We start from the raw sequence: 244,681 nt of genomic DNA, 5'->3' as shown, positions 1-244,681 counted from the left end.
CTTCCATTGTGTTTGAGGCTGGCGGAAACGACGCACCTACCTACACTTCGCGGCAAGCAGCTGCGAGATGGCTTCGCGCGAAACTGGACTTACCGACACGACCAGTCCACTTACACGAAAAAGCACCGCCAAACCCGTCGCAACCTCCAGCGATGGCCAGCGGCAGTCCGGGGGCACCCGCAAACCCTGAGTAATGCGGCTCAATCGTCAATTCGCTCTCCCTTCTGGGCGCTAAACCAAACAGACCAGACCAGACCAGACCAGTGCTCCTGCTGCCGCTGCCGCCGTCCACTGCCCTGGGGCGTCGTTCCGCCCGGGTGGTGTGCGTATCTGATGCTGACAGGTGGCCAGGTGTCGTCGTTCCGCGCCTCAGGGCTGCATCTCGCTACGGCAGCAGAAAACGGTGTTTCTCTCGGGTCTCTCGCATGTCTCTCGTAGCGCAGCTGCGCGCCGAGTCCTCTTACCGTCTCCCGTCAGCATCTTCATTTCGCGATTTCAAGGTTCTGACGCCCCATGGGTACAGTACACATCCATTCCGCCCCATTCCGCCGCCCCCTGTGCGCATGTTCTGGCCCCCAAACCCGGCGGCCCCCATCTTCATCTTCTGCTCCTCTGGCCAACCGAGACGTACAACATGGGCAAAAAGGACTGACAGGGGCGCACTCGCGCGCGGGAGAAAGAGAGCGAGAGAGAGAGAGGCATGTCAGCACTAGTACACGTTGGATACCGGTGCGGCCCTGCAGCTGGGCGGCGGCGGCCCTTTGGGAGGGGGTTGGTATAATAAGAGGTGATTGATGGACGGCTTCTTTGCCCGTCATTGGGGAGGGAAGACGGCGGTGGAGACACAGCCACGCGGGTCGCATGGCAGCCAGCCCAGGAGGCCGCATTCTGAGGGCTAACTAGCTCTGGTTGCGGTTTAGGGTTTTTCGGGTTGGGAAGATTCAACGTTACTCCTATGCCCGGCAGAAGGCCCTCTTCGCGTGGGCTTTTGGCTGGCCGAGCCGTTGCTCGTTGGAAGGAATGAAGGAACGGGGTAGAGAGGCGCGATGTGACAAAGGGTACGGTATCCGGAGGATTCTACGAAGTAGTATCTAGGGGCGCAGTCAGACTCTTGGCCTGCGAGAGAGCATCATATCATAGACTTGTTCGAGACGTGACGGCCTTCGCTGGCAGTGCAGTGCCAATAACCAACATATGCAGGCGAAATGACAAATATGCAGTCTGCATATATCTTCTTCCACTTGCAGTTCGTATCTTGTTCACTCTCGTCCTGGGCGAGGATAGGCAGGGCCCCTGGCACAGTAAACCACCATCTCGGGACCGAAGACGAGCTTGAAGGCATCGCGATGTCTGTTGGAACGGGAACAGGGGGCGGGCAACAAGGTCACGAGGCGGAGATGGAGGGCGGAAAGATGGCTCAATGGGGCCGAAGCTGACGATCTCCCTGCCCCCGAGTGCAGCGTCCTGATATTGCGGCGTTGGTTGCACCAACACGCCATTCGCCGTTGGAACATGAAAGAGCGGGGAGTGGGCACAACTGGCTCTCTCTGGTTCATGTCCATTCCTTCTTGGGTAGAGGGTGCTGTTTTTGGACGGACTCTCGGGAGAGATGGTGTACTGCCTTCCGCCTGTTGCTCACTAAGCCACCGCCGACTTTTTGGCGAAGCGGGAGATCGCAATAGAGCTTCGCGGGTCACGTAAACCATCGGGAAAAGTACCCATGGTATGTCGATAAGCTGAAGCAGTCGTGATCTCTGTTCGGACCAACGGAGTTGGTGGGGGAGGCAGTGCTGGAGGCAGCAGCAATGGGAGTGCCATAAATACCAACAGTTGCAGAACCCTGTGCTGTCTCGGACATGATGCTGGAAACATGCGTGGGTGCCGACGGGGTGGATGGGCAAGTTTGGTCTAGAAGCGCAGTAGCTGAGGTTGGGAGGATACGGCAGATGCTGTGCAAGAATTCCATGACGTAGAAGCTGGCCAGAAGCTGAATATCTTTGGAAGGAAAACCGGACACACTGGTCTTCAGCCGGCCAAGAAAAAGCAAGTCTGCAGATCCTCCCGGCCAACGATGAGACGATGAGCCCACGACCTTCATCCGAGACAAATCCCCCAACCGCGTCAGCCGTCGGTCGCGGTTGACGGGCTGTGGGCTGGGAACTTGCACCGGGCCGGTTCAGCTTATTGGAGCTGCGATTTAGACGACACCAAGCGAGCACCATCCACCGGCATAGCTTCCTCCTCTGGTTTGTGACGAACCTGCCGTCGGGAGATTCTCGTCGAGACCGCTTTGAACATACGCCCAAATACCGTTGACAGCGCCCTTGGGAATATCGTAGTTCTTATTCTGTAAAAACACTTTTCATGCCGCAACCACCCTCACTGCCCATGATTCTCGATTAGGTGGCGATGCTAGGACATAGTTGATATGGAGGATTTCTTCGCGGCGGCCTCCGACGGCTATCGTGTGTCCGCATCGGATGCGGCGACAAGGCACTTGACGAGACCCTCCGGCCCCGAGATGAACATTGGGAACCCACAACAACTGCCGCCTCCGGATCCGGGCAATCCATATCCAGCCCGGGCTTGGCACCATCGCGGAGGGATTGTGGACGGCGGGATCAGGCTCCGCCGAGGAGGAAGGCGAAGAAGAGGTGGCGGGCTAAGTAAGCGCGGCGGGTGGGCGGTGCCGGAAGGCATCGGCGCCAGCGTCGGCGTCGGCATCCATAATGGCTCGCTCCCATCCCATGGAAGCGGGCAGGATTCAGCAAGGATGGCTTTCGTGTCGGTGCTATTTCTCCACTTGCGAGCGGCAAGTCGTCAACGGTGTTTCGTCGAAGCTGTCTGTATGACCAGGATGTGATTGGATTCATCCGTCTCCAATATACAGGCGATTGAGGGGCCTTGGTGGGATCATGGCCGGACGACAGCGGTCTGCTGAGTCGCGCTGAGGGCTGATGCTGGTCCGTTGCGTTTTCTGCGAATCCAACATCAGCACTGAATTTTTGTCGAGCTGACGCCTCGGATGGTGTGTCTGGTGTTCGTCCGACATGCTGATAGATATTCGCTAGTTAGCTAGCCGGACGATTCCATACTAGCCTTAGCCTGAGCATGGCGTTCGTCGTATTGCCTCTCGACCAAGGTGCCCCCCCGGACGATTAAGCCATGGATCCGTTGGCGCTGAGAACAAACAGCCCAAGGCACCGGTTTCGTAGGGGTCCTGATGGTTCAAACGGGTTCGAACTGGGCAGCAGCGGAGAGGGATTACCCCACCAACGGCACTGCCGACCGCAACACGGTGATGCGACGACAGGCGAGGGCGATAGGTGCCTGGGTGCCACAGAGGCCCTTGCGCTGATAGGATGACAGGGAAGCTCTAGCAGCCTGCGCCCCCGCTCCCTCTGCAAGCTCAGCCATCAGTGCTGCGAAAGCAGGTAAGGTAGGTAGGTAGGTAGGTAGGTACACAAAGGCGCACTTGCTGAAGCCAGCCGCACAGTGATACGAGGAACGAGGGGGGAGGAGAAGGGCAACAGGGCAATTTACAGAAAGAAACTTTGTTTACCTCTCCTTCATAAAGTCTTCAGGGTCCGACGTTTCCTGCTTGCTTCCGCATCCGGAGCTTGCTTTCACTGCCCACAAACAACCCTCCCAAAAGCTGAGGTGAGAAGCGCTTCGCTACGTCATATCACCAAGGCCCGCCGCCTGCGCCGGTCCATCAGCAGCAACAGTCAGCACATAATCCCGACTTCATATTCACGCAATTCGCCCACTCAATCGAACATCATCTCTCCACCTTCCCCCATTGATACCCCGTCCTTCTCGGAGCTCTCATTACCACCACAATCATGGAGTCTTTTGGTGCTCTCAAGCGTCGGACAACGGAGATTCTCCAGAACATCCCCCAGAATCTCCCCAACATGCCCAATGTCAAGGTGAAGAGGCCATCCCTCTCTCAGGGCTCTGGACCCAAGCCCATGAAGGGCACCTGGGAGAAGATTGACGTTCCTCCTCTGCCTCGCTCGTCTCACACCGTCAACGTCGTCAACGGCACAGCCTACATCTTCGGCGGCGAGGTCAGCCCCCGTGAACCCGTAGACAACGATGTCCTTGTCCTTCGCCTGCCCTACAACAGCGCTGGTGCCGACTACTACAAGGTCAAGTCCGCACCTCCGAAGCAGTACACCCCGCCCGCCGATGCTGTCCCCGCTGCTGCTCCCGCCCCCGCCGAGAAGAAGAAGGTCGTCGCGCCGACAATCGAGGAAAAGGCCGACCAAAAGGAACAGCTTCTTGACGAGGTGTCGTTGGCCTCCCCAGGAGCTGGTCCTGCCGCCGAAGAGAGTTCGTCCGAAGAGGAGAGCTCTGAAGAGGAGGACTCTGATGAGGAGAGCGAAGAGGAGACCACCAAGGACAAGGGCAAGGGTCTAGAAAAACCCGCTCTGGGCGACGTCCCTTGCCCTCGAGTCGGTCACGCCAGCGCCGTCATTGGCAGCCGCATCTTCGTTTTCGGCGGTCGCGGAGGACCAGAGTTGGCTCCCCTCGAGGAGGCCGGCCGTGTCTGGGTCTTCGACACTCGTACCAACACCTGGACTTTCCTTGACCCCGTCCCCCCGGCTCCCGGCGTGACCAACCTACCCATGCCTTCACCACGAAGCTACCACGCTGCCGCTGCCACCGACCGCCCGCGTGATTTCGCTCCTAAGCGCCCGCGCCGTGCCCAGACCTGGAAGACCTGGGCTCTTGGGGACAGTTCCGAAACTGGCATCCCTCAGGCCCCCATTGTCGGCCATCTCGCCGCTAATGCCGTCGACGAGGAGGATGAGGGATACGGCACCTTCTTCGTTCACGGTGGTTGCTTGGCAGGCGGCGAGCGCACCAACGACCTCTGGGCATTCGATGTCCGAAGCCGTGTGTGGAGCCAGCTCCCCTCAGCGCCCGGTCCGGCACGCGGAGGCGCTGCCATCTGCGTGAGCAAGAGCCGTCTGTTCCGATTTGGCGGATTCGACGGCAAGAATGAGCTTGGTGGTCAATTAGACTTCATCCACCTCGAGATGGATACTTTTGATGACGGCGTTTCCAAGGGCGAGATCGCCGTCCACGGTCGCGGCGGATGGCAAAGTATTGTCCAGGGGGCCAACTCTGGCGAGAAGGAGATCAACCTTATTCCCGGCCAGACATGGCCCGGCCCCCGCAGCGTGGCTGGTCTCGAAGCTGTAACGGTTGGCGCCGGCCGTGAGTACCTGTTGCTCATCATGGGCGAGCGGGAGCCAAGCTCGGACGGCCATGCCGGCGCCGGCGCCATGTGGGACGATGTGTGGGCATTCCAGGTCCCGCCTCTCGGCATGACTGCCGCCAGCGTCCGGGATGCCATGTGGTCCAGCATGGGCTGGCAGACGGGCGAGGGCAGATGGACGCAGCTTACCATGGAGCCCTATGACGATGATAATGACGATGGTGAGCCGGCACCGCGTGGCTGGTTCGCGGCGGCGCCAATGGCTGACGTCGAGGAGAGCGGCGTGGTCATCTGGGGAGGACTGAGCTCGGAGAACAAGAGATTGCGTGACGGATGGATTCTGAGGATCCCCGAGTGAGGATGAGACACATTGTCAGAAGACAGGCCACCTATACTTCAGTTGCATATTCCCCAGCTTTGCGAACAGAACAGAGCAGTTTTCGAACGAGTCCATAGCAATTTGACCAAGATTATTTTTGATGTCAAACAAAGAACAATGCACACATGATATTCGCGGCTTCGAGCAGGGGGGGGGGAAAGAGTGCCGTGAGTCTCTGAAAACCGTCTTCCCATGCGTTACGAATACAGCACATGTGTGAGTTATATACAAGCCAAAACCACTGGCTCAAATTCCATTCGCCCGGCCCTATCGTCGGTATCTTCCATCATCCGCCCGCGCGTGCTTTTTCGCTCTCGCTGCCTCTCGTTCATCCTCGAACACCCCCAATCTTCTATCTTTCTTTACAAATCGGGTCTCGTCATCTCGGGTCCCCACGGCTCAGCGGTCAAGTTCGTCAGACCCTTGCTGTTCTCGCAAGTGTCGCGGCCGCTGAGAGGGCCGGGCTTGGGGACCTTTGCGGCGGAGACGCCGCCGGTGGCAGAGGCGGTGGCCTTGAGGGCGTCGAGGAGCTGGACGGTGGTCTCGGGGGTAAGGTCTTCGTAGTAGTCGTCGTTGATCTGGATCATGGGGGCGTTGACGCAGGCGCCGAGGCACTCGACCTCGAGGAGGGTGAAGAGGCCGTCCTTTGTGGTCTCGCCCTGCTTGATGCCCAAGTGGTCGATGATGGCCTTGACGATGACGTCGGAGCCGACGCCGCCAAGCTGGCAAGGGGTCTGTTCAAAGTGTTAGCATATTACGTCCATCTTTCCGTTCGCACAATTCTCGGTGTCTGCGACATCTATTCGGCCCAGAGGGCATCTCGGCGGATATGATCGGAAGCCGGGGATGTACTCACTGTTGTGCAAGCCTGGATAAAGTACTTTCCGACGGGAGTGCGGTTGTACATGGTGTAGAAAGAAGCGACTTCGAAGACACGCTGGGGGGGCATCTCGAGCATGCGGGCAACCTCGTTCATGACGCTGATGCTGGTGAAGCCGTGTTGGCGCTGGCCGAGGTCGAGAATGGGCATGACGGCGGCCTTCTTGTATTGGGGAGGGTAGCGCTTGAGGATCTCGGCGATGATGGCCTCATTCTCCTTGTTGAACTTGAAAGGGACATCGGCGTTGTTCTCGGGGGAGTCGCGGTGCTGTTGAGGGGGGAGCGGATGGTCAGCATTGCTGCGTCTTGGCATGTGGCATGCTGCCCTTTGCAAAGCAGATATCCCCCAATCGTTCTCCGCCCAACGCGGCAGTTTGATCCATATCGCACACGCAATTGACGTGCCGGTCGGAGGGGTAGGAGGAGGAGGTCGAGGAACAGGCTGAGGGCGAGCGACTTACCACTTGCAGTGTGTCGCTGGGGCGGACGGCTGTGACGGAGAGGGCGCGGATCTGGGGCCTCGCCGCTCGACATGTCGAGCGGAGGGCTGATCTGAAGAAGAGAGGGGCGAGTCTGGAGGCCATTGCGAGGGATGGTGGCTGGCTCAATTGGCGATGGCGGAGGGCGTGGTGATGGGTTGCTGTTCGCTTAGGATTCCGGGAGGTCAAAAGTCGTGAGTTGCTTGAATAATTCAATGTCTCTGATTGGTCTGTCCGGCTAATGTGCGGAAACCCGCTTGTGCAGATTTTCGTGGTGTCATTGAGTTTGCATAAAATGTTATGCATGTCTTCCCAGAGTAAAGCTTTCTGGGTCCCCACCGGTCGTCAAACAGCTCCGTCTTGTTTCCGGCTGCTGCACCTTCTATCATCACCGACCATCTGGGGTCTGTAAGGTCGATATTATCAACAGCTATCTTCACTCACCAATGTCGACCCAGACAAAGATATTTTCGCCGAGGATAAAACATTGAAGCGAAGTCGTCTCGGTCTTGGTTGGCAAGTCTGACTCCCGTTCAGGATAATCAATTGACTGGTGTTGCACGAGGGGTCAATTATCCTTTAGTTCACAGAGAAGAGAGCAGAGACCACAAACCGGGAACAAGTAGTGGACTAGACTTGGACCTGGACTAAACGAGCACCCATGACCCCAAAACCCGCATTATCGGGAACCTGCCAGCGCCTGGCGCACACCGGATTGAACGGCTCGCAGACTCATGGCCGTAAGCATGATGGCAGCTACTGATAAACAATAAACAACCGAATTTTACCTCGGAGAGAGGAGGCTCAATGGTGAGACATGGACTGCCTATGAGCACGAAAAAGTGTCACAGCCCAGACCTGTCAGCGAACGTCAAGGGTCATCTTTGCAGTTACCGATTGGCTATATGTAACCCTCATCCGGACTGCAGCTTTTGTACAACGCGCGCGGTTCTTCGTAACCCCAATTCGGGGGTGCCTATTGAAGGCGTTTGGTCATCCACGATGTTGGGCGGCGATGCGTTGGAGTAAATGAAGAAAGCGGTAACATCAAGTAGGGTCTCAAAGCTTGGATCTGCGCACGTTCTCAACGTCAATCAGTGGGCTCTGAAGCTCGTTTCCACATCCGAGACACACAATAAGAAGAAGCGGCTCTGGTAGAAGCTCTTCCCCGCGTGCCGCATCATTGCTCCTCCATCTCGCATTGGAAATTAGCGAAAACTCCGGAGCCGGACCCGTTCTCAGCTCCGCACTTGGCACCCATCCTTTGGGTTGCGTGGCGGCGCCGTTCCAAGCAGGGTTGGCAGACAAACGACTTGTAAACCATTTCAGGACGTAACAAGCGGCCCTTCCTTCAACCCTCCCTCCCCCCTCACAGAGATAGCTTTTCCGTTAGCCGTGCCTCGGCTCGTCCCAACATCGTCCATTCGCGAAGAGAGCTCCCCCCCTAACTAACCCCCGCATCGACAGGGGTGCAATGCGGAGAATCTAGCGTCACGAAAGCATTGCCCCCAGGTTTAGATGCGTCGAAACTGGCCTCCGAAAGCCACGGTCTCGCGGCAATTGCATAGCCATTGGCTCGCCATGGCGCGGGGATCTGGGGTTATCTCGTCTGGAGGCTGGAGCTCTCGTCTGCCCCAGGTCTGCTGGTCGCTATATGAAGCTCGCTAACCCTCGTCGTCCCTACCTGTTGTCCTCTTGTCTCTCAATAAAATCGGTGTAGGCTATATCGTAGTTGTTGGCTGACCGTATCTACTTTCCACTGTTAACTGGCCTGGTTCGTAAGTTGACTTTGGCTCACTCATTCACCGTGTCTTGGAGCATCGAATCACTGACTCGAGTTCAGTAAACACAACGGATAGATTACTATATCGTCCGGATACGGGTCCTTCGGCTTCTGTTCAAACTGGGGCCTCAATAGAAGCTCTCAAACCTTACTGCGGCAGGGTCCCCTTCACAAGTGGCCGTTGCTACGCTCACAACTCCAACCGAGCACGACGTGTTCCGTCCCAAGTCCGGGGAAAGCTCCAACGATCCCATTTAATTTCGAACTTTTCCTACTAGTTCCTCGCTTCAAATAGAGCTCGCTCGCCTGTCGAAAAAGGTGGCTTGACGCCATTCCAAGCTTCACGGCCGAATCCCACCAACACCACCGACAACTCCCAACAACCGCAACGATGCCGATCAAGTCACGGTGGTCGGAGCCGATTCCGAACTGCTCTCTCCAGAAATGGATCTTCGGCTCTTCCTGCGCGCCCCTCTCCGACCGAAAGGCTTTCTATGACGCCGACCGGCCAGAGACGCACTACCTGACCTTCGCCGACTACCGCCTCGTCGCAAAGCAGATCGCCATCGGCCTGCAAAAGGCCGGCCTCAAGCCAGGCGACCGCGTGCTCCTGTTCTCAGGGAATAACCTTTTCTTCCCCGTCATCTTCATCGGCGTCCTCATGGCCGGCGGTATCTTCACTGGCGCCAACCCGACTTTCGTCCCTCGCGAACTCGCCTACCAGCTCAAAGACAGCGGGGCCGTCTTCATGGTTGCTGCCGAGGGCAGCTTAGACACAGCTCTCGCTGCCGCCAAGGAGGTCCAGATGCCAGCGAGCAACGTCTTTGTGTTCGATACTACAATCCCGGGCTCATCGCAACCCGAGAAGCCCGCGCGGGGTGGTGCTCGTCACTGGACGGAGTTGATTGCTCCAAAGGCCCAGGCAGAGAAGTTCGAGTGGGTTGAACCCGCGGATGCGCGCACGACGACCTGCTGTCTGAACTACAGCTCCGGCACCACCGGTGTGCCGAAAGGCGTGGAGATCACGCACTACAGTTACGTTGCCAACGGATGCGGTGTCGTCAAGGTCTCGGCTTTGGAAGAGGATCACGAGGCTTCAATTGCTCGCTCCGTCGGGCTCTGCTTCCTGCCTCTATATCACGCATATGCTCAGACATACTTCGTCGCCAACTTTGCCAAGCAAGGCATTCCAGTCTACATCATGACGGGCTTCGACTTCGTCAAGATGCTCACTTACATCCAGCGCTACCGCGTCACCCAGCTCGTCAGCGTGCCACCCATCTTGGTGGCCCTGACCAAGCACCCCATCACCGCAAAATTCGACCTGAGCAGTCTCGAGTCTGTCGGCTCCGGTGCTGCCCCGCTCGCCGAGGATGTTGCACGACAGGCAGAGAAGCTACTAAAGAAGCCCGATCTTATCGTTCGTCAGGGTTGGGGCATGACAGAGGTGACGTGCACAGCCATGACATGGGACCCCTCGCGGTTGGTGCGCAGTTCCTCCGTGGGCGAGCTCATGCCAAACTACATGGCGAAGCTCGTCGATGAGAGCGGCAAGGAGATTACCGAGCCCAAGGTACCCGGTGAACTCCTCGTCACCGGCCCCACGGTTATGCGTGGCTACTGGCGCAACCCGAAGGCCACCCAGGAGACTATTGACACCGATTCAGAGGGCAACCGCTGGCTGCGGACCGGTGACATTGCATACGTCGACGAGTTCAAGACGGGAGGCCTGTTCTACATCGTCGACCGCAAGAAAGAGCTTATCAAGGTCAAGGGGAACCAGGTTGCTCCCGCAGAGCTTGAGGCTTTGCTCCTCGAGCGTCCAGATATCGCTGATGTAGCCGTTATCGGCGTCACCATCAACGGTGAGGAGTTTCCGCGTGCGTACGTTGTTCGGTCGCCTGGAACCAACACCTCCGGCGAGGAAATTGCGAAGTGGTTGGAGGAGAGGGTCGCTAAGCATAAGCGCCTAAGGGGCGGCGTAGCGTTCACGGATGTTATCCCTAAGAACCCGGTATGACCCCTCCACATACGTGACTCTCCAAAATCCTATATGCTAACGTCTTTATAGTCTGGAAAGATTTTGCGTAAGATTCTCAGGGAGCAGGCCAAGAAAGAAGTAGGAGACGAGCCATTGGCTAAATTGTAACGAGAGAATGTGGACTTTTATATATGTATGACATATACTTGGTAGATTCGACACAGAAACGAGGGCTCCTCCGTCTTACGCGTCGTTTCATTGTGCAGGTCGAGGGAGAGAGCACTCGCAACCAAGAGTATTTACGTTTGACATAAGTCGTCTTCTAAAGTCGCTAGCTAGACCTATACCGTTCGCCACCTTCCTATATTTGAGGCTCTCGTGGCACAAGCAAACCGGGTATCGTCCCTATTGTACAGGCCCCTTCCTTGGCTAAAGACCCATAAACGCCTCCTCCCTTTGTGTTTCAATATTTCAAGCATGCTCAACTCCCCATCGATATCCTGAACGGTAGTAAAATGAGGGGCAAAAAAGGTGTCAAGGATACAAAATGGAGAGATGAAAAAAGACGCAACCCTACTGCGCCCTGCCCAATGCTAATGCTGATGCATTTTGACGTAAGACAAAGAAAAACCCCCCAACCCACGGAAGGCAACGGCTGGCCTACCGTCTTGCCGCACGCACCGACTGGTGTTTGGAACGGCTTCCGCGCTGTACTCTGTCCCATCCCCATATCTGCCCCCAGTGTTGGTGGATTGGATGGACAGTGCGTATGAAACGCTGAGAGTAGAGTGAATCTCTCTGAGAAGCCCATGGGGGTGGTGCTGGCCGCGTTCCACACTATGAACCGACGGCCAAGCACGAATCCAGGACTGAGTCCAGGGCGCTCATATCTTGAGGATCGCCGCCTTCCCACCAAGGTTCCGAGTCGATTTCCATGGCATCAACATGCCCATTCGGCAATTGCTGCTTAGCTGAAAGGCCGGTGTCAACGCCCTCGGTCTTGGTATTGTCACCCAGTCCCTCGAAGCCTGGAAGCCAGGTGTAGTCGTGCCAGTTTTCGAGCTCTCCCTCGCGATAGCCGTAAGAGATTGCCGTGTTGATGATAGGAAATTGCGACAGACCGCTGTCCGCCATTTCCAGGGCGATTCGAACATCGGCCATACCAAGCGGCCCTCGTTCGCTTGCAGCCTTCGACTCAATTGGCAGAAGACCGCTCTTGTCTCGGGTCATATCGCCCCGCAAAGCCGCGTCCTCCTCTTTGACGAGCTGACGGCGGTACTTGTGCGTCTGAATCCAATTTGTGCCAGCACCGAAGCCAGCGTTGCCTCCTTCTCCTGGTCCGTTGCTTCTTGTTTTCGAAAACACGGCGGCCAGGGATTCTTTGATGAATGTTTCCGTTGCAACAGACATGAAGTACGCTGCATCAGAGACATGTCCGTTTGTAAGCCCGGCCTCGTAACAGAATGGTAACATTCTGCCCTCGATTAATTGCGCATCTGGAAATTCGCCTGATTCGACAGCTAGAGGCTGGGCGAAACGCTTGCGGATCTCGAGGTCAAAGTCTGGCAGTCTAGTTAGCACTGGGCGACCAATAGGTGCATGCTGCACTTACTCATTTTGTTGATACCACCTATACCTCCTGCGCTGGGTGGTACCTCGGCAGTCTTGGTCTGTCGTCTGTGGTTATCCAAAAAGACGCTGGCCAGATTCTCGTGGGGGTCGAACTGCGAAGAAGTAGAAAGTCAGAGACATAATTTGCCATGTAGGGGGGCAATGTGTAACCAACATCGTTGGACGCCAGGTCCTTGATGCGCCGCCTGTCTTTGCTGGGAAGTTGCATGACATCGCCCTTGAGCCGACGTTCAGCAGCATCGCCTGATACAGGCTTGCTACCGACGGGAGCAGTGGGTTTGTCATTGGCGCTGACCCAAGGGGCGAGCCCCTGATCTGGCATCTCCCTCGTCACATTGCCGTATATCGCAGCAATCAGCTGGTTATGTAGGTGCTCCTTTTCGCCATTTGGGGAGACGAGGATGGGATCGATACGTTCCGTATATTCAGTCTGGTTCAACCGACCTGTTTCTGGTTGTCAGCACAAGAACAAGGATGCGCCGATAGTCTGGGGTTGCGTACCGATGAGGAACTCCGTTGTCGACTCCTTGTACACGATCCATGCTTCCGGGCCAATGGCCTGCTTCAGAGCGGTATAGAGCGGCTCAAGGTCAATACGGGCGGGAATAATCTGGCTGGTTTTGGCTGCTTTGATAGAACCCGGAGGCTGGACGGTGATTGACTTGTTGGATAATGTCGGGGTGGAAAGGTTGACGGATGGGCGGCTGCTCAAGGCCGCGGGGTCGATGTCGGGCATTGCGACGGGATGCCAGAAGGGCAGATCACGTCCTCGGTGTTGGGCGTATTAGTGGAGAAGAGCGACAGTCGCGTGCAGCAGCGGCGGCGGCGGCGGGCAGGACTCGGCGCAATGGAGAATATGTGGTCATGAGTAGCATGGATCGAAAGACGGAGAGGATGCGATCACGGATCTGGCGTTATCTTGATGAACGGACCATGCTGCGGGTGCAGGCGTGATGGCGAAGGTCGGGATGAGGTTGATCGGGGTCCGACGACTCGTCTACTGCTGCTAGTGGAGGAAGATGCGATTGACCTGCTGCGCATTTGTCGTAGGAAATTTTGCCCACCTGTCTCTGACGACAAACACAGGGGGGGACCGAGCCTGGGGAAGAGGTAGCCAGTACCACTTAATTCCGTCATCTTTGTGTGGTGAAGCAAGTACTCGGCACCTGGAATGACGCCCTGACCACTTGCTCTTAACCCCCCCTGGGAGCTGCTTGCGACTGGCACAGGGAACACTGCGAAGTCGCGTCTGGCGCGTCCCTCAGCGACCAACTGCTGGAAATACACAACCAGAACCTATGCGATTTACGGCATTCAACGTCCCGCGTTTGGTTTACTGCGTCGAGACTTCTTTCAACTCCCTCTGTGCTCAGAGACCTGAGATTTTTGCTTGTTGTTGAGGGAGACAGCCACTGGCGATGCCATCATGTCGGCCAACCGCGAGCATCGTATTGCTGGCGCTGTCGACAGCCTGATCGCACACCTGGTACCCAACGATCCCCACGAAGACGACGCTGCTGCCCAGGAAAGGCATGACAACTGCTTTGACCTGGTCAAATCAATCTTGGACGGGTAAGATTATTCACTATGCTTGGAGTCTCCAGCCTACTATCTCACTTATCGACTGTCGCTGACCCAAATTCACTGCCCAGCCCCGCGTCCCCCGCCATTTCCTCCGATGTTAACCACGCTTCCGACCTGATCAAGCGAAAGCTCATACAGAGCAACCCAAGCCAAGCCTTACGATTTTCGAACCTCTACACGCGCCTCCTCTCTCTACCGGTGCTCGGCCAGAAGTGGGCTATCTTATACCTCCTCTACCAGCTTGCCGACTCTCCAGATCCAAATGAGCCACTACCCCTCCCCCCGCCGAAGCCTCCTTCCCAGGCGCCGCGCGAGCCGTCCAGAAACCATGAAAGGGGTCAGTCTATGACCTCTACGCCAATCTCAAGAGAAGAAGAACAGTTCAATGACGCCTTCGCTCCTGAGGGCCTGAAGAAGTTTCCTCCGAACAATGCCAGAAAGAAGTCGGTTGACGAAAGAAAACCCGAGGAAAAAGAAAAGGAGAAGGAAACGGAAACGGAAGAGGCCGAGTCGAACAAGAGACAGGTGGCATTAAAGTCAACACTGTTGGCCGACAACTATACCGACATCGAACCATCAGAAACAGTCCTGTTGAGGGACCTCCCATTCACACTCCAAGGTCTATCATCCACTACGCTCCCGCTTTCAAAACCAGATACCGTGGTATTGCCCCCGACACTACCATCGCCAATTATATCCCTTCTGCACACGGTTTCCGAGCCTTCGTTGCTGTACCGACGCCTGGAAGCCTTTGTAAAGTCACCTGCTCAAGGGCTGCTTCGACAGAGTCTTCGAGCCGCAGTAGGCGGTGAGCTGCGGGCATATCTGAGCCTCGTAGCAACCCTCGAGGGACAAATTCGCAGAGCCCTTTCTTCACTGGACGAGTCAGCGCCACGAGGGGGTATTGGCAAAGCGGGAGTGACCTTGAAACGATGCGTAGTATGGACGCGCGAGGCGACAATGGGGCTGAGACTCATGAGTCTCATTGCTGAAGAGTCAGAAAGCAGGCGAGGCGGTCAGCTGATCTCGCTCATACATGGCTTTTCGTCATCACATGGAGATCCCATGGTTGCGGCATTTGCCGAACGTCTTTTGGTTCATGTCACACGCCCGTTCTATGACATCTTGCGCCGGTGGATCTATGACGGCGAGCTTCTCGACCCCTATTGCGAGTTCTTCGTCAAGGAGCAGCAGCAAACAGATGAACCAAAGACTGGCGGAAGCAGTGTCTGGGAAGACAAGTACGAGATTGATAAGGGCATGATTCCTAGTATCATCACTCAAGACTTCGCACAGAAAGTCTTCCTCATTGGCAAGTCTCTCAACTTCATTAGACACAGCTGCGGCGATTCACAATGGGTCGAAGACTACTCCAAGGCTGCGTCGAAGGAGCTGCGCTATGGCGACACAGCAACACTCGAGGCTTGGATCGACGAAGCCTATAAGACTACGATGAAGCGTTTGATTGACTTGATGGCGAACAAGTTCCATCTTTTCGAGCACCTACAGGCTCTCAAGAACTACATCCTCCTTGGACAAGGAGATTTCATTGCCCTCCTCATGGAGTCCCTGGCCGCTAATCTAGACCGCCCTGCTGGCGCACAATACCGTCATACACTCACGGCCCAGCTCGAGCATGCTATCCGCGGCTCCAACGCCCAATATGACTCACCTGAAGTCTTGCGTCGTCTTGACGCTCGTATGCTTCAGCTGTCGCACGGTGACATTGGATGGGATTGCTTCACTCTCGAATACAAAGTTGATGCGCCTGTCGACGTCGTTGTCACCGACTGGGGTAACCGCCAGTATCTCAAGGTCTTCAACTTTCTCTGGCGCATCAAGCGTGTCGAGTTTGCTCTGGCTTCCACGTGGCGTAAGTGCATGACAGGCTCCCGCGGCGTGCTCCAGAACTCCGACCCTGTCGTGGTCCAGACATGGAAGTCGACAAGGGGCGTTCTCGCAGAAATGATTCACTTCATTGGCCAGCTGCAATACTACATCCTTTTTGAGGTTATCGAATCATCCTGGAACGAACTCCAGAAGCGCATTCACCGCGAAGGGTGCACTCTCGACGATCTCATCAAGGCACACACACGATACCTAAACGATATCACACACAAAGGCCTTCTCGGCGCTCGGCGCAGCGTTCGTCACGTCGAAACAGCTACCGGGGAAGATGACCGCGGCTCGTACCTAGCACAGCTGGGCGACCTCCTACGCGCCATGCTCAGCTACCGTGACTCCGTCGATGGTCTCTACAGCTGGAGCGTTTCCGACTTTACACGGCGTCAAGAGGCCGATGTCATGCGCATCTCGACCCGAGCTCCTCGACACCAAAAGAAGGCATCGACGCCTGGCCCCGACGGTGATGATGACAACCACGCCGTCGCGTCCGAGTTCCCAGTGCTTCAGGAACGTCTTCGCCATCTCGGTTCTTCGTTCCGCTCCCGTCTGCAGATCCTCCTCGGTGACCTTGCCTACCAGCCCGACGTCGACATGCGTTTCCTCGGAGTCGCGATGAACTTCAACGACGTGTACCAACCATCAAGGAGGAAGACCAAGACAACGTCAACTGCCTCAGCGAATACATCCAGGGCGTGAGAAAGGCGTCTGTCTCGGAGGCGCTCGGCGAAGTCGGCGTTCGTAGCGACCATAACGAAAGGGGCATTGTTGACTGATGAGTCCGGCCGTGCCAGCGCTTGCGGCCTTCTGAGCGTGTTATGGAGGACTGTTACATTCCATGGTACAGGCACTCGATCAAGCATAGGACTTTGGCGTTGCATACAGGATGGGACGGGAGGTGTTTAAATTGATTGGAATTTTCTGTGTATAGACGGAAGGTACCTATGAATGACGACAAATTACCCATCATGCCAACCTGTCTCTGATTAGTGATTATGTCCACCATGTATGTTGTCTTTTGCCAAATGCCGCACACATCAAGATTCCGTATTACCAGGTTCGCTACCACCACACCTCACTTCACCACCGAGAAAAGAGAGCCCAAGAATTTTAGAATGGAACCTTCATAACTATCATGCCATTTCGTCATGGAATCATGAGCCAAAGAAATCCCAACCCCACCCCCCAAAAGACAAAGGGAATAGGCGCAGTCTGGCCAGGAGATGATCTATCTGATCTTTGGGTAAAGCCGCTTGATACGGTTACCATGCAGTATTCTCACAAGAGAGAAAAAAAAAAAAAAGGAAAGAAAACGACAACCGAGGGCAGGCAAGAAGCCCTTTGCCCTGCTCCTCCACTCCTCCAATCGCCGGTCGATGCTCTGACAGGATTACCCATATATACATGATGTGTTTGCGTACAATGCAGTATTGACCTCCTTCAGGAAGGCCCCTAGTGTTCGTGAAAAAACCCTGTAACCGTCATCGCCGCATGATGCCTTTTGCCAAGAGACGTTCCGTGTCTCTCAGGCCTCTAACAGAAAAAACCATTTTCCTGGTTCCCTTTTTGTTTCCGTCCTCGACGCCAGATTGTTGCGGAGCCGGTGCCGTTTCAGGCACTCCTCGAAAGAATCCAGATCTAGTCTATACACGAAAGTCTTTCAAAGGCCGGGGCAGACAGAGGAAATGCTCAGTCAAGTGCTGAGCGATGCCTCCAAGCCGTTAAACTTTCAATTCTTTTCGAAACAATTCGTTGATGATGCTGTGGAAGCAATGTCCATCAATAGGGTATGTTGAGAACGTTGTTGGAAGGATGTCGATTCCAGCGGGTTCGTATCATGAAATGTCGCCAAGCGTACAATCAGAAAAAGACACAAACGCAATATACGCTGCAGGCCTCACGGAATTGATCGTTAGGCTGAACCGTAGCATCGTTATGTCGTAAGTGAACGCCGCCGCAACAAGGTAGTTTTCAAAGGCCAAAGCGAAGTATATGCTCGCCTTCCAACGCCCTTGCTATGATTCCAACACGATTTCGCCGTATCCACTTCAACAGCGATGCAGCCAGAATCGTAAAATCCAGACATTTCGCAAAATCCCCATGCGCTCAATGGTGCTCGGAGGCGAGAGAAATGTGTGAGCCGTCGATGCGGCTGTATAAGTAAGTAGACGCTTAAACGTCCATCATTTCAGTGTCTTCGTCAATGACGGCCTCCTCGATCGTCTCATCGATCAAGGCTTCGTCAATCAGAGTGGGAAGTGAGGTGGACTCGCTAGGTCCCCACACGCCCTCAAAGACGGTTGCAGCTGATCTGCGACGATCCGCGACCCAGGTCATCGCAGGAGTCGACAGCAGCTGCTGGATAGTAGGTCGCTCACTCGGTTCAGGTCGAATCATCCAACGGACAATCTGGTCGAGTGAGCTGGGGTGGAAAGGGTCGCTCATGAAGTCGGGGGGCGATCTCAGCTCAGTGCGCTTGCGGGTGATGAAGGGGCTGCTTGAATCATCCATCACGACGTTGACTCTGGTAGGGGCAATTCCAGAGTGAAGGCTGATGTCGGGAGCGCTGGTTTGAGCCAGAAGAGGGTCATCGAAGGACTGCATGGTCGGCACTCCAGCCGCGTCGCGTTGAGCACTAGTCGTGGTGGTGGCACTGAAAGTCAGGCTAGGGACTTCCGAAAGGTCACCAGAACGCAGGGCGATCCAGGTAGGGCCATTGTCAGGAAGGACAACGTTCGCAGCCATTTCGATAGTGATGAGTCCGAGAGAGAAGATGTCTGCGGGTTTGTTGAATTCGCCACGGAGGATCTCGGGGCCAATGTACTCTCGGTCACCCTCAGCATCGACGCCCTTAGCAGCAGGCCACTCGGTAGCCAGGCCGAAGTCACCAATCTTGAGGATGCCCTCAAAGGTAATGAGAATGTTAGCGGGCTTCAAATCGAGGTGAATGAACCCAGCCTCGTGAATGCTTTGCAGACCCTACATATTCGTCAGTCATGTCAATGTGCCAAGGAAAGTCTGGTCAACTTACCAGGCCAATGTCATGGATGACCTTCCAGATACGGAAATCATCCAGTCTGCCCTTGCGACCGACATTGCTCAGGAACTTGTCCAGCGTGCCCTCATCACAGAACTCGGTCTGGATGTACAGGTACTGGTTGGCCTCCCAGCTGTCCACATAGTGAAGCACATGGTCAGCGTGAGTCAAGGCCTGAAGCGCTTGGACCTCTCTCAGCTTGGCTAGGCGATCCTTGGGCCCCGTGAACGGACGGCGAGCCTTCTTGACAGCGTAGATGCGGTCGGGCTCAGGGCTTTCGCGAGAGTTCTTCGTGGGCGTTCCACTAAACACGGAGAGGAAGGAAGCGCGAGAGTAGCCAGACTTCACCACCCGGTAGACGGAGGAGAATTCACCCTTGCCAACCATCTCAACCTTGTCGAAGCGAGAGTAGAGAGAGTCATCAACATCAGCACCGCCGCGGACATTGACTGGGGTCATGAGCTGAGTCGTGGTGCTCTGGAAGGAATCGCGTCCAGAGGGGGTGGATGGGGCAGCTACGCTCCTCGGCTCAGGTGGGTTAGAAATCGAGAGGCAGCTGGCGTCAGGAATGACCATGTGCGTAGAGGGGGTTCGGGGAGAGCGCTGTTCAACTGGGCTAGCTGTATCGTGAGAAGTAATCTTAGCCAACATGTCCTTCTGAGGCTCAAACGTCGAGGGACAAAATCGAGTCCGTAAAGGCGAAGGGGCGCTGAAGCCCCGACAGGATCTCGAACGACCAAACGACGGCAAGGAAAGACGCGAAGTAGGAGACAGTCCGCTAGTCGGAGAACCAGTGGAGCCAAGGGGAGAGCTTGACAATGGACCACTGGCGCCCCTGTTGTTGGACTTTCTCTCTGGAGTACACTCACCAGTAGATTCTCTAGAGATCATTGGCCGAACGGCGGAAAAGGGCAGCGATCTCTTAGCGCTGGGGCTCTCGATGCTCTGCTCACTCAGGTTGCTCAAGCTAGGGGTGAGACCCTGCTTCGTGGGTGTCGGGGGGGCGTCAGTAGTAGCAGCTGCGAGGTCGACGTTGAAGTTGGTTTCAAGGGAGAATTTCTTATCATCGTCCAAACTCAAGACACTGCCTCGGCGGGCATGGCGCGATCCCATGCGCTGGAAGATGCCAAGGCCCTTTCCTGGGTTGCCAAATGTGCTGCGAGATGATGGAGCTCCCGGTGCGTTGAAAGGGGTTGATGGCATACCACCGAACGAGTAGCGGTTGTTCTTCTTCATCACACTGCCAGGAGGTGGTGGGAAGGTGGCAAAGCCGTTGGTGGGCTTCTTGCAGGGAGTGTCGGGCATGGTTAGTTTGTTGTCGAACTCCTCGGGGTTGCGGTTGACCTTGGAGACAAGGCCTGTAGACATGAAGGCTCCGGCCCAAGGCTTGGCCGCCTTGAAGGGAGTGACATTCTCGTTGTTGTCCTCTTGCATGAAGGAGGGCCGAGAAGAGCCATAAGGCATCGACTTTGCGAAATTGATGGGAGCGCGGGGCTTCTCGAAGAGCGACGGAGGAGGCATGCTGTTATTCTGCTCCTCCAGGCTGTTTCCCGATGTTGAAGTGACCAGCGTCTTAGACAGCGGGTGAGGCTGGTGTGATGAGCGCTCAATTGGGTGAGCGGAAGGGTTGGGCAACGGTGGGTTCGATGAGAACGGGCTGTCGCGGGGAGCTTGAGGGGGAAGGAACTGATCCATTGACAAGCGCGGCCTGTTCTTGCTGTTGGGCGTTGAAAAGTCTCCGCTCATCTGTGCCAGGTGGTTTGCACCTGACCGACGTCCCCAAGAACTCCGGTCGTGTTGTCTTTGCTGGAGGGTGGACTTGCGTAGTGATCCAGTCCTGCGCGGGGCCTGGGGAGGCGGGGTCGGTGAAGGGAGAGGGTCCCGGTTTGAAGAAGAGCCGGATGATCCAAAGAGCTCGTACTCGCGGTTGGCTTCGTCGTGAATGTCAAAATTCGTCTTGCCCGGGGTGCCGCTGTTGCTGTTGTTGGTATTCGCGTTGTTGTCAAAAATGTTGAAATCAGGTGTGGTCTGGCCAAAACTTGAAATTCCGTGCAAACTGCGGCGCTTCGCGACCGGGCTGCCAAGCGAGGCCTGGTCGAGATTCATGATGGCGTCGCTGCGCTTCAGTGCGCCCGATCCCGGGACTGCCTGCGACTCGCCTTGGCCTTCGATCGACCTGAAAATACTCGCTTGCTGAGCGTGACCGGTGCCGTCAAGATGGAAACTGTGGCGTGATGATTTTTGAAAGTTCGATCTGGACAGCGGGCTGACCTGGCCGTTATTTTCCTGGCCGGGGCTCTCGGAGCTTGAAGCAGACGAGGGGCAAGAAGGAGTAGAATTTCCCGAGTCAGAGGTAGCGTTCAGAGCGCGCTTGAGAGGTGACTTGGGCGAAGTTCGAAGTCGAGTTACTGGCCGCGAAGGGCTGCCCGTCACCTTGGATGACTTTGCAGAGCGCAGAGAGAGGCGGACGCTGGGGCGGAATGGCGTGGCCAGGCTTGGGGGCGAGCTCAAGGGCGTAGTAGAGGTCAGCATGGAAGGAGGAAGGCCGGCTGGGGTAAAGCTGAGGGGATGCTGGTCCTGCAGGCCGCTGATGCCACTGTTGCTGCCACTGCTACTAGGTGGTGTTGGTGTTGGTGTGTATCGTCGGCATGGCGATTGCTGCTGGACTGGTGTGTGGGATCCGCTGTGAGAGCTATCGGTGCTCTCAAGAGAGTTGGTGCGCGCCAGGCTGAACTTGGAGGGCGATCTGGAGAGTGACCTTCTCAGGCCCCTCACAGAGGAGGCAAGCACGTCCACATGGTGGACATGTGTCGGGCTGGGAACAGTGAGTGTTCCTCCGCTGCTGTTGGAGAACGACATGTTGGTTGGATGGCGTTCTTTGAGTGTCTTGTTTTGTTGTGTGGTCTATGGTTTTTTTTCTCTTTCTTGGGATTCGCTGTCAAAATACAAAGAGCTGAGCGCCGTAATGTTGGTGTATCTTCGCAGCAAGCAGTGAATCAATCAATCCTGGGAGGGCAAGCAAATTGTCGCTGGGTATTGGTCGTCGGAATACTGTTTCGCTGGCTGCTCCGCGTAGGTGGTGGTGGAGCAAAGGTGCGATCGATGGATGGAGATAAGGCGTGTCGATTCGAGTCGAGTCGAGGGTTGGTGGTTGGCCTATGGCGCGTGTGTTGTTTGGCCTATACGGGAACGTGTTGGCGATCTGAAGAGATGCGGACTACGAGGGCGCAGCTTCCTGAGGCGCGCGCGGAAGTGTGTATCGTCGATGTTTCGGGGTCCTATCCCAAAGCGGTTGTTGATAGGACGGAGGAGACTGGTGGGAGTCCCTCAGGTGGGAGTAGTTACACGTGGTTGAGGCGATGAGGCCTGGATAGGCGGAAAGAGCGCCCTCTTTCTTGGTTCGATGCTGGTGGGACGTGGTGTTGCAGAAAGAAGTTGAAGGATGGAAAAGGAGGGAAGGGCCCAGGCAGGAAGCAGAAGGGAGGAGGGCCAGGAAGAAGGGACGGGACGGGAGCGCAAGTGCATCTACTGCATGGCGCTAAGGTCTGAGGGGGGATGTCAAGCAGGAACGGTTAGGCATGCGTCTTGCTTCGCATCTTCATTCCCCTGGTGCTTGTGTCGCGACTTGTGATCGGCAGGCGACTCTTTCAAGTCATGGCCAGGAGAAAGAGAAGCTGGGGTGGAGGGTGAGAGGAAGTAGGGGTCCTTTCTCTCTTTCGCGTTGTGTCGTGTCGTGTTGGTGGTGGTGAGAGTTGGTTGGGTGAGGCGGGTGGCAAAGTCCTTTGGGCAGCGAAGGTATCTCTGACTCTTGTTGGCCTTGTAAACTTGGAGGGCTGCAGACAAGGACAGGCACCCTCAGAAGGCAAAGGATGAGTGTGTGAGAGAGGGCGAGACTTGGGCGCAAAGGAAGGCGGAAGGATGCGCGGTGTAAGAGGGTGAAGTGTGTGCGTCGGGTTGTGTGAGAGAGAGTGGGTGGTGGGTGGTTGGGTGCGGGAGCGGGTGCGGATGCGCCAGTACAAGTGAATTGCGCGCGCAACAAAGTGGGTGGGTGAAGTGCTGATAGTGGGCTGGCCTGGGTGCCTGGGTCTTGCTCTATCTTGGTGGGAAAGTTGGGATGGGATAGATGGACAGGACGGGACAGGACAGGGCAGGCGGGCAGCCAAAGGCCTTGGACACACTGGGGGATCGCAGTCAGAATGGAGCCTTCTGGGTGGCTCCAGGCGCTGAGGACGCAAGCTGAGTGGATGGTTCAGGTTTGGAACGGAGAGAAAAGAAAAGACCCAAGTCCTGGAAAGCCGCTGCTGCTGCTTTGCTGCTTTTCGCGATGGCGCGCGTGGCGTGTGTGTTGTTTACACGACTTCCAAAAGAGGAAAGGTGGTGGCTTTTCACGTGACAGACGCGTCGGGAGCTGGTGGGGCTGGCTGGTCTCTGCTAAGGAAAGACCGACCTGAGGCTGCAGCTGGTCGCAAAGTCGCTTGCTGTCGCACCTGCAGGTCCCGGATTGGGGAAAAAAACAAAACCTGGAGAGGCATGAAGACGTCTCAAATGAAGAATCCCGAGGCTTCATCATGTCTTGGACTTCGCATTCGGGAGCCGACAGTCGACTTTCTTCTTGTTGTTCGTTTGTCGCCCAGTATCAGACATCAATCAACAATGTGTTTGCAGCCCCCCTCCCCCCCGTCGTCCCTCGCTCGCCCTGACATCACTAACAACTAACATGCTCGAACCCAACGGTCTGGCATCCAAATAGACCAGGGGCCGTCCCCGGACACAACCCAGGGGATGCCTTTTCGGACGTCTACCAGCACCGCTCATTGGCTGCGTCTGCCCTCTGCCTGCAGGGTCCCGCCCACGCGTCTGAGGTCTCATGCAGCCATGCCGCACCTCAAGAGCACACTTCACGGAGCGAAAATTGACACAAAAAATAACATACTGAAATCCGAGAGCAGACGAGAAACATCAGTCGAGCCCCTATCTTTTTCTCCTTGGGCCTCCTGTTCTGTGCGTCACGACTTGCAGCAGCGTCCGCCCACCCGCACACTACATGGAGTCGAGGGTCAGCATCTTACACGTAAAAGACCAGACGACAGGCGAGCGAGCCTTCCCACCAGGGTTTCTCCAGTCCCAACACACTGACGGTCGACCTGAGGGAAAAGGCGCCTGTGCGACTGTGTGCCCCTCTTTGCTAGGTTCCATTCTCAGTCGTGGATTGTGGTCCTGCGGTGCTGGCCTTACCTCGTGCATGCCTACCACCTCACCTCCCCGCCGGCCGGTCCCCGTGTGCCTTGATCAGTCGCTCGCACACTGCAGTAGCTGCTGCAGTATCAACTGGTCCCTGGTCTTAAAGCCACGATTCGACTGCCACTTGTCCGCTTGACGCTGACGCTCCCCATCCAGACGCAGCGAAACGCTCCTCTGACTCTTACCCTCTCTGCAGCTTCGCTGTGTCAAGACGCACCTCAGCATCATCACCTTGCGGAGAACAATGACTGCATTTGCGACTGTCGGGCAGCGGCAAAAGGTGGGTTCATCATCAAAGTGGCAGGACGGATGATCCATGGACGATGGAGCCAGGCCACTAAACAAACGCGACAAGCCACAGCCGAGACCAAAACAAAACAAAAAATGTTTTTGTTTTGTTCGCCAATGTCAACAATACTTATCATTTACGAGCCTCACCACCAATTTTGCGAGTACCCATCAGCCCAGCGCCCTTCGGTCCCCACGGCGTAGCTGAGCATTCGGCTGAGGCTGCTACTACCACCGTCACCACCGTCATCGCCATCCACCCCATCCACCGCCAAACAGCATCCAACCTTGCGTGCTTGCCTCACCACCTACCAGTGGCATACCTCTCAGATACCCGGACCCTGCTGTTACGCACATCGGTCACTTTTCCTATCCGTTTTGCTGTCCATCGCTCAATGGGGGGAATGACAGGGTTCGCGATTGATTGCGCCCGATATTACGATTTCATGCTTGCGACCGCTATCATTTCGCTTCTGTCTTCATCGTGACCTGCGACTTGCGACCTGCCCATTGTGTTCAACATTGAAAAGCTCCAGACGACAGGCAACATCTAGCTTTCCAGCTCGGCTTCCAGAAAGACACCGGCGCTGAATGGTCCACCGACCGGTCCTCCCATTCCAGGAAACCAGAAGTCTCCTCCCCGCTGTCTTTTTCTCCCTGAAATCTCATTTTCTGCCCACCAGCGCAAGAAAGTCCTGGAACATTGGGAATGGTCTGGATGATCTAACACTTCGGGCGCGGCAGCGGCTTGCAAGGTTTCCTCTAAGAAGAAAAAGGAATTGGTGTTTCTACCCCCTCCCTATCCGTCCCGTCACCTCGTCACCACTAAACTACCGACAAACTGGCCTCATCCACTGATCCTCGCCACGCTATCTTCACCTGTTGCTCCTCTTCAACGGGCTGTTGGTTGCGTCAAAAATAACCTGGCTGCGACAAGATCGCGCTCCCGTTTCGGTGGCCCACCAGGGCGGGGAGGGGGGGCAGGAGCTTGGATCGCCGTTCGAGCCTCTCCTCCCTCCAGAGCTCGGACACTCTTTGACCTTTCTTTTTTTTTTTTTTTTTTTTTTTTTCTCCACACTTGTCCCTTCGTCGGTCGCCCACGTCCTGGTTGGTTACGTTCCATGCCGGAGGAAGAGAACCCAACAAGAGACAAGACGGCACGGGAACGACTCGTCGTATCGGGCGGCAAGACAAGGGACGGACGGGAAGTGGCTGCAAGGCGACGCAATGCCCAGGCCAAGATGCAAAGGTATCATCAGGGTTACACCAATACGCAAGATATTGAATCCAAGCCACACAACCCAAAGAAAGAACCATAGATGACACTGAATGAGATGACCTGAGGTGGTGAAGACCCCGTTTTTTTTTTCTCTGTGTCTCCTCCGATCAAATCTCTGGTATACGGTAAAATGCAACATATTCGCTTCTGCACGTGCAAAGCAAAAGGTTGAGAAACAGATCGCCTTCCTGTCAGATGTATCGTGCCGCAGTTGCAGCGGAGGAAGAGGACCAGGAACAGGACAAGAGACGGACGTCCAACCCATGGACAGAGTGGCCCCCCTCACTCAGATCACCGTCCCCAGTGCTCCTCTTTGTGCCACAGCCCGCGGTCCATCGACCCCGAAACCTGGGCAGAAGACCCAGAAATTGCTCGATATTGACGTCTCCTCTGCTCCGAGGCCCAGCGGGCAGCCAACAGGCCCCCAGAAAATCTTCCCGTCCTCCGAAAGCCACTAATACGGTGGGCAGGTATCTATCTAATCGGGAGAATGCCAAAAACCCGACCTCCAATTTCCCATTTGGCCCCCCTTCCCATATTACACCGGATATCATATTAAAGCACCCTTTATTGTTGTTTGTTGATGGGTGTAAATTCAAAGTCAACAAACAAATCAACAACCTCCCCTCCCTCCCCTCCCTCCCCTCCCTCCCCTCCATCGCCTATCGATACCGGTGGATTCCAATCCGCCACCCCTTGAATCCTCCCCTCCAAGGTCAGCAGCTCATTGTCAATGCCATCCCCGTATTGTAAGATCCTCTCTCTCCCCTTCCCCCCCATCTGCGACAGGCACAGCACAGACTCCCGACCTCCGAAACAACCGCCGCGTACAAAAATCGACGCAGAGCGACGAATAATACGGGGCGGACCGCCGCGCGGAAGGGAACGAAAAGAAAGGGATGCAAGCAAGTAGGCGACTCGAAGAAACAATGTCTCTACCTATCTGCAAAACCCCGTCTCAGACAATCGTGTCCACGGGAAAAGAGAAGATATCAATTCCAAGAAGGAAAAGAAACCGCACAAAAGTACATTGGTAGAAGACAACAGAGAACCAAAGAAAAAGAAAATGGCCCCTAGAGGTAAGGTAGCTAGCTACCTACTGTCGACCGTTGCCGTCCGTCTGTTCAAGCCCCCGTTCCACGTCCAGCCTGGCTACCGTAGCCGTGCGTTCGAGCCGGGCTGGCCGCGCAGCCGCCGTTGTCGCCACCCGAAGTGCACCCGAGGCCAAAGGTCATGAGATTGTTTCCCATGTTTGCTTCTTCTTCTGCCGGAGACGCCTGTTCTGCGTCTATTTGCGACCCCGTGGCTGCTGTTGTGCTATCCGGAGACGGAGTGCGCGACACACCCATCTCTCGCATGCCATCATATATGCGACCTCTTTCCCGTGTTGTGACCCAGTGCTGAAGACAATGGATCACGCCCGTCTCGGAATGTCCTGGGTGGCTTGAGATTCGCCTCATCCTGTGAGAGGCTGGGCAAAGGGCGTCCACGTCGAGCCAAGGTATACGCAAGATTTTCCTGGATAGACCTGACAGAAATCTCATGACATTGCAATTTCTACGCTAACAGTTTGTGAAAACGACGAAGAATAACCCAATGGGAAGTAACTAACAGACGTTTCTCTCCACTAATTTTCATCATATCCTTCTAGTGATATGTTCGCCCGTAGTCCGCTGAGCAGGAATATGACTCCATGAAGATCAGATTCTAAGGCTCTAGATGGCAGCACGTAAACATGCCAATGCCCGGGTGCGGGAAGATTAATCACAAGCGAGTAGCAGGACCAGTCAGGACATGAGGCCGAGCGGCGTTTGACCGCGATAGACTGGATGGACTGTGAGGAGCTTCTCGAGGAAGGAGAGTCCATCCACATATCTGAACCCCAGCATCGTAACTTGCTTATACATGTGATATTCCCTAGCAAACTTTCGATAAACGAGGTTGGCGCGGTGTGAGTTGCTACGATGGTCGATCGATCAACACTGAAAGTGGTGGCCTAGGCCAAGTGAAGCCTCCACGTCAAGACAGGACGTCATTATATAAACTTGCTTCTTTGAGCTCGGTTCATGCGGGCAATGGGAACTAGAGGCAGAGGAGGAATCTAACGTACACCAAAGCCACCCCAGCAGAACCCTTTGTTCGGGTTCACTTTGACGTCGGCAGTCGCAAGCCAGCCGCGCCAACCATGCCAATAATCCAAACGCCACAAGACCCCAGGGTTGTCCGTTTCTTTGTCGATCGAGCCGACCTATTTTCCTCCAGGAGACCAATATCTTGGATATCGAAGTCTCTCCCTGTACAATACGAGGAGAGCCAGCCTTGAATGCCACGCCTCCAGTAAAGAGAGATAATGTGCTGGGTATCAATTATACAGAAAAAAACAAACAGCCACTCCGCAGCCGGTAATGAAGTCTGTCCGTGATTCACTCCACCCCCACCGCGCGTCCAACGGCTTATGAAAGATTCCTCCGAATCCATTCTGCCCAGGAGCAGAGGTCTTCCATCACCTCAAGCAGCTTGCCCAGATCCTCCGGAGTAAGTTGCTTGTGTTTGCCCTTATCCGCTGCTGCTACATCCTCATCAACTGCGGGCACGATATTTTGCGATACGATGTGCACGCGCCCATTCTCCTGGATCTGGAGATCAACGTTGGCGGTCGCATTGCGGAAGGGGAAGACGACGTGTAAACCAGCGGACGGATGTACAGTCAAGACAACATCGATTGTCAACTCTTGTTCATTGTCTCCAAGCTTGTTGGACATGAACATCTCGTATTCAGCTGATGTAGTCGTCGTCGCCTCGAGCGTATCGATGGACTGGTCCTTCTCAAGCAGTGGCTGTCCAGATATGTCTGAGCCGAAGCTCCTCTCAAGCAGTGTTGATATCAGAGCATACTGGCGAAGGATGGGTAGCATGGCTACAAGTTGTCGAGGGTGAGAAAAGGAGAGCTCAGTTACGGTTTGTCCATAGACTGGCTTGTAAATGAGAAGCGTGTTCTTGTGTCTTCGTGAGATTGTGTTGCCGTCGCCCGGGACCTGTATCGCCCTCCGGCAAGAAATGACACGAAGTTCGCTCGCATCGTGGTTGGTCCCGTCGGGTATAGGGAAAGATATGCTGTCAAACGTGTGGATTGGGACCAGCATAGGTTGGGACGCCGCGCCTGTCAGGCTGTGCAAGTTGTTCCACACGGATTGTGGCACTATGACTGGCGGGGCCAGTGTTGCAATAAACTTGACTTTCGGAAGTCTTTGTGTACTGCCATCTGGGCCCACCATATCCATACCTTTGTCCTTGTTGTCGTCGGTTTGCGGGAGGCTCGTCGCCTCTGGTTCCTGCCAGTCGATGCCCGATGCGCCAGCGAGGATGTCGTCTGGACCAGGCTCAGCAACAACCTTTTGGGATATCCAGTTCTCTGATACGCGGACGGGCGGGAATAACTCTCCGTCATCTAGCGCTTTGCAGCCTATGAGAATGGACCAGACCTTCTCTTGCTTCTCGCAGTATCGGACGGTCTCCGTCTTGGGTATGACATGGCGTCTTTCCGTCCAATACTCGACACTGAGGCCGACCATGTCTCTGGCGTGCATCATCGGGCGACCGCTTTTCATGCACATGACTGTGGTTTGAAGAAAGCGCGCTGGCTTCCCGCCCATCGCGGCATCTTCCTGCAGCTTCGACAGCTCCCAACGGAAGAGACGCTCCAAGCTCTCAAAGATGCCAGCCAGGGCCTCCTGGCAGTCAAGTCCGGGGATGACACTGAGCTTGTCAAGATTTGCGAGGCGTTCCAGATTCTCAGAGAATTTGTCCAGGGTCTTGGTCAGAGGACTTTGGTCCGGCCGAAGCTGGAGATCCTCGAGTAGAATCTTGGCGGCTTGGTCTTTGTGCCTCGTCACGATTGGTGCCGACTCCGGGAACGTCAACGAGACGTTCTCCACAACGTTGTTGTTCAAGACAATGTCCACAGTCAGAGCCTGTCCTGCTATGACAAGCATCTTGGTCTTCCTGCCGTCGGGCGACCGGTGCTCGTCCCAGATGCTAGTAAGACCTGTACGGAGGGTCAGTCGCTCGAGGCCCGCTTCGCTCACTCGTCCTTTCGCTTTCTGCCAGAAAAACTAGTCAGTCTTCGTCGCAGAACCAAATTGGCAGGTTTGACTGACCCCAAGAATATCAATGACCGAATCCAGGCGCTTGATCTTGTCATCCTCGCCCATTCCTCCCAGACCACCGAATCCTCCGACACCAACATGATCCAAGCCAATATCCAATCCGCCGCTTATTCCAAGGGCGCCCATAGCTGCTGCGGCAGACGGACTGTCGAAGTTGAGAGCGCCATTAGGGTGTCCCATAAGAGTAGTCGAGGTCGCAGGCGATTTCTTAAACTGCTGAGGCGAAGACCGAGGACCCCTAGGGGAGAAGGCTGCATGGGTCTGGGACGCTGAGAAGGGTGTCGAGACCGGTGGTGTCGCTGCAGCAAGCTGCGAAGGTGTCCGGCCTTGTTGCGAAGCGGCATGCTTCATCTGGGTCGGAGTGGCCATCGTTGGAGCTGGTCGATCGAGTTTGTGGGCGATCGCGATTTATGGCTGAATCCGACCGCGCCGTGCTATGCTGCCAATTCTCTCGTGATCATCAAGAGGGGAGAAAAGCCTATTGCCAATGCAAAAGATTTGCCAAAAAACAAAATAGAAAAAAGACGTCGCAGGAAGTAATTCTGTATACTGGCAGGGGAATGGAGACGGCAGCTTCAACCGCAGGTTTGGAGGAGTCGACACGCAGTTGACCGCGTCCCGCAGTAGCAAGGGTAGCAAGGTGAGAAGGAAGGCACGTCAGCTCCGGCTTACTTGCCTCGGAAACCACACACATCCGGGGTTTAACCGGGAGTACACCCACGTCTTCATTCGTTGACTGCACATATTTGAATTGATTTATCGTCTCGTTCTTCTGACAAAGAGGACCTACAAAATGCACAATTCTGGTAAGCATGGTTTAAGCATATATGACGTCGTTGCGCGAGTGACACCTAGTTTTGAATTTGACAGGCCTTTCTCCATATGTTTTCGTTTGGTACTTCGTGAATATTCTCATCGAGGCGTTCTTAGACAGGAGACCTGGAAATCGGCAGAAAGTCACCTATTGAGCATTCTAGTATTTGATGTCGACGTTGCAAACATATTATGTCCGTCTGACGCCCCAATGTGGCTGTGAACTGGCGCCAAAGCAAGCATGATCACTTGAATGACGCGAGAGGCTCACAGCAAAATGAACAAGTTTTTTTCTGAAGCAACAATAGCTTTTTATTTCCGTTTCGTCAAGTCGTTACCTTAAAGAGACAGTTCCCAACGTCTCACACTTTTTGTGAAAGAATAAAAATTCATCATAAAGTCATCATCCTTCCCTTGACACGCTCGGTGCCAGATCCCCCCTGTATTCAAGACAGAAAAGGAAAGCAGAACAAGGTAATGTAGGTGATCAGTCCTCAAAGTAGTGTGGCTACTTCGCCCGAGCTCATAACAGGCGAAGGGAAGCGCCATGGGGTCCCAAATCTCCGTCTCTTACGTGTGTATGTTGCCCCGAGGATCAATGAGAAAAACAAAAAAAGGAAGAACAGCCGAGTCTTTAGAATTAAGTCCCTCCCCCATGCAAGCGTCAGTCATCAGCATGTACAGCCGTGAGGGCATTTAAAATCAGGGAATGAGAGTCGTCAATCGTCATCATGTAACGTTGATGGCGGAAAGTCGTCTCGCGAATACAAAGACAGATAAGAAAATGGTGTGTGCAAGGAGCGACGAGAAGCGTCATTTAGATGCCTCTAGATCATCAATTCAGACGTTCATGACCGATCATGTCTCGTACCCTGGTTTAGCCACAACGCCTCAAATGAAGTGTCAAACGGCAGAGGTTGGAAAATATCGACTCGGCGAAGGTTTTTTTTTTACCTTCGTCGCGGCTGCTGGGCCATCACAGGCGGGGCGTACGCCATGGCCGGGACTTGTGAGTCCAAGAGGGTTTTGCGACGCTTGAGATCCATGCCGCCGCCGCTTGATGGGCGCTGCAGGTCGTCGTCTTCGTCGCGCCCGCGCTTGATGCCGCCAGCACCGTTCATCTGGGACGCGTATCCGTTTGACATGGATCCCATATCGGCTTGAGGCTGGTAAACATCGCCGGTTCCGGCTCCAGCGGCAGTTCCACGGTCGTTACTCATTACATTATACAAGTTGCTTGAGGGTTGTTGGGGTACACGCGGAGGGGTGTTATAACCAGCTTGCTGGGAGTAGTATGGTTGAGGAGCAGCAGCTGTACGGGGAGTTGCGCGACCAGACGCAGGCGGGTGGCTCGGCGAGCCGGTCATCTCAGGGGAGAGGTGCTGATGTTCAGCGGGTAGGTTTCCGACGGCAGGAGCAGAGTAGTTGTAGGAAGCACGGCTGGCGTCATACGCGCCACTGTCGTGGGTGTATTCGGCATCATGGTCATGTTCAGCTTCCTCATCCCCGGCAGGTTGACCACCGGATTGATCAGCGTGGATGATTCCGTTGGCGGGTTTCTGGTCCTGAGGAGCGCCAGAAGTTGCGGGGCGTGTTGTCGGAGGTCCCATGTCGTTCTTAGCGTACGGGTCGGGCTGGCCGTAGACGGGGCGGTCTTGAGAAGCAGGATTGGTAGCTTGGTACGGCGACTGTTGGGCGGAAGGGTTATACATCGGTCTCGAGTTGTCGTACTGTTGCGCGCCGGACTGATACGATTGCATGTTCTGAATAGTCGTTCCCGGGGGTGTGGAGGCCGGGGTTGCGGGCATTGAACGGGCGTTGCTCAAGCCGGTATCGATGGACATCGGGTTGGCGCCTTGAGCGCTGCCCATTCCTTGACCCTGTGCCCACTGGAATCCGCTGTCCGAAGCGTTCATGTTCCCGCCCATGACGCTGGAGGCGCTAGTCGGCGGCGTGGGGAAGGTGTGCGCGCGATCAAGCGAGGGACGTCCCATTTGAGCGTGGGACGGCAGCGACTGCTGGGGCCCGGGCAAGCTCATGTGGTGATGATGTTGCTGAATGGAGGGCAACCCAGGGGCACCGGTCTGAGGAGCACCGCGCATTTGGTTCTGTTCTTGCTTGCGACGTTCAGCAGCAGCCATGACCTGGTTGGTGCGGGTCTGATTTGTGGGGTGGTACAGCAAAGCACCAATGTTGTGAACAAACAGCGGGTACAGGAGCTCCGTAATCTTCTCCTTGTTGGCGAAGTCGAGTGCCCTCTCAAATGGAATCCTGCGTCGCGTTAGCTGGAACTCGGCAGTAGACGCGTCTTCGCTGAGCTCAACTTACCAGACACCCTTCAAATGCATGGGACCAATCTTGACAACATGTCTCACTTTTTCGCTCTTGAGAATGCCGTCTCTGCGGCCGCGGGTCATACCAGCAACGTTGAGAAGCTTGGTGCCATTGATCATGTGATTGTCTGCAAAGGTGTCAACGGTTGCAGTTCTAACGTGGCATGGCATTGAAACTTACCCTCACGACGCGCGACACAGATACCGCGGGCCTCGACCTGAAAACACAGACTGCCCTCGTCTTCCCACAGCGTAGCTGTCACTCTGGGCTTCATTCCTGGGGGAGCAACCTGTCCGGTGGTGTCAAAGCCTTGGAAGCCTTGGGTTGCTACACCGGGCAAAGGAAGGACGTTTTGGCCCATCTGGCTAGCAGGTTGCGCACTCTGGGGCGAGGTCAAGCCATTGGCGTAGCCATACTGGGAGTACTGGGGTTGCGGGGCGTACTGGGGCATATGAGTCGGTTGTAACGGCGGGTGCTGTGAGTGGTAAGACATGGCGCCAGAGGTGACGGTCTGGGGCGGCGGCGCCTGTCCAGCGGACATGTGTTGCGAGTAATACATGTCGGCAGCGGGTTGATTCATGGCGGGGTAGCTATCGTATGCACCGACCTGCTGGCTTGAGGAACCAGGAATGGTAGCGGTGATGGGCAGAGTAGGAGAGGGGGTCTTGGGGCCGTTAGAGGATGCGGCCGAGGTGAAGGACGACTGCGAGGCGTGCGAGCTTGAGGCGGACCCAATAGAGCTGACCCGGGGTGACGAGGTACCCGACGAGTATGCCTGATGCGAGTTTGGCAATGGCAGAGACGGCACTCTCTCGCTGCTCATGTACCTCTGGGCTGCGTAGTTGTTATAGTACGACACGTCGGTCGGTCCCCGGGTTTGCACTTGAGAAATCGACGGTAGATCCAGCTTCACGGTGTTGCCCCGAAGGTTCGTACCTGACGCCAGACAGTCAGTGGAGTCCGAGTCGCGAAGCAAGCCTCTGGACTGTGGCACCTGCAAAAACACACAAGCGTGGAAAGAGCAGCAATTGTCTTTCCAGGCGTCGAGCGTTGCTCAGTCAAATTGACCTTTCCAATCGGCGCAGTCGATAGCGCAGTTGGAATCAGTTGGCGAGGTTTGACGGCGCAAAAAAAAAAACCGTCGGGTTGTTCGAGCGGTGAGGGTGCTACCAGGCAAGATGGAACGATAACCGTGGTACGAGAACTTTTCTTGAGTGAAAACAGATCAGGACGGTCGTGGGCGTCGTAAGCAGTCGTAAGAAGAGAAATCAGAGCTTCAGTAACGTTAGCATCTGATTGTGGCAAGCCGTGGGGACTGTTGCAATGGCTATTTCGTATCGGTAAGGTCGAATAGAGAGTGGTCTTCAGGCGTCTGTCGTCGAAGGGCAGAGTAAATACAAGAGATTGGGTTGACCTCTTGGTTCTTTACTTGCTTGGCGGGTTGCACGAAGGCGCCGAGGACGGTGACGGTAGGAAGCGAGAGAATGGCCCTTTTTTCTTGTGAAATGGGGAGCTGAGTAACAGGCGGTGGAGGCCGTTTGTATGAAAGGTCTTATCGAAGCAGAGGTACCGAACAAGCAGCACACACAAACACTTTCGCAGAGACCAGACAACAAATCGTGGGCTTCGAGCGAGGTCGTTGGTTTTTTGTTTTTCTTCTTCTCTCTTCGTCGAGCTCACCCAACTCTTCTAATGCAGGTACATCAGCTAGAGTTGGCGTGTAAGATGGGGGTGGAGGGTGCAGCAGCAGAGGAGATGCAGGAATGGAAACCAAACCAAGGACTTTGCGTTCTGAGATGGCGCTTATGGGAAAGGGCAGGAGGGCTGGTGAAGAGGCATTGGGAGCATAGAAGAAGTTTGGGTTCAGACTTACCGTCCTCGCCTCTTGGGCTGTCCTAAGGGAATATTGGAGGTGGTTGGTGGAGTCGTGAGAGGTAGAAGGAAAAGAAAGAAGCCGGGCGTGGGAAGGTTTTGTTTTCGGTGGTGAGAGAAAAGAAGAGGAGGCAGGTCGAAGTCCCTCCACCCCATCTACAGACTACGGTCCTCAAGATCATACGTCCACGCCCCCAACCGGTGCAGCTAAGGTCAAGGTAGGCAAGGTAAAGCCAGGGTGCTGCAGGACGTGGACCAGGTGTTGAGAGGGGACGGGAGGTAGGTACCAACTCGACTGGGGTACTGCGGTATCCGCAGAGCAGTGCGGGCTGCGGGCTGCGGTACTGCGGTACGGGGATGCCACGGCTTAGGTCATGTCCAAGGGCAGGTCCAGCTCCAGCTCCAACAGAGCAGAAGACCGTGGGTACTCTGGCTGCGAAAGGCAGGTTGGGGACGGACGAGCGATCGAGCAGCGAGCAAAGAGGCATGGATTGGATGGTGTGGTGGTTGTCGTGGCGGTGGTAATGGTGGCAGCCAGCAGCAAGCAGCAACAGCAGCTGTGGCACTGGCAATGGCATTGGCACTGGCACGGTAAGGTAGCAAGTAGCCGGGGCAGAAGAGAGGAAGGGCGGGCGAGCGAGCGAGCGAGCGCCAGAGCCCGTTGCCCTCTGGCAAGGTCAGGTACCGCGTAGAAAGGACCTATCCGTGCCTGCCCGCCTACTGAGTGTCAGTCACAGAGAGATGGCAATGGGCGGAGGAGGGGACCACCAAGAGTACTGGGGTACATGGTGCGAGGCAAAAAACCCGCAGAGGAGCAGAGGCGGCCGTATGTACCATCGATACTTGCAGCGAGCGGTGCAATGTGGTGCGGTGCGGAGCGGCGGTGGTCGACAAGGTTGGTTTACGCTAGATTGGAAGAGGCACAGGCGAGAGAGGGTCTGCCCGGGGTGCGAGGAAGCACAGAGAGTGAGTGGTGGGTTTGGTGGCTGCTCTTCTTCCTCGTCGCTCGCTGCTGGTTGAGTGGACTGTCCGTCGACCGGGGTGGGAGGGGCCACCATTCATGGGCAGCAATTGGTAGGCATCCGCACCTACCTTACCTGCCTAGGGTGCGAGTTGAGGGCAACGGCAAAGGGAAAGTACTTGGTACTCATTGGATGGAAGGAGGAGAAGGAGGAGCAGAGGAGGGAGGGGCAGGCCAGAGAAAGAGAGAGTGAGAGAGACGAGGGAGGAGGGCGTGTAGCTCGGAAACTTGACCACGGACAAGCGGTGCAGGGAACGCCATGGACAGCCAAGCAAGGTACGTACCCACAGCCTGGGCGAGCTGCTCTCTGGCTTCTGGACGGAGAGAACTGCCAGCCCAGGTACCAGAGTACCTACATCCGACACACCATACTACCATAGTAGGTATGCTTCTTTGCACACAGAACCCTAGAGTACTCTGCTCTGCTCTGCTCTGCTCCGTACGCTGGGAACTCGACCTAGGTACGGCGGTATGCGCTCGCTACGCTTCCTGGGAGGATTCGGGTTCGACTCTTGGGGACCGGGGCTACCGCGCCTGTGGTTCGTTCACCGGCCGGCTCTTCCCACTGCGAGCTCTCTGTAGTTACGGTCCGGATATCGTCTTCAATCCCACACCTCTCGAGCCCTCTCCTCCTTACGAAAGGTCGCCATTCATGTTTTGTTGTTTTGCTCGGCCATCGCCATGTTCGGCCCATGTGGCTTTTGGCTCCCGTCTATTTGGACGGATACCATTTCTACATTGTGTGTTTGGACAACCCCCCATGTGCGGACGAAATCTCGATAATACACTTTTTTTTGTTTTGCCTTTTTGACTTGTCCTGTGTTCAATAAGAAGAATCAGCGGAAGCCTCTGTGGAATACAAGTGGAGACTTTGACTCGCTCGCGATTGCTGTCTCTTCTTTTTTTTCTTTCCCCTCCCGCGTAGGTGGTGAGCGCCATCGTCCAGTGTTCCGCTAGCTGAGAGGTACCTCACCTGCTATGGACCAGGTATCTGTCCAAGAAGCACCCTACGCCGTGCCTTGCCTTAGTTAGCGACACTTTCTGTTTCCCATCGTCCTTGGACTTCTCCAAAACTCCTCAGTCGGGTGCTTCAGCTTATCCGCCGCAATTGCGTCGGTAAGCGATCTTGCCGTCGGTCTTCGCCTCCTTCTGCCTCTCTGTCTGGAGTGATTTCGTCTCTTCTTCGGTCTTGACCACTGTGTCGGGCTGGAGCGTGGTGTCAAGTGAATTCTCAGCTAGCTACCTGAGCCCTCGAAGGGTGGTACCGGCAAGCTAACCGTCGCCGTTCGGTGGATCAACTTGAAGGGCCCTGGAACTCTCGCTGGCTCTGGCTGGTTCCCAAAGGAGGGGGCGTGTAACCAGTCCAGATGGCGTGAAGCGCGAGCGCTGCTGACTGGACATGGGATCCGTTGTCGTCTTTTTCTTGCCCTCTTTGCTCGAGGGGTGTGCGAGGAGCAAGGTAGTACCAGCCGGAGAGGGGTCTGTTGGCTTCAACCAGGGGGCCCATGGCCTGAGGTCAAGCCCACCACCCCAGTCAGTCGCGGTCGGCCTGTCGGTCTTTCAGAAGACACTTCTGACCTGCTATCCCTCTCGCTATCTCTACCTGCTGGTCTGGCAAGGCAAGGCTAGATAGCTTGGAGCGGACGGACGACGTAATGGAGCTTTGGCGTGGGACGAAGGCATAGCCAAACGAGAAAAGACACAGCGTCAATTACGCGCAGAGCGGAAAGAAGAGCTCAAAAGTGGTGCCCGCAGCACAGAAGACACAAACGGGATGGCATCTCCAGCTCAATGACCCCGGAATTCCAAGTGCCTGTACAAGTGAGGTACCGATACATGCGTGAGTAACTCACCACCCGACCGCAACTGCGACTGAACGGGGACGTGGACGTGGATGTATGGACTGGACTGGAGCCCTGGACCAACCCGTGGACCAACGCACCCAATGTCGACCGACACTTCGTTTCTAACGCTACAGGTCAAAGATACCAGAACCCTTCTCAATGCCGATGGACGGAGAGCGGGGGTTGCTGGATGAACAGTGAGCGAAGATGCTTCGTCCCGGGTTGCTTGCGCATCTCCCGTCTTTCTCTTGGACGCACGGAGTAGGTTTTGGGAGTATGCCAGCTGTTGTGTGGAAAGATTGAACGGCGACTTGAAATTCCAAGCAGCCAATCCGATGTCTTCGGCCCTGCTTGGCATGAGTCTTGTCTTGACTTTCACTTCAGTGGCTGTCTTATTGCGCGACACTTGAGGCTGGCTGTCGTTGAGCTGGACGGCACCACCTCACGCCTCAAGCCATGCAATGGCCACATTCAAGGAACATTTCGAATCGTTCTGTCCACCGCACAGTCGAGGCCAAGTGCTATCAACGGCCCCACTGTACGAGTTGTCCATATTGCGAGAAGTTTTGAGAGGCTTTTGTCACCTAAACAACCACAACGATGGCTTTGATATCTCAGTATTTGGACAGACCCAAAACACTCGTAGTCGCTGTTGAGGGGCGCTGAAAAGGTCACAGCGGCAAAACAGCAGACTGCTCAGGGCAGCGGTAGCAGCGGTTGACAGGGCGAGGCGAGGTAGGACATAAAAAAGGTACATGGCCTCTGCCCGTGGCCCTATTAACACTGTCCCTCTGGCCGTGCTCCTGATCCGTTATTTGATCCGCCTTGGGCCTCGGACTTGACAATGCGAGTATCCCATTACCCGGGTATGTTGTTATTGTCATCTTTGTTGTTCGGTTTCAAGCCCGCCGAGACGCAAGTGTTGTATGCCAGTGGCACGAGATGTCTTCGGATCTGCTATCCCAAATGCTGAGTGTTCCGTCGCAAGTTTGGGGTTCTGACCCCTCTGTGTCATCCGGTCGGCGGAAGTATGGTTCACGCGTCCATGTCGGGAAAAATCCTAAGACCACGTCTGAAGGAGCCATCTTCTTCCAAGTCTGCAAGGCCATCAGCAGAGTCTGGCAGTGTGGCAAGGCAGCTGAGCGCTCGAGTTCAGAACCCGTTAGAGCAAGTAGGCCGTAGCGTTGACCCGAGTACCCCCGAAGAGAAGAGAGGGTGAAGAGAAAGAGAGAAAAGTAAATCAAGGCATTTGGCGGACGTCAGTGCTGGTTGGTTGTCTTCTCGACGCTTCTTTTCTGCCTCCAAGCACAACGCCATCTTGGTAGTACGGGGAGCCAAAATGCTCGTTCGTCGACGATTGCCGAGCCTAGAAAACGACTCTGGGGCGCCTTGGATCATGGGCGGCAAAGCGGGCAAAGCCTTGACAGCGAGATGTACCTTGGTCCTTGGCCACCTTGCCTAAGCCATCGCAGCTCCCTGATGGATCTCTGATCTTAGTGCGCTGCTGGGGTTCCCGACATTGACGCTGAAGCACAGACGTGCTGCACTGTGCTGCAGAGGGCCATGCGCATGTCAAAAGGCAGATCTTGTAACGCTACCTTGGCTAACCCTGTCTTGCTTCGAGTTTGTCCGTCCACAGGCAGGCTGCTCGGCCTTTGGGTCGATAAGCAGTGCGGGTCTCCGAGAGATGGGAGCTCATTGAACCAAGAGTGCACGTTTGGTGTCGAAGTTGCCGGCGGTGTTGCAGAAAATACAGCGGAATACAGCGGCTTTCTCGTCTATGTTTAGCGCCGCCCTCGTTGCCGTTGGCTTGTCTCAATACCAGTGAAATTGAGTTGCTCGCAGACTTAGAAATCTGTGAGGAGGAATCCGTACCCGATGCCTGCGTGCTGCGTGCTGCGTACATATGTGATATGCATGATGAGCGATCAGGACCCATCCTTCGGGCGATGAGACGGCAAGGTACGGAGTAGGAAGGCGGCCGTTTGGACGAGCGAGACCACGTTGAGTGGGAGGAGCGAGGCGCCGGTCGCGTGTAAGAGCTGGGTGAAAGGACTCGCCGGTGTGAGACAATGAAACGACAAGGAAGACAAAAAGAAACGAGTCTGATTAGACAGGTTGGTCTGGGTAGACGTTCTTGGTCTGGCAGCCGCGCCGACCGAGATGGATGATGAGGGGGTCCCTGGGCTCCTGGCAGAGACGGACAAGGAAGGAAGTGCCTGGAGCATAGATCCATGGATAACCTCTGGTCGAGGCGTATGTTCACTGCGCCTGGCAAGGTAAGCAGGTACAGTCTGGGGAGCATGAATCAGTAGAGAGGGCAGGGACAGCGCCTACCTGAAGCACGATAATGGCATGGAAGGTAACAGCGAGCGGGCGAGCGGGCAGGCATGACGAGGCCCGGCAACTTGCAAGGCGTGCTGTGCTGGTGGTGATGGTTCAGTTTTTGGAAAACGCAGCAACAGCAACTCCAGATCCGCCGAGATCACGAAGGGAAACTGGAGCGAAATTGTAGGGATTGGACACGGCAGGTACCTACGTAATGGCTGCAAGGCAAGAGGACCTAGTATCCGGACAGAGTAGGAGTGACTTGACAAGGTTTCTTTCCTCGACTTTGCTTCAGCTGGCTGTTGGTCATCGCTGAGAAAGAGCTCCTTGCCTCCCTGCTCCTGCCTCCCTGCTCCTTGCTCCTTGCCTCCTTCCTTCCTTCCGACCCCGGCGCAACTGCCAGCCACCGCCTATCCGCCCGGCGTGGTTGAACCGTGAACGACACTGGAGGTGGACGAAGTGGATGAGGTGGTGATGCATGGGTTCTTTCCATCCCAACCTGCCGTCTCCACTGTGACTGCCCTTTCACAGTTCCACTTTCTCTTTCAGCGCTCTCCACCGTCATGGGAAGGAAGCAGGGCAAAACAGCTGTGAGGCTGTCGCGTTGTGAGCAAGTCGGCAAGGGCAGCCACGGAGAAGAAGGATAGCCGCGCAGAGCAGCAGCCTGGCCACTGAAGACGAATCCATCATCCTACCTACCAACCTAGGGAGGGGACAGCCCAGGCCAGGCCACTCCAGACGAGCAGAGTTCCCAGGGTCCAGCAACTCTCTTTGATAATGATCAACCACCAAAAGCATTGGCATCCGACGAAAATTCAATTCAACACTTTCCGGTCGTCCCGCGCAACTCCTCAGCCAATCGATTTCCGTTGCACAAAATGCCTGGTTAATTTATCACATACGGGGGACTCTAGACTCCCTTACAAATTACAACCCAACACCCGCGGGCCTGACCGATAACACCGTCTCCGCCGCCGCAAAGAGTTGTCATTCGGGACCATCCACTGGCTATTTTCTGTCCCGCCGTCCGTTCTTGCCAGAGACCCGACACAGGTCGCTTAGCATCTAACCTGCGTCTTCGACCCGAACTTATTTCTGGACTCGATAGTCCACCGAGGCCATGGACCAAGACATGCCCTTCCACTAGGCCTCGCGAACCCGAGCCCGCGACGGCTTCTTGCAACCCCAAGGCGTGCGGCCCAGGACCTGGGACCTAAGACCTTGGTCTATGTCTACCTACCGCAGGTCTGCCTATCCGTGGCCCGGTACCGATGCAGCCCATTTGCTGCTACTCCGGGGCCGGGGTGCTCCCACCCAGCACCTCAGCAAACATTGACACCACGGGCCACGAGCAAAGGTCTCTCTGGACCAGAGACCAGACCATGTCATTCGTCTAACTCGTTTACCTGCCACCTCTCCATCCTGCCTGGGCCTACTCGCTCCGCCGGCCCCATTTCGACCCTCACGGATCCTCCTCAAGTCCGAGCTTTTCAGCCCATCCTCCGTGCCTTCTCCAGCGCCCATGGGCCATGGCTCGCTTCACACCGGCGAGACATTCTCTTCAGATTCAGAAGACACGCACCACATCTCCACTGGACGAACGGCCGCCGCCGACGACAACCAACGGCTGCCAAGGCCTGGAAAAAGAAAGAAACACCACTGGCCCTGAGACCTAAGTCCTTGCCTCTCACGCACCCCTTGCCTGCCCTCCCCTCCATCCGAGGTTGGTATTCTTAGTGTCTGGACTCGACTGGCTGCTTTGGCTACTACAGAGCTCGGTCCTGAGAGCGGACACTCGTCATCCGTACGGATACCTCGTCGGAAATCTCGCTATGGCTGGACGGCCCAGTCTCGACAGCCAATTTTCAATGTAACTGACTGGCTGCTTGCTTTTTCCAAACTCAACGGGGCGCCGCCCATCAACTCCAGTCTGGCAAAATTTCGTCGGCATCCATGGTTGGCAAATCCGGTCTACGGAGTACGGACCACACGCCATCTTTCTCGGTCTCGACCTGGCAGATCGTCTCGTGTGGTTTTGCCCGGCCACGTATCTATCCGCATCACTCGACCAAATTCGACACATCCATCCCCGCCATTTGACTGGAACCTTGCGTCACAGAGCGACCTCAGGCTTGCTTACTTACCCACGGATAGAATACACGCACTCCTTTATCGCACCCCACTCGCAGCCGTCTCTTACCCCGCCAATTTTCGGTGTTGTTAGTAATAATCAGAAAGATGAATCTTTTGCGCCTTGGATAATTCGCTGTCGTCCACAGCCCTGACCCTTGGATGGTCCAGGACTCAAGGGTCTGAAGAATCCACTCTAACGTGCGAGCGTATCGCGGCGGGTTGCAAACACCCCGACAATCCACAATCTCTATCTCCAATCTCGAAGTCACGGACCTTGTCCGACTGCAGCATCATGAATCGGGTCGGAGTGAAATCCGGCTGGGACTTCTCGGGCTCCATCGTGCCTCTTTCTCAACGCGAAGATGTTCGCGGAGCGGAGAGGCTCTGCGAAGCGTTCTGCGCCACACTGCACAGTTCTGTCAAGCAGGCTTGTGCCGCATGCTTAACGCGTTTCCAAATCTGCAGCATGGGGATCGAGACGTGCATGTCTGCCGTTTATGCCCCAAATGCTCCAAACTCTTCAATTGAGTTTACTTCCACACGGACCGGTTCCCGGCTTCCCAGACCTCTGGTGCAGTTCGTCGGACCTGGACCTGCATTGTCAGTCGCACCCAGCCCAATCAACATAACGGTCAAAGCATGGGGTTCAGTCGGGTTTGGCAGCTTGCGCTTGTAGCTACAGTCGAAATGCATGTCCACATCTCCCGACGGTCAAGGTGGGTAGCCACCGTCTGTCTGCGAGATCAATATCTAACTTCCAGTACATAGTCGATTTCTGTTGCGGGATCACGATGCGTTCTCGTTTCTTGATCCTAAAATTCGCGACATCCATGCGCAAGGCAGGTAGGTGTCTGCGCGCCAACTGAGGCTGTGGCGACGGATTAATGAAGATCTATGAGCACTTCACAAGTACGATGTGAACAGGCTCGCCAGAACAGCTGCGAATGGGGTAGTCCGCCGGCAAAGTCCTGAATGGTGTTCAGGACCTCCAGTTCTTGAGGCTTCTTGTGGCTTGATTGTCGCGGTTCCCAGACGGCCACCACACGAAAGGCTGGCAGTCGATAGTTGCTTGGATCGGCACCAAGGCAACCTAGGAACGACAGTGAAGGAATTTCATGACGAGAACCTCACATTTTCAGCATTCTGCAGTGCAGGATTTCTGCACTTAGGGACGGCATGATTTAATGATCGCAGACATTGATATCCTGCTTTCGACCGTTTTGCTCCTGGATGTCAATGAGGACCTAGAAGCAAGCCTGACAATGCCGGCCATCATTCCACGCACAACGGCGCTAGAACCTGTGAAACACGACGCCACCAACGACCACAGTGGCTATGGCTGATGATGGCGATGAGAAGAGAAGGAAAAGCACGACATGACGTCGACTCCTCAAGGCGTACAAAGTTTTCTCTCTAGCTTCATGCAGTAAAAGGCAAACATCCAACCCGCTCCGTCCTCATACTTCCTCCAGATCCAAAGGCAGGAGTCGGGGGGAAGGCAAATGACGCCGAGGTCGATATGGCGACCAATCCTTGCTATCCGACCTCTTCATGGCCCGCAAGCCGAGCAATGCATGCAGCTGCATCCATGTGGGCATGCTGGATGCTTATCCCGCACCAGGGGTCATCAGGCTATGTCTAGCCCTACATAGCACTCAGTAGCTCATGTCAGATAGGGCGCATTTCTGTACACCGTTGATGCGCCATTGAGACTTGCAAACACCATTTCCACAGTCTCAGTCTCAGTCGCCCATCAACTCTGACCCTGAAGTCCAAACGGTTCAAGGCACAGCCGAGGCGTGTGTCTGCTTTCGAGAGACACGATGACAACCGACGCACGCAGGCAGTGCGCTGACATAGGCCGGAGCGGGGCTGGCCGAATTAGAGGCAGCGGTGGAGGGAAATGTCTTGGTGACATGGTGCGACATGGAAGCTCGTGTGGGGGCATGCACAGTCCAATGCAAGATTCCGTCCTGTACGCCGCGCAGCAAGTACGTATCAACATCCGTCTGCATACCCTCGCAAGTCGGCCGCTGGGGGCAACTCTACAATCCGCTCTCAGTTGAGGACACCGCTGTGCAGGTGTGTCTCCGAATGACTGTAACAACCGATTCGACAAGATTTGGCGGCGGACGATGGAGGATCCTATCACTATTGGCCCTATCAGCAGGCTTGGCCAGCTTGCTCGCCTTTCTTGATGCTTGTGAGCATTGAAAAATAGAAATAAGTTCAAAACCAAGACTCAATCCTCGCGCCGCAAAGCATTCGCGCCTTTTTTCCCCTATATGCCAGAAACAACTTGGATCGGATTTCGCACGCAGTTTCAACTCGCGATACGTATCTACTTGGGTCCGCAGAGAGAACGCAACCAATACCTGCTTAGTTTCGTTTCTCCAGCCACCCCGGTTTTGGTTCTCATCCACGCGGACAAACTAAACAGGGGCCCATACCCGACAAGACTGCAGAGAAGAGGGCTTGCGACCGAAGCACTAGGACGTCGCGACGAGCATTAATTCAGAACAGCGGCTACAGTCAACAAAATACCACTCAGCTGGAAAATATGCGACTTGACGTAACTCAGGTATACGAGTCCTGTGTTATCGTCTAGGTCTGACAGCCCGGCCTCCCCAACCCAACAGATGGCACAGCACCGCACCAAAATAGAAGTCGAAAAAGAGGTCATCAGCCTTAGACCGTCGTCATTATCGGCTTGGTGACCAGCCACTAACAGTCTCAGGGCGCTACCTTCACCGAACTCGGGATTCTGAGAGTATAGCCGGTCTACTACTTGTCACATCTTCTTTCGTGGGCTAATCTGGCCCAGAATGGATAATATTTCTCGTTGAAACTTGCCAATAATGGGCTGGCCAACGATATTGAAAAACAAACGCAAGGGTGGAGAAGGAATTCCCGGCATCGAAGCTTAATACACAAGGCGCGCTCGCATTTCGTCGATTCTTGGCTAGCCATTCTGGCAATGTACCAGTCGTTCGAACCCTTTCTTTTTTTTCTTTTTTTTCTGGGCCCTGCGGGCGCGGAGTTGTTTTTTCTTCTCTTCTCTCCTGCTCGCCTTTGTGCGTGTCTCAGTCGGACCGCATATCTAGGGAGACGTGAGGCGGAGGCGGAAGCGACGGCGGAGGCTTTGCTCTCTCCTGGGCACCAGTACCTCCTGTCGCGCACGCAGCTAACTGAGATCATCTGCCGGGCGTCAACGTTGTCAATGTTCCATCCCGCTGTTGTCATTGGACCGTCCTCTTTCCGAGTCATCAGGTTCTTTTCCAAGGATCAGCCGGCGTCTCTCTTGCCGCGCAGAGGCGTCTAGAGCGACGACACGCCATTCTTGATGTAACCCATCCCTCCAGTCGCTGCTTATCCTTCACGCAATCGTCCTAATCATGAGCATGTCGATTTCGGTCCTGATTCTCGCTGATTCTCGCCGCACGAACGCCGGACTCCTTCAGCGATATCGCAAGAAAGAGCTGTGGTCGAACAATGCAGGGCACCCTTCCTGAAGCGGATTCATAGTTTGACAGAAATCAATGGCTGCTTGGCTCCAGATACAAAACTCACCAGCCAGGAAGTAGAAGCGAGGTCTTGGTGGGAAAACTTATCGAAGGGACGAGGCACCGCCCGGGGTGGGCCGAAGTTCAGAAGGTTGGGCGCATCAGCGGATTTCTACTCGATCGGATGCTGAGCGCCGAAACAAACTGCGACAGGGTGCGGGCGGGAATCAGCTCAACGTCGAGATGACACACGCAAATGTCGGCCATCATCTCTTTTTATTCCTTCTTTTTTTTTCACACAAGGCTCGAGCGACAGGCCTGGGACTTGCACAGCAGCCTTCTGAGCCTCCGCAGGTTGGTCAATCTATCTTTCACGAGATATCACACTCGGGTCATGCGATAGAGGTCAAATTTCGACGACGGTTGAAGATCCAAAAATGTACTTGACGGTGTTTCAACAGCAAACCATACCTTCCAGCAAGCCTAAAAGCTCGCATCTTGGCATCGAAGTACGTGCCGGATGTTTGTGTAGAGCATCTGCACATCTGGCAGTAACGGCATCATCCTCGCAGGTAGCTCTACAAGCCTGGTCCGCGCAAGACTATCGTACTTCGCATCCCAAGGATGCGGCAGCTTACAGTGACCGGGACCGGGGTGTTCCGAGCAGCATTTCGTGTAAGGTATGAAGGGACAGTATCCACGAAGTGGTCTGGTCTCTATGTATGGCATGGCATGGCATGGCATGGCATCCAACAGCAATCAGCATCGCATCCTCCCCCCGGTTCCCACGTCGTCCAGACCCTGCAGACATCTTAAATTTTGGGCTGCCAAAGAGGGCAGATACGACAGGGACTAGAGTGTGATGTTGATGTTGGCTTGAGCACTTGCATGACCCAGCTGCAAGGCGGCTAAGCTAAGACCTGGCCAATGAACTGCTCCGACTGGCGGCACGATGGAGGGGTGCGTTTCAGTTCCCCCCGGAGGACCCCAGCCGCCAGCTTACGTCGCTGTCTGCTAACTGCTTGTACCCAGATACATGCGGCGAGACGTGGCCGTACCTTGAGCTTGCCTCCCGCGGCTCAAGACCAGGCTACCTTAGCCGTTGTTTGGCCTCAGGCAACTCCAGATTGCCCTCGTTGTCGTCAGCCACTCCACTCGACGTCCATATCCACCGACGCCTACAGTACGACAGCTGGACAACTGTCGGAAACAGCAAAGATCCTGAATAACGCTCACGGATATTACGTTTACCAAATTGTTGAGCCGAAGCGGCCCGGTCACCGATCAGAGACCAAGACTCCGCCACCAAAAAGCAAGAGAAAGGTCACCATGCCATAGAGACAAACGATTCGACGTGGCCGGCGGCAGTTTTGATTTTAATCGCAAACTATGGCTCACATCACATGACTTGCTTTCTCTCGCCTGTAACGATTTGCGAGCCACTTGCCACTTTGGAAGCTGGCACATCGGTGTCAGTTTCGGTGGAAGAACCCATGCCTTCCTAGCCACATTAGCCTACCCGTCAACCTTTTTTTTTTTTTTTTTTTTTTTTTTTTTTTTTTTACGCTCTGTCTGCAAGGCACTGGGTACGTATCTGCCAGTAGTGTTGCTGAGCTGTTTCTTGAGCCTTGTCTCTCACTTTGCTCGGCTCATACTTCAATCCATCATCACTCCCGAGGTCTTTCAGCGCTGGCAAGGTGCAGTGCATCCCGGAAAGGGGAATTTCCTCTCCAAGAGATGTCGTTGGCTGGTCTGGCTGAGCGCGTCTGAGAGGGTTTACGCCGGCGGTGTCCGACTTGACTCACGGAACGTTTATCCTCTAAGAAGCCTCTGATTTTGCTGAGTCGGGGTGTCATGCTTGACAACTGAACCACAGTACGAATATCCGAAGGGCTACATCAAGACCCCGTGTTCACTCACCACTGCCAGGACAAAGATGCCGCAAGGTCGTTTCTGCCAGCCTCCGTATACAATACCTGGGGCCTTATCTTCCCCTACATACGGACGTACCGGAAATCACGATAATTGCCGTCCCTTTCTGGCATGTACAGGACAATAAGACGGGTGAGGATTGGCCATGTAGTGGATACCTCCAGGATGCGCCAGTTGTTCCCCGGCCGGGGCTTGCAGAGTAAATCTGGCGCTTTGGCTTATCAGTCCAGCGCCATCTTCGCTCTGAGCTGGGGTGGTAGAGATCCCAGTAGTTCGAACCGCATCGCAATCAGGCGAATCACAGCTATCCACGTTGTCGGCTGCCACACCACCACACACAAACAACACACCCCGTCCTACACCTTCCAATACACGCCGCCGCAGCTCTTCTGCTTGGGTCGGACGCATTTCTCGAATCGGTGATGGGCGCAATGCCAGTCGGGTTGGAGTTTTGGTCGCAGACATGTCGAATCTGATAAAGCCTTCTTTTGGTCCTTCGGCGACATTGCTACGGGGAAGGTTAGCCATGCGCCTGAAGGTTTTGCTCAACGCGTGCACAGTCTGGGTCTCGAATAAGTATCTAGATTGATGTTTCGGTTGCATGGGCTTGGCGCCGCTATTTGCGCTGTCGACGGGTAAAGAAGAGACAGACAGCAGAAGCGGTCGAAAGTCTGCATCGGCATCTTGAGTCGTTATAAGCAAGTTGTCTTCTTAGACTACCTTTCCCGGTGGATGGTTCACCATGCAAGCAGGAAGTTCCTTGAAGAGATTCAACTATCATGCAAATCATAGGATCTGGAAGTAGCTCCTGAGAGCCCCCATTCGCCAATTGGCATGCATGAGCGGACCGTTTTCCGCCTTACATAGTACATGAAAGCACGAGGAGTTCCTCCCGTACCGCAGCGTCATGGAACCATGTCAGACGGCCGCGGCGCCGCGCGAGACATGCACCAGTCCAATGGGCATTTTCTCAGTCCCACGTCGACGATGATGCTGGTCGAATGGGATCATGAACCGGATCGAGAATGGACTGAAGACTGCGCAATATGGCATGGAATCCAGCTCAAGATACGTTTCACTTGCACTCAACAAAAGCAGTCGACGCTGACTGGAATTTCACCGTTCACCGTTTGATGTAGCACGTGCCGTTCGACGGGCTCTTGGCACGAGACAAGACAGACCGTCTATTCTCGAAGAATGGAAAGCTGCCTGGGGACATACATGCAGGATGGGAATGTTACGAGTTGTGATCAACCCCGGATTTCTACCCGCAGCTTGCTTGTGCCACACGTGTATCGTGGTGCACTGGTGAGGTCGCTCTTCTTCAAGAGACGCGGGTGGGCAGAACGCACTGCTCTAAACCCCCCTCCACCTCGCGTCGCGGACTGCACAACCCCGACAACGGCACGAGGGCACCAAGACAAAGATGAGAGCACACACTTGCACTTGCAGCAGCTCTTGCGGGAGAGTCATTGAGGTTGAAGCCCGAGGTGATGTCCCCGTCTCTGACACTGTGGCGTTGAGGCGCGCCTCCGGGCGAGGTTGGTGGAGGCCATAATGGCTTCACTGATTGGGGTTAGCATCGTCCTCACCGCTACTCTTGTGGCCTCTTTACAGCGACCCTCTTGGGGTTTCGTTGGAGACTGACACAGAGAGGGGAGAGGGTGAGGGGGAGAAGGAGGGGGAAAAAAAAAAAAAAAGACCAATGGTGATAATGATGGCATGCCCCATCCTGGACCAGGCCTGGACCCCGGCCCACCAGGCCATCGTCGCTTGCTTCTCCGCCCGCTGCGAGCCAATAGCCCTATGCCCAAACGAGCCGGCTTGCTGACCCCCCTCTGGAGCCACGACGCTGCGCTGGCAGGGCTACCTTGCAGCGTTTTCCCGCCGCCGCTGCTGAACGTTGAGTTTTTGTGTGCAGCTTTCACGTGGAGGCGAATGGCACGATGCGATGAGCGGAGGGGCGTGTGCGGGCACCATCGCCGCGCCCCTCCTAGTCGCTTTCCTCCACCTACCCCCCGTTTCGCATCTTTCTCCAGTTCTCCTCCATCTCTCGCAATGTCTCTTCTGATTACTGCTGTTGCTCTCTTTCTCAAGACGATGTACGGATACATGCTCTTGTCGACCTGGATGCTCGACCACCTCCTACATCGCTCAGCCGTTCGGTCAGTCCTCCCTCTCTCTCTCTCTCTCTCTCTATCCCCTCCAGAAAGTAATCCTGGCAAATCGCGCAACCGCACACCCATGACAAGATTAGGATCTCGACTCTGGTGGGCGATGGGGGGGTCGGGTTACCTCTACCTTTAGACCGGCGTGGGGCGCGCACCATGTTGCTCTCTTTCAGTGGTGTTGTGTGTGTGCTGTTCCAGCCACGGCATTTACCCTAGGCTTGAGTCTCGTCTTGTCTCTCACTGTCTTTGGCGGGTGGTTTGGGCGTTTTTCTTTTTCTTCCAGCCTGTCCTGCTGTCTATTTCTCTTCCTAGCTCTGATGTGGTATCGCGCCCACCGGGCCACCGGCTTTCGGTCGGTCGCTACGAACCGCCGTTCCTGCTCGGCTGAGACATTCTCAACGACGAAAGACAACCCGGTCTTTGAAAGACGTAAGCCGACGAGCTTCTCTCGGAGAACAATCCCCTATTGTCCATTGTATTTCTCCTTGTCTTGGAAGAGATAATGGAGACCCGCTCTTCCCGCTCAACGTCGCCCGCTGGACTGACCAGCGACTCTGGTGCCAATACGTGTTCAATGCTTGGTGTTTTTTTCTTCTTCTTCTTCTTCTTCTTCTTCTTCTCCTTCTCTTCAAGCCTCCCTCTGTTGCGGTCAAGTCGGTCAGCAGCACATCTTTTTGATACGAGCTTTTGGCGACGGCTAATTCTTCGAGATCCATTGGACACGGCAACTCCAGAGGCGGTGGGGGGCGCTGACGCCCCCTCCAATGACGGACTTCTAGCTAGCACGCTGTACTGCGTACATACACACACCATTATTGCATCGTACCTTGCCTTGAGCTACGTGGAGCATCCAACTACCTATCCCGCCTTACCTGGGTTCGGTTCATGTTGTTCTGGGCTGGGTGGATTGGGGCTGCTGCTTGCTGCTAATGCTGCTGCTACACTACTGCTGGCCCCTCCCACCCCCAAGAGCGGTGCCCCCCGTCTTCCCTTCCGTCGTGTGCATGAGCAGCAACATACGTCGGGATAGCTGCGTCCTGTACAGGAGGAGTAAGGTAGCCTCGCATGTGTGTTATGTTTGGAAGATCTGATGAGAATCTACCTGTCCTACATTAGCCCACACAGCCAAACTGTCACCCGCATCCAACACGCGTGCTCGTGTGTATGTGTGTATGTGTGTGTGTTGTGAGTACACTGCGTCAGTACTGCGCGCCCCCCCGCGCCCACCGCGGCGCTTTTCTCTACCACCTACCGTACCCAGTAGTAATACCCTTGTCTGCTTTCCCTGCAATGCTGGCTGGCGCTGCAAACAAACCGCACATCGCAGGCCTGCCTGCCTGCTTGAGGGTGATCATCATACACGGAGAAAACAGCCTGCATGTTGTGTGTGTACACCACAGGGCTCTAGAGAATTCGAGCATGAGGCACAAAAGCTAATCCGTGATGTTGCTTTTTTTCTTTTCATCAAATTCGCAGCCGAGAGGCAAAAGAGCCAAGACACGCGATGCCGTTGGGCTTATGTGCCCTTGGTCTCGACTGTGTACCGTGGAGTAAGTAAGTAGGGTGTTATGCCGTCCGCGGGAGCATCGCGCTCCCCGGAGCACACCATATCTCAACACACACACACACGCGCGCGAGCGCGCGCGCATCTTCCGGTCAGCCCCTCCCTCCCTTCCCTTCCCACCTCGATCAAGCAAGCAGCCGGCGCCGCTGCGTTGTCAACTCGTGTAGAGGTGTGTAGGTGTGTGGTGCGTGTGAGTGCGTGTAGTTAGCATCCTGGGTGGTGTATGGAAAAATCATGTTAGCAGAGAAAGACGAGAGGAAAAAGCAAAGGGCCTGGCCCAGGCCCGGCCCAGCATCGCCAAGGCGCCCCCAACGTGAGATTTCCCTCTCGGCTGCCGCTGCACGAGAAAGAAGGCGGGCGGGCGATGATGGGCGGAACATCTCGCCTGTTGAGCCTGCGTTACATTCGCAACCCTTTCCCACTTATTTCCCCCCTCACCTTCCCATTTCCTGCCCCCAACTTTTTCCGGCCTGCTACCTCTCTGGCTGGCTGGCTCTGGCTTTTGCTGGGCTTGCCCGCCTGGCCTGTCTCCGCAGTAGGTTGTCTGCCAGCTAGCCCTTGCGCCTGTACGCAGTAGTCTGTGTCTGTGGGCAAGAGATGCGCCGTCGCCGCCGCCGCCGCCGCGCCTCCTCGGGAAGTAATATGTCAGATGTACTGTACCCAACGCTAGACCTGGAGCAGGGGAGGTGGTGAGGGGAGGGGGTTCAATGTCGAATATTGGCTGTCAAAGTACAGCATACCTCGCATGCAGAAATGCGCAGTATGACAAAATAGTGCGTATCCCGCTGAGGGGGCACGGGGGTTGGGGGGATAGGAAGAGCTGAACGTGAGGCAGCGGCGAATGGGGGTATCGCCAAAACACAGCTCCGCCACCGATACGTCGATGCTCATTAAGCACTGGGAGCCAGACGTATGTACTGCCTACATCAGTACCTTTTGCCGCCGTCGTCTCTGCAACCGATCATCCTTCCCACACCGGGGAAGTTCGAGGCAAATTGAAGGAAACGGGCGAGCCAACTGATGCTGCTGATCCTCAGCAGTTGGGAAGTACAACAGGACGGGCCCAATCGTTCGCCGTCAAGACCACAGGATGCAAGCAAGTATGATTCGCATATGTGCCAGTCGCGCGGCAGTAGTACTACAGCGATTAGCATGTAAGGCAATGCAGCGGCCCTGGCCTTGGGAGCTGGCTGCTGCGGCTGCTGCTGCTGCTGTACGTTGCAAGACTTCCCGTCAAATGCCGCCGCCCATTGTTAGATTGTCTTGTCTTTGTGCGCCGACTTTGCACATTGTTATTTTGACTTTCTTTGGCTTCGATTCTTTGTCATTTGTTCATCTCTGTCTGTAACCAAAGGGACGGCTGCACTGTGCCCTTTTCGTCTTCGGCTTGAAGCTAAGCAAAAATCTTTGCTAACCTCGGCGCACTTTGACTTCTGACAGCCGCCCTCCTCTACTTTTTCTAACGCACAGTCGTCGCCGGTACGTAGACGGCGCATTCCAGTGCGTCTTTTATTCTCTCTTCCTTCCCCTCTCTGGCCCAGGAGGGGGGTGAGGTATCTTTTTTCTCGCTGTCTTTTTGGATTTATCCCGAACTTAGCTCCCGAGGCGAGACAACCTTTTTGTCTGGGACACGACCGGTGTGAGCCAGCAGGGTGGAATGATAATAGTTATGACAACAATATTGAATGATGTCGGAATTGGGCCTGGCCGGCCTTTTTTCGAGATATCCACCTGTGTGTGAATCCCCCGCTCTCGCTCGTCGTCGTAGTCTTCGCGTCCGGAGCCCGCTGGTGGCCATGACCCAGGTCTATCCGCGAAGTGGATGCCGTATGGAAATAACAACCCGCTCCTTCCCTACCAGGCCTCGCAGCTGTCCCCGGGAAGAGAGATAGGGTCGATGGCCTGCATGCGCGTACGGACGGGTATGCATGCTGCTCGTACATGGGGTGGCGGCGGCGAGATCACGGATCACAGAGTTGCCCCGGGGGGAGACCTGCTTGCTTGCTCACGGACACCGTAGAGCTTGAGGAAACAGAGCAGGTATCGAGAAATGGCTCCTGCGCACCTGGACCGCAGCAAGCAGGCGCATGCTGGGCAGATCATGTAACTGTCAGGGACGGGGTCAAGCGAAAGTGACGTGGAATTTCGGGCACGAGCTGGAGTTCCCTTGCCGCCGCTTGCGGGTGGCACTGCCTTGTCAGCGCCTTCAAGTTGATACTGGATGAATCGTCGAGTCGGGGTAGAACTTGCTCGCTTGAAACGGTTCGCCCCCCTCTCGTTGACCCTTGCGGCGGTCTTTGGCGTCCCTGATTGATCTCACATGAGAGAGAACGGGAGCTGCGCGAGGGAGCTTGGGGCTCGGCGGAGGGTGATTGACTTTTTCCTGTCTCGCCAAAGTCCTCCCTGCCCTTCAGAACCCTGGAACCTTGCGGTTCTGTGAGATGACTTTGTCTTGTCTCGACTTTATCCCGACTTGACGAGGTTCTGGGCCGTTGGATGAAGTCGTTTTCGGGGACGGGATTACGTAGTTGAGCAAGCGGTGCAGTGCAGTAGCAGCCAGCACGCGCAGTGCAGCGTTGAAGAATGCGCGGCGCCTAGTTGCTGTGCAGCAAAAGCGCGCAGAATATGCAAGCCTCGGTGCGTTTTGTTGATTTCAGCTTTCTTTTTCCCCGGGAGTTTGGTCGCTTGTCATTTCTCACAGTCTGCAATGAATGGCATGTTAGGTCGTTTGATGTATGTAGGCGTCGCAGGGCATGGCACATGCCGCCGTCGAGGTTGCTGTCAGGGGCAGCAGGGCAGCATCCTTTACCTCCCGTGCCCTGTCCCAGCGAATGTAGCCGCGAAACACTGCGGCAGGAGGAGGGGAGAGAGAAGTCTCGGAAGGCAGGTACAAAGTAGTGGGCAGCGGTGCGGCGGGCAGCGGGCATCGTGCATGAACTCCTGGTACGGCATGATAAGAACCTAAGGGTGTGTTATACATGTGACGGAGCACCGGTGTTTCTGTCGAATGTCCAAGGGTCGCCCCAGGGGAACAGCAGTCTTGATGCAGGAGAAGAGGAGGGAAGAAAGGAAAGAAAGGTTCGCAGGCAAGGAAGGCTGCATCTGGTGGTGCAGTTGGCGTGCATGCGTGTGTGCGTAAGTTGGTCCGGGAAGAGGCGAAGATGGCAGACATGGGAGTCCCCGAGTTGGTGCAGCAGTGAGCGAGCCGACGATGTGGCAGACCAGGTCCGGGGCGGAGGAAACGACCCTTTTCGTTTGGTGTTTCCCGGCGGTCGCCGCGCGGCAGAGGTTTGGGGATCTAAGTCAATTGTTGGGCCGGAGCTAGGTGTACCTGAGATGAGAGAGCTTGGATGCTACAAGCTTTGCGTCTGGCACCTCTCTGGACGGCGGACGGGCGAATGGGTGTGGGAAGAGGCGAAGCTTCGGTGATTCTCTGAAGCAGGGGAATCCGGCTGTGTAAGCTTTTTCTTTAAGGTGCAAGCTTCGGCCGATGGAGTTGGAGAGGGCGTGATGTGCATGACTGGCGTCGTCTGTGGGGGATGCGCTGCCAGAGCGGGCGACATTGGAGACCGATTGGGTGGCTTTGTTTTTTTTGCCGCAGCGAGGACACCCCCAACTCGTCCAGGTTCGATGTGCGAATGCAGTTTACGGGTGGATGCGACGATCAAAGGGACGGAACTCTGTTTCCTCTTTTTTTGGTTTTGGCGATATCATACGCCATTGTACTCGGTACTCAGTATTGTCGCTGGAGTGTTTCTTGGTGGTGGTGGTGGTGGTGGTGGTAGAAGATAGGAATAGCCTTCTGTTGGGGGTATTGTTGGGTTGTGGAAGCCACATCTGAGGCCCAAGTCCGGTATTCCTCCGGAGAAAAAGACAAACATCTTGACCTTGGCGGACTCTATCTCTCTCTCTCTCTCTTTCGGGGTGTCTTCGCATTCGCACCTCACTGCGTCTCGACCTGACGTCCGTCTTCACACTGACAGTTCCGGTTCCGGTTCCGTGGGCTCGTGTGTGTGCGCGGGTGGGCATGTGCGTCGGTCGATTGGTTGAGTGTGGGCTCGTGGGAAGAAACAATGGTTGTTTAGGGAGAGGGGCGTGTCGGTCCGGTGTTTACATTAGGCTGATGATGGTGTATCCGTACCTGCAGGAGTCTCCGAGGTTGAAGCTGAGGTGAAAGGTGAAAGGTCCCCTATGGTCGAAGCGTTTCGGTCATGCTTTTGGCTTCCAGCTTGCGGAAGGTTCCGAGGGACTTTGACGTGCACATGCGCGCATACGTACGGCGTACTGCGTACTGCGTACAGGTAGCTGTGAAGAGTATGCAGGGCAGCGCAGCCGGAGGTGCCTCACGTTGTTGGAATTGGGAGCTTGGGTAGGTAGGTGCGTCGTACACTGACTTGAAGGAAGACACCCGGGCCTGGTGAGAGGCACTACCACGCAGCACCAAGTTACAAATAACCTCCCAGGTTGTGGAGAGAAACACACCGTCAGGTCGTGTCTCTCACCGGGACTGGGACTGCCTTCGTTCGTTGCGCTGCACCTGAACCGGGCGCTTCCCTTCTCTTCCCTTCCCTTCCCTTGGAGGAGGAGGAAGGAACACACAAAACAGGGTCACGTGCCCCGCGCCTTCTTCGCGCCTGGATTGGCCCTGATGGTCCTGCACTTTGTGCCTCCCGTGTTGCGGCTACGCGTCCCTCGCGTTTGGGAGGCTGTCTTTGTTTGGTGGGAAATAGAGGATACACTAAAAAAAAAATCCAAAGTAATCGTCATTTCGACCAGTCGTTTCCCATTCCGACCCATGGACTTGGACGACGTCGTAGTCGCAGTGTTGACGTGCATGAACTTCTTATTCCCTACCTAATATCAACTGCACGTCGTCCAACCCGACCCTTTGTGCATCAAGGCAGAAGGAAAAAACGAAAAAGCAAAGAGGCGTTCCTCCTGCTACATACAACACGATGCCGCCGCCAGAAAAGACTCCCCTGCCGCCGGCCGCGAAGCCGCGCTTCAGCAACAACTTCGATCCGTACAATTCCAGCGCTACCGGCCATCAACGCCCGGAGACGGCACCCGGCGCGACTCTCGGGTGGCGGGACAGCCGAGCCCGCAAACTCGCCGGGCAGTTCGCTGCGGGCCACTCCGGTGGCGTCCGTATGAGCGATACCTACGGCGCTGGGAGCGAAGACTACGATGAGAAGCTCAAGATGGTTGTGCCCAAGAATGTCAGGGCACGGGCAACGACAAGCGTTGCCGATATGCTCGCGAGGCCGGGGCTGATGAGGAGCGGCTCGTCCATCTCTGACGCTGGATCCGCTACTTCAACGGCATCAGCCGTGAGAGGAGATTCAACAAATGAGGAAGCCATTATGGAGGCCCGCAGGAGGGAGGACGAAGAAAAGGAGGAGAAGGCAGCTGTTGGACGTGGCTTGTTCGAGGGCGTAACTGTCTATGTCAACGGCAGCACGCATCCCATTATCTCGGATCACAAGCTCAAGCGCGTGCTGGTCGAGAATGGCGCCCGCATGTCGATACACCTCGGCCGGAGGCAGGTTACGCACGTCATCGTGGGCAGGCCGGCGGGAGTCGGGGCTGGAGCCGGTGGTGGCCTCGCAAGTGGCAAGCTGGAGAAGGAGATTCGCAAGGTGGGCGGCTGTGGAGTGAAGTATGTTGGAGTCGAGTGGTATGTTCTCCTGGTCATCTCTTCTTCATACCTGCAAACATGTACTGACAGCTTCGGAAAGGGTGCTCGAGAGTCTAAAGGCAGGAACTCGGTTATCGGAAGCACGGTTTGCACCGCTGAAGGTTGCGAGAGAGGGGCAGAAGAGCGTCTACGGCATGTTTGGAAAGCCACCCTCGACAGGTCCTTCCGCTGGTTCGGCTAGTTGATGACCGATCATTGTTGCGATTGCATATGAGGCGCATGAAGTTGGATGACGGTTTCTACATGGGTTTGAAGGCTACTTTGCATACGCACATGGCATTTTGGGGGACTGGAGACATCATGATACCAAGCATAAGATGGGCAGGCAAACTCTTTCTAGCATACGAAGCGTTCTTTAGCATCTTCTATCCCTTGCAGATTCGACATTCTCAATGTTCCAGGCCCATCCAGGGGCCTCTCAGGCTGGTTCGTGCAGCATCACTATCCCTTGCCGGCTGTGCCCATCGAGAACAAAGGGAAAACTACACCGCAAGGATTCCCGTCCGATTCTCTGCGCAACACAACACCGCGGAGATCTTGCCCGGCCCGGAAAACATGCTCCTCTTCACAGCATCAGTGTGGTGACACAAAGGCTCGACGACCCGTAGACCCAAACATGGTACGACGGGACGACTCGACACGGGCGGGCGGGCAAGCATCAGGTCGGTCATTTTTTTCTCCTGTCGCGGCACCGGATGCAAGCCGTTTCGTTGTCGGGGAAAGGGAAAATGGGGAGCGTGCTTGCGGACTGGCCTTGGTTACACCGCCAGGGATCCTAGGAGAGGGGACCCAGGGGAGGAGACACGGACTACGAGGCCATGGTCCAAGTGAAGGACTGGGTGTTTTCTTTGCGGTCTGTATCACGCAGCTGCGGGCGCGTGGTACTCGTAGCGGACGGGTTCTGATGTTGCACCGTCCGTATTTTCTTCTCAAGTGACATCCGCTGGACGAGGACACGGGATCTTGGAGTGGGTTCAGCACCTCGTAACGTTATTTCCAAGTTTTGAATGGGAAGAAATGACTGGATGCGTGTCGAGGGCTCGTGGGGGGCGAGCGAGGGCTTTGTCAGACATGTCGAACGAGGAGAGCAGATTTAAGGGTGAGCCGTCTCGGCGTGGCGGTGGGTTGTGTGGTTTTGCGCGACAACCGTTGCGTAAAAGCCTCTTGTGATTCCCTGGGCCGGACACTCCCGTTGGAAAAAAAGTTGGGACACAGGATTCGATATGTAATCATGTCCTCCTGGTCTGATGCTGGGGCATGCGGTGCCAGCTCAGCAGTGCCGTCATGTTGGGAAGTCGCACAGCATGGCCGGGACGTGTTAGCCGCGCTGCCGCAAGCGCAGGATTATGTGATATTATAGATGGTTACGTGTGTGCTGTTTGTCGATCGGTGGTAGTTCGATACTCTTGTACCTGGACATGTAGTCTCTGCCTCTTGTGTGCTGATTCGATGAAGTTAAACTTGTCACATAGAGTACTGCTGCCGTGGCGCTTTGGAACGACATACGAAACTCCTGCTTGTCACTTAGATGGGAATTCGTTGGGGAACCCAGGGAAAGCATCAAAAGATTTGCGGGATGATCTTCTCAGGTAGGCGTTTGATAGTTCATGATTTCTTCCGTACGTGCATCAAAGCTGATGGACGCGAAGTAGACAAGTAGTCAGAGCTTGACAATGGACAGAATAAATGGCGAGTCCAAATACATCAGCTACCATCAGTTTGAAGAGTCACAAATATCCGCAGTCTTGCCTACAACCTGTCCGGGTTGACTTACAAACCCTGCATGGCCAATCAGTTCACATTTGTCCCTCAAGTCATCGCGCAATTCGTACCCGCAACCAAGACCAAGATCTAATACTCTGTATTGTTCAAAGAACGCTCGCTCTGTTAAGAAGTCTAAGTTACAGCTTCGCCCTCGCCTCTGTGCTCTTGTGACCATCACCCTTGATCTCCCAGTACTCCCTGACTTTGGCCCTCGCAACCTCGACCGCGCCGGCATCCTCAACAGTGCTCGGCACCTGCACCTCCTTGTCAAACTCGCCGTGGACCGCGTTATCCAATAGCTCCCTCAGGACACGACGCAAAGTCTTACCGCTGCGTGTCTTTGGAATCATGCCCTTCCCCTGGATGAGCCCGCCCAGCGTCGCGATGGCGCCGACCTGCGACCGCACCAGCGCCTGAATCTCGTCGGCGAGCTTGCCGTCGGGCACTGCCGAGGTCGGATGATCGGGCGTCGAGAGCGTGATGAAGGCGAAGGGGAGCTGGCATTTAAGGGCGTCTGGGATACCGACCACGCAGGCCTCGGCTACGAGGGGGTGGGATGTGATGGCTTGTTCGAGGCCGCCTATGTTGTACACTCATCAGTCTTCCTACTCACATTTCAATGTCAAGGGAAAGTAAAACCTACCGCTGGATAGACGATGGGCGCTGACATTTAGCACATCGTCGTTCCGGGACATGACGTTGACGTAGCCCTCGGCGTCAATATAGCCCGCATCTCCTGTATCCAGCCATTTCCCATCAAAGCGCTTAAGGTATCCTTTGTAAAATCGCTCCTCGTCCTGCCATAGCGTCCTGAAAGCTGTCGGCGCGAGTGGCAGGCCGAGGACGATGTTCCCCATCGTGCCTCTGGGCACCTCGTTGCCGGCATCGTCCACGATCCGCACGTCGAAGCCCGGCATCGCTTTCCCAGCACTGCCGGGCTTGATCTTGGGCGGAGGATGGTCCCGGACGTCCGTCTTCCTGTCTTTCCCCGCGTGCGGCACGAGAGCTCTCCCCGTGATCGGGGAGCCTGCTTCGGTAGACCACCAGTTGTCAACGACGTGGGCGTCGACTGCTCCGTATCGCTCGAGGAGCTCCTGGTACATTGTGATGATTGCCGGCTCGGACCGCTCCCCGGCGAGGAAGAGACCCTTGAGGGTCCGGAGACCTCCGCGCTCGCCCACTTGCCTGAGGAATTTGTTCTCGGGGTCGTCGCGCTTGATGGCGCGCAACGCTGTCGGGGCCGTGAACATGGTGTTCACCTTGTACTCCTCTACTATTCTCCAGAAGGCCGACGCGTCTGGCGTCCCGACCGGCTTGCCCTCATAAAGCACCGTTGCCGCGCCGGTGAAGAGAGGGGCGTAGGCGATGTAGCTGTGCCCAACGACCTGTATCACCAATCGTTAACAATGATAACAACAACTTGTTGTGAGAATGTGTGGTCTCACCCATCCGATATCAGAAGCCGTAAATGACACACACCCGGGACCGTGGATGTTGAAGAGATAGCTGATCGACAGATGGAGGCCCACGGCGTGACCGGCAGCGTCTCTCAACACCCCCTTTGGCGACCCCGTCGTCCCGGACGTGTGGATGATGTATATCGGATCCGTTGACTTGACCGGCACACACTCTGCCCTGATCCCCCTCGCACGACAGCTCTTCACGATGCTCTGCCAATTCCGCTCGCCGTCGTTTCTCTTGATCGGATGCCATCGGATCTGCTCCCGCTGCCAGACGATGACTTTGTCGGGTTTGTGGGAGGAAATGGCGCATGCCTCCTCCACGAGAGGCTTGTAACTCATCGGCGGCTTGTTGCCGTCGATGCCGCACGATGCCGTGAGGATGGCCACGGGCTGTGAGGCCTCTATGCGCTGAGCGAGCGCGTTGGGCGCGAAGCCGCCAAAGACGACAGCGTGGATCGCGCCGAGACGGCTGACGGCGAGGATGCCGATGAGGGCGGCAGGAATCATGGGCACTGGGAACCCGTGTCAGCTTCTCTTACAAACTCACAGAAACTTCCGAGCGGCTCCCGGTGAAAAGATTGGTCTTACTATACACTAAGACCACATCGCCCTTCTTGACGCCCTCTTCCCTCAGAGCCCCGGCGAACACCTCAACCTCGTCGAGGAGCTGCTTGTATGTGAGCGTCTGCTTTGTTCCGGTGACCGGGCTGTCGTAGAAGATGGCCGGTGCATCGCCCTTGCCGTCGTGGACGTGTCGGTCGACACAGTTGAAGCAGGTCGAGATCTCGCCGTCTGGGAACCACTCCCAGGAGTCGTGAGTGACGCCGCTCTTGAGCGTCTTCTTGGTAATCTTTAGCGTTGATGTGGGTTTCTTGTGCCAATGCAGATGTTCCGCCTGATGAGACCAGAAGCCCTCAGGATCCTCGAGTGAGTGCCGCAGGACCTCATCCTGGGGGTGAAAGTTGTCATTCATATTTGAAGCGGTGAATCTTGTGTAGTTGATTGAACGATCCAAAGCATGTAATAAGGCAATTGCACTTTCACGATGAAATGGGCTCACACACAGTCTATAAGCGATCCGATCACAGCGCATGAAGCAGGGAGCACGACGTTGGCCTCGGCTCTCTGAGGCGTCCCGGGCAGCTGGAGGTTTGGGAAAGGGTTGAGACGGATGTATCACGGAGAAAAGAGACATAAACCATGGACGATTGCTGACGTGCTCTCTCTACGGTAAATGCGCTGGCGCTGAGAGGCAGCTTCCCCGCATTCCGTTGCCCCGGGGTAGATGGGCGCCGCCCATCGTTGCCGACCACACCGACGTCTCCAACCGAACTTGGCGGCTTCCTTCGGCCGGGGAACCCCACGGGGTTACATGCGCGTCGATCATAACTAACTATTGCGCTGTGAAAATATGATTGAACAGTGATTTGAGGATATGCATGAGTTGCATGCCTTTTTGGCAGACTGGGGACGTTGGAATTTGGAGTCGCCGAGAATGACTATCAACAAGTTCACGGGTTCAAGTGCAATCAGCTAACCTTCCTGTTGTAGTTGCGGCTGGTCTTTGACAAGAACAGTTGCGACGAATATTTCGGAAACATGGAAGCCAGAAGGCAAATTGGAGTTAGTCGTACGGAACAGGCCGAGTTTCCGCGGTTTCCTAACGGCAACGTGCTCCGTCCTTCAAAGACGAGAAATCGCCGACTTTACCCCATAAACCGATGAGATCTCCGCGAAAGGACCCCACTGGCTCCCCGCGAGACCCATCCTTCCCGTAGATTCTCCTCGGCTCACCGAGCTATTGTCATTGAACTGAATGCAGCAGACAGGTCCTCCAACGCTTTCGATGGCTTGGCCACCTATAACCATCACGCAAGACACAACTTGCTTCTTTGCTGACGTCGGGTGCAGGCGACCTCGTCGGAGAGTAAACCAGGAGGCTGAGTCCATCATGAGGCCGAGACAAGAACAGAAGAAAAGAAGCCGCCTGATGGCAGAGGCAAGGGGGCAAGTAAGGGCATCTTAGGCAACGTTAGGCTTTAACGGTGGCAGCGTTTCAAGTCAGGCCATGTCCAGAATGCTCCTTTCCCTCATGGTCCCTGAAGAACGCACGCGAACGAACGGGAGCAATTGAAGCCATAGCCAGGTGAAACAGAGAAGAATACACACAACCGCGCTCAAATGCAACCAATACCAATTTGACAAACCTACCCAGCTCTTCTTAGCAATTATTCCACTTTTCGTTCACAACCCCCCGCGGACTAAAGCAAACCGCGTATTGTTTCATGCACCTCTTTTCGTGAATCCAAATTAATGAAGATCGGCGTGACGAGGCCCGGACAAGTTGCTAATCTCGCTTTGCTGCGGGGTGTTGCTGGCCTTGTGGGAACGGGCATGGGGTGTCAGGAAACGAGTGATGGGGGTTGAAAAAAAGGCCTCGTTCTCCAAGGGCCCCCAAGGGAGGCGGATTAGAGAATTGCCATTTACCAAAGATTCAGGAGAGGTGCTTCCAGCACTTGTTTCGCGGGAAACGCAATCTTATTATCTCGTCTCGGGTTCTCTTCTGCAGTCGTGCATCTTGATTTGACCGCATGATTCTGGCGCTCCAGCTGTCTGGCTTGTCAAGTACCAGGTTGTTGCTGGCCCAGGATCTGAGGACATCCATCCATTTGCTGCGTGCTCTCTCCAATGCGAAATGCAGTAGGTTCCACCCATCCATCTTCCGACGTCCCGTCCAATCCGACCTCCCCAACCAACCCACCGCCCAGCGCTGCAAAATGCAGGTACGGCACAGTGGCGGCGCCTTGGTGGTCCCGACGTCCCCTGAAAAGAAAACCGCCCGATAGGGATGGACGAGATTGAGCAGACCAAACAACCTTATCCAAGGGGGAGGGACTGACTGCACTGCAACGACACGAGGCGGTCAATCACTCCAGGGGAGGGAGGCCAGGCGGCGGCTGCAGCTTTCAGGCCGTTCAGCTCTCGGCCTCAACGCGTCTCATCAGCTTCGCCGTCTCCTTCTAGCCTGCCCGCCTCCGTCCTCGTGCAGTTCAGCTGCGTGCTGCTGCGGCGTCGGATGAGAAGGGAAAGAAAGGAACGAGAACGCCCGCTGCTCACCTTCGAGAAACGCCAAGATGGAACCACCCCCATTTGCAACCTTCTCCTACATCCTTTCGATCAGAGTTCGAAGACGTACCTGAGGATGGTTTGCGCTCAGGCTAGGGCGTCTTCCCTTGCGTTGTGTGGTATTTTTGTGTCTCGACGGTCGACGATGGGCGCTGGTCCGTCCACGCGTGTTGAGATCCGACCCGGCACGGCACGCACGTTGTGTGGCGTCCGCGTCTCAAACCGCCATTCCTTTCCGCGCCGCTTCGATGTCTCTGCACGGCTTCGAGAAAAAGGGGAGGAAAACCTTGGATCTAAATCGAGAAACATTGTTTCTTAGAGTCAATCGGGCGAGGCGCTTTTGTTTGGGCCTTTGCGGGATCACTAGACTCCAAAAAGTTCGAGTCAGATCTTTTTGTCCGGTGAGTCGCTGCGAGTGTCTTTCGTCTTTGCTGTGGAATGAAGGTCATGTTGCGCGATGCATGTTATGCCCGCGGAGTCAGTTCTCGATCGTCGACAACGAAGCACAGCTTGACGTCACCTCGTAATTGCTAGCTTCACGAAGAGTCAGATCAACTCCACATGATTCAAGTATAGAAATTCCGCAATCTGATTGTGGCATCCTGGAATGCTGTCAACTCGGGAAGGGTCGTTGGCAATCGTGAGACGACCGTGGTTCACCTGCAGGGAGGACAGAAATTGTACGTGGCGGACCAAAACTGGTCTCTCAGCAATGTTCTATTGGGCGTACTCAGAGACACTGTGGGAATTGACAAGAGACCATAAAACATCCACCCATTTTCTGCTGAAGAGAACTCGGGGTTTTCCATGCTCGCCGTCTCAATACAAGATATCGACATGATCAAAAATTGTACACGAATGGAGATATTAATGTTGGCGGAGGGCTGGCGAACATGGTGGGGAAGCGCTTCGAGAGAAGAATATAGTAGATTTAGACTTTGTCAACAGACAATCTGCTGCGAAGGGGAAGACAGTGGACAACAGATGACCTATCGTGAATCGCATTATATTCCCATTAAGCCTCCCGAAAAAAGCCTTTTTGGTGGTATGGACCGCACACATTTGGTGATAATCCTCAGTGGGCGCGTTGATTTGTGTGGAAAACGGAGCCTCCTCAAACAACCCGAGACAAAACCGTTTGTGTTAGTGGTAAGCAAGTACAAGAAGTTGGCAGTATTGACAGGACTGCTACGACCAAGCCTGGCCAGAGGAAAAAGTAGTCTTTCCAAGCGCGCAAGTCGTAGCTGCCGTGATAAATGTACCGGGTATTTTCCGTGGTCGCGTAGAGTGATGTTCCTTCTCGCTTCTCTTTTGACTCCCCAAAGTTCTCTATATTCCCGAAACTCCTCTCCCTTTCGTCCCTTAGAAAACAAACACAACCATCCAAGCTGATGGAAGGTTCACAACCGCTCTCCAGTCATTAGATGTCGTAGGCTCCCACGAATTAGGATATTATCGTACTTGCGTAGGGGGAGACGTGGATGGCGAGGCGTGACCATGGTTGATTTAGAGGACGAAGGCAGCGAGACCGAGGACACCGGCCAGACCGGCACCGGAGAGGGCAGCGGCCTTGCCAGCACCGGCGGTAGGGACGGAGACGGGCTTGGTGGGGGTGATGGCGCCGGTGGCAGGGGCGGTCTTGGAGACGGCGGGAGTGGCGATGGGGATGGTGGCGTTCTTGGTGGGAGCGGTGCAGGTCTCGCACTTGACGATGGAGGAGGTGATGACCGGCTTGGTGACAGTGCAGGGGCAGTCAGTGATGGTCAGGGTGGTGGCCTGTGGAGGTATGTTAGCTGGATGTTGTTGCGCATGTTGAAGATGAGGCTGAGCGAGGCCCTGGGAGAGATCGCAGAGATTCGCGGTGATCGGCGCTGAGCGTGTTCTTGCTGATCATCCCCGCGTCTCTCAGGAAACTCCCGTTGAAGCCCGGCCCAGCCTCCAGATTCGTTAACGTACCGAGGTGACGGTGTAGGTCTTGTCACCGTGGGTGATGACAGTGGCAGCCGGGCAGTAGGTGGTGTAGGCAGAGACGACCTCGGTGACGTAGGTGATGTTCTTGTTGGCCATGGCGCCGGCGGCGAAGGCAAGGACAGCAGCGGAGAACTTCATGTTGACGGTTTGGGGGGAGGGTTGGTTGGAATTAAAACTCGAAGAGTTGTAGTTGCGGAGTGGTTGAGGATTAGGGCGTTGGTTAACGAATGAAAGCGACTAAAAAGTCTGGGTCGGTATTGGTAAGTGAGTGTGGGTGAGGAGGGAAAGAGAACAGCAGTCGGGATGGTCTGGAGGAAATGGACTTATATACAGATATGGACGCAACACAACATGGGGACTGGGACTGGGTTGGGGGTGGTGGTGGACTACCTTAGTCCTTAGTGTGAAGTGTGGATGAACCGCTGCCAGCACCAGGCGTGTACACTATTCGTAGGCGTGTGCTACCTCGCCTTGCAGCAGGGTAACGGACGGTCCGCCGTACGAATAGTTCAGCGGTGCCTCTGCCCGGCCATGACGGGAGTGGAGCATCTCACTTTGGATCTCCTGCTTCTGGAGATGAGAAGAGGAGCGAGCTGGACCGGGAGGTGCGAGGAGGGCACACGCCGTCTGGCCCCTGGTCCCCTGCTAAGATAGGCTTGCCAGGGGGCCCGGTTTTCCTGTTGTCTTTTCCCTTGGACTGACCAGCTTATTTCATTTTGGACAAATCAGAAGCGAGCAATCTGAGCGAGCTTCTGGGACTGGGGAGTGAACACGAAAGGAAGGCTGTACAGTGGTGGTTGTGGATGAAGGTGGACGACGGTTGAGAAAGGGGGTGGATCTCGTTCCTCTGCTGTCTCTCTCGTGGTGTTTCTAGGTTTGTGGCTTTGGCAACGGGGAATTGGCTTGACTGGCTTGGGACGACAAGACTAGATTCATTGGCGCCCCTTGGCTTTATCGAGCGGAAAACGGGAGTGGAAGTGATTTGGGTGGTGTGGTTGCGCAGACAAAAGAGAAGTCGGCTAAACATGGGAGGCCAGCCTAGAAGAGCGGTACGTACCCCAATTTTGGGTGGGTACGGGACAGATCAGGGGTGCACAAGTGGGTGTAGGATATGCATTGAAAGGGGAGAGACCTTGTGGAGAGGGGGAAGACAGAGTGAGAGAGAGTCGAAGACTGGAAATCATTTGCCCATTCACTCCACCTGGTCATGACTGACCACTTAAGAGTCGGAATGAGTGAAATAGCACGGCAGCAAAAACCATGCAGTAGAATGGGCAGACAGTGCGGGAAGGTGCCTCAAGCGCTTGCTTTGCCCGATGGTTCGTTGTCTTCGTTTGCAACTTGACATTCGCAACAAGACAACTCAGAAACACACCTGGATACTTGAAATCAGTTCGTTTCCAGTCCAGCCCAGCCGGTGAGCCACTGAACCAACCCGAATCTGCAAGGAGGTCGGTCGAGCGAGATGAGTCGATTCAAAACCGCTCAAGGAAGCAGAGAGGGCAAGGTAAGCTTGGTTAATTTCGGTGGGGTCGATCATCAACCAGCACCAAGACTGCCAATAGTCGTACGCAATGCCAATGCTTGTCCTCACATGCTGGGCTTCGTTGTCACTGTCCAACTGTTCCTGGGCGGACATGCCTGTTTGACGGCGGGGATGGTTTGCTTGACGTGCAGCCGTGATCCGAGATTCCAGACCGCTCCTGTCGACCGTCCTTAGTATTCGTATCTTTTATTTGACTGCAGAATGCGCTGCAGTCTCCCTTGTCGTGCTATTCGTGGCTCACGATGCCTGGACGCGCCCGACACACTGATGGTTGGTATTGCCATCCACCAGTCTGTGATTCCAGCTGCATTTCTGACCTGGTGCATGCTGCAGCCGCTGCTGACGGCTGACTGTGACTGCGTCATGAACGGCAACCAAGTGCGCGAATCAGGTACCAGACATTGCACTAATGCAGGTACCGTCCGTCGCTGCCGTCGATAAACATTCCAGTGCTTCAGGCGAGATCGGCTGGGCCAGCTGTGCACACTTTCGGAGCCGCGGGCCTGGCTAAATCGACCAAAAATAACGAGACCGAGACCAGGCGCAGCCACCATGAGTCTCCGGAAGCTAGACATCGCGTGGCGGCTGGAAAACGGCCTTATCGAAAGCCACGGCTGGCCGAACCCGACCTCATGTGGAAAAGACGAGACTGCCGCGAACCCTAGCGATACCGGTAGGCAGGCTCGCATGCTTGTTGGCCACGGCATGGCGACAATGGCCAGCCATAGGCGCCATGAGATTTGTGCGTTTGCATGGCGTGAAACCGTTGATGAGACTATTGTCCTGAACAATGCTGTGTCCAGGTTCGCAGGTAGGGCTGCCGTCTTGGTGGTGTTCTCTAGGTACGGATAGAAATGCATGGTCAATGAGGTAGGTTGGCGGAGACGGCGAGTCGGGTTCACCGGGTGCCTGACTGTTAGCACTCACCCGACCTCACCTGCCACCCAGCCGGAAAAATATGCCGCAGTCGAGTCAGGGGTGACCCGACCTGTCCTTCACCCTGGACTTGCTGGTACCGTAGGGCCAGTGCCTTCTGTCTTCTCAATTTCCCGATTTCCCACAGTGATCCAGCATTCCCTATCAAGCACTCATGCCCGTTGTACCTAGCCAGTGCCATTGGCTAGGCAGGTAGAGAGGTGTCATCCTCCTCGCCCAAATTGATACCGTCTCTGGCGTTTCCGACCGTCATATCTGCATTCCTCAGAAGGATCTGGCAGTCTGTTGACAATGACTTCCATTGTCAACGACCCAAGACAACCACGGCAAGCCCAGAACTTCCATGGAAGGGACCAAGCACCGGGTGGAATCCTGGACGAGTCCGAATTCAGACGAAAGCCCCGTGATTAGGCCCTGTTTCGTCTGACCACCCAGCGCTTAGACCAAAACATTGGACGAACTGCAAACCTGCATTGCAAAGAATTGAGAAAACATTGGACGGCTGTCATCACGTCTCCCCCTCGGGCAATAGGGAAGCCGCGGGCAGCTCGTCCCCCGCAAGACGACCAGGGCCTCCCGCATGAGGACCTTTTACCGCGCATGTCAGAGTCTCATCAGCACAGGGGGCCAGCCCAACGGTCCCCCGGATCCCCAGGACCCTTTCCTTGCCATCGAAGATGAGTTGAAGCAAGCCAGCCGGGCCCTGACTGTCACTGTTCTGATTTCGACAGCCAACAGTATTGATTGTCCTTGCTTTTGGCGGGGACAAAGGCGGAGACCAGAATACGGTTATCGCTCGGAGGAAATCAAGATGATCAGCCGTATTCGTCAGAGCCGATATCAAGATCCAGTAGCACGTTGCAGAGATGAAAACCGCGGGCACCGATTCACGGACCCCAAGTACGGCCAGCGACATCATCGATGTTGAGGCAGTGCGCATATTGCAGATTATTCGGGCTGGACGGGAACCCGATTGAGGCACACTCAACGGTGATGGCGGCTTCTCTGCGGGCTTGGCCATCCTCCTCGTATCATGCCACGCGCTTTTTCTGTAGGCGCCGTGACCTGGAAAGCTCTTTCCAGGATCCCATCCGTTGACAACATCTTTTCAAAGGCATCCTGCAGCGTCTTCGTAGCCAAGAACCGGGCGAATGGCGAAAAATGGCACACCAAGGCGCCGACCATTGGTGATGGTTCTGCTGGGTTGGACCAGGCTGGGCGGCCCAGATGGAAGCGATCCCGGTTGTCCGCCTCTGTTGTATCTCGAGAGCCACCGAGGGCTTAGGAACGGCCGCTCCGCGCCTGGCCGTCGGCATGGCTTGGCCTGGACATGAAGCTGTCGACAAGCTTCAGTGAACAGCCTGCAAAGCATAACTGGCGAGAACCCAGAGAACACGCAAGCACCGACGCCGGTCCAGCTTCCCGCCGCGGGTCATTCGCCCCCGGTGGCCAGGCGGCCTGCAGATGGTGCCCGGTGGTGATGGTGGTGGTCTGTGCCGCAAATATGGGCTGGCCTTCCACATCATCTAATTTCCACAATACACAGACCTTGGACGACTCAGATGAACTATTGACCGATCCTCATCATTCCACCCCTCCTCCTTCTTCCTGCTCCTACTCCTACTCCTCCTCTTCCTTCCACGCTGTCAGCTCACATGTGGTACGTGGCACAGGAAGCGGATGGCATCGTGCCTGCAGCATCTTCTTCCTGCTTTTGGGCTTTAAGGAAGGCAATGGTCCGAGATAACCTCGTCGACCAGGCATAAAGGCGCCCCAAGTCCATGTCGCGTCATCATTTTTCTCCTTGTGGATGTTTTGGCGCCTTCAATTCAATATTTCCGGCCTTCGTTTTTCTCTCGATTCACCTCGTATCCTTCCGATTGGTCCCACTGGTTGTCACATTTCCGAGAAGATGCTGCACTCTCCGGCCTGCCGAAATTGACAGCTGCCATTCCCAAGGATCATTGTCCTGTCATCATCTTTTGATAGGCTCAGAGTTCCTCTTCTTTCAGCCCAAGTTACAGATTCTCCGCTTAGCACAGGATTTCCGGGGTAGAATCGACAATCTTTCGGCTGCCTGAGCCGGCCGCACATCACATCCGTGCCAAACCCCAGGTGAATCATGTCAGTTCTCTTGTGTGGGCTAGTCGCTCTACTGTTCTCATCACATCGCCTTCTGGGAGTGCGGTGGTTATTTTCAACTGCGAGTATACGATTACCCGGCCGACAAACATCAGGACTCTATGGGAAGTATGAGTTGGTCTGTCGGTTGATGAAATCCAAGTGGAAATCTAAGGACAACGCTAGCCACTCATCACGGCCGCCTGAGAAAACATCTCCATTGCGAGACCATCGTTAAGAATGTTTCCAAGTTAATCGTTTAGCAAGCAAACGCGGTCTTTTCCTGGTGGGTGCAGTCTGACAAAATCACTCTTCGAATCAAGTCCGCCACCCACCACAGGCCGGCCAGTCTCAAGGAGAAAAAAGCGTTGCTCAACGAATTTACCGCGTAACAACTGGGAATGGGACCACTCGTGTGCTCCGAGCCAACGTTTTGGCCTGGCCCGGAAAGTTCTGAAGGCTCTCGAGGCTCATCTGCTTGGTAGAGAAATCCTCAAGGGCCATTGTCCGAATCAAGTGCTACAGTCCGTCCTTGTGCTCGCACCTCAAAAATTCATCTTTTGTTGGCTTCGAACCAGCCATGCTATTCAGCTACGACGACGTCTCCTCAGAGATTCTCCAAGAAGGGATACTGACATCTAGACAAGGATTCATTTCAGCCCTAATCCTGAGCAGAAGGTAGTTGCCGTCAACGCGATCGCGGATGCGATGCAGCCTGTTCCCAATCAAAGACCCACCGATCGAAAAGCATCCCCAATATCTGCAAATTCTCCTAATAAACCACGATTGGCGAGATGAGCATCAATGACCGACCAGAAGGCCCAGTCAGCACGACCGTTGCGAGAACGAATCTACCTTAGACCAGTTCCTACCCCGGTAACTTGTCGGACGTGGTCCAGATTGTGTCAAGTGTGGGTGCTTGCGATATCGAACCCTGGCTGAGCACCTCAGATAGGGCTGGATGGCGATCAACCACGGTTGTTTTAGGTCGGAGGGTCCGCCCGCCTGCGGGCGGGGACGGGACGGGAATGTCGGTCTTGATCGCCGCGCGAGCTCCACGACCACATTTGGCGGCGCTCCGACTGTGTGTATTAGTAAGTGGAACAGGACGGAACCGCGGAACGTCATTCAGCACTCGGAGTGAGGGGCACCGGAATTCGGCGTCACTCCAGCTCCATCGATAGACAGCCCCAAAGAGCAGGAAATTCATAAAACACTTCTTCTCTGAACGCGTCATTTCTCTACCAGTTCCTTGAGATATTCCATTGTACGAGTGAATTGACGTGAAAATGGCTTCAAAAATGAGAGCTGTCGGTAAGCGGTCCTGCGGCCATAGTCTCACTTCGCCGGCTCACAGATTCACAGACATCAAGGACGGCAAGGGTCCGAAGGAGAACCTTTTCATCAACGCCAACACCCCGAAGCCGGCACCGGGCAATGGCGAGGCTCTCGTGAAGATCAAGGCTTTCGGTATCAACCGCATGGACCAGATCCAACGCATGGGCAACTACCCGCTCCCGCCCCAGGCGCCCAAGACCCTCGGCGTCGAGTTCAGCGGCACGATCGAGTCCTTTGGAGATGGTGAGCACGGCAGTTTCAAGACTGGCGACGAGGTGTTCGGCCTTGCGTACGGCGGCGCGTATGCCGAGTACATTGCCGTCAACAGCAAGATGCTGCTGCACAAGCCTGACTTCCTCTCCTGGGAGCAGGCCGCTGGTATCCCGGAGGTGAGTTTTGAAGGAGCACGACTGCCGAAGAACCCCACTTCTTTTCCACCCCCTTTCAACGGCATCACAACGGCGCGGTCTTTTTCTTCACTAACACTACGGTAGACCTGGATAACGGCGACACAAGCCCTCATTCTCGTTGGCGAATTCTCAAAGGGCAAGTCTGTTCTCTGGCACGCCGGTGCCTCTGGCGTGTCCATCGCTGGCATCCAGCTCTCCAAGGACGCGGGTGCCTCCGCCGTCTATGCAACGGCCGGCTCGAAAGAGAAGTGCGACTTCGTCGTCAAGGACATTGGCGCCACTGCAGCTTTCAACTACAAGCAGGAGGACTGGGCCGAGAAGATCAAGGAAGCGACCGGCGGCAAGGGCGTGGATCTCATCGTGGACTTTGTCGGCGGCACCTACTTCCAAAAGAACCTCGACGTCGCGGCGCGGGACGCGCATATCGTGCTGCTAGGCCTGCTCGGCGGTCCGCAGATCGAGAACGCTAACATCGGGCCTTTGCTGTACAAGCGCATTAGGATCGAGGGCAGCACCTTGCGCAGCCGGGATGTCGAGTACCAGGGCAAGCTGAGGGACCGGTTGGAGGAGTACATTCCGCATTTCAAGACGGGCGCGCTGAAGGTCGTCATCGACACCGTGCTCCCCTGGGAGGAGATCCAGCAGGCCCATGCGTTGCTGGAGGCGAACAAGAACTCAGGGAAGATTATCTGTACCATCTCTTAAGTGCCGAAGAAGCCACTGAGCCTCCGTAGAGTGTCAAACAGACGCCAAGCTTGTCACATCTTCTCGAGCTGATGCATCGTCGGTGATAGTTGGATCCTCCCCCCGCCATTCGCGAGGGGCGGCCCCTGTTGGATAACGACCGAGGCCCTTTGGCCAGCTCTGGCGGCCGCTGTCACCCATCAGCTTGGCTGGCGTCGCCACCCAACGGTACGAAGCTGAACGAGACGGTCTTCTCAGCGGTTTCCGAGTTCCCCTGGGCGACCACCAATGTGAACAAAGGCACTCGTCATTCGATTTCGCCTCGTGTGGCTGCCCCAGGTCATCTCGCAGAACCGCAGACGAGCAGGTTGACACTGACAGCACCTTGCCTCTTCGAGGAATGTCCACCTTCCACCTCGGTGTCTTATCACCGGTAAAACCCATCCCCGGGACGCTCGAGCATTCTGTGGCCTGGATGGCAGAGAATCCCCTCCTTTAGAGTTTTTGAGGCTTGACGCTTGCGGCGCTGGCGAGCTTCTCGCTTAGCTTGCTGCTTTCCCCAATTCTGTGGCATTCGCATCGTAAAAGCACCCCGAAAACCTCGCGCCTTTCGTGGATCTTCGTCTGGCCCTGTCTGGTCCAAGTCTCAGCGTGTTCTGACTGGTTGCGGGGTGCATATGGCGGGATGTGAGACATTCCAAGACGTGGCGAGGACCCCCCTATTTTCTTTCTCTAGGAAGGTCCTCTAGTCCCTTGGGAATTCCCCGTTGAGTGGTCCGTCCAGTCCCTGGATTGCGACGTGCTTGGCCTTCGAGCCGGACTGGCAACGGATAAAGGTACGGTCGACGCCGCTAACGACCTATCGAGCCCTAGGCCCTGGCGCTATAGGACCATTCGCGCCCATCTTTGTGTCGGTACCGTCGCCCGCGCTCGTCATTTGCGGATCCAAAGAAGAGGATGAAGAGGGGAGAGGGAAGTAGCGCCTGGCGGCGTTTTTGTTGTTTTCCCTGCGCTGTTGGTGCGATCGTCTCCGTCATAAACTGAGTAGAAGACAAAAGCTGCACCTGGTCCGTCCTCCCACCGGGTCTGACTCTCTTGTCCTGTCTTTCCCATTGTCTCTGTGTCAGAAAAGTCCCATGATGCTGACTCTGCGGCTTCTCGTCCTCTTGGGAGTGTCGTGCCTGTTGAGGCTCACGGTCGCCCAGTCCCTGGCTGATGCTCCACCATGCGCCGTTAGTATTCTCACCTCATCTCATGTTTGCTTTTGGACGTATCTGGAAGTGAAGGCAGAAACTCTGCTTTGACCGCGGTGCACTGATCTGATGCTAACATACTGGCGACCTCCAGCTCAAATGCTTTGGCCAGGCGCTGGCCCAACCACAGTTCGCCAACAAGACACAGGCCCAGCTGTGTGTTGATGAAGGCTTCAACACCGCTGTCAGCGGGTGTGTACAGCCAGCATGTACCGTCATAGAGTCGCTGTGTAAGTAGATTGAACGCTGGGGTATTCTTTTAAAGAGTTCACGAGGGGTGGCTAACACTGTCGCAGCTTTCCTCAACATCTCGAGGACACTATGCGGCCTGCCCGAGGCAGACCATCGCAACGAGGCGAAGGTGACGAGTCTCGCCATGTTCGGCGTCGCCACCGTTTTCTTCGCATGCCGTCTTGCCGTCAAGGTCCTTCGGTTCTCTTCATGGGGATTCGATGATAGTTTGATGGTCGTCGCATATGTATGCCTCTGCAACCAACTTCAGATGACATTCATTCACTGACATGAACCCCTCTCAGGCCTTCTTGATCCCATTCATAGTCTTGATCCAATGCAGTAAGTCGACAGAGCATAACTTGGACCAGAATCATAATTGACGGTGACTTTAGTGATCCCTCAGGGACTTGGTCTCGACATTTGGGCCCTCAACGAAAACCAAATCACTTCTTTTCTAAGGGTCAGTACCTTATTGGTCACCGAGACCTGCTAAGCATCATCCCTAACATTCGACAGCTTCTTCTGGCCGTACAAACTCACTACATTTTCATTCTGGCAATCATCAAAGCCTCCATTCTCTACTTTTTCCTTAGAATCTTCCCGGACAAGTGGTTCAGGAGGGCTGTGTGGGTGACACTGGCCTACGATCTCTTCGTCGGCTTCATCTTCATTGTCCTAAGCTTCGTCCAGAGACAGCCTACATGGCTCATCTGGGAGGGCTGGCGCGACAAGGACCCCCGCGGTGTCGTCCTCGATCTCAACAAACTGGGTCTGGCCCACGGCGGCATGAACATTGCGCTTGACGTGTGGATGCTCGTGCTTCCCCTGACGCAGCTGTACAAGTTGAACCTCAAACTGAGGAAGAAGCTTGGCATCATGGCTATGTTCTGCGTCGGCATCTTGTGAGTAGCTCTCGTGCCGCAAAAGCCAAGGGAGAAGGTTGAAAGCTAACATGAGTCCAGTCTCACTGTCGTCAGCATCATTCGTGTCAAGAGCTTGGTGTACTTCGCTACGTCATCCAACGCCACTGCTGATGCGCGCGGAACCATCATCTGGTCCTGCATCGAACTGTGCACTGGAGTAGTCGTCTCTTGCATGCCCAACGCACGACAGCTCTTGCGAGAGGGCACTCGCCAGTTCAGAGATGTCACCACCAATCTGACAGGCAGATCTGGAACAGGCGACTCGTCACGTCGCAGATCTCACAGAGTGCTCCAGGATCGATCACTCGAGTTGCGAGTTGCAGTCAACTCACCCAGTGCTACAACGGCATTGGCTGACAAGAGCGCATGCAGCAGCGCGACCACGCCAAACACAAGTCATGCTGCCTCAAGTTTTGCAAGCGAGACAGATTTCAAGGTGTAAATATGGCGTCGATTTTTTGGAAACACTGTGTATCATATGGAATTGAAATATTTGGCGTTTCTGGCTGGGGAATTTGGGGATCGGAAGTCATGTAGTATTGAATACGGAATACCCCTCGAGCTATCGGGAAAAGGCTCACCGAAGAACCGTGTACATCATAGGTTGCGACCTGGACTATCATAAAAGAATCATGGGCTCAAGCAATCAAACGTAAACATTCCTCATCAACTCCTTAGTGCTCCTTGATCCACTTGAGCATCTGCTCATATGCGGTGGTCTGGGCTTCCTGGATTGACGCATCCTGGTATTCACCGACAACGGCAAAGCCTGGATAACCATCAGTATTATGTTTCGCCGACAATCACCAGAAACGGGGTCTTACCGTGAGGTACGCCAGGGTAGACTTGGACCTCGTGTTCCAAATTCGCCTTGGACATGACATCCTCACCGTGGGTGCGAACCTCCTCGGGGAAAAGAGGGTCGTTCTCAACACAAACTAAGGATATCGGTACTTTGATGCCGTTGAAATCGTCGGGGATGACGGATGCTCCGTGTGCAATGGCGCCGACCTTGATGAAGGGCCCCTTCTTGACCTCCCCAGCTTCAGCGTCAGCCGCCGCGCCCTGGCCACCTGTAGGCACACTTCTGTCGGATCCGAGGTGCAGAATGTATCGTCCACCGATGCAGTAACCGACAGCATAGACGCCGTCACCGTTCTTGACCGCGTCACTGAACTTCTCCTTGCAACCGTCAACCACCTTGTAGAGGATGGGCAGGACCTTCTCCTCCGTCTGCCGCGCGAGCCACATATCAATCTGGAAACTCTTTGCCGTCTCGACGATCTTGAGCTTGAAGGTGTCGAGGAACGACCCAGTATCCTCGGTGTCGTCAAATCTTGACGAGTTGGGCGCGGCATCACCATTGAACAAGTCAGGCATGACCACCACGAAGCCTTCGCTCGCGAACTTGTCTGCCTGGATCTGGTTGTTCGTCGACTTGAGGCCCGTGCCGCCGGTCAGGAGGAGGAGGAGTCTGGAGGGCGCATGAGGATAGTCGGCGGGCTTGGAGACGTAGACCTGCAGAAAGTCAGCTTGGAATCGATGGCGCGCATAACGACAACGCTTGCGACGCATGGAGCTACTCACATCAACACCGTTGATCTTGATGATCTCTCCACTCGAAGACTGGCCAGCAGCTGTGGAATATCAGTAAGGCGCATAACGGTCAGATGCTTTGTCGGCGCACTCACGAGTCGGGCGGTCCGTCACGCAGTGCTCGCTGTGCTCTCCAGCTCCTGCAGTTGTGGTAGTCGGGCTAGTAGACTGAGCTGGTGTGTCGGCAGCAGAGGTGGCCTCTGTCGTGGGCTCAGTGACACTCTCGGATACCGTCTCGGCGGCATCGCTCTCGGGAGCTTTCGTCGCTACGTCGACTTGGGTCATGATGTACGGCGGGGTGTCGTGGCAAGTGTGGTTCTTAGGTATCACGATAAAGGTGGGGAGCTACAAGAAAAGAGCTGCGTTTGGAGTTGAAGCGAACGGCTGGTTGAGATGAAGATAGGGCTAACTGGGTGGTTGCGACAAACATTGGCATACAAGCGAGTTGTCGGTCACGTCTCCCTTTGCACAGCCCTTCAGAGCGGTAAGTGAGTACATTACAGCGTACGTGTACAGGTAGCTCCGTGAGGTACTCCTCCAGGGATGACGTCTCAGCTTGATGCTGGTACCTAGAGCTGCCCCGCGAACACAAATGCCCCCGCTGCGCCTGTCGCTTGCTGAGGTAAGGTACGTGTCTGACCACTGGCCCCATCCCGACATGTGAGATAGTGCAGGGACCAGCTTACCTAAGGTCGGTAGCTAGGCAGAAAACGAACCCCGCCATCGCACCGGGGACGTGTAGTCATTAAACAGAACGCGTTCAGACGCGTCCTTGCCTCCCGCATCTCGCGAAGAACTTGCTGCACATACCTCACAACCCAACATAATCTTTAGCCGATCGAATTGTTCACGACCAGCATATACGCTTCGACTGACTTCATAATGGAAGCCGAATCCAAAATTACGAAGGGTGCCTTGGAGTACGTGTTTTTCTCTATTTCCCCTCGTCCTTCGTCCTTTCTCCCCTATGGTACTGACAGAGAACTTTCACAGTGCCATCTTCAGTGATGGTGACAATGCCGCTTCCAGATTTCCCGTTCCTGTCCTCCAGTGCCTGCAGATCAAGCCTTTGGCCGCACAAGCAGGCGGCGGTGCCGAGAGATATCGCATTGTCTTGAGCGATGTGAACAACTACGTCCAGTGCATGCTGGCCACCCAAGTGAACCACGTCGTTCATGATGGCAAGCTGGTGAGAAACTGCATCGTGCGCATCACCCAATACCAGGCAAACGCTGTCAAGGGAAAGAAGTATGTATTCTTGCTCTTTCTTGCTGTAAAGGATGGCGCTAACCCCCCCTCAGCATCCTCATCATCTTGGGCCTCGAGGTGATCGAGAACCTTGGAACACCAGACAAGATTGGCGAGCCCCAAGCCTTCGAGGCCAAGGCCCCACCAGCCGCCAACACCACAATCGGCGGCCAGAACTTCTATGGAGTCAAGCAGGAAGAGACAAAGCCCAAGCCCCAACAGTCGATACCAACACGAACCGCTGGAGGGGCCAGTGGCCAACACGGAAGCAACAACATCTACCCTATCGAAGCCCTCTCTCCCTATGCCCACAAATGGACCATCAAGGCTCGTGTCACCCAAAAGTCGGACATTAGAACATGGCACAAGCCTAGCGGCGAGGGCAAGCTATTCAGTGTGAACCTGCTTGACGAGAGCGGCGAGATCAAGGCCACTGGCTTCAACGAGCAGGTCGACCAATACTACGACTTGCTCCAGGAGGGAAGCGTCTACTACATCTCCAACCCGTGCAAGGTCCAGCTTGCCAAGAAGCAGTTCACGAACCTCCCCAACGATTACGAACTCACCTTTGAGCGTGACACACTCATTGAGAAGGCCGAGGACCAGAGCAACGTGCCGCAGGTGCGGTTCAACTTCTGCAATATTCAAGAACTGCAGGAGGTCGAGAAGGATGCAACTGTTGACGTCATTGGTGTTCTGAAGGACGTTGCTGAGGTATCACAAATTGTTTCCAAGTCGACTGGTAAGCCCTACGAGAAGCGAGAGCTGACCCTCGTCGACGACACCAACTACTCCGTCCGGGTCACCATCTGGGGCAAGAGCGCTACGGGCTTCGATGTCAAGCCAGAATCCGTTGTGGCCTTCAAGGGCGTCAAGGTCTCCGACTTTGGTGGCCGAAGTTTGAGCTTGCTTTCCTCCGGTACCATGTCAATTGACCCCGATATTACGGAGGCCCACCGTCTGAAGGGATGGTACGACTCGTCTGGCCGCAATGATGCTTTCAACACCCACAACAACATGGCAAGCATGGGCAATGCAACTGGCCGCAAGGACCAGGACAAGTCGATTGTGCAGGTAAAGGAGGAGAATCTTGGCATGGAGCAGCAAGACTACTTCAACCTCAAGGCTACCATCGTGTACATCAAGCAGGACAACTTCGCCTACCCTGCATGCATGTCCGAAGGCTGCAGCAAGAAGGTTACTGACATGGGCGACGGTACTTGGCGCTGCGAGAAGTGTGACATCTCTCACCCGAGGCCCGAGTACCGCTACATTATGTCCGTCAACGTCTGCGACCACACCAACCAGCTGTGGCTCAGCTGCTTCGACGACGTTGGCCGGATTGTCATGGGCATGTCTGCTGACGATCTCATGGCCCTGCGCGAGGATGATGAGACAAAGTTGGCTCAGGCGTTCGAGGAAGCGAACTGCCGCAAGCTCAACTTCCGTTGCCGCGCCAAGATGGATACTTTTGGAGAGTCTCAGAGGTATGTGACGTCCGCTGTTCAGTGTGATCCAGCACAATGCTAACAAACACCGCAGAGTTCGCTACCAGGTCATGAGTGCCACCCAAATCGATTTCAAGTCGGAGGGTGCTAAGCTCGCCGACCTCATCAAGCAATTTGGCATCAGCTCATAAGATTTGACGGCGCTGCTGTACGTTACGGAAAGAGATTTGGCACGGTTTGCCAAGCTATAGACAATGGTGGCGGAAAGGAGCAGATAGGAGTGGATGACTAGAATCTCATGAGCTACGAGGCAAGGACCAGTGGTCACACAATTGTCAACGTAAATGTTTCGCACAATGAACAAAAACTTAATGGCAGACGAGATGACCATTTTGCTATGTTTCCTCTAGTCCTTGGGTTATGGAACCCAAGCCCGCCTTGATGCAAGTCGCGGAGAAAATGCCACTTGTGGGCTACAAAGCAATTCCCAATAAACCTGCTCTCGTAACGCCGGCCTAATGCCCACCATCTCACGTGGAAGCTCCTCGGATCAATGACAACAAATATCGTGCCTTCTCCAATCGCACTCCTGCTGTCCTTTGTCACCATGATCCCGTCTCGTGCCTTCATTACTTCATAAGGCTCGCGTATCATCATATCCGGACCCCGGCATCAAATAGGGTGGCTTCTAGCGAGTCGGTTGAATGCCAGTCATGAGATCCTCATCCTCGATAGATGTCTCGAACATCTCGACATGCTGGCTGGACGAATCCTTTTGTGAACGCTTGGCCTCGCGGTCAATGTGCCTAGCGTAGTCCTTCGAAAACATGAGCCGGGCGTCGCTTGCCTTGGCCCATTTGTTGAGCGTTTCGATACGGGCATCGTCCGTAATCTTCCTCTTATACTCGGTGTGCTCAATCTCTTGATCGCGTGGGAGAAACGTAAGGCACTTCGCGCCGTCAGGGCTGGTCTCCAGCGCGCCAACAAGCATTCCACTGCTGATCATATCTTGGAGAAGCGCCCCTGTCTCGGCGTCTGTCTCCAAACTCTTCGCTGTCTCTGCACTGAGAGTTTTCTCGCGAATCTCTGAGACGCCAATCTTCTGATAGACGTCTGCAAGGCCAAGAATCTGCCACTTTTGGTACGCCTTCACAACTTCCTTCAGCAGTGTTGTAGTCTGGTCATCGACCCAGGTTGGTGTACCTGCCTCGACCGCGCTCTTGAGCTCCTCGGCGTTGACAGTGGAAAATAGCGAGCCAATATCGGTGTACAGCTTCGAGAGTGAGGCGTAGTTCTTGGTGGCAGCGGGTGCGATGAAGCTCGGAGGAGTGGGGGGTTGGCCGAGGGTCAGGAGGCCTGTGAGAATCCATCGCTTGTGGGCGTCGGTCATGATTTTGCTCGTAGCTCCGTCCCTTGTTGGCCAACTGATGATTCTCTGGTATGCCTTGTGCGCATCAGCCCACCTCAGCTTGGCGGTGAATATCTGAGCGGTGACCCATTCGTGTTGCATGACCTCCTCCCGGGTGAGTTTCTGGCTAAGGTGTGTGCTTGTGTTGATGTACGAGGCGGGGGAGGCTGTCACATCGCAGAGGTAGGCTGGCTGGCTTTGGTCTTTCATTCCGGGGAGGAAAACCCATGGCTTCTCGACCAAGGGAAGCACTTGGTCAATGTTATCGGTCTCGTAGGCCATTTTGACCACTGCAACATGGTGGCTCGTGAGCACCGCGCAATCGGGGTCGAGTCTTCTGAGCACGATCGCGACAATCTCGATAGCTTGACGAGCCTAGGGAAGCAGCAATTAGCCATGCAGAAAGCATATGGCAAGCTAATTTGTCATACCGGGTAGAACTTGCAATCCACGACATCCTTGACCAGATCGGAAAAGGCATCACCAACGTAGCGTATTTGTCTCGGATCGAAGGACAGCAGGAACTTGAGGGTGTATTCTCGGAAGGCGTCGGCAGGTATGGAACGGCCGGTATCGTCGAGGCGCTTCAATGTGTTGAGAATCGCAAGGAAGGCAACCGAGTGCGTGGCGGGGTTCACGATCTGGGACATGGGTCAGCAAACGTCAAACGACGACAGTAGCAAGCGCCAACGGACCTCTAGGAGCTGAGGGGCATTGGCCACGACTTCGTTTCCCAGGTCCTTGAAAAGCCTCGAGATCTGTGCGATATGGTTTTTGAGCGCGCTATCGTAGACCTCATCGGACATGCCCTGGTCGGGTTCAAAGGAGAGGAGGGTGGCATCCATCTTGCCGCCGTGTTGGCGCCTTGCCGGGACCGAGATGCGAAGTGAAGTCGGCAAGCTTGCGCGGAGACCAACGGGACAGCAGCCGAAGAAGTCGGCTAGGTTATCGACGAGTGTTCTCTTGGAAGAGACAGAGACAGACTCGCAGGAAAGGCAGTGTAGTTTGTGAAATTTGGGAAGTAGTGATCGCGAATTTAGGTTGCGGTACCGGTTGGCAGCCTGGAGGTTATGGAAGCTTGATGGCACCCATAGTGGTCCTCCCGCAAGGAAGGTACGGTAGAGCTGGCGACCCGTGGTGGGGGTGCCTTGTACGGTCCGTGCTCATCGTAGCTTATCCGAAGCTTCCCCAGTCGCTTGTTTCTCGGATAAACTGGCAATCCTTACTAGCTGCATTCCATCGCCTACAGGTTCCTTTTCTTACATAAAGTAAGGTCTGGACATAACTCGAATGAGGTAGGAACCCCAAAGGCCATTCGGAAGAAGTCACAAAATTGAGCTGGAAAGTGCTGATTTCGGCAGTCTCCTCCGTACCAGCTGCTCCTCGGTAAGCAAGGTGAAGGAGGGATTGGTCGACACTAAGGTAGTGTAATTGAGCAGCGGGGCACTACCCCTCTTACACCGAGATTTGGCAGTGTTATATGTGGTCATCGAATACTTCCAACAATAAAAAATACAGTCGTGAGGATAGTAGTTTGAAAATCGCTGAACTGGGAACGAAATAAATTCAAGAAGTGCATAGTCCAGTGATTGACCGTTGAGCCTGTGTCAAGTGCTTCATAGCTGAGATACAAGCTTGGGCAACCTGGTTACCCCGCCCCCACCATACTCCAACGAAAAACATTTCGAGATAGAAGTCTCTACTCTATCTACATCTGCCCGTATCTAGTGGAAAGCACACTCCGAGACCGGTCGCAAAACTGCGGTGCAGAGTTGCCAAAAAAGCACACCTGAGCAACAAGTATCATAAGCAAACATCAATTGATAACCGATAGCAATTCTGCCTCGCCGACAGCAGACACCCAGTCAGTGATTTTGTCTCGATCGTGGTGCCCTTCTCGCGGCTCACGTTGCCTCTCCTCTGTGATACCCAGCGACTAACAAACTGCAGCATACAATTCCTTCGACCACCTCCAAGATGCCTCTTTCTGACACCATTGAGCTGCCTGCAGCATTCGATGCCCACGTCCACGTGCGTGATGGCGACATGTTGAAGGTGTGTGAGCGCGAAGCCGCCTCCCTCAGGCTCATCCGTAAAAATGCTGATTATTTAGCTTGTTGCTCCTACTATCCGATCCGGTGGTGCCAACTCTGCTTTGATCATGCCCAACCTTACCCCTCCCGTGACCAGCACGAAGATGGCGTTGGACTATTCTTCTCGTATCAAGGAGGCTCTGGGAAACGATGAGGTGAAGCTGCTGATGACCCTCTACCTTCACCCTGACGTTACACCCGAAGTTATCAGAGAGGCCAAGAAGGCTGGAGTTGCCGCTGTAAAAAGGTAATTGAAATCCACTCAAGCCCTGTTTCGAGGTTTGGTCTGATCTGGATGTCCTTCAGTTACCCTGCCGGCGTCACAACCAACAGCTCTGCTGGTGTCGTCGACTACGATGCTTTCCACGAGGTCTTCAAGGCCATGGAGGAGGTCGACTTGCTTCTTTGCCTTCATGGAGAGTGCCCCTCCCATGCTGGCAGCGACATCACTACTCTGAACGCTGAGTCCAAGGTGGGTAGGCCATGCATTTTGTGCTAATGAACCGGATATCCTGACGCCGTCTCAGTTCCTCCCTACGTTGAAGGTTCTTCACAACAAGTACCCGAAGCTCAGGATCAGTGAGTTAAAGTACCCACGCTGCTGAATGATATTGACTCGTGCAATAGTCCTCGAGCACTGCACAACTGCCGAGGCCGTCGAGGCCGTCAAGTCCTGGTAAGTTCTTTTGGATGAACATTATTTAGCTTTGTTAACCGTATTCAAGTGGCCCCAACGTCTCGGGAACGATTACTGTGTAAGTTTTCCACAAAAGCTTCCAAGGCTTGTAGACTGACATATTTAGTCACCACCTCTTCATTACCATCGACGACGTTGTTGGTGACGCCGTACGACCGACCCAGTCCCTGTTCCTTTCCCTGTCATCACACTGACCTTACTGCACATAGATGAACTTCTGCAAGCCCGTTGCCAAGCTTCCCCACGACCGTAGGGCCCTCCTCAACGCCGTCGTCAACAGCAACGGCAAGTTCTTCCTGGGCACCGACTCCGCCCCTCACCCCATCACCTCCAAGACGGGCCCCTCCAAGGCCGCCGCAGGTGTCTTCACCCAGCCCTATGCCGTGCAGTACCTTCTCACCGCACTCGACGAGGCAGTCGTCCGTGGAGAGCTCAAGGACGCGGACATCACTCTGGAGGCTATCGAGGGCTTCGTGGCGCACTACGGCCGCAAGTTCTACGGCGGCTTCGAGGACCAGAAGGCGGAGCGAATCCGCCTCACTCGTGGTGGTGCTGTCATCAACCAGGTCCTCGAGGGCTCTGGTATTCAGGTCGTTCCTTTCCGCGCTGGTAAGGAGACCTGGACCCTTCAGTGGCTGTAAAAAGTTCAACAATCATTTTGGCGGCCTTTGTGAGCAACAACTAGGAATAGGAAAAGAAGGAAACCCGGTGATGATTGCGAACCTCCATTGCTGGTGTATGTGTTCTATAATACATACAGTCTCTCAAGTCAACAAAGCTGTGTTTTTCTTTTTGGAAGATCCCCATCCTATCGTCATCTCATATCTCATTGCCAGTTGCCCCTTTCTCTCCTATTTAGGTAATCCATATTTCAGCCAAGAAGGGTCTTAAAGACCTTAGTACCGAGATCCATTATCTCGTTCACCCATATCGTTCAGCATAGAAAAGTTGTTCGGCATTCCGAAGCCACCCAGGCTTTGGTGGTACCTGTGGGGGTGGTCGGCCGTTCGCTTCGACGGAGGGCCGATGGGACCCCAGACGCAAGGGGAAGCAGGAGAAATCATGCCCTGGGAATACGCAGTCCTCTGCTCTGCCTCGAATGTCAATTTTGGCTTCATGAGCCGGTGCAGAGGGGAACTTACCTGCGGTAGTCCTGTAACCGCTTTCGTTCTGTCTTGTGGGCGACGACGAGCGCATGTGACCCTGCGGCCTTGCACCTTCGACTCGTCTCCATGACTGCGATGCTCTCGCTGGACTTGAGAGGTCCTTTTCAGACCTGATGGGTGACGGAAGTGCTCCTTGCTGGGGCTGGGCGTCGTAGAACGTCTCGGTGCCGCTTGCTTCCTGCTGTTGTTGCTGGCGTTGCAGCTCCGCTTGCTGCTTCTTCCACCAGGTCGGCAGGCCATGGAACAGACCGAGGGAGTGTTGAGTAGCCTTGTCCAGCGGCATCTCGTGCTTGTACTTGCATCCTTGCTGCGTGAAGGCGCAAACGCCCTCGTGAACCCACTTGTCGCAGTAAATCTTGGGCTTCTTGGGCGGGGCGGGAGAGGAGGCAACGATGTGGTCGATTCTCTTCTGTAGCACAAAACGTCAGCGTGACTCAGACTCAGACAGTCGCCATCAAAACACGGTAGGAGGGCAATAGGTGGAGGGTCATCATTACCTGAAGAGCATCAGAGACCGGTGCCGGAGACGGTGGAGGGGTCTGAGATGTTCAGCGCCAAAACCCTGGTGCTTGGAAAATGACGAGAGGAAGGAATACCATACCTTGAACGCGACCGGCTGGATGGGACCACCCGATGGATTCTGGTGATCCAGCCCTCGCGGCGAGGGCAGTACAAGCATGCCCTCAGCACCGTGCTGCACAGCTGGGATGCCGACCAAGGGTGGGAGAGTATCAGCAGGAACGAGTCTGGTGTAGTTGCCGTTGCCGCGGTCGAGGCAGTAGGCGTAAAAGCCCGATGTGTCGACGCCCACGTCCTGACCTTGGTCCGTAGCAGGTTGGTTCTCTGCGTTAGGGGCTCCCATAGCCATGTATTCAGGACCGCTGGTCAGACTGGGCGTGTGGTAATGGCCGTGAACTTGGGCAGTAGCTGTCGTCATGTTCATACCCATTCGCCAGTTCGGAGCGTCGATGCTGCGTGGCGCGGGGGCGGCGTTGGCGAGCATGTGCCTCATCGGCGCCTGTTGTTGGTGATGGTGTTGAGGTTGGTAACGACGGAAGGAGGCAGGAGGCATCTCGCCAGGGTATCGGAGGTCCCTCGCCTGGAGAGAGGTGGATGTTTCCATGCCGCAAATCCGCACGCCACTGATTCCGTTCGTGATCGATGCTGACGGGTCAAAGTCAGGTGTCGTACCGCGCGTCGAGGTTCTTGATGCCGGGGGCGAACAAGACTTGTCGGAAGAGGAGTGAATTAACATCGAGTCCATACTGGGTGTGAGAAGAGAAAGTGAGAAGTTACGAAAAGAAGAAGGATGAGGAGAAGAGAAAAGGACAAGTCTAGGGCACGGTGGAAAGTCTTAGTCCTGGCGGGGTGCAAACGGGGAGATGCCAATACGTTACCCTATCTATAATGCCGTCGACCGCGATCAGCACCTCTGGAGTCGCCGAGGTACGTGATTAAAGACGACTTTGACGTTCTCTGCAGCATGCAGCACGAAGGCGAATTCCGGACCAAGATGCCAAAGGCTCAGACATGAGAGCCTGATGCCTAGGACGCGAGATCCTTTAATCAAAACAGTCGCTGTACCAGGACGAAAAAAAGATGCGTTGCCATCGTCGTTTGCTCGACCGAAATAAGGTCCGCTGCACTCATACGGTTACCTGCATTCTTGGTTTGTACCTCACCACGTGACAAACAGCTGTGCCTTCACTGTTGAACAAGTCAAACCATAGATTGATCCTCAGAAATATCGCACTGCGTTGATGCGACTGAAAGCAATGCAATGTCTATTGGCCTATATGCATGCATCATCTAAGCTAAGCTGTGTAAGCGTTAATGAAATAGCCGGGCGAGAGGATTTGTTTGCAATCCTCTGGCTAATGTCCCATCCTTGCCGTCTAAATCCAAACCCATACGCCTGCCAGGTCGGTAGCAAATGTCATTATGTTCTGTGTTGCAAAGCTATCCTATGTAGCTTCTCTCGTAAGACCTGCTCTGCTGCAGGTGTTCTGGCTTTCGCTGGCCAGTGTTGGAAGGTATCAAGAGCAAGTCGTAATTGTATCTCAGTTGTAAAAACTGGGCATTGAGGCAAAAGATGTCGCAGGCCGCAAGTGGCACAAGCAACCGCGTTGGGGTGCATCTGAAATGGGCCAGATGAGGTCTTTCGAGAAGACTTTTCTGCCTTATTGAAGTTCGCAGAATTTGGTAGTTGTGGCCCGGAGCCTGGAAGTTGTGGGCCAGACCCCGTACCGGAGATGTGGACATTGTCAAGCCATGCCATGTCATACTTTAATGGTCGGCCGTACTTTGGGGGTCGGCCTCGTTTTCCACCGTTGGCGAGCGGGAAGATCTGTAAGCCGGGCTGGACGGGGTTGGAGTATCCTGGGGGGTTGGTAGTAGAATACTGCGTTCCGTTTTGGTAGGCTCTTTGGGCTGCGATGCCGTGGAATCCTTGGTTGACTTGGCTGCCTGGCTGGAGGCCTTGGTTGGGGTAGCCTTGGATGGAGTGGCTTTGGATGTGGTGGTTTTGGTTTTGGTTTTGTTTGGGGTTGACTTTGGCGTCTTTCTTGGAGCTCGTTTTTGGGGGGTTGACTTGGCCGACTTTGACGTCTTGGAGGATGCCGCGGCGTCTCTCTTTGGTGTTTTCCGCGTAGAGGGCGTCTTCTGTGGAGTCGAAGAGTTAACTTGTTGTTTCTTGCGATTCGGTGTCTTTTTGGGAGTTGAATGAGGTGACGTAGACTGAGAAGAAGATTTCCTGGCTTTACCTTTGCTCATCGTGTTCCTGTCCTCTGGGTCAGTATCAGGCTCCTCGTCCTCACCACCCACGAAGTCCTCGTCGTTATCGGAACTACCGCTGTGGTCGACAGCAAGATCAGTAGCAATGGGGGCGTTCGTCTTGTAGTTCACGGCCTGCGGCGGTTGTTAGTGTACCATGTCCATCAAATCGATGTGCTGACCAACCTGGCGGCGACGTCCTCCACGACCAAGAACTTCCTTGTTCAACTCCGCTAGTCTTTTGGCCTCGGCCTCTCTCTCAGCAAGAATCTCCTCCCAAACATTAGGGTTCACGGTAGGTTCGTTCTCCTCTGCCAGGTTATCCTCGAACCCGCCCTTGTCGTTAGCCCAGACGCGAGCGAACGAAAATGTCGATTCGGCGGATTCATCTTGGCCAGTGCTTGTTTGCTCGATATGAGAACGATCGAGAAGTTTTTCAACACTTGCCTCATCGTAACGTATGATGTCCTTTTCGTTTTGGTCATCGCTGAAAAGCGCAGTAGCTCCGAATTTGAGGATCGATTCCAAATCATCCGGCTCCCCTGTGTCGTCCATAGCCTCAATCAACACATGATCAAGAGCCATCTTCTTGCGGCCAATCTGCATGATCTTCTCCTCCGCGGAGTTCTTCGTCATGAGCTGGAAACAGAGAACCTTGTGCTTCTGACCGATTCTGTGCGCGCGAGAGATGGCTTGAATATCCTGGTGGGGGTTGAAATCAGGATCTAGGATGATGACAGTATCTGCTGTTGCAAGGTTGATACCTACGCCTCCTGCTCTGGTTGAGAGGAGAAAGGCGAAGACTTCGGAATCCGGGGCGTTGAATGCGTCGATATGCTTCTGTTTCTCGTGGCTGTTGATCTTGCCGTCAAGACGCCTGTGCAAGAAGCCCAGGCCGTTCAAAAAGTCCTCAACGATATCCAGTTGATCCAAGAACTGGCTGAAGATGAGCACACGGTGTCCACGCTCCTTGAGTTTGGGCAACATGATACTAAGCAGCATCAGCTTGCCAGACGCAGAAACCAGGTTCTCATGCATCTTGACGTGGTCCACAGCTCTCTCCTCAATCGCATCGCTATACATGAAAGGATGGCAAAGACACTTCCGCAACTGCATGAGGATGTTGTTCAGACTACCACGCTCTTTCTTGTTGATCTTGTCATCTGCAAAGATTGCCTTGATGAGGTCGGGGCTTTTCGCCATAATAGATTTGCATAGCTTCTCCTGAAGGATCGACATTGAGACTGGCACAATGATCTGCGCCATCGGAGGCAGGAACTTCAGAACCTGAGCTTTCGTTCGTCTCAAGAAATATTGCTTGATTCGCCCATGAAGTTCTGGCAGGTTCTGTGCGTTCAACTCCTGGTACTGTTCGTCCAACTTCTCAGCATTCTGCGTAGGGTCGATGAATTGCAACAAATTGAAGAGCTCTCGCTTGTTGTTTTGCAATGGCGTGCCTGTCAGGAGAAGTCGGAAGGGGAACCGCATCGCGCGCAATGCCAGGTACAGCAAGCTCTTGTCATTCTTGAGTCGTTGACCTTCATCAACAATCAACCCGGCCCACTGCACAGAGCGAAACAGGTTCCTCGTACGGTCATCCTGAGCGGAGTCGTATGACATGACCACAACATGGGCCTTGATGTCTGACGAGCCGTTGGGGAAGAGCTCGTATTTGTAGGCTAGTTCCTGGGGTTGCTTGCCGCCATGGTAGGTCACAACTCGAAGCTCTGGGGCCCATTGCTTGATCTCGCGGCGCCAGTTTGGACAAGTAGCATTTGGTACAACGACCAGAAATGGCCAACACTACACTCTGAGTTAGTCACGATCGCAGATTAGGCAGGGTAGAAATACCTTAGGTTCGCCTAAAGCCAGGGCAGAGATCAAGCTAACGACTTGAACTGTCTTCCCGAGTCCCATCTCGTCGGCAAGAATGACATTCTTGTCTTCGTGGTAGTTGTACAACAGCCAGTTGACGCCTTCGAGCTGGTAGGCCATGAGGTTGCCCCGTCGGATTGCTTTGGGCTGCTCGGTTAAAGCGACGAACTTTTCCTCCTTCCAATCATTCACTCGCTGTTTCATCTTGTGGTTCGTGGGACTGACGAAATATTTGCCAGTGAGATACTCGTAGTAGGCAGCCTTGAACGTATTGTAGATCTCCCCAGTGTCTGGCTTTGGGGGCTTATCCCAAACGGCCTCATCGTACCCTAAGCCTTGGAACTTGACGTAAATCTTGTCGACACTCCCGATCCGCTCCATGTCGTCCTGCAGGCTTCGTGATCGTCCGTTCTTGACTTTGGCAGCGAGGATGACGTCTGTAAGAAGGTATTCCTCCGGGATAGCCTCATCAGTTGTCCATCTCAAACACAGATTTTGCTCTGCGTCCCTCTTCGCAAATGAATTCCGCATAGCTCCAGGAGCCATGTGAAACACCCAGGCCCCAGGCATCCAGGTACAGTGAAAGTATGAGCAGTCCGCCCATTTGATGAGGTAGTCTTTCTCGTCTTCATAGAAGTCGCTGTATGTCATTCCGTCTGAAAAGGAGTCCTTCTTTGTAAGTCTCCAGGCAACCAAGGTCTGAATCTTGTGGGAAACCATGGCGCAATCATGGCACTTCCAGTCCACTGAGTACTCAGAGAGACGTTGGTCACGGACATTGGATAAGTCGGTGTCCATCTGAGAAGACGGCAGGTGTTCATAGTGCCAGCCGCGCTTGCATGAGGTGCACCGAAAGAGGACGTTTTCTGCATTGTTGACGAGAGCCGGGTCCACAGGTGCGATGGGATCCTCGCCTCCATTCTCAACTCGAAGCTTTTCTTCTTGCTTTGGCGTTCTCCTTGGCGAAAATGCTGCACAAGAACGTCCCGGCTTTTCGCATCCCTGGCAGTTGTGATGACGAGGGGCATGCTTATCCTTCTTGCCGTAGAAGCCAATGCAGTACTTGCACTGGAGGACGAAGTCTTCCGCCCCAACCTTCGTAACCAAGTGTTCTCTGGCTGATCTGTAGCCCAGGCAAACTTTGTGAAATGACATGGAGCAGCCCTGGCAGCTGACAAGAGGACCTTTGTTGGCGGCGGGCCCAACGTTGCAACTGCTGCAGATATCTGAGTGGAAGGTCAAGAATGGCGAATCATGTGGAAGTTGCTTGAAGACCTCCTTGACATTCATCACTCTTGGTGCTCCAACCGGAGCAGTGTCCTCGATGTAAAAGGATTCCTCGTCCATCGGGGCGGAGTCGAGCATGCTAGCCTTGTTTCTGGTAGATCTGCCGGATCGACGGCGATCCTCAAACTCGATCGAAGAATCGCGTGATCTGGGTTTCGCTTCGGGCTTTGCTTTAGAGGATTTTGATCGTCTGGGCTGCTTGCGCCTGCCTCGGCCTGGCTTTGGCTGAAGGTCCGATGTAATGAACGTGAAATCGTCGTCTTCTCCGTCAGATTGCTGAGGAGGGGGATCTTGGGAAAGTTCGTCCATGTCATCATCGCGGGTCAAACTGGGGTTTCCGAAAGCCATGCTAGTGAGTGTGAGCTGCTTTTGAGTTCGTTCTCTCAGTTGTCGCTGTGGCTGGGAAGACTCGTGTCTTCGTGAACGAGTCCGCCGGTTCTCATCTTCATCGTCAGAGACAGCAGCGTGGGAGTTTTGGCGGGTGCTCTGTCTGGTGGTCGTGCGTTGACGTCGCGAACGACGGGAAGAAACTTCGTCTTCGTCTTCATCATCGGAATCAATGATGGATGTGAGGCGGGCGCTGCGCTGAACGACGCTTCGTTGACGTTTCGATTGGCGAGGTAACTCTTCTTCATCAAGTTCCATGAGATCCAGGTCCGCCTGAGAATCGGCCTCGGAATCCTCCAAAGTGTCCTCCCAAGATCGCTTCTGCCCGTGGAAGGCGCCAGTCTCGACCTCAGAGTCCACGTCGCCCTGCATTTTCTGAAGAGCAGATTCACCCCCGTCGTAGGCAAGAAGGTCTCCGAACGGTATCTCGGCGGAGTTAGCGTAGTGTCCTTGAAGAGTTTGCGGTGGTAGATTCCTATCCGCTAAGTGCGGCCTTGCTTGATACAGCTCCATAGCAGATGTTCGCACAAGTAGGGTTGGGAGGGTGATGTGCGATGAGATATGGTCTTCGAAGCAACCCGCAACACAATTCAAACACCTGATAGCCGCGCTTCCTCAGATTGGCAAGTTCTCTGGACGAACCGGTGTGCAGTAGTAGCAGTCGGTTAAATGAAGCTAAGCACTAGGAAGTCTGAGGGGAAAGTGCTTAAGAGAAGATATGTGAAGCCTGGATTGTGGTTGGGTGGAAGTGATGTGGGAGTGATGAAGTGTGTAGAGTGGAGAGTGAAGAGGTGATTTATATAGATGAATAGAAGCAGTTGAAGACGGCAAGAGCAGCAGTAAAAAAAAAGGAAAGAACGTTCGACTGAGAGAAAGTAGAAGGAAATAGTAACTCACAATATCTTGTCGTCCATCGGTGAACTCGACGCTGTACCACAATTCTGATTCGGGCCCTTCCACCTCTCCAATGACCTCGTCAACGACGTCGCTCTTGATGGTACGGTATTGCGCGCACTCTTCGGGGGATAGACGCCGTAGAACAATTTCTATCCGGACTGGGCGAACTCGGTCATGCGTAACCTCTTCGGGAACTCCTTCCGCAGCCTCCATGTTGGTAGACGCAGTTTCCAGGCCGACGACTGGTTCCGACATTGTAGCAACAGGCGCCACCTCCTCGTAAGTGTCTATCGAAGGCAAAGGTTCTTCTGGGTCAAAATCGTCTGAGTCCTGTATCGTAGCGCCCTGCGGCAGATGGCCTTTCGTCGCGGCATCGGTGGGGAATGCGCCGTCGAAGGTATCGACTGTAGCCTCTTCGAGAATATCCTCGTTGACAGCGGGGTCGGATTGGTCGAGGCCTATCAGTGCATCGCTTGGAGAGCCTGTAACAGACTGGACGATATCGTCGTCAGCGGTGTTCGTGAAGTCCTCCATGATGCGACTGCTCGAAACGGAAAGGCATGGGGTCGGGGCGGGTGGGGTGTCGCGCGGACTGCGTCGGATATTTAGAAGTCGCTTTAAGGAAAGACTGAAAAGAAGAAGGCGAAAATGGAATGGAAGAATTGTCCTGCAAAGGCAGGGGATCGGTTGTGGGTGAGCGCACTCAGAGAAAGGACGGCCTTTGAGACTGGGAAGTCTTCACACTTCGACGCGACGCTCGAAACCGCGTTGCCATTAAAGTTGAGCTGCCGTAGCGTGTAAAGCACGGGTACGTACCGCCAGCCCGCTCTTGGTGGGGTGGTTGCGCCGATGGAAAGGGCCCATCGAAGACTCGTTGGCCAACCAGAGAGCCAGGGTCTACTTACCGCTCGGGTCCCTGCTGCAAGAATGTGGCAGAAAAAAAAAGTGCCACTATCGAAGACTTGCGATTTTGGCGCTGCGACGTTTTGCACATTGTCGCCATGTTGGAAGACATCGACACCACTACACGTACCGAGGCCTGGACTTACTCCATGCATGCTATGCGATGAGTCAACTTCTGAGATGGAGCGCCGTTCGCCCGCATACAACGACCCATAGAGCTTTCCAGCTCACTGGCACCACCGGACAGGTGCGCCATGCATCTCTCTCAGGTATCCATCGGGGTCTTCGACAGTCGGCAAGACCCGGTTCCCCAAACGGTCGCGCAACAAGTCCGAATTCGAGAAATCGTCAGGATAATCGCACGAGACGCCCAGACTTCAAGCCCCGCCTGACCGAGTCTCGCGGTCGTAGCCCGAGCCGAAATCTCCCATCGAAGCCGGATGCCTTTGCCAACAAATTCAATGGCGCGATTGGCGGTCGCGAACGTCATTTCAAGCCGAAGAAAGCATTTCAAAAGATGCAAGAGCGCGAGCAAGAAGAAGAGGAGGGAGGGAGAAAGTCAAGGAGCAAGCGGTTCAACAACCCAGAGTACTCGTTCGGGAAGAAGAGCATGGTGTACCAGCTCAACCGCGGCGAGTTGAAAGATAAAGTCTCCAAGCTATTGGACAAGGAGGGGATGAACGAAGATAAGACGGAATATCCGCGGTCAGGCTCCGCATGGAGAGATCTCAATCGGGACGCCTCGAGGCCCAGAAGAGATGGAGGTTGGAACTCAACAAGTCAGAGGAGGGATGGTGATTGGAAATCGACAACTCCCAGAAGAGACGGTGGTCGCGATTCGATGAGACAGATGAGAGATGGCGTAAGGAGGGAGTTTGAGCGAGATGGTGCTGCGCCTCGTAGACAGACTCGAGGATCAGACGACGATTCTTCTGCCAACAGACCGGCCGAATTCCCACTGTCGATTCAGTACACGACAGCAGCATCGCAATTTCTATTTGGCCGATCGGTGGTGAAGGCGGCTCTGAGAAACTCTCAGCGCAAGCTTTACAATCTGTATGTCTACCAGGGGAGCAACAAGAAGGACACGAAGGACGACGCCTGGATCGTGTCTATGGCAGAGAAGAAGGGCATCAAGGTCAAAAGCGTCTACGAGGCCGATCAGAAGCTGCTGGACAAGATGAGCAAGGGTAGACCACACAACGGTCTTGTTCTCGAGGCATCTCCTCTCCCTCAGCTGCCGCTTGTCAGCCTTGGGGGGTTGTCGGCCGATTCAAACGGCTACAAAGTCTCCGTGGCTCACCAGTCCAAGGAAGACCTCGAGATCAACGGCACGGAAGGCTCCATCCCTTGCAAGCAGGGTCAGTCTCGGCCGCTAGTCCTTCTGCTGAACGAGATTTTGGACCCTGGTAACTTGGGTGCAATTCTTCGTACAGCTTGCTTCCTTGGCGTGTCAGCTGTGGCCATTACAGATCGGACATCGTCTTCTATCACATCCACCGTGTTGAAAGCTGCGGCTGGGGCTGCGGAAGAGATTAAGCTCTTCACTGTTGAAGACCCAGGGCGGTTTTTGAGTCTCTCGCAAGAGGCTGGCTGGACGTCATACGCTGCCGTTGCACCCACGCTTGGATCGCGTTCGAACCGTCAGTGGACTCCGGACTACATCGAGGACTTCAAGCCTCTTGAAAAAGAGCCTTGCATCCTCGTTCTTGGTAACGAAGGCACCGGTCTTCCCTACGACATTAGGAAGAAGGCGACGCATGAGGTCACAATTCCACGAGTGGCTTCAACCGCAAGCTCTGTGGACAGCTTGAACGTGAGCGTTGCTGCGGCGCTGCTCTGCAACTCGTTTTTGCGAGGAGTACGCCAGAAAGATCCTCTGACGCTCACCGAGAGGTTGCACATCGATGCTCGTAAAGCAGATGGTGGAGAGACTCTGTTTTGATGCGCAGTTGGTGCACAATAGGAAAAGCATAATGCCATGATGTAACATTTACAATCATCTGTAAAACTACCATGTATAGAATACGAATACCTCTCGGCACAAATGAATTATTCTCTTCTGGCAGCTTGACTCTATTGTGATATATGATGGTCTGGGACAGTCTTGCACATAACACGGCATCTGCAAGGCACCGGTAAGTGCCCACTCGAAGTACTTCCCGTCGTGCATGGATTGGCGATCTCGGCTGCTGCAAGGCAAAACCAAGTCGTCGGCGCAGGCGTTTCCCAGCCGGCGCGTCGGTCCTTTGAAGCTACCCTGGTAAAGCTTAGACCAGACCCCTGACGGCGGGCGAGACATCCGGCTCTTCCCCTGAAGCTTGACAGACCCGGCGGCTTTTCGACCCGCCCTGGCCCTGGATGACGTATCTTTAGCAGCTGTCATCCATGCCCAGCCACCTGAAAAAAAAAAAAAAAAACATACAAGGAAGGGGTCCTGTCAGCAGTGCGGCACCTCTGTTCAACGGTCGATAAGATCAGCAGCAACCAGCTTCTTTTCCAAGACAAAATTACGGGAAAAGTCCACGCAACAAACGCATTGTTGAAATCTGATACCGCCGGCGACGTGTCTCGCTGCGGGACCACAGACTGCCTCTCGGGATCAGACACGAATACAGGGCGGTGAGGTTTCGCGAGCCCAAGCAGCTCCATCATCTTGCAGGTTGCCCAGTCGCCCAGCCACCGCTTTCCCGCACCGACTTGTCCCACGAAACCTCAAGACGCCCGACGCCTCTGCAATTTCCCGCCAAAGAACTGCACGCTACTTGAAATCCGAGCGACATCTCTCTGCAGAAAGATCGTCGCTCACGCCAAATCTCCGATCGACCTCACACTCATCAGTACCTCAGTCTAACTGACATCGACCAAAAGCACACACTCAAGACTTGGCGTCCGGAGCTTGGGCCGGCCTGTCACTCACCTAAACTAAACACACGAACAACACACTCTGAAAACTCACAACAGACGGCGACTTCTGGTCTTGACGAAGGCTTGGCCTCGCAGTCGTCACGATGCGGGCCTTCTCACTTGTTGGCCTTCCCTCGTCTCTGCTGCTGCTCATTACAGCCCATGTCGGCGCAGAGAACCCCACGGCAATCCGCAAAATGTCACCAAACGCCGGCGAGAAGCTGCTCCCCGACGATCTTGCTTTCGCCAAGGATGTCTTCGATACGCCGCTGACACCTCACGAGAAACTTCTTGCTGCCCGGATGGCCGACGACCTTTTCCTCTACAACGCCTCCTACCCGCATCGCCCGCCCTTTGCATCACACAGCTCCCAGGCTGGTTTGGGCTGGGAGCACTTCCGCCGTGCTATCGACGTGTTGAACCTCCTCGAGAAAAGACAAGCTTGCCCCACGAAGATGAACAGCTGTGAGACCATCGGTTCGCCGGATAAGTGCTGCATGACCAACGAGGTGTGTGTGAAGGTGGTGGATGAGAGTGTTGGAAACGTCGCTTGCTGTCCGGCGGGCGCATCTTGCAACGGACCTGTTGGAATCTGCCCCATTGGCACAACAAGCTGTGCGGCGGACGTCGGCGGCGGGTGCTGCATTCCGGGTTACGTCTGCCAGGGTTCCGGCTGTAAGTACACTTTCAAACTCCCAAAGGACTTTGACTGACTTGAAGAAGGTGTGCCTAGCCATATTGCCACGGCCACGACGGCAACAGCAACGGCAACGGCCACCAATGGAGGTGGCGGAGGAGGAGGAGGCGGCGGCGGTGGTGGAGGCAGCACTGGAGGAGGAGGAACTGTCACTTCAGTCCGGACCGTCACTAGCACGACCGTTTCGACGACGACACTCGCGGATGGTAGCACCACGACCGTGGTCATCATCGTCACAGTCACGCAGCGGCCCGGAACCGTCACGACGACCAGCACTTCGACCTCCACCGAGACGCCTGCAAACCCTACAACAGCCCCGGCAACTACGGCGGTCAGCACTGGCGGCGCAGTCCCTCCCTTCAGACCGACGTCCACCACCGAAGGGGACACCAACACGGCACCTTTCTGCCCGACAGGATTCTACGCCTGCCTGGCTCGCGCTGGCGGAGGCTGCTGCCAGACAGGACGAGACTGTGCTACTACCTCATGTCCGCCCACGCCCTCTACCACCATCATCTCCAACGGAGCGACCGTCATCGTGCCTGTCACCGACGTTCCGGCCTCGGCGACAGAGACATGTGCGGGCGGTTGGTTCTTGTGCGGAGAGGAGGGAGGACCTGTCCCCGGCTGCTGCCCCAGCGGATATGCGTGTGGAACGGCGAGCTGCACCACCAGCTCATCGACACAGACAGGAGAGATACAGAAGCAGTTCCCCAACTCTGGGTCGAGAGTTGTTGCATCCTTTGCGGTTGTAGCATTGTCAATGCTTGCTGCGTTGTTTTGAGGTATACACAAGATGCATAGGGCGGCGTTATAAGGATCTTTTTAGGAACGAAACGAAACGAATGGCTGAATGAGAGATGGGTCTCAAGAATCGAAATTTGCATAACACACGAAGAGCATCAGTCGCGAGATGGGTCATTAGTACAATTCAAAGGGTAGACATCCTGATGATGAAACCCAGATCTTATTTCTTGATCGCATTTCTTCCTCTCTATACAAGCAAGATGACAGCAGCAAACGCGATAACACCCGCCACATGCAGATTGCCAGATAGGGTGGTTCCCAAATTGCCTGGTGTGCTGGTCGAAGTAGGACCAGCGGTGCCTGATGGCGACGAACCAGACGTGGACGACGGCGAAGAAGAAGTGTCTGGCACACCTTCAGCAGACATGACGCGGTCAAGCACATGAATGAGGCCGTTGTTTGTTCTAGCGAGTACAATGTCAGAGGATGGCTGCTCTACAGCGGTGAGTTCAACTTACAAGACATTGGGCTGGATGACCTTGGCGTCGTTGAACCAGATCTGATTATCCTTCACCGTGACCGTAACTGTGGCGTTTTGGAGACTGGTATACTTCATGCCGTCGGTCAGGAAGTTGCTGTATGCCACCTCGGGCAGAGTGTGGAAGCTTAGTCGCACGTTAGTTTGGAAAGCTCCAGTCCAGGAGACCAAGACTCACAGCAATGCATCCGTGAGAGCGGTGTTGTTGAGGGTTTTCTCCGGGTTGCCCGCCGCATTGAAGGCGTCGGTGCTGGGACCCAGACAAGTGATGTTGGGTGTCTTGTCGAGTTCTTTCCACAAGCTGACCTTTCGCAGCGCCCCGTCGAGGCCAGAGAGTGTGTCAGAGAGTTTCTTGATCGTCGTGGAGCACACGTCTGGCGCCTCTAGAACACTGCATAGTTCGTCAGTCCAGCTCTCCGTCGCGATGGTTCAGAGAGAAACCCACGTGTTGACGACTTGGAAATAGCCGCCGTCCCACACCCCATCGATTCCCGTCAGCTCCCCCGTCTGGCCCAAGCCAGCCTGCAGCTCCGACTTTTCACCCGAAGTCCCCTGTCTGACCCGGAATTTGGAGGCACTGGCACTGGTATCCTTGGAGATGTAAAGCACCTGGCCGGTAGCTTCCGCGCCGAACTGGCGGAGCAAGGCGGGGCCGGGGCTTCGCAGGTTATTAGCCTTGTCTGTGAGCTTCGTCGGAACCGTGAGGCCCTTTGGGACGCTGAAGTTTGCCGAGGTGAGAGGAGCATCCAGGGTATGATACTGGAAGATGCTCGAAAGCTTCTCGATCGGCAGCTGGGATATGTTGGTGGCGTTATTCTGCTTCACGTACGTCTCGAGGGCTTCGTTTGTTGGCACCAGGACGGTAGCACCTCTATGGGCGTTGGTAGCGATGAGACCCGGTGCATTCTTCAAGATTGACTGGAAGCTTGAGAGGTCGGTATAGTTGCCTAGCGCATCGATCAGGCTCTGTGTAGAGGCCTGGCGCTGCTCGAGACCGCCCCATGCTGAGGCTAATGGGGTGTAAGCAATTGCCAACGTGTAGATCTGGAGGAGATGCATGGTTGACGAAGGTACCTTCCAAGCTCACCGCACAAGGAAGACAAAAAATCCCTGGCGACAAGAAGGCTGCAAATAGAGGGAGGAGGACAGCTTTAAAGTCTTCGGGCGCCTCTGAGTACGTCGTCAGCCGCAAGACTCTTTGCTACTCACATTCGAGCTGTTTTGCTGGTGGCCTCCCCGCGACCTCGCCATCGCCCAGACAGATTCGCACGCCAGCCCGAGCATGGCCAGCTGCAAGGAGGCTAGCTAGGGCGGGCTTGGTGTAGCGAAGCCCGAGAAGACCAGCGAATCGTCCCGTTGAAAACGGAGCCTCATGGCTCGTAATTCGGGGTTCAAAAAGACAAACGTTTGATGCGCATGGCCAGGCTTGCTTATGGCTGAGGTCGGGCAAGTCTCCCTGTGTTGCAATGTCTTGTCAGCTGAAGACCTGCGAGGCAAGCTTCAGCGCGAGAACAATGAAAGTCGAGGTCGTTGGGATGGCGTATCGTGCAGCGGAGCACGCCAGCAGTAGGGCTGAAGTCGGAGGCGTCGAGTCCGGCGAAGTTTAGCATTATGCTAACCTCGCAGGCCCTTAGAGTGCGTTGCTGGATTCAAGGTGATACAGCCGAGTGGATAAGCAAGACTCCATCGAAAATAGACAGAAAGGTCTGCATTTGTGTTGGATGTCTTGAGCCCTGTCTATCATCGTTTAATGTTGCAAGCAACCTTCTATGCAGTGGCTCTCACAAGAGCGGCCGTGTCAAGATGATCGTCGGGGTGTCTTCCGCTTGGAGAAGCATCCACATCGATGAACAGGCTAGACCATGCTTCGGCAATCAAGCTTAATTCAGCTGGAAAGAAAGTCCGGGGTAAGGGGTACAAATCTCTGCGTGCTCTCAACTTTCTCAAAGGGCAGAGGCAGATCTGCCCATGTTCGTGCTATTTGCTCTTGATAGACACTTGACGATTGGGTGACGGCCATATCCGTAAGAGTCTTTGCTAGCTGAGCAGTGTCCCATGGCTTCAATCGTCACCTAATACTTTGTTAAGGACGATAAGAGTAGAGAAGAATGCAAATGACGAACAAGGTCGTCCTGAATGTTGTTCGAGTAGCATATTGCGGAATGTAGTACGTCGCACACGTCTCGAGTACCTACCTACGATCGCTTCTTTTCCGAGTGTGGTGGGATGGCAAGAGGGAGGAGCAGAAAGACGGCGACGTATTTGCTGTGTTGAGCTCCCCCGGGCTCCACGTCTTGCGCCCGAGCTTAAAGAACCATGCAGGCGATCCCTGTCGATCCAGTCTCTAAATGGAAGGAAATGCCTCCCGGTGCAACTCTGTGCGAGAGCTCCCCCTTCTGTGACTGGTCAATCACAGCACATCGAGTCACTGATTGACTGTGCCGCAAGATCAATTTCCGCGGTGAGATGGTCGGCCGCCAAAGCTCTCGTTCGACATTCTCAACCAACATCGTGTCCCTTTAATGGCGCATTTTTGACGGTAATGACGGCAAAATTCTGACCCAAGCTGCCAAGCTCCGCGTCAAAAGGGCATGGTGTCGTACGAAAGATCCAAACTTTGTACGGCGCACCCGCGACGCCTTCCCGTTTGGCCGTGGCCAAGATGGCAGCCCACGCATTCGCTCCTGCACCAACCCATGATGCTGCACGAACAAGGCGAGGGAGGTAAGGTACGCAGATTGGGAAAGGTGCCCAGCTGTTTAGGCAGACAATTCGGCAAGCGTCAGGCACCTTGTGATTTTCACTGCTGCTTCCCTTGGCAACGAGTCCATCGTCGGCCAATTTCTTCGTCCTTCTCCCACTTTTCTGTTGTCTTCGCCGTCGTCCTCTTCTTCCAACATCATCTGTTCATTCCCAACCCACAGTTACCGTCACGACTTACACTACCAAGACCTCACGCATTTTCATTCCCAATACCCATATTGAGGACGTTGATATCATTGACCCCACCATTAAACCAACTTTTGGTCCTTCTGATATCCGACACCGCAATTGCAAAGCTCCTCCCACACGAACAACATGAGACAGACGACTATCCTCTCCGGCCTCACGGCCTTTCTTCCGTCCACGGCCATGGCCTTCTACACCCCGAGCTTCCTGGGCGCCCGTCAGGATAAGGCTCCCTACCAGGATGTGGTTTGCAAGCCCGAGACAACTGGCCAACTGCCCCCTTGTGTCCAGATTGAGAACATTGAGGTCGCCTGCAAACCTAACGGTACCGACGCCGTTTACTACGAAGCCCATGCCCAGTGCATGTGCGGCGGCTCCTTCTTCGCCGAGAAGCTTGCCTGCGAACGTTGCCTTTACGTCCATGGTCTGAGGAGCGAAAGAGACCTGGCGTACTATAGTGGCATTCTGTCATCAGCCTCCAACGCTCTCTGCACCGGCACTCCCACAGCCGTCTTCGCCAGCGTCTACTCATCTATCCAACAGGCTGCCACTCCCGTCACCACCGGGGGCACTGCCACTAGTGACCGCGCCGTCAGTAACACGGCCATCTCTTTGTATTACACGGCCAGTGGTCCCCAAGGACCCGGCAGCATAACCGGAGCAGCTGCCAGCGCGACAGGCACCGGAGGCGAGACGACCGCCGCCGAGTCCACAACCGCGGAGCCCACTAACACCGCTGCGACCCGCTCAACATCGAGCAACTCGGCTGCCACCACCTCGGCCGGCTCCGGCACAGCTTCTGGCGCTGCTGCCACCTCCTCATCTTCTGGCAGTGGTGCTATGCCTACCTTTGCCGCTGCTGGTGGTCTTGTTGCCGGCGCCGCTGGTTTGGCTGTTTTCGCTGGATTGTAAGGACGTGTTGCTGAGAGGGAGACTTGGGCTTGAAACTTGTTCACGAACTGGCAGGCTTAATGAGGATGAAACAGACGATTTGAAGTAGTAATGAGCCATGCAGGAATCTCGTTTTCACTAAATTGCCGTTTCTTGGTGTTGATGCGATTGTACTTCTGATAGTAGCTGCGGCCTAAATCAAAGCTTCCTTAATGGCTACCAGGGGCCACAAAATAGAAGCAGCGAATCAAAAGGTTGTAGCCAGCGGATGAGAGCGATTTCTTTCATTGCATGAGAGGGCCCGTCTTGAGGGACGCTCCCGCTATCTTGGAGGATCTAGGTAACGACGGAACTGGGTCGGACTGGTTGAGTTGGGTCCGATTCCATCATAACCCTCCGGGTTCTCACACCAACCCACTTCGCAGCAGCACCAAACCTGGGGCACTCCACCTGGGCACACCTAAAGGCATCCTAGTCAAGGACCCCTCTATGGATATAAGTCCGGCCCTAGACCCTTCGTCATGCTGGATTCTGTGTTCCATATCTACTTCTCTTTCTTCTGCGTCGCCAGCTGTGACCGGCATTTACTGAGGCATGTGCTCGAAAGGCTTCTCCAGATGCTCCTGGCAGAAGGGCAGCTTGCCGACGGTCCAAATTTCGGTATCCTAAAAGTCGGTGGTTAGCTTCGGCTTGCACTTTATCGTGCCGCACACGGCGACGCCAGAGAGCGATGGCGCGACTCACAGGCTTCAATGTCTTCTTGATCTCGGAGTCGAGGGTTCCGCCCTTCAGAGCAATGATCTCTGGGGCCGCATCGGGGTCGTGGGCAATCGGAGAGCCACACTCAGAGCAGAAGATACGGTGAACGGCCTTGCCGGAAGAGCCCTTTCCCGCCCAGCTCTTGGTGGGACCGTTGATGGTAAGCTTGTCCTTCGGAACGACGACAACGAGGGCTTCTCAAAGTCAGCAAGACGTTGGGAAAGAGTTGCCCAGGGGATCATTCATCGGAAAACGATCCAGCACGCTCTCGGCTGCTGATCGGCCTGTCTCGGCCTGGCATTGGGTTCTACTCACAATAGGTTGAGCCGCTTTGGCGCTGACAGTCATCGCAGTGGTCATAACCAGTGATGAGGGGGGCGTCAACGTCAACCTTGTAGGTGACGGCCTTGCAAAGGCAGTGTCCGGACAGAGGCATGATGTATGATGAGGCTGGGGTCAAGCAAGGGTTCTTGAGCTTCGAGAAAGGGGATTTTGAGTTGACCAGAGACAGTGCAGTGCAACAAACTTCGACGTGAAGGCTACCGAACGATTACAGACGGGGACGAGCCCTTTTTGTTTTCTCTCGATGGAGGGGGCGGGGTATCTCTGATCTGATTCCGCTGCAAGTTTTAGCTGGTGGCTCCCTGGCGCCTTGCGCGCTGACCTCTTTATGACGACGTCACTTACCCTATCGAGACTTGGGGTAGAATCGGACAGGTGGGGAGATGGACCGAAACCGTGAAATTGGAGTTTTCCGACGGCGGAATGGCTACCGACGCGACTCAAGCTGATGTTGTTGGGGAAGGCTTTCTTGCGAGGGAGTTCGATTGTCCGGGAGAGTGACGAAAGAAATGCTGTGTCGATGGCAGACCACGGACCTGTTCTTATATACACGACATTGACCGTCTTCGAAGTCTCCTCGACGCCTGCGCCGTGGCTGCACGCCTGAACCATGGCTTCTACCTCGAACGCAACATGGACGACGAAGTTTTGCTCGAACGCCTCCGAGGGGCAGTGAGGAGAAGAAGGGCCCACCTCAGCCAAGAAACGTTTCTGTCAGCGCTGCAGGCCATGGCGATCCTGGCATCCTGGCATGTCATATTCAGTGTCGTTGGACAAACCATCCTTGTTCACGTTTGTTGGACAGGGCGGCGTGGCGGGAGACAAGAAACACTCTCGCTCAGACACGACGATGGACAGTCATCGATCCCTCCTGGGGTTCCAATCAAGACTGCAGCGCGTGGGATGCGTGTCACGACAGAGCTATTCCTAGTCAGGCGAGCATAGCATGTTCCTGTCTCGAAGTCGAACAAACAACCCCACGGAGGCACACGGAGGGGCCCGGAGCAGAGGGAGATCAAACTGAACCTCAGTTTTGGAACGTCGACGGCCAGCTCCTGGGGCAAAGCTCTCAATTCACTTTTGGCATGCGTATTTGTCATTTGGGTCCATCCCCATCATCTGATATCAAGCTTTGGATGAGTTTTCGTTTATCCTCAGCTACGGTTTGCTGACAGCTCGGGCGTCGAGCTTCTCGAAGTATTGGAGGCATTCTCGAAAGCTGCCCCGCCTTGACAACGGGACGATTTGGAATTTGATGCGGGGCCTGCCCTAGCGCTCCTGCACCTTCCCGGTACCTTAAGCACACTACCTACCTACGCCAGAGCAGCGGGTGCCCGGGCTAGCAATGATAGGTACCTGCCTAGCGCCCGGCACCTCGAGTCGAGGCCAAACACCACACGGCTTGCCGACTGCGTGGATGAGCCAAGCGCACCTGCGAGGGCTTCGCAAATCATCACAGATGGGGAAGCTGCAGCCACCAGATACGGTACGAGTCGATTTCTGGGCCAGCTGCCTCATGGGGCGCGTGACGTTACCCAAACCCCCAAGACATCCACCCGCAGCTCCCCCTCCATGATCCCCTGGCCTCCCAGAAGTCGGGGAACCACTCATGGCGGGGCAGTGAGCGCCGGGTAAGCTCCATTTGAAGATCGGGAGGCAAGCCCGAGTAAGCTGCCACCATCCATACCTTACACCATACACCAGCGGCCGTTGCGTTATTGGATGACTGATATCTGTCAAAGTGGCACATCGGACAAACTCTCCTTTTGACAAATTCTCTCTGGGGAGAGGGACTTCAGACCGAACGATAGAAGGACGGGTAAGGACACGGACAGGGCAAGCTGCAGGACTAGAGTCTGGGAGGTAGCTTGCTGTCCCAAAGTGTCTTGCCCAGGGCCAGAAAAGGCAAGGTAAGGTGACCCCATCCAGCGAAAGGGACCTTATGCAAATACTATGCAATGCGGCGTCACCGCCCCCTCGAAAAGCCAACGAAAATCCCGCCGGATATGTATCCACCGTGAAAGACGATGCACGATGGTGGTATTTGAAATACCGCCTGTACCGGAACGCAAACATGAATACACAGCTCCACAGTTTGATGGATTTACAAAATTGGTGGCATCCCATTGGCATCTCCGCGGCAGACAAGATGCACCGTCATCAGAGTTGCGTATGTCTGCTGCAACGAGCACATCAGGTTAAACGAATATGTGGGTGATCTGTCATGTTTGCCTTGGGGCCCGCCCGGCCTTATCTGAGGGGGGAGAGAGAGGAAAGCAAGCTGTCTCCCCCAATGACGACGGGCCACGGAGACAACTCACTCGCGTCAGGACGATCTAGACGCTGGGCGATGCAGTCCGGCACGGCGGTCGCATGTTTGATCACCGTCTACCTACATGAAGCCTAAAATCGACTGGAGAAACTTGCATGTTTTCCCCTTGCGCCACGTTTTGGGACGTTCCGCGAGATAGTTTGGAATCATTTTATTTCTTTTTTTGCTTGTATTTTTCGACGTGTTTTATCCAGAAACTAAGCGTGTCTGGCCTGGCCTCCTGTCTCTCTCTGACGGAAGACCTCATCTAATTCCACAGACCGGCATGGTCATGCGTGGCGCTTACTCACCTTTTGTAGCGTCTTGCATGGTTTCACGATCTCACGAGCAGCGGAGCAATCGTCGACGCGAGAATCCAGGCAAAGCCGGCGCGCAGGATGAAGTGTTGCATACCCAGCAGCTCGACGCTTCCCAGGGCAAAACGGTCGGCAAGGAACGTCCGCAAGACCAGGGACCTGTATGCGCTGCGCTTTGCTGAGTCGTCGCCCCCGAGAACGAAACCGTCCATCGAAGATATCCGGAAGTCGCGGATGTCAATCTTCTCCACGTCTTTGCCGGCTGTAGAAGACGCCGGGGTCGCGCTGGAGGTGAGTGGCCTCTCGATGCGTTCAGGTCTTTTCCGAAGGGCGCGGATGGCCCTGAAGTAGATGAAATCCATCGGGTTTGTCGTCTTGAGCGGCGGGGTGGGCTTCTTGAGGATGAGTTTGGGAAGAAGGTCGGGGCGGGAGATGTGGATTGTGCAGTTGTCCTGGAACTCGCAGCAGACGGCCTCGAGGTCATGGGCGTAGTGCACGAAGCGGGAGTAGAAGGCCGGCGTGAGGACCTTGAACTCCAGTTCCTCTGTGCGTTTCGGCTGTTTTTGGGCAGCGGGGGAGAGCATCACTTCCGTGGGCGCCAAGTCAGCTGCGATGCCGGAGGGGATGTACTTCACGGACAGGGCGGCGGATGACTTTTCGACGAGGTGGCGGAGGTAGTCCCGGAAGAAGGGCTCCAGGCCTCGTTCTGCCGCGTCGGCGTTCCTGCCCATGCTTTGTTTGAGGGGCTCCGGACGGAACCAAACGTGCAGGCTCCTGCGGAAGAAGAGCAGGGCGGCCTGGTGGACGATGCGTGGGAAGGTGACGAAGCCTACCCACCACCAGCTGCACAAAAAGGTGAGCTTCTGTGAGAGGCCCATGGTGGCCGGGTCAATTGCGGGGGCGGACGAGAAGAGGCGGGCGATGAGTTTTGGGTGATCTTTGGAGGATTTCAAGGTAATGGTGGTGTCGAGGTTAGGCAGGCCATGGGGGCCGGTGCTGAAGAAGTCGACGGCCGAGAGGGAATAGGAGCCCTTTCGCGAGTTGAACGGGGAGACGTGGAAGTCCTTGGGCCAGTGCTTGGTCATTCTCACGGCTGACGTCTGCGTGGACTCATTGCTGCCCAGCGAGTCTTGGGAAGAGGCCTTTGCCTTTTCGCTCCCCTCGACACGCTGGCAGGCAGAGATGACGTCCGAGGTGAGGAAGTACATCCTCCTTTCGTCAAAGGTGTTGTTCACCTCGAGGACCATGGCCGTCAGCTCGTTTTCTTTAGAATAGAGATACCAGAAGGAGACGGGATTAAAGTGGTATCCCAGAAACCTGGCGGCGGTGACGAGGTAGGCAGTTGGATACTGCGCCGGATCCGCGCCCTGCTTCAGGTTAGCTATGCGGTTCCAAGAAGTTGAGTGACACGACGTACTTGGGAAGTCAAGTATGCATCTAGCTTCCCCCTTAGCCCAAGATGACCATTGCCTCTCTCGAGGTAGTCCGCCGGGTCGATGTCGAACCAGCCCTTCGAGGGCGGCGACAGCAGCGAGAACCACGAGACGAGCCACGACGACCAGCTGCGCTTGTCGATCCCGCTCGAGACCATGCCGCCGTAGTTCCCTGTCCAGCCAACCGGGATGCCGACGACGAGATACGAGTACGCAAAGTCGTGCTTTTCGGGAAACGTCCGCCGATGCGTCGTTTTGGCGGGTACCAGCAACGGCCGCATCGGCGTCGTGAACTTGGCTTTCGTTCCATCCTCCTCCTCCAAGAAAGAGCCGCCAAAGCGGATCAATGCCAAGACCAGCAGGGCGAGCGCGGCGCCGGGGAGCGTGTAGACTGCATGCTGGAGCGTTGCGGCGTCTACGTGTTCCTCGACCAGGTCCGTGACGGCGTGCCGGTTCTGCCATGCTGAAAAGAGGAGCACGAGGAGGGTGTCCAGCCAGCCGCCGGCGAGCGCAAAGTGGCCGAGGCCCGCCAGCAGGGCGAACGGCCGGAGCGGTCCCGGATCAGCGGTCCGCATATCGTTGAAGGTTTGCAGGAGTTCCGGGTCTCTGGGTGAGACGGGACGGGATGGTGGAGGTTGTAACCCGGGCGGCCGAGGAGCAAGGCGCGGCGTGGGTAGTGTGAATTAAGTATATGGCGCTCAGAGGCACCAGGGAGTTCTACGACGAAGACAGGTTCATGGTTTCTTCGCGGGAGCGGAATGCGCACGGTACATAAACAAGTGCCATCAAACGAGAAGCGGTTTTGCAATCGTGGTCTTGGGGGTGGAGTGCGACCAGGTCTAACAGTTTCCTTTGGCCAGATCTGGCTCTGGTTCGGTGGAGGAGGTGCGGGTTGTGGGCCGATGCACATGTTCGATGAGATCAAGACATTTGGAGTGTGAGAGTGGGAGTCCGAGTGCCTTAGTCAGCTGGGGACAATAATCACACCAACCACCTCGAGGCAGAGCATTGCTTGCTTGATGAGGTTTTGTTGTATGAAGTCAATGCGTGTCCTATTGACTGAAAAGAAGTTGAAAATGTAACGCACATAGCGTACAGGTAGGGATGATGAGAATAATAGAAGCAAGCAGACTACAATGGCCACAGACTCGAGATGACAAAGAAGACCTCACGTGCTTAGGACGAGGATGTCGCATCGCACGACGGGGAAGTAAACGCCGAAGGGGCATCCGACGTCAGTATGGAACCGGGGAAGAGTCACTCAGCCAGGAGGCCGCTTTCGGATTTTAGCGGTCTTGTCCGATGAGCAAGCACCTGGGGACACCTCTACGGCCAGACCTCTCTCTGCCCAAGCCGCAGCGCCGTCTCCGTGTGGCGCAGTCATTGACCTGAGCGTAAAAATAAGCAGGTTGGGCGAGTTCTGCGCCGTGGCCCGTCAGCTGGGCGCTGGGCTGGAGAAAGCAGCCGGCAGCTTAGCAGCAGCCTCACCCCGCCAAAAATCCCTCCTCCTCCTGTCCCTTCTTCGCCTAAGGTAGGCGCACTTGCGTTATGCAGGGATGACCGCCCCTCTTCCCTCCGCCGGTTGACTCAGGTCCACCGATTTTGCCATCCATCCCCGTCCATCGTCTTCCACCACCATATTTATTCCGAGCCATTGTCCACCACCCCTCCAGCCTGCCAAACCGGGACTGCATTCCAAAAAAACTGACGCAACAAAAAACTTGAAAGGGTCGTGAACTCCTACACACAACCAAATCCACGCAACACCAACAGCCAAAGGAAAAGAACATCAACACCTGTTCTTTTCTGTACCCCGCCGATAAGCACCACCTACGCAACCTACATACCTTCCACCCACACGACACCGCCAAAATGGATGACTGGGACAACGTCACCAAGATCGGCTCCAAGGCCCGCGGCGGAGCCTCTGCGAGAGAGACTGTCATCAAGGGAAAGAGCGCCCTCAACGCCGCCCAGCGCAGTGGTTCCGTCATTGGCACTGAGAAGAAGTTCGCTGCTGGCAATGCTGTATGTTTCCACCCTCCCATCCTCCTCGGTCCTTCTCGCCGGAATTTGCGCCCTTGACATCACCGCGCCCAACCCCTCCATGACCCACTCTCATGATGGCATCCCCCAGAGCCAAACCCGGCCTTGAGCTCTGCCCCAAAGCAATTGAACACTTTCCAGAATCGGTCGCTGACATTTGATGCTCCGTAACAGTCCTCCAGACCCGGTGTCGAGGGTCAGCGCCTGACAAAGGTCGACCGCTCCGACGACATCATCAAGCCCAACACCGTCGGCAAGGAGGTCGGCGACGCTATCTCCCAGACGCGCCAGAAGATGGAGCCCAAGATGACCCAGAAGGACCTCGCCACCAAGTGCAACACCACCCAGACCGTCGTCGCCGAGTTCGAGCGCGGCTCCGCCGCCCCCGACCAGAAGGTCCTCGCCGCGATGGAGCGTGTCCTCAACGTCAAGCTGAGGGGCAACGACATCGGCGCCCCTCGTTTCGCCAAGAAGAAATAAGCGACTCGCGGTGTTTTCATTTTGTTTGCCTTGGGCTGATCGCCGAAGGGAGGGGTAGAGCGACGGGTTGCAGCGATTGGGATACCTTATGGAGCGAAGCGGGCCAGAACGGCGTGCGCGGCCCCCCTTCTTCCTCTCTTCCCACGCCTGGGAGTCTGTGGTCTTTGGAAGGCGAAAAGAAATTTGGTCTTTATCATGACCTGGGGTTGCATAGCATGAACAAGACTGAAAAATAAATGTCTTGCGGCTGGCTTTATGAAGGTTACGGTTCCTAGACGTTTTTACAGCACAATAGATGATGTTGGCACACCAAAGCTGACGATTACAACTTTTATTTCATTACTCGAGGCATTTGGTATCGTGACTCGCAGTGGCTCTCTATGTACGTGAGCCATTTCCTCCCGCGTCAAACTCCAGCACTCGTGGTATCTTCCAAACTCCATATGCAAAAACACGCTATGCCATGCGTCGTCAGTCGAAATCCTGTATATAATCCTCCACAAGTTTGGTGTGTCCATCAAGAAAGTCTCTTCACTCTAGCCGCGAGCTCAGCATCATACGGCTTGCGCCTTGTCTGGATGACGACGTGGTCCTTTCCGCCAATTCTCGCAATCTTCAGCCACTCTGGCGCGACTTCGGTGGCCAGGATGCGCACCGTCTCAATGCCCTCCTCCACAGGCATAGGCACTCTGACCGAGTCCTTCAGCTTCTGCTGCAGAACGGGCATCTGGAAAGACATGACTGGTTGTCCAGCAGAGTTTGACGCAGCGACGAGCATGGAGATGATGGCCGCGATGTCGCCGATGCGGTGCAGCGCCCGCCTTCTCGCCACCTCGGGGCCGCTGGGAAGCTCGATCTGCGAGTTGGCAATCTCCTTGGCCCTCAGCCTGTCGAGAAGGCTCATCTTGGTGCCGTTGGAGTTGGTCGCAGCAGCCTTGGCAGCTTGTGTCTTGGCCTCCTGCTCCTGCTTCTTCATGACAATGCCGTTCTTGAGCTCGGTCAGCGCGCGTTGTCCCTTGGCGAGGGTCGGGTTCGTCTTGAAGATGTTGTTGCGGACGATGATCTCAGACTTGAGCAGGTCGTTGAAGCTCAGGTTCTCGAAGCACACGTCCAGGTCGGTCATCTCATCGGTGGCCCGCTCCGTGCAGACGATGTGGAGGTTCTCTTCGAATTGCTCGCAGAGCTTCTGCTCGTCAATGTGGCCGTTGCTCTTTGAGAAGTCCATTTCCAAGCAGAGCTTGCCGCGTCCATAGTCGGTGACAATGAACGGGGACCCGAGCATCTGCTGTTCCTGGCCAGTAGGCTTCATATCTTGGATGGCGATGCACCTGCGGATGTCGTCCATCGTGACCTTGCGCTTTCCCCATGTCCGCGTGATGTGAGGAGTGATGGTGCTGATGTCGAGCGGAGCGTTGCTGTTCTGGTGTGTAATCTGGAGCGCGACGGTCTTCAGGATGGCCCGTTGCAGGTCCAGAAGCTCGAGGAGCTCGGCAGGCAGTTGCTTCGTCGCTGGCTCCTCCTCGATCGTCGGCTCGGTAGGGGCGTTGCGTCTCTTCGATCGCGTGACCTTCGTGGCTTTGCGTCCTTCGGTCTTGGCGTGGGAGATGAGGGTCGACTTTTGAGACCTGCGGTGGGCGTCGACGGCAGTGGCAGTGGTGTTCTTGGGGGAGGTAGTCGTCGCCTTGGGGGAGTTGAGATCCTTCTTGGCGGGGACGGGCTCGTCCTTCCAGCCGTCCTTGGAGATGCGTTGACGCTTCAGAGACTCGGGCGAAGGGGCATTGCTCCTGGCTTTCCTAACGGGGGAGGTGTTTTCTTCGACGGAAGCCGCCTTACGCTTCCTGGATGGCGTGGCGGACAGTGTGGGAGGAGGTGTGGGAAGGTTCTTGACAGGAGAATCCTCGGTCTTGATTGTGACTTCCGCGGTCGAGATGCTCCGCGTCGGGAGCTCAATGTAGAAGGTCTTCTTCACGGCATCATCCACGGGAAGAGCCTGGGCCTTGGATACGCGAGTGTACTTGCTGATGAGGTTGGAAGCAGGAGGCGCGGCAGGCTTGACCTGTCGGCGTGAAGCTGCGCGAGCCATTGCGTCGAGATGTGCAGCTGCTATCTGTATGGAAAAGCTCGTGGGAAGGTGAATAGAGGTCGACAGGATGGTGAATGGAGTCTGGAAGGAAGTGATGGGGTTTGCTAGCTGGCAAGTACGGTCGAAGTCCTCAATTGGGAAGAAGTTGGAACGTTGGATCGCCAGGGAAGTCACGACGTATGTGCAGAGGTTTTGTATATTGGAAAGTAGAGTGGGGAGGTCAAAATGAGCGAGCATGGATCGCAGCTACGCGCCCCGGTCAGGGGCCGCGGACGCGACTTCTGGACGCGTTTTGGCTGCAACTCACGATGGAAGTCGCGTAAAGAGGTGGGGCGCGTTGGTGTGGATGGTCCGTGCTCCCGTGACGGGCCAACCTCGGCAACATCCTTCCCAACGGCATGGCAACAGACCAAAACGGCAACCAGGGAAAGGGCACCGGGAAGGGAAAAAAAAAAAAAAAAAAAAAAAAAAAAAAAAAAGAAGGTCCAGCTCGGTGAAGCTGCTGCTTGGCATTTCACAGCGAGCTCCTCCCAGACAGTTGACGTCGCAATCCATTTTAGGCAGTCGCTATTTAAGCATCGCCCGACGTTGCTCACTTGCTTGTCCCTGGCCGCCTCAGATCTCTGCGTGTTCAAACCTGGGGATCACACCATGAAGCGCTATTGGACAAACATGGGACGGTCTTTTTGCGCAAGGCGAACAATTCATCGAACGAGTCACCATCCTTGAGCGCTCAAACACCGTATCCATGCGAAGCGACCTTATGAGTCTTCATTATTAGGTTCAATTTGCCGACAACTGCATGTCAAACAATACGCAGAAGTGAGAGAAACCGATTGCTAGCTGCCCCGAGAAGTCGTCCTTCGTCTCAAGCCAGTACAGGTCGTTACTGCTTCCCCGAATAATGCTGAGAAGAAAACCCTAGTGCCCATGATAATCCTACTTTTGTATAAATCCAGTTTCAAATCAAATGACTTTTTCCCGCTCCGTATTCGCCCAAGACTCCCGTTGTTGTTCGTCCGTATGCTGATTGTACATGATGTTGATGATATCCTGTATCAAACAGGAATCTTGCGTTGCTAGTCACCGTCCCCTCTGCTGGCTACTGGTGTCTAATGACGGATTGACGATTGCCAGTGCTCTGCGGCAAAAGAGACGGGACTGGGCGGTGGAGGCGCCGGGACGCTGTAGTCCTGCTCTTGGATCATGTGGACAGGCGTCACCGGACGGTGGGTGGTTGAAGCCAGAGTCGCGTTCAGGCTGGTATAAAGATCTTGGCCTGTCATCAGACGAAGATTCCTCCTCTGGGGAGGGATGGGAAGAGGTGATGCGATCTGGCTGGCGGGCATTTTGGTGGAGGGAGTTGCTGGCAAGCAGTGTTAGACGAGACAGCTGGCTGATGCTCCGTTTCCAGGGGTCCACGTACTGAAGAAGATGGAGCCGAAGAAGATGAGTCCGGGGAAGAGACGGGTCTTTTTGTGAAGAACGGGGTCCGTTATCTTGTCCGATAGGTACGAAGAGGCTGATGTAGGTGCCGAAACAGGCGGTAATGTGGAGAGTGATGGCCTTGATGTGAGGTTGATGTGGTGTGTAGCTGGAGTGTGCCGGGTCTGAGTGAGGGTGCAGATGGCGGAATATTTAAACTGGGCGGCCTGGATAAGAATCGGCTGACCGAGCAGTAGAGAGACAGAGGAAAGGGTGCGGCCGGGCGTTTGTGCGCGATCCGTAACAGAGATTTCACAATTCCTCTCCTTGTATCGTCGGCCCCAAAGGCTGGGCAAGTCGGTGCGCAAACACGGCAAGGGTGTGTGGAATGCTTGGGCAAAAGACCCAACCGAATGGTCGAAAGTGTGGGCTATGGGCAGAGGGCCGAATCAACGCAGCACGGGTAAGGTTGCAGCAGCCGGGAGAGAATCCAACGGAAGGCGTGGGGAAGAGAGTCAGGGGTTGAGGATGGACGAAGAAAGGGAGATGAGCACGACTGGGGGAGGAAAGAGGGTCAGAGACAGAGACACGGCCAGATCCAAAGCAAACAAGAGGCAGATGAAGAGTGCGGAGCTGGCACGCTGAGGCTTGCGATGTGCAATGTCGCAATCTAATGACAATCGGAGGTTTGAGACGGGTAATCAGTGAGTATCTGGCTGAAGATGACTGGACTGAGTGCGGACGATTGCGCAAGACGATGTCTCAGTGGAAATGGCCGGACTTATTTATGATTTATGAGGAGCAGCCGTCTGATGTACCAGAGGTATGTACACTGACATCTGGGGTTGGTGATGTACCTTACTCGAAGCAGGGCAAAATAAATTTATTGTCCACAGAAAAGACAGCTAATTAGGCGATAGACCAAGCCTTCATGTTGTGCCGCGTCTTGTTTTTTCTTGTGTTTTTTTTTTTTTCTCCCTCTGTCGGTGTCGTCCTGCTGTGTTGGCTAGCCCCAAACAAGCTCCCAGATACTCCCCGGCTTATGGGGAAGGGTAGAAGGGGAGGAATGTTCCATGACAGCTGGGGGGTCAAGGGTGGACATGTTCTCCGACCAGGATCAGGGCAGCTTACCCCTTTGAGAGAGCTCGGGGAGCGGCCGGATGGGCTGACCGTTCGGGTGTTCGGTGTAAGAGGGGAGTGTCGGAAAATGGGGGTAATTTACCTGGCGATACAAGGAGAACAATAGAAGCCAAAGGGGTTGAGCTGGTATCGCGCGTATCTATCTCGTATCTTCTTTTTGCGTCCAAACTCGCGGGCTGCGTCTCTCGGGGCAGCTTGGTTGGGTTTGGAGCAAGGTCTTTTCGTATCTGTACCGCACAAGTTGCCGATTGCGTATCCTATCCATGAATCGCATCGGCGGGTAATGTGCTGATGGGGCAGCGCCAGAAATTGCGGAGGTAATTCGGTTGGGGAAGCAAGCAGAAGCGAATTTTGTCCTGGGCACTGAGGGTTCTTCGTTTACCGCCAGTTGCCTTGGATCATCCCAGTGGTGGTGTCTTTCCTCCTATCACCTTATGATGCAGGCAATTCGCAGGTATTTTTGCTTATGTGGACACGGGAATGATCCCACGGTAGCCTGGACCTTGCTTTTAGGACAAGTGTGAACCAAACGGATTGACGGGACGAAAAGTAAGGCGCGAGAGCTCACTCGGTGACTGCAAGGTCGTTCCATCGGCCGGAAGTCGGAACACATACCCTTTTCCAGGTCCCATCCTTGGACACTATTCCAGCTCAAGAATGCCGCCAGGTAGCAAGGCAGCAGTCGAGATCGATAGATCAAGTCTGCAGCTCGCATCTCCCAGCCTTTCATTCCATCTAGTGTTGCCTCACTGACCCCCTAAACCATCTTGGCCATTGGTTTTTGGAGAATGGATTGGAGGATCAGCGACCTTATCTGCCCTGTTGCCATTGAGCAGAGAGATTTGCCGCCGAAAGGCACAACAACGCAGCACCAGAACCGGCTAGTTTCAGCGATCCCTGTCTGATTGCAGAAGCGACAGGGCAATGTAATCAGGAACCGGCAGAAAGACACGAACGAGATAGATGGAAATATCCTCCAATTGTGATACCTAGCTGGTCATGGCGCGCCCTGGGACAATACTTGTTGAATACAAGGGCAAGGTGGGTATCAGATGCACACGCTGCCCTCTGGCTAGCTACACCATCCCACGACGTCCATGTCCGATCATTGTTGAGATAAGTAACTTCTGCCTGGTGCGTACAATTACAAGAGTCCGACCTCTTCGTGGGACGGGACGAAGGACGGGCACTGCACGGCGAGTATTCATTCGTGCGCTTTACGAATATACGCACATTGGACAACCGAAAGGGGTGTAGAAAAAAAAAATTGAAAAGACGGGAACCTGGAACTTCCCTCGGTGAGGTCCCCCAGAAGTTACGCAAGGGGAATGTGGGGTTTGAGTTTGGGGTGGACACCCATGGCCCGCACCTCACTTTTACAGGTTTACAGTTTGCGGAGAAGGCCGCCAGTAAGGAAACCCCAACTTCCTACATTCCCAAAACTCTGGGGGACGGGAGACTCACGGCTCCCTCCTTGCCTCCCCTCCACGTTCCTCCTCCGGGCACCCACAACTTGCCTTCCTTCTACCTTCATAGAGATACGCCGGCACGCCGGGCGAGCAACCACACACTCCTTCCTTGCGCTGTATCTGCCACGAGGCGCACTTGCTGACCCCAAACATGACAGCTGGCCGACAAGACAAGGGCTGATTACCGGGCATTCTTGGTACGAGTAGAGACGAAGCTGACAGAATCTGGCAGAAAGGCTGCCCAAAAATCTCGAGCAAGACGTGGCGCTCTGCCACTTACACCTTTCCGCCAGCCTCGTCAGGAGTCATGGTCAATCTTTATTCTGGAGTTCGCAGCAAAAGCACGCCTCGGTCGTACAATCACCTCGCCAAATCAACATAGACTTCCTACCAACCATCGCCGATGTCATCCCCTGGACTTCTGACTCATTTCTTCGGATACACCAGACCATACTCCAGGTATATTTCACTTCGCCACGTTTCCTCCATCGTCTGGTGGTTTGAAATGTTCAGGGCGTTCTTATTGTACTCGAGACAGAGGTGTACAGCCATTCATTCAGAACTTCCCATCAACGGGTGGCTCAGCCCGCTGCCGTCACGGCTGTGCCTATGCGCACCCTTGAGCAGATTGAGCAAACATGAAGCTCTCATTTCATCATCATGCCAGCGGTTACAGGCTGGACCACGCCTCCCGGCTCCTCCACGGGGACTTGCGCTTCAACAAGGGTCCCAGTTTGACCTTCGCCTTATTCATTCCCCAGCCCATGATACCGCTAACGGTGCACCGTGGATGCGACTTACGTGCTTCAGTCTGCAGAGGCCTTCATCTGCAACTCCCATCACGCTTGGGCTGAAGCTTCCTCCAGATTTTCAAGCTTGGGCGGCCAATGATTAACCTCATCTCATCTAGCTAATCTAGTTGCAGGCATACCGGCCTCTCTTGAACGTTTGCTGCAACACGCAAAATTGCGGTGTGCAACGCTTTCCATGCCTTCAAGACTGACTGGCTGTTCCATTTCTGTTGTGGTCGCGGCTCGGTAGCCATCCGACGCCTCCATGCCACCCTCAGGAGAAGGACCGTCATCCAAGGCGGTGTACACGGCTTGTAGCACCGTTTGATTGGGACACGGTCCCAATCTGCACTTTCTTGTCAGCAAGCCAATATTGCCTTGGTCAACACGGCAGCTTACGCCAGTTCCCCGCGTTTACACTTTCCACATGGCGCGCCGCTCCGGCTCCCCATTCCATTCCGTCCCAAGGCTGCGTTCGCTTGGGTCCAATTGCTCTCAGCTTGCCATTTCAGCCCCTGCGTGCGTGACATGGTGCTTCTCCTACTTGCTACCCTGGCTGACTTTGTGTGTCTTGCAAGTCTTCTGGGTCAGTGCTGTCCGGGCGTAGACTTCGAGCCCTGCATTCCGCATGTTGCGACCTGGGCTGGGCGCAAACCAGCTGCAGCGTTTCGATGAAGTTGAAAGCATCAACATCAGCTTCGAATCACATTTGATCCGGGGATAATTTTCAGTCCGTTTCAAAACCGCAGGCGGGCGCATTCCAGTGTGAATCCTAATCTCGATCAATACCTCGATCGGCAGCCTTGCGAAAGCCGTGACCCCAAGCAAGCGCTCTCAATGGTGACCTCTTTCGATCAAACTTATCAGCCCACCGGGCTGCTCAGATATTTCTACGTCGTCTTCAGACATATCGAAGGATTAGAAGTAGAACATCTACCAAGAGGTATCATTGACACCAGTTTCCGGCCTTCGAGTCGGCATGGGGTTTGATGTAAGCAAGCTCCGGCTCTAGCATCAGAGCAGCAAACACTCAGCGATTTGGACGGTCTATGCAACTGAAAGCAAATAGCTGCCCAGGAATTCGCGATCTTAACTAGTTGGATCGGGCCAGGCTCCGTAGTTTCACTCGGTACTGCAACGTTGCAACTCCCAGCAATGGGATGTATCGAACTTGCCAATCTTTCCGATTTGTCGGGCTACAATCGGGTTTTCATTAAGGTTCCGGGGAAGCGGGAGCACTTGCGAGACCATCCGGAGTCAAATGATCAGATGAGTTATCGGGCAATTCCCTGTGCAGTTCCGGGGACGTCTAGGATTTCCCTGTATCAAGAGATCACGGAGAGGAGACTGTACGCTCACGGTCAGACCTGCGGTTAGATATTGACGCGGGTGGGAGGTGGGAATATATTGCCTGAGCTGTTTCTGCGCGGCTATGTTTCCTGTCTACTTAATTACTCTAATCGAAGACGATATCAGAATTAATGGTAATGGCAGAGAAGACGACGAAGATGACGACGGTAATAGTATAGCAATGAGAAAAGTAGTAGCTCTGAAACAGGAAAAATAGGTGGTCTCGATGAGAAACTACTATAAAGACATCGCTAAAGATTCTGGTAACGAACAGGGCTGTTGTTAGTGTGCAGCTTTCATCGAGCCAACAATTTGATACTTGAGAGTTGCAAGATCAGGTTGCTGTTCGTCTACTGCGGAGAGATAGATCGCGATGAAGTTCTCGTTCCGGTTTAAAAACTGTGATGTTTCCCCATCCCTTTCCATATTTAAATTCCTCCCGGTGACTGAATGCCTCAGGAGAACTGTATGCTTCCGGCAATCCTACCGAACATGATTCCGGACCGACTGGGCCGGAACGGCAATCTCTGGTCTCTGGGCATTGATGAGTCCTTATCAGAGTATCTCGGACTGAACCACACCGATACTTCATCGACGATCTAGTAACGGGGGTTCTCGCTGAGTGGTCTCCGGTTCTGTTCATGCTTTACCGTTTTACCATGTGCCAACAACTCGGCAAGCGCTTTCGGTTGAAACAAGAGAGATTGACCCAGCCCGATCGCACACATGGCTGCCTATCCTTTCCATGCGGGTCTCACCCCGATAATCGCGCAAATGTTGCTCCCCATCACCCCACCGCGGCCCGTTGTTGGGAGGCTGAAAACATCTAGCCGCTTCCGAACGGCTGTCCCGGGTTGTTAGCCCCCGGCGTGGGGTCTTCTTGGCAGGGCAAGTCCGGTCTCAAGACCGCGAACGAAATCCCGGGATCCTGTCCGGCGCTCGCCGCTATCTGGACATCTTGCCGCAGTAGTCGAACTCAATTATCAATTCTGCAGCAAATTTTCCATCGTGGTTCATGGCCTGTTGACAAGGGTTCAATCAACGCTAGGCACCAACCAGCCGTTGCATCTGTCCAGGGCCAAGCGCATAAGCTGCATGTGTGAATGAGGCACAGCCAACAGGATTGGTTAGCGAGTATCAACCCTTGGCAACCTCATATGCACCTGCATCAAACGAGTCAAGTTGGCAAGTCTTTTGGGTGCAAGATGCAAGATACCGTACCAGCACCCGGGCAGCTTTCACCACCCCCTTGCTGCCTCGTCATCTGAAAAGGCCCCGTTGTTTGCCCGGCTCCAGAAGCAAACATGGGGGAGGGCGAAGCAGGAAAACCGTTCGCTGATTACACGAACCATACTAACCGTTTTACCATTTATCACCCCCTACCTCTTTCCTAATCGCCCACGAGTGACCCATCACGGACTGCTCAAGTCCCTTGCATCTCGGGAGAACGAAAAAGCAACGCGCCCGCCGGCTTACACCTCGGCAGGGTGATGTAATTGGTCACAAACACGCTTGCAAGGGCAAGGCTAAGGCTGTATGGAGTCTTTAGACGAGAAGGATGCTGGGAAGAAAAAAGCCTCTAGGGCCTCCGTAATGTTGGTGACAGAGTGACCAGATTCCTCTTGTTTCGCATAGGTCCTGTGTTACCCCGCGCATCCAGTGAGGAATGGGATAATCTTCCTTATTTAAAACTAGGTGTTTCTTCCGTCTCTTCTTCTAGTCTTGTCCTTGAATCTCTCTTTGAAATCAAGTCCTCGCGGCTGTCTTCCGCAGATATTCAGACATGGCTGCCATCTCTGACCTCCTGCAGGCCGCCCAAAGAGCCGTGCCCAGAGAGTCCAGCCCCACGCGTGCCGCCGCAAACTGCATACTCGGGATATTTATCCTGTGGTGGCTATTCTCTACCGTGAAACAATACCTGCGCCTCCGGCACTTCAGAGGCCCACCCTTGGCAGCCTTCTCTAAGCTGTGGCATCTCAAGACTGTCTGGGGGCCGAAAGCGCATCTCGACTTCTACGATGTAGTCAAGAAATATGGTAAGTAAGCTCCGCTGTTGTCTATTCTTCTTCGGAAGACTGGTTGGGATATTGTCGTCGCCGACACTTTGGCGCCAAACGAACAGCAACTTGACAACTCAAAGTTTGCCTCTAACCACCAACTGTGCTCCCAGGCAACCTCGCCCGTGTTGGTCCCAATGACCTTATCATGGAAGACCCAGAGCTGGTGAAGCGCGTCCTCGGTGCGCGGAGCACTTACCGCAGGGCCGATTGGTACGACGCGGTGCGCTTTCACCCCAAGAAGAATAACGTCTTGTCGATGAGGGATGAAGACGAGCATGCAAAACTTCGTGCCAAAATGGCGGCTGGGGTAACCGCAACCCTCATCCCAACTGCTTCGTGGGATCAAACTGACGTTCTCAAAGTACAACGGCAAACACGTTCAAGACTTCGAGAAGAAGCTTGATAACAACCTGTCAAACTTTTTTCGCCTTCTGGGGAGATACGTTGATGCTGATCAGCCCTTTGACTTTGCTCGCAAGGTCCAGTACTTCACGTTGGACGTCATTACGGACCTGGCTTTTGGAGACCCAATGGGTTTCATGGCGGAAGATGGTGATTTGTACGACTACATTGAGACAACGGAAAAGGCTATGCCGTCCTTCATAACGCTCACCGTCTTCCCGTGGGTGGTAACGAGAATACTTTCCAACCCGCTCTTCAGATCAGTGCTGCCTTCCGACAAGGATATAATCGGAATGGGAAAAGTCATGGGGTGAGTTCCTGTCTTTCAAAGGAGTATCCAACGAAGCTAACACATTGTATAGCATCGCGAAAAAGTACGCTGCTGAGCGCTTCGGCCCAGACAAGAAAGTCCAACGGGACATGCTGGGGTCTTTCATCGCTCACGGCATGACGCAAGAAGAGGCTGAGTCTGAGATTCTTCTCCAAGTGTCCGTCTCCCCTGTCCCTCTCACACATAAGATACACTCTGACATCTCGATAGCTTCGCCGGCTCCGACACATCAGCAACAACAATCCGCGCCACAATCCTCCACGTAATCACAAACCCCCGCGTCCTCAACCGTCTCCTCGCCGAGATCGATGCCGCCGCCACTCACACAACCCAGCCTGTGATCGCCGACGCGGAGGCCCGCGCCCTGCCCTATCTGCAAGCCGTCATCAAGGAAGGCTTGCGCATCTTCCAGCCGGCAGCGAGCTTCGCCGCGAAGGAGGCGCCGCCGGAGGGAGACGTCTGGAAGGGCACCTTCATCCCCGGCGGCACGCGGATCGGCTGGTCCGTGTGGGCTGTCCTCCGGCGCGAGGAGACATGGGGGAAGGACTCGGCAGAGTTCCGCCCTGAGCGCTGGATCATGGAGGCGGACGGCGGCTCGTGCACGTCTGCGGAGAAGCTCCGTGAGATGGAGGGAGTGTGGGAGCTCGTCTTTAGCTACGGACGGCACCAGTGTCTTGGGAAGCCTGTTGCGGTGATGGAGTTGAACAAGGTGTTTTTCGAGGTAAGGTCCCTCTTCTCATGCTGGGCTCAAGGCTGTGATTGCTAACGCTGAGATGTCCCGCAGCTTTTCCGTCGTTTTGATTTCAGCATCTGCTATCCGCTGACGCCATGGAAGACTGCCAACTGCGGTGTTCACCTGCAGTCGGAGATGTGGATGAGAGGTTACCGACGGGCATAAGCAATGGGGTGGTTTTGATGTAGAACTGAACTCAGTGGTCCGGTGCTGATGAGTATCTTTGTTGTATAGCGGGTCTACACTTACTTATTCACGAGCATACACAACTATGGTGTTAATAAAACTAGGCGCTTATGGAACTCCGTCACGTTAAGTGACCCAGCTTATATACGAGTCGTCTAACCCTTTCTACCTGCCTTTCTATGCCCATATGCAGAGTATCTCACTTCGCCTTCTCAATAACCAAAAGGGCGTGCTCCTCCGTATGGCGTGGCAGTATAAGTCGATACTCCCGGGCATAGTCCAAACAGTACTTCACCAAACCAGGGCACATATGCTTCACCCCTGCGTACGACCGCCCCTTGTACTCCAATCCCTCGAGCTCGTAGAAATACGCCTCGTTAATCTCGAAGAACTGGTGAATCACCGCCTCGGTCGGCTTCTGGTTACTCCTGAAGAACACCCACGCCACACAGATCTTGAGCACCGCCGCCCCGCCCTTCGTCTGCACCACCTTGCTATTGGGCGGCGTGGCGGGCGTGTTGATAGGTGCCTTCTCATCAGCGGGGTCTTTGAGAATAGAGTCGACGCGCGAGGGCATCATCCTGATGGCAGACATGGGCGCAGGGAAGAGAGCCTTTTGGTCCTTCTCGAAGTCTGGGTGGTCGATGAGTCGGAGATCGTACAGCGCCAAGAGATCCTGGAACCGCTCCATGATGACGATGACGGGAAGTCTCTGACTGCGTATTGACTCTGTCGCAGCCTCGCGGTACTCCTTCATCTTATTTCTCGCCTCGTCTTTGTCGTCGACGGGCTGCAGCTTCTCCTCGTAGAACTTCTTTTGAAGGTAGGCGATTAGCACGGCCACCGACCGTGACCTGCCCGACTTGCAGTGAATGAGAATATTCCTCCCCTCAGAGGAGTGTTTTTGGATGAATTCGTTGGTCTCATCAAAGTGCTCGATGAGGTTCGAGTTGGCGTTGTCCTCGAGCGGGATAATTAGTGGCCACTCGACAATGCTGCCCCCGTTCTCGAATCGCCGCAGACCCCCGTTCGGGTCACTCTTATCCCATGCCAGCGAGTCCTTTGGGTGTATCGTGATCACGGCGCGAATGTCATGCCTGACGAGGATTTCCTCATTGAGCGCGTGGTTCATGCCCCCGATGAAGATCTTCCCCGAGCCAGTGAGGTCCGGATGGGTAATCTCAGACATCTCGGTAACATCATTCTGCGTCCACGCACGAATTTCGTCCCAGAATAGATGATGCAGGAATGCGAGAGTAGGCTTGCGGTCGAGGTTGTCGAGGGCCTTGTATGATGTCGGCTCATATGGGCGGTTTATAGAGAAGAGGTCGCTCCATTCTGTTGACAGGGTTGGCTTGGCGTTTTCGTGTGACATGATTGGTGTTCTGGTGCCCGGGAATTGTGGGATGAGAGTTTCGATGGAAAACAACGTCACGCTGGTGGATCGCGCGAGGTTGTCGCGAATCTTGTAGTCTTGGAACCTTTGACTTCGTGGGTGCTTCAAAAGTCGAATTGGAATTTGGCACTTCCCGTCAGCTGCAGTGCGAGAATGACGTGTTGAAATCTGATTGGTTTGGGCACCCAGGCAGGAAGGCTGACATGTAGGCTTAGATATCCGAGTCTGCCTTGACCAAAGATGGACGTCTGCATATTTATTGACTTGAAATGGACATTGGGAATAGTGAATAGTCGTGGCTGCCTCAAAAAGGATCTCTGTCGTTGTGTTCAGGCACCGCGAGGGTGAAGGTGGTGAAGTCTGAAGTATAACACCCGATTGGCTCGCTCACCTCGGTGAGGGTCCAGTCAATCTAATGCCATTGGTCTGGACGGAGGTCCCTGAACCCCGCATCAGACTTGGCTCGAAGCTCGGTGCCGTCTTGGGTGCCTCGGCATCTCGTTTTGGACCCAATCTCTCTCACGTCATGGACCCCAATGTCACCATTATCTTCAACGCATTCCTACTTTCGTGAAGAAAGTGTATCTCGCAAAACCGGCCCGTGTCGACCGCATATCAAAGCACGGAAAGCAACCAACTTTCGGCTATCGCCAACTCTCAAACTTCACTTTTGTGTAATCAACTTCGGATAACCCTGATTGCAGTATTCACAATGGCTTCGTCTGATGAAGAGAGAAAAATAGTGCTATACCACTACTCTTCCTCGCCATATGCGAGACGAGTGGTGTGGTACCTTGCCTTGAGGGGCATTCCCTATGTTCAATGCGTGGGTACCTTGGACCAGTACACAATTAAGTAACCCGGCTTACATATCACCAGATGCAACCGCCGGTGATGCCCCGGCCGGATGTTGAAAAACTTGGCGTCGCTCACCGGCGAATCCCGATTCTTTCCATCGGCCGCGATGTCTATCTGGATTCGCGGCTTATGCTCCGAAAGCTGGAATCCCTCTACCCCTCGCGCCCGCGTCTCGGTGCTTCGGGCCCGGACCAAGCTGCTCTCGAGCGCTTGCTCGAGGTCCTGACCATTGACGGCGGCGTCTTCCGCAACGCGATGAGCGTCCTCCCTACCAACTTACCTATGCTGCGCGACCCCGCGTGGTTCAAGGACCGCAGCGGCTACGTCGGTGCGCCGCTGTCGGCTGAGGCCATGGAGCGCAACAAGCCGGATGCAGTCAACGAGGTGCGCCGTAACATGGAGTTCCTCGAGACGACGTTGCTGGCCGACGGTCGCGACTGGGTTCTCAAGACGGACGACCCTAGTTTGGCAGATATCGAGGCTGTTTGGCTGGTTCACTGGCTGACTGGCATTCCCGGCGCGCTTCCCAAGGAGTACATCTCGGCTGAGAAGTTCCCCAAGGTATTCGCCTGGATTGCACGGTTCCAGAAGCAGATATCCGCTGTGAAAAAGGCGGCACCCAAGGTCGAGACAGTATCCGGAGATGAAGCCGCGAAGATTGTGACATCGTCGCCGTACAACGAGCCCGAGGGCAAGGTTGAAACCAATGACGCGCTTGTGGCCGCTGCGGGCCTCAAGGCGGGCGAAGAAGTGGTCGTCTGGCCTACCGACACGGGTGCTACGCACAAGGACTCGGGGAAGCTTGTGAGCATCAATGGGGATGAGGTGGTGATTGAGGTCAGCGGAGAGAAGGGCTCGGTAAGAGTTCACGCACCGAGACATGGCTTCCGGGTGGAGAAGCTGGACAGCTTCAAGGAACGCAGAGCTCCCACCAAGCTGTGAGTCCCCGGGCCGTGATGGCGGCATGGGGGCTGCCTGCATATCATGCGATGGCGCTCAAAGCCTCATTCCGAGTCTGGGGAAGCAGTGTGAGCAGTGAAGTGCTTCTGTCTTCATGTGTTGTCTTGGACTTAGAATCAATACATGCTTACAACCCTCAGCCAATACGCGCCATAACAGAATGGTAGATCCTTAATCGCTGTCCATCGAGAATTTGGAGCCCATCTTACCTTGTGAGCCGGTTGAGGAATGTGATCATCAACGTCTTGAAGACATTTAGCGGCGAAACCAGCTACGCTCAGTCGTAAGACGGACAGATATGCCAACGGCCGCTGAAAGGCTGAATGACATGCTCTGGTACCTGTGGTTCGTCGTTGCAGAACCATGGCTTTCGACGTTGAACCGCATGCGGTTTGTTGACATTGCCATCGGCATAGATTGTTCCACCCAAGAAACCAACAAGGCGTCGCGAGCCTACGCGCTCGCAAATTCAATGGCTGGCGCAGCTGAGGTCGCAGCATGCCCTACCATTAGCGTTCACTGAAACATGGTCCTTGAATCTAGCGGCAGCCATTTACGCAGCACCACATATTGCGAGGTCTCGTGCTACGCGCAGCAGCAATACCACGCGGCGTAAACTGTGAATTTTGACGACGCCCGTCCGGCATCGACTCCGATGCAAGATCCGGAAGCGATCTGGGTGGGATGGCAGGGGGGTAGGTGTCCTTGACTGCGGTTCACTAACGCCCCTTCAGCAAAGATGGTGGGTGGAAAGTTCGACGGGTCGGGAATGAGATCGTCGACAAGATTTGGCGGTGCAGCACCATGAATGGATGGACAGTGAGGCTCTTGGCTGGATCAGGTGACAGGTGAGCGCACGCGCACATTCATTCTGAAGATGCGATATCAAGTCGCGAAGCTGGATGCCGGTGGCCGCCATGGACTATCGGACGAGATTCTCCGCGAGGTAGGAATGCGAGATGAGGCTTAAACAGACCCTAATAGTGCTGAACCGAGGGGATGGACCACGGGATACCACGCTAAGCAGAATCTGATGTTTGCTTGCATTATTAATCCATTTTGTAGTGCCAACATGCGAGACGACATGTCGAGAAGTCCGAGCTGGAATCCCTCCCGTTGTCCTGGCGTCGTATCGGCTCAAGATCGATTATCTCAAGATAAGGAGAGATGCACAGCGCCGAGCGAGAACCAGCTTGATGGATATCAGACGAGCCGTCGCGTCCAATAGACAAGAAATGCCGATCCGTCATTGTTCTGTCAGAATGCCGCAGGAGGACATTGTTTGCTCAAAACGCGACTCCTCCGTGCTCCGTCCAGGAAAAGCCAAGTCACCGTATCGCGCCGTCGGGGGGGTGCGCCTTGGAGCTCCAGATGCATCAAGGATGGAGCCGGCAGGTCATCCGTACAGTGCGGTGCGACGCGGTCGCGAAGTTCAAACTTTCAGCACAGTGTATCCTGTGGGTGGGCGGTCGCAGGGGTGGCACTCTGGGTCTAGTGCGTCATAAGACGGTAACCGACGAAGCAGCTCTGCTCCGGAGATACGTATCCGTTTTGATGTGAATCTGCAGTCTCGCGCCGCTCATGGTCGGTCCAAAAGCTCAACGCCTCGGAGGCCAAGCACTGAACCGAATCGGCACCATCCTAGCGGAAGCGACCATGGACGTGGACGGGAGCACGCCGTCATTTCGTAGCGAACCTGTGGGTCGGAAGGACTGTGTAGAGAACTTCTGCAAAGATCTGGCCACTGTGAGGATTGGGGTCTGTTGAAATCGCGGATTCATCGTCGATGAAAAGGCTCCAGTTCTTAGAGACACCTTCCGCACGACTGGGCTAAACCGCCCGTCTGGTGGAGGAAGTGTGCCGTCGAGTGTTTGGGCTATTCACTGTCTGGCAATGCTTCGCCGTACGATGCGATGCATGCGATGTGCTTTTCGTACCATGCGCACCACCCCTCTCCTCGACATGCGTCTCCCGATGGTGCCGGACGACCAGTCGCGGCAAGGCATCTGGTATCGTTTGCTTGGCTGCTTCCGCTGGGAGACTACAAAGGTATCCCATTCGTTGATAGTTTGACGAGACACAATTACGTCATGTCCTGTGACGCCACCAATGCGAAGGAAAAAAAGCTGAAAAGTATCCGGGACAGTGCGCCCCCTTTTCGTTCAGACATTGGCCCAAGCCATGGCCCTCGAGCGCATCTGGTGCCGTTTTCGAGAACTCTATCAATCTTCCGTCCCAAACTAAAAACAGATATTGTCAGTAAACCCGTGACGTAATGCGTGTCTGAAGGATGAGCCCATCGCGTCGCACACCCAAAAGACACTCCTGCGTACACGCGAAAGCTGCCACTTGTTGAACTTCATGCCAATTCGGGATCCGCACCGGTGATAGAAGATAGAGTTCGACAGTAATGGTAGTTTGCGTGCACTATCGAGAAAGGATTTTCGATACAGTGGACAATAATGTGCTTTGCGCTCTCTGGGGTTTCTGTTCGTAAAGGGACTTTGTGTGAGCGTGGCTCGACAGCGTGCTAGTGCTGTGACGCAATTTGTTGGAATCAGCAGTCGTCCAGTTAAGGCGGGGAGACTCGATGCCAGGCCTCCCTGACCGAGTCCTCTCCATCGCAGCTTCTCATTGGAAGCGGGAGTCAGCAATTTGCCACTCCTATTGGCAACCGTTCTGATTTCCGCTGTTTGCCCGGCCATCCCTCGCTCGTGTCGGCAACCGGGTCATGTAGATGCAGATTAGAAATCCGAGAAAACAAGAACAAGACCGCCATGGTTTGGTTGCTCCCAGATGGAACAACACAGTCTGACACAGCAGAGTTTCGCGTGGCAGCCGTAAGTCGATGGCAGTAGAGAGCGGAGGGTATTCAATACGGAAGACAGTTCATGGTCGCACTGTTCAGGCTGAAAGACCAGATCGCGATGGGGAAGGGTGTCGTTTGCCCCAAAAAAGCAATAATGAGTGCCGATCAGTTCACCGTAACGCTCTTCTTGGTGGCCAGATTCCTCCGGATGACTGGCGGCTGCATCTTTAGACACTCGATATAGCACACACGGTGCAGATGGTCCGATGGCGTTGACAGGTCTAGACCATGAAAGACAAGGCCAGACGTGCGAATTGCTGGTTTGGCGAGAACAATGTACTGGGTTTTCGGTGCCTTGGTGGATGAGCCCGGGCTCATGTAGGAGAAGAAGAGCGCGGCTCGGCAGGCAGTTATGAAGGGCCGGGCAGTGGGCGATCGTAAAGTCTGGCGCGGAGCCACTTTCGGGGAGCGCAGGGGACGGAGAGGGAGAAAAAAAAAAAAAAAAAAAAAAAAAAAAAAGAAAGACATGACCAGCCTGTGGACGAGTGAGAAAAGCGACGACGGGCGGGTTGCGATGATTGCGACTAAGAGAAAAGTGATGCAATCAATGCAGGGGTCGGGGGATGGGGCGGGGGCCACCAGATGGAGACAGCGGCCACAGTAGAAAACGTTGGCTGCATATACTGGCTGCTGCATTACGGGGGCGTACGGACCCCCTTGAAGGTTGCATTCCAAGCCATATCATACGTCGACAGCATACGCAGGCCGGCGGGTGGCCCGCACCTTACAGTGCGAATTTCGAGTCTCGGCCGACTCGCTTCTGCAGGACAACGGTCAACATCGCATCATACAGTGTGTCGGATTTTGACTCGAAGACGACAAGACGGGGGGCGGCACGGTGGACGACGAGATCAATAATAGTCGTAGAGAGAAGTACTCCGATATCAACGTCGGTAACGGACAACGACGGATGGTGGTGTGCAGATTGCTAGCCAGGGGGAAGCACTGGCCGAGCCGCCGAGGCACCGCAGCAACAACGACCAGTTTCTTCAGCTGATAAATCAAAGATAGGGCGAAGGCGAAAGGCAAAACCATGAGGATAGTTGAGATATGGAGGGATGGAGGGGAGGAAGGAAGCCCGAGTCGAGCGACAAGACGGGACGCGAGAATGGTGCGCGGCTTCGGCAGACTTGTCTACCGTTCCTTCCTTGACGCAGCAAGATGGGACGGAGTTTGATGGATGGGTACAAAGACGGAGACCCAACCTTAGTGTTTTTTGAGCTCCATGTCACCATCGGTACTGCTGATACAGAACGGCAACGGGATGCGCGCAAGATCCAGTGAGGAGAGGGAAGGTAGAATGGAGAGAGAGTCGCGCGACCTCCTGGCAGTGGGCACTGCAACGACGGGCAGAAACTGAAGACAGCGGGTATGGACGCACCTCACCACCAGGCGAGGCGGCGGACGGAGAATCCAACGACGCCATTATCGAGAAAAATGCGTTTCTCATTGGCGCACCCTGTTGGGCAGATGGATGTGGTGTGGTGGATCCCTTTCCTCATTCGCAAGCCGTCCACGGATATCCTGGGTCAGTCAGCGCACAGTGCGGGAAACACTGCCCCACTTTCGTCCCAGCGTTTCTCGCAGGCCGGGGGGATGGGAGACGTGGAAGCGCGCTCGCTACGTGCCCGGTAGCTACGAAGTACCTGCCTGAAGTCGCAGGAAGCAGGAGCAACATGGAAGACATGGTCCTGAGCCAGCGGTAGCAGAGTGAAGTACCCGCTTGAAGCAATCTGGACGAGTCCATCTTGAGGTACGTGTGCGATTAGCAAGCAGCACCGGTCGCATTCGCTGTTGGAGGGAAGGAAAAGAAACACGAAAGAACCGGGACGGGGGAACGGGGGTGGACGGTGGACGTGGGCATGGGTGTGGGCGTCGAGAAAGAGAGAGAAGACAAGACGGGACACTGGACCAGGCAGGGACATGGACATGGACGTGTGGACGTGGTTGAACGTGGGCGTGCTGGTGTCAGAGTGTGCGCCGCCGCCCACCCATTTTCTTTTCTCTCGTGCGCCTTCGCCTTTTTTAAAATCGTCCTCCGCAACGTCATACTTGACCTGTGACGTCTGCCGTTTTTTCCCAACAACCTTCTCTCGCCTCGACTCGTTCTGCACCCCCGACCTAGCAGCAGCAGCACCAGAACCACCTCCCAGACCATCGCATCTGGCCGCTTCCGCTGGTGCACACATCCAGCGCATACCTGACGCAACACGCAGTCCACTTCAGTATTTTTTTTTTTTTCTCGAACGACTTCGTTGCCGGCCGTAGAGTCTGTCAACAACGACTCTTCCCCCCTTCCCAGATACGTCGCAGTCGATCATCAGAAAGCTTCTCCATTCCAGCTTGTGCCGCTTCCAATTCAGAGGAGCGCTGCAATAGCGTAGCTGCTGCCTCTGACGACTAACTTTCCTCTCACACTTGGCTCTCTTGTCTCTGCATCGCCTACCAACCCACCTTGGGGCTATTTTCGCTCCCCTTCGCTTCCACTCTGTCGTCCTTTTGAGCCTATCCTTCTGCGTGCCATCCTCCTCTGACCTCATCTGGCTTTTTCCAACACCACCACACATCATACCTCCCCCTGCTACCGTCACTTTTTGCCATCGGCGTCTTACCCCACAAACGTCAATAACCCTCTTTTCCCCCAATATAATACATCATCGTCGTCATCATGGGAACTTCGCCGACCGACGCCTCGACCGGGGGTGACAACAAATCGCCCAAACAGTCAACCAATGCCACTCCTCCTCGTCAAGGTATGTTGAACATCTTCTGCAAACTGCTGCCGTCGTGACAGCCTCCAGTAGCCGACTGATATCCCTCGTTGTCGTTCACTCGCTCACCTACCTCCAGACACTGCTCCCGAAGTAAAGCAACCTGACCCGAGTTTGAAGCCCGATGCCGACGGCGCGAAACCTCTTGGACCTCCCCCACGACCCGGACAAGCTACAGGAAACACTCCCGATTACTTTGGCGGCGTAGCAGCTGCATCCCTCAGTCTGGAGCCCAATCCCTTCGAGCAGTCTTTCGGCGGCGGAGCGCCAGAGACACCCGGTGGCACGAAATTGCCATCTGTAGCCGCTTTGACATCTCCATCCTCGCTGCTTCCTGGCAGCGGTGCTACACCGTTCAACTGGGGAGGAGGCTCGCTTCGAACGGGCCCCCTGAGTCCAGCTATGCTGTCCGGCCCTACAAGTGACTACTTCAGCGATACGCATCATCTCCGAGGCGGGTTCCCTACACCGAACGAGTCTTCATTGAGGACGGGCTTGACACCCGGAGGCAGTGGATCTATGTTCCCAGCCCCTAGTCCCAACTCTCAGCAACTGTTCGCCCAGCTTGCCAGTGGTGGCGCTACGCCCAGTACGATTGACTTCCATCGTACGGCTTTAAGTGCTGCGGCGAAGCGTGAAACCCAGAACCAGAATCAAAACCAGCCTCAGAACCAGCAGCAACAGCCTGCCTCTTCTGTCACTTCTCAGCCGCAGGAGATGGCCAACGGTGTCGCAGTTGTCAAAACCGAAGCAAAGCAGCCTGGTGCCTTCGACCCCCACGATAACGACGCGGCGAACGGTCTGTTCATGCTTGCTCAGGGTAGAAACGGAGCGCAGCCACCGGGATACGCCCCCGCGACGCAGGCTCAGTCACATCCGCAACCTCCGCCAGCGCCCGCCCAAAGTGTCGAGACTTCTCCCCAAATGGGCAGCGTAAACGGTGCAGGATCTGCCGGTGCTGGATCTTCTGTAAGAGGCGTAAGCGAAGGTGGAAGCGCCGCCTCGGACGAGAGCGAGCAGGCTCGACCTTCTACCCGTGGCAAGGGCAAGCGTAATTCGACCGGTGGCGCGGTCACTAACGGCCGCAGGAAGGCTGAAGAACCTCCAGCAAAGGCACCCCCAAGCAAGAAGGCCAAGACCAACCTGTCGCCTCCTCCTGACATGAATGGAGATGAAAGCCACTCAGACGACGATGATGATATGAAGAAGCATGACGACAAGGAAGGCGGCTCCAAGTCAAAGATGACAGATGAGGAGAAGCGGAAGAACTTCTTGGAGCGTAACAGGTACGTTCTGTCGTGTTTACGATCTTGACCTGGACTAACAAATTTCGCAGAGTCGCCGCCTTGAAGTGTCGCCAGCGCAAGAAGCAGTGGCTGGCTAATCTCCAGTCCAAGGTTGAGCTGTTCAGCAGCGAGAACGATGCGTTGACAGCACAAATAACGCAGCTCCGCGAGGAAGTTGTCAACCTGAAGACGCTACTTTTGGCACACAAGGACTGTCCTGTCACCCAGCAACAGGGCCTCCACGGCGCGTTCATGCAACAGGCCATGGAGCCCTTCAACCCTCAGATGAACCCATACGGCATGGGTGCGCCCATCCCCCAGCAACAAGTTTTGGCAGCTGGACAGGGCGTCCAGCGACGTTTCTCATGAGAGAAGTGATGCGTAATCTGAAGCGCTCGTGAATGCGTTGAGGCCAGGGCAACATCCCAGATGCTTCTTGGATGTCGTCGGCTTTCTCGCCCTACATGCGCGAAACTTTTCTTCATTTCTTCGGCTTAGCCTTGACTTGCGGTTCGACTGTATCATCATTTTTCCGACAAACCTGCTCCATCATCACCACTTCACTTCTGCCATTTGATCATGGGGTTTCGCTGAGGAACGGGCTGTAAAAGAAAAGGAGCAGCCCCCCTCGGATTGAAGGTGGGAGGCTAGCAGGCGTCATTGGCTTGTCGACGGCGCATATGTTCCTTCATTGAAAGGTACAAGATGCGCGGCATATACATCAAAAGGAGTTCGGGTTAGGCAAGTTCATTGAAAGGCGGCAGGCGTCGAGGGGTAGATGACGGGCACACGCCGTTATCTGCCGGACTGGTTGATTTTATTTTATCATTGATTCGAGTATTGACGTGGCAATGGTAACAACAGCTGCATGAAGCAACGCGTTGAGGTCAATTTAACACTTTACTGAATGAGTTCCTTGCCTTTCTTGTAACGTGAAGTTTTACATGTGATGTGCGACCTAATGATAGATTGGAATTGATGCAACAGGCGGCCATTCGACCGTTCGTAAGGTATCGACGTGAATGGGATATGTGTAGTTGAAATAGGAGGTAAGTGATGTCAGTGAGGCGGTCTTACCTTCGGGGGGTGAGTGGGTGAGTGGTGAGACTTCCGAAAGCGGCTTAGCGCGGCTACGGGTAAATGGTCCCTCATGTAAACAACATCGCAGACGAAGCTGCACCTCGTCACTTTCGCGCCGCCAACACCGACAGACGCGACACCGACGACACAACCCCCGCCAAAAATCGATTGAACCAACGCCTGCCGACGACAAATCATTAATCATTCAAGTAAATCGCGTCTGAACGGCGATTGACGCGATATTTTTCTGCATCGCAACCAGCGCGACTGCAGGACCCGAAGCGCCGGCAATCAACCTCCCGACCATATGCTCCCTGACACGCGCCATCCATGACGACCGTCACACGAACCCGTCAACCGCTACAAGTCATTAGCATGAGCAACGAATTGCCCGAAAGAAGGAAAAGCAAGCGCCTTGCGGGTGAGTTTGAGGAGCCGAATGAGGCCCCAGGGGCGGCGGGGCGGACATGGATGCTAAAAACTCGCGCAGCGACTTACGATGAGGCCGATGGCGATTTCCATTTCACACGCGGATCGAAATCGAAGCGCGTTAAGAACGCGCAGCCAGAATCAGAACCGGAGCCGGAGCCCGCACCATTGCCCCCGAAGAAGTCCGGAAGAGGAAGACCACCAAAGGAACGGGCTGCGGCGGCCGCGCCTGCACCTACGCCCTCTAAGGAACCGGCGGTGAAGAAGACTGCGACTTCGAAGGCGAAAACGCGACGACCACCCAGTTTGGAGGTGCTCGATGAGGACGAACCACAGTTGGTCGCGCCCGCGCCTAAGCGGACGACGCGCCGCAGTACGCGCAACTCTACAGCCCCAGCGGAGAAACCAGAGGAGAAGCCGGCACCTAGACGAGCATCGAGACCAGCACCTGTTCCGGAGGAAACTTACGATGAGGCGGAAGGCTCAGAACCGATGGACGTTGACAGGCGGTCGACACCGCGCGTCTTGAACGATTCGGTGGAGTCGGCGAAGATTGCACTCCCCATCAGCGACACACCGGTCATCAATCGAAACAAGGAGATGCGGAAAAAGGGAGGCGGAAATCGAAGGAGCAGCACAGGCATGCGAGGCCGGAGAGCGAGCTCACTGATTGAGAGCGGCCACAACGCGATCCCACACAGGGAGGTCGAGACGGCGGAATTCTATAAACATATCGAATCAGAGGGTCTCATGGAGCCGCGGCGGATGAGGCAGTTGCTGACCTGGTGCGGCGAGCGAGCATTATCGGAGAAGCCGCCGCATGGGAAAACAGGCTCTAATGCGGTTCTGGGTGGTGAGTCGGGCAGCAATCAATGTTTTCTCACAAAGCTAACTCTTTACAGCCCGATACATCCAGGAGCAATTACTCAAAGATTTTGCGAACAAGTCAGAATTTTCCGACTGGTTTAGCCGAGAGGAGGGGCCAAAGGTGCCCGTGGTGTACAAGCCTAACCCTCGCAACATTGAGCACCAGGAGAAGATTGAACAATTGGAAGCAAAGGTTAAGAGGTATGTTTGGGATTCCTATGAGACTTGTCTGCGCGCAGAAATCCTGACATCCCACACAGGTTGAAGGAGGAAAAGAAGAAGTGGCTCGCATTGAAGAAGTCCCGCACAGAAGCCCCGCCACTATTCCCTGATTCAGACCCTGCGCAAACAGCCATGGCAGACGCATCAGTACTCGACCCCAGCGAGGCACAGATGCTCAGTTGGCTCACGAACCCATCATCCTCGTTCGACTCCATCCGCGCCAAGGCACTCGCTAGTCTTCAAAACACACAGGCCACGCTGGAGTTCAAGGTCGACCAACTCGCGGACGGCGTCCACAAGCTCATGCAGCGGGTCGACACGGCAGGCCGAGAGGCGGATAAGGTGCTCTCTCTCAGCGCCGCGAGGCTCAAGGAGCGCGAGACGCGGGAGAAGGCCACGGTCGGCACCAAAGAGATGCCCGTCATGGAGGTCCTGCGCAGTCTGGGTAGGATACTTCCCGAGGGCGACACATGATCAACCAGAATTATAATGTATACACGATCGATCAACCCAAGTTTGTGTGTTTTCCTTCTCTTATGACGAAATAATGATTGGCACGGTGGCTGAGGAGGAAAGGAGAGGGACTTGCCTCTTTCCGATTTGTTCATGAAACCTTTGATGGGCGGGGAACTGTTTTACCAAGACATGTTACTTTCGACGCGATTCTTGTTATTGCATGGCTTGGCGCTGGGAAGGGCAAGGCATGGCAGGGCGAAGGCAGGGCTTTTTCTCTTGTCGGCGGTGGCATGATAAAACAGACAGATTGCGTCTGGACGAAGTGGGAGTTTTGGCAGTCGAACAATACCCAATTTTTCTCTGCTGTTTGCTACTAGCTCAGCATTCTTCTACCTCTGCTTGGCATCGGTGATTGTCTGTAGATGACCCTGGATTGCTTACAAGGACTGCAGTTCTGAGTGAGTGATGGTGACTGGAGGTCAGTGAGTTTATCCAAGCCGTAGCAATGAACGTCATTTTCATGTGGCACAAGACTGCTCTGATGATGATGATGGGGTCCTTTTCGGTATGTGATGTCCGTAATCATTCATGACTTTTCTCAAATGGTGAACATGGTATGTATACACTACAACACTCTCGGAAACCCTCGAGGTGAGTTGATGCCCGTCCCGTTGCATCGCATTTGACTCCATCATCACCATCCACCCGCGGCAAAAACGCGGATATGCTTCTGTAAACTTCGTAATTTGTTTTTTGTTCTTTAGGCAAGCCCACAGACAAACAGCCCTGCCTGCGTCGCCCACAAACAAGGAATGGCGCGATCTGTTTCTAGATGAGATGCTTGGACCTGAAGTACGCCCTCAGGTACATGATCTGCCAGCCCCAGAGGCCGACGAGGATCATGGTGGTGCCGATGCCGAACCACTTGACGCGGGTGTTTGTGCTCTCGTTGGTGTCGCGCAGCTTGTGCTCGCGCGCGCGCAGGTAGTCCATCTCGGTGTTGATCTCGCTGACGAGCTCGTCGATGCGCCTCAGCTCCGCCTCGACGGGCTTGAGCTTCTCCGTCGCCTGGATCGCGTTCCAGTCCTTTGCGTCGGCGCCGATGTCGATGTCGAGCTCGATGTGGCGGCTCGTGGAGCCACTGCGGCCGGCTGTTGTGGGAGGGATCAGCTTCAGTGTTGCTTCTTATAGCAGCGGGGGAGCAATGGGGATGGCCAAGTCAAGAGGACGGTGTAGGGGGATTCCACGTACATCCAGTCAGGAGGTTCTCGAAGCAGACGTCAAAGGCAGCGTCAGCGTGGGAGGTGAAGACAACGCGCTTCTCGCCGCCCGCAATATCCTTGGGCTTTCCGTAGTCGTTGCCAACAGCATCTCTGATCTGGAATCACACAAACCGCACGTCAGCTTTTCTGTATGCTACCAAATGAGCTTCAACAGGGATTCCTCCCTTCTCCCTCCTTGAGCGCCGATCCAATTGAACCAACACCCCAGTCGAGAGAGGGGCCCTCTTCTTCCTTGAGACCACGTACGTGCATGTTGACGACCATGCCGTCACCCTTGTGGCCGTCGACAGTCGCCGTGACGACGACCAGCGTATCTCTCGCGACAAAGTTACGGATGCATCGCTCCTTCTTGCCCTCGTGGGAGCCCGTGGCGTGCAGGTCGAAGCGCAGCGCCTGGGCGCAGCATGCGAGCAGGACGAGGCCGCACACGTAGTGCAGCAATGATCTCGTGGCCGCCATCGTTGTATGTGTGCAATCTGTACGAAGAAAGGGACGAACGACTCGGATCGGTGGGTTTCGTTTGCGGTTCCCGGGAGGGGGGGGAGGTCGAGCGGTGGGAGGTTGTCAAGATGGTGGTGAGAGCTCCCTGAGGTTGAGGTAGTGGACAACGCTGGCGATAGGAGAAGCTAGGCCCATGACAAGTGGTACCAAGGAACCATGCACACACCCTTTGGGGATTTTTTGGCAATCTGTCGCGTTCGAGAGCCTGGGCCACTCAGACACCCCTGTCCATGGGGATAGGTTAATCGCACGACCAATCACCGCCGAGAGGAGGGGCAGCCTTGTCTGCTTGGCAGCTCCGAATGATTGGCCAGCCTCGCAGCTTTTTTTTCTGTACTGGCAAGCAAGCAAAGCTGGTGTGGCGCTCTGAGGCGCGCCGCATTTACCTGGGGCCTGTATTCCTTTCTCCAGCCCGCCCACCATTGAATGCGACGATACGCGCGCTCGTCTCGAGGAACAATACTTTTGTTCCGTCCGCATCAACCACCGTCGAGTCCTTCGTTTCGGAACAAGCCCAACCGTAAAGATGCCCAAGTGTAAGCTCTCCATCACCTCTCCCCCCGTCGCGCGTCAGAACGAAAGCTAACAAGTTCGCAGTCTTCTGTAAGGTTCCCCCCCATCCTCACGCAACAGCTCGCGATCGCACGAATCTTCCGACATCGACTAACGAGATATGCCTAGGCGATTACTGCGACGTCTACCTGACGCATGACTCCATGAGCGTGCGAAAGGCGCACAACAGCGGTCGAAACCACCTCCGCAACGTCGTCGACTACTACCAACGTATGTTTCCCGCCCAATCTCGGGCCTCGCGATACTTGGAGCAAACGACTAACACAGGAGCTTCCCTCTTCCAGAAATCGGCCATGAAAAGGCACAGTCTGTCATCGACTCAATCACCTCGTCCTACGCCGCCGAAGGCCAAGCGCACAACAACCCTATGCTGCCGCAGAACCAGCCGGGCCAGGCCTTCCCGCCGCCCTTCCCCTTCCCTGGAGGTGTACCGCCGCCATTCCCCGGCATGCCTGCTGGCGCGCCCCCATTCCCTCAGGGCATGATTCCTCGTAAGTATTGCCTCTCCCACTACGACAAAAATCGTCGACAACACGCGTCTGACATGCTTGCGACAACAGCTCCCGGTCCAGGTGGTCGCGGAATGCCGCCCATGCCCCCCTTCCCCGGCGGTCCCAATGGAGCGATGCCGCCCGGCGGCTTGCCGTTCCCTCCCCCGGGAGGACTTCCTTTCCCGCCTCCCGGCGCGCCGGGCTCTCTGCCCCCGCCCAACTTCCAGTTCCCCGGCATGCCACCACCAGGTGCCGGTGGCTTCCCTGGAGCACCTCCAGGCGCGTTCCCTCCTGGTAGCGCACCCCCGGGCCAGGAAAAGAGATGATCGCACGGCCATCGTTTCCTCGTAGATAGGCTTGTTTGTTCTTGGGTAGAGGATGGTGTTCAGGCGTCACATATTTAGGGGCAAAACTTCATGGCACGGCACGGTAGATGACTATTCATACCAATCACATCAGATTCATCATCGAGAAAGAGGAACATTTGTACTAGAGCGCCAAAGGGTTCATCGCCCTTGCAAAATGGTATCTTCTTGGGCAATTTCTATATGATACAGCAATGGTGGTTCCATCGTTCTCGGAACACCATCCCAGCCAAATCATCGTAGACGTTCCGAGCTCCCAAAGTCAACACCGTTCCCGAAAAAGAAAATATCTACCACGTGATTCGTGAAGAGTATCGTCCTTGGTCATAAAAGTTCCTGTAGTCGTAATGATATCGTTCGTAGCGGTCATAATGTCCTTCTGCCCCTCCTTGGTATTCCTTCCTGATAATTATGTATAAGTGCCCCCAAGCAAGGCGCTTGGTGGCTAGCGTTGATCATTGGCAGATCAAAAGTTGGTCGAAGGCGAGTGCCTTTGTTGGTGCATCTCGCGGTAGGTGTTGCGCCGTATCACCTCACCTACACCGTCTCGCACTTCGCGTGGGCCACTGATTTTCTGTCGCAGTTCCTGCGTTCTCTTTTCGCGCTTACGCTCGTTTAGTTGCCGCGGAATGTTTTGCAGCCCTTCCAGCGTGCCCGAGAGTGAGAAGCGTCGTCTCCTTTTCGGTCCTGCCTCGCCCCTTGTCCCGCTTCGGCCATCGCCATCCTGACTGTCGTAAGGCGGCGGGTCGTCCGACTGGTCGCGAAGAGAGTCTAAGCTGCTCCTGCGTCTCATAACCCGCAGGTTGCCGCTGTCTGTTCGGCGAATCGTTCGGCGCTCCGGCTCATTCGGACTAGGGGGAGAGTAGGAAAGGCCCTCATCACGGTTAGGCAGAATTGCGAAAGTCTTCCTCACGCGCTCGCTGATCCTTCTGCGAGGAGGCTGGGGACGGTTGTCAATCGGAGGGTACCGGTAAACCTGACTGATGGGCTCGTCTTCCATTTCTCTTTCCCACACGTCATCATCCGGGTCGGAGTAGGCCGGACGCCAATGAGGATGGAGACGACCATCCTCAGGCGGAGGTCCTTCGCACTCCGGACATGAGCATGGTACTTCCACAGAGGACTCGTCCTTGTGTGACGACCTAGAAAGAGATCCTCTCCTAGTCAGAGACAAGGTTCGGGTGAGAAGGCTAGGTCTGGCGCTCTTTGGTGGATACGTCTCCGAATTCCGTCTTCGCGTCAACGCCCGTCGCACAATTGATCCGGTCCGATGAGGCTCTTCTTCAACCATGGTCTCAAAGTAGTTGCCCATATTTCGCTGTCTCTCGTGATGAGGCGTAAGGCCCGAAGGTGTAGCAGGAATGAACTGGATCGCCGGCGGAATGAATGGAGGTACCGGTGGAGCGGCGCGTGGATTGCGCAACGGAGAATCCACGTCATCCACGGAACGCTGCTGCGGAGGAGTCATGAAGCCCTCCTCACCGTCTGGGCCAGTGGTGGTGATTGTCGGTCGTTGAGGCGGTCTCAAGAATTCCGAATCCGTCTGAGACGACTCAGTGCTTGAGCTCTCCGAAGGCTTGTTGGAATGATTGACAACGAGGACAGATGAGTTTTGGTGGGGATAGAGGCTCACAGCCTTTGCTTCTGATACCTCAGGGGCAGTACCGTTAGTCTCTACTGAGGTTGCGGAGAAAGGTGTGTTGTGTGCGTCCAGCCGCTTTCCAAAGAAGGGGTCTCCATGGTGGTCGACATTGTGCTTGTGGTCCCGATGATGGTGGCCGTTGTCTGTCTCTGAAGACTGAGCCCTCTGAAGGGTCAGGGCGGGTGCTCTTGTTTCATGTCCAGATTGCTGATTGAGCAAAGCGCTCTGAGCCTTCAAACTCTCTGCGGTGAGCGAGCCTGCGCGGGAGGTATTGCGGCTTGTTGGGGCCGACAAGGAGGAAGAACGCTTGGGAATGACTGGAGGGTAGTCGATCGTACGTTGGTCCGACCCGTCAGACTCCGACAACGTCCGGCTTCGCCGGCCGGGTCGGTCAAAGATGGGCGTCGGCAAGTCGGTAGTTGTTCGCGACCCGTTAGCGCGAGTTGCTGAGCTCAGACTGGCGCTTCGCTTGGACCGGCGACTGCTGGTTGACCGAAGTGACGGTGTTCTGCTCGACTTGGACTTAACAGACGATCGTCGATCCGGCACAACGACAACTGGGATGGCACCGCTCTTCCAGATTTCCTTGCGCGCCCTGCCGCTCGATATCGAGTTGAAAGTCGTGTTCGATGCATAGCTGTTGTTTCGAGCGTCGGTGGGACGAGCCAAAGGTCTGGGGCGTCTCGGCGATTCTTCAATCTGCACAGATGAGTTCGCCGCAGAACTCAGAGGAGACAGGTCTGATCCAGAATCTCGTAGTCCCACTTGCTTTCGCACATGCCTCAGAGTCTGCCGCCTATGGGGGATGGCAGGAGCATCTACCAAGATTGCTTCCACCACTGTTGATGCATTCGATTTTGTCGACTTGGCGGACATGCCTGAAAACCTGCGGGAATCTGCGTTGACAGAAGCTTCGGTGGTTGGTGTTCTTGACCAGGCAATCTCACTAGGCGCATAAAACGTAGCTCTGTCACCGCGAGACATGGCTCGAACTGCCCTTGTAGCGTTTGTTGGAGTTACGACGCGATCCTCAAAAATCTCGACCTTGCGCTTTTCACGACGCGGTTCGTAGCGTGACGCGATCATAGATTCCTTATCCGATGCCTTTTCGGGTGCCTGGCGCCGTTTTCTTACCGTAACGTTTCTTCCAAAATTATCGTCCCATTCCTGTTCGACTTCGCTGTTCGAGGCCCACTCTCCATCAAAAGTGCCAAAGTCGCCCTTCGCCTTAGGCGTTGGAAGCTCCTCCTCCTGGGGTGACTCCAGACCCAGGCCAAGGCCGACTGGAGCCGGCGGTTTCGTTTGGGGTTCAGACGTATGGCGGACGGTATTTTGAGATGATGTTCTTGCCGACAAAGCATTGGGTCTCACGGTCGACTGCAAGTTGTCTTCCTCCGAAGAATACGGCTCCTCTCTGGCTGTTCGAAATGACTCGGCCCGAGACTCGGCAGTCGCTGTTGTCGCTTTAGAGACTGTGCGATCCATCGGAATCGGTCGTACAGCCTTGGGTCGCGTCACAGGCTGGGGAGGTGTTACGTCTGGAGTGGGCGGGCTCTTCTGGTTTGGAGGAGTCGCAGGCGCACGCGCTGGAGTGGTTGGCGTTTGCGACACATTTTCGGGAGATGGGCTCGGAGGCGGGATCGAGTGAGTGCTTGACGAGGTACGCGAGTGGGAAGGCGGCGTCGGAGGTAGATCCGGGCCGCTTCCTATCCGCCTCGACTGATGCCTCAAGGTTTGGGAAGCAGAGCGTTGCGACACATCTGCTTGCGACACGGGGCTGTCTGTGAGGGAACCGTATCTTCTGGGAGTCGACTGGACTTCGTATGATTGGGTTTCGCTGGGTTGCTTTCTTGGATGCGGAAGCACTTTGTGCTTCTTGAACATTCTCTGCCCTGCCAAGCTGCCGTTTGGCGAGCCATAGGCGTGGTTTGCAGGTCGCGCTGCCATGGTTGATGATTTTGAATTAGCAGCGGCCGTCATTTTCGCAAGCGTCTATCGGTGTGTTGCGGTCTGCAGGCTGGCGATGCATGCCAAATGCACACACATTAACCGTCGCAGGTTATGATGCGGTGCGAGGCTTTGAGCGGGCGAAGGTCATTTGCATGCTGGGTAGAGTGAAGTTCATAGGTAGGCGAAGGTGATTGCGACGCGCGAGGATGTGGCAGTGGTTGCAAACGATAAGTTGGAGAGCGAGGCGGCGGGTAAAGTACGAAGGTCGCAGTGCGTACTGCGTGGTGGGGAGGGATGTCGGGGTGAGGCGAAAGTCTCAAGGGTACGTGTGAGACATTGAAACAGAACGACTTCGTTGGCGAATCGCGTCAGGGTCTGGTCCAACGCCGCACCCCCGGGAAGAGGTCGTAGCAGTGAAGGACGATTGCCGACACAATGAGACGGAACACGAGCCCGAAAGTGGCTCAATCCAGCGAGAGGATAAGACGGACACAGCGGTGGTTGAAGAAGAAGAGGAAGAGGAGACGAAGTCCGAGGGGAACGAAAAGTGGTGTCAGTTGGTCGGTCACGATGCAGGCGCAGGGTCTGTTCTGAGAGAAGGGCGGATGAACAGTCGCTGCTGCGTGAGCCGAATGAAGGGGCGCGATGCGAATCGATTCGATCGGGTTGTTTGTTCGCACAGACCGACGTAAGGAGAGGAACGAGACGGGATGAAAGGTGAGATTAAAGCTGAGGAGCAGCGCGTGCTAAGGTAGTCGAGGCAAGGAAAAGGAGCAGCAGCAGGAGCGGAAGCAAATCCAGGGCCCCGACGATGCGGACGGACTCTGGCGCTATTTTGGTGCAGCACACGGCTTCAGGAGGTTGAGACGATGGAGGCGGACGAACAGTTGGAAAAAAGAATGACGGGAAGGATGATTGGCAGGGCGGGAAAGGGTCTGACGCAGAAAAAAGAAGTGCTCTTTCTTGGGTCTGTCTGTCCTGTCCTGTCCTGTCCTGCCTGGTCAAAGGTGAGCAGCAGTAGCAGCAGAGAATGCGGCAGGTCTTGGACCTGGGTTGGTGCAAGTTACCTTACCTGCGGTGGGCAGAGCTGGTGGTGATGAGGGTAAGGTACACCTACCTTACCTAGTACAAGGACAAGTCCGGGTACGAACATTCAGCAGCAGCAGGTTGGCGGTGCCTTATTGGTAGACGGTACACAGCACATCCAGGCTAGCGGGACGCAATAAGGTGAGGTCACGACCGTCTTGCTGGGTGTTTCCCTACGTCTAGAGCTGTCAAGATACCTCTTCCCTACCTCTTCCCTTTCTCCTTCCTGTCTCGATTCTAAAAGTGCGTGGGAGCGTGGGGCATTCTGTCCTCCTCACGGTGTTCCATACGACCCGGCCAAGGATAGCACACCAAAGAAACAGAAGATGGGATACCTAACACGACTGGCAAACAGTAAGTGGACTTGCCAGGTGACCTGCTGCGCATTTCCAGCAAGCGTCACTCACCTCAGAGAACAGTGGATCTGGGACTTCCAAGCCCGGGCCAAGCCTCGACTCGGCGTATGTAAGAGCAGCCCCGAACTGCAAGAAAAAAGCACAAAAAGTGGAAGCAAGAAAAAAAGAGGGTGGCAGGGAACGAATGTCCGATCAAAGGGTCCATCTAGCATCGCCCGTTGCAAGCCAAGATCCCTTCCATTCCTACGTCCGGATACCTTGCCTCTCAATAAGTGCCAACCAGGCGCCTTCGTTTCGTCTACCTGCGCACCGCACAATTATTTTTTGCCCTCGCATCTCCTGTTAACTCCTTCTGCAGTCCGGATACCGCGCGCGGTACGCAGGTCTTACAAGGAAGATACGTGTAGCAAGCAGCAGTAGCTCCGCCGGGGGGCCGAATGAGGAACGGCAACACCACCTCGCCCGCGTCGTAGCGTGATGGGAATGCGCTGCGAGCGCTGAAGGACGCCGGGCAAAGCGGGGCCGTTGCTCGTTCTTCCAGCGGCTCCAGGCCCACGCCGTGCTGTCATAGGCTGCGCTCCGTTAGTGGTTGCATCGTCCTGCAGCTGTAGTTTCCTTCTCCTGCAAAGTCGTGCCAACTGACTGCCAACTTTTGACCCCTCTGCCGCAGAACCAGCTTCTTTTGGTTCTCCCCCAACCCAACCCAACCCGGCTCCTCCCTCGCCCGTCTCTCTGTCCCCCCCTTCCTCCTCTTGCTCTTCCTCCCTCTCTTTCTCCCACCCTGCTCTGCTCCGGTTGGACCGGCCGGCGGAGAGGGCCGTCTTCATGTCTTTGATCTCCATCCTTCACACATGCCCCTCTCCGACTGGTCTGGCCACGCGCCCTACCTTACCTTACCTTACCTTACCTCAAAGTACCTTCGGTGCAGTCTGTTACAACCAGCTTTCGTCGTCGCAGCACACGACACTGATGCACATAGAAATGCTACCAGTGTCGGAGCCACGTATGAGAAGCGGGGAGGAAGCGAAGTGTCACTCGGCACTGCCTCGGCCCGCGTCCTCTCTCCCTCTCCCTCCCTCGCCCACAACTGGCGTCCGATAAATTGTAAATTGCTCCGAGACAGATGAGAACTGCCTACGAGCCCTGCAAAGGGCGAAGCAATCAGCGCTCTTCTTTGGCTTCCTGCATGAAACCACCCGCAGATTCAGAAACAGGACCACTGCAGTGGCTGCACAAGAGCATACGAGGCGAGACGGATCTACCGGCGCCCCTGCCATGCACCAGATCAACACCTCATCGGAACACGGGATTTGTCCCGGTCGCCAATAAAGAGCTTGCCCGGCGCTGCCACGAACCCGCCGATTCAGGTCTTGCTTCGAGCCTGCGTCAAGGTTTTACTCGAAACTTTTGCATTGCTCGCTGCGCAACGAGCTTCTCGAGTCAAGCTTGTCAGCTTAATCCCATGTGTCTTTGCGGGTTTTCAGTGTCCACTCAGCCGGCCGGTACGTCTGGTTTCAGCCCGTAAAAGCCTCCGGAGCGGAGCACCCGCGGGTCCGGGCGCCCAAGCTCCCGTGAAGCTCGGCCCCTTCGGTCCGCAGAAGCCAGAAGCCCAGTAAATTTCCTTTCTTGAGCCACCGGACCGGGCGAAATCTGTCTTCACAAGCCAAAAAGAAGTGCCTGCTCAACTTTGCTAGGTGTTTGCCGTGTCGGGGTCGGAGGTTTCGAGTGGTGGTAGAGAGCTGCTGCGACTTCGGCGAGCCGACCAATGGCCATGGCCGTAGCCAGTACACACGAGCGACGTGAAGAAGAAGGATATACGGCTGTTGAAGAGAGGGCCTAGTTACAGGATCCCTGGGGCCGGCGACAGTCTTATCTACCTTACGGCTCCGGATCTTGGCCACTGCCGAATTCTTCATGTTTATCACGGCGAACTGTCGCCGACCGCACGGGATAGAGCAGACGGCCCCAAGGTGGCGGTTGCTCCCCGTTTCCCTATTCGGGTAAGCGCTCAGCACAGCTTGCATGTGCTAGCGTGCGTGGCGTAGCTTTATCTTATCAGCCCCGCGTGGGTGACGCCCCACGTCATCGACAGGACCTCCAAGTCTGAGGAGCCTTCGACAATGCATCTCCTTCAACAGAGATGCCAAACAGACGGTTCTTTGCACATTCAACGACTCATGAACACTTCGAAGCCATCTTCATTGGCTGCTTCATGCCTGGCTCTACCGATGTGACGGGCGTTCCCCGCGGAGCTAAGGTTGTGCTGTAACGACTCCATGGCTCTCTCCAACACCCAACCGGCGGCCCTGCAGAACATGCATCTCTGGAGCCCATTCCGGCTTATCTCTATCATAGTTTGCATCATAACACCGACAACACTCCAGAGCGACCCCGCCTTACTCATACCATTCAGAGCGTCCAGATCGTCCACAGACCGTCGGGACGTCCTCTATCCTCTCAAACTAGAACCTCGCCGCCGGCCCTCCTTGGTCGGCACAACCCTGCCATGAGCTCAAGCGAGTGTTTGGCCTGGGGTCTCCGTCCGGAGTGCAGAATTGACTTTGCAAACCCAATGGAAAGCTTGAACCAAGCATCTGCGCTGATCTTGCAAGCATCATGACCCTCATGAAGGAGGGAGCTTTATCTCTGCCCCGCATCTAGCCCGGCATCTCTTCCATGGGTTCGCCTTTACCTAACATGAACACGTCAATACGTTTGCATGGAGATGCATCTGAAGATGTCCATTGACCAGTCCCGTCTCAGGGACCTTCTGTCGGTGTGGCCAATCCGTAGACGATAAGCCTGGGAGCTGGTCCCAGTCACTGCGTAATGCTGCTCTAGGCCTCCATGCGTGGAGAAGAGCTGTCGAGCTCGACGGCCAATCTTTTCTAGAATCTCTCGGACCTTGCAGCTACCCGAGAGTTCTGTTTTAAAAGCTCAGTCTTCGCCCGCACGAAATTTTGCCTGATCTATTGTAGCCATTGACAAAGATTCGCGCCAATCGACCGTCAGCAACATGATTTCCCGGAGTCTTCTCGCCCTTGCCCTCACGGCAACCGTCTACGGTCACGGAGACCATGACCAGAAGTCCATGTCTGGACCTCACCAGTCTCTCTGGTACAACACTCTGCCGGGTGATGGCGGTACTCAGGTGCGCAGAGCAAAAGTATGTGTGTCTACATCACGTCACTGACAATACCAGGCCGACTCCGTGTTCTCGGGCATTTCCACCTTCGGTCGTTTGCCTTACCAGCCGTGTCTGGCGCAGGGCAACGTCCAGTACGATATTGCCTTCATTGGTAAGCACGTCGTTTATTGCCGGTTACTGGAGCTACGCTGACTTTGGAAAGGTGCTCCCTTCGACACCGGTACCTCCTACCGCCCCGGTGCTCGTTTCGGACCTTCCGGTATCCGTCAAGGCTCTCGTCGCCTGAACCTCTAGTAAGATCCATATGAGGGCTTCATCACAACACTATCGCTGACTCTCTTCAAGCGGAGGGTACAACGTCCCCTTGGACACGAACCCTTTCAACAGCTGGGCTACCGTCCTTGACTGTGGCGACATCCCCGTGACCAGGTATGTCTCTTTTGGCAATATCCCCGCTTATACTTACATCGAAATAGCTATGACAACACCTGGGCTCTTCACCAGATCGAGGAGGGCCACTTCAACATCCTCACCCGCAAGCCTGCCACGGATGCGGCGAAGAAGGGCCCGGCCAAGAACTCGCGGACTCTGCCCCGTGTCATCACCCTCGGCGGTGACCACACCATCACCCTCCCCCTGCTGCGCTCCATCAACCGTGCCTACGGTCCCGTGTCCGTCATCCACTTTGACAGCCATCTCGACACCTGTGAGTACCTTCAGCAGATGAATCGCTTTCTGAATGCTAAACAGAGTCAGGGCGCCCCAAGGTCTTCGGCGGCTCGCCTTCCGAGGTCGCCAGCATCAACCACGGCACCTACTTCTACCACGCCTCCCAGGAGGGCCTTCTCCGCAACGACTCCAACATCCACGCCGGTATCCGCACCACGCTCAGCGGCCCCAGCGACTACGAGAACGACGGCTACTGCGGCTTCGAGATCGTCGAGGCACGCGAGATCGACACCATCGGCACCGACGGTATCATCAAGAGAATCATCGACCGCGTCGGCACCAAGAACCCCGTCTACCTGTCTCTGGACATTGACACCCTCGACCCCGCCTGTAAGTGGGCAAGTGCTTCGTGTTTTGTTGTGTAAAGGAACAAGTCATGCTGACCGGCTTTGCGCAGTCGCCCCTGCTACTGGTACCCCTGAAACTGGCGGTTGGTCTACTCGTGAGCTTCGCACTATTCTGCGTGGACTTGAAAGCCTCAATCTGATTGCTGCGGACATCGTCGAGGTTGCTGTAAGTTTACCCCGTGCGGTTGTAATGGTTGTAGCGGCCCCTGAGACTAACACGTCGACCCACACAGCCTGCGTACGACACCAACGCCGAGCACACCACCATGGCCGCGGCCGACGCTCTGTACGAGATCATGAGCATCATGGTCAAGCGCGGACCCCTCAGCGCCATGGTCAACGAGACCGAGTCTGCTTCGGAGGAGTTGTAATCACATAATATCCATCCTGGAGACCTAGGGTGTCGAGAATGGCTCTGTGGTCAGATATGATTCTTGGCAGCCTAGTGATGAAGTTTCTATGACAGGCGTTGGTTGGTGGGTGGTGGTCAGAGGAAAAGTTGGTGATTGGTGTCGCGGCCGGTGGGTTGTTGTCATGTTTATCACGAGTCTATGAGAGAACAAATAAAACAAGTCGAAGAAATGATCCGCTCCTAGTATTATTGAAAAAGAAGACGAAGCGACGGCTAGAGCGAAGACAACAAAGACAATCATGAGCATGACAGAGAAAACAAGGATGAAAAACATGAAGCTAAACCATGGGAAGAAGTCGCTACAGTACACTTAACGAGGTCAGTCTCATCACTGAATATCACCAAAAAAAAAACATAGGTCGTAGAGCATCGACAACTCTTTTGCCTCCAAAGATTACTTCATCGTGCAAGCTAACATCAATCGCAGGAGGGGCAGCAATGACATCACCCGAAGTCGCCAATTCTCCTTCACACGTTACACACCCATAGCCGTGGCAGGTCAGCTGAGAGCAAGAGAAGACAGGACTGCCCTCCCACCCCGTCATGCTGGCCATCTCCCTCAGCTGCCAAAACCCAACCCGCGTCTGGAATGTGTAGCGCATCGGAGCCCGCATCGCGATTTGGGGGCCGAGGGAGAGATGTTAGAGTTAGTGGGGGGTGGGGGGCAGCACGGACGGGACCCAAAGGCGCCTCCACGCTGCTGTGTGTGTTTTCGGTAGCGGCGGGGACGAATCGGACAGGGCCTCTTGAGTGGTTTTCTATTTTCGTTACAGGGTTAGGCTGGTTAAGGGCAGGGGGGAAGGCAGGGAACATTCCAGCGCGCTGGGTGCGCCGGTGGAGGCCAACTGCCCAGGCATGCCTTTTCTTTGCTCTTTTGAAGTACGCGAACGGCGAACATGCAAGTTGCATGATTTCAATAGTATCGTCGATGGCGTTGGTGCGGACAGAAATGATGGCCGCAGCCAGCAGATCGTGTAAGTGAGTCAAGGATAAGAATAGCATTGTGCCATGCTTTCACTCAACGCCATCGAGGCTTGTCCAGCTGAAAGGATACGATCAAAAAACGTTGGTTTCTTCACGGGTCTCGCCACAAGTGTCAAGCCTCAAGCTGAATCGGCACCGCGGGCCACGAGGCGGTGCCTTCGCTAGCTACCTTACCGAGCGTCCGTCGTCGCCGTAGGTTAAGCAGCTGTCAAACCGTCTACTCGTTCTCATTCGACAATCTCGCGATCTCAGCTACATACTGCGCAGTGCCACAGCTGGGCAGCTACAACAGCAGAGTTCACGGGGCAAGAAGCTTAGCATCTGTCACGGCGAGAGAAATCTCAGATCCGGTCACGTTTGCTTCTCCGTGGCAATGACGCAGACCACACTGCGCCCAGCTCCGAATGCCGGATCATCCGCGACTGCTCCGTCCCATCATCCAACCTTGGCGACTCGGAGCGGATAACGGACTTGGTCGAGAGTCATTCCTTGCGCTGATGACCCATGGATGATGAAGAGCCTGCGACGGTGGGTGGCTTGAACGCCTGCACGTGTTGTCGCCGCGATTTCTCGTGGAGGCGATGGTCATTTGTTTCCGGGCGCGAGGGAGAGCATCTTCGTCCCGGCCACCTGCAGGTTTGCGTTGTATGGGCTTGTCTCACTCGGAAGCGGGTGCCCGGTGTTGGAAATTGCCCGTCTGCAGAGTCAATGTCTGTGAAGACTTGAAGATGGCGAACGGTTGCAAATCTAACCAAAGACGGCTCTTCCCGGAGTTGGATGACCTCTCCAGTGTCCTGGCGTATAGTCCCACACGTGGAAGTCTGCTCCTCGCCTTATGTAACTGACAACATTTCTAAGGAACTGCAAACTACCAACCGGTCAGTATGGAAGAGATTTGAAGGCATCTCGGAGATGTGACGGGCCGGAAACGAGATTCTGGCAGTCTCTGCAGAATGCGTAGCCACAAGGGGTTGGATTTCCGTTTCGTGATGTCAGCGACACGGTCATCCTCGCCGTCTCTCCTCTCGTTTTCCTGAAGGCGAGACATTGCGATGTGGGTTTCCCTTGCCTGCCACTGGCATTCACTGACCCTCCCAAACGCAAAAAATACCTTGTCCCGGTCCATCGGAGACTTCTGCCGAGATCCTGGTTGCAGAAACATCTCACACCATCGTTTCCCGCATATCGCACCCAGGCGAGGTAGACCGGCGCGAAACCTACACAAACGCTCTCGGACACATTCTAGTCAGCCAGGTACGGCTCTAGGCTAAGATTACACAAAAGCCGATATTTGAACGAAATCTATGAGGAAAGGAAGATAGAAAAAGAACGACCGAGAAATGTGAAGGGCGGCCGTATCTGTCAGATGCAAAGTCCGCACAATAGACCGAGGAGCGCCCCGATTTCGTCTCATCGGGAAACCCGCGTGCGCCGCTACCAGCCTCAGTCCAGCCCGGCTGCGCCAGTACCGTCAACCTGTCCCTTTCTCGTGTCTCAACGCTTCTTGTCTCTCTCCGCGACTCCAGCTGTTGCGTGGATGGGTGGACAGGCTTGCCTTGTTTGCGTTGCTTGCTTGCGCTAGCTCGCCCATCCCAGCCTCTCCATCCCACGCGCGCCCGAAGATGGCTTCCCGATGTTTCTTCTCGCCGTCGTCGCGACTAATAAGCTCACACCATCTTTCATCGTTTATATATGGATGCCCTTGCTTCCAACACACACCCTCGCTTCCCCGAATGTTTTCACCATCCCATCTTCACTCTCGTCAGTTGCATCATATTATAGCATAAGCATCACATCACTCGTTTTTGTGTGCTTTGCTTTATATATACTACCTGCCCTCTCACTTACACCGTTCAGTTGTCGTTCTTCATAACTATTTCAACACTGCGCAAGGAAGCAGGCATCCACTGCAAACCACAAAAGATGAAGACACACACCTCCATACTGTTGGCCATGTCGGCCCTGGCATCAGCCGATTACACATAGTTAGTCCCTCTCTCCCTTCCATCACTCCATATCCCTCCCTCCACGCCACTAACACGCAACGCATAGCAACCAAACAACGGGCGTATACACCTGCTCCCGCGCCAACTCCCAATGGTGCGCCGGCGACTCCTTCGGCACAGACATCATCATCCGCTGCAACGCCCAAGGCAAGGGGCAACCGGGCCGCTGCACAAACAACCTCGCCGGGGAGTACCCCCGCGGCGTCCAGCCCGCGCAGTGCTGGATGAGCAACGCCGACGCGGGCGATGCCGCCTGCGAGAAGAACTGCGTCGTCTACGCCAGCCCTCAGCCCTTCCTCCTACCGCCCAGCGTGTGCACTCCGTACTCCGCCGTCACGGGCTCTCAGACATACCCCGTCGGGAGACCTACTGGTAGCATGGCCCCCGGTGGTAATGGTACCGGTGCTGGCGGTGGACGCGGCGGCGGCGGTTCCATGATGACGAGGAGCTCTTCGACGTTTGGATTCACTTTCCCCATGCCTGAGCCTACTGGTCCTGGTACTGGCGGCGGAGGTGGCGGCGGAGGTGGCAGCGGTGGTGGAAGCGGTGGTGGTGGTGGCGGTCGCGGTAATGGCACTGCTCCGACGACTTCTCGTGGTAATGGCATGGCCCCCTCGATGTCTCGCGGCAATGGCACTATTCCGACAACTGTCCCGCGTGGTAACGGTACTGCCCCAACAACGACCCCGGGCGGCAGTGGTGCTCCCGGAGCTCCTACCAGCAACCCCGGCGCACCTGGTACTCCGGGCCAACCTGGCCAGCCCGGTCAACCCGGTCAACCTGGACAATCTACCCAACCTGGTCAGTCTGGTCAACCCGGCCAGTCCACTACCCCTTCCTCTTCCGCAACTCGAACCCCAAGCGGTCCCACAGGTACTCCGGGTTCTCCTTCCAGTACGGGTCCTTCTTCTGTGCCAACAGCTGGTGCCGCTCAGAACACCGTTGGTTATCTTGCCGTTGTTGGCGTCGTTGCTGCTCTTTTCCTGTAAACTCACTCTCTTGATATCCCGTACGGAGGAATTGTCGAATTATTGGAATTACAAGCCATTTATACACACATAGTACTGTTTCTTTTAATCATCGGCATCGTGGAACATGCTAGGATCAGGGCTGGCCACCAGGCGTATGGAGTTGTATTTATGCAGATCGTGCTGTAGTCGTGGTGTTACCTGATGCACTGCTGAAAAAGTCATTACCACTATTGCTGTCGTGTGTGAGTGGGAACAGTACAAACGAAGGTAACCTCGCCTTTTAATAAGAATCTTGCTAGCCGCACAGTGTTCTCTACAACTTCAATCGTAGTACAACTAATAAGGACGACGGCAGAAGAGAAAACCCTAACGGCGGTGGACGACGACGGTGGACGACGACGGAGGACGACGACGGAGGACGACGACGGACGACGACGACGGACGACGACGATGATAAAAACGACAGCAACAATGATAATGATAATAATAGCGACGAAAGAGAGTTAGAAAATGTAGTTGCGTGCAGTATAAGAAAGCATGTAGGTGCCTGCCTGGGCGACCTTGATGGAGATATCAACCTAGAAAAGAGGTTGCAAAGGTTTGCGAAAAGTTGTTACTGAGTCTTATGCATTTCGACAACTATAAACGAACAAGACCGCAAACCAGACAGCATATTTCACATTCTCGATTGCCTTAGCTTCTGCAACCCAACCACACACCTCGAACCAGCCGCATATCTCAAACTTCCAAGCAGCAAGATGGTACCAGCCGCATGCCTCAAACCAACCACAAATCTCAAAACTCTAAGCTGCAAGATAGCACAACCCACGCCGCAACTCGCGGGGATACTGAAACTCCCCCAAGAACTACTGTGGTCGATTTTGCTGCCGGACGTTGCCTACCATTCCGTCTCTCACGTATTCCAGGAAAAGGCGCCCGACGTGGCCAACCACGACCCAGAGTTCTTCCTGAGATGGAGGAGGTTCTGGAAGCTGCGCACCGTCTGCCGCCGCTTCAACGACTTCCTCTTTCCGTTGCTAAGCCATGCCTTCCGTCAAGAGGCCCTCAGCATCCTGGCCGCCACGGTTATCGTCGACTGCGCCCAGCACGAGCTCGGTTGGATAGGGGTCATCGAGGGCTGCTACCACCCACTACAGTCCCTCAGCCAAATCCTGGAGCGTTGGATGCTGGACGAACGGCAGAGGAACAGTTTCCTCTGGAACATGTACGTGGCCCTCAGAAATCCGAACCGCGTGGTCACCATTCGCGACGAACGCCTAATATTGGCGATGAACAATGACCGCGCGGAGAAACTGGTACTGTGCGCTTTCGACGACTGGTGCTGGCAGTATCGGGAAGACCTCCTGAGGCTCGGCGGTCCGACCTATTCGTGTATGCATTGGTGGCGCGGTGAGGATCCCGCGGGCTGCTATGCGTATAAGAAAATGCAGGAGGGTCAGATGCAGACCCTGGAATGCTTGCGTATGACGGTCGACCCTTTGGTCGACGATCTCATCAAGTTATGGTTCAGGACGGTGACCTAATCGTAGGAGGCCTACGAGCTATCGTCGTCGTCTATCGTCATCGTCGTCATTGTTGTCGTCTATCGTCGTTGTTCTTAGCGTTACCCCTGCCCTTTTTTCTACTATCATCATCCGTCCTTCTTTATTTTGTCTTTAAACATACAGGAGGAGGTGACTTCAATAGATGATTTCTAAAAGGTTAAAAACGAGGAAGATAACTCCAGACATATATCGAATGTGTAATATACGACTACTACGGGTGGTTGAAATGCTCTTTTGAGCTGACTTGTCTCGTCATCGTCTTTTCTACCAGGTGCATTTCGGAGGAGACATCACGTAACGTAGGAATACTTTAGAGGTAATTCCGCAGTCTAAATATAGACGATATATACAGCAATAACGACAACGGCAAGAATGATTGCAATTATTGTAAAAACAGTAGGAACAATTAAACCGCATACTATTAAATATAAAAAATGTCACTTCGCCCTCAGATAACAAAGCTCTTTCGAGTGATAGATCAAAATTTTCTATATCGTGGGGTTTCTAGGTCCAACTCGTCAGAACAAAGGCTCTCAAATCAGCTTGAATCGTTCAGTACTCACAACTATGTTGTGCCGCCTGTATCATTTGTTTTTCATACCAGTTCAACTGGCCCAGCCTTCCAATGTAATGTAAAAGTCCTTCTTCATGTGGCCTTCGATCATGAATTCTCGATGACACAATCTCTTTGAGACTCAGTGTATGTTTCAATACACATGTACTATATGCTGCTTCCTGCGGATGACGTCGACATCTCTCTTCCCAGAGAAGGTATATGAGGCTCTCCGCCTCGCCGAGGCTCATCTCCAAGTTCGGGAATCCGTGCGAACTCGGCCAGACGGCCTTGGGCTCGTCGAGAGTCTGGTGTATGCTGTGGATCAAGCTCAAAATCTGTCTATCCTTCAAGTTCCAACATTTGAGGAAAGGTTTGAAGTCTGAAGTCTCGCGTTCGTCCCGTGGCGGATGAAGTACCTGCAGCCGCCGATGTGGTGAATCGTGAAGCAGCATTAAAAGCGCAACAGCCTGTCTTTTAAACTTGGCAGAGAGAATGGGCTTCAGCGCCTCGTTGAAGCCGCGGCAGACACGAAGATACACCCATGACCGCCTCCAAGTGTTGAAGAAGTTGACGTCGAAAAGGTCATCGATCAATGCGGTCGTCTCGTCGAAAACGGCTGGCCATTCAAAGTTCTCTGGCAGCAGTATCTTCTCTAGAACCTCGGTCGGTAGCTTCTCCATGGCGACAGCTTCAGGGTCCGGGAATCCCAACGGTTTGTTTGTATCTGTGCGTGAAGGACGACCGCCGACGTTGCATGCTGCAGGCAGCTTTATGTCCAGATCGACTTGCTCTCAAGGTTTCCTCACAAGGTCGAAGAAAATGTGCTTCGAATCCTTATTTCCGGAGATTGGGGTACCGTTGTGGCGTTCCATGGCGCGCGCTACGTGGGGGGTTCGTGAGAAGCTAAGGGAGAGAAGGTGAGACACCACTTTGAATCGCGCCTGCTCACCCCTTGGGAATGCGCCAGCTATGCCCTAACTTTATTATTCCCAACAACCTGGATAGATAAGGCGCGTTCACCACGCCTCACCTCTCTTTCCCTATACCTTGACAACCACGATGCCCCGGACGTTTCCGTCTTCAAACGAACCTCAAATCCGCGCCGAGTAACTCAGTCCGAACCATTCCCTCGCCCAGTATCAACCGTCGAGCCATGGCAGTCGTCCGACAGCCTGCCGTCTCCGGGACCCGCGTTTACGTCATGATACTGCTAGGCATCGGAGGCCTTGGCGGCATCATCTGGGAGGTCCTTGCAGCGATCATTTGGGAGGTGTGGATCACCCTCACGAACCACTTCCGCCTCTTCGTCGCGACCTACCCCCTTATGGGTCTCCTCTTCCTCATTACTCGCGGATTCGACCTCACGACCTGCGTCGGCGTCTGCTGCGGCGCTTACATGTACACCTCCTTCCTGTACTACTTCGGCCTGCGCGACCGCCTGCCCTGGGCCTGCCTCGTCGCGACGCTCCTCACCTTCGAGGGCCCGAACCCACGACTGCTGCGCCGGGCAGCTGTGACTGCCTTCATGCTGGCGCGGGACGACAGCTTCGGCGAGCTGTACTCGAAGCGGGTGAGGAACGCGGAGGTTCCGTGGGAGGATGGAAGCGGGTTTGCGTTCTTGTTCAACTTTGAGGGCCGAGAGCTGCTGAGGGAGGTCTGCTTGTATTTGGTCAACACGCTGTGCTCGTCGTTCGACCGACCGCGCGTGCAGGACGACTTCAAGCTGCGGACTTCGGTCAGGACGGTCGATGTTTTTGTCCTTCCACTGCTGGGGCTGATAGACTGGGCTTGGAGATACAGACGCGCGCAGAGACGACTGAGAAAGGCTCGACTTGCTCGAGAAAGACCGCAGGCAGTTGAGCAACAAAGCTGAGGAGAGGAATGGTATAGATCGTGAACGGGCTCGTTTTGAGCATGTTTAAAAAGCTGTCCTAGTTGAGACACGGACCTGGACAATACAAACAAAATTGGGTATCGAGTTGAATCGAAAACGGACACCTCCAAAATTCCGAGAAAAAGGAACTTGTTGACTCATGCGCTGATTGGCCCGGCCTCATCCTGCCACCACTCCATGAAGGTCAAGATTCGCTTCGTACGCTCTCTCGCCATTTCCTTTCCAATCTCCGTCTTCATCATGCCCTCCAGCTTCACCAGCTTCTCCTCAAAGTGCAGGATGCTGTCGTCCATGCTCCGAGCGCCCTTGGCACCGCCGAACGTAAAGCATCGGCCGACGCCCACGGCGCCGATGGCATCCAAACGGTCGGCGTCTTGCACGACTGCGAGCTCCGGGTAGTCGGCGATCAGGCTGCGAACGCGGGCCGGATCCTTGACCTCACTGGAGTAACTGACCCCCAGACAAATGGTCTGTACACGGGCGGCAAGGTGTTCGTCAGCGCCGAGAGACTGAAGGACTGTGGAAACTAGTGTCGATGCGTCTTCGCCAGGCTTCAGGTACTTGCGGTCGCCGACGTCATGGAGGAGGGCCGCGAGTGTGATGGTCTGCTTGTCTAGTGCTGGGGAGGTAGGGGATTGGTCGTAGATGCGGTGGGCCAGTGAGAGGACGCGCTTGATATGGTTGAAGTCGTGGGAAGCATCGTACTTTGCCATGTAGGCCTCGACATACTCGGTGACCTTGGCGATGAGCTCTTCGTTTGTTGTTGAGTTGGAGGCCATGACGAAGACTGGGCGATGGCAATCAGGTAGTCGAAGTTTCCTTCAGATTATTCTTTCTGGGATCGCACTTGACGAAAGCCTCTAGGTCTTCCGAGACCGAGACAGCTGTGCCTTTATCGAAGGTACCTGCAAGACTTCTCACAGGTAGATTGGTAATCAGAGGTCCCAGCGGCGGTCTGCGGCGGACTTGAGGCTGATCGAAGCTGTTATTTTGATCTTCGAGAGCTGCTGCCTTGAAGTGACTGAGTCAGGCCGGCGATAGAAGCAGGAGATAACCGGAGCAAACGCGGGCAGAACGCGACTCAACAACGGACGAAATTCGCGACATTGGAACGGCAACATGTGAACAGTCACGTGATGTAAGCTTTCTGTAGGTGGATCCATTGGCCTCTCACGGGCGATCCCGCTGATTCCCGCCAGGTACTCCCGTCACCTACGAGATGCCACACCAACCTCACCACAACGGCATGGATCTTGGATGGCCAAGATTCTTGGTCGAGGTACGCAAGATCACCCCGTGTGAGGCCTGCAACGTCGACGTTACTCGCGGACATTCAGCTCGTCAGCAGACAGAAATCTCGCCATGCTGAGGTCAGACCGCTTCCAGCCTGCAGTCTTTGTGAGACATCCGCCGGCATCACCAAGCACTTCGTTGTTGATATCTCACGTCGCCTCGGGCGCATGGATATCGTCGTCCGGCCACAGGATCCTTCCGATGTAACGGAACTGCGATCACGATGAGCTGCTTTTGGCGGTCCAGACTTTCTGCATGCTGCGAACTGGATCCTCGATCCAAGATGCCATGAGATGCCTTGAGGGGATATCGACGCGGCGTCGTCCATCCTCTCTCCAGCCAGGCAGAGCTCCTTCCGTGTGATGGGCCTCACATACCCGCCGAAGCTAGAGACCGTCGCATGCATGGAGCCGGATGACGCACCTTGGGACCATCCCGAAGAAGAATGGAACGGCAGGCAGTATCTCACCTTCCATCGCCGAGGTGTGGGTGGCTCAAGGTCACGCAGAGGGGCGGATGTCGACCGAAGGCGGAGGACGGCAGTTTGCCCTTGGCGGGTCGCCTTACGATCGGCCTTGTTGACAGCAGCCGACAGGGCAGGCAGGCAGGCAGGCAGGCCAGACCGCCCAGGAAACGGGGAGCAGGCTGCGGTACGCATGGCTTTTTGGCTTTTCTGCCCCCATTTCTGCGCCCTCTCCCAGCTCCGGATCTCGGTAGTGTTTGATCTCCCACAGGCCCCTTATTCGGGGATTTTTTTTTTGAGCACTCCTTGGCCTGGGTTCCATTAACCATCGCATCTTTGACACAACAGACGGATATCGACTTGGACAGACGATCGAGTATTGCATGTGTCTTCCATGGTGCGATGCAAAGGCAAGTACGATGAGAATGCTGCGAACGACGGCGTACAGAAGAGCCTGCATGTTCGTCAGGGAACCAGGAACATGGCGTCTGGCGCGTCTTTCCGTGTCCCTTTTCTTCCGACTCGCGCGATCTTCGGCTCTTCCCTGGGCGACGGCTGGCGGAGGCCATCAACACTCCAATGAGGAAGTTTGTCTTCTCAGCAAGCCGCGCATGTACATGCAGACCGCATGCATGTTGACTCGATGCATGATGCAGTATGTCAGTTCATTCAGTGATGCGGACAGACCGATACGGCGAGCGAGCGAATACGGTGCGGGAATTCGGTCATGGGCATTTCTCCTCATCTCGCACTTGGCTGGCCAAGCCAATCCGGTTGGAAAGAAAAAAGTATGAGGAGGGCTGGAAGGCTTGTGAGAGTGGTGATGCTTCCGCGAAGCTGCATACAGGCAGTTGAAGAGTTGAGATGCTGATTGGCGCGAGGTGCAGCACATCACCAGGTGACGGGTGATAAGCGACCGGGCACAGAAGAGCGACGTGCAAATCTATTGGCCAATGAGGGCAGGGATTTAGACGCCCAATCAAGCCAAAAGGGCAATCGGCTTGGAGCCACGCGGTGGACGGAGGAACGTACCGCGCTTTAGTCCCCACAATCCCGGATGGGATCCACTTATCTCTTCTATTTTGGCCCGCCGTGTCCAGGAAACCCCTCTCCTTCACCATGCTTAACCGCCCAGCGTGCAGACATGGCCCATCCCAGCGGCCGGCTCGTGGTAGCACTAACGCAACAATGGACTTGGTCAGAAAACGACCTCTGCCTACCTGCCTAGGGTACGAATGAGAAAGAGGGGAACAACCGCGCCAGAGGTGACGGCGATGGGGATGGGGTGCGCTTGCTGAGGCCGCCCTGCTTCCTATTTGCCAGCACACCTCGAGAGAGCTTCACTAGCTCCCAACTTCCCAGTTCCCGTCCTGGAGCGAGGGGATCCCCGGCCGGCTGATCTCTTGAGCGCCGACGCGGAGCACCATCACCAGTGTGATATTGGCTACCTGCATCGGCCATCCACAAGCCTTGCCATGCCCAGCATCCTCCTCATTGGGCCGTCCATCAAGTGATGCTTCCTTTGCACACTCCACTACTGCGTAGTACCTTGGGACTAGGCACGCTGACTGCCTGCTTGCTTGCTTGCCCCAGCCATGAGCGGCGCATGTAGCACCGCATCTCGAGTGGCTTTTCCAACCCACCACACACACAATGTGTCGTTGGCCCTCTCATGCGGCCTCGCCTGGCCTCCAACTACGGCCGCTCAAGGCATATAATGGAAGCCTCCCATCCCTTTCGTCTTCCTTTCCTCTCTCTTCTCTTCAGCAAGCACTCGACAAGTAATTCCAGGTCTTTGATTTTCCCCCTTTCCGTTGTTTTTTGTTCTTTGTTTCCCTAGAGCTGGTCTCTATTCCTAATTGCAGCATCAACTAATACCCAATAACCGTTATTTCCAAAAACACCAATTTTTTGCATCACCACCACCAAGTTGCTGGGCAACTTTACCCCTAATCGGAAATCTGGAATTTCTTGCTCAATCGACCACCATTATTCAACAGTTTCACACCTTGTTCGCAGCTTCTCCTGACAAATCGCAATAATGTCGTCCACTCAACTCTCTTTCTCTCTTCGCGTTTCTTCCGGCGTCAAGACCGTCCACCTTCTTGGCTCCTGGGACAACTACGTCGGACAACTTCCCCTGTCCAAGGACAAGACTTCCTCCAAGTCCGGCTCGTGGAAGGGCACCTTCAAGTTCAGCGGTTCCACCCTGTCCGCCGGCCAGCGCTACTGGTACTACTACATCATCGACGGCTACCACGTCGCCCACAACCCCAGCGTCACCTCCACCGTTGAGCCCACCACCGGCCGCGAGCTGAACATTCTCGACGTTCCCTCGTCCGGCAAGTCAAGCAGCTCCAGCAGCAAGTCCTCCAAGTCGTCCTCGTCTTCCAAGTCCTCCTCCAAGTCTTCATCACACTCCTCCTCCCACTCCTCTTCTCGCAGCTCCCGCCGCTCCTCCTCCAAGGACAAGAAGAGCAGCCGCAACCGCTCCTCGTCGCGCGACATCCCCAAGGGCCGACCCCTCTCCATCTCTCAGATCAAGGCCCCCAAGCCCACGTCGCCCCACGCCACTCAGCACATCCTCAACGGCGACTACCGCGATGAGGATCTCGAGGAGCTCACCGCCCGCTTCGGTGCCGCCGGCTTCGACGATGAGGATATCGTGACAGACTTCTCCAGCTCGCCCGTGTCGTCTAGCGGCTCCAGCCTCTCCTACCGCTCCGACAGCTCCAGCCCCAACTCGTCCATGTCCGGCTACAGCACCCCCGGCTCCGACGTCAGCACCTGCACCTGCGAGCGCTACGGCATCACCCGCAAGGGCGACCGCGTCAAGATCGACTGTGGCGGTGCCCGCTGCGGCTACGGCGACAGCTCCGAGTGCTCCGACTCTTCCGACGAGGAGTCCGACGAGGAGGAGGAGTACGTCTCCAACAGCCGCCGCCACGGCATGGTCGTCCGATGAAGAGCCCGATGCCGTCCCGGGGAGGACACAACATCACCATGAAGACCTTAATCAGAAACAAACCCGAAGAAGAAGTCCCACGTGGACACACATTCATTTCGTCGCGCGACCCGTTCTCTTTGCCGCTCCCGTCTCGGCCCCTGGGGGCCAGGCGGCGACGCCGGCACACGGCAGTCAGCGCACGTTTCCAACCATCATTGCATCCACCGAGGAGCAGCGGCATGCCGAGCCGGTCTCGGTACTGCCCGCAACACCTCGTCCCAAGTGGGTCGATGCTGCGACCCCACGCCGCGATCACCCCGTCCGAATCGCGCGTGCCCGTTTCGTTTGTCATGTGCTCTTACTGACAACGAGGGAGCACCCTCGCGTGCCCTCCGAAGGGAGGCATGCGAGGCCGAAAGCTCCAGCGGATGAAGAAGCCTTTTTGCTTCTGGGGATGGACCATTTACCGCGGCCCCAAGCTGGATGTTTGGAAAGCTTGGGCAAGCCGCCATCATGTACCTTAGACAGCCAAGATACCGCCACAGGCGGAATGGGTAGACGCCTATGGAATCTATTCATCAATGAACACAACCTCATGTGCCTCCTAGTGATCTTTTTTGACAGTCTTCCGTAAATTGGCGCATTGCCTTCGTATATAGTGGTCTATCATCAGCGTAAGTTGATATGGTCGACGATGTAAACAAAAAACCTCCGACCCTGAACGGGGGACCCTTCGTGAAAGTCGGCGTTCGGGGGAAAGATACCGCTGAAGAGGGCGGGGCCATCAACGTCACAAAGCGGGCTGGTGGGGGTCCTCTGCCGCCGTTCATCCACTGAAAGCTGGGGTCAGGGGGCGTGTTGCTGCAACAGCGACCCCGCGATGGAGGGACTTGGTGCGGGGACTTCACACACCTTCCTCGCACCTCATTTCCGCCCCCTAAACTTCCATCTTCAAACACGCCCTCCAAGTCTCTTGAAACGGAGGGTTCCTTTGTTCGTAACTCAACCTCGTCTCTCTCGGGTTGCTCGTCTTTCCACAAAACCACCCAATTGACCACCCAACGGTCAATTACAACCACAGCCTTCACCGCTCTCCAAGATCCGCAGACCGCCAAATCGCCCGCCATGGACTACCCAATCGTCGACTCCCACATCCACCTCTACCCAGAGACCGAGATCGAGACCCTCGCCTGGGCGACCCCCGAGAACCCGCTCGCCAAGCAGCACTCCGTCTCCGACTACGTCGCCGCGACCGGCAGCCCGCCCAACCTCAAGGGCTTCATCTTCCTCGAGACGGACCGCAAGCACGACCTCGAGTCCGGCGCCAAGGATGCCTCCGGCTGGGAGTTCCCCCTCATGGAGGTCTCCTGGCTCCGTCGCATCGCCGAGGGAAAGCCCCGCGAAGGCGAGGGCCACGGCGAGGAGCACAAGGACCTGTGCCTCGGCATCGTCCCCTGGGCCCCCCTGCCTTCCGGCGCCGAGGCCATGCAGAAGTACCTCGACCACGTCAAGGAGGTCGCCGGCGAGCACGTCTGGCCCAAGATCCGCGGCTTCCGCTACCTGCTGCAGGACAAGCCGCACGGCACCGGCCTGACGGACGACTTTATCGACAGCCTGAAGCTGCTCGGCAGGCTGGGCTACGTCTTCGACCTCGGCGTCGACCAGCACCGCCGCGGGAAGCAGCAGCTCGACGAGGCGCTGGAGATCATTGCCCGTGCCCATGAAGGTGTTCCCGAGGAGGAGAAGGTCACATTCATCATCAGTCAGTTACCCATTCTCTAACATCTCAAAACTCCTGCTAACTGCTCCCTGCTCGTCACAGACCACCTCTGCAAACCCGACCTCGGCGTCATCAACACGACAGACCCTTCCTTCATCTACTGGCGCACATCCATCTTCGCCCTCTCCGCGTGCTCAAAGACCTACATCAAGCTCTCAGGCGGCTTCTCCGAGATGCCCGACTCCCTCAAGAAGCAGGACCCCAATGCCCTCTTCGAGGCCCTCTTCCCCTGGCTCGGCGTCGTCCTCGCCACCTTTGGCCCCCGCCGCACCATGTTCGGCAGCGACTGGCCCGTCTGCACCGTCGGTGTGGACGAGGCCTGGCGCAAGTGGAAGCTGCTCGTCGAGCGCATGTGCTACATGGCCACCATGGACCCCGAAGACCAGGCCGAGTTGTTTGGAGGAACCGCTCTGAGGGCCTACGGCTTGACTGGGTTTTCGCTCGTGTTCTAAAGGAATTATGATGAAGTAGTAAGACTTACAGTGGGGCATCATGTTTTAGAAGAGGTGGAAAGGCTTTACGATTTCAACATGGGCGCTGGAATGACTTTGATGAGAGCAGTCTTGCACACAGATACCAAAATCCAAATGATACCTTATTTAGAGACCGCCTGGTTTTCCTGTGTACTCATTGCTCCTATTGAAGAAGATGATATCAGTAATAATACTAGCGGCGACGACGACAGCAGACGACAGTAGACGACGACAGTAGACGACGACAGTAGACGACGACAGTAGACGACGACAGTAGACGACGACAGTAGACGACGACAGTAGACGACGACAGTAGACGACGACAGTAGACGACGATAATAACGATGACAACAACAACGACAGCAGTAATGATGATAACGACGATAATAGCAGCGAAGACGGTAAGGTAGAGATTACCGTCACTGGGAAAATAAGCGGTGTCCTTGTGTATATGCAGATACTGTTACCAGCAGTCACAAGCATGATGACCGTTGCCCAGCGAGGGATAACCAGGCAAAAAAGTGCTATTGATTGACCGAGAAGAAACAGTGTTACAGCCAGCGATTTTAATCATAAACAGTACAGGAAATCAAAGAGCTGCTGCCTGAACCTGCCACGCCGGCTGAACCTGACGTGCATATCGAAATGAATCTCCAAGCATGAGAATTGGCTCGATAGCGGATACTCCTTCCTTCTTCCTTCCAACGTACCCATATGCTTCCCGTCGCAAACTTTGAATACCAATAGCAAACGTGCTCATAATTCGATACAAAACATACTCAATCCTTATGGTTCGATGATCCAGGTCTGATCTGCCAGAAATGCGCCAGCAGCCCTCTCGGTCTGAAGTCACGTAATCTCCGTCTGCGGCCATGCCGTTCTTGCGAGAAATGCAAGGCGCTTATCGTGTCCTCAAGCCGGGACAGGGTTATTTCGAATAGCTCTTCTGGCTTGGCGGTTCTTGCACTCGAGAGCATACTTAGGATCGTTTGCCTTCTTCCACTCAATGTACTCCTCATACTTCTGCTGAGCCATGGCATCAGGGATGCGAGGCTTCTGCGGGCGTAGAAATTTGTTGTCGAATTGCCCAGCTTGGTGTTGGTTGAGAAAGCCATTGTTGGCCATGTTGGAAGGTGCTGCTGCAAGGTTGTTGAATGTCTGAGGACCAAACCCAGGAGGCCCGATGTCAGAACCAGCAACAAATGGTCGGTTGAAGCCAGCCGTAAATCCGCCTGTCTGTGGTCCAAATCCTGCCATGGGCGGAGGGAGACCGGGTCCTTGAGAGTGCGGTCCAAAAGTAGGAGCCGGATGAGGCAGATTATGAATCGTTGGATTGATGAAGGGATGGATTGAATGACTGGGCGGCGAAGTCTGCATTGGCATAAAAGTGCTGATCGGAGGTATGCCATTGTTAAGGTCGACTCCTGGAGACATGGATGGCACCAGTGGAAACGGTGAGGGCTGCAGAGCCGGTTTCATAGCAAGAGACTCAAATGAGAACGGCGAGGTTACCTTTTGCTGCGCTGCGCTTCCCAAACCGAACTTCTGAATCGTGTTGAGAATCGCCTCATTCGAGATTTGTTGGCCGCCGCCCTCCTCAAACGGCTTGAACTGGTCGCTTTGACCTACAATCTGTTCGAGAACCGACAGAGGAATGTTCATAGAGGTCTCTGATCCGCGCTTCTCTGCAACAACGGGGTTTTCCTTGGAGGAAAAGGCCGCGAATTCCTTCGCTAGGGGGTTGAGAGACCGCTTTATCGGGCTTCTCATGTCGACACCAGAATCACCAGAGTCTTGTCTTGGTCGATCTTTGGGTGAGTCCTTTACCACAGCTACTGGATGGTACTCTGGTATAGACGAACTTTTGAGCTTCCGAAGCATCTCATTGAAGCGAATCTCTTTGATGGCATCTTCGTCAGAATTCTTGTCTCCAACAGTGACAACGGCAGGGTCTTGTATGATAGCTGTCTTTTTGACCTGGCACTCCGCCTGCAACTTCTTGAAGTGGTCTTTCCCGCTAAAAATGTTGTCTTGGTCGTAATTGCAAGGGTTGGTAAGATCAACCATAGACAACTTGCGAGGCGTGATCTTAGCGCCTCTCAGCTGCTTCTCAAAGTCGAGAATGCCACCATCGCGAGGCTGGGACTTGAACCGAGTGGCACTCTTAATGCGGCGGATCTCGGCATTGTTGAAAACTCCATTGTCGCAGTCGGGGTCATCGCAATCGTGGATCACCAAGTCCATGACAAGAGGGGTGGCTCCCTTCTTCTTCTAGTTTAGGGCACTGCCTGCAACTCTCTCGTCGAAGCGTCCGTGGTGAATAGCGAGGCACCTGACTTTTGCACCTGGCTCCTTCTCCAGGGTCAAGATCTCTTGAGGCACGACCGCCGCATTTCCTCCGAAGACGGGGTCTGTTGCGATCAACAGAGGGTCGACGCCGGAAACAGGCTTCCGCAAGTGAGTAGCAGGGTCAGCCATGTTGAAGTCGGTGCCGATGCCAGAAGTCTTCCGGCTCTTGGAGACTCTGATACACTCAGTGTTGTTTTCATGTGGTTTGAGGGGCTTTCTCCAGTTCGAAGAGTTCAATACGGCGGCGTGTTTCTCGGTCAAGGCTCTGTTCTCGTCGTTGGTTCTTTGAGGCGAGGGGTGCCGGGTGTTGGATGAACCTCTGTCGGGTCGGTTGATAAGCCCCGCAGCATTTCTTATATTCGTGTAAACCATCTTGGCCGCTCGTTTGTCAGAGATGGGGAGTTCAGCGAGTGCCGTGAGCCCGCTCTGTTTTGCAGGAGCTTGCAGACTATCGAGAAAGCTAATATGACTGTCAATATTTTGGTCACGCAAGCTTTTTGCGAAAGCTAGAGACAGAAGGAATCAGACGTACCTTGATCGGTGAATCGGTCGGCGCTTTGCGGTTCGTTGGGAAGGCACACACTGCAGCGAGTCTTTGCGACGGAAGGACAAAATAGGGCCGCGATCTTGAAGCCGCGAGAAAAACTGACCGAACGGAGAATAGTCAAGTTCTCCGGGACCAGACTCAAGGCCGCAGACGGGCAAATCGAGACGTTGCAATGGAGGAGATAATTCGGAGGTGGGTTGGTGGAGGTTGAGTTGGCTTTTTTCCCTCGTTTTGTTTTCGGGAAGGCTGGGGAAAATTCAGACCCCTCAACTGATTGCAAAAGCGAAAGAACAGCGGGTTGTTCTTGCCTCAGTGGTGGATGTCTAAGGTTCTGAGATTGTCTGGATCGGCCCTGAGGTTGTGACGATGTTGCTGATGTGCTTCACCAGAGGGGCATCAGCGTGTGAAAGAAGCCTTTGCGAAGTGATCGGGGACAACAAGGAGCCGCTGCTGGGACTGTTTCGTAATCTGTACCGTGAAGGGAAATCCTCGCTGATAAAGAAAGCATGCGCTCTAGGCTTGGGCCCGTAAGTCTATGGATCGTGTCCAAAAATCCAAAAAAGGCTGAGGTGATGTTGAGGTAGAGTGTTGATGTTGACAGGATGTCGCAGTGTCTAAGTGAGGACTGGTTCAAATCTAATGACTGGCACCGGAGATTCGCCTCCGGAATATGAGGTACAGGGAAGGCAAGACAGTCTCAAGTCTATCTGTGAGGAAGGAGTTGGTCTAAGAAATAAACAAGGAAGCAATGAAATGGCATTTGCATCTGTTGGCAAACGGGAAGGTACTACCTGCTACGGGGAAGGAGTGAAAATGTACCCGGAGCATCTACGGGCTTCGACTGTGAGCCCACCTTTGCGAGGCCGATTCCTATGTCTGCGCAACTGAATTACCTGTGTATTGAGTTGCTCCAATTAAGAACGATAGCAGAAAGAATGATAAAATGGAAGCCACGACGACGATGGCAACGGACGATGGCAACGGACGATAGCGGATGGTGGCAACGATAACGACGACCACGACGAGGACAAGAATACTACCAGTTGTATGGAAATGATTATGAATAAACCCAGAGAAAGAGTAGTTCTTCTAGCACAGTAAAGATAGACGGCGTCATGTCTGCAGGCTTACAAGTCACTACTTAGCCTCAGAAACACATAACAAAGAATAGTCATATGGATTCGAGACGATCTACACCAATACTTTTGTAATCAAAGCCCACGAGCCAGTGTTGAAACATTGAGAGGATATCAATTTGCCACGCTATAAGTATTGAAATATTATGATTCTTTTCATCATCACATCAAGCATCTCCTGGTTTGACATATTGCAACGTCTACATTGCTTCGGCCACACCACTACCAACTTTTCTTTTAGACGGATTGATGCTGTTGTCCTTGAAGGTACGCATAGAAGTGTTTCTGCAATCACACATATCAGCAAATTTGATCTCAAGAATTGGCAAAAAAAGATACTTACGGCGTTCCTCGTCTGCATGAAGACGGTACCTGGGCCGGTGAACTTGCAAACCAAGCCCTCGCCAGATGAGATACCAGAGATGATGCCACCAGAAGCAACCCGCTCCATGATGTACTTGACGTTCCATGCTACGAGATGGCCGTTGTCGACAACATACTTCTCGCCCTCCATAAGCTAAAGACTGGTCAGTATTCCGTTTAGATACAGGTCCAGGGGCTTACTTACGTCCTTGCGGATGATGGCACCAAAGCTGGTCAGCCAGAGCAGACCGGTACCGCTGATCTTGTACACATACAAACCCTCGCCACTGAAGATAGCCTTGCTGAGGCCCTGGCGCTTGTAGTCCTTGATAACACCTTGAGTTGACGCGACATAGGCGTCCTGGCCGACCGACCATGTTTCCTTGCCGGTAAGACGCAGACTGGTGATGTCGCCGAGCATGGGTGGGGCCAAGAGAAGCTCACCGGGCCCGACAAAGGTCGAGCTGGCGAGTTCCGCTCCGGCAACGAGCTTCTTCATGCTGAACTTGATCTGGCCCCTCAGCGTGATCGAGTGCGACATGGCCACCATGACACCAGGCTTCGCCGTCAGCGGGCAGCCCACGGCAAGCTGGATGGTCAGGATGGTGTTGCTGTCTCTGTGGCTGATGCGGTAGCTGCCTCCGTTGAATGTGCCAACATCATCGACGGTCGCAGTCGCTCCCAGGAAATGTGTGGCGGCTGGAGCTCCTCCCTGGAGATTGGCGGGGTTGCTGGTGTCGACCGGGGCCTCCTCTACGTATTGCTTCTCTGGAAGGGCCGCAGCATCTGGGGGACCGTCGAAGGAGGGGGGAGGCGTAGAGAATTGCGAACCCGCCTCATGGGACCCTGAATTCCTCACCGGAAGCTGCGTCTGATGGAACTGCTGCGAGTGTGGAGGGGACGGTTGGGGTGATGGCTGTTGCTGAACTTGCTGCGGCTGTTGTGCTTGCTGCTGCGCAAGACCAGGGGGTGGCGGATATTGCGGTTGACCCTGGGCAGGTGATGATGTCCCCTGGGGAGGTGGCGGGTAGCTTCGCCCCTGGCTCGGAGATGCCTGTGGAGGAGGGGGGTAGTTCGCGTTCTGTGCCGCCGAAGCTTGGGGAGGAGGTGGGTAGTTCTGAGGCGTGCTCGACTTGGGAGGAGGGAAGTTCTGGGAGGTCGGCGAGGTTATGGGAGGAGGAGGATAGTTCTGCGACTGCCCCGGCGAAGGCTGCGGTGGCGGAGGGTAGCTTCCACTGTGGCCGCGCTGGGGTTGTGAGGGAGGAGCAGGATACGAGAACTTGGTCTGGTGCGCGGGAGGCGATTGCGGCGGCGGCGGGTAGTTCTGCTGGGCATGGCCTTGGTTCTTGTCAGCTAAAATCCTGAGTGAATGGTATATGCGACGGTAGAAAGTACATACCTCCCGAAGGGGGAGCTGTGAGGTTGTCAGCGCAAGCTCCGTTTGGCGGGGTAAATGAGCGACTCACGAGGATAGTATTGGGCGGACATGGCCAGTATGAGAGTCGCGTCTTTTCGGCGACGGTATCAGAGAACCGAAACAGCTTCGAATGAGTCGAAAATGAATGTAGATGACGGTAGAGTAAGCTGAGTAGGACTCAGAGGGTGGTCTGCCAACAGGTCAGTCGTCGCCAAGATGGTCGCATCGCATCGCTGCCCCGCACTTACAGGTGATCGCAGCCTGCTTCTAACGGTAGAGTAGCACGAACAATACGATCCAAGTTCCACAACAATGAAGTCAAATTCGATTTGATTTCTTTTTCAATCTGCCGCGTCCGTATCGCAATGGGTAAAGGGGAGGAGGGGGGGAAAAAGTGTCGCGAAAGACGGGCGCCTCGGGGTTCAGGACCATTAATGAGGGAGCTTCCCACGCGCCAGAGCAATCCCAGCTCCTGCTGCAAGCTCCGCCAGACCCCTGTCCCACGGCCCGGGTTGGCCTCGACATCTGGCCGCATCGCCCCCAGCTTCCCGTTGGTTCTGCATCGATGGTGTACTGGAGCTCTCAAAGATTCTAATTCGAGCTGGCTGGGACTTTGGGGGTGTTGTCCAATCGCCGCCGAGGAAGGGGAGCGCCCAGGCGAATGGAAAGCGTCCCTAACTCTTTTTGGCGCCAGGTGAAGAGGGGCGGCGCTTAGAGCTGTCCAACGGCGGCGCTCCCTTTCATTGGCTTGCCGAGTCTCTCCCTGCAATTCACCTTGTCTCCAATTTGTTTGAACACGGTTCATAATTCATCATGAGATGGGCTGGACGTCCAGTCTGGTTTGTTGCGTGCATGTCACCGGGTAACTCGGGGTCAATCCAGTTGCGTGGGCCGCCGGACACGCTGGTTGAGGGCCTGGACGGGTCAGATACGTGGCAACGTGACCCAAGAATGACCAAGATGTTCTGCAGCTGCAGGTGAGACCGGCAAATGCTCAAAGTCACTCATACAGGACACCAAGGCATGCTTGGCTTGTGATTACCCCTAGACGGCGGCGTCTTTCGTCGCCGGCCGTCATGTCCGTACCGAACCGGCAGGTATCGGCGTGGGGGTGGGGCCGCCCCGATCAAAGGCCAATGCTAGGTCACTTCATAGAGTCAAGCATGTCAAGTAACGCAACTTCCAAGACTATTGCCTTCTTTTTTTCATTCATTTTCCTCGTTCCAAGAGGCCCGCCAAACGCCCAAAGTCATTCGCTTTTGTCTATCCCTTAGATAGCCATCTTCTCGTGCTTGAAAGGCTTCTTGCCCTCTCCCTCGCCATACGCCAACGAAACCTGACCGTGTCCCCTAATCTTGTACTTGTAAATCATGAGACCCTCCAAGCCAACGGGACCACGAGAGTGGATCTTGTTGGTGCTGATACCAACCTCAGTGCCGAAGCCGTAACGCATGCCGTCCGCCATGCGGGTGGACGCGTTCCAGTAGGCACCAGCAGTGTCCACAGAGTTCATGAACTTCTCAGCCTCCTGCTCGTCCGAGGTAAGGATGGCCTCGGTGTGCTTGGAACCGTGGGTGTTGATGTGCTGCACGGCCTCGGCCATGGAGAAAACGACCTTGACCGCGACGTCGAGGGACAGGAACTCGGTGTCGTAGTCGGCATCCTTGACATCGACCACCTTGGAGGCAGCATCACCAGAGAGCTTAGACAGAAGGACCTCCTTGGATTGGCGATCGCAGTGAAGCGTCACGCCCTTGGCGATCAGAGCCTCAGCAACCACGGGGAACGAAGTCTCGAGAGCGGACTCTTGCACGAGCAGGGTCTCCACGCTGTTGCAGGCGGCGGGGTAGCTCGTCTTGGAGTCCACAACGACATCCGCCGCCATCTTGGGGTCCGCCGAACCGGTCAGGAAGATGGAGCACAAGCCATCGGCGTGGCCCAGGACGGGAATCTTGGTGTTCTCCTTGATGTAGCGGACAAGCTCGTTAGAGCCACGGGGGACGACGAGGTCGATGTACTCGTCGAGTGCAAGCAGCTGTGGAATGACGTCGCGAGAGCTGACGAGCTGGACGGCCGAGTTGGGGACCTTGGGCTTCTGGAGGTTCTCGAGGGCGGAGGAAATGACCTGGGAGATGGCCACAAATGACTCGATTGACTCCTTGCCGCCCTTGAGGATGGCAGCATTGCCAGACTTGATGGCCAGGGAGGCGATGTTGGCGATAACCTCGGGGCGAGCCTCGAAAATGATGAGCAGAACGCCGATGGGGCAAGTGACTCTCTCGAGGATGAGACCATCGTCCAGCTTTGTCCTCAATGTGACCTTGCCAACTGCTCCGTGTCAGACTCTAATGATCATTCGAGTGCCGTGTAAAATTCACATACCTGGGTCCTCCAGATCTCTCACATCCAAGATACCCTTAAGCATATCCTCAAACTTGCCCTTCTTGCCCAGGTCCAAGCGAGAGACGAGACTCTGGCTCAGGGTCCCATCGGCGGCAGCCTTGCGGGCGAGCTCCAAGTCGCGTGCATTTGCGGCCAGGATGTCATCCTTGGCTTCGGTGAGGGCGGCGTGGATGGCCGTGAGAGCGTCGTTGCGGGCTTCGGCGGGGAGTGTGGCGAGGATGTGAGAGGCCGACTTGGCGCTCTTTGCGCAATCAACAGGCGAGGCGTTGGTGAGAGACATGGTGGATTGGCGGTTGAGAGGATGAATCTGTGTCAGGATGCTACTTTGTGCAATAATTGTTGCACTTGCACCAACGACAGTGTGATATTGTGTGTGAGTCAATTGGTGAAGCTCCCAGCATGTCACTAAACCCCTCTAAAATGAGAGGACGCGCCACTGGACGCTGCAAAAATTTGGAGCCCCGCACTCGGAGCCGGAGCTCAAGTGGGAGGGAAACGGCTACAGGGTGATCAGTCTGTTGAGTTTTGGTGGTTTGAAGTAACTTTGCCAATGCCAGTAGCCTTTTGTCAATCCAAATAAGCTTATTTGAATGCAAGGGAGATTGAGTCTTTATCCAGAGCCTCACTTGCTTCTATCAACTCCGAAAAGCTACTTATATTTTGTCAACCGTTGTTTTCAAAGTACAGACCTGGATGATGAAGACAAGGATCCACAAATCGCAATAGGCCCGCTGCGTGCGCAGGTACCTAAGTACCTATCATTTGATGCCCAGCCACTGAGCATCGTGGAAAACGTCGTGACAAACTTTCGCTGGGGTTGACGGCCTGAATGCGACATTCTATCGTTTTGTTTCCCCAGCACCCTGGTGTCGATGACTTGGGAACTGGAAGCTTGACTCTGCCTTTTGAACTCGCCACGGAGCTGACTCTGTTTCTTTTCTCCGGGGATTCGCCGCTGTCGTCGCAAAATGCAACCATGACGGCGTCTTCTCCGAGTCATGGAAGGCGTTCCTAAAGTGTCCCCCTTTGTCGGAGCTCCTGCGACGCCTGAACTCTTCTTTGGCCCGTCTCATGTTGGCCCTTGTCATCCGTATTCCACCATGTCAAACAAAAAAGTTTCTACTTTTATCACCTCCCTCGTTTGGAATGGACTTCGACGGCACGGCCAAGACATGCAAGGTCTACTACGCACCAGGGCATACTCCGTACATACTCCGTGTTCTCCGTATGCACCCCGCGACCAGCCTGCCTACTCCGGTGTTGGAGCTGCCGCTTTGGCTCTCCCCGTCCCGATAAGACACTCGCCTTCGATAAGAGACGAGCGGCGCATCAGCGGGTATTGCTAGACTAGGCTGGCCACCCAGCAACCAACATATCACCCTGCCCCCAAAAAATTGCCGACCGCGGTGCCGTTTTACTAAGCTGAGCGGACATAGTGGGCGGAAACCGAGCATCAAAAGACCAGACGACCTGCTGCAGTGCCGCTTTGCCGTCTTTTCTGAGCGTCCATATCGTCATTCCTTACGCAAGCGCTGGATTCGAACACTCCGCCTCGTACTCACTTACAAACTGCTGCTGCTCACCTGGCGGTGCTCGCGCTCGCGGTTCGCGTTGCTATTCTTCTGCATCTTGAACGTATGGAGTTTGTACGTACACCGCGCGGCGGCTGCCACCCTGCTGGCCCACTATGGAGAGGACCACCGAGGCATCTCTCGCGCTCGAAACATCGGCTGCCAGGAGCCGAGCTCGGTGTCGATCCGCACTCCACTGCGGAACGGTACAGTTAGCCGATGGGTAGGAGAGATTTCAATGACTGTCTCCTTTGGTGAAAAAAAGGCAGGCTAGCCATCATGGACATGACCAGGCCTCCTGGGGTGGGGGGTGGGAAACCCGTTTTCCCAGTGCAGCACCCGATTAAAAAAGTCGGCCAGGCCCCGGCCATTCTCTTTCGTCATTTCGTTCGCCCTTCTCCATCTTCTAAAGGGATTTTTCTTGGCTGTTCTGTCGTGGGTCTTGAAAGTTAGCAAGACCCCTTTTGCCCTTTGACCACCCAACAACTACTTGCTTGGCTGCCGCAATTCCCATCTTGTTTCCCATCCTCAGAACCTCGGCGCCGACTCGGCCAACAAAAATCCCACACAATGACTGCCTCGTCACGAGACCCGGAAAAGGACCCTTTTCCGCCGGAAACAGCTTCTGAGCAGAGAGAGGAGCAGAGCCAGTCCAGCGATAGCGAGGATGAAATCACAGAAATTGGTCGGAATGATGATGACGGATCGCGCGAGTCGCCGGAGCCGGCGCTGGATGCGGACCCATCAGCCGCCGCGGCCCCGGCCTCCAGGACTCGGTCCCGGGCCTCCTCCACCCGCTCCCGTGCTCTGTCAATCGTGCCCCGATCAAAACGGAGAGGCCTTTTCGGCCAGCTCGCCATCATCCCCGAGGTAGACCGTCCGTATGACTACACAAACAAGACAAAATGGACAATCACGTTGATCATTGCCCTGGCTGCTGCTGTGTCTCCCATGGGCTCTTCCATCTTTTATCGTAAGCTTGCTCATTCCAAAAGTAAACAATGCCAATGACACAATTTCACTAACACGGTATGACCTAAAAAGCGGCCTTGGGTCAAATGTCGGAGGAGTTTGGTGTTTCGGCAACAGTCACCAACTTGTCGGTGGCATTCTACATGCTCGCCATGGCCATATTCCCCCTCTGGTGGTCCTCCTTTTCAGAAACACTCGGCCGCCGCACAATCTACCTAATCTCCTTCGCCCTCTTCGTCGTCTTCTCCGTCCTCAGCGCGATCAGCGTCAACATCGAGATGCTCATCGTCATGCGCCTCCTCGGCGGCGGCGCGAGCGCCTCCGTCCAGGCCGTCGGCGCCGGCACCATCGCCGACATCTGGGAACCCCGCGAGCGCGGCCGCGGCATGTCCATCTTCTACCTCGGCCCCCTGTGCGGCCCGCTCCTCGCCCCCATCATCGGCGGCGCCCTGTCGCAGCGCTTCGGCTGGCAGTCCACCATGTGGGCGCTCGCCATCTACGGCGGCCTCGTGCTCGTCATGATCCTGTTCTGCCTGCCCGAGACCCTGGCGAAGCCCAAGCCCGCACTTCCCCCGGCTGCCGCCGCTCAGGGCGAGAAGAACGCGCTCTCCCGCACCAAGACGACCGAGTCGGTCAAGGTGCACACCAAGAAGGCGGGCGCGCTGCTGAAGAAGTTCTTCCTCGACCCGCTCTCCGTGCTGCTGTACCTGCGCTTCCCGCCGGTGATCATCACGGTGGCCTTCGCGGCCATCACCTTTGGCGCGCTCTTCGTCGTCAACATCTCGGTGCAGTCGACCTTCTCCAAGGAGCCGTACGGCTTCAGCGTGCTCATCATCGGCCTCTTCTACTTCCCCGCGGGCCTGGGCTACTTCATCGCCTCGATCCTCGGCGGCCGCTGGCTCGACCACATCATGGCGAGGGAGGCCAAGAAGGCGGGCCGCTACGACGCCAACGGCAAGCTCATCATGCTCCCCGAGGACAGGATGCGCGAGAACGCGTGGATCGCCGCGACGGTGTATCCCGCTGCCCTCATCTTCTACGGCTGGGTGGTCCAGAAGGGTCTTTTCTGGTTTGTGCCGTGTATCGGTCTTTTCTTCTTTGGGATCAGCTCGATGCTGGTGTTGTAAGTCTTTGTCCCCTTCGTCTGTCGTTTTGGTTCTGGCGATGCCTTCTTATCAGTCGACTTTGGCTAACATCACTTCTTTCCCTAGCGGCGCCGCCACTACCATGCTAACGGAGTTCATGCCCAAGCGCAGCTCGGGAGGTGTGGCGGTCAACAACTTTGTGCGCAACATCTTCTCGTGCATCGGAGCCATCGCCGCGCAGCCCGTTATCAACGCCATCGGCAACGGGTGGCTCTTCACAATCCTGGGCATTTTCACGTGGATCACGGGTTATCTGTGTGTCTGGGTGCTTAGGAAGAAAGCTCCGGAATGGAGGAAAGATATGGACAGGGCGCTGAACAAGTAGCAGCCGTCCTAAAAAAGAGAGGGAAGTGTTCATGTCATCCTTTTTGGATTGTTTTAGCGCGCCCGCATGGTATCATCACATGACAGCATAGCGCCAAATGCATCAGCAAATTCTTTGATAATAGATTTTGAATACATGTTTGCATGTCAAACCATGTGCCACCACACCGCGACGCTTGAATGCGGGTGAAAGCCGATAGAAACCAGAAAAAAAACCAAAGTCGTTATCAGCAACATTTTCTTTTTTTGTTGTATGGACCTAACCCCCCCTTCAGGCAGTGTGAGGATTGACGCCCCTCTCCGCACAGTACTTGGACACCTCCTTTCTCAGCGTCTCCTTCTGCCGCGACACGAGGTCCATGACGTCCCGCATCTCCTCGCCGAGGTCCCACTCGCCCTCGCGCCCGCCGAGCTCCGTGTAGAGGTTCTCCATCTCGGACAGCACGGCCTCGAGCTGGTTGGGCAGCCATGTGACGATGGGGCTGCCGCCGGTGGCCGTCGGGTGGCTGGTGCGCTTGAGAATGTACTCACGCGCGAAGCACCAGTGGCGCCAGCGGAAGTCGCGCACCTGGTGGAGGATCAGCAGCCACAGGCGGCGGGTCTGCTTGAGGGCCTCGACCTCGTCGTCGCTCGCGAGCGCGGCGGCGGGCGTCTTGCCGGCGAGCGCGGCGTCCTTCAGGCCGAGCTCGAGCGAGCGGTCCTTGACGTGCAGCAGGAACTGGCGGTGGTTGCTGGGGCGGTAGGAGCGGAAGTCCTTGAGGATCTCGGTGAGCGGGGTGTCGGGCATGGGGACCTGGAGGAGGTTGTCCATGAGGGGCACGATGGAGTCGTTGGCGCCGGACTCGCCGCGGAAGGACATGGGCTCGTCGTTGTTGACGCCCTCGTAGACGACGCCGTTGGGGAACATGCTCTGGCTGGTGATGCCGAAGATGAAGGTGCGGAAGGAGGTGTAGCTCTGCGGGCGCGACTTGTCCCACATGGTCTCCATGGTGTGGTTGATCTTGCGCAGCGAGGCGAGGACCTCGGAGAGCCCCTGGTTGAGGGAGGCGCGGTCGACGGAGCCGGCGCGGGACGTGCAGCGGAGCGCGGCCATGGTGCCCTTGACGAGGGGACCGGTATTCTTGACCATGTCGATGTGGACGAGGACGAAGCCTGCCTCGGAGGACTTGGGGTCCAGGCCGTGCTCGAAGGCGCGGATGAGGCGGATGTTGTCGTAGTCCATGCCCTTGGCAGGGTCGGCGAGACGGTAGTTGTAGAGGGCATACGAGCCGGCGTACTCCATCCAAGGCTTGAAGCCGGTACTTGATGGATGTTAGGACATTTGAAAGCATAGGAAGTAGTAATGGAGAAGAGAGAGTGTAGATGAGAGAAACTTACATCTCGGCGCAACGAGCGATAGGTAGGGAGATGTTCTTGGGGAGAACCTGACGACCAAGACCGTACCCCTCGCCTCTGACGAAACGCTCATGGCAGGGCTCGAGCAAATAAGCAGAGGCAAGGAAGGAGTAATCGCGGTAGAGAGCGTTCATCAGGGGCAGGTTCTCCTTGTACTTGTCAATGTGCTCTGTGAGACTGGGGAACTCCTTCTCGACGACGTCACCCAGCTTGGATGAAGCCAAGTAACCCGGAGTGCCGTCGAGCTTCTTCACAGGCATGTTGGCCAAGATGTCTTCAAGGGGCTGGAACTCGGCCGGCAGCACGGCGACGGGATCCGCACGGGGCAAGAAGCCGCGGGTGGTGGAGACCATGAAGGCGGGGAGGGAGTTGTCCTCCGGCCGGGTGTCGTCCAGGACGGGGAACGGGGTGGAGTCAAGAGAACCCATTGTGTGATGAACTACCGGGGTAAGACGTGGGGTGGATGGGTATGTGTGTAAGTGAAAGTAGGGATGTGTTGGGTTTGGGTGGGTTGTGTGGGTTATGAGATGATGATGGTGTGTAATGGATATTGAGTGCGTGCGTATTGGGTGTATTGTACGAGAATGTCCGTGTAAGTCGACTTATATGGCTTGGGAGAGGGGGGATAAGTGATATGGGTATGCAAAGAAACCCGAAAAAATTGGCAAAAATATATCAGGGAAATCCTGTTGAAGTGAGGAGAAGCCTTTGTGTGTAGGCGTTGTGAGGAGTGAGAGTCCAAGTTCAGATGGTTGGGACTTTCCGCCACTCGGCGCCGTGATATAGTAAATGGCCGGAACAGAACCGGCCTCACGAGGAACAATTCCGGCCTCTACGTGAGGGGTTGCTCGCTCCGGCCAGACATGACACGAAGCCCCCGTCCGCCGCCCGTCCATTTTCTGTTTGTCATATCAACCTAATCTCTGGTCACACGGGTCACTTGGGCGTGAACGACACATTGTTCCCACACTCGTGCTGCCGGCCACGCCCTTGTTTACGACCTTTTGAGTCCATCTTGACCATGATAAGCCGCTCTCTGGGCCTCTTTACCCCAGATAAACCCTGCACGGACCCTTGGTTACGCATATTCAAGCTGATACTTTGGAGATAAGAGAATATAATCACAAGACAATTGGGCGGTCGTTCTGTCCCGCTCTGTAGAGTTGTCGTTGCCGTCGAGATGCTGACTTTGGTGTCTGCGATGATTGGGGGCGGCCGAGTTCCATTCTGAGTTTGGAGAAGGCCCATTTTTTTCACCGATGATTGCCGCGGAACGGACGTGTGGCACACGGACCCGAGCATTGTGGCTGAGACACTAACAGGTTTCACCCAGATCACCAATAGAAAGCTGTTAACCAAAGATAAGAAGACATAGTCGTTGTATTAATGAGTGCTCTGCTTGAATAAAGAATGCTCATCTGTTGAAGATGTGTTCGTCGTGATAACCTATTTCCCCCGGCACCTCGTCCATCTAATCTATAACAATGTTGTCGTGTGTCGTATGCTGTGTGCGTCTAGTCGTTGCGTGTCGTATCAAATGAATGTCATAATCATTGCGGTCGTTGCCGATTCATCCGTTCTCGTCCATCATAACCCGTCATTAACCTCCGGCTGATGTAATGTTGAATTTCCTGCGCCATCAAATTAGGTTTTGGAAGTCGCTTCCCGACGGACAGGTGCATTTTACCTTAATCTCAGCGCCGCCCTTTGCTAGTTCAAGTTCTCAAAAAGACCCCCTTCCTCACGGATGAGGAGGAGATTGGAGCGTTCGGGGCCCCTTCGCGACTCACGGCGTGTCAAGGCCCTCCACGATTCGGCCGCACTTTGGACATCTTCCACGGCGCCGTCGTGTTCGGCGGCTCTGGGCTCGACCGCCGGAACGACTTCGGCATCCTCCTCAGAACCATCAAGGTCCGAGTCCTCCGGGTCGTCATGGTGGGAATGCACGTCACGTGCTTTGGCAGGGGCTCCTGCCGGACTGCCATCTTCATAGACGTAAGCGGTAAACGTCTGAGTGAGGGTCGTCTTGCATCGCGTACCGGTCGTAGTAGCTGTTCCATATGCGGTGGTCATGGGGTTTCCGGCACCACCTGCGCCTGCACCTGAGTTTGTTAGAAAGGGGGCGGGGACGATAGGACCTACACCAGGGTTGTTAGTAGCTCCAGGGTTCGACGGGTTAGACGCCACCGGGTTGGAAGCTGCCGGCGGGTTGGTAGCCCCGGGGTTGGGTGCTACGGGGTTGGAGGCCGAGAACAGGTTGGAAACCGGCGGGTTGGCCGACTTTACCGGGGAGGCACCAGGGCCGGGGGTAGCGACGGGCGCCGGGTTGCCTCCCGTGATGGCCGGGGCCGGGGTCTGGACGGCGCCGCCACTCGGCGAGCTGCCGCCGGACGCGATGATGGCGGAGATCTGCGTCTCGATCGACTGAATGAGCTTGAGGAGATCCTGGAGGGCTTGCTGGGAGATCTGGAGGTTCTGTCTCTTTTCGATGTCTGCGGTCGCAATGGTCGAGATGCTGGTGGTGTCCCCGTCGGGCTTCAGATGGCCGCCCTTGTAGTTGCTCAAGAACTCGCCCAGCTGGTTGTCGAGGTCCTCCAGTTGGTCGGTGAGAGCGCGGGTCGAGAGCTGGGCCTCTTGAATCGAGTCGGTCTCGCCGGACCGGCCGCGCATGATGGCACTGGACGCGCCCTGGAAGGCGACGTGCAGAATGACGCCCGCTTGAAGAATCTTGGTGATGAAATGCATCTTGGAATGTTGCGCGTTTAACAATGAGTAGTGAGTAGTTGATCCATTCAACACGGCTGTCGAGACTTCTCGAGCCCCTGATATAGGTTTGTGGCATTGCTGCCGTTGTAAACATGGCAACGCATTCCAGTCGGCGGCAGCTTGCCGCTGATGCGATGGCATTCCTGCTGGTGTATGGTTCCTGGGTCAATGGCCGATCAACAGCGGCTGAGAGGAGAAAAGACGGTGGAAGTTGTCTCTCCGAGGCCAGGAAATAACGATCATTGTAGATGGACTGCATCTAGAGCCTGTGGTTGGCGACGGCGCAAGACCTCTGGCATTTCAATTCTCGCGATGGCCGCGCGGTGCTTGCGCATACAATAGACGGCTGGTATTGTGGGTCGGGAGATGGTGCAAGAGAGTGGCACAGGAAGAAATCATGGCGATGAAGCCGTTCACGGAAGTAACTCTGGATTGTGGAGCGTTGCAGGCGTCGGGGTGGTTTCGGGGATGCACGGCGAAGTTTGGCTTTGGGGGATGACGACAGAGCAAGCTCCCTTCTGGTACGGACGGTGGTGATGATCGGCCGTGGGCGACGGTGATGCATGACGCAGTCAGAAGAGAGACATCCCTGAGGTGGATTTGGGGTACGGATCAAACGCAAGTCTAACGGGCACTCGTAGTGGACGATGATAGTGTTCGCACGGATGCGATGAAACGGGACTGAATGGCTGATGGCTCGCGAGTGAGTGTTTGTCGCCGGCCTGCTCATGCTGACCGCCGAAAAGAAGATGGTTTCTTCCCCACTCACGAGACGAGTGCAAAAAAGACGAAGCCTGCGTCGCCTACTCGTCTGTCTGCGTTCTCTCTGGGCGACAGGAGCGAGGCGTTGGTCTCGACTGAATGTGGTTGTCGATTCTTACTGGTGATCTTGGACTGTGTAAGGGGCGTATTGCAATGATGGTGGGCGAATTCTCGGGATGCGTGCGGTAATACGGTGAGACGAACGGAGCTGTTCCCTTTTCTTCTTTTCGTGGGATTCACCCAGCGGCTTGGGCGGGTTCCCGGATGTCGCTCTGGCCTCATCTCGCGCCACTTGGCTTTCCATTTTCTGTTGGTGTCCGGTTGGGATGTTTGACCCTCGGGAGTTCGATTGGCTCTCGTCAAGTGGGATTGGAGTTGGGGGTGAAAGCATTTTTTTGTATCCATCTGACAGGGAAGTGTGACCACGGCAAATGCGGGAGGTTTGGCAGCCCAGCCCCTTTCCACAGCGTTTAGGGCTCCCATTCCCAACAATGGGGGCTGGCTGGCCGCGAGGTCATCGTCGATACCGGTGCTCTTGATATGTCTGTGAAGGCAAGCGAAAGTCTTTGAACATGCCGACAGACAGCACTCTGCCCTTCGAGTTTCGCGAGACGAGAGGTTGCAAATTGCAAGGAGTGGTGATGTAAATGACAGGTGCAGGGAAGGCAGATTGCGATGGTTCTTTGGCCACTCCGACGCCCCCATCAGCGAGCCCACGATGTTCCAACCCGGGCTTGGTTGATGTCCGCTCGAAGTTGGTCATTCACTTCACTGTGTGTGTCCGACCCGGCTTCTCCCTGCTCGTAGATGATCTTGCTGAATCGGCGCCTACCCCGTTTTCAGGACTCAGGACCGGTTGGTTGGGAAGGTTGATGCAGGTTGCTATCTATCTCCCAGCGGTTCCTCGGCCGTCCATGCCTTCCTTGGTCATGCAATGGGAGGAATTGCGGCCTGGAGTGTGAATGATGGTGCACGCAGGCTTTAAACGCCCAAAGTTCACCTCCCCGGGTTGTGTGTTCAAGGGGATTCCAGGCTGAAATGGAAGCCTGTAGTGGGCATCACCAATTCAAGGTTCCAGGCTGCTCCAAACAAAGTGCTGGAGTGCGCCGGCCAAGCGTCCTGAGCCGCTGGATCGTGGTGATGTGTTAGCTTGAGACCTGAGTGTTATCCCCTTGATCCTCGCCGACCGAGTATCCGAACCCATTGATCCCGCTGCAACTTTCTGCGGGTGCGTCCGAAAAAATCGACCACAGCTGCAGCTTTTTTCCCAGTGGTTGTTTGTCATCGCCAGCCCCGTTTCTGGCCGACAATGAGTACACGTCTTGTGAGATTGAGTGCATCTCGCTCATGGTGCATCGCGGTGAGTAAGGCGGTCGAGGCATTAGTGCGTGGCCCGTATAATTTATTTTTCTGGTCGTCCTCCATGGCTGCAGGCGTGCCGGGTCTTTGTCGTCACGGCGTGTCATGACCCTGAGGGAAATAAGTCGCTGTACATAAAGTCTGAAAGGGCCATGGATCATCGTCCGGTGTCCCGCGAGGTTGTTGTGGAGAGTGTGAAATGTAGCGTGCTATCGCCATTTTTCGAGTCAAGCCATGCCTGAAGGGGTAAGAGACAGCTGGGCCTTGTCGCGAGGTGTCGAAGTGTTTCGCCCTCGCCCTGACAATGGATGTAGGGCAGACTGGATGAAATGCTGCTGCTGCTGCTGCTGCTGCGGGCGGGATGCAGAGGGCATCTCGCGAATTAAGGTATTGCCTGAGGCATGGCATGGAGCATGGAGCATCGATCAAGATGAATGAGAGACAAGCGACTGGCTCGGGGCAAGAAGGGCGGGAGACCAAGAGATGACGCTTCAGACGACTGAAGAGAAGGGGGATGGATGAAGAGGAGGAAAAGGTAAGCTTCCGTGGCTTCCTGGGCCGCTACTCGCTGAGTTCAGTGAAGCAAGCAAGCAAGCCAGCCCCAAGACCTGATGCATCCTTGGTGGATGAGATGGATGCTCTCGTTGCTACGAAAAGGTACGAATACTGAGAGTGAGAGTATTGAGGCCGGCGGCGGAAGCGGAGGGTGCCGCGGTACGTATCCTTTGATTAAATGGCACCTCTCACGCTCACCCTTCACCCTTCACCTCGGCACGAAGTACCTCCTGAGCGGGAAGGTACTTGGCCGTCGATGCTGCGCGCTGCGCGAAGCCCTGCGTGATGCAGCTCCTTCTGCGCGTAAATAGCAAGATTGGCCTTGTACCCCTGTACTTCTGGAAGGGGGAAAACCCCACCCGTGCATCCCTTTCCGGACCTACCACGGGCCCCCCCCAGGTCCCAGGCTCTCGCTTACCCACAACTGCGGCGCTGGCTGCTGCTGCGAGCGAGAGGAAGCGAAAGCTGGAGGTCAATTCTTGACGGAGAGTGAGAGAGCGAGAGCCCAGCACCACGCACCACACACCCAGCACCCAACCCAGCATGAGAACCGTTTATTGTCACGCCGCCTGGTCTGGCGCTCTCTCGAAAATGAGACGCCAAACTTACCAGATGGATTCCCCCATAAAATAAAAATTCTCTCCTGTCCCCCATCAGACTTCCCACCCATCCTCCCATTCCATCTATCGCATCGTCGTCGCTGCAAACCATCACCACCTCGCCGCCGCCCGACCCGAACACTGACCTGCGAGTCGCCGACGCCAGAATAATCTGCCTGCCTGCCTGCGAAATCCGCACCTCACCGGAAACGCAACGCAACGCACCGCACCGCACCGCACCCAACGCCCAAAAAACCTTGCCAATCCCATCCCCCTACCCACAAGCCAGATCACAACTTAACCGTGGCCATTGGATGACCGGCTCGACCGCCACCTTGTTGATCAAAGCAGCTGTATCCCCGACAAAGCCAACCCTTCTACTTCTACAGCTCCCCGTCGCCTCCCCTTCGAACTTTCCTTCGTCACCACCATTTTTACACGTCTAATCATCACGCCTGACTATCCCATCCACCACTCAACACCACATTTATCGAAATGTCATCCACAATAGGTGTCCGACGCAAGTCGACCGGAGGCAAGGGCGGCCTCCTCATCACCCTTACGGTCAGCGCCGAGAGATTGAAGGAAATCCTTGAGCCCACACCCGCCAAGGAGGAGTCCCCCGTCAAGATGGACGTCGACGAGACCAGCGAGTCAAAGGAGAACCAAGAATCACAGGACTCTCCTGCCACCTCCGCGACCCTGGCTGCTCCCGCTGCCACGAACGGCGAGAATGCCTCCGACTCAAACCCTGCGACCCCTGCTGCAGGTGGAACACCAGCTCCCACATCCATGGGACCTCCTCTCGAAGGCAAGAAGAAGGGCACCAAACGCGGTGCCGGTGCTGCCAACGGTCTTGGACCGGACGGCTTGCCCAAGGTTCGTGGCAAGCCTGGACCTAAGAAGAAAGCCAGACTGTACGTGACATCTCTACCATGCATTTGCACCCACGCATACTAACATATTCACAGGGAGGACGGTACGATCGATCCGAATGCCCGGTCTGGAGCCGCAGGACATAAGCTCGGCCCCAAGGCGAACCAGGGAGCTATCAACGCTGGACTACGTGCTCTTGACCGGTCGGGCAAGCCGTGTCGCAAATGGGCAAAGGGTGGCTTCGTCCTCAAGAGCTTCACTGGCATCGTCTGGGAGGTTCCCCGTTGGACCGCGCCTCCTAAGCTGTTGCTCGAGTCAACTGCCGAGGGATCGGCTGCTGCCTCAGCAGATAGCAGCACCAAGGAAAACAAGGAGAACGAGCAAGTAAAGAGCGACGCCAACAGTGCTGTCAACAGCGGCGTCGAAGCCGAAGTACGGAGCGCGCCCGGCAGTGTTCCCGCCAGCTCCCCCGCGCCGATGGCTATATCTGCCGCGTGATCGACCGCCGATGGTGCTACACTTTTCTTCCATTTCATCACTTAGGCAGAGACACGCTGAGAGTATCCCGTGCATGTACACTGCATGTACACAGAGGCTTGGAGTTTGATGGGCAAGGGAAAAGGGGTACGGAGACGGACAGCATCTGTCAGGCACGTTTGCCAGGAGTTTTCAGAATTGGATTAGGCCTTGTGTGCGGCATTAGTCCGCTGGCGTTCATGGGATTCGGAATATTGGTTCAGCGCGGTAGCTACCAAAGGGGAAGGCGTTCTTATGGACAGACACAAAGTGTACACTATGAAGTTTGCGCATGCACGAAGAGTCGCCCGTCGGGCGATAGAATTGACGGACTTTTCAAAACTGAAGTCCTATTGGCATTGATGTTGTATGCGTGGATTGCGTTGGCATGGCCGAAAAGAGCCGGGTGTTAGTGCCGAAAGCCTCGGCGACAGAAGCGTCCCACTCCAGAGGAGATTGAATCATGAGAGTGGTGCGTACGCGGCAGGCGAGGTGTTTGGCGATTGGAAGGTTTGTACGATAAGCCGTCCGTCTGAGTCTGGAATATGCATCCAGCTCAGCTCTGACCCGTCATACAGGATAATCTCGTCGCAAGATTATTTGCATCGAGTGCATCCAAAAGGAACGACAAACTGATTGAAAGCGGCGGGTGATGGCTCTTTGGGGCACCGTGGTGGTCGGTGTTGTGGTTCATCAGCGCCCAAAGGGCTGTGGAAACCCACTGTCAAAAAAGCATTGGTACCCTCCTGTCATTATTCCCCCATCGAGCGCGTTTGCCTCGTTGCGATGGAGAGAGGCTGGAACGTTGAACGTTGGTGACGGGTCGGATCATTACCTAAGCACCCAGGGGGGGCTGGGCTGCCAGAGCCCCGGACCAAGGTGGGCACCATGATTACCTAAGATACAGTGCCAGATCGCGATGCCACACTATGTGATGACAGCACTTCCCCTTCTCTTTGATGTTTGTCCAGACGTCTCACCCATCATGCGATCTTTGTTCTCGAGGACGAGTTTTGCCAAAACAACCCTAAACATGGACACCGTCGCGCTGGACACGTGTATGCCGGCCCAATCTCTTCATCAGGAGGGAGTCCAAGGGGCTTTACATCCAATCTGGCCATACGTAAATACAGTGCGATGAGCTGCCGATGCCGATAGCACGGTCTCAACCTCTTGCACTAGGAATCCCTGGACAGCACTGGCTGCAGTAGGGGGACTGCTGTGACTGGTCCCGTTTGGCGCCTCAACTGGTCGGCTAGGCTCGAACAATGACCTGCTCTTGTGATTATTTAGCGGACGCTCAGGACGGGCCAAGCCCAGCAGCGAATCAGTCGTCCGGGCGCTGGGAGGATGCAACTCACCACCCGTCCCTACCAAGCACTCAAGGTACCTTGCCTTGCCTTCTACCTCACCACACCTCACCTCTTGCCTGCCAGGTGCGGAGATTCCCACTCAACCACTTCACTGTCATCGCCGCGATAAACGAGCTGCACTACGCTGCCACCTCTGCACTGACGAGTGCACCCTCTGCCGTGCACTTCCAGATCTTTTGGTAGAGCCAAATATACTTTGATTCTGTCGAGGCTGCTTCCGTGGCCACCCTCAAACACACCAACATCGTAATAGTGCGAACCGATCTGTATCCGTCTCAGCACGCCATTCCGAACCCGATTGCTGGTTCGACGCTCCGACGAGCTCCCGTTTTACCAGACCTGCCCGACTGCCTGGCTCATCTCATACCGCCCATTCTAACAGACCCATCCCCCATAGGCTCGACACACCTGCCTAGTCATTCCGTGAAGCTCGGGTTGCGGCTTCTCGGGGCTTTGCGAAGCTCCTAGAACGTGACAGGTGCGCCGAGCTCGCCGCCGCCGCCTTCCCCCACGATTCCCGACCCCTCCACCATGACGAACCCGTTCCATGGTTCTTCGCATTATACAGACTCCAACACGCCTATCAGCAGCTCTGATCTCCTCCCACGACGCTTCTCCTACGCCTCGGTCGCTTCTGGAGCACCCCCCACCCTTAACCCACCTTACCTCTCCCATCCAGGACGGACCTCGGTCATCTCTCAGATTCTAAACTCCTCCGACGACATCACCTTTGAAGCCCCCGCGAGCAGCTACGATCCGAACAGGGGCGGCGATATGGATGGGGACAGGAACGGCGCCAGCCTCAACGGGGCGTCCGGGCGGTATTCGCGGGGTCAACAAGCTCCCTCCTTCTCGAGGGTCTTTGATATGTTCATGTCGGCCCCAGCAGGTGATTCACCAGGTGTCGCAAATGGAAATGGGAGTGGGTTTTTTGTCCCTTCATACCTGGCTGGTTCAACGTACGTCCAGAGGCTGGAGGATGCGCACTGGGCGAAGTTGCAAGCGCAGAAAGAGTCTCAGGCGGCCCAGGTGCAGGGTGCTGGAAACCTGACCACGAGCGCCAGCAGCGTCAGTCTTCACGGCAAGCCGGCTTCACATCGCGGCGTGAACTATGACGTGATCGAGAAGCCCCCCGCGTTTGAGGAGGACGAGTCGTTTACCCCGCTGCCAACGAGGTGGAACCGAGACGACAAGTATGGAGCTTTGGACATTCTGTCAGACGGGTTGGAGGTCAGGTATATCGGGCCGAGAGGACAAACAGAACGCGACCACGAGGCCTACAGTATACGGGCCGACTATCATATGCCACCACAATGCGGTATCTACTATTTTGAGGTTCAGATTCTGTCAGGAAAGCGAGACGAGTAGGTGACGCAAACGATGGTGAACATTCACAGGTAACTGACGACCGCCTACAGTATGACGATCGGTATCGGGTTCTCGGCGAAGACGGTAGCGCTGTCGCGGCCTCCGGGTTGGGAACCAGACTCTTGGGGCTACCACAGCGACGACGGTCACTGCTACGCCGGGCAGAACGGCGGCAAAGCATACGGCCCGCCATTCACCGCGTCGGACGTGATCGGATGTGGTATCAACTTCCGCACTGGGTGTGCCTTTTTCACAAAGAACGGACATATACTCGGTACGGGCTTCTTGTCCCTTGGCAAAGTCCAGTCCCCGAAGTTGAATTCTACTGACATGGTGTTACTAGGCACGGCGTTCCGCGAAATCGGAAAAGGAAATAACCTCTACCCCACAGTTGGGCTGAAGAAGTCAGGAGAGCACGTGCGAGTCAACTTTGGCCGAAGCCCCTTTGTTTTTGACATTGTGGGAATGATGACTGTAAGTTTCTTCGATCTTGTTGTGTCACACAACTGGACTTCCGGAGTAAAGCGCAGCGTTTTGCTGCATGTCTTGCATGCCTGCAGTGTCTGGTGTGCGCTTGTCGTTGAGCCCCTTCGTTGGAGAGCATACTTTAATATTTGTTTGTCGATTTGCAAAGGATACACGAGTTGTACTTATGAACCGTTTGTAATGTCATTTGCTAACCGTTTCGACTCATTAGGCGGAAAAAGCCCGCGTGCAAAACGAAATCGCTGAGACGAGCACATTGAGTCTCGCGCCGTCAATGAACGAGACGGAGCTGATCCAAGCCCTGGTAGGTTCCTGTATGGTCAGCTCTACGGGATGACGTCTTACACAGAGACAGGTGCTTCAATTCTTACAGCATGACGGTTATGTCGAAACGGCGAGAGCATTTGCAGAGGAGATCAACGCCGAGAAAAAGGCGCTGAGTCTCGACCCGAATGCTCCCATCGAGGGGATTAATGTCAAAGATGATGAGCATGCTAACAAGCGACAACGTAAGTTGGTTGGGACGGTCTTGTTTGTGTCAGACTAACAAAACGCAGGCATCCGAAGAGCTGTGCTGGAGGGCGACATCGACAGGGCACTTAAGTACACCAACGCTTCGTATCCCCAGGTTCTCAAAGACAACGAACAGGTCTACTTCAAACTACGTTGTCGCAAGTTCATCGAAATGGTCCGTTCCGGCGCGGAGCTGAGGGCGGCTGCGGAGGGTAAGAAAAGCAATGGGCACTCCGGCGGCGTTGACCTTAGTGCTTCAGCAATGGACCTCGATGCCAACGGCGCCGAGAATGGCGCGTGGGACCAGATGGACACCGAAGATTCTGAGGGCGGCGCGCCTCTCGGCATCGACGAACTGGAGCTGGCCACCTTGCAGTACGGCCAGACTCTCCAGGCGGAGTTCAAGAATGACCCGCGACGAGAGGTTTCGAAACACTTGCAAGACATCTACTCGTTGCTCGCATACAGCAACCCCTTGTTGGAGAAGGATGTTGCCCATCTCCTTGACAGGAAAGGACGCATAGCAGTAGCAGAGGAACTCAACTCTGCGATTCTTTGTGAGCATCCATGATCCCGCCGCCTCGTACTTCAACTAACGCGTTACGTAGTGTCATTGGGCAAGTCATCTCGGGCTGCTCTCGAAAAGGTCTACGCTCAAACGAGCGTTCTGCTGGACGACTTGCGAGAAAACGGCGGACCAGGCGCCTTCGTATCGTTACAGGACGTCATCGAAGATATCCCAAAGTCTCCCTACTAGGGGAGGCAACTCTGTGACCAGCCAACCAGCAAACAGCGGGCTTCTAGGCTCACCGGGACATCATAGATGGTATTCCATTATTCTTGTGCACTTTTTAGAATGCCTTGTCTTCTGCCACTCCACTACTTTTCTTATACTCATATTATTGGCGTCAGGCTTCGTCTTGGTGGGGGGTGGTGACTTTTACAGTCGGCTCTTGAGGATTCTTGCATTGGCTGATGCGACGGATGGGTAGTTTACATAGGTCTTCAGTTGGGGCGTATGTCGCCGCCGCACAAATGGACATGATACTACTGTTCATACGTCTTGTCCATTCTGCCAGCGCTGGAGTGAAGTAACTCTCATGATGACGCCTGCTCGTGAATGAGATTCTGTCATGGTATGACATGCTGGTATCGTTTCAGTCATGTAATCTACACACCCTTTTGGGGGCTCTAGATATAATACAAGCTTTCCCTCCTAATCTTCTTCTCTTTACGCTTCTTCGGGGAAGCACATCTTTAGCAACCTCTTCCGATGCTTCACAAGAGCAGGAAACTCCTTGACCAGCTCCACCAGCCTGCAGTCGACCCAGCCGAACTGCTCGTCCAGCAACAGATGGGTATACGCAAAGACGGAGGCGTCGAACAACGTTGGCTCCTCAGCGCCAAAGAACCAGCCCGTGCCGCCGCTGCCGCTCTCGTCGAGTAACGTGGCCAGCGCCTCGAACGCGTCGCGCGCGTCGGCGTATATCCGCGACGGGTCGACCACGGCGGTCCGCGTCGTCCTCAGGACGAGGGCCTCGGCGGCGGAGGTGGTCTGGTGCCGCAGCGTGAGGCGGACGATGGCGTTGGTGGAGGCCGGGTCGATGTAGAGGCGGGTGAGGAGGGGCGCGTTGGCTGGGGAGAGGTAGAGGGCGTGGAGCCAGGCGGTGCGGATGCGGGTGTCGAGGAGGGCTTCGTAGGCTTGGAGGCGGCTTGCTGGAGGCGGGGGCGGTTGTTTTGAGGAGGGGTTCTGGGAGAGGGCCCAGGTCTCGAGTCTGGAGCCGGCGCTGATGGGGCGCGAGGGTATCGAGGGTTGGAGGTAGGGGAGGGCGCCGGAGGGGGAGGCGTGGTTTGTGGAGGGGCAGGTGCGGAAGTGTACGCCTGCTATCTTGAGGAAGGTCTGGAAGGAGAGAGGCGCGGGTTAGCTGGGAGTGACCTCGGAGGGGATAGAGGCGATGATTCGGACTGACCTGCCACTTTAGACACGAGGGGTTGAAGCTCGGTCGGCCCCTCGGGGCATCGTCGTCCGTGGTGAAGACATAGAGGATCGGGATGTCGCCGCGGGGAGGGGAGCGGATGGGGAGGTCATTCGGGGGCAGTGTGACGAGCGGGAAGCGGCGGAAGAGGGCGGCGATTGGGGCGGGGACGTCGAACAAGCTCCTCGGAGGGTGTTCCGGCATGGCTGCGGTGTCGCACCGGGGAGGTCGGCGGAGGGGTGGCGGCGAGGAGGGGTTGTGTGCGAGGCCGAGAAAGAGGGGTGAGGGCGCGCGCGCGCCGCGATGAGGGAAGCGGAGCTCTGGTCCGGACGACGGAGCTGCCCCAGGATGGAGATGAGATTGTCAGGATACGCTGTAAGGTACGTAGCGTCGAAGGAGGGGTCCTCGGGTTTCGTATCGATTCTCGTGCTGGCCGCGTCTCGCGTGCTATGCTTTTTTTTTCCTTTTTTTTTTTCTTGCCCCCGGCGTGGTGTTGTCTCCTTGTTGGTCCGTGGGAGAGAGGAGCGAGGGGGAGGAAGCTCGTTGGTTGGTCGGAGCTACGTTGCCAACCTGGGTTCCTTAGTGCGTACCTTACTGCGTAGGCTACGGATTCACTTGCATTTGCTGCTGGCAGGGCCGGGGCGTCCGTCGGTCGGTGGAGTCTCGGAACGGAAACGACCATGCAGCAGCAGCGAGAGAATTGCAGATTATCGCGTTGCGCTTCTTTCCTTCACCGCCCATCTGCCGCCCGGAGTAATTTATCGCGTTCCCATGCGAGATAAGGGGATATCTGAGTTTCCTTCTTTCTCGGCGCATTTGAGGGGTCGGGTGGTGCGAGACGGGAGCCGCTTGATAGCCTGGACTGCTAGTGTGGCACGAGTTTGAGGAGCCATATTTGGCACCCCCCAGTTGCTTCTTCAGTACCCATTTAAACCCTTTTTAGCAGTACGCCTATACAAAAAAAAGCTATGCACGCTAGATACTTACCTACCTAAAACTAACGTGCAGCTGTCTGTACTAACATTTATACTTATTTGCGCGCGAATAGCAAAAAATGCTTTAAAATGCTAAAGAAAATTAAAGAAAATTAAGAAAAAATAAGGAAAATTTAGGAAAATATAGAAACTTATATAGTTACTTTATTAAATTTAAGTTAGGTAGTTAGGGTTATAAGTAAGTTAGGGTTAGTAGTTAGAAATTTAGTATTCTATTAAGATATCTATTTTTTCTTATTAGCTAGGGGGTACTAAATAAGGGACTAGGGGGTGCTAAATATGGTGCCTCATGAGTTTGCTTGACTGGCGCTGGTGCAATGCAAAGGACAGAGATTTTTTTGATGAAGCGATCTGGGCTGCTATCATGCACCCCCGGTTAGAAAGGGATTCCCGTTCGTGGAGTGGTCTGGTTAAGCTGTTGTGCTGCTTGGAAGGCTTGCTTGCACCTGCAGACGACTGCATGTCTTGCTACCTTAGCAGCGGGTTTGCGGCGTTGTAAATGGACCCTGGATTTGCTTCTCGCCCTGGGCTACCGTTACAGTTCTATCACTATCCGTACGGCAATGTCGTACACCTCTCGTGTCTAGCTTCCATGACGCTTCTCCTGCAATGAACGGATACGGACGCAGAGATTGTGCGACAGCGCTGCTGGTCCCATCGACCGCCTCGGCAGGTAGCCAGATGGGTCGGTATCCGTCCAGGACTCCAGGTATCCGTGCAGGCGACGGCGGAAATATCGAGCAGAAAGACGACAACAGGATGGAGCCGGCCGAGGTGAATCAAGCGCTCGCCGTCCGCCCGAAGAACCCAACCCCGGTTCGGTGAAGTCCCCGTTGGTTTGGACCCTGGAGGCTGGCGATTGGACTCCTGGAGCAGCCCCCCGTCGGTGAGGTGGCTCCGGATTAATCGCGGCCAATTGAGAAATTCCAGGCGGACTGTGGACTGGCGGGTCGACTTCAATTTCGATGTTCCTGGGAGCAAGGTGCCCCTCGGTGATCTCGGGCAAATTCCTCGCTCAATTGCAAAGCCGTACGGATAGTTGGCCTCCCTCGTTCGATTCCTGCCAACTCTCTTTTTTGAGTTGCTGGATCAAAACATACCCGCAGGGACACCGCCTGGCCACTTGGGCAGTGCCGCATCACACACACGTATTCGAGTGCCGCTTGAGAAGGCCAAGCTTTTGGGTTGACGGGACGGCTGACAGCGTGATGACAGACAGTCATGAACAGCTGCAGACGGGGAACGACACCAGCCTGCCGCGACTCGTGCACAAGATGCAAGTGCATGCGCCCAGGCAGGAAGGGCAAGACACCATCCACACACATACTTGCCATGCTTTTCTGGCCACGGCAAGCTTGGGCATATCTTTCGACGCCCGACCTTTCCCCCCGTGTGCGTACCTAGTCGACCAGGCGAGGGCGAGCTAGTGAATCTCTGAGGCCATCAACAGAGACCGCAGTTGCATTATTACCAATACCAACGCTTGCGGTCTACCAAGAAGTAGCGGACCAGCGCTGCATGTCTCCAAGGATTGGTCTGGGAAGAACCTTCCTACCGAGCGATGGTGATGCATCCCATCCGAGACGCATCTGGACGGCTTCCAAACGAGGTTACGCATCTCGGTTCGGCTGGATGCTGGAGCAACAGCTTCCGGATGCTGCGCTGCACATGCGAATCGCAGCACTGCTATTACGGCTGATTGAAAGCAAACCAAGGCACCAAGGCAGAAGAAAAAAAGAACAAAATTTTTTACTCTGTCTGTTCCAGTTTGTTTCGCCTGTCTCACGAGATTGCGCGATTCTGGCCCCCAGATCAGAAGAGAGTGGTCCTATCTGATCATCATTCTGTATTACCCGCCCCGGGACATTCTCATCCCGAAGGTATTCCGAGCCTGGAGCGAAAAGGCAACGGGAAGCCCTGCGCGCGCTTGGCCCAAGAGCACGACTGGAGAAAAAAACTCCAGTCTCCATGGGACTCGGGCGGGTCCAAGCCCATGGAGAGGCGGCGATAAGTGTGGGCATTGTGGGATGGGAAGATTGGGGACTGGGAAATCTCTATCCCGACATTTTCCGCATCTTTTTGCCCAAGCACCAGGCACGTCCGCGTCCACCACCCACGGGATTATGCCGATGTCATTGATGAGTCGGAAAACAAGCGACGAGCGCGCAAAGTCGACGACGGCCGCCACGCCCCCAGCGCCAGTGAATGCCTGTGTGGGGAAACAAGGCAAGGTCGAAAACGGGAATTCCGTCAATGTCGTGTGGTCGTTCTTCACATGTTCCCCACCGACTGACCGGCCACCCCTGGACTTGGGACCACCTTCGATCTCCCGCCATCTGTCACTCACAGCTCTGAAGGCGCGTCCAGCCCATCGTCCGTCTGGTTCTGAGTAAGGGCAAGCGGTGCCTGGTACATACCAAAGAGGCAAGGTATGGCGACAACAGTACACGATGGCCTCAGCGAGAGACAGAGAAAGACAAAATCACAAGCAAATGGGGGTTGGGAAAGCGAGTAAGAACAAGAGTCAACGGGGGCGCATCCCCCTTGATTTTGAGTTTCTCGCAGCTCCCCCGGGTTTTGTTACTCCATCCAGCAGCTTCGATTCGAGGCTTGTGATCATGCCTCCTCTCCTCGAGCTGTTTTCCCAGAATCCAGGCCATCCACGCCACTTCCCCCGCAATCCCGTTCGAGATAGAGTTCAGCCCGCACCAACCCACGCAACAGCCGCACAGTCATCACTCTACACGTTGCTGGTCTCGCCGTATCCGACGACAGACAGACAATCTTGGGACGGGATTCCACGCCGTGCCTCCCGGGGGCTAGAGCCTGCGCGGTGACGAAAGCCAGCAACCTACCAGACAAGAGGGCAGAGAGGTCTCACTTTCGCATCGGATCGAAATCGAAAAGCCTCGTTTCGCTTTGCAGCCATCTCATCCATCGCCTGCCTCGGTTGGTATCGCGCACCGCATCTCTTCGTCTGTTCGGGCAAAGGATACTGCGTGCTGTCCCAGACTACGCACAAGATCGGACACGGAGACACACAAAGAGGAAGAAGTGCCCGCGCAGATACAGGTCTTGACATGGGATACCGACCAGCATCCAGCAAACATGGACGTGGGATGGCGGCAGCAGCAGCAGCAGCATCTGCAGGTGGGGCAGAGCATGTCATCGCCTGGCTGTTCCCTCCCTCGCCCTAGGCTGGAATCGAACGAGGCAGGCTTCGGTGCATTGGTTCTTGTTCCCAGGATCGCGTCGCCAGGGACGGTTGATGCGATCCAGTCAAGTTCAATGCGGAGAATTGGCTGAGGGACGAGAGAGAGAAGCGCTCACGTACCGGTACTTGGAGTCGACGCCCCCCATGTCCACCACGACATGCCGCCTCGCCCTACCCCACACAGCGAAACGCTCGCCGGCCTTCTGGCCGACCCCCATGTGTTGCCCATGAATTGCGCACTCACTTGCTCCCGAGTCGGTCGCTCGAGCCGCTGATCCGCAAAGACCCTGAAGGGCTGCCCTGAGTCGAGACGCGGTGCAAACCGCCTCCCCCCGCCTCGCATGGGGGAATAATGTACCGGTACTTGACACATGGGGGCCCTGATTACTGCTTTTGGCGACGTTTACCGCAAGGCCTGACGCTGTCCGTCGTCCTCTTCGTACCTCAGCAACCCCCCCGCGCCATGGAAAGCAAGCAAGCATGGCAGCTGAGCGCCTCGACTGATGCAATATGCATATCGATAATCGTCGTCGTCCCGAGGCAACAAGAAAAAAGCACCAGAAGATCTACGGGTGGGACGACAACGAAGACTTCGGCGTCATACGTACCAAGCTCGGGTCGGGTCCTTCTCCAAGTCCACAAACCAATCTTCGGACCTATTATCGCGGCTCCAGAGGTCCATGGCTCCAGAAGCCCGGGCAGGAGTCGGCCGGGTCGGGTCTAGGGCATTGAGCGTCATGGATTAGACGGTGGGAAATAACGTGAAGGCGTATCGGCCGTGTCCCTCTTTTTTTTTTCTCTCGGTTTTTTGCAAAAAAGAACTGGGGAAAGATGAGATGGTTTCTGCTACCGCGGCTACTCTCCGTGCAAAAGGTACACACTCGGGCAGTACATGGTAAATAACCACCTTTTTTGCGCAGCCATCTCGGTCTTGCGTCGGTAGATGGGAACCAGACCTCAGATTCTTTATCCTCGACTCGCCCACCCTCTCCCATCTAGCCCGCCTCTTCTGCCTGATATTATTGCTACCTTTGCCCGTCCATCCATCCAACCATCCCTCCCACCCATCTTCTCCCACACCGCACTCACTCACACCCACACGCGCAGCTTTTCGTTTAGAACAAAAGCAAGTCAACTGGACATTCTGAACCAACCCCAATCCAGCTGCCCATCACATCATCGCTGCCATCCACACCCTCTCCCGTCCGCACGAGCTGCCGCTGCGCTGCCTTACATCCCACCCAGCCTTCTTTCGGTCCTGGATCCTACGGTCAACAAGCAAGGCAAGAAGAGAAGACGAGGAAAAAGGGCTGCCACACTACCCACCTCCATCCCGCATCCTACGCAAGCCCGTGTCGACTACCGACTCGCCTTATCCAGCCCAGGATCCGGCTCAGGTTACGACGCTGCTCGAACGATATCCCGCACATAAGAGTCTCAACATCCCTCGCTCACGTGTGCGTGTGGCTCAGTGATCTCCTCCCCACCTCCTGCGTGTCTCACTCTTCTCCCTCTTTCAAACGGAAAGGCGAAGGGGAAAAAACCATCTGGTCATCTTGTCACCATCTTCCCATCGCTGCACTCTCGTTCTCTGCCAGCTGCTTCCCCTTGCCCTTGTCGGTCACCACCCGCACACCCCAATCTATCTTATCCACACGACTGTTGGCTGTCCGCTGCAAGGGTCGTTGGTTATCCGCAATCGCGCCGAAATCCAATATTGCGTCCAATATTGTCCAAGCAAGACAGCAGTACCCGCAATTAGCCTGTCACTGGCACCAGGGTCGTCCCACGATCACTTTAAACCTCGTCCATCCCCACGGTTCACGGCTATCCCGTTACGTCTGTTAAATCCCAGACACACCCATCGACGCCCTTTTTTCTTAAAAAGACATTCACACGCTGCTCGCCCTTACTTGGACGCCTTGTCTCTCAACTCGCTTCCGCCCTCCGGTTCCTGATCTCCAGCCTCTCATTCCCGCCTGACATCACCCCGTTCAGGTACACTGTGCTCGGGTCTCACTTTTACAGTCAAGATCGGCAGCCCCAAAAACGAAGATCTGGGGATATAATACCACCAACCATCGCCTCTCTCGACCTGCCCGCCCCTCCGCCTCGGCAGTCCACCTCACATCTTGCCCTCGGAACAAGACACCACCACCCACAACCACACAACAAATTCACCTCCCACAACCACCGCAACCATGAACGCACCCAACCAGCCTTCTCGCCAGGACTCCATGTCTTCGCAGTCCTCATTGTCGACAGACCAGTCGCCCAACCAGATGGCCCCGCCGCCTCAGGCCCCCTCCGCCCAGGCCCCGTCAACCGAGGCCTTCCTCCGCGACTTCACCCTCGTCGCTGAGGCCGCGAAACGTGCCCAGATGGCCGTCATGATGCGCGACTTCGAGGCCTGCGGTCTGTCGTAGACCAAAAAGCCACCTACGTATCCGTTCGCAAGGCTACGAAAGGGCAATGAAGATCATCCGAGCAAACCTTCTTTCTACCACGCTCTCAGCTCGGACCGTCTGCGGACTCGCAAACTATCGGATGGGGCCCGCTGAAACAATGCGGTCTGCGGGAGGAAGCCGAGGCATGCGAGACGCAACGCTGTCACTCTCGCATCGAAATGTGCACACATGAGGGAAGAGTTATCTCGGAGGCCAGGAGATTCCCGTCGCCGTCTTCCCCTGTGCATGTGTGACGCTCACCTCTCCTCTCGACCCTTCTGCTCCCCTCCGTTCACCCGGACCTTACTCTCCTCTCGCTACGAAACGTTTAATCGGTCTTAGAAGTCTTCTCTCATCGGACCTTGGGGCATCGGTTTTACTCATTCCCAATCATCTCGGAAACCGGGGGAAATGGATAGACGATTCGACTCATTTTAACGGCAACAAACACTACTTTCATCAACGGCATATCGGCGTTTATTTACAGGAATCAAACCAGGGGCATATTGCATTGCGGGATTGGGAATATCTGTCTATTGGGACGTTTCTTTACAACGGCGTCGATGGCGTAAACTTACCGGGATTGGGGCTGTCGCTTTTTGTCATACCCAAACCCGAATGATTGCTTCGCTCTCATGTATGAATACCACATCGGAGGACGCTCGTCCTACCTAGACGTTATCTTTATAGTTTTAAACACGAGCCAGTCTCCTGGTCTTCTTCAATGTTCTCGTTTGGCTTGTTCAGAGTGATGATCCATGTGTGAAAGCTTTCTCCGATGTCCATGTTGTTTTACACTCTCAGATACGGCATATGGACACGAAACTTGATCCGTCAATATCATTTTGTTGCTTTGCCGCTTGTATTTCATGCGTCTACATCCCCTCCTCGCCGCCAGTCCGCAGCTCTAATCAAACATCTGATTCTCTCCATCCCTCTCACCACCATCTCATGTGCCACTCTATCAGAGCCCAACTACAACTTGGAAGCAAGCACAATCCCGCCGTCGACCGTAATAGTCGCCCCGGTCACAAACGCGCCCGCCCTCGAGGCCAAAAACAGACACGCGCCCGCCACGTCCTGCGGCGTCCCGATCCTCCGCATCGGGATCTCCTCCTCGATCGTCGCCCTCATCGAGTCCAGCGTCGCCTTCATCATCTTGCTCTCGAACGGCCCGCACGCCAGCGTGTTGCTCGTCACCCCCCTCGGGCCCAGCTCCCGCGCCAGCGCCCGCGACAGGTGGTGCAGCCCGGCCTTGCTCGCGCTGTACGCGAAGCTGCTCATCAGCGGCACGCGCAGGCCGTCAACGCTGCCGATATTAATGATCCGGCTCGGGTCGCCTTCCTTGGAGCCGGCCTCCAGCAGCGGCGCCGCGAGCTGCGTGAGCGAGAAGACGCGCTGCAGGTTCAGGGTGAGCAGCTTCGTCCACGCGGCGTCCGGGTACGTGTCGAAGGAGTCGCCCCACGCGGCGCCCGAGTTGTTGACCAGCACGTGGAGCTTGCCGCCCGTCGCGGCGGCGAGGGAGGCGACGAGGGCCTTGCAGTCGTCGAGCTTCTGCAGGTCCGCGGGGATGGCGTGCGCCGTGCCGGGCCCCTTGGCGGAGAGGGCGGAGGCCGCGGCGGTGCAGGCGGCCGCGTCGCGGGAGGAGATGTACACCGTCGCGCTGTTGGCGACGAAGCCCTCCGAGATCATCAGGCCGATGCCCTTGGCCCCGCCTGTTACGAGGACGATTTTGTCCTGGGGAGTAAAGTGTTAGTCTAGTTCGACGGATGGATGGATAAAAGTTGGTGGCCACTTACCTTGACATTGAAGAGCGATGCGGCGTCCATGGTGATACGAGTTTCAAGCGGCAGGTTCCCGAGGGGCAATTGTTTCTCGAGAGATGTGGAATCCTGTTCGAGGTGCAGAAGACGAGGAGATTTTGGTTTGCGAGAGATGTGAATGAAGCTGAGGGAGCTCTTCGGATGAGATGAGAGCTTCAGGGTCCTAGCTCAGACGAGCCGAGGCTCAGTCTGAGGGGCCAAGGCCGAGGTGCGATAGGGGGTACGCTGACCCCCACGTAACCACCATGTAAGCTTAAGTATATCCCATCCCGCCGGGCTGCAGTTTATTAAACCACGATGCGACACGGAAGAGCTTATTCAACATCAAACCTCAGACCCCCGCCACGCCGTCTTGCAGTTGGGATACTAGTAGTACGGTATTGGATCCAGGAAGCTACACTATTCTATGTTCTTCGTCACTCCCTTCTAATACGCGATTCTATCGTCACGGCCGTCCTATCCTATGCTAACGCAACCACCAACGCCTTTGCTTTTGCTCAATCTCAATGCTTGTCTGTACTGCCGAGACTGGAAATACCGATATCTCGAGTCCTCCATTGCCCTGATGCGTTCACTAATCCTCGCCGCCGCGGGCAGCTATGCTCGGGGGGCTTTCTAATCCAATTACTCAGGTGACCATTCGCATGGCAAATTACCATCCAGCCGCAAGCTGCATGATCATTCCTCAAACCACTCCCGGCAACGCGATTACGAAGTGGATGACCTTGGGCTACGCTTTCTCATAAAGGCCGGCAACCTAGACGGCTTCTCTCCGTTGCTCGTGGTAGTCTTCTCTTGCTTCTCTTGCGAGCTTGTCGTGGTGCCCGCGGCCGCGGCAGCCGCCTCTCTCTCCTTTCTGGGTGAGCAGCAGCATCCCATCGCAGCGTGGAGGATGAACGCAAGGTCGGTCAACGCTGAGGCGATCCACATGAAGACGAACATGCGCACACCGAGAACAGCCCTTATGTTAAGCTCGGACTGCTGCGTAAGCGCGTACCGAGCTCCCACGCTCATGACGGTAGCAATGATGGAGGCCACCGTGACGAAGAGACCGGCGAGACCGGCGAAGATGGCCATGGGAAGACTCCACCAGCGCGTGCGCAGAACGAGAGGTGTCGCGATAAGGAGGACGGCGACGAGGGAGATGCCGGCGAGGAAGAGACCGAACATGACCTGCTGGCCGATGCGGAGGATGTTGAGGATGGTGGTTACCTCATTAGGGAGGGCAATGGTTGCGCCAGCAAGAAGCTCGTTGGTGAGAATCTCTATGGGGTTGAACCAGAAGAGCCTCTGCGGCGTTGAGCAGAAGGTGACGCCTCTTGGTGCGATGTCAGTGAGTTGATTGGGGAGGGAAGACGGGGGCAGCGGACATACTCATCATCGTAACCTTCGCAATAGTTCCACAAGCCGACCTGGTAGAAATCGTGGAGGCCGAGGCTCCTAGCGATGGAGTTCAACAGCGCAGCATTGTTCCCTGACGACAGTGGGATAATATCTGAGACGTCAAGCTTGAAGAAGTAGATGTCGGTAAGGACGGGTTTGATGGATGTGTTGCCGATGATGACAAGGATGAGGAAGATGATGGAGATGAAATAACAAACAGCGCAAACGATTGCGCTGTTCCTCCGGATCTTGGCCATCTGGTATGAGGTTGAGGGGTGAGGTGGATGAGAATGAAGTCGTCGAGCGTCCGAAGCGGGGAGCAAGGGCGTTTACTCTGTGGTGCTTCCCCAGATATCTGCAGATGCCGGCAGCGGACCTCGACCTGTGACTTGAGGTTGCGGTGGGAGGTGCAGGTGACGCGGGCTCCGATGGTCTTTCTCTACGGAGTCCGGATTGGGTGACGGGAGGAAAGAACCGGTGTCTGGGTCGAGTTGAATCGAGACTGCCAGCACCCAATGCCAAGCAGCAATGTCTCGCCTGCAAAGGAAGAAGACGACGCGTCTGCAGGATGTCACCAGGCTGAAGAGTGAAGAAGCGGCGTCGAGTCGAAGATGGTGATGATGATGGGCATCAACTTCCAAGACAGACCGGTCGATCGAAACCAGGAAAAACAGAATAAACTAAACAGTGCCAGGCCAGGCCAGACCTTTGCCCACCGACGGATCCCTGGCTTTTGGTAAATACGGATGGGCTGGGCAAGGGTCAGGGCGAGCTGGGCAGGGTCGGCGGTCGGGTGTTGAGGTGAGTTGGCAGCAGCCAGGCGTGTCGCTGTTGGGGAAGCTTAAAGGAGGGTATCGATTAGGGAGAAATGACGTCGTAGCAACGACTATCCGCTCTAATTTTTTTTTTTTTTTTTTTCCCTTTCCTCTCTCTCTAGGAGGTCGACCAGTGTCTTTGGCGGCAGGCTAATTGGATGCTAGCGTGCCTTGGCTTGAAGCAGATGCAAGTGCAGTGGGCCCCTGGTTTCTTTTCGTCCGATGGACAGACTGGAGGAAGAGCCGGAGCTTTTCAAGAAAGTCAGTCGACAATTGGAACGAACCGTCCGTCCGGCAGAGAAGAGACCAAAAAAAGGAAAAATATCACAGCACGGGCTGGGACGAGTGTTTTGGCAGTGGTGCAGCCATGCAGCAGAGGTGCATTTGCAGGCAAGTAAGGTAGGAAGGTTGGTAACTTGCACCTGGTATCCGTAGCGGGAGCCCACTTCGGTCATATGCGTAGGGTCGTTTCTGCGGCAGTTGCCTTGTCTATTACGGAGCTCGATGTGTTATGAATAAGACACCACGGACACGCTTCTCCAGCCAGACGTGTGTGAGAGAGAGGCGGTCTCGTCCTTCTCTGGGTCCCTTGGCCATACAGAGCAGGAATCGTCTAATGCTGCGTAAACGAGATCCGGTGCCCCTGGTCTAGCACCGCCTCAAAGAGCCCCGTCGTGTCACTTCTCTCGGCTGGCCGGCCTGATGATTGATGGTGACAGCCACCCCTTCACAGCTGAAAAAGGAACGCCTGCAGAAATTCCTGGCCCTCCGATTTGGACGGCATCGGGCACATGCTGCTGCTAAATACCATCCGGGAAGGGAGCGGCAAAACCAGGCATGCACACGATGGCTGTGTCCGCTCCTTTGCTTCACTATTGATCAATGATGAATGATGCTGCTCAAAGAGTTGCCGGGGGGCCGCGGTGTCCACGGTCCCCGTCCGGCGCGACGCTGCCTTGGCCGTGCCGTGTGCATCCCGTGTTTGTGCGTGTGGCATGTGTGCTTTCCTCTCTATTTTTTCTGGGCGAATCCCAGCAGAGACTCGGTCCCAATCTAGAGTGGTACTCATTTAATTCCCCGTGAAGAGTGATCAGCTTGAACCCCTGCCCAACACTGTTTATCTCGATTCAAACAAACGAAATGAGGATTGACGGGTTGATGGAAGCCTAAAACTTTACTCTGTCCATCACTCTTCAGCCCAGTTATGCCCTTTCCAGTCGTTGAGCGACAACTGGCGAGAGGCGTATTCCAGAAGCCACCACAATCGCGTACATAGTATGCCCGTAGCAGGCTGCACACGCGTACACCCCGCCGCGCCGGCAGCTGTGCCGTTGATCGCCAGGGAATCAGGGATGGTGTTACCCGTTTGTCCCTTGTTTCCTGCTGCCGTCTCGCCGCCCGCGGCCCCTTCCCGGGTCCTGGATGCCCCTCCTTCGCCGCAGACATGCCGCAAATGTGCACTAGCAGATTCGTTGTTGCCTCCATCAATGTCGTCGTCGTTCGATTGTCGCTCTGTGTTGTTTGTTTTTTGCTCGCGGTGCCTATGGATACATCTATTCTTGATACGGGACATGCAGCGCAGTGCCGGAGATGGGCGACAGGGACAAGGTCAATCCCCAGCGATCCTCGCAGCAGCTTCCGGTGAGGTGGACCATGGAAATGGGGCTCTTTGGGCCCCTGGACCCGCCTGATGGGGGCTGCTGCCAGTCAAAGGTTGTTTCTTTTCGCGGTACCGCCGTCCAGTCTCTTAGGTTCTCTTTTCTGCTGAGCTTGGCAGCACTGGGCAGGAGCAACAACGCCAGCGCCAGCGCCAGCGCCAGCGCATTGCAGACAACATAAGGTACCTTAGGTAGGTGGGCTCAGCACAGGCCCCCGCCTAGCCACCCCAAATGTCTGGGCCACCCCGGGAAACCAGGCCCAGTACACAAATATTATGTCATAGGAGGTCGAGGTCGACAGCGGCACGCCTCTTACCTTTGACCTTTGAATCTCGTTCTCGTTGCTGCTAACTACTGTACCGTTGCGCCGCCCAAACGTACATTGGCACCTGCATCTTCTCGCGTGAATGGCCGACCGGGCTTTTTGTTGTTTCGTTTCGCAAATCTCTCGGCCTTATTTTTCCTTACCTTGATTGCTTCCAAGACGCTCCGCTCTGGCTACTGCTTTGTACTAGCAAGTAGCTCGGTGTCCAGGATCGTCATCGACCTCCCGAGTCAGTCCCAACGTCGTCGTCCTGCTTATCCGATATCCGTTTTGGCTTCTGTCCTCCCGTCTTCTGCCCAACTCAAATCTTTTCGAGGGGTACCTGGTCACTGCGTCCTGTCGCGATCAGGGCACGAATACATACACCCATCTCGAACCTGAACTTCAACATCGCCATATCCATCAGTCGTTAAGCCAGCAAACATTCCTCGCGAGAGGCTGCGTCGCCCACCATGACCGGCCGTCTACTCGCCTTCTCCCTGGGCCTGCTCTCGCTCGTTGCGACCCCAGCTACAGCTCAAGATGCAGTCAGCACCAGCAGTTTTACTCTCACCAACACCAAAGATGTCACCTTCCTGTCGGGAACGAAGACAGTCCCGGTAACCCAGGCTAGAACCCCGACCGGACCTTACGAAACCTACACCTCCAAAATCACGCTCACCGGCGAGAGGCTCACGACCGTCACCGGCTCCGTCACCTTTACTGGAAATGTCACCGAGACGACTACAAACGCCGATGGTCAGTCCGTCGTTATCATCTCGGGCGCCTCCTCTGTTATGACGGCCACAATCAGCGGTAACGCCTCTGAGACTTCTTCAACCGCCCCCACCGCGACCAACACGACACCCTGCAACAACTATGTCGAATTCTGCGACAGGAAGTACAGCAATGTCACCGAGGTCGGCTGCCACAACTCGCCCTTTGTTCGCCCAGGCAACTCTGCTTCCAACCAAGCTCTCGATGTCACGACTCAGCTGAACGATGGAGTGCGCTTCTTGCAAGCTCAGATCCAGTGGCCCACTAACGGCACAGAGCCGCACTTCTGTCATTCATCCTGCGATATTCTCGATGGTAAGTTCTCGATGCTGTACCTTCATCACGCCCATCTAACACCCCGCAGTTGGCCCAATCACCGACTGGCTCACGACTGTCCGCGAATGGGTTGATTCCCACCCTTACGATGTCGTCACTATTCTACTCGGCAACGGTAATTACTCGAAGCCAGAGCTGTATGTTCCGTTCATCGAGGCCTCGGGCATTACTCGATACACCTACGAGGCCCCGTTCCTGCCCATGGCATACGACGACTGGCCAACGCTTGGTGAGATGATTCTCCGCGGCAAGCGCGTCGTCATGTTCCTCGACTACGTCGCCGATCAGCAGAAGTATCCTTGGCTTATGGATGAGTTCTCCCAAATGTGGGAGACCCCGTTCGACCCCATGGACCGCTCATTCCCGTGCACCGTCCAGCGCCCGCCAAATCTGTCCGATCAAGACGCCAAGAACCGTCTGTACCTCATGAACCACAACCTCAACGCCGAGTACAACATCTTTGGCGCCTCCATCCTCGTCCCTGCCGTGTCCCTGCTCAACGAGACCAACAATGCTACCGGAAACGGTTCCCTTGGCCTGGCTGGCGCGCAGTGCACGCAAGACTGGGGTCGCCCGCCCAAGATCTTGAACGTCGACTACTACAACTACGGTGACCCGCCTGGCTCCGTTTTCCAGGTCCAGGCGAAGTTGAACAACGTCACGTATACCCGTGAGTGCTGCGGCAAGGTCACGGGCGCATCGCCCGGCAGGCCTGCGGTGTCGGGGCTGGTTCTGATCATGGCCATGGCTTGCGCACTCCTGCTGGTGTAGACTTAAACCTAATGTATTCTGGTAATCGGCTTGAATGAATAGCATGTTGGGCGTTACGCGGTGGCTTGTTTATAGAAGGAAAAGAGAATCACTTATAGACCGTATCAATTGATACTAATCGCCGAGCCCCTTGGTTTATTTGTGAAATATGCGAAGACATGTATTGACGTTCGATAAGGTCTGTGTTGGCGATTTGGTTCCTCGCAAGTTTTGGATAGGACATCTGCCATCCTTGAAGGTTCGATAATCCTTGGGTGAGGGCAGTCTTCGATTGTATGCGTTTGGTTGACCTGCATAACTTGTGGGTGTATATAGTAAGCAAAGGACATAGGCTTGGGGGAATAGCCCTGGAGACACATGCCGTCGGCCTGCTGTGTGCGTCAGATACGTACGGGATAGCCATTTCTGCGCCTATTTGTGTCTTATCCGCTTTGCTAGCTGTCGTTCATCGACATACTGTTTGGCAATGTCCACCAGAGAATGACTGTTTCAACAGCCTGTCGCCAACTTCGCTGGATACAAGGATAAGAACCTGGGTTGGAGCGTGTAGCTAGTTGCCCTGGTCTACATAGCTCGCCAACCTTTGGCAAACGAAACCTCGGGCTCGTCGACCTGGCACGCGCTTCCCAGTCGAACGACGAGGTCGTCGGGAGCCTCACAGGTCGTTGTCTGCCGGCTATTCCTCTCGGAAGCCTACAGCGACTGCAGACACTTTTTAGGAAAACACCGTCATCAAGCACATGCTCTCTTCTCTGCATGCCTTCGCGGGCCCACTCCAGTGGAGGAACCAGATCATTCGCCCCGAAGCGGTCCCCATCGCCCGTTCTGTACTGCCTTCACTCATCATCGCCAGCTCAGCCGAGCAAAAGAGGCCGTGAGCTATAAGGCAGAAGCCTTCCCCGGGGCGGGCAATCATTCCGCAGCAGCAGGGGCAGCATCGACCTCGCAGCTGCGAACTCGTTCACCCCGGCAGCAAATGATTCGACAGTATATTGGAGCATCTCTAGCCGTCCATCGGCGAGATGCCCCCGAGACGATAAGACTTCAAAATGCCTGTCTGTGATACAAGAAATACAAGATTCTGGCAACGACCTCTTCGTCCCTGCTTTTCTGACAACGGCGAGATCATTCGAAGTACATTCAGCGAGATACATATGAAGGACGGAGAACTCCAAAAGCACTTCCCCTCTAGCAGCCTCACATTGCATACGGGACGGCTCAACCACCGAGGCGATCCGATCAACGCCTCCTAGATGGCTACGCGGTTCTCCACGTGACCAGAGTTGTTTCACTGGCGGTTATCATCTGCTATGTCTTGAGTAAGGAGAGCACAAGCCCTTATCTTCTGGCCCGTTTCCCAGCAAGACAAAGATTCCAAGCCCTAAGTCTGGGGTCGTGGAGGTGCCGTGCTATGCCGATGGTAGAGAATGGGAGCAGGTATGCTTTGAGATGACTTGAAACTTTCGACATAGGAACATCCTGGCAGGAAAGAGGCATCGAAAAGATTTGTTACACAGTGGATGGCAGGGGCCCCGAATCCGCGGAGTCGGTATAACTCACGTTGAACCATGCAGGCCTCAGTTACTACACCTGTGCGGCACTCTACACTCTTCACGGGATGGCATAACTCATCTTCTACAAGACTCTATTGTGCATTTTCAAGGAGAATTCGAAGCAATACACAACTTCTAGTAACTCATGCTCACTGAATTAGATACCAAAAAGTCTGCTAATTGTCAGTGTCAGCCATGTCGCATCTCTATAGGCCTGTCTCTGACCCTCTCCAGGGGTCTATATCTTTCTGGCCCCCAGATGACCCGCTCGTTTATCCCAATCTCTCCTGTTTCTTGAGAGAATTAATGAATAAAGAGAGAAGAATGAGACAGTTGTGGTTACGAGGCGGTAGATCGACTCACTGGTCCCAAATCGCGCTCGATGTGGTGTCGACGTAGATCCTGGGGTATCTTGTTTGCATTTTTGCTCCTCGCCGGCAAAGCTGTTCAAATATGTCGTTTACGTTTCTTGTCAGCGTTCATAGCGGGCCTCGATCAGACATGCTGGGTGCCGGTCTTGTAGGGTATCACCCTTGCTTTCTACAATCGAAAGCTTCACAGGAGCACACCGAGCGCCAAGCGCATGAGCATATTTTGTTTCCCCCTATTGAATGGAATCATCTGCTGGCCGTTGATACTTTTGTGTAAGAAAGAAGGGAGGGCGGTCGCGAGACAAATTTGATTCCGACGTCGTTCAGCAAGTCACACGTATGCTGGGAATTTTGAACAGAACTTCTATTGGGCAATACATTTGATCACTTTCGCCTTTTGAATTTTTCTTGTTCGTATGAAGATTTGATGTATCTCGTAGGAACTACAATGCGATCGTGCTTGTCGCCGTCGCACACCTCTTGAGCCAAATATATTTCTCTCATCCTCCCTGTAACGGCTGATGAGTACATCCAGCGTTGGAATCAAACCAATGCTACTGGTTTGACGGAGGACCGGGCATGATCAATCCTCATTTGAGGGCGGCTCGTAACATGATTACCTGACGGCTAAGCGATCTCCTGTATAAGCACGGTTGACTGCGCTCTCCCGAGGCAAACGGAGGGTTTTTGTCGACCTTAACATTTGTCTAGAAGCATCACTCCCACAAGGCGAAGTATGAACTGGGACATTTTCTTCTGGAATGGAGGACGAGCAACTCGGAGCAAGCAGGGTTGAGTGATTAGTGTTCTTCTTCACGCTGAAAACCGCGAATCCTTTCCACAACGCACATCTTAAGACAATTCTTACACGGCGTTTTTTTTTTGTTTAAGACTTTCGAATAGGCTAAGAAGACGTCTGGTGCTTTAGTAAATATGCACTCTGGTGAAGGCTGACAGGACGTTTCTTGAGCAGGCTGGGCTGGATACAATTTCCTAGTATTGAGATGATTACTACTAGATATTAGCCCACACATAGTTGGAACACGATAATATAGCATCCTGAGATCACGCAGTAGACAGCATCACCCATGGAAGCCATTGTAGATGTTCATGGCTCACCTCCGCATGGAGCACCGTATGCCTCTACGACGAAGGTTTTGATTTGGACATGCCAAAGGCAAACTACATCTGCAGAATGATGAGCTACCATTCCAATAATTGTCCTTGACTACTTTCACGCGGCAAGATATTCCCTGGCGTGGCGAACCCACGGCTTCAAGTTCGCAAGTATGATGGTTCCTACTGCTCGCTCATGTTCTGTCATCTCATCATCTCGGTCGTTCGTGTCAAAGTCCTCCCATCACTGAAGGTATCAAGATGCCTGTATGACAGCTCAAGGCGACGTAGTCACCATACAATCTTGTTCATTGCAAACCCATTCATCCCGCCAACTCTCGGATACTCGGTGCGATGGCGCCGATGTGTTCTCCGTCTCTTTGTGAGATGTTTGGGGATACCTGAACACCCCCCACGGGTGGCTGGACGGGATATCATCCGTTACTTCGGTCTGGCACATACTCGAACTCTTACAGCCGCGTGTTCCGGGCGCTCCACGGAATAGTGCGATGACTGCCAGAATCATAGTCTCTCTGGGAGTTTCCGAAAAGCAATCAAAGCAAATCGAATCACTTTCAGCATACTTGACTAACTTGGACGTATCTATCATCAGCCAGCAAGCCAGCCAAGCCACCCAAATCGCACAATGTGTTACAGCCTCCTGCCTACGCCCAACATCGACATGGAGCTATTCAATGTCTAGCCTCCCAGAAAATACTGCCTCGGAGAGAAAAGAAACAAGGTCGCGTGGCCGATTTTCTCGTATCGCCAAATCCGGGAGGCTTGTTGCCTGAATAATTCCCAAGAGGGAGTGGCGTCCCCCAGCGCTATCGGCGTGGCTGAACACCGTGACCTAGAAGAGCTGGAGCAAAGCGCCTCGTCCAAGCCTCTCCAGAATCATAACCCCGAGTGGCATCGGAACTTGAGAGCGGGAATTCCAGATTCCGGCCGAGGCTGGTCGGGCACATGCTAAGACACGGCACGGGGTTCGGGGCGTGGAGCGCGGGGAACCGGGTCACACACGGTCTTCGTTTTCGGAATTCGCCTTCGCGACTCGGAGGATGTTGCGAGTCCTGTTCCGAGCTTGGGCGTTGCCATCACCCCTCACGGCGGCTTTTCGAGGCGTTGACTGATGATTATTCATCACATGCAGAAGTGGAGGCTCACGATGTCCATGGCTTCCCAGTGGTTGGCATAGCTGAGGATCAACAAGGAGTGGTCATCACAACTTCCAAACTGGAAACAATGAGCTGTCAGCGAGGACGGGCGCTCGTCAACGATTGCTTGATGCGTCCAGCTGGCTGGTTGAAGCTTGACCTCTGATCGTGGGCCTTCGACTTTGCTCGAAGCTCATGATCGTCCAGCAATCACGCACCAGACGAATGCGTCACTTGACGCGTAGTGCCCGGTTCATGAGATGTCAGACGACGTTTGGGCACAACGGGCGCACCAAACGACGGTTGGTAAGCTCTGGATGCTTCTTTTAGGCCAGAATATGGAGTTTCCAGATAGCCAGGTCTGGAGACGGACGAGGAAGCTCAGGGTAAGTTCAACCCAACATGCCACAGCATCATGGACATTAGAAGGATGTCGGATTCGTATCATGATACGATTACATGTGTGACACAGCTGAGCTGAGCTGGTGGCTGATGTAATATTGCCCACATCAGCTACTTTACTAGATGGGAAGCCGATGATGGGATTGTAGGATCAGCGTTCGAATTCGACAGCGTTGAACCTTCTCGGACGGTAGAGGGTCTCCCCGCTCAACTCAAAATAAGCTTCAAGCCGTGAGAAGTCACAGACGAGCCCAGACCGCGAAACGCCTTCCATGCAAAAAGGCGACGGACGAGGATATCCGTAAAATTCGAATTGCGTTACGGACGAGAGCGTCAACGTCCATGAGGCATGGTCTGGCACAGCCCCTTTGCCTAACAAAGGTGTCTATCGATAGGTTCATGTCACCAGGGAACTCGACCGTAGCTACAAGAGCAAAACCCCGTCGACTTTGGGCGTAGCCCAGCAGAGTTAACCGGACGTTCAGGATTAAATCGCGCCTCGCCTGGCACTTAGTGCAAGCCAGGTCCCGAGTATTTGGATTTTCAACACCGCGTAGACCGGGTGACTGGTATTTAGGCTCCTTTGAGCCGGAGCCAAACCCATCACAGTATCGGCCCGGAGCCTCAAGCGCGTTGGCGTTACGGACGAGAGATGGAGGCGTCAAGTCTACGGCTCTCGCGGCTCGATCGCTCCTTGCTCTATAGCGTCAAGCGTCGTTCAATCTCTCCTGCGAGGACTGTGGGAGCGTAGTGCGGAGGTAATGTGCCCCGACTTTGCAGATCGGGCTCATCCGCGAAGGAGCCGGTGACAATGATGGGAATTTAGTAGCCGCGGGACTGCACTTGACAGCAGAGGTCATATGCGCGAGCGATTCGACAGTAAAGTCAGGGGAAAACTTGTAATTCAGTCAGGTACCGGTAGCCCGCGCCTTGGCGGGCGGCAGACCGGTGGCCGCAATGATTCACGGCAGGCTTAGCATTGTCCTGGTGGGAGCGCTGGGTCTCCCGGCCGTTCCCCTTGGATGTGCGAACTTTTGTTAGCGAGCTTCGATATCCATTAACGCAAGTCTTGTGGTTGGAGATGCGGTGATGGTTTGAAGTTGATGAGGGGCCCGGCGGATGGCGAACGGTTTCGATCCCTAGGTCGAGAGGCCACTGCCGGTCCTCGATGGTGATGGCCAAGCATACCGTACTGTGCCGGCTTCCCTGATTGAGACAGGTGACGAAGCCCTTATCCGGTGGCAGGTGGCAGACCAACGTCGTCTCTTGAGTAATGTGTGCAGAGACGTGATGATGTTCCAGTGGGTTGCATACAGACATCATTTGCGCAGGGTCCGGACGAGCTCGGGACACAAGGGGCCCTTCGGAATGGAACGTGGGCCCTGGGATCCCAGCTCTTCATCTTTAAATACCCACTCTTCCAAGGCCTGGGCCGCCCAGCACCGACCACTGAAACCCACTGCAGAGAGCGGATTCGGTGATCTTGTCCGGGGTGTTGGCCCACATCCAAAGGTCTGAGTAATATCCGTAAAGTCAGAAGACTGAGTGCTGCGTACGAGTCAAACGCGGAAAGTCGATTGGATGATCAATCTAGGTTGGGCACTTCTGCTTCTCTGTGCCGATCTCCAATGACGTAGTTTGGGCCATCACATTACTCTTGCGCCCTGTTGGCGGTGCGTGCTTCTTGGTAGTATTGGCGACCATCGTCACGACTCACCACCTCAGTCTTGCGGCGACAGCATAGGCCCTAAGTAGGTCCGGAGCCTGTGTCTCGTCTGATGTCAGGACGGCGCATTGATTGGAGGGTATCCAGAGAGCATCTAGCCCAAACGCTTCCCGGAAGCGTGGATTGCGATACTTTTTGGTGCGAGTCAAATCCCACCTCATGTCCAGGTCGAGCAGGCATTTTCCTTTCGATCGTGTTGTGGCAGCAAAAGCGTCCCAGCTGGCCGGGTATTACCAGCCACCCAGTCAGACTGAATATCTTGCGGAAGACAACGTGCGCTGACGTTGTCTGGGCCAGCCAGCTAAGTCAAGCACAGCGCGGAAATCAATCAAGACAGCCTCGCAGCCCGACAATAGTAGGGCTATCCTGGGTCAAGCTGCCGAGCCTTGACGTCTTTTCCTTGGACGAACAAAAGGCAGATCGCAGATGTTCCAATGCATGTGATGCTTGAGGATATGTTTGGGACTGATTCAGTGCAACAAGACTGTTTTCCCTGTACTTCCAGTGGTAATCGTCGCATGTTGGCGCGGTGGAACTCTCTGAGGAAACTGTTTGATTGAACCATGTGGTGTTTTGTTTGCCGATGGAGCTTTGTGCGACAAGTGAACCGCCGCCTCGTCTCAACAATGGCGTGTTTCTCCCTTCTGGAGGGGCGTGGAGGCGGACTTGGAGGCGTCGGCCACCACATGGTAATCTGCGTGTCTGCGTGCTGGATGGTCCAGCTGCGGGTGAGCATCGGTAGATGGTGTGGGCGAGAAGGAAGAACATGCAGTAGGTTGCAGGCTGCAGGTGACTATCGGGCTTCCGTGCATTGCATCGATGGGTCGAATAAGCAACGAGTCTCAGATCGCAGCTGTCGGGAGCACGTCCGGGTTCGTCTTGATTTGGTGCAAGCTGGCAACAGACAGAAGGGTATGGACACGGACGCAAATACTTGCTCAGAGCCACACAGAGAGAGAGAGGCTCAGAGACAAGCTGTTGTTCTAGCGATTCTCGAAGAGCGGCCGTGTGCGTGCAGGACGATCTTGACATGAATAGCGGTCGAGCTAAGCTGGCTCGGTCTCAGAATCCATGCATCCAAGCGTCCGGCTGTTTGCTTGGTCTCACCCTGATCAGACGATGATGGAGACCCGACTGAGCGCCGAAAACCCCCTCCATGACACCTGAGGTAGCCGTCCGACGCGGTGCGATGGCGACACAGTCGATGGTTGACGGCGATGCTGCGGTGTTCTTTGGGCTGGACGATTTCGAGACAGCACAGCTGGGATGGTTGTGGAGAGCGTCGTCTATGCCGAGGGGGCGGCCGACGTGTGTGCACGCGAGTAAGAAACGTCTGGTCGTCGCATAGGTAACGGTTCGAATAGTTCACGAGGACGAGGTTGTGAAGTCGGGGTTATGTGAAGGAGGATAAAGTTGATCTAGCTCTAGCTGCACGGGATTAGCATAATACACCAAGATAGCTAGTGGTTAGAACTTTTGAGGGAGACCAGATGTTGTGAGGCAGGAGCGAGAAGGGAGCTTCACCGTTGACGGGATAGTCCAAGGTAAGGTAAGGTAAGGTAAGGTAGGTAGGGTGAGGACGACAAGGTATCGAGCACAGTGTGACAGAACTTGCTACCGTCTCTGAGTCCGTCAACTGCGAAGAGTGCTATCGAGGGTCCTAGCGAACGGTGGAGCACCGAGGATGTGGTTGGTGGAACAGGGGGCTGCTGGACGGTGGGATGAAAGTGACGAATGGCAGCTAAGCTATCGGTACCCACTCTACGATAATGGGCCAGGTCGACGAAACGCCCGTCCATGATTGGCTGGAGTCGCCGCGGCACTTGAGGTGCCTTGTGTTCACCGTTTTGGGCCATTCACCGCAATCCAGATTCTGGGCTTGTCCAGCAGTGGTGCCGAGGCGTTTTGGCTGCGCGACAGAAACCCGGGATCGGGAGTTTGTTGAGATCAAGTCACGATGCGTTAAATCCTGCTACCAGGTACATTCTGAACTTTACTTCAGAGTCGCCGTCGAGACACCGAGGACAAACGGCCCCCCCCCAAAGCATATCGATGTCGTAAGCAAGTGTTAAGCCGTACAGAGTACCATGCGGATGGATCTCAACCAGCAATTTGGCCGTGTCATGGTTCGAGTCCCCACATTCCCGACAGCAAGGACACTGGATGTCTTGGAACTGGACCAGGTCTTTGCCAGTTCACTGTCGCAGCTCCTTTGTGGAGGACGGGAGAAAGAGCTGCGGCTAGTCTAGCGGGTCTCCGTGATTCGCTTGCGTTTAGCACGCAGCTGAGCCAGGGTCCTGGGTCGGATACTGCCCTGTCTGGCCTGCTTGATTGAGCTTAGCTCAGCAAGTACTTTGCGTAGGTACCGACCCTCCGTCTGCTCTCCGTTTACATCCCCCATCGCGATTGACTTGACTGCTGCTTCAGTCTGTTGATGATGAGCAGCAATACGACTGAGAGGTCTGAGAACACGACGGCAACCGACTGGAGGCCGTCGTCGAGGCCGCGGGCTGTTGCTAAACCCCGCCAGCCACGACTTGCTTCTATTACTACCTATGCAGTAAGTTCTGTCTGCACATGTGGAATCAACGCAGGGGGCTCTTCGGCGCTCGTTCCTTCCCTAGCCGTCATCCAATCTCCCAAGTGTCTCTGCCACTCTGGTGGTTTTGACTCGGCCGTCAGACCCAAGGCACTGGGAACTGGCGCCCTACCGTTTCCCACGGTTTTGGGTACATCGGCTCCAGCGCCTGCATCCCACTACATCCAGCCAAGCCAGCCTATCCATCCGTCTGCACGCACGCTTTTCCATCCTTCCACTCCGTCCCCGATCTTCATTCAGCTGGCCTACTGTCGACGCCCGTTCAACTGAATCAATTCTCTGGCTGTGCTGTTCACCATCAACGTCCAACGGCCGCACTTTCACGGCCACTTTTCTCAACTCTCCTTCGGATATCGCCCATTCAATGTCGCAACAATAAGCTCGACCAAGTACCGAGATTCGAGTCTGCAGGCGTCGAGTCCCATTCCTGCAATCCCGGTCTCTCCACCCGGTCCGGTTTTACCGGCAGGACAGCAAGGCCAAGGCCCAAGGGACAGACGACGCTCCAATTCCGACCAGCAATTACGATCCTCCTTCTAACTTCTCGACCCCCTAGCCTTCTCTCGGTTCAACCTCTTCAACGAGCCTAGCTTTCGCCAACGGTCGGGACTCGACGAAACGCAAAGTCAACTCCTGTCGCCGTCTCTGAGAGTATGAAGATGGTGTTCCGATATCCCACACAAGACCTCGCTTAAACTTGATTCACACGCCAAACGACACCATCCCCAAAGACAGAGCGTACCGTACCGTACCGCACTTCTGTCATTGGATCTCTTGCAACTCGCGGCGGCTGCTGCGCTGAGTGCAGAGTAGCGCCGTTCCCCCAGTCGCACTGCCAGCCCTGGTCTGGTCTTTGTGCAACCACCCTCCTTGTCTCTTCTCGACTGCCCCCAATCCCGAAAGGCCGCCCACCGTCTCCAGAGAAACTTGGCCGCGCTAGTCCATCTGGTAGTGCCGGCTGTACGGTACGGATACTGCTTGGCCTGATACTGGCTACCAATACGGACACTACCACCATAATACATACCATACCGCATGCCGCATCCTGCATTTATCTGCATTACCGGTACACTTACGCCCACCCACGCAACACCCACGCATTTCTGCGACTCTCGTCGGCTCTGTCCAAATCCAGATCCATCATCCTGTTCGAGCCCAGTTAAAACAGCTACACTAGCTGCCATCCTACGTGACGCTACGCCAAAAGGCCTGGCCGCCTCCGTCTTCTCCTCGCCCTTTCGCCATCCCTCAATTGGAACCCCCCCCCCCTACAAAACCAATTCACCTCCCATCTCACTACCTCCGGCTGCGGGTTCCTCTATCCCTCGATTTTGATCAACCAAAATCAGACGAGCTCGAGCTTCCAAAAACAGTGGCCCAACCAACCCCAGTATCACCGTTTCCCCGTCCATCTGAACGACGTTCAATCAAGAACCACATGGCACAAGCTTTCGCCCGCGGACACCTCGTCGCCGCCCAGTTCCTCTTCTCAGCTTCAACACCAAGCAAACGTCATTCCTGCTCCTAGCACTCACCATCCCAACCTGCCCTAGTCCTTACTCTGGGCCTTTTGTGGCCGCCACGGCGCCTCTCGCCCAGGCCTTAGCGTCTTTGCGGATGCCTTCATAACACCAGCCCGCCCCCGAAGCAAGCTTCAGCTCCTGTTCCCTCTCTCTCCCCGGGACATTCAAGGGACACCCGAGAACTTCCTCGTCGAACTATCAATATGTTCGACCACTTCACCATGGGGATGCAGGCTCGTCCTGTCACTGATGACCTGGATGCCAAGACGCATCTATCCCCGAGACAACGACCGCGGGACCTAGACTCACCAACGACACCTGCAGCTCCTCCAACCGTCTCGCCAAGCTGTAATAGCATGTACCAAACTCCACCACAGCCCATCGACAACCTCGTTCATGAGCTCAGCAGACAGACTTTGTTTCCCGAATTTCTTCGACGCCCGACCCGGCGGTTGTCAGGATCATCACCATCCATCATCGCAGAGTTGTCGGCGGTTGCTCTTGAGGTGGACAATGACTGTAACATGGATATTTCCATGGACGATGCCAAGGAACATGAACCAGTTGTTGATTGGAAGAGATCAAGGCGGCAATGGCACAGTCGTTTCGTCAACAATCCCAACAACGCTCGCGCCATGGAGGCTCGTCTGAGAAATATGATATCAGATAAAACGCAATGCGACATTCGCCCACCAGCGACGGCATTACCTACCTCATCAGTGCCCACATACCCGGATCTCCCAAAGATCGAAGCAGACAACCGCCAGAATCTTGAACTGTCCCTCCGACTTGAAACGGATGAGGGTTTCGGTGAAGACGACAACGACGAGCTGATGCAAAGAGCGTTGTCAGCCGAAAAGCAACGCTTACTAGGCGGGTCTGACGGTCTTCGACATTACGGAGCATTGAGGTTCAGGGGCTCGGCCGAGACGGCTCTTCGATGCCAAAATGTCGTCAGGCATCGGCCACGCATGCGGAAGCGCAAAGGACCAGGGCCATCTCAGGAGCCGCGCCCAATGAAATCAACAAGCTCGAGAGAATAACCAACTACAACAAGAACAACAACTCTATCATCTTCCAACTTTTCAGCGATTTGCACAAGCGACGGATGGAGAATCTGGCGATATACCCATGGGACATAGGCGGCGCATGGATTTGAGTTTGGCAACGGCGTTTTTGGAAGGATATTGTTCTTCAACTTGGTTGCGACAGCGTTGGGTCTCCACGCGCGGCAGAAGTTCCGGCCTTTTTTTCAAGGACGAGACCTTGAGGGGGGATCTTGCCGGCGGCGTTTTCTTGTCCGGCGCAACATTGGAGTTTGGCGTTTACAAGTGCGGCTCATCCGCGAAGGAAGCCTGCTTGTCTCTATTTTTTTCAGCCTGCAAGTATGACTTTCGGCACCCGGCACCGGAGGTTATCGGAGTGCATTACGGACAAGATTTGATCGAGTCATAGACCGAAGGTTGAGGCAAGCCCGGTCAGCCTCCGGGTTTTCGCCCTGTGGCTTGCAGACGGCGAGGCGTCGTTGGACCATAATATGGCCGAAAAGTCTGTCAACTGACGAAAGAAGAATTGTCAGCTGCTTTCTTGAAGTGATTGGACAATGGCTCATTCTAGAGGATCCGAGACGAAATCAACAATCAAAATTCCCCACGTTGCGGAGGGTCGCATCACCTTTTTCAACCGTTTTCAAAGTGAGCAATCGTGATGACTAAGGTTTCACAGAAGAATATCCGGTTTTGATGCTTTCAGAAGAAACGTGCTCTTAAGGGGCTGGGGAGCAGCGTGGAACGTATAACGGCTTCGCGTCACAACGCGAGCAAGCTGTCCCAGTCAATTGGGAAATCATTGTGGCCAACGCAAACTCTGAAGGGAGAGTCTATTCATGCAAACAGTACAATGGACAATGCGACCACTTTTAAGCCCAGCGACTTGTACTGACATGCCCTATTAGACGTCCGAGACCTCTCCGCCGTTCCTCCCGATAAGTGCGTGACCAGGGAGATAACTTGTCAGACATTCCAATTATCACCGGGCTAACACACAAGCCAGGCCCCCACCACCTTGAAGTCTTACTCTTTCGCTGCGTCGATAGTCGACTTGGCAGGCATAACTCCCGGGCGACGAGATGCCGAATTAAACTTTTTGGCGGTAGACCTACGTCAAACGACGTCGGCCTTGATTTGGCACCTGCAGTAGTGTATCATCGGTAGACACCTAATCAAAATGAAGTTTGCTGACAGCCGGGATAGTGTCAAATCATGGGCCGCAGATTGGCTGAGCAGAGTCAGTCGATCGAGGCTGAAGCCTGGACCAAGCTCCGGCGCAAAAGGCGTGATGGTGCCTTGAAGTTGGACGGCGCCATAGCCCTCAGCCCGCGTCTGCCCTTTCTTCCTCGAAATATATCGATTTTCCTTGTTGTAATCACGATCGCTGCCACTGCTGCTTTGCCCTGGCATATCTATTTTACCCATTGGTTACACGCCTTCCCAGCGGGTTGGTTTGGACATGCAGGGAAGGGTGATCAAGACCTTCAAAACCACGAGGGATCACATCACCCCGCATCAACCACGTCAAAGATTTTGGATTGATTGTGGCGTTTTCTGTCTGATTCAGGCCCACACGCAGCTTCAAAGCACTGCGGGTATCAAGGTAATTATTATTCATTGACCTCGAGCAAGAAGTTGGCAGGCAAGACCCGACGGAGCGGACTTGGGGTTGCATGTGCCTGCAGTGCGAGTAACGATTTTTCTTTGTTGACTCTCGGTTGGAGGAGGGGAGGGAACAATTGTATGCTGGGCCTTTACTCGGGCCCCCTCTTGTCAACCGACGTTGCCGTGAAAGAAACCGCACTGATTTTGCCCTGTTTCTTTGATGGTGCTGTCTGCCTGCCATACCCACCCCCGGTTTTAACAGGTACAGAGGGGGGCCGAGATGTTGGACTGGAATGCGGCCAGCCTCGCTGGGTCACTAGACGACGTGGGCAACATTCCTTTGGGTATCCGGTCGCTGAGGGCATCCCTCGCCGAAAGCACGGTGATCTATGCGATCTCAATTCCTGTGTGGTGGTCTCCTGGCTGCTTCCATATTTTGCGCAATTGTTGCTGTGGCAGGATGAGAGACATGAACCGGACGATATTTGTTGACTCCCGTCCCCTCAACCTGATGCGTACTTGCAACCATCGACGGTCTTCATTTCCGTACAAGAATCCCATTCTTCGAAGATTTACCCCAGTTTCCAACATCTTCATTCTCTCTCTCTTTTCCCACTTACTTTGCTGAAAACGATCATTACATCTACTCTCCTTTACAGACTTGCATTTCCTGCCACCCATTGCTTCGCAGCCAATACACGCAGCGGAGCCGATTAACACCCTCCGCGCCCGTTGTTCTGCAATCCCCGCCTTTCCACCTGCTCATGATCTCGAGCTTGGTTCGTTTGCGGAACTGAACGCAGATAGACACACAGACAGGCCGAGACAACAGACACAACCAGAACCAGAGACACCACGAGAATGACAGTCGCCGTCTCGCATTGGACGAGGAGCCCAGACACCAGTGTCAGGCCCAGCTCACACCCGACAGACTACGAAGACGACATGACATACTCGGAAGTTCATTTCTCAGTAGAGCCCATGGACGCAGACAAAGACAGCAACGGGGGATCGTCCCACCTGCATTGGCAAGGGGTGACAGCAGCAGAGACAGCGGCAGGAGGTGGGCACTGGGGGTCGGCCGCTGGTAGTGCAGTTGACGACGGTCTTTTCTTCGAGGAATTTGTCGACCTAGAGAGGCTTTCGACGGCCGGAGGGGACGAGCTCCCTCCGTCTTCTGCCTTACCCGACTCGTTCGTCTACAACATGCCACTCCCCGCTCATGGGTCTTCGTCTACAACAAGAAGCGTATCGGACGATCTGGACGAGCTGCTAAGTTGCCACACACAGCCGCTCGTGGAAGCTAGGGCTAGCGCTGCAGCAGGTCCCGCTGCCACATTAGTGTCCTCATCAGCAGCCGCTAGAGTAGCGGCGGCGACTTCAGACGCGGTGGTTCCGCCAGCTGTGGGCGCTCGGGGTGTGCAGTCTTCGTGGATCGACCGCGCAGAGGAGCAAGGACAAAGGAAAGCTTCTTCCTATCCGGACACAGCTGCTGCTGGCGGGGCCAAGTCGATCTCTGACTCTGAGCTCCTCCGCCTTGAAGGCATATCGTTGAAAGCGTCGCCTTCTCGCGCTCCTTCTGTCGTTGTTTCCCATCCTCCTACTCCTCTTCTTCAGGCCTCGTCCGCTACCAGCAGCAACACAAACCTCCACCTCGCCGGCAGCAGCAATACCAGCAATACTAACAACAACAACGTCAACCACACGAACAACGGTGGTCGTAAGCCGAGCAGCTTCTTCAAAGCCGTCGCCTCCAAACTGCAGCAGAAAGCTGCCTCAGTCCGTCATAAACAGCCCAACATGTCATCCGTTGGCGTCGAAATCAAGGGGCCCCTCTCGCCCACCGTCTCGCCTCGCAAGGCCTTCAAGCTTCGCCCCGAGCACCTGACCGGCCTCGGCGGACCGCCTACCAGACTTCCTCTCTCTCCTCCCAACAGTGCCACCATCCCTCAAGACTTGCCTACTTCCTCATCAGCTGGTAGCAACGGCATGCCCTTTTGTGGTGGATACGTTGAGGATCCCTTCTTCGATGGTAGCTCTGTTCCCATGTTCCGCCGCAGCGACCCTACCACCCCCATGGACACCCCCGTCCTCGACGACAAGAGCGGCATGTTCTATCACCACCAACAGATGAGCTCGGGCAACGTCAACAAGGCCGCCTGGCCCATGGCCACCACCACCCCTCAGACAGACTCTCATGCCGCCTGGTCCAACCCTTATGCCACCGATGGCCTCGACAACCAGTGGTGGGACAACAGCCACATGGACCTTTCAACAAACTCACAGTACCAGGCACAGAATGCGCGCAATGCTACCTTCAACCTGGCCATGCACACGCAACAGAGCGAGCTGCCCTATGAATACAACAGCCTCGCCGCCGCTGCACCCGAGATGTCAGGACTCATGATTCACATGCCTCAACCTCGCACCACCTCATCACCCGTCGTCCACTACCAGGCACAACAGCTTCACCACCCCCAACAGATGACCGAGCGCCGGCCCCGCATGCCCCGCGCTCCTTCGGCCGGCGCCCGCCACATGTGCATGTCGACGCCCATGCGCAAGACCCGCAACCCGAGCCGCACACGCCAGGGTAGCCGCGATTCCTCGACGTCGCCCACTCCCACGAACCGTTCCCGTCACAGCAGCGGCGGCTCACTTGCGAGTGTCGGCGGCGGAGCAGCCCTCAGTGCCAGTGTGAAGAAGCGCCGGTCGTGGCAGCGCCGCGAGAGCATGCGCACACCATCACTCGGAGGTGGAATGGGCGCCGCGGCCGAGGGCCTCGGCTTCGTCAACTTCACCCCGAGCGACAAGAACATCCTCATGACCGGAGTGGCACCCAGCGGAAGCTCAAAGACCAAAGCCCGCCGCGAAAAGGAGGCGAACGAGAAGCGTAGACGGCTTAGCGAGGCCGCCATCAAGGCCGTCAAGGCGGCAGGCGGCAACGTCGACAAGTTGGTCGAGGAAGGATTCGTTTTCTAATCATGGTCATTCTTTTTGCTTGGTGGACTTGCAGCAAAATACGCATGGGAGCGCCTGGGAGTTTACGGTGCGGAAGGCTTATGGGAAAGTGATATCGGGCGTTTGATGGGATCATCACACGAGTAATTCTCTTCTTGTCGACGGCTGGTCATCGCTATCTGCTCTTTGACTTCTTTCACAAAACGGCATAGAAGCGCAAGCTTCTACCAATATTGTTATCAACCGTTGACGACGTTGGTCGCCACTTACTTATTACCCACCATTACCCACATTTATTAGGTAGTTAATCTCGGTTTCTTATGTTTGGAGTACACCCAAAATCAAAGGCTGGAACCCGGGTCACGAGATATGGAAGGGGTTGGATATCCTAGCAGAGCAGACTCAATACCAATAACAAATCACATCACAATTAAAAAACAATACTTGCAACTATTCGCTACCTACCACAGTGAGAATCTTTGAGTTCAGCCAAGCGAGCTTTGCGTACATCATCACAACACCATCATCAGATTACCTTCAACACCGAGATTTAGCACACTACACGCAGCTTACATGATGTTGCCGATCACACATCACCAACACATCAGCAACAACAACAATAACAACAACACACGCATCACCGACGCCCGAGGAACATGATGACTGACGCCTCGCGCAGCCTTTGCCAGATCCCAGTCCAGAGGGTCGGGGCAGCCTCTTGCCGTGCACTATGGTGCACTACGACGGCCGTCGCCCAACCAGCCGTTAGCCGATCACGACCGGACGCTGCGCCCAAGTCACCGAGAGACTACGCCCCCTCTTCCTTTGACGACTGTAGCGTATGGTTGGCAGCCCGCCTCATCCGTCTCCCGCGGTTGACAGGCCTGGTCTGCCTGGCGATGGGGGAGGGGAAGGGAAGGGAAGGGAACGGACGACATCGGGAGTCAACACAGACCAGCATCCGATCAAGCTGGAGACGAGAGATGGGCCAGAATCACGAATATGCCTAAGCAGCTCGGAAAGTCCAGGCCCAAACCCCAACGCGCGGCTTGTGCTCACAACGAGGCTTGGCAATGACACCAGATGAGGTGGGTGCGGTGGAGCTGGGGGTGGATGACCTTTGATGGCCTTTCCGTTTCTTTAAGTCGACATGGCCGCAAACAGATAGCTTCACCCTTTCCCATCTCCCTCATCCCACCAGACAAGAGACTTGGCCTTTCCCTCCCACCACTCAAGGACCTCGCTCCGTCGTCGGGTTTCCCGCTAAGCCTTACCTCGTTCTCCTCGCACCCGCCCTCCTCATCCGCCTTGCATCACGCCTTTCCTCTTCTTCGTTTCTCCTCACTGCATGGTCCCACCGACAAGTGAGAGCGACAGAGAGAGGCGCAAACCATCCCATCCAGTCAGCGGAGAAGCGAACGGCGTCTCCAGACTGCCTCATCCTTAGCCAAAGGGAACAGCCACAGGTCCACCTGACCGTCTGCTGTCCTGCCTGCCAGCCGGACCTTTGGGGGCTAGTGTAAGATCCCCGTTGCAGAATCTTGCAGCTCATCGCGTCTACTGCACCTGTCCCGCCTTTCGCTCTAGGCTCGAAACCGAAAGGCGCCAGGAGCATGACGGAGCAGGGCGCAGGCTCGCGTATCAATGTCTCACTGCGGAACCCACTTTCTGTTCCATTTGGCCCTCTTGCTCTTCCCTCCTCCCAAATCACGATCTTGTTCGATCGTGCAAAACTCGCAGCAATTCCCTGAATGAGACAAGTCTCACTTGCCTTCAGACCCCCAGGTGTCACCTCACACCCCTCCCGGAAACGTTAATCCAGCGTCTGTCCACGGCCGTACGCCGCAGCCGCGCTGCGTCTCGACTCTGGGAAACACCCCACTGGACCCGTCCTCAACGTCCTCTGTTCAACCCGGATGCAGGTACCGCCTACATCGAGACCAGGCGAGACCTCTCTTCTGCACACCATCACTCTCGACAGGTACCGTACCTGCATGAGCCTGGGCCTGTGTAACCGCGACGAAGAACCAACGACACGCCCTGGCCAGCCGCAGCCGCCAAGCGAGATGTTGCATCGTCGCCCGGAAACAGAAGAATGAGGAACCCTTTCTCTTCACTGCGCAGAGTCCGATGCTCAACCGCTACGAGGAATCCGAGAGATCTCGACCTCGTCGCCATCGTGTCACTTGTTTCAGTCGCCATGTCCGAGAAAGGATCGAGACCCTTTCCCGGGAGGCGTGAAGGCCTATCCGAGGGCTTTCTTACTTCCTTACGACACTGTCAAGATTATGGGTCTCTTGCGAGAAGATTGAATAAGGGACCGAGACATGGGCTGACGACTCTGGATGGGACTTGGAGGAAGCCCGCGCAATACCAGGACAGGATGACCCACGTCCTGGTGACGGTGTCTCAGCTGGCTGGCTCACGGCAAGTAGATACGAAGTCGAAAGCTGATAATCCATCACTTCATGAGCAATATGCGGATACGATATCGTCATACGTCCTTCATGGGTCATACGCAGAGGCGCTTGATGAGGTAGGATCCGAACATCATTTCCTGCTTTGATGTATTGTCTTCCGGCAGGCTTCGTGATCCGGGATCATCACGGTCGTTTCATCCTTCTCATCTTAGCCCTTAATCACCAAGATCTTGATCAAACATGATCAACATCCAACAAACACAAGCCACGGAAATCGTTTACATTGTGCGAGAGCAGAAATTCTACACACGAAATGAGGAAAAACGTGTCTTACCGTTCACTTTCTGTGGTAAGCGCGATCCAAATCTCGTTCTCTGACCAATGATTCTCTTCTCAGAGGAAGTTATGGCGTTTTGGCTAATGGCAGATTCCGTGTCCAACTCTTAAGGTTGCGGAGGATGTGCGTGGGGCCTTGTCTGCCACAACCAAATCCGGCGAGAGGCAGACCTTCTCTGTCGTCGATTCTCTGTCAGTATCTGCAGTGTGTCTTACTCCGGGTCGCATCTTCCGAGCCGCTGCCCATCTATACCTTTCAAACATCCTGCCGTCCAACACTCCGGGCAGGCAAGGCCTGGCGGTCCAGCCATCAACCGTCCGCTCGGACTCGCCTGGTCGACGGCAACCTTCCTCCTCCTGGCAGTATCCCCGTGGCCATCCCTCAGCCCCCGCCGTCATGACAGCTGCAGCCTCACGCCAACCCACGGCAAAGCCAGATTAGCTCATGATGGCCCTGTGCCCTATGCCTCTTTTTCACTTTCAGCCCGACTTGAGGCGGCCGCCTCTTGGACACGAGCCACAGTTTATCCTCCAGTCATAGACAACTGGGGAATTAACCGGCCATGTTCTCGTCCCGCCTGGACACAGACACAGTCGGGTTTACCGTACAAAGGCCTCCGGGGCAACTGGACTTTCAGCAGACCGTTTTACTCCGCATCAAATGTCCGTCCTCCACAAGAGTGAGGCTCTGGTCTCGACGTCAAGTGGCTTCACGATCTGCGTCCCCACGACACGACCCCCATGGCTAGTCAGCTCTCCCGCCCGCCAGCGCCTATCTAGGGCCTCAAAATCGTAAGATGTTCAATGTTCAACCAACCAGCAGCCAAGGACCCCTCTTCGGAGGCCCTCCGGAATCTACTGTTGCCAAGCCGTGACCCCTCCTCTGACCATCGATAAACGCTCCATGATGCGGTGCTGGGTCCGGGCAAGCGGCGCCCACAGGTTGGACTACTCTCCCAAATTCTCCGAGGGCCATGAGAATGCGGCCAAACATCCCGGGAAGCCTAATTCGACACCCCCTTGCGTACAGACCCCGCGATCTTTTTCAGCTGTCAACTGCCAACCAACACAAGTCTTGAATGCAAATGCAAATCAAACGCCTCCCTAGACAGGGACTAACAAACCGTCTTCACACACAGACTACAACCCGCGGCAAAAGAAGCCTGAATCTTGACTGCAACGGCGTCCCCCAGGCTGGAACAAAACTTCACACCAATCAGCCTTATCATCATCCCTCGAACTGCCGAGAAGCCACCCACCACCAAAGAGCCGACCCCAAAGAGGGTAAACACACTCCATTCCAGGACGACGCCGGCCCCCAAACCGACCTGCATGTACCGTCCTCTCGGTCCCGAAGCACCTGCCTTAGCCTACACGTGAAGCTCGAGGACAGGGCCAATCCATGAATTTGGGGCGGCAGTGAACCACGGCGCCACAAGTCGCTTGACGACTACCCTCGCTTGTCATGAACAAACAACACGCCCAAACCCGCCGAGCTGTTCCCTTCCCGCCGTCAAACGAAGCCTCTCTTACCTCCACTTGATATGTCATCATCTCAGGTCCCCAGTAAACAAGCTACGGGCCTTAGCTCCCAAGCGTTCTCCTCCCCACCGCTGCGCGGTACTTTCGCTCTCCACCATGCTATGCCCACCTCACGATAGCCTCCTTGACGCCCATCCCTCGCGCAGGAACCACCCCTCCCCTCCTCGCCTACGGCTTCCAAGTTGGACATAGCTCCATCTCGTTCACAACATCACATACACCCTTCCTTCCCCAAGATCCTTTGAACCCGCCGCGAGTAGCAATTGCCAGTGATTGTGGAAACGAGTCCCGAGACAACTGTTTTCTTTCTCAACGTCCAGCCAAGAAAGGAGAACCCTCCCAACATCGTGAAATGCCAAGATGCGTTGAAAAAACATAACGTAAAGGGCGGGTTGCCATCGACCCGCCGGTCAAACCTGGACTCCGTTGCTCCAACTTTGCCCGGTCCCATTTTACAAAGTGTTCCCAACCTATCCCTGGCCCAACGTTCCCTCTCCATCATCACCCGTTCCCCCGAACTTACCCCTCTGACCACTCCTCAGGACTGAAGATCCATCGCCCGATATCCCCATCGATGACCGTTATACCAACAAAGAAACCCCATCACACAACGCCGGAATCGTCCTAGCACCCCCTCTCTCTCTGCTCTACCAAGAAAGGCTCCAGACCACTTCACGGAGCTCCCCGGCCTTACTCTCCGATAGGAAACATCCGGCCCACTCCGTCTCTCCCTCTTTCGTCTCTTCCTCCCACTACCTCTGTATCTCCCGCACTTCTTCTGGTCGGCCTTCTCTCCTCACCGGCAGCAGCACAGCCCACACCACCATCACCAGCCCCATCACTGCCTCACACTCACCCATCCACACTCACCCACACACACCGGAAGGCCCGAAACAGAGCCACCTCCGGCCCTCCGGTACGGACGTATCGATACCCTCCACCGGAAACCTTCCCTCCCTCCATCTTCCGTGGGCCATACTCCAAGCTACCCCATTGGCTTCTCGGTCAATTCTCCGCACCGCAAACCAGTCCAGAACTCCAGAGACCACTCATCCACGTCCACACACGATGTTCCATATCGGCCGAGCAAATAGACTTCCAAACGGGCGCGACGGAGCACCAAAAAAACACCAAAGATCCAAAGTCTGTTGTCCATCGGCCGAAAGTAGATCGAAGTCAAGCTGTCATCCGAACCCCTCCATCACCAGAACCTTGTTCCTGAACTTTACCTGCCGTGATCAAGGTCAAGGCTCTGCTCGGTCTAGAACATAAATCATTGATCATCAGAAAGTCTTCACCGTCACTTCTCAACTCACCGCGACCAGCCTGAAGGGTCTAGACCATCATCTTCCTCCTAAACGGTCAAACTATCGCTCGATCGTCAAAGTCTTTCCTCGCCCCCTCCTTCGGCCGCGACAAGGTACCATGTTCTGAAGAACGGCCGTAGATAGCCTCTGGCTACGTTGCATCGGCCGAGGTCAAGGTTCGACCGTCATGTCCTCATGTCTCGTTCGGTGTCCATCATATCCTTCACCGGCCTTGAGCGCACCATGACTGACATCGACGTGCTCTGGCCGACGATGAGCTGCCCCCTACTCACTGCCTCTCTACGATCCAACGGCCAAGACATTGTTTGAGACGCGAAACCTTGTTAACAAAGGGATCCATTAGCTATTTTGATTTTCCTATCAGGGGGGTTTGTGTCCACTCCGATCAAATCGCGCATGGGTTGACCTCGGTTCAGATGGATGCCTTCTCCGTCCCGAAGTAAGCCCTTTTTGATTCCCTCCCCCCAAACTTAGCGTCCGGGCTGCTGTCGATGAGACCTTTTCTCAATCAACAACCGCAGCCTTATTTACAAAGTGAAAGCCATCAACCTGCCTGCCCGCCGTGATCAGCGTGCCCCGGCGACCTCCCAAACAACAAATCAACGCCGAAATCTCGGGACGCCATCCTCAATGCCAGAGAGACAAGAGTTATAAGTGGAACAGAGAGAAAGGAAAAAAGATACCATTCCGTCTATGGTGTGATGCTCGTCATAACTCAAGGTGAGGACTCATGCCTGCTCCCCCACGCCTGGCACATTATTTCTGAACTGGCTGTGTCGAGTTTTCAAATACCTCATTTTCCGAGGGAATACCCAAAACTTGGGATGACCAGGTTGTCATCAACCGACTTGCCGTAGTCCGGCAAATCTTTAGACCGTGCGGTATCTACCGTCAGAATGGTAGAAATCATGGCGGGTCATATCTAGTGCTCGTATCCAGCTCCACGCTGCCAGGGGCTGTACTCTTTGTTAGCATTTGCATGTTTACCACGTCATGATTTGTCTTTCTCACCTAGCGTTGTTCTGTTGCCTGTACTGGGCAGGGCTGCCGTTGTTCTGTTGCCTATATTGGTTGGCAGCCAGTGTTGACCCTGAGCCGTTGTACGGGCTCGGTGTGCGTGTCGGGGGCTGGCCGTAGGGGCCGGCGTTGGCAGGGAATAGAGGCACTGAAGGGTCCACTGGAGAGTGTTGTTGGTGGCCCTGGTTCTGCTGGCGCTGGAAAGACTGCTGAGATTGCGAGTTGTGAGACTGCGCAGTAGAAGGCGGCAAAGCAACAGCCGACGGGTCGGCACGGCGACGCATAGATTCGGACGAGATGGAGTCGTTGTCATCATCGAGGTCGAGACCCTTGTTGTAGTGAGCCTTGTCGCCTCTCGCGGTAGCGGCGAGCGCATCGAGCTCAGTCGTAGTGTTCAGCTGCGTCTGAGACTTCATGAAGGAGGCGCGGTCATCGGCCATAAACTGGTAGCGAGCATCGGGGTTCTTGCGGAAGAAGATCAGAGTGCTGCTGACGATAACCAGGAGCAAAAGAATCAAGGAGAAGGCTGCGTTGGCGATGAAGAGAACAACACCAACGACACCGTTGACAAGGGCCGGAGCGCCGAAGACGTTGGAGAAGATGAGCAGGAACACAGCGTTGAGGAAGTTCATGACGCAGATGGCAATGTTGAACGAGTTGGTGCTCTTGTCCATCCAGGGTCGCAGAACACTGGCCGCGATCAAAGCTCCAGCCTCGATAATGACGAAGGCAATGGCCTGAACAGTTCCACTGCGCTGAGCAAAGGCGACGATAGCGCCCTTGACAACAGTGTAGCCAAGAACAGGAATAATAAAGTAGTACGCCGATGCGCGGAACTGGACGTAGAGGAAACCCCATTTGTTCAGGGCCTGGGGGTCGGAGAACAGGATGTAGGCCGGGTTTCGGTGCATGGCGACGGAGCGGCGAGCGATGCGGACCACCTTAGCAGCAGCCCAGCCGAGAGTGAGAGCCATTCCAAAAAGGAAGAAAACGGCAAGAACAACTTCAGCCGCAGAGTCGACCTGGGTAAACTCCCAAAGACACAAGATGGTCATTTGAGGGAAACCAATGAGGGTCATGCGGAAGAGAATACCCTTCAGGACAGTGAACCAACCGTTGCGGAATTCGAGGAACTTTTCGCTCTTCATCCACTTTTGTCTAACAGCCAGCTCGCAGAATCCCTTGAAGGCGGCAACACCGAGGACAGTAAAAATGACGAAGATGCAGAAGAAGGCCAAGCCGGTCATGAACAGGTTGGTGGACTCGATCTTCGCCCTGAATGCGACTCGCTGAATACCAAAGACGATGTAGCTGCCGGAAGAAAGCTGAATGTTGGCTCGTCTAGCGATGGAGGACATGCCAACGTCAATGCCACGCTTCGCCATCCTGGCGGCAGACATAGCCCAATCCAAAGATCGCTTCTCAACCTGCACGGAGGTGGTCGTCAAAGAGTTGAGCAGAGTCGCCGGGGTTCCGCCGGTAGCTCGCTGGTACCAAGTGAAGATATCCTGCATAAACTGAACGCGGATGATACCCATAGACCAAACAAAGTCCTGAGTCCACGACTGCACAATGGGAGGCAGATGGATACCGGTGAGACCCACAATGGCCTGGGACTGGAAGTAGCCGAAGAGAGAGAGGGTGTTGGCGGCGACGTGAGCGGCGGTGTTGGAGTGACCAAGACCAGAAACAACGGCGGAAGCAATCAGACCGAGGCCAGCGATGATAGCAGTAGCCCACTTGACGCCAATCAAGTCGACGGTCTTTCCATTGGAAATGTCAGCCTCGACACAAGCCACACTGTCCTTGGTGTCGGTCATGTTAACGTAGACCTTGACGGTGGCGTCGAGATCGGGGATGTTGTAAGCAATTCCGGGGATTTGGCTGACAGCGTCTTCGCCAACCTGGAGGTTGAAGTTCATGGTGATCTTTCCTGCAGTCATGGGGCACAGACCAGCGAGGTTGATGCTGCATGGGTCGACCGTGCGTCTCATGAATTCGTAACCGTAGACGGAAATAGCAACATCGAAGACGATGCTGCCCTGGACGGAAGAAACGGCGACGATGTTGATGGCGGCACTTCCGTTGTTAGGGGTGAAGACGACATTGAACAAACTGGCCGTGAAACTTGAGTCATCCTGGCAAGTGTTGAGCGACTTTGAGACGAGCATCTGCTCAGCAGCCATAACCGGGGTGGTGACATAGGACGCGAGAGCGCCCAGCAAGAGGAGCGGCTTCGCGAATGAGAAGCGCATGGTGAAGAGAGGGTGAGTGGTCGTTGCTAAGCAAGTGAGTAAAAAGGAAGTTGAACGGTCGCCGGCGGGTGGTGGTCGTCGGTTTGGAACGGTCGAAGCGAGAGTGGTGAAGAGAGTCGAGGCCGTCTAGGTCGAGTGTATCATGGGGATTGGTGGTTCACGGATCGTTCCAGACGGGATCGCGTTGGTAAGGAGATGGGAGAGAAGCGAAGGGATTGATGCGGTCGCTCCGGTTGATGGTTGAAAAGTCGAGGTTCTCTCCAGATGGAGTGAGTCGCAGGGAGGTCTGATTCCGTGGCAGGGGATTGGTACTAGCGAGGGTTATCTGCCGGTGATTCCACCTGGTTGGCGAGGTGGTTCCTGCTGTCGATTGTCCGTCCCTTTCGATTTCCGTTCAGGTCCCAAAAACAGGCCTCCTTGATCCCCAGCAGCGGATGCAAACGCAACAGCGGCGAATGGCGTCGTGGTCGAGGTTGGGGTGCCTCAGTCAGGGCGCGATAAGAAAGCGGTTATCGTGTCGTATGGTCGTTGTCGTCAATGGTCGTAGTGTCAATCGTTGGTTCGTAGAAAAAGGTCTGGACGGTCGGCGGGGAGGGGGGGAGATGGGAAGGGTGGGTTTTGGTGGTTTTGTTGTTGGCGGGAGATTGGAAAGGAAGGGAGAGAAGGGAAGGCGATCGCCAAGCGAGGGTGGATGGGGACAGCAGGAGTGATGAAAGGAGGCGCTGCTGCTGCCGCTGCTGTGACCTGCGGTGGTGGTGGTGGTGCCGGGTGTGCTGGGCTAGGCTGGGCTGGTCAGTGGTTTCTCTGAGACGGCTGGTCTTGGTGGTTCGGATTCAGGGAAAACTGGGCAATGGGTAAAGAGCGTGAGAGCGTCGTGCCAGGGGAAGACCCATGGGAACAGGGGCGGTTCTTGTGTCTTGAGGACAGGGGTAACCAAGGTTGGCCGGGGCCAAATACGGGGGTGCGGGTGGGAGGGAGGGAGGGAATCCCGCGCAGTTGAAGCGTGAGCGGTGGATTCCCTCGCGGTCTCGGGATGCGGTTGTGGATGGATTTGCGTGTATGCGACAGGGGTAATGACGGTACGGGGTGGTGCCGGCTTGGGCTGCGTAATTTCGATTTTTGGGGGGAGGGGAGCGGATGCACGAGTTTAGCACTCGCCTCGTAGCACCCAGCAAGTTGGTCTTACTGCCACATAGTGGTGCTGGCAGGGCCTAGCCTGTGTGCAGAACCTGCGGTACGTACTCTTCGTTAGCACAGAGGCTGCGTTCCATTTACACGTCCTCTGCATGCGAGAGTCGCTGCTGCTATGCATGCTTAGGCGAGGCTGGATCAATACGATGCGGCAACAGCGGATCTACTTCCTGCACCATATAATCTTGAGTGAGTCAGTGCGTACTGCTCCCGTACCCGCGCCCCAATACTCGACTCAGCTCGTATAGCTGCTAACAGAGATACACCACACTCAAAAAAAAACACGGGCGCGTAAGGAAGGGGCGACAGTCCAGACGAACACGCTTGACAACCACAGGCTGCATGCACAAACAGAGTAATCTGAAGTGCTGTCAGCACTGTACGAATCCTCCACCACGCCGTCCATCGCACCCGACACCACACCTGCCTGTTGCTGAATTACGAGAGGAGATGTGAGGCACAGCAGCATTTCCTGTATGCTGTCCGGGGTTGCTCACCCACTGAGGCGACCTGATTCTTCTTTTGGGCAGCCCGTAAAGTCGGTAGGGAAACAAAACATCTCGCGATCCATCTCTCCCCATCTCGCTGCAAGGTCCGAAGCAGGTTTTTGGGCGGTCCAGTCCCTCTGACGACGGCTGATTGTCGCTGATGAGCGCTCCTGATGCACACCTCACCCGCCCGCCTGACGCCGTCCAATGCTGTCGAGACGCCAGCAGCAACACAGACAGGATCTCCGTCGCACATCGTGCATGGCGGGCTCCCGCAATCATAGCGTCATTCAAACCTCGACACTGCACCGCCATCCGAATTCTCAAATGCAATAAGCAGTCAGCCAAGACGGTCCGCCATGCACACCAAAAAGTTGTTTACCTTTACGAGTCGCTTCCAACCCAGCCAGCCCAGCCAACCGTCCCATCTCCATCTCCATCTCCATCTCCTCCCTCCCGCCTCTCTCTTTTGGGCCTTGTCTCGTGTTAACTTTTCCCAAATTCGACTACTGCCGTCCCTCACACAGCAACCACGGTCACAAGTACACACGCCGTCCATCGTCATTCCCTTTTCTCCAGCCTCTCTTTCCTCACCACCCATACAATGCCGTCCGAACCACCATCTCCTCTTTTCTTACCCATCGTAAGTACGGGGTAGGTCAGGGCCAAGACCCATAGCTCTGTCGGGTCCCGAATGTTCCAAAATGCGTCCAAGACCCTTCCAAGACTTCCAAGGCGACACTGCCCAAACAGCCCAACACGGGAACACTGACGCAGAATCAACAACAACAAATGTCAATCGGTATGTTGCTCATCGCCCGCGCGCCCATACAGACGCCGGCAGCAGCCATGCCGCCCGCGACATTGAGTGTTTGGGTCGCCGCCCAGGCCCAGACACAAGCCAGCAGCCAAACTATCAAAACCACTAGAGAAAGCCGCAAACCCACACTTCATTTCAATAAACCTCAAAGTTGTCGTCGCCCTCGTCTTGACTCTCGAGCACTGCCACATTCCCTCTCGACGGGAAGGAACACGACGGCCGGGCATGCATACGTACGCCTTACTCCAGCCAACCATGCCCACCATGCCATGCCTTGCCCTGTCGGGGGACCGCTTGCGCTTGCGCAGCTTACCTGAACAACCGGCTTCCGGGGAGACTCAACAGAGACACCCGAACGAGGGAGGCTCGCCGTCCGTTTCTGCGAGAAACATGTCTCTGCATCTATTAATCACAAGTTAAATTCCCACCAAAGAGGCTCGACGTCACCGATACATTCCCCGCCACGGATACCTGCCTGCGTGATCTGCCACCAGCGAGATACAGACTGGTTGGTTTGCCGGGGGAGGGAACTACGAGCCTGAGACGTCTAAAATTGGCCAAGGCACCAACAAGGCGGCTTCGTCGATTGGACAGCCAGTCCAACACTGACCGGGGACTCTCGTGCTCATCGGCGCCCACTGCTCTCTCTCTCTCTGTGTCCCAGTGCCGTCACCCGTTCAAAAGCATAGGGTCTTCACCAGAGATCGATGCCGGTTATCCTCACCCTGGAACACTTCCGGCAGCACCATCGTTTTCCCCCTCACTGCGAGCACCCGGCCAGTGACATGCCAAGTCACAGCCCACCACATGCGCGCTAACAGCGACGGATCAACGTCCAATGTTTTGGCCCGAGAACGAACCGCTGGCCCGATGTAAGAGGACGCTGAAAATCGCAACTTTGCTCATCCGTTCCCAATCGCAAACCCTCGCGAGAAGTCTCCAGCAAAAGCAGGTCTGGGCACGCACCGGGAGGCTGTGTTTTTTTAGCCATCAAACCATGACTTCTGGAGTTGCCTCATCGAGACCCGGAACTGCAACCTTCCAAGCCTTTCGTTATTGCTGGCTATTAACGTTTTATTACAAGGTTGATTTTTCTCACCCACCAATAATCACGCCTCGCACAGGCTCCTCTGCCGCTCATGCTCGTCACCCATGTTTTTCTTCGTCCGTCTCTGCCGTCTTGTCGCGGATCATGGGTGCATCGCCACGATTCAGCTCGAACAAGCTCCAACGTTCCGACTCTAGACGAGCGCACATCAAACATTATTCAGAAACAATCTCAATTGCAAGAGCTCCAAGAACCCCACATTTTCAAATTTCCCTCTCCTCCTCCAGACCTCCAGTCCACCACCATAACGCAACACCTGCGTCGAGGCCTTGACAGTGGTTCATCTCCAACCGCTAATTCAAATAAACAATCCCATGGATGTGGGTTCTTCTGGCGATTGGCACGAGCATTTCATAACGCTCATCATACCAAAGTGGTTCTCACATGCCATTAACCTTCTCCTTGCATCGAGTAGTTCTCTCCATGTTTCTTCCTCGCCAAACCAGACTCAATGGCACTGTCTTAGTAAGAGATGGCCCGGTTGCAAGTGCACCCCTTGATTCTTGTAAGCCGGTGCACCATGTAAGTGCATGGATTACAAGTGACAAACGATTGATGCATAATCAGCTCCACTAATCGCGAAAGAGCTCATGCGGTACGCCCTTATCTGGGATAACAGACTTTCAGGGACCACTGCACTGTCCGCCAGCCTCTCACGCCCAATCACGAGATTTTCAATGTCTATGACGTCCTCATATATCCAATAAACTTAATCGACAAAGCAAGCGTAAGGCGCAAAACCACACAAGCGGGCAGCGTTCCCCCCACCTCCGAATAGCCGCGGCATTCAAGACTCCAACATTGAAACAAACGACAAGAGTCATTGGCAAGAGGAGCAAGCAAAAATCTACAGAAACAATGTCGCACGTAGCACGCAGCATCCGCCCGGCGATCCGCCGCCTCGCCGCACCCCGCCCGGCGACGGCAGCCGCAGCAGCACCCCTCGTTCTTCAGCGCGGCTTCGCCGACAAGCCGCCCATCTACACTGAAAAGGCCGTCGACAACGAGCTGGGCGTCGGCGAGCTCGAGGGCATCAAGTTCCGCGTCGAGCCTCTGCGCCGCGTGGGCGAGGACGAGCGGACCATGCGCGCCCGTCTGCTCTGTAAGTCTTATCTGGATCTCGCAACCTCGGTCCTTCAACAACAACCTCTGACAAGGAAACCCGGACAGACCAATCCCGCAAGCGCGGCACGCTGGAATCAGACCTCCTTCTCTCGACCTTCGCCAACGAGAAGCTGCCGACCATGAGCAAGGCCCAGATGCAGCAGTACGACCTCTTCCTCGACGAGAACGACTGGGACATCTACTACTGGGCCACCCAGGAGGAGGCCCCCTCCGCCTCCGCTAGCACCACGCCCACCACCGGCGGCAGCCACTCCGACGGCCTGTCGTCCGCGACGACCAACGCCGCCGAGTCCTACCGCGGCGTCGGCGCCGGCGCCACCTCGACCGTCGACGCGGGCCAGAAGCGCGAGGACCTCAAGCAGCAGCAGCAGCCGGGCCCGCGCGCGGGCGAGTGGTCCAACACCGTCGGCACCTTCAAGGCCGCGTACCGGCCCGTCCCCGCGCGCTGGAAGGGCAGCGAGATCCTCGAGATGATCAGGACGCACGTGCGCAGCCGCAGGGCGGACGGCACCGTGGGCGTGCACCGCGACGTCCAGGAGAGGAAGGAGGGCGGGCTGGGGTTCATGCCGCCCCTGTTTGACGTCGACAGCGCCGGCAAGAAATGAAGGCGGGGGAAGTGTAGGTCTATTAAGTGAGGTTGAAGAGTGTAAAGATAAGCTGGCGGTTGTCGGGACGAAACGCTACGCATTAGATGTACAACATTCTTTCAGGAAAACAGGCATTCATTCACAGGCGCGGGCGGGTGGCGGATGGCATAGACAAGCGTTCACGACGGCTTCATTGGAAGCCCCAAAGCATAAATAGCATAATATGAGTGTTGCGTAGGGAAAGCCGGCTTCATTGGAGGCTGTTGCTACTACGGCTTCTACAGGCTGAGAATATACCAGAGATGAGGTGGCTTCTGCCGATATTGATGTACTTTTGCGTTCTTCCTTTATTCGACACGAATCTTGCACGTCCGCTGATTCCAGCTGCAGACGTGGACGGGCACGTTACGGATTCAAGCAACGAAATCGAATTTAATCTACCTGTGTCAAACAAGCACCTTTCTCTACAAAGGACTCCCCGCACGTAGTTTTATCTGCGGCACAAACCACCGAATGGCAAATCATTTTTAGCAACCCATGAAGGGGGGTCAAGGTTCCATGGTTGGCTGCATTTCCCCTCCAGCAAAGTGACGATAAGCGCCATTCGCCAAACGCCCGAAACCTGATGTACCAACCCATCTGGATTGCTGACTGTGTTGCGCTGCTGCACGATGATGGCGCCGTCCCGTCCGCTAACAGAGGGGGATCGACAGGGCAGGCAAACCTGTATTCTTCTTAATATCATTCGTATTCAGCCCTCCATATTTATATGGCCCTTGGCGCGACATCAGTTGAGTTTTATGCCGGTGTATGTGTGTGTGTTCTTGAACGGGTGACGGAAGATTAAGAATTCATGATTGAGTTAAGGCAGGGTGCCGCATGTCTGCGACAAAACCATAGTATATCCATGAATAGATCGTCTGAATGCGGCCCGGTCCCCCCCAAATGCTCCTAAATGCCAAACCCAAAAATCCCGGTGACAATCACACCACCCACCCCCTTCCCAAACCGTAAAACACCTTTTCTCGAGACGCCTCAATTAGAAACGCCATTCTTTCTCCAGCCATATATGCTGCAAATATACTTCATCCCCAGCCAGAAACCATCGCCTTTCGCCACCCAGTTCGCGCAGCTCCCAAAACCGGATATTCGCAGTGCTCCAAGATTACCCTCTTTTTTCATTTGTCTTCAACCTCACTCATACTGGTCCCACTGCTGGTTCCACGGCTTGTTCGTGCCTTGGAAATCCATCCCGTGCTTATAGCACCCGACCAGCTCCTCCTGATCAACACCGCAGTGCGTCTGCCCGTCACGGCCCTCGAACCAACCCAGACCGTACGTCTTGCCCAGGCCCTCGAGGTGGCGCACCATGCCCGCGTTGCTCAGCTTCGAAGTGCCGACGAAATCATAAATCATCTTGCTCTGGTGGATGAAGGCCAAGTGCGACGAGATGGTGTTGGGCTGTCGCGGCAGGAACGGGTGTCGTCTCCGAAGAAATACAATCGTTGCCACCGTGCCCATGTACACCAGGATGAAAGTGGCCAGACCATACGAGATCCAAAAGGAAGATACGGTCTCCTGGCCGGCGTTGATCCCGCCGAAATCAGAACCGTGGTGTACCTCGGGCGGCTTGAAGGCGGCGTCGAGGAACTCGGTGCCCACCACAGTGGCCAGACTGGTCAGCAGCACCGTCAAGAGCTCGGTCATCATGGTCCCGAACCCGACGAGGAACATCAGGACATGGCCGTTGAGGAACGCCTGGAAAGGCATGTAACCGAACGGCATGGCGGTGTAATCTAAGGTAAGCGTCCTTGACGAAGAATGCCGTTTTGACAGGATGTAGTAGGGTTCCATCATCCGCATATCTGTTTCCAAGCCTCCCCAGCCTAGCTTGATGCAAACGGCCAGAGCGGTCACAACCCAGGGCGCCTTGGTGGTGATGATACTTGCGTCGGAGAAGAGAAAGACAGGAATGAAGGCCAAGAAGAGAACGAGGCCGATCACGTACGGCAGGTAGCCGTCGAGACGCAGCATGCGCGGATGCGGGTTCTCTGAAAGGTAGTGCTCGCGGAACTGGTCCTTTTCTTGCGAAGAGAAGGGGTTCTCATCGTCTGGGGCCAGGGACGCGTTGCGAAGGATATATCGGCGGTGCTTCAGCTTGGCATGGATGTCGCTATGACTGACGACGTCTAGGTCCGCAAAATCTACCAGAATATGGCTCACTACAGCCATTGAAGCAAGACCTGCGATGCCCTTGACATCGGCTAGAAGGCCAGATCTCCGTCTCTGGAGGATGTATAGCAGAACGATGCCGAAAAATGCGCAGATGCACAGGGTAGAGGAGAGGAGCCGAGACCAAATTGCATGAAGGCGGATGACCTTCTCTTGGTCAGGGTGCGCGAGACGTGTGGCTCGGTCAGGATACAGAACGAACGCCGCCGCGCCGAATGTCGGCACCAGAGAAACGGCCAAAGACGTTGATATGGACGAGACGGCAACGGCGTAATGTCGCAGTTTCAAAGCTCGAAACGGCCGCAGCCAGCTTAGGCTCGTGACATAGTCAACGTTGATGGACTCGGCCGCGAGTGCGCCGCCATCCTTTGAGAGCTGGTAATAAGCCTCCAGGCGTTTTACCTCAAAGTCGGTAATCTGCCACAAGACACCGTAGGTGACGGAAAGCATTGTTGGAAGGAACTTGACAGCGAAGTACTGCTCTCCGGGGACATCGGCCGGGGATCGGAATTTGAGAAGCGGGTCATGGCGCGATCTTTGGTAGAGCAACTCTACCATGATGGCGAGCGCAATCGATAGAGCGATCAGAGCGACAAGGTAAGGCCATCTCATAGAGAATGGCTTCCAATTAGGATGTGGGTAGAATACTTGTGTCTTCTGGCCCTTGGTGGAGGGGAACGTAGCCTGGCGCATATTGCCCCCGTCGTCACCGAGATCTGGCCCGGCCATGACGCTGAGATCAACCTGGTCCGCATGTTTGGGTTTTGGCTCCTCGATAATGACCTCGATGACCTCGCCTCTCTTATTTGCTTCATCTTGGCCGAAAGCCTTGAGCGTCGCAGTGCGACTGAGCTTCCCACGGCGGGTGAAGGACCGCGTCAGTGACCCTTTGCGGCCAGTGGGCGATAACAAGAGCTCATCCCCCTTGATCGTGGTGTCTGGCTTGAAACCGGCGCCGAGGCCTCCCGTGAGGTGACCGCTGGCCTCCTGCTCCTGCAACTTCTTGAGAAAGCCGTCATCTTGGAACCCCATGGGGCCCAGGGTGGCGGTTACATCAAAAACGGGTTCGTCTTCCGAGACCGACTCGAAATGGGACTGGCTGATGGGCGCAGCAGAATGCAGGAGCGACAGGTCATGCTCCTCCTCGGGAATGGGCTGGTGAGAGCGCAGGAGAGACGGGCGGCGGAGGTTGCGGCTGGCCTTGGAGGATGTTCTCGACAAATCATCAACGGTGGCAGGAACAGTGTCGTATCCGGCAGCGCCAGTATAGGCAAATGAGCCGGACCATGATGAAGCCCTCGATATGCGGCGTGTGGGTTCGTCCGATTCGTGCGGTGACGGTGAAGTATGATCCGAGTGCAAGTGAGACTGGAACGAGGCAAGGGAACCCCTCCCGCGGAGTGGGCTTGAGGGGCCTTCGTGCTGCTGCTGGTAGGTGTCCAAGTCGCTGACCTCGGTCAGGTTGGAGATGCGATGGCTCAAAGGTGGTCTCGATGCGGATGCGGGGGCTTCAGGAGGTTGATAGGAAGCGCCAAAGCCTCCGTTATGCGCCATGATCTATGGCGTTTTCATGTCTCGAGGACACGGTCCGTATGCTGTGTCGGCGCGGTTTGTGTTCGTCGGAGCAGGAACGGCGAGAGTTCCACCGCAGTGGGACAGGTACCGAGTCGGGGCCGTCGGTGTAAGTCGCGAGTCGGGTGCAAACGAGCGTCGTGGTTGGAGCGAGCGGAGAGGTTGCTAGAAAAAAAGAGAAATAGAAAATATTGCTGTCAATCAACGACAGGCATTACCGATGACTCTGTTGCCCGGTCAGTCTAGCTCGCAGGAAATCAGGGGGATGGCGGGATTGAAAAGACGAAGACGCAGCAGGCGCGCGGAGATGGGGCAGCTGAAGGGCACGAGAGGTTTGTAGGGCTGCCGGGGGCGGCGCTATCTTGGTGGAGGTGTAGCGAGGCCAAGACTGGAGTGAAGTGATGTGCCCGAGGTGCGCGACGCAGGGAATGGAAAGCGCTTCCAATTCAGGGGAGTTCAGGCTGGGGCCCCCGCTAAGGCAGGGCAGCCGTCGTCGGAATGAAAAGACATTCGCATCTTACCTGAGTTCCCGTCACCGAGCTCTGATTAGGTATTCCGTATGTATACCGATCCGGCCGGGCGTTTCGTTGGTTCGGTCTGGCGTCGTCCAAAGATCCGGTCCCTCCAGGGGAATTTCGGACGAGATGATAAGGCTGAGAAGATGGGGTGACAGCACAGCAGCACGACCACGACGACGGTAGGAGGTCAGAGGGGAGGCGAGGAATGCGGCCAACATTAATGTCTTGTCACCAAAGCCAAAGCCTTCATCCATTCTTGCAGGCGGCGGCAAACGACTCGCCTTCCGGCTCCGGACCGCAGACTTATGCGTTTCAGATCCCAGGGCAGCCAGCAACCGTTGAGTCTTGACCAAGGACGGTCGACCCAAGGCAAGGTCCCCTTTATTTCGTTGACCGTTGAAGTGTCATCGCGACGATCCAGTCCAATCTCGTACCGGTCGAATCGGAGATGCGAAAGGGACTCTGCTTTCCCATCCCTGACCTCGTCGGATTTTCTGCCTCTGGACGGTCCTGACTCCGTCCATTCCCAGATTAAGCGTGGTATTGACGGTGGAGAAATGCCCATGGGACAATCACCACGGACCACAGCTTGCTTGCACCCGCGCGCGCGTGCTCCCTCTCTGCCCTGCTGCAATCTCGAAAGGGCAAGCTGCAGCACGGAAATTCGATAGTTGGTGCCTCCCCGACACCACTCCGACACTCCGGATCCGCTGATCTTGCCCTCGACATCGACATTCTGCATGCTGACTGGTTACCGTAAACGAGAGACAGACGCCCTACGCTATCCAGCGGAAACCCTCCATGCGCGGGCTGCCTCGTGGTGCAAACACTCTTATTATTCTTAGTAGTATGCATGCCCGGGCTATATTCAGCCCTTACAGCCGGATTCCCAGCCCACTCTCGCCGACGCTTGGCAAAATCGCCGAACGAGTCGCTGGCATCCTGACGACACGATGTTGACATCATTCCAGGTTTCGTCGGGGTCTGCGGGGAGGCTGTGTGTGATTGCGAATCAAGCCGCTTTCTCCAACGCGACATGCGGCGTCTGGTCAGAGGCAAGCATCAAGCGCGCTGTCGTGACTGGGTTTGCCCAGAAACAACACGGAGGCAGGTCCGTCATTGCTGCTGGCTTCCGACTCTGTAGATCAGGCAAGCAGGCTGTCAGGGTCGTCAAGGCTCAAGGCAGCCCTCTCTGACTTGGCTGCCCCATTCCATCGCCTTCCTTCTTGATTGAGAGACGCGGAAATGGTCAACTGATCTTGTTCTGCCTCAGAAGGCTGCGGTCGCCATCTTTCAACACTCCCTTTTCCTAAACAAGTCCTCGTCATGTACACCACCAGATCAAAGTGGTCTCATTTTGCACCTGTCAGTGGGAGTGGTCAACTGGGAACCGCACATTCATGGGCTTCCCTATCTTTTCCCTCATATTCTCCGACAATCCGCGACCCTCGAAACGCCTTCGAGTCGGTCCTGCCGCGCCTCATTTGCAGGCCATCCCGCCAAACGCATGAAATCCTCACTTTTAATCCGTCCCAACTCAGGACTCTCTTGAGACGAAAACCTTGACCGTTTGATCAACCCCAGGATTTGGTGTACTGCTTGCCGCGGGCGTCCCAGCGGCTGCGGGGCGCATACCCACCACACAGGCTACAAGGGTTGCGCTCCCACCTGCAACATCAACAACTACAACTGGTCGGTTAGCTCAGTTGGTTAGAGCGTGGTACTAATATCTCATCTGAGATGTTCAGTAATGCCAAGGCCGGGAGTTCAAGCCTCCCACTGATCACTTCTTTTTGCGAATCTTGCGAATGAGATGGATTTTTTTGGTATCGCTCTCGGATCGCATTTTGCGTTGTGGCACACACGTTCGTTGTTTTATTTCTTGGTGAGCGCATTCACTTGTTCCCCAGAAATAGGTGAGGTGAATGAGCGACATAACACGAGTGAATCGGCATCAGACTGCTGCAAAGGTCTACAACACAATTCACACCTTGCAGAATTGAGTAAGCCAAAGTCTTCAGCATAAGTGCCTATGGACGAGCTCTTCTCATTTGGGAGATCTTGCAAAGCCGTCACAGTTGTTCCCTGCCTTCACTTGCCTCTACCTTGACGATGCGTCAATCTTGCGGTCATCGCCCGAATCTCCGGCCAATATTTTTCTTCATGCCCTTGCACAGCTTGCTTTTCAATACGATATCGAGTCATGGTCATTTATGCCACAGCTGCCATCGATGACATTTGACATCTCCGTACGGTGATCCGGGGCAAGGGTCCGATGTGTAACACGACGCAGCTGCCTGAGGGCCCAAGTGTCAGTCCTCCGTGTTGAACCGAGACCGACATCAGTGGTTTTTGCATGGCTCTTCAGCAGATCTTCCAAATTCCCATGAGGCAGATTACGATCTCGGAAGATGGCATCCGATCATTCAAAAAGCGGAGCGGTTTCTGATGAGATTGCGCAAGGAGCGGCAAGCCCCCCATATGTGACTTGAAGATGAGTTTAGCCGGCCTATCCTGACGCGAGCTTGCCACCTGCTGAGCCTCAACATGTCGACTTTAAGCTTGGATTCCTCCCGGAGTAGCCCTTATACGTGGTTCCTTGATCGGTGGTTCTTGTACAGACGGGACGCTCCGTACGGTAGGTATAATTCGGTCCTTGACAAAGTAGTATGGATTGAGTTTCGAATAGAAGGAAAGTCTTGAGCACAGTGAATGCTATGAGGCTGCTAGCTCGCTGGTTTAAGAGGACTTTCGAATGGAGCAGGGAGGTAGTGAAGCGCAAGAGCTAGGCGAGCGTTCTGTCCGTTGTCACTCATCCAGCCGAGACTGCGCAAACGAATTCCATTAGAGGTTAAGTGGTACGCTTTCCGCTCTCCTGGCTTCATTCGTTTGTCGACCGTTTTGACGTCTTGACGGCGAGCCTTGTGATACCCTTGCAGAGTTCAGCTCAGATGGACATAGGCGTTGTCGCTGAAGTGCTCACTGACGATTGCTATTGACCAATTCTCTGTATCTTTAAACATCTTGGCCTGAGGGACAAATACCTGCATCCATATTGAAACAGCGGAACCTTGAAGAGACGCAAGTAGTCTCTATTATGTCCAGCGGGCTATAGCTGTCTATCATCAAAGCTTAGATATATTGCAGGTATGGCTTGGTTAATGAATCCCCATGGATATGGATACCTATGGGTAATGGGTAATGGGTAATGGGTAATGCTCATGATGCATCATTGGAGATGGTCGAATTGCCAGATCTAGGCCCCAAACTCATGACTTTGTGTCATGGGAAAATTCAATTACATAGTTCATATCGGTTCCTAGCCGCGTCCCCGTTGCAGAGACAAGTTCGAGACAACAAAACGAATAGAGGCACCGCCGAGCAGATTCCCTACATCTCACGAATTTGCTTCTGAAACGAGAACGGTGTCTACTTAAATGATCAAGGAATTGCTTCCCGTTTGATAATACTGAAGACTCCCGCGTTAACGATCTCGATTTCTTCCTACTGTTGGATCATTATTATGACAGACTCGTTAATCTTCTAGCTTGGCTAGTGAGAAAGCTGCTGGGATTCTCTCGCGAGCAGTTTCTCTTCCATACACGCACATCCCGTGTGCATCTGACAGTTGTGGGACAGCCACAGAGCATGAGTGTTTTCATCGAGAGTATCCAATGTAGTTGAACATTGACATAAGGAGACAACCGGGTCGGGTTGTACAGTACGAATGAGACTGGATATCGCCTACTACTTAGCCACGAGACTATGACCCTCTATAAGAGCTGTCCAGCATCATCTCCATGACTCCACAGAGACTGAACTCTGAGGAAACTATCAACTACACCCCGCTCATGGTCTTCTCGTGTGCTGCTTGACTTTTGTCAAAAATCGAGGTAGCCGTGTAGACAGCAGGAACCCAGCAGGATCTCCGGGCCAGCGCAGCTGCTGAAATCTCCCACCCGGTTCGATTCGCAGATCCTTACGTGACGAAACCATGATGTCGTGATATGAACAGATCTTTTCTCTACCTCTCTCTGCCCCCCTCCTGTATGATTGTTCTACGACGCAAACATGTCAACCAGATGTGAAAGTCGTAACTGTGTTGGGACAGTGCGATAGACGACAGCATCAAGCCCGATGATGTCGGGACACCAAAGCTCAGAATGGCGTTGAAGGACGAGTGTGGGTTTCAAGTCAAACCTTCGAGGGCTATGGAAACGTTAACAACCTGATATTCCCTGTTGTGAGCATACAACTCGTCGAAAGCCTCGTTGAATTAGGACAGTGACTCTGTGAGTGGGACAGCAGCGATCTATACATAAGCTACAGGACAAAGACAGTACAACGTACTCAGTCTTGTACTAGCTGCTACAATGTAGGTCATACTTCATGGGTAGATGTTCAGATGTCAATTTGCTGTGAACTATTGGAGACATACGCTATCACAACTACTACGTGTGCCTAGTTGCTTGAAGAGGTTTCCCCAGATCAACGTCTCGAGAGAATGTGTTGTTCAAAGAAAAGTACTTACCTTATACGCTCGACTGAGCATACTTTTGCAACTTAACAGATGCAACATGCGTGCTAGCTTCAAGCCTCTATAAGACAGGGTTCCTCTTTCTTCGCCCCCTTTGCTGGAAACCCCGGGGCGATAGCTTGAGACGAAGTAGAGAGAGTTGAGGCTTCATGGACCAAACAACTAGTCACTTCAGACTGTCTACTCAGTTATCAGCTTGCTTCTTCCAATAAAAGCCAGGTTATTTGAGATGGAGATTCACGTGCTACAGCGGAGACTCAGACCATAACCTTAATGGAAGCTGATGTACACTGTCACATACTCAACACGACTCAACTCAATCCGACATATCACCCGAAACGGAAACAGATCTCAGCATTCATATCAAAGTCCCATTTCTAATAAACGAGTAGTCTACACAAGTGAACCGTCTCACGTGAACGGGCATGACGCCGTGTCGAGTTGAAGACGTAAAGAGCCTAATGTACATCTCTTAAGTAGATGAACTAGGTCTCACAAATACGGCAGCAACAGACAAAAGCCTCGAATTGACATAACAATCAACTGGCAAGACATGGAAAGACTTCGTGCCTCGCGTGTTGAGGGTATCGGGGTGTTGTTGATAGAGCTGCAATCTGTAGGAAGGAGGACTATGGGAACACCGCACGTCTCGCCCGAAGGTTACTATTTTTCTTTGTTTAATTTGTATCATCATGTAAATTTGCGCCGTGTTGCACTCCTCTTCCGTATGTGAAAGCATCATAGGTTGGCTTCGGGTAGAAAGATCCAGGACGCGCTATCTTGCGTTGTTTGAAGCATTGCCATGCCTGACTTACACCCGCCCGCTCGCCAAGTTCTTCAACGACATGGCATGGCTCTCAGCAGTGTGTTCATTCGAGAAACGCATCAGGGACACGAGGGGATTATCGATCATCCCGGCTCCGACTACGGACCTGCTGGTGAGTGCTCCTACTCATGGCCCGCATACCGCGACAACTTCCGTGGAATTCACAACCATATGTTTTGGGACCCATCAACGTTTTCCGACATATTGAGTCGCATACAACAAACATTTAACATACTCAATAGCCATAGTTGTGAGACTTTCGCAAGAGCCCCACCGGATCAACACTACGGCCATCGCGGAGACCTGCCGGATGGGAAACTCTAGGCAAAGCGGTTCGAATAACCCGTCGGCGACTAAGTTGACTAGCACAACACACACCGCGGAGCCTCAACACCATCTACGGGTTTCACCGGTGAGAGAGTATGGCTCGCGAAACGCATCCCACATCCCGCCGGCGGCTACTCAAAGGTATATTCGAGTCAGACGGTAGGACAATGCAGCGTTGCCGGCCGCACGACCATACTCTAATGTTTAAAGTTTGGGGCGGGAGACCGGAGCCAAGATTTGAGCATTATCTCGTCTGATGAATGGGATCTTTCCAGACCCGCGGTGAAGAAAACAGCAGACCCGAGTGTAAGCATGGTGCATTCCGTAGGCCCGTTGAGGAGCGAGGAAGGACTTATCAACGTGTTAGTGGGTTGGCTGATGGCCGCACTCATCCGGAGGCTTCTCCCTATCAGCTGTCGAACCAGGGCATGACGTTTTCTTACATTTCGATGCCACGCATTGTATTCGTCACCATGTAAGAGTGTTGGCCCAGCAGAGTCGCATCGAGTTGAAGAGATGCAGAAAGATGGGGGGTCCTGGGGGTCCTGGCAAGAATCTGGACCGCAAGCCCTTGCAGCTCGACCGGCGCGGGAAGCGGTTATCTGTGGTTGAGAGTTTGACGGGAGCCGGTCGCGGATCGCAGTAGGTAGCAGTATCCCGCTGAAAACATGCGCGTAGCAGAGCAAGTGCGGGGATGCTTGCCGTCCATCGGCGCGGGCTTTGGTCCCAGGTGCAGTAGATTGAAGGTTCCGAATCGGGATCTGTGAAGCTTATTCTCCCCGTCCTCGGACCAGGCGGTCTACTGCGTAGTGACAATCGGACATTGACCGTCGGTTCGTGCAGGTTTTTTGTCTTCTTTTTTGATTGCCTGCCGAAGGCAAGGACAAGGAGGGGTCGGGACCGATTGCGTTTGCTGTGTCGACAGCTGCCATTTTTCTTGGCATCGGAAGTCGTTGGAAGTAAATTTTGTCGTACGAGGTTGGGTGGTTTGGACCAATTTGGAGGTGACTGACTCGTAGGCGCCGTTGAAGAAAAATCGGCTTGGCGTGGTGTTGTCGATCCAGAAAAAAGCCTGGCGCAA

General features: G+C 55.1%; 59 protein-coding genes across 59 annotated transcripts; 30 read left to right on the top strand and 29 right to left on the bottom strand.

The window, feature by feature from the left end:
- Positions 1 to 3,845: 3,845 nt before the first annotated feature.
- On the top strand, positions 3,846 to 5,588 carry NSP5 (Nitrile-specifier protein 5; the record flags this gene model as incomplete). Its single annotated transcript, XM_036645110.1, has 1 exon — positions 3,846 to 5,588. One exon carries the CDS (start codon positions 3,846 to 3,848, stop codon positions 5,586 to 5,588), a length of 1,743 nt encoding a protein of 580 aa, XP_036489618.1.
- A 383-nt stretch (positions 5,589 to 5,971) lies between these two features.
- CGCS363_v013260 (NADH-ubiquinone oxidoreductase 24 kDa subunit) lies at positions 5,972 to 7,072 on the bottom strand (the record flags this gene model as incomplete). Its single annotated transcript, XM_036645109.1, has 3 exons — positions 5,972 to 6,343; positions 6,466 to 6,756; positions 6,950 to 7,072. 3 exons carry the CDS (start codon positions 7,070 to 7,072, stop codon positions 5,972 to 5,974), a joined length of 786 nt encoding a protein of 261 aa, XP_036489617.1.
- A 2,069-nt stretch (positions 7,073 to 9,141) lies between these two features.
- 4CLL7-0 (4-coumarate--CoA ligase-like 7) lies at positions 9,142 to 10,899 on the top strand (the record flags this gene model as incomplete). Its single annotated transcript, XM_036645108.1, has 2 exons — positions 9,142 to 10,764; positions 10,822 to 10,899. The coding sequence occupies 2 exons, from the start codon at positions 9,142 to 9,144 to the stop codon at positions 10,897 to 10,899; spliced, it is 1,701 nt and encodes a 566-aa protein (XP_036490092.1).
- Positions 10,900 to 11,568: 669 nt separating this feature from the next.
- HFI1 (Transcriptional coactivator HFI1/ADA1) lies at positions 11,569 to 13,099 on the bottom strand (the record flags this gene model as incomplete). The annotated part of the gene is made up of 4 exons (XM_036645107.1): positions 11,569 to 12,293; positions 12,344 to 12,455; positions 12,518 to 12,807; positions 12,865 to 13,099. 4 exons carry the CDS (start codon positions 13,097 to 13,099, stop codon positions 11,569 to 11,571), a joined length of 1,362 nt encoding a protein of 453 aa, XP_036490093.1.
- Positions 13,100 to 13,789: 690 nt separating this feature from the next.
- On the top strand, positions 13,790 to 16,548 carry alp6 (Spindle pole body component alp6; the record flags this gene model as incomplete). The annotated part of the gene is made up of 2 exons (XM_036645106.1): positions 13,790 to 13,935; positions 14,016 to 16,548. 2 exons carry the CDS (start codon positions 13,790 to 13,792, stop codon positions 16,546 to 16,548), a joined length of 2,679 nt encoding a protein of 892 aa, XP_036490098.1.
- A 1,473-nt stretch (positions 16,549 to 18,021) lies between these two features.
- On the bottom strand, positions 18,022 to 21,745 carry wee1 (Mitosis inhibitor protein kinase wee1; the record flags this gene model as incomplete). Its single annotated transcript, XM_036645105.1, has 2 exons — positions 18,022 to 18,828; positions 18,881 to 21,745. The coding sequence occupies 2 exons, from the start codon at positions 21,743 to 21,745 to the stop codon at positions 18,022 to 18,024; spliced, it is 3,672 nt and encodes a 1,223-aa protein (XP_036489257.1).
- Positions 21,746 to 28,147: 6,402 nt separating this feature from the next.
- CGCS363_v013255 (uncharacterized protein) lies at positions 28,148 to 30,229 on the bottom strand (the record flags this gene model as incomplete). Its single annotated transcript, XM_036645104.1, has 2 exons — positions 28,148 to 29,794; positions 29,852 to 30,229. 2 exons carry the CDS (start codon positions 30,227 to 30,229, stop codon positions 28,148 to 28,150), a joined length of 2,025 nt encoding a protein of 674 aa, XP_036490099.1.
- A 1,394-nt stretch (positions 30,230 to 31,623) lies between these two features.
- On the bottom strand, positions 31,624 to 33,830 carry STUA (Cell pattern formation-associated protein STUA; the record flags this gene model as incomplete). The annotated part of the gene is made up of 3 exons (XM_036645103.1): positions 31,624 to 32,944; positions 33,002 to 33,134; positions 33,188 to 33,830. 3 exons carry the CDS (start codon positions 33,828 to 33,830, stop codon positions 31,624 to 31,626), a joined length of 2,097 nt encoding a protein of 698 aa, XP_036490100.1.
- Positions 33,831 to 56,330: 22,500 nt separating this feature from the next.
- On the top strand, positions 56,331 to 57,258 carry Rev1 (DNA repair protein REV1; the record flags this gene model as incomplete). The annotated part of the gene is made up of 2 exons (XM_036645102.1): positions 56,331 to 57,052; positions 57,114 to 57,258. The coding sequence occupies 2 exons, from the start codon at positions 56,331 to 56,333 to the stop codon at positions 57,256 to 57,258; spliced, it is 867 nt and encodes a 288-aa protein (XP_036490094.1).
- Positions 57,259 to 58,974: 1,716 nt separating this feature from the next.
- CGCS363_v013252 (Uncharacterized protein) lies at positions 58,975 to 61,273 on the bottom strand (the record flags this gene model as incomplete). Its single annotated transcript, XM_036645101.1, has 4 exons — positions 58,975 to 59,417; positions 59,481 to 60,222; positions 60,283 to 60,812; positions 60,889 to 61,273. 4 exons carry the CDS (start codon positions 61,271 to 61,273, stop codon positions 58,975 to 58,977), a joined length of 2,100 nt encoding a protein of 699 aa, XP_036490095.1.
- A 3,659-nt stretch (positions 61,274 to 64,932) lies between these two features.
- On the bottom strand, positions 64,933 to 65,535 carry ccg-6-0 (Clock-controlled protein 6; the record flags this gene model as incomplete). The annotated part of the gene is made up of 2 exons (XM_036645100.1): positions 64,933 to 65,202; positions 65,383 to 65,535. The coding sequence occupies 2 exons, from the start codon at positions 65,533 to 65,535 to the stop codon at positions 64,933 to 64,935; spliced, it is 423 nt and encodes a 140-aa protein (XP_036490096.1).
- Positions 65,536 to 71,301: 5,766 nt separating this feature from the next.
- On the top strand, positions 71,302 to 72,453 carry TP53I3 (Quinone oxidoreductase PIG3; the record flags this gene model as incomplete). Its single annotated transcript, XM_036645099.1, has 3 exons — positions 71,302 to 71,314; positions 71,366 to 71,727; positions 71,833 to 72,453. The coding sequence occupies 3 exons, from the start codon at positions 71,302 to 71,304 to the stop codon at positions 72,451 to 72,453; spliced, it is 996 nt and encodes a 331-aa protein (XP_036490097.1).
- Positions 72,454 to 73,571: 1,118 nt separating this feature from the next.
- Positions 73,572 to 75,284, top strand: CGCS363_v013249 (uncharacterized protein; the record flags this gene model as incomplete). The annotated part of the gene is made up of 7 exons (XM_036645098.1): positions 73,572 to 73,664; positions 73,780 to 73,915; positions 73,982 to 74,163; positions 74,222 to 74,258; positions 74,312 to 74,379; positions 74,436 to 74,821; positions 74,882 to 75,284. The coding sequence occupies 7 exons, from the start codon at positions 73,572 to 73,574 to the stop codon at positions 75,282 to 75,284; spliced, it is 1,305 nt and encodes a 434-aa protein (XP_036489564.1).
- Positions 75,285 to 75,516: 232 nt separating this feature from the next.
- Positions 75,517 to 76,723, bottom strand: tropI-1 (Hydrolase tropI; the record flags this gene model as incomplete). Its single annotated transcript, XM_036645097.1, has 4 exons — positions 75,517 to 75,611; positions 75,667 to 76,360; positions 76,430 to 76,479; positions 76,534 to 76,723. 4 exons carry the CDS (start codon positions 76,721 to 76,723, stop codon positions 75,517 to 75,519), a joined length of 1,029 nt encoding a protein of 342 aa, XP_036489563.1.
- Positions 76,724 to 77,320: 597 nt separating this feature from the next.
- Positions 77,321 to 79,325, top strand: ssb1 (Replication factor A protein 1; the record flags this gene model as incomplete). The annotated part of the gene is made up of 4 exons (XM_036645096.1): positions 77,321 to 77,358; positions 77,432 to 77,686; positions 77,740 to 79,173; positions 79,229 to 79,325. The coding sequence occupies 4 exons, from the start codon at positions 77,321 to 77,323 to the stop codon at positions 79,323 to 79,325; spliced, it is 1,824 nt and encodes a 607-aa protein (XP_036489994.1).
- Positions 79,326 to 79,822: 497 nt separating this feature from the next.
- Positions 79,823 to 81,387, bottom strand: csn-3 (COP9 signalosome complex subunit 3; the record flags this gene model as incomplete). Its single annotated transcript, XM_036645095.1, has 3 exons — positions 79,823 to 80,917; positions 80,974 to 81,183; positions 81,238 to 81,387. 3 exons carry the CDS (start codon positions 81,385 to 81,387, stop codon positions 79,823 to 79,825), a joined length of 1,455 nt encoding a protein of 484 aa, XP_036489571.1.
- A 1,132-nt stretch (positions 81,388 to 82,519) lies between these two features.
- ura2 (putative dihydroorotase) lies at positions 82,520 to 83,973 on the top strand (the record flags this gene model as incomplete). Its single annotated transcript, XM_036645094.1, has 8 exons — positions 82,520 to 82,597; positions 82,656 to 82,882; positions 82,942 to 83,107; positions 83,163 to 83,214; positions 83,263 to 83,311; positions 83,361 to 83,390; positions 83,439 to 83,481; positions 83,542 to 83,973. The coding sequence occupies 8 exons, from the start codon at positions 82,520 to 82,522 to the stop codon at positions 83,971 to 83,973; spliced, it is 1,077 nt and encodes a 358-aa protein (XP_036489570.1).
- A 255-nt stretch (positions 83,974 to 84,228) lies between these two features.
- mit1 (Chromatin remodeling factor mit1) lies at positions 84,229 to 92,250 on the bottom strand (the record flags this gene model as incomplete). Its single annotated transcript, XM_036645093.1, has 8 exons — positions 84,229 to 84,422; positions 84,475 to 84,907; positions 85,100 to 85,662; positions 86,746 to 87,159; positions 87,261 to 87,405; positions 87,457 to 89,073; positions 89,122 to 91,245; positions 91,717 to 92,250. 8 exons carry the CDS (start codon positions 92,248 to 92,250, stop codon positions 84,229 to 84,231), a joined length of 6,024 nt encoding a protein of 2,007 aa, XP_036489569.1.
- A 1,045-nt stretch (positions 92,251 to 93,295) lies between these two features.
- CGCS363_v013243 (rRNA methyltransferase 1) lies at positions 93,296 to 94,564 on the top strand (the record flags this gene model as incomplete). Its single annotated transcript, XM_036645092.1, has 1 exon — positions 93,296 to 94,564. The coding sequence occupies one exon, from the start codon at positions 93,296 to 93,298 to the stop codon at positions 94,562 to 94,564; it is 1,269 nt and encodes a 422-aa protein (XP_036489568.1).
- Positions 94,565 to 95,630: 1,066 nt separating this feature from the next.
- CGCS363_v013242 (uncharacterized protein) lies at positions 95,631 to 97,007 on the top strand (the record flags this gene model as incomplete). The annotated part of the gene is made up of 2 exons (XM_036645091.1): positions 95,631 to 96,201; positions 96,250 to 97,007. 2 exons carry the CDS (start codon positions 95,631 to 95,633, stop codon positions 97,005 to 97,007), a joined length of 1,329 nt encoding a protein of 442 aa, XP_036489567.1.
- A 210-nt stretch (positions 97,008 to 97,217) lies between these two features.
- CGCS363_v013241 (Uncharacterized protein) lies at positions 97,218 to 98,567 on the bottom strand (the record flags this gene model as incomplete). Its single annotated transcript, XM_036645090.1, has 4 exons — positions 97,218 to 97,434; positions 97,489 to 97,635; positions 97,687 to 97,899; positions 97,954 to 98,567. 4 exons carry the CDS (start codon positions 98,565 to 98,567, stop codon positions 97,218 to 97,220), a joined length of 1,191 nt encoding a protein of 396 aa, XP_036489566.1.
- A 2,019-nt stretch (positions 98,568 to 100,586) lies between these two features.
- Positions 100,587 to 101,369, top strand: CGCS363_v013240 (uncharacterized protein; the record flags this gene model as incomplete). Its single annotated transcript, XM_036645089.1, has 1 exon — positions 100,587 to 101,369. One exon carries the CDS (start codon positions 100,587 to 100,589, stop codon positions 101,367 to 101,369), a length of 783 nt encoding a protein of 260 aa, XP_036489565.1.
- Positions 101,370 to 101,932: 563 nt separating this feature from the next.
- On the bottom strand, positions 101,933 to 102,543 carry CGCS363_v013239 (uncharacterized protein; the record flags this gene model as incomplete). Its single annotated transcript, XM_036645088.1, has 3 exons — positions 101,933 to 102,013; positions 102,093 to 102,301; positions 102,423 to 102,543. 3 exons carry the CDS (start codon positions 102,541 to 102,543, stop codon positions 101,933 to 101,935), a joined length of 411 nt encoding a protein of 136 aa, XP_036490044.1.
- A 103-nt stretch (positions 102,544 to 102,646) lies between these two features.
- CGCS363_v013238 (uncharacterized protein) lies at positions 102,647 to 103,061 on the bottom strand (the record flags this gene model as incomplete). Its single annotated transcript, XM_036645087.1, has 2 exons — positions 102,647 to 102,718; positions 102,795 to 103,061. The coding sequence occupies 2 exons, from the start codon at positions 103,059 to 103,061 to the stop codon at positions 102,647 to 102,649; spliced, it is 339 nt and encodes a 112-aa protein (XP_036490045.1).
- Positions 103,062 to 105,094: 2,033 nt separating this feature from the next.
- CGCS363_v013237 (uncharacterized protein) lies at positions 105,095 to 107,085 on the bottom strand (the record flags this gene model as incomplete). The annotated part of the gene is made up of 2 exons (XM_036645086.1): positions 105,095 to 106,444; positions 106,495 to 107,085. 2 exons carry the CDS (start codon positions 107,083 to 107,085, stop codon positions 105,095 to 105,097), a joined length of 1,941 nt encoding a protein of 646 aa, XP_036490043.1.
- A 1,297-nt stretch (positions 107,086 to 108,382) lies between these two features.
- MBF1 (Multiprotein-bridging factor 1) lies at positions 108,383 to 109,036 on the top strand (the record flags this gene model as incomplete). Its single annotated transcript, XM_036645085.1, has 2 exons — positions 108,383 to 108,538; positions 108,731 to 109,036. The coding sequence occupies 2 exons, from the start codon at positions 108,383 to 108,385 to the stop codon at positions 109,034 to 109,036; spliced, it is 462 nt and encodes a 153-aa protein (XP_036489694.1).
- A 517-nt stretch (positions 109,037 to 109,553) lies between these two features.
- CGCS363_v013235 (uncharacterized protein) lies at positions 109,554 to 111,119 on the bottom strand (the record flags this gene model as incomplete). Its single annotated transcript, XM_036645084.1, has 1 exon — positions 109,554 to 111,119. One exon carries the CDS (start codon positions 111,117 to 111,119, stop codon positions 109,554 to 109,556), a length of 1,566 nt encoding a protein of 521 aa, XP_036490041.1.
- A 7,958-nt stretch (positions 111,120 to 119,077) lies between these two features.
- Positions 119,078 to 120,985, top strand: lolP1-4 (Cytochrome P450 monooxygenase lolP1; the record flags this gene model as incomplete). Its single annotated transcript, XM_036645083.1, has 6 exons — positions 119,078 to 119,330; positions 119,465 to 119,661; positions 119,717 to 120,066; positions 120,119 to 120,244; positions 120,298 to 120,808; positions 120,872 to 120,985. 6 exons carry the CDS (start codon positions 119,078 to 119,080, stop codon positions 120,983 to 120,985), a joined length of 1,551 nt encoding a protein of 516 aa, XP_036490042.1.
- Positions 120,986 to 121,205: 220 nt separating this feature from the next.
- Positions 121,206 to 122,381, bottom strand: DUSP12 (Dual specificity protein phosphatase 12; the record flags this gene model as incomplete). Its single annotated transcript, XM_036645082.1, has 1 exon — positions 121,206 to 122,381. One exon carries the CDS (start codon positions 122,379 to 122,381, stop codon positions 121,206 to 121,208), a length of 1,176 nt encoding a protein of 391 aa, XP_036490040.1.
- Positions 122,382 to 123,114: 733 nt separating this feature from the next.
- On the top strand, positions 123,115 to 124,202 carry CGCS363_v013232 (uncharacterized protein; the record flags this gene model as incomplete). Its single annotated transcript, XM_036645081.1, has 2 exons — positions 123,115 to 123,228; positions 123,282 to 124,202. 2 exons carry the CDS (start codon positions 123,115 to 123,117, stop codon positions 124,200 to 124,202), a joined length of 1,035 nt encoding a protein of 344 aa, XP_036489285.1.
- Positions 124,203 to 129,757: 5,555 nt separating this feature from the next.
- Positions 129,758 to 131,515, top strand: ATF7 (Cyclic AMP-dependent transcription factor ATF-7; the record flags this gene model as incomplete). Its single annotated transcript, XM_036645080.1, has 3 exons — positions 129,758 to 129,842; positions 129,940 to 131,146; positions 131,197 to 131,515. The coding sequence occupies 3 exons, from the start codon at positions 129,758 to 129,760 to the stop codon at positions 131,513 to 131,515; spliced, it is 1,611 nt and encodes a 536-aa protein (XP_036490039.1).
- Positions 131,516 to 132,601: 1,086 nt separating this feature from the next.
- On the top strand, positions 132,602 to 134,218 carry mis13 (Kinetochore protein mis13; the record flags this gene model as incomplete). Its single annotated transcript, XM_036645079.1, has 4 exons — positions 132,602 to 132,647; positions 132,717 to 133,508; positions 133,558 to 133,723; positions 133,783 to 134,218. 4 exons carry the CDS (start codon positions 132,602 to 132,604, stop codon positions 134,216 to 134,218), a joined length of 1,440 nt encoding a protein of 479 aa, XP_036489683.1.
- An 810-nt stretch (positions 134,219 to 135,028) lies between these two features.
- Positions 135,029 to 135,942, bottom strand: ERV25 (Endoplasmic reticulum vesicle protein 25; the record flags this gene model as incomplete). The annotated part of the gene is made up of 3 exons (XM_036645078.1): positions 135,029 to 135,351; positions 135,452 to 135,578; positions 135,730 to 135,942. 3 exons carry the CDS (start codon positions 135,940 to 135,942, stop codon positions 135,029 to 135,031), a joined length of 663 nt encoding a protein of 220 aa, XP_036489509.1.
- A 568-nt stretch (positions 135,943 to 136,510) lies between these two features.
- On the top strand, positions 136,511 to 137,374 carry CGCS363_v013228 (U1 small nuclear ribonucleoprotein C; the record flags this gene model as incomplete). Its single annotated transcript, XM_036645077.1, has 5 exons — positions 136,511 to 136,520; positions 136,582 to 136,587; positions 136,666 to 136,767; positions 136,842 to 137,048; positions 137,118 to 137,374. 5 exons carry the CDS (start codon positions 136,511 to 136,513, stop codon positions 137,372 to 137,374), a joined length of 582 nt encoding a protein of 193 aa, XP_036489508.1.
- A 505-nt stretch (positions 137,375 to 137,879) lies between these two features.
- CGCS363_v013227 (uncharacterized protein) lies at positions 137,880 to 141,002 on the bottom strand (the record flags this gene model as incomplete). The annotated part of the gene is made up of 1 exon (XM_036645076.1): positions 137,880 to 141,002. The coding sequence occupies one exon, from the start codon at positions 141,000 to 141,002 to the stop codon at positions 137,880 to 137,882; it is 3,123 nt and encodes a 1,040-aa protein (XP_036489511.1).
- Positions 141,003 to 145,463: 4,461 nt separating this feature from the next.
- On the top strand, positions 145,464 to 147,042 carry CGCS363_v013226 (putative agmatinase 1; the record flags this gene model as incomplete). The annotated part of the gene is made up of 8 exons (XM_036645075.1): positions 145,464 to 145,598; positions 145,650 to 145,746; positions 145,798 to 145,888; positions 145,941 to 146,024; positions 146,072 to 146,301; positions 146,352 to 146,654; positions 146,722 to 146,837; positions 146,905 to 147,042. 8 exons carry the CDS (start codon positions 145,464 to 145,466, stop codon positions 147,040 to 147,042), a joined length of 1,194 nt encoding a protein of 397 aa, XP_036489510.1.
- A 2,978-nt stretch (positions 147,043 to 150,020) lies between these two features.
- Positions 150,021 to 152,588, top strand: CGCS363_v013225 (uncharacterized protein; the record flags this gene model as incomplete). The annotated part of the gene is made up of 3 exons (XM_036645074.1): positions 150,021 to 150,052; positions 150,120 to 150,874; positions 151,909 to 152,588. 3 exons carry the CDS (start codon positions 150,021 to 150,023, stop codon positions 152,586 to 152,588), a joined length of 1,467 nt encoding a protein of 488 aa, XP_036489513.1.
- Positions 152,589 to 154,318: 1,730 nt separating this feature from the next.
- On the top strand, positions 154,319 to 155,038 carry CGCS363_v013224 (uncharacterized protein; the record flags this gene model as incomplete). The annotated part of the gene is made up of 1 exon (XM_036645073.1): positions 154,319 to 155,038. One exon carries the CDS (start codon positions 154,319 to 154,321, stop codon positions 155,036 to 155,038), a length of 720 nt encoding a protein of 239 aa, XP_036489512.1.
- A 158-nt stretch (positions 155,039 to 155,196) lies between these two features.
- On the bottom strand, positions 155,197 to 155,838 carry ypgQ (Uncharacterized protein; the record flags this gene model as incomplete). The annotated part of the gene is made up of 1 exon (XM_036645072.1): positions 155,197 to 155,838. The coding sequence occupies one exon, from the start codon at positions 155,836 to 155,838 to the stop codon at positions 155,197 to 155,199; it is 642 nt and encodes a 213-aa protein (XP_036489515.1).
- A 3,018-nt stretch (positions 155,839 to 158,856) lies between these two features.
- On the top strand, positions 158,857 to 159,780 carry CGCS363_v013222 (uncharacterized protein; the record flags this gene model as incomplete). Its single annotated transcript, XM_036645071.1, has 1 exon — positions 158,857 to 159,780. One exon carries the CDS (start codon positions 158,857 to 158,859, stop codon positions 159,778 to 159,780), a length of 924 nt encoding a protein of 307 aa, XP_036489514.1.
- Positions 159,781 to 160,887: 1,107 nt separating this feature from the next.
- LRA2 (L-rhamnono-gamma-lactonase) lies at positions 160,888 to 161,994 on the top strand (the record flags this gene model as incomplete). Its single annotated transcript, XM_036645070.1, has 2 exons — positions 160,888 to 161,524; positions 161,585 to 161,994. 2 exons carry the CDS (start codon positions 160,888 to 160,890, stop codon positions 161,992 to 161,994), a joined length of 1,047 nt encoding a protein of 348 aa, XP_036489517.1.
- A 933-nt stretch (positions 161,995 to 162,927) lies between these two features.
- On the bottom strand, positions 162,928 to 163,677 carry CGCS363_v013220 (uncharacterized protein; the record flags this gene model as incomplete). The annotated part of the gene is made up of 1 exon (XM_036645069.1): positions 162,928 to 163,677. One exon carries the CDS (start codon positions 163,675 to 163,677, stop codon positions 162,928 to 162,930), a length of 750 nt encoding a protein of 249 aa, XP_036489516.1.
- Positions 163,678 to 166,284: 2,607 nt separating this feature from the next.
- CGCS363_v013219 (Uncharacterized protein) lies at positions 166,285 to 167,898 on the bottom strand (the record flags this gene model as incomplete). The annotated part of the gene is made up of 5 exons (XM_036645068.1): positions 166,285 to 166,332; positions 166,391 to 166,564; positions 166,616 to 167,748; positions 167,810 to 167,824; positions 167,877 to 167,898. The coding sequence occupies 5 exons, from the start codon at positions 167,896 to 167,898 to the stop codon at positions 166,285 to 166,287; spliced, it is 1,392 nt and encodes a 463-aa protein (XP_036490004.1).
- Positions 167,899 to 169,097: 1,199 nt separating this feature from the next.
- On the bottom strand, positions 169,098 to 170,510 carry pro1 (putative gamma-glutamyl phosphate reductase; the record flags this gene model as incomplete). The annotated part of the gene is made up of 2 exons (XM_036645067.1): positions 169,098 to 170,155; positions 170,210 to 170,510. The coding sequence occupies 2 exons, from the start codon at positions 170,508 to 170,510 to the stop codon at positions 169,098 to 169,100; spliced, it is 1,359 nt and encodes a 452-aa protein (XP_036490005.1).
- Positions 170,511 to 172,371: 1,861 nt separating this feature from the next.
- OpS2 (MFS transporter OpS2) lies at positions 172,372 to 174,243 on the top strand (the record flags this gene model as incomplete). The annotated part of the gene is made up of 3 exons (XM_036645066.1): positions 172,372 to 172,774; positions 172,846 to 173,896; positions 173,985 to 174,243. 3 exons carry the CDS (start codon positions 172,372 to 172,374, stop codon positions 174,241 to 174,243), a joined length of 1,713 nt encoding a protein of 570 aa, XP_036489996.1.
- Positions 174,244 to 174,513: 270 nt separating this feature from the next.
- Ido1 (Indoleamine 2,3-dioxygenase 1) lies at positions 174,514 to 176,065 on the bottom strand (the record flags this gene model as incomplete). Its single annotated transcript, XM_036645065.1, has 2 exons — positions 174,514 to 175,543; positions 175,620 to 176,065. The coding sequence occupies 2 exons, from the start codon at positions 176,063 to 176,065 to the stop codon at positions 174,514 to 174,516; spliced, it is 1,476 nt and encodes a 491-aa protein (XP_036489997.1).
- Positions 176,066 to 177,347: 1,282 nt separating this feature from the next.
- On the bottom strand, positions 177,348 to 178,382 carry CGCS363_v013215 (uncharacterized protein; the record flags this gene model as incomplete). Its single annotated transcript, XM_036645064.1, has 1 exon — positions 177,348 to 178,382. The coding sequence occupies one exon, from the start codon at positions 178,380 to 178,382 to the stop codon at positions 177,348 to 177,350; it is 1,035 nt and encodes a 344-aa protein (XP_036489998.1).
- A 3,791-nt stretch (positions 178,383 to 182,173) lies between these two features.
- On the top strand, positions 182,174 to 183,052 carry ies4 (INO80 complex subunit 4; the record flags this gene model as incomplete). The annotated part of the gene is made up of 2 exons (XM_036645063.1): positions 182,174 to 182,595; positions 182,650 to 183,052. 2 exons carry the CDS (start codon positions 182,174 to 182,176, stop codon positions 183,050 to 183,052), a joined length of 825 nt encoding a protein of 274 aa, XP_036489999.1.
- A 1,922-nt stretch (positions 183,053 to 184,974) lies between these two features.
- On the top strand, positions 184,975 to 187,567 carry ranbp10 (Ran-binding protein 10; the record flags this gene model as incomplete). Its single annotated transcript, XM_036645062.1, has 7 exons — positions 184,975 to 185,807; positions 185,862 to 186,085; positions 186,155 to 186,285; positions 186,509 to 186,601; positions 186,653 to 186,806; positions 186,855 to 187,367; positions 187,419 to 187,567. 7 exons carry the CDS (start codon positions 184,975 to 184,977, stop codon positions 187,565 to 187,567), a joined length of 2,097 nt encoding a protein of 698 aa, XP_036490000.1.
- Positions 187,568 to 188,041: 474 nt separating this feature from the next.
- Positions 188,042 to 188,990, bottom strand: mtx1 (Metaxin-1; the record flags this gene model as incomplete). The annotated part of the gene is made up of 2 exons (XM_036645061.1): positions 188,042 to 188,710; positions 188,781 to 188,990. The coding sequence occupies 2 exons, from the start codon at positions 188,988 to 188,990 to the stop codon at positions 188,042 to 188,044; spliced, it is 879 nt and encodes a 292-aa protein (XP_036490001.1).
- Positions 188,991 to 195,196: 6,206 nt separating this feature from the next.
- On the top strand, positions 195,197 to 195,421 carry CGCS363_v013211 (uncharacterized protein; the record flags this gene model as incomplete). The annotated part of the gene is made up of 1 exon (XM_036645060.1): positions 195,197 to 195,421. One exon carries the CDS (start codon positions 195,197 to 195,199, stop codon positions 195,419 to 195,421), a length of 225 nt encoding a protein of 74 aa, XP_036490002.1.
- A 996-nt stretch (positions 195,422 to 196,417) lies between these two features.
- rhlG-3 (Rhamnolipids biosynthesis 3-oxoacyl-[acyl-carrier-protein] reductase) lies at positions 196,418 to 197,271 on the bottom strand (the record flags this gene model as incomplete). Its single annotated transcript, XM_036645059.1, has 2 exons — positions 196,418 to 197,179; positions 197,242 to 197,271. The coding sequence occupies 2 exons, from the start codon at positions 197,269 to 197,271 to the stop codon at positions 196,418 to 196,420; spliced, it is 792 nt and encodes a 263-aa protein (XP_036490003.1).
- Positions 197,272 to 197,973: 702 nt separating this feature from the next.
- On the bottom strand, positions 197,974 to 198,905 carry pun1 (SUR7 family protein pun1; the record flags this gene model as incomplete). Its single annotated transcript, XM_036645058.1, has 2 exons — positions 197,974 to 198,583; positions 198,640 to 198,905. The coding sequence occupies 2 exons, from the start codon at positions 198,903 to 198,905 to the stop codon at positions 197,974 to 197,976; spliced, it is 876 nt and encodes a 291-aa protein (XP_036489465.1).
- Positions 198,906 to 201,898: 2,993 nt separating this feature from the next.
- CGCS363_v013208 (uncharacterized protein) lies at positions 201,899 to 203,309 on the top strand (the record flags this gene model as incomplete). The annotated part of the gene is made up of 2 exons (XM_036645057.1): positions 201,899 to 202,517; positions 202,567 to 203,309. 2 exons carry the CDS (start codon positions 201,899 to 201,901, stop codon positions 203,307 to 203,309), a joined length of 1,362 nt encoding a protein of 453 aa, XP_036489464.1.
- Positions 203,310 to 214,905: 11,596 nt separating this feature from the next.
- Positions 214,906 to 215,464, top strand: CGCS363_v013207 (uncharacterized protein; the record flags this gene model as incomplete). Its single annotated transcript, XM_036645056.1, has 3 exons — positions 214,906 to 215,141; positions 215,212 to 215,304; positions 215,374 to 215,464. 3 exons carry the CDS (start codon positions 214,906 to 214,908, stop codon positions 215,462 to 215,464), a joined length of 420 nt encoding a protein of 139 aa, XP_036489459.1.
- A 1,807-nt stretch (positions 215,465 to 217,271) lies between these two features.
- wetA (Developmental regulatory protein wetA) lies at positions 217,272 to 219,392 on the top strand (the record flags this gene model as incomplete). Its single annotated transcript, XM_036645055.1, has 1 exon — positions 217,272 to 219,392. One exon carries the CDS (start codon positions 217,272 to 217,274, stop codon positions 219,390 to 219,392), a length of 2,121 nt encoding a protein of 706 aa, XP_036489458.1.
- A 6,527-nt stretch (positions 219,393 to 225,919) lies between these two features.
- On the bottom strand, positions 225,920 to 228,269 carry FLC3 (putative flavin carrier protein 3; the record flags this gene model as incomplete). Its single annotated transcript, XM_036645054.1, has 2 exons — positions 225,920 to 225,953; positions 226,009 to 228,269. The coding sequence occupies 2 exons, from the start codon at positions 228,267 to 228,269 to the stop codon at positions 225,920 to 225,922; spliced, it is 2,295 nt and encodes a 764-aa protein (XP_036489457.1).
- Positions 228,270 to 232,734: 4,465 nt separating this feature from the next.
- On the top strand, positions 232,735 to 233,606 carry CGCS363_v013204 (Succinate dehydrogenase assembly factor 2; the record flags this gene model as incomplete). The annotated part of the gene is made up of 2 exons (XM_036645053.1): positions 232,735 to 232,978; positions 233,047 to 233,606. The coding sequence occupies 2 exons, from the start codon at positions 232,735 to 232,737 to the stop codon at positions 233,604 to 233,606; spliced, it is 804 nt and encodes a 267-aa protein (XP_036489456.1).
- A 1,176-nt stretch (positions 233,607 to 234,782) lies between these two features.
- CGCS363_v013203 (uncharacterized protein) lies at positions 234,783 to 236,270 on the bottom strand (the record flags this gene model as incomplete). Its single annotated transcript, XM_036645052.1, has 1 exon — positions 234,783 to 236,270. One exon carries the CDS (start codon positions 236,268 to 236,270, stop codon positions 234,783 to 234,785), a length of 1,488 nt encoding a protein of 495 aa, XP_036489463.1.
- Positions 236,271 to 244,681: the final 8,411 nt, after the last annotated feature.

Source organism: Colletotrichum siamense, assembly GCF_013390195.1.
Source record: "Colletotrichum siamense strain Cg363 chromosome Unknown KSG_Cg363_contig09, whole genome shotgun sequence".
Lineage (NCBI taxonomy): Eukaryota > Fungi > Ascomycota > Sordariomycetes > Glomerellales > Glomerellaceae > Colletotrichum > Colletotrichum siamense.
This window is presented reverse-complemented; position numbering and strand designations above follow the sequence as displayed.